Source organism: Stenella coeruleoalba, assembly GCF_951394435.1.
Source record: "Stenella coeruleoalba genome assembly, chromosome: 7".
Taxonomy (NCBI): Eukaryota; Metazoa; Chordata; class Mammalia; order Artiodactyla; family Delphinidae; genus Stenella; species Stenella coeruleoalba.
In genome coordinates this window covers 102974942-103241428 of record NC_137153.1, presented here as the reverse complement: position 1 = coordinate 103241428, position 266487 = coordinate 102974942, and the positions used below count along the sequence as shown (strand labels likewise).

General features: G+C 48.7%; 3 protein-coding genes across 5 annotated transcripts; 2 read left to right on the top strand and 1 right to left on the bottom strand.

The window, feature by feature from the left end:
• Positions 1–40528: 40528 nt before the first annotated feature.
• KIF12 (kinesin family member 12) lies at positions 40529–48108 on the top strand (the record flags this gene model as incomplete). Of its 3 annotated transcripts, none has more annotated exons than XM_079925471.1 (19): positions 40529–40554; positions 40625–40690; positions 40789–40867; positions 41018–41145; positions 41239–41314; positions 41690–41824; positions 41999–42134; positions 42914–43005; positions 43187–43334; positions 44024–44142; positions 44225–44329; positions 44893–44995; positions 45078–45168; positions 45342–45428; positions 46254–46344; positions 46416–46520; positions 47153–47253; positions 47350–47468; positions 47798–48108. In XM_079925471.1, 19 exons carry the CDS (start codon positions 40529–40531, stop codon positions 47896–47898), a joined length of 1908 nt encoding a protein of 635 aa, XP_079781597.1. In that variant the 3' UTR covers positions 47899–48108. The 3 variants fall into 3 exon arrangements, with proteins under 3 accessions (XP_079781597.1, XP_079781598.1, XP_079781596.1); XM_079925472.1 differs by having other exon boundaries at positions 43184–43334; XM_079925470.1 differs by having other exon boundaries at positions 43142–43334.
• Positions 48109–59870: 11762 nt separating this feature from the next.
• AMBP (alpha-1-microglobulin/bikunin precursor) lies at positions 59871–72813 on the top strand (the record flags this gene model as incomplete). Its single annotated transcript, XM_079926619.1, has 9 exons — positions 59871–59987; positions 61190–61332; positions 62903–62979; positions 63941–64057; positions 64536–64637; positions 65407–65453; positions 70888–70969; positions 72076–72243; positions 72570–72813. 9 exons carry the CDS (start codon positions 59871–59873, stop codon positions 72809–72811), a joined length of 1095 nt encoding a protein of 364 aa, XP_079782745.1. The 3' UTR covers positions 72812–72813.
• Positions 72814–77332: 4519 nt separating this feature from the next.
• ZNF618 (zinc finger protein 618) lies at positions 77333–261737 on the bottom strand. The gene is made up of 16 exons (XM_079926009.1): positions 261670–261737; positions 166081–166124; positions 143242–143501; positions 130519–130596; positions 129847–129885; positions 124930–125019; positions 124008–124043; positions 123839–123916; positions 116697–116756; positions 116066–116155; positions 106247–106486; positions 102485–102568; positions 100374–100418; positions 99325–99402; positions 85758–85859; positions 77333–85073 (listed from the first exon to the last, which is right to left on the bottom strand). Exons 1-16 carry the CDS (start codon positions 261700–261702, stop codon positions 83557–83559), a joined length of 2874 nt encoding a protein of 957 aa, XP_079782135.1. The 5' UTR covers positions 261703–261737; the 3' UTR covers positions 77333–83556.
• Between the last annotated feature and the right edge of the window lie 4750 nt (positions 261738–266487).

The window sequence follows — 266487 nt, the reverse complement described above, 5'->3', positions numbered from 1 at the left end:
GGGTCTGCCACTATGGAGTGAAAACAAAGAAATTTGTACATAGTCCTGCTTTCTGGGCACACATATTTGTAATGTGGTCAGCAACTTGGGTCAAGGAAGGGGGCCTGGATAGGAGACATCAGACACTGCCATGTCACAGAGAATCCCCTGCAATCACATAAAGATAACACAAGAAGAATGTGATAGATGCTATCAGAGAGATACAGATGAATTGAATTGTCAAGCAGACTAACGGATGGAGAGAAACCAAGGAAGGCTCCCAGGAGGAGGTGGCCTTTGGGTCCCGCAGTGTATGTTGGATAAACATGCAGCCACTGGGGAAGACAGCTCAAGTGAAAGAGTCACAAAAGGGCCCAGATGGTGGGAGCAGATTTCAGGCTGGTTTTGGAGGAGGAGTGAGGGGAGCCCAGTGAAGAAACCATCCAGTTCTCCCCACTGCACCGTGTGGGTGACGATGTGCAACTTACTGGCCAGAAAGACATTTTCAGGCAAGGGGACGCATTTCCTCAAAGATCAGGCAGCAGGTCAGTGGCTGAATTCTAAGCTCTTTCCAAATCTCACTCCCAAATCTGAGTATGCAATGGTGAGCCCCAGGGAGCCTTGCTTTAATGAGAGAAGCCCAAAAGACCCATGGGAAACCCCCCAAAGCCCACAAAGATTGATGGTGTCCCCTTTGAGCCTCACTCTCCTCATCTGTAAAATAGGTGCATTGAACATGATCCTCAGCATGGGCCCTTTGAGCTCGGGAGTAGGAGACTGCTGTCAATATCCAATCCAATGCAGTAACTAATTATTGAGGGCTACCTGCGTTTTACTAGGTTGGAAGAGAAACGAGGCTCATGGCCTTCCAGGAGTTCGTGGTCAGCTGAAAAGAGCAGATATGGACACTGTTAAGAACTCTAGGGAAAGGACCTTGTTTCCTGCCTCCACTGCCTCTTCACACCCAGTCTTCCTGCCAAGTAGGTTCCTGGCACAGCACCAGTGACTGGGCACAAACAGTCTTCATGAAAGTTGGATCCAGAAGACACTGACTGAGCAATTACCCACCCTGTGAAAGGGATGAGGTGCTTACCAGAAAGGGGCAGAAGGCGATGAGCCTGGGAACTGGGTGGACACCGCCTGCAGGCCCATGGAGATGTTCTGGGGACGAGGCAGAAGGATAGGAATTCCTGGCCTGGTGAGGACTTTCCAAGGCACATAGTTTACTTTCTGGCCAAGCGGAGCAGCCATGGACCCATTGCTCTCTGGGGCGCATCTGCCTTGAGAGAAACTGTTGATCTCAATAGCCTCCGTGATGGACACTTAGTAGGGGCTCAATAAATGTTTGACTAAATCACTAGATGAAGTCTGCCTGCAAAAAGAGGGTTGTACACTGCCCTGGTATCAGTCTTCACCGATTCATCCACCAAGCTTTTCCGGAGGACCCACTGTGCGCCAGGCTGTGCTTCCTGTTCCCCAGTGTTTGCAGGAGGAGATGAGCAAGGAGACAGGCAGATAACGCAGGTCAGGAAGTCCTGCCTCAACTCATTCTTGTTTCACTGGTACCGCAGAACTGGGAGCAGAACTTGGATGCCACGTATTAGTCCCCAATTTTCCAATGCCTGACACGGCTGGGCACACCGGGATGGGCCTTCCTTTCACGTCGGGCTTGCATGTCCCATAGGACGTGTGCACATAGTGCACATCTAATAACAGAGTCATTCGTTCCCTGGTCGCTCAGCCAATCAGGAGACGCTGGCGTGCATCAGGCCCTGAGCTGGGCACTGGTAACAGGTAAATACAAGTTGTGGTCCCTGCTATGAGCAGTTGCCCTGCTGAGTTTCTGACACCGGCACGAAACACGGTGCCTGGTACATAGGAAGTACTCCATAAATGCTGAGTGAGTGACGGAAGGAAGGAAAGGAGGGAGGGAGGGAGGGAGGGACACGTGCGTGAGAGTAAAGTTTGCCGATTAGCCACCTGCTCTCTCTCCTACATCAGGATCCTCCCTCAACAACAATGATTCGTTTGGTCACGTGCCATGCGGCAGGCCCAATTTCAGGGGCTGCAGATACACCAGTCATACTCCATCCTGTTCCTTGCTGTGTTCCCGGCACCCAGGATAAAGCATTTCAGTAAACTGACCTGAACTCCAAGCTGGAGAAAGAGGCAGCCTGCAAGAGTGTCCCCTCCCTTTGTCCCCTCCAGGCAGTGCCAGTCTAGTCCTCCTCCCCAGGGGAGGAGACCGGAGCTGGTATTGGCTGTCACCGCTGCCCGCCTGTCTCCCAGGGCTTGGGTTCTGCATTCGGGGCCACGTCACTCTGGCCTGTTGGCTGCCAAGACCCCAGAAACAATCATTCCACCAAGAGGAATGAGGGCTGAAGCCAGGGAAGCTCCTGGGCCACTGTCCAAGAGACAGCACATCCTCTGGGCACGTGATCCCATTGTCTGGGCATCCCAGACCATCCCCCCGGGGCCTTCGCCCTGCTCCCCAGTCTGGCTTTATTTCCTCAGGACTGGGCCACGTGGCAGAGGGTTGGGAGATGTCCAAAGATAATTTTGCGGGGGTTGATATTGACCCAAATATGGGATCCCCAAAGAAATTCAGTCCTGGAAGAGCCCCTAGTGCCACCTAACTCAATTTCCTCATTTTACAGGTGGGGAAGCTGAGGCTCAGGGACAGGGTGCCTGATGCTCTCAAGGTCACACAGAATCAGTGGGGGTCTGGGGTGAGAAGCCAGGCCTCCTACACTGATGTCTAACTGTGGACAGTCAAACCTATCTCCTCATCCTTCCATCCATTCAGTCAACGTTGGAAGAATTAGACCCGCTTTCCAGGTGTGAGAGCTGTGGCAAGTTAAGGTCTCTGGACTCTCTCTGACTATCCGTCTGGAACCATTGGCTGTACCGAACAGGGAGTTTGTGATGAGTTCTGGGCCATCCTTGCAGCCAGGAGTGAAGACCAAGCAGCTGATGAGCGCTGAGACTCTTCAGGCTTTCACCCGTCACCCATTCTGCTGGAATGTGCTTCTTCGCGGGATCCCCCCTTGGATTCCCACAGCCGTGCCCTGCCCTGCCCCTATCCCGCCATCTCACATCAGGTGTATATTTATCTCACGCGCCTACTCAGCTGGACGTCCTCAAGGCCATGGCTACGCCTTATCTCCATACAATCCCCAGGGCTCACTCAGTGGTAGCCCACAATCAGCCCTCAGTAAAGGCTGGATGCACAAGGATGGAATGGAGGAAGGGGGAGGTGAGGGAGGGAGGGAGGGAGGGAATAATGGAGGGAGCAGAAGCAGGGCTGGAGACTGGTTGACCATCATGCTAGGACATTCCCATGACTGGGGCAGACACTGTTTGGTTCATCCTCGCTAAGAGAATTCCATCTTCATCTGCCCACTTCTAAGCTGCCTCATCCTTCAGTGGAGACTGCATCCCTCTCAGGCTGTAAGGGTTGACTCCCGCTTCTACTAAGCCCACCATGGTGTCTCCTTCTCTTGGCCAGTGAATGGCTTGGGTGAGATGTGAGAGGAGTTATAGGCAGAAAGAAACAAGGTCCTTCAGGACATTATTGAGATGCTGAATCAGGCACACACGCCTGGACTGCCCTTTCTCAAAACAATGGTGTCCCTCATGTCTAAAACACTTTTATAGGGTTTTCTCTCACTGCCAGCTGAAAGCATCCTAGCTGATGTAGCAGGGGAACAGGAACTTTGGTCTGTACCAGACAGGCCAGGGGATTACAATGACAACAACGACAATAGCACAGAACAACTTCATTGCCAGCATCTCAAGTTTCCACACAACAACCCCATGAAACAGCACAGATAGCTGCATCTCCAGGTTAGAGACAAGGAGCCAAACGCCAAAAGGGAAGGGTCCTGCCCAAGTTCACCCCGCAGCGAGGTGACAGAAATGGGGCTAGAACTGTGGTCCCAAGTGCTCATTACAATATACCAGGACCTGTGTGTGTGGTGAGGTCGGGGTGGGGGTGGGGTCTCTTCACAGCCCAAGGAGTAGTCAATCAGAGCCTGCTGGGGAGGGGCCCACTGAGTGAATTTGAACGAGTTGAAAATGCGTCCAGTCCACAGTTCCACAATGTCCTCAGCAAACTCCTAAGTGGCAGATGTGCTGTCCAACACACTGGAGAGACAGCTGTGTTAGGGAGTCGTCATCCCCTGCACCAGCTGAAACCTGCACTCCAAGAGTTTGGCGACCTCTTCACCCCATGTCCAGACCATGCGATGTGATACATTCCTGCTCGTGGGTAGTTCCAGGAAAAGATGACCGATGCAAATGCCTCTGGATGCTTCTCCTCATCATAAAGTGAAGACAGAGGAGACACACACACGCTAGTCTGCCTTCCACCCGAGAAACCAATTCTGCAAAGAGCTCTTCAGACGCGTGCCATCAAGCCAGAGCCCCTATACAATGGCTGTTGAGAAGAGCAGCTCCGAAGTCAACTAAAGCCTGACTCCATGGAGGAAATCACTCTGAAAGTAACAACCCCACCCCCTAAGGCATCCTTTCTCCAGGCCCAGCATTCTCGTTGCCTCATCTGGCACGATTCATCTGGCACCAGTGTCATATCTTCCAGCATCATCTCCTCCAACTACTGCCAAGTGACCACAGCAAAGCTCAAAAGTCCAGGTGGCATCTGACGAGCATGGAGTTGAGCACGACTATCACCTCCCCCGATACATATTCTATGCTTCTATTAATTTGACCCGAGTGCCTATTAGCTTTTTAGGTAACGCACCACAGCATTCACACTAAGCTGATGACCATTGAGAACCTCGAAGTTTTTCTTATGTGCCTCCTCTGGGGCAGTAAAGTTTTGTCCTCTTAAGTGGAGCCTTTTCTAAGCATGGTCCATCCTTTCAGCTTATCTGAATTGTTGTTTGTTAAATATGCTTCTCTCATCCTTGCTTAAGGACCCGTGACTATAGGACATTGACCACTGGTCATACTGATGACCATACTGATTAATAGTGTTACTTTGTCCCCATGAGTTGGAGGCATTTCACGTTTCAGTGTTGTTGATTGATAACAGTGAGACTAATGCATTGTACCCAGTCTTGGTGAGGTCCCCGAAGCCTCTGCCCTTGGGGCTGGTTTGCTAGCAAGAATATGCCTACACGAGCGGCTGGGGATAAGAAACCCCAGCTGACACTCCATTTCGGGGTTCCCTGGTTTGGGGGCGTTCCATGTACAAGTTAGTGGTCACTGATCTGAGAGAAAAAGTGCACCCTGGTCTGGCCCTTCAAAGGGAGGACAATTGGGGCTCACACCTGACCTCTCCAGAGCCCTTGCTGTGAGGCAGCCTTCGGCTGTGAAGAATATTCTCACCCTAGTGCAGTTGCTAGACTGCACCGTTTTCCTGCAAGGCACTGCAGATATGTAAGCATTGTTGTTTTGAGCCCTGTGAGACTTTGTCAGCCCTCGAACCCTGTCTAACTGCTGTCATTAGTGTAGGACCCTATGTAATAATACCCGCACACACGCATTTGCAAGGGTAAAAAAAAAAATGGTGATAATCAGAGATGGGTGATTACCACTCCTCTTTCCCGGGGCTGGGCAATTTATTCACTGAGGGGTATTTTCTCCTTATTTTCTGCAGTTTTTCTTTTTTTTTTAATTAATTAATTTTATTATTTTTTTTTGGCTACATTGGGTCTTTGTTGCTGCACGCAGGCTTTCTCTAGTTGAGACAAGCGGGGGCTACTCTTCGTTGCGGTGTGCGGGCTTCTCATTGCGGTGGCTTCTCTTGTTGCGGAGCACGGGCTCTAGGCGCGCGGGCTTCAGTAGTTGTGGCACACGGGCTCAGTGGTTGTGGCTCGTGGGCTCTAGAGCGCAGGCTCAGTAGTTGTGGTGCAAGGGCTTAGCTGCTCCACTGTATGTGGGATCTTCCCGGACCAGGGCTCGAACCCAGGTCCCCTGCATTGGCAGGCGGATTTTTAACCACTGTGCCACCAGGGAAGTCCCTGCAGTTTTTCAACCAGGTTCTTATCTGGAATCTCACCTATCTGGATATCTGGGAATGGTTGTGATTTTTTATGAACCCCATGCCTGCCCAGCACCTGAGGTCGGCTGCAGCATGTGGCCAAGTTGACACCCCTGGGCTCACGTCGTTACAGCTCCACTCTGTACTAGCACTATGGGACCTCGGCAGCCCTCTTTTCCTCCCTGAGCCTGTTTCCTCTTCTGTGAACTTAGGGTTATTAATGTGTGCCTCTGTGGTGACTCTTCCTTTCTCCCACTTCATCAGTCCCTGTGATCAAATACAGCTGGCCTTGGCTGGATGTTCCCCCCAAGGGAATGGGTCTCTGCTTGTTGTGTTGAGTTGCAAAAGCATGCTTCTTCTCACTGGCTGCCCTTGTTGAACACGTCGGTAATGGCTAACATCATATCTCAGTTCAAATCCCTAGCTGTGTGGTCTTGGGCATGCCATTTAACCTCTTGGTAACCTCTTTTGTACATTTCTCCATCTTTTGAATTGTGATAGCAGTAGCATCCTCATCTTTTTAAAAAGTTTATTGAAGTATAGTTGATTTACAATGTTGTGTTAGTTTCAGGTGTACATTAAAGTGCTTCGGTCCCAAATAAAGTGTTGGCTCCTTGGCGAAAAAAAAAAGAATATATATATATATATATTAGTTTTCAGATTTTTTTCCATTATAGGTTGTTGCAAGATACTGAATATAGTTCCCTGTGCTATACAGTAGGACCTTGTTGTTTATCTATTTTTGATATAGTAGTATCTGTTAATCCCAAAGTGCTTATTTATCTATTTATTTTTATTGAGCATCCTCATCTCTTAAATTGGTATAATAATATTACCAACCATGTGCCTATAATGAGGACTCAATGAGTTAATATATATAAAGCACTTAGAACAGTGTCTGGCACGTGGTAAAAGTATAACAAATATAGGTTGTATTTATTACTATCATTATTTTTGTGATATTCTCAGATCGTTTAGGTGCCAATCCTTCAGAATAAAACAGTAGTTCTCGAAGTGGTGAAGACATGAAACCTTGGGGCCAAAACTGGCCCCGGGCTGTCCTTTTTCCTGGGTGAAAAATCTGAGAATCTTTTTTTTTTTTAAATCTGAGAATCTTGATTGCTTTGGACTCTCTGATGTCCCAGGGACTGCAGCTTCATCCCGGGAAGCCACCCAGAGGCGTGCATCCGTGTCGCTGTGCACAGAGGGTCAGGGCAAGCAGCACTTCATGATACAGCCGATCCAGTCTCTCAAGTGGGGAAAATGAAGCCCAGGGAGTCAGAAAGCGCCGCCCCGCCATGGACACGCCGCAAGTAAGGACCCAAATCTCTTCTCCCACTGGTGCGCTGGACCCGGCTCTTGCCTACTCAGACTGGCTCAGGAGAGCAGCTGGTTAAATTTTCAGGAAGTTTGTGAGCTGCTGTCTAGCTCTTATTAAGAAGTAAATTGCATAAACTTAAAAGTTTAAAAGCAAATTATATTAAAAACAAAGTAACTAACACTCAAAACTCATCTCTTTCTAGTTACCTTAGTGCATTTTACTCTTATCTGTGTTCTTGAAATTACTGACATCTGTTGTAAGCGGAGGGTGGACATACTACATAATGATGTGCTACGGAACATCTCTGCTTAACTGGACATTCAGTGACATACACTGGCAGCTTGAAATTGGCCAGGGTGGGAGTACTTACACCTCTGAAACTGGCCAATGTAATAAATCAGGGCTTTTTTCCCCCAGAGATCTTGTTATTTATTAGTTCACCCCTGAGGTCTCCTGCTTGGGCTGGTAGTCTGGACACTGCAGAAGTAGGAAGCATCCTCCTCTTCCCCTGGATCTGCAGTCTCCTCCCCCAGCACAATCCCAGGTCTTGCTCAATCCTGGGGCATCACTTGGTGCTGTGACCTTCTCTGCCTTCTTCTGCAGCATCACCTCTTCCTACTACACTGTGCTCCTTGCGGTTTCCTAAAAACAATACACATTTCTCCCCCGCTCCTCTGGTGCTTTACATATGGAGTTCCTCCTTTAGAGGGATGTTCTTTCTCTCCCTTTCTAGATTCTTATTCTGCAAAATTTGGAAGGTATCTCCTTTTCTGCGAAAATTTTCTTAAAGGCCCACCCCCACCCCAATGCAGGCTGGATATAGTGGGTTGCTGGCAGACAGTTAACAATCGGCTCTCCAGAAAGGGAGGGGAAAACCCGGATCCTCAGCATCTGCCAGATTCTGAGTGCAGGGTTGGGAAGCCGATATGAGTTCATTCCAGCACATCACTGGCTGGATCACCGGCCTGCCTTTTCTGTCCCGCAGCAGCCCTCCGACATCCCCCATAGTACAGTGCTGAGCCAAGCCCTATTACAGCCTCAGGCAAAAGGAGAAATCAGTCATTTTGATCCTGCCTTCATTTAAAAGTTTTATCTTTTGTTCATCATGATCTTTTTGCATTCATTTTGATTTTTTAAAATATTACAGGGGGGCTTCCCTGGTGGCGCAGTGGTTGAGAGTCCGCCTGCTGATGCAGGGGACGCGGGTTCGTGCCCCAGTCCGGGAAGATCCCATATGCCGCGGGGTGGCTGGGCCCGTGAGCCACGGCCGCTGAGCCTGCAGGTCCGGAGCCTGTGCTCCGCAAGGGGAGAGGCCACAACAGTGAGAGGCCCACATACCGCAAAAAAAAAAAAAAAAAATTACAGGGAATTCACTGGTGGTCCAGTGGTTAGGACTCGGCCCTTTCACTGCCGTGGCCTGGGTTCAATCCCTGGTCGGGGAACTAAGATCCCGTGAGCCTCACGGCAAGGCCAAAAACATAATAAAATAAAATATTACAGTAAAATATTATTTATCTTGATGACTGAGTTTTTTGGCATTGCATTAAATTTTGTTCCTCAGATAGGTGCTCTACTCACCTCACCCTGGTTCCATCCCTGACATGATAGCCCATACCACACCGTTATAATCACTGTTGATACAGTTGTCTCCCTTCCAGCTTATAAACCTAGGGGACAGGAATTTATTTCTGTGTTCCTTGGCACACAGTAGGTGCTCAATAATTATTTTTCAGCAAGGGAGTGGATGAACAGATGGATAAAACAACACCCCCTCGGTTCCTTTGTCCACAAAATAAGACAGGCTGATGAAAGACATCCTCTGTTCTTAACTGGGGGCAGGTTTGGAGCTTTTGAGTTTCAGCTCCTCCAGCTCAACAAAGATTAAGCCTGTCCTTGACCCGGGTGAGCCAGCCCCTGCGCTGGGTATTTTCACTAGGACCAATCAGCAGACACTTCCCACCTGAGGCAGCAATGGAAGGAAGTTGAATTTGGAAAGTGGAGACTGTACGAAAACCAAGGGTAGGACATCACAGAAAGACAGGCGTCCCTTGGATCCCAGGAAAGACTTTCTATCAGTTTGTATCACCTACCTCGAGAGGTAGCAGAGTTCCCATCTCTGGTTGGGTCCCAGGAGACTGCCATTTGGCAGGATCGACAGAAACGCTAGATGCTTCAGGATGGCTTCCAGCTCCGTGTGATGGGTTACCTGCCATCTGAGGGTACAAGGACTTGTTCCTGTGCCTGGTCCCTTCTTCACCGTGACGACCACCCAAAAAGAGGTCTTCTGGAGATACCCCATCATTGGCTTCTCAGGCATCTCACTGGACTCCAGTTGGGGTGGGAGTTAAAGGGCTTTAGTTCTACAAAATTGGCCATGGCTTCTGTTTCTTAAGCACTTGTTATGTGCTGGACCCACTGCACAGAGCTTTGCACACATTAGCTCACTGACTGCTCACAAAACACTCAGAGGTAGGAATTATTCTACTCATTTTACAGATGGGAAACAGAGAGGCTGGCAACTTGCCCAAGGTCACACAGCTAGTAACTGATAGAGCTGAAATTCTAACCTAGGAACCATCTGATTCTAGAGTCCATGAGCTGAATCACGTCTATGCAAAGAAAAGGAATTTCTAAGATAGACCCCTTTTGAGTACTGGTGCCCATGAAAGTAAAAAAGTGGAGGTAGAAATGGGCAGATGCAGTCATTTTTGTCCTTAACTCTGACCTGGCCTTGTCATCCGCTTTGGACATGCTTCCTGCTCTCCCAGCCCACCCAGCACAGAAGCCCCTTTCCTCCCACCATTCCATTCACCTCTCCACCAGTCTTCAAAGAGGAGCTGCATGCTCCCAAAGGGGGATTCTTCAGCTCCAAGACACTTGTAAAAATCCACATTTCAAGGGGGTGTGGGAGAGGGAGGTGTAAACAAGCAGTGAGCATCTCTTCCGTGCCAGGCTCTACGTACAGGCTATCAATCCTTACCACAGGACTCGGGGCAGGTGCTCATCCTATCTCCATTTAAAAGCCTGCGTTGGCCAATATCGTACTCACTAGCCACATGTGGCTATTTAAATTTAAATTCCTTAAAATTAAAGAATAAAATAAAAGTTAAGTTTCTTAGTCATGCTAGCCACATTTCAAGGGTTCATCAGGCAAGTGCTCCAATCAAAAGACATAGAGTGGCAGATTGGATAAAAAAACAAGAATCTACAATATGCTGCCTACAAGGGACTCACTTTAGGGCGAAAAACACACATAGATTGAAAGTGAGGGGATGGAAAGAGATATTTCATGCAAATGGAAATGACAAGAAAGTGGGGGTAGCAATACTCACATCAGACAAAATAGACTTTTAAACAAAGTCTGTAAAGAAAGACAAAGAAGGACACTATATAATGATGATGGGATCAATTTAAGAAGAGAATATTACACTCATTAACATGTACGTACCCTATATAAGAGCACCTAAATAGATAAAACAAATACTAACAGACATAAAGGGGAAAATTGACAGTAATGCAAGGGTTCAAAAGCCATATGCAGCTAGTGGCTACTGTATTGGACAGTGCAGACATAGAATATTTCCATCCTTGGAGTTAAGTTCTATTGGACAGCACTGTATGGAGGAAGAATAGGACTCTGAGAACGACTTGCTTGGAACCACACAGAGAGTTGTAAACAGAAGTGGGATGGGACCCACATTTCTTGCTTCCAAAGCCTCTACTCCCAGAGCCTGGACTCTATTTGCCACCGCCTGGCCCCAGAACAAGGAGGATTGTTTGCCTAGGATGGTAGGTCGACTTGGGAAACCGAATAAGAGATCAGAAGACTGTGGGTGAATACCAAAGTGAAGAAAAGCAGCCAGCTGTTCTTGAGGGTTATTTTTATCCTGCCCAGATATCCTGGGGAGCTGCTCCCCTCCCCTTAAAGCTATTTTTATCTCAAGAGCTGGAATCAGAATGCTGTCTCCCTTGGATGGATGGAAGGAGCCACTGACACATCATAATTCTAGCAATGGGACCTCCCGTTTGCTTAACAATTTCCAAGGTGGCTTTGTATCCATTCTCTGGTGCCATTCTCGAGAGTGCAAGCCCCAAATTACAGATGGGGAAACTGAGGCTTGGATGGGTGCAGTGAGCTGTTTCAACAGCTCACGTGTGGCAGAGCTGGGATTTAATGTCAGGCTGGGTCTGGGGTGGATTTCACACCCAAATGGAAAAAAAAGCCTGAAATTGTTCCTGAACTCCACCTCACCCCTTTCTGGATGAGTGGGTGAGTTGCTTGATAGCTTTGAACTTCTTTTCTCTGGTCCATGACACAGAGAATTCTAATCTTTTTCTTGCCTCCTCCACAGTCTTGCTGGGAGTCTGGCCAATGGAAAAGCTTTTGGTAAATTGGAAAACATCCAACGCCCAGAAAAGATTTATAATAATAATAATTATTATTGTTATTATTGTCATCATCATAAGCTGTGAAATCTACCACTGTATGCAGCTTCCATCCCTTCCCCCTCTTTGGGCCTCAGTTTCCCTGCTTGAAACCTGAGCAGTTTGGCCCAGAGGATCTCCAGGGGGCCTTCCTTCCAGCTCTGGCTTGCCATTTCTATGACTCATTCATTCAGTCAACAAGTGTTTATTGAGTTTGAGCAGCCTGACACGGTGGGGAAAGGAAGGACCAGAAGGCTCTCTGTCCAGGCAGTTGCAGCCACATATGCAAATTTCCTTGTGTTTTCAAAAGGCAAATTATGGGAAACATGTTATGCACCATAACGCACTCATCCCATCTCTCAGGGGAAAAAAAAAAAGTCCCTCCAGCCCCACCAAGAACTAAGCTAACAGAAGACAGAAACCCACCCTTGTTCCTCTGTGCAACTTGCCAGAAGCTGAAAAGGGGAAACTGTGTGCAGCATGCGTCTCTGGGGCTGCTGCAGACCCCGTAAACAACCTGTGTTTGTCTGAGCTCCCTCCATCCTGAGAGGTCAGCCACAGCCAGGGAAAAAAACAGCCTTGTTCTGTGCCCGGCCGTCCCCAGAGAGGGGAAAATTGTCCATAAATATTTTTATCTTCATGGTCACCAAGGGAGCTGAGAGGAAGGCTTTGATTCTCCAAACCCCTGGACCACTCCCTTCCTCTGGGGACCCCCTGGTCGAAGCTGACCTGGGCGTCCCATCTCCCACCCCCAAATTATAGGCTGCTGCCCACGTCGCCTGCCCCCAGGAGGTGGTGGGATTAGAGGCGGGACCACACTGTACACCGTGGCCAGCCTCAAGACTGCTGGAATCGCCTCTCCCAGCCAGCTGGCTTCCTGCTGGGAGCTGGGTGGTCAATGTAAAGAAAAGGAGGACCCAGAGGTGGTGCTGGGTTGGGGGGAGGGTCCCATCTGGATCTAGAGTTGCCTCGCTCATCAGAGCCCATGTAGAGGAGGTCCTGAGAGGCAGTTCTGATCCGAGAAGTGGTTTACAGCAAAACAGATCCTTGGAGTCCAAAGGACTTTCTAGATCCAGAGAAAGAATGGATAATGGTGCAATTTCAGACTCTGCGATGGCCACTGCCACAGACATTCTGGGTCAGGAATTCCAACCCAGAACTCCTAAAACCATCCCACACGGAAACCTCCTGTGTCCCGTCCTGCCTTGCTGTCACCTCCTTGCCTATCTGAAGAAGACTGCTACCTTCTAGAACTTTCTAGAAGGGAACGCTGCACCGGGGAGTACATCAGACATGAGAACCTCCAAGGGTCATCCAAGTGCGAGGTTCTGTGGTTCCTAGATCACTTGAGCCATAAAATTTCATGCCCAAAGCGTTAGACTTCTCATGCCTTTCGATGCCAGGGCTCTGAGGCTCTAAACTCCTGGAATCCTACTTGGCACTGCCTTTTGGCTTCTATGATTCCATGCTTCTGAGGCTAAGATTTCTGTGATTCTTCAACTCTGTGACCTACTTCGGCGTAGAAAAGGACCTCACACAAGGGGGCATTCAGTCCCAGCCCGGATTATGCGCAAAGGCAACCTGTGTGGCTGCCTGACCTCTCCTCTTTCTGTGATGGGCAGCATTCCTGGCCCCGAGGCTTCCAGAGCCTGGCCTGCCTTCTGACCTTCTCCTAGCCAACTCCCCACTTGGCCCCTACTTAATCCCACCCAGCCCCACCCAGCCCACCTCACCAGGTGTGGACAAGGAAGCTGCTGTGGTAGCCAATGCCCTGGTCTCCTCCATCAGCATCCATTCCCACAGGACAGAGAGAAAGAGAGGCAGTAGCTGTTTCCTCAGGCAGTGTGCTCCCCAGTGACTCAGAAACCAGAGAAGGTGGGCTTGTCCCTGGACCCAGTCATAGCTTGCTTCATCCATATCTGGGTGATTCAGAGACTCTGTCAGCCTCAACATACGCCCTTCCGTGGCCTACCCTTGCTGGAAACCCCATCTGGAGGAGATGCTCCTTTAGACAGAGGTCTCTGGATAGACTGTGTTAGCTGGAGGGGAGAGAGGGATCCTTCATTCTTCTTTCACAAAGGCTAAATCTCATTCCACAACACAGGGTACAAGAAATATGGCCTTCCTTTATTTTCTTTGAATAAACTAAATTCCAACTTTGAGTCCGTGCATCACCGTGCTGGCAGGAAACTCAGTGTTGGTCATTACTGGGCTCCTTTACATCCCCCTATCCTGGTTCTGGTCATGCAAAGGTCCTGGGGTCTTATGCAGAGTAATACATTTTGGGAGATCTCTCTGTCCTTCTGCTCCCATCTGTGGCCACTGAGGCGCACACTGTCTGTGCCAGATGTCCCTTTACGTCCAGTGACCTGGTGGCAGGTTCTGGACATAGGAAGCTAAGAAACCAATGTGTTGCATCCAGTCTTCCTAGGGACACCGTGGAGCAACCCCTCTGAGGCTTTATCTGTTTCCCACCAACCCGAGAACCCACCAATGCCAACTTTCTCCTCCTCCTCGCCTCTTCCCTACCCCTCTGGGACCCTTATCTCCTCTCTGAGCTCACACAAGACTTTACATCAAGCAGCCCCAGCGTTCGGCTCTCCCAAAACTCCAGCCGCCAGAGCATCTTGAGGGCTGACCGGCTGCTTGAACCGGGGATGAAGGAAGAAGCACACAGATCACAGCACCAATTAGTACCTCACAAGCTCATCGTCCCATGCACACTTATTCGCACTTGACCTTAGAAGATTTATTGGAGCAGCTGGCTGGCTCCTTGCTAACAAAGATAAGAGCAGAACCCCAGAGGAATGGGTCACGGCACGGGTATGGTTTGTGGGGTTGGCAAGGAGGTGAGGTCTTGGAAATTAAAGCTGGCTGGAGTGGCTGTGTTGAGAGGGAGGGGTTTGGAAAGGGGTGGGGTATTTGGGAGAGGCCTGATTGGCTCAATGCTTCCCTGGCCCTGCCTGCAGCCCTGGGAAGGGTCTTGAGAGCTGCTAGGGAGAGAGAACAGCCACACTTATGAGGAGGCCTCTGGCAGCTGTGCAAAAAGCACCGGGCTTGGAGTCCCAGAGCCCTTTCTGGCCTTGAACCTGCCACATTCACTATGAGACCTTGAACAAGTCTGTCCACCAATCCCCCGAAGCCCTCCACCCACCTCCTCCAGGCCTTGGTTCTCGATCTGAAAATACAAGCATGGCTTCCCCTCCTATAGAGCCAGGTCCTGATGACCACATATCTCCAACTGGGGGTCTAGCATCATCCTTGTCTTTGTTCTCCATGGAGCCCCTCCCACCATCTTGAACAGAGCTGGCCAAAGGCTGCTGTCTGCGTGGGCTCTGGTCCGGAATCACAGCTCAAGGACGGCTGGGGATGGGGTGGAACACAAGCCAATCAGAAGTGGTTGCATCTCTATATGTACCGTGGAATATTATTCAGTCATAAAAAAGAAGGAAATCCTGCCATTGGCGACAACATGGATAAACCTTGAGGGCATTATGGTAAGTGAAATAAGTTAGACAGAGAAAGACAAATACTGTATGATCTCACGTTTATGTGGGATCTTAAAAACCAAACTCACAGAAAGAAAAGAGAAAGAAAGAAGAAAAAAGAGAAAAAGAAACAGAAGAAAGGAGAAAAAACCAAAGAAAAGAAAAGAGAAAACCCAATGGAGAAGTGATGCAGGTGTCCCTAGTTCTCAGCCCCTCAGTGTCAGGCCCAGCCATGGGCAGGGACAGGAGAGAAAGAGGCAGAGAGACAGAGATGGAGGCAGGAAAAGACAAAGAGAGACAGAATGCAGAGAGGCAGACAGAAAGGAAACTGGAAACACAAAGAGAAGTGGGGAGAGAGAAGACAGAGCCATGTACAAGAAGAGAGAGGACAGAAAAAGAGCAGGACAGACGGCACCGGGAGAAATATATGTCTTAAATGGAGGAGAGAGACTTCCCTGGTGGCCCCGTGACTAAGACTCCAAGCTCCCAATGCAGGGGACACGGGTTCAATCACTGGTCAGGGAACCAAGATCCCGCGTGATGCACGGCACAGCCGGAAAAAAAAAAAGGAGGAAAGAAACATCACAGGAAGAGAGCAAGAGAGGGGTCAGAGATTCTGAGATACAGGCAGAGAAACTGAAGGAGAAATGGGCCAAGGAGAGACAAGAGAACACACACGTGCACACACATGGTCACACACAGCACACACACCATCACACACACCAAGGACAGGCCAGGAGAGGAGCTGGAAGACACAGGCTCAGCCTCTAGCCAGGAGGGCCCTTCCCACTCAGCCAGACCCCTGGTGACCCCCAGAAGCCCCTCAGAAGCCCCCAGATGCTGCAGCCTGGTGAGCTCAGACGACGTCACTACAGGCTGCTCCCTCTGCCTGCTATGCACCCAGCCCAAGTAACGCGCGTCAGTGGCCTCCTCGAGATGCTGGTACAAAAGCCCGCCGGTGCCCGTCATGCTGTCTGCACTGCAGAACCCACATCCTCACTCCTTCCCTTCCCCATCCCGCTCCCCCTGGTTGCCCTCCCTGCCTTCCAGGTTTTATCACTAAACCACACATCTGGTCTCTCTGTCTCAGGCTCTGTTTCTAGGGAACCTTGCCAAAGACACTCACCTCTCAGCTTCAATTCTTTCTGAAAATAGAGATAATTAGATTCACCCCTCAGAGTTGTTCTGATAATGAAATGAAAGGCAATACACAAATCACTTGATATGCGGCCTGCCTGGCACGGAGTCAGCCCTTAATAAATGCTCGTCATCACCACCATCATCATCACCAGCACAGAGGACTGTGGGTAAGTGGGGAGACTGAGGCCAGGCAGCTCCTTCCTCTCTTCAGTGCTCTGTTTCTAGCACAGTTGGCTCCCGTGAGCTTCATGTCCATATAGCCAACTCCCTGGAGGTCCCATGGATACTGCAAACTCAGTCTGTCCAAAACTACACTGTCACCTCCTCCTCATACCCCAGCTTGCTTCCCCTCCAGTGCTGTCCTCCCCTCCTCCTGCCCCCAAGAAGGACAGATACTTTGTCATTTACTGATCTTTCTAATGACAAGAACAGAGCCTGGAATAGAGGTGATACTTCATACATGTTTGCTGAATGAATGAATGAATGAGTGAGTGAGTGAGTGAGTGAGTGATTGAAGGGGAAACATCAACAAGGAAAGACATAACTTGCCTAAGAACACACCAAGCATGGGAAAATAAACCCAGACCTGGGGCTCCTGGTCTCACAGCCCCCTACAGGTTAAACCAGCAGCAGGAGCTGCTGGGGACCAGCCTGGGGCTCTCTCTGCCCCCATCCCAGGCCCTTTGAGTCTCTGAGAGCAGCACCTTGCTGCCAATGTCCAGTCTCCCGAATCATGGAAAGAGTAAGCAGTGCAAGCAGAGGCCCAGGGATGCTCACGGGCTCTCCCAGGAAGCTGGCGACGGGCTGTGGGGAGCTTCCGGCCACTCCTGAGTTGTGTGCGCAGGCGCTGTGCACACAGGTGGGCTCCCTGCAGGAGGGAGATGCCCCCTTCTGTCGTGGGGCAGACGGCTGCTGCACCTCGCCTCACTGGCTTCCAGGGCCGCAGGACCCTGGGCCACGGCCCACTGCCCAGATGGGAAGACAGAGGCACAGTGGGCTCACCCAAGGTCTGAAGTCAGAAATTACAGTCACCGCTGGAGCTATTTATTCAGCCCTTTCTCTCCTCCAGGCACTGGGCTGGGCGCTCTGGCCATGGGATCAATTCCTAGGTATAGATCTTATTATCCCCACTTGAAACACTGGGGCAATGTGGCCTAGAAAGGCCGAGCAATTCACTCAAGGTCACGCAGACTCAAGGTCGGGCCGGAACACTGTGGAGTCCTGGTTGGTCCCAGAGTCAGCTGTGACACAGCCCCTGATCCCTGCGGACTTGTCCCTTGCCCTGGGGGCCTGGGCACAGGTACCCAGCTGATGCTGGGTACACAGGCGCTCCCTTCCACGGCCCTCCCCCGCCCACCGGCCCTCAAAGCCCCTTTCATGGGCCTGCTCCACACCCCACTGGGGAGGCCAGACAAAACCGCTAGTGTTGGCATTATTTTTCTATTTCCAGATGGATCTGTTTTCTGGCTCCATCCAGGGCCTCCCATCACTGCGTGGGGGCTGGAGACCCAGCGCCAGGTTAATATTAGGAGGCAGCAGGAAGAAAAGGCAACCCGACGCAGCTGCTCACAGAGTGCTGGGCTCTTCCAGCAGGGCAGCCTCGGGGGAATATTCCTGGGGCATTTCAGGGGGCCTGGCAGCCGGGTGAGCCGCAAGGAAAAAGGAATACTCCTTTTTTTTTTTTTTTAAATTTTTCAAGGAAGCTCTTCAATGTTTCATTTGGGGCTGGGGGCCACCATGGAGTTCCCAGGTGATCTGTGGAGCTGAGCTGCACTCTCCACACGCTGAACTGAAGATGGTATTTCAAAATTTAACCAGGCAGTCATTCATTTAACCAACATTTACTGAGTACCTACTATTGTCTGGCGATACACAAAGGTATCTACTCTGGTGGAGCCCACAGCCTACTAGGGAGATGGCATTAGTCAGATCATTGCACATGCGAAGGGGCCCTTACCACTGGGATAAAGTGCTGTGGGAAAGAAGGTCCAGATACGGAGGATGCCAGACTCTGGCTTTCTTTTCAAACCACCCAATCTAAATGCCTGATATTTCAAAAGAAGAAAAAGAGGCCCAGAGAGGGATAGAGACTTCTGGGTACCCAGAAAGGGTACCAGCGTCCAGAGCTGTACTCCCCCCAACTTTGGCTGGGCCATGACAGAACGACATGAACAACGATAGAATCCTGGCAGCCTTGCCCTTGACCTTGGGGGAATATGTAAAGAAGATCAGGATATGGGGAACTTTACTGACCACCATCGATGAAAGCCAAGTGTATGAGAAAATTGTCTCCAAAGCTCCTTAAATCTGTCTGTTAATGGAAATGTGACTCAGTTACTGTTACCAAAAAATCCAATCCAGCCCAAGGCGGGGGACATGTTTCATCCTCTTATTGGCCTCCAACATCCAGGAACAAAATCCACAGATTTCTATGTTGTATGTTTGGTTGGGGCATAGGTGGGAATGGGGACAGGGGAGAGACGGGAGGTCCTCTGAGGCCCAGGAGAAGAACCAGGGGAGTTTGACCTGAAGCAGAGTCATCTCAGTGGGGGGACAGCCCCTTGAAGGGCTGTCCTGTACAACAGTCCATGTGGTCTGGGTGGCCTTGGAAAGGCTCCAGAGGGAGATTTCTCCCCACACGGAAAAGGAACTTGAGTTTCAAACTACGTACGGATAAAAATGGGGGGGGGGGTGGTAATCAGCCGGGCCTGGCGGAGGTGAGGGGCAGCGCAAGCAGAAATCAATGACTCTTTGGCAGGGGCTTGAGGGGAAGCTTCTGGCCCGGTTGGGAGACTGGATCAGAATCCAGGGCCCGGTGAGGTCTACAGATGTTGTCACACTCAGGATCCTGGCAGGAGGCAGCACGCACTGCTAAAGGGGTCAACTGAGGCAGCATTCAACGCTCCAGGCAAAAAGACTAGCTGATAACTAGTGATACTACTGCTAGTGACAGTGATAAAAAAAAAAAAAATTAGAATGGAACTCCTCCTTGGAAATACTCAAAACAAGGCATCCACAGAGGACTGGGCAGGGTTGTGGGAATCGGCGGGGCTGGTGAAGAGCCGGGGGCAGTGAGAAGCTCTTGCCATCCCAGCCTGAAGGGGCAAGGGGAGGGAATGGGTTAGGGGAGCCGGGCAGGAGGTGCAGCCTTAGGAATGCAGCCATCGCAAAGCTACAGTAGCTCAGGGCAGAGAGGTTGCAGATACCCCAGCCTCTCTCCCCTCCTGCCCTCTGATAGCGGTGTCCCCACAAAGCAAACCCATTCAGAAGTTAGGGGGCAAGGGAGCCAAGGTGAGGCTGTGCAGCATGTAGAGGTGAGCCTCCTGGGGCACAGGGCAGGGCAGGGCAGGGAGTGGAGGGAGGACCAGAGAGGGGGAGGAAATAACAAGATGAGACATGTTTTGATTGGTTGTTCATGTGTCCATCTTTTAAAAAAATGTCTTGGGTGGTAGGGCAATTTCCAGATGGCCACAGGCCTCAGCACTCCCAACTGCCTTACAGTTCAACCGGCCCAGTTTATATACGTTCCCACCTGGCTGCTGTAGGCAATTGAGTCTGTGAGCCCCAGGAAGAGGAACTCAGAGGTGCCTTCCAAACTCCCTCTGACTTCACGATTCTCGAGGAGGAAGGAGTTAGATGGAGAAGAGAGTCACTTGTTCAACGTGTACTGAGCCCCTCCGCTGTGTTGGGACCCAGCTGGGGTTCTGGGAAACCGGTGTTTGTCAAGACAGACTGGTTTTTAACCTCAGGGATCTTACAGTCTGATGGGGGTGACGTGAATTTGTTGAACAAGCATCTGGTAGGCATGGTTGGGTGTCGGGGACATAGCAACAAGTATTAATTCCCCCGCTCTTATGTTCCAGTTAGGGGAGACAGAAAATAGATCAGGAAACCCATGAACGTATAAGCTAATTTTATAAGTACTGTGAAAACAACCAAAGCAGGCTAAGTGGTTTGAATACGATGAGAACAATGAGATTGTTAAAGTTCCCCGTTGCTGTGTAAAAGACAATCGCAAGCTCGGTGGTTCACACAACAACCGTTTTTATGCTCACAGATTCTGTGGGTCAGGAATTTGGGCCGAGCACAGCGGGGAGGGCTTGCCTCAGCTCCTTGAGGTCTGGGGCCTCGGCTGGGAAGACTCAAATGGCCGTGGGGGGGGGGGGGTGTGTGAGCAGGTGGGGGCTGGACTCGTCTGGAAGCATCTCCACTCATGCGTGTGGTAGGCACAAGAGTGCCCGTTGTCCCCAACCAAAGATGTGGCATGTCCCAATGCCTGGAGCCAGTGAGCATGCTACCTTATGTGGTAAAAAGGCTCTGAAGATGTGATTAAATTCAGGATTTTGAAGGGGTGAGGGTATCCTTGGTAACTCAGACAGGGCCAACGGAATAGTAAGAGTCTTTATAAGGGAAAGAGGGAGGCAAGAAAGTCAGAGAAAGAAATGTGACAAGGGAAGCAGGGGCCATAGTCAGAGAGGTTAGAAGATGCTACTCTGTCAGCTTTGAAGGTGGAAGAGGGGCCATGAGTCAAGGAATGCAGGCGGCCTCTAGAAGCTGAAAAAAGGCAAGGATTTCCCCCAGAGCCTCCAGAAGGAACGCAGCCCAGCCAGCAGGTTGATTTTAGCCCAGTGAGATCCATTTGAGACCTGACCTCCAGAAGTGTTAAGAGAACAAATTTGCATTATCGTCAGCCACCGAGTTGGAGGTAATTTGAAAACACAGTAGCAATTAGAAGCTAATATAACATGTCTGGTGTCTTGGCTTTAGGTAACTGGAAAGTGGGCTCAGCCAGGACAGTTGACCAGATCACCCCCGTATGGCCTCCCCATGCGGCTTGGCTTCCCTCACAGCATGGCGGCCTCAGAGCGGTGGTGCTTCCCATGGTGGTTCAAGGCTCTCTTGTTCCAGCAAGAAGGCAGAAGCCCCATGGCCTGTCACAGCCTAGCCTCTGAAGTCCCATCGTGTCACTTCCACCATACACTATGGGTCAAAGCAGTCCCAAGCCCACCCAGAATCAAAGAGAAGGGACAGAGACCCCACCTCTTGCTAGGAAGAGGGTCAGAAAATTTGCAGCCATGTTTTTAAAATCACCACAAGCCTAGTTTAGATAGGGTGGTCAGGGGAGGCCCTTCTGAGGAGGTGACATTTGAAGAGAGCCTGGATGAGGTGAGGGAGCTAAACAGGGAGTTCCAAGGAGAGGAAACAGAAGCACCAAAGCCCAGAGGTGAGAATGGGGCAGGGAAATAACCGGGCAGTTCTGGTCCGTGTGACAAGCCATCAGTAGGGGCTCAAGGGGCTGTGGGAACACAGTTGAGGGCCCTGGAACCAGTCTGAGAAGGTTCCTGAAGGAAGGGATATGTGAGCAGAGGGCTGATGATTGGGGCTGAGACGACCCACGTTGGAGGACTTGGCAACCCCTCTTACATGCTCCCACCCCACCTTGCAGAGGACTGAGGACTGGTCCAGGCTCCTCTCACTCCGGCCCCCCAGGGACCCCCACAGGCACAAGCAGACCTTGGTAAAGGCGTCTGCTTCCTGGGCCTTGAGTCTTCTCTTTCCGTGCCCCCTGTTGCCCATCCCTTTCTTCCCAGACATCCTTCCACAGGATCCACTAGATGAAGTCTTACCTCATTAACCCAGGGCTGGACAAGTGCACTTTCTCATGAAGGTAAACACAGCCGGTGGGACACAGAGGGAGGCTGTGTGTCACAGGCAGGGAGCCTGCCTCCCAACCGATACCTCCCATGCCTGTCCCCCGCCCACCTTTCAGGGCCCAATCAAAGCTTTCTTCCCTTTGCAGCTGCAGCCAGGGAGGTGGGAGGAGGCCCAGGTCCAGCCAGTCAGAATGGAGCAGAAAACATTTCTCTGGTCTCCGGGGTCAGCACAGGAATTCCAGCCCCAGCACAGGACTTGGCATGTAGAAGATGCTCAATAAATATTCCTTGAATAAAGGAAAGAAAGAAAGAGAGAGGGAGAGGGAGAGAAAAGAAAGGGAGGGAGGGAGGGACGGAGGAAGGAAGGAAGGAAGGACGGAAGGGAGGAAAAGAGAAAAAGAGAGGAAGAGTTTTTTCTCTGACACACAAGATGGTTAAAAACACAGGCCATGTTTCTACGGTCTTGGGTTCAACTCTTAGTTCAGCCTTTTACTAATTTACTGCAAGTCATTTTACCTTTCTGGGCCTCAGTTTCCTCATCTATAAGACGGGGATAATCATGCCAAACTTACAGAATTACTGGGATGATTAAACAGGATGGTCTCCAAAAAGTGCTGATAGAGAAGATGATGATGGTGATGAAGAAGATGGTGGGTAACAGGCCTAAGCCCTCAGCACATGCCAGGTACGGCTCTGAGACCCTCTAAGAATCAGTATGTTTCATCCTCACAGCAACTCAAGGAAACATTTTACAGATGAGGAAACTGAGGCACAGAGAGGTTAGGTAACTTGCCAAAGGTCACAGAGCTGATAAGTCGTATATCACGAATCCAAACCCAGGCAATGTGCCGAGCCTGTACTTGAGCTGCGTTCCACAGAGGCTGGCATGTAGTAGGTGCTCATTAAGGGGCAAGTCCTCTGCCCATTGGGTAACTGTCTTTGCTCTCATTGGGTGGTGAGCACTTAAAGGTGGGACTGCCTCCTGGTCCCCAGCCCCGGGCTGGGCCCATAGCAGTGTTGCTTGGGCATCACTCTTTTCATGCCCTTTAAAGGGATAAGAGTGCTCTGAAGTCTGGCTGTCTGGAGTTGAATGTCACCACCATTTACTGGCTCCAAGCCTCAATCTCCCTAACTCTCAGCAGGGAGAATCTGAGCACCCATGTCGCATGGTCTTGTGACTGAGACCAGGATGGACAATGCTAATCAGAATAGCAGGTGAGAGGTCAGTGGATGCTAGCTATTGTTACAATTATTTTTGTTGTTCTTCCATACTCCTGCCAAGTTTCCCAACAGGACCCTGGCTTTGCAAGGACCAGGCCATCCTCCTGGGCAAAGAACAGTTAACCAGGCTCTTTCTGGCGACAGGTAACTTAATTCCCATCTCAGATGCTGAGGCGGAGACCAACGCAGAGGTGAAGCTGGAATGTGAGATCAGCCCGGGGCCGCGTGCTCCCCAGGGAAACGGCCAGAGCTTTCACCTCAACTCTTTCTTCTCCCGCCTTCCAGAGCAGTGGTCATAGATACGGTGAAACAAGATCAGCCTCAAGTGGGACGGGGGTTGGGAGGGAGTTGGGAGCAGGTGGGTTGAGAGGGTGTAACACAAGCCCTCTCAATGTCCCTCACAGACAACACTGAATCTGCCCTTTGACTCCCCCAGAGGCCCAGAGAGGTTAAGGTCCTGGGCCAGTATCACACAGCTTATCTGGCAGCCAGTTGGACTTTCTGAACCTGGAGGTCCCTAAATTCTAAAACGCTGTGATACCCCCAGCCCAGCCCACGGTCACTTCTTAAGGGACAGAGAGTTGGAGGGTGATGATGGGGGAGTCCTTTACATGTGCCTTAGGGAGCCAGGCCAGAGCCTCCAGTGTGGGGAGGGCGGGGAGCCACCAGGCGGCAGGATCGGGTACCAGGCCCCGCTCCTTTGCTCCCCAGTGAGGGTCAGTTGCTCTGAGCCAGGGAGGAGAAGCAGGACTCCAGGGATGGAAGGCACTGGAAAGCCACTTCTCTAGCGCCGGCCGAGGGCACCCCCGGGCTCAATCTCCTTTTCTCTCTGCCTGGCTCCTGGCTCCAGCCCTCTCTGGCTGTGGTTTCTGTATTTCTCTATCCCTGTCTCTGCTGGCCTTGCTTTGCCTCTCTCTGTCTCTCACTCACATAGCTCCCTGTGTCTCTATATCCTGTTTCCTTCCCTTTCTTCTCTTGTCAGTCTCTCCCCATGTATCTCTCCCTGTTTCTGCCTCTCCTGCATGTCTCTCTCCTGTGCAAGGCCTCTCTCTCTCCCTGCCTGTTTCTCTCTCATTTCTCCTCTCCCTCCTCTTCCTCTCCCTCTTCCCCTTCCTCCTTCTCCATTTCCCCTCTGCCCTGTCATCCAACTCATCTGGGACAGAGAACGGATCTGGGTAGGAGAGTGACACAGCAGGGCTGGCAGGTAGGCTGGAGGAGGGGAGGGCAGGGCAAGCACACAAGAGGCTACTGCAAAGGTCCGGGCAGGCAGGGCCCAAGTCTAAGCCCCGTGAAAGCCATGGGTGGAGGAGAGGACGGTTCTGAGAACCGCTGTAAGGGAGGGGGCCTCGATGATGCTGTGGGGCCTGGGAGAAGGGCCAGTAGCCGGGAAAACTTCCAGGAGGGGAGACGAGGAAGGGAGGGCGGGGAGTGGAGTGGAGGGACAAGAAGGGGCAGATGTTGAGACCTGAGGCCAGCTTGGAGAGAGCTTTGAATGCTGACCAAGAGCCTGGGCTTCAGCCCGTGGGGCGGTGGCTTTTTATGTGAATCTGATGAAACTCCAGAACTCTCCCCTGACAAATGTGTATGCCCGATGCCTGGCACCCAGGTCAAGGCTTCTGGGACACTTTGAAGTTCTTCCATGAGCCACAGAGACCCCAGAATATGAAGCTGGTTCCAGGCACTGGGGAGCCATTGAGGGTTTTTGAGCTGAGGAGATGGCAGACATGGAGCTGCACTGTAGGAAGGTGACTCTGCAGCAGTGTGGCCTTAGCTGTGCAGCAGAGAGGCCTCTGGCAGCCTGGCCCACTAGGCCTAGGGCCTCCCAGAGTGTCCCCTGCTTCCTGGAGACCCTGCAGGCTGCTTGGACCTAACACAGGGGAGTGGGTCCAAGCCCTGAGCCAGGGTAGCTGCAGCCCAGGACGCTAAGCCTCAGAGGGAGGGGCTGAGGCCCTCTCCACACTGCTGCCAAGGACCCTTGGTCCTAAGTGCCTGGGCCTGGCCCAGGGAGACGGGGCCCTCACAGCTACCCACAGTAGCCCTGCTCTGCCAGGCTCAGCCTAGTCCGGTCCCTTCCTATCCGCCTGCTCACCTGCCTCCTGTCTTGGATGCCCTGGGTTGAGTCTCTACCTCCTCAGACAACGTCCATTGAGGCAGGAAGCGGGCCCAGTGTGGGTGTCGTCCTCACCCTGCCAGCTGGGCCAACCTGGAGTTTTCAGCAGCGACCTCAGTTTGCTGTTCCAACACCCACTGCACAGATAGGGAGCCTGAGTCCGAGAGAGCGCTGAGATTTCATTCTCCTGCAGGCTGGCGACCCAGGCAGGCCCCCAGGCTTTCAGCCCCAGGGCTCTCCTGCCTGTGCCGAAAGGACAGTCCTCCAGTCCTCCAGTGCCTGCACATCACCTTAGTGCCCCATCACCTAAAAAGCCCAGGTCCTGTCCCAGTTATGCCCTCCACTGAGGCTGCCTGAGCCACTTGGAGCGGAACTCATTGCCATTGCCATAGCTACCATTTATGAAGTGCCTACGATGTGCCAGACACTTGACATCATGACCCACCGTGTAGGCGACAAGTTACCACGTTGTGTAGATGAGGAAGCCGAGGCTCAGAGGAGGTGAGTAAGTTGCCTGTGCTTATCCTGCTAGTAACTGACAGAGCCGAGATCAGGACCCAGGTGTGCCCAGCTGCAAAGCCCAGGCCTTTCTTCCATGCCATATCCCTTTCTCTTCCTGTCATACAAAAGGGGCATCAATTTGGCTTCCCTAGAAACTTGGGAGACCCAGGAATCTGTCCCTAAAACCAGAGGTCCAGGCACCCTCCTGGCTCCCAGAAGACCAGCCAGGAGTCAACTTTAGCAGCCAGGGAGGCCCTCAGCTGCTCCCTTTCCTTTAGCAGGAGAACCGCAGGGGAGCAGGAGATGCCCGTGAACCTGGTCTCCAGGGTTCTAGCTCTACCATTGACAGAGCTATGTGTCATGGCCTCATTGACTCCCCTCTCGGGCTGAGCCTCTGTCTCCCCCTCTCAATCTGGAGGAGCTGGGATCACGGCTCCCAGAGGGCCATGCCAGCCCAGTGCCTGCCATTCCTTGGCTAGAAGGAGGTACCTCGGTGCCCTCTGGGCAGAAGCTTTGCCAAGCTAAGGGTTTGGCATGTCATGTTTGGCTGCTCTGTTCAAAGGTGACTGTCTTATTCCAGCAAGGAGCCACCCCAAGGGTGGCCCACTCCAAACCCCAGTGACTCACTTACAGAGAGAGGGGCAGGCGGGCGGGAGCGCTCTCTGTGGCTCTTGGCGTCTGGTGGAGCCCACGGTCCCACGAGCCCACGCCGGGCGGGAACTTGTGTCAACCACTGGCTCCTGTAAATCGCAGGGCTAGGACAAGGTGGGATTGTCGGCGGCCCTCAGAGAGAAAACTCAGCCTGTGTGCTCCGGGGAGCTGACCCGGGGGGACCCTGGGCCCTGCTCGGTGGCATTAACGAGCCCTCCATCTGGTACCATCGTCAACCACTAGCTGATGCTGACACAGAATTTCGGCTGCGCGAGAGAGTGCGTGTGTGTTCCAAGGCCAGCAAAGGCTCAATTCTTCCGATTCGGAAAAATCCGTTCAAAGGAAGGAAAATTGAGGATGAGGAACTGAAGATAGCTTGATTCGTGTTTCCTCAGTCTGAGACTCAGCTGGTTCACAGCAGATTATCTCCCTGGATGTCTAACAGAGGAAACCCAGGCTCAAAGAAGGCTGGGCCCCAGGAGGGAGGGCCATGGCTGGGCCAGAATGGACATGTGACCTTTTATCTCCCAGCCCAGAGCTCTGACCATCCTGCCGTCCTGCCCCCCTCAGCCAGGGGCCGGCTCTACCCTTGGCCCCGGTGGAGTGTGGACCCTGGACTCCTCTGACCTTGATTTGGACTCAACAGCTTCCCCTCTTTGAAGCACAGCATCAACAGACGCTTCTACTAGGAGGCTTCCCAGGTGGGGCACCCAGAGCCCTGCCTTCAAAGAATTTATCATCTTCCTAAGGAGACAGAAGGGAATTCAGGAGTAAAACCAGAAAAATAATAATGACCAATGCTTACATGGTACTGACTCTGCACCAGACAGTTCTGTTCTAAGGGCTTTTCATGTGTTAACTCATTTGATTCTCACAACAACCTATAAAGTATTGTCAGTCCCATTTTACAGATAAAGAAGCTGAGGCACACTGAGGTTAAGTAACTTCCCCTTGGTCACACAGCTAGAAATCTGTGTAGCCTGTTTCTTGAGTCCACACCACCAAAGAAGATATCACGTGACAAGTTTTAGCTCCTCCTCAGTGCTAGGCACCATCTTCAGTATTGGGGACACAGTGGTGGAAAGAAGAGACAAGGATCCTGTCCTCAAGGAACTTGCCACTCTTCCTTCATTCACTCATCCATCCATCACCCATCCACCGCCCATCCATCATCCGTTCATCGTCCATCCATCATCCAAATGTCACCCATCCACCATCAATCTATCATCCACCCACCCGTCATCCATCCATCTGTATCTATTTTTACTCACTACGGTATCCCTCGTGCTCAGCACAGTGCCTGGCACATAATCCTCAACCAATATTTGTTGAAGGAATGAAGAGATGAAGACAGACTGGGGCCATGCCCAAGAGCTCTGGGCTCCAGTCCTTTACCCTCTCTCAGTCCAGCCCAGTGGGTAGTGAACACTGCCCAACTCACCTCACAGGATTCTTGCGAGGCTCTAATGGTGAGTAGACAAGTGCTTTGCAAACTGTAAAGGGCTGTGAAGACATAGCATCAGGCTGTTGAGCTGCTGTGCGGGCGCCGAGGCCTGCAGAGCTGGGTCTCCCTCAGGTCTGGCTGGTGAGCCCTGTCAGAGGCTTCCCCTTGGTCTGCCAAGAGGCCCAGAAAGGAAAGGAAATTGACATTTAACGAGCATCCACGATGTGCCAGGGCTTCACACACTTTAACCCTCTCTTCTCTTTTCTTGTACAGATCAAAGAAATGGAAGCCCAGAGAGGTCTGTCATTTGTGTAAGGTCACACGGCCAATGAGGAGCAGAGTCCAGGCTTGAACCTGAGGCTGTGAGCCCCAAAACTTGTGCTTGTGACGGTAGCCCACACCACCTCCCTTTAAAGGGATGTTGCTGCCTCCGTGCATTCCAAATATCCTTAAGTTCCCCACTGTTCAAGGTCACAGAGCAAGCTCCTGGCAGAGTCTTTTACAAAATGTTTCCATTCAGTTTTTGCATTGATTATTTCCTTTTTGCTTTATAGGAATTTTCCCCCCTTTTATTTGTAAAGAAAAGCCAATGTAAATGTTCTCCCACACATAGATTAACCCTTGTCTGACAGAGGTGGATTCTGGGTAGCCATTTCGGAGAGGGGATGGAAGGTCAGCCTCTTGCCAGGGCTTCCTGCAGGGCCTTTTCTCAGACCCTCGCGATAGTTCACACTCAGGTGTGGCTGTGCTGCCTGACATCACCCGTGGCAGAAGCCCCTGACTCCCAATTTACCAGCTTCCTATGACCCTCAGCACAGGGCAGCCTTCTAGGACCCAAGAAGAAACCATGCCCTGAAACCTAGAGGCCAGGGAACAGTCTTCCTGGAGACTCTACTCGTGTACCGCAGGCTGGGACAGAAAAAGAAACACAGCCACTGTCCTGGGCCACCCACTGAGGGCCCGGCACAGCACCGGGCAACGCACCAACATCCTCTCTTTGTGTCTTCTCAGCAGGAGGGGTTGGTCTCAATAACCCCATTTTACAATGGAAAGGGAAGCTGAGGCTCAGAGAGGCAAAGTCATCTGCCCAAGGCCGCACAGCTGGCCAGGGGCAAATTGGGCGTAAGACAGGACCCTTGTTTATAAGTTGCTTTAAGTCAGGGGCTAAAAATAAAACATTGTGCACTTGAAATGACAAGGTACCTCCTCTGGGCCAGGCACCAACCGCAGTCCTGGGGACCTGGTGCAACAAGGAACCGGTGGAAGAAAGTCCCAATTCTGCTGAAGACTTGCCGAGTGACCTTGAGTGGGTCACTCTCCTTCTCTGAGCCCAGCATTTGCCCTGTGTGAGCTGAGTGGATTGAGGGTCTGAGTCTTTTATACTCTTTCTCATATGCTGTTTGGGTACCAATTTGCAAGTAGAATTTAGGGGGCGGGGAACACGGCTGTGCTTTGTGGAGCAGTGCTGCAGTACGGCTGAAAGTTACTAAAAAGCTCTCTTCCTGCCACTCAGAGACCCCATTACCAACACCCCAAGGGGCAAAATTCCCAGAGGAGTTAAGGTAGCTGGGATTAAAACACCCCATTCCTGACCCACATCACCATGTGGGGGGCCAAACAGAAGAACTGCAAGCCCCGGGCCAGATACCAACGGGAAGCAGGGACGGCACCAGGCCTTCCACGCCAGTGGACGGTGGACGGTGGACGGTGGACGGTGGGTGGGATGCTCTCTGAGCTCCGCACACCAGCGGCTCCTGCCCCGCCCTTCTCCTGGACAGCCCCTCACCCCTCACCCCAAGACACATCGCCCCGCTGCCCCCAGCCCCTCAGCAGAGGCTCCTCCTGTCGTTGGCTCCAGTTCCAGCAGGCTGGCCATTTAAGGCTCCACCTCACCCCTTTAAATTCTATTTTTTCAAACCACATTCTTGAACTTGGCAGATAACGTGGCAGCCCGACAAGAGCCCTATTTACTCGGAGAGCCGTGAATGGGCCCTTTATAACAAGCTTCATTAATATTTCTACCTATTGGCCAGCTCTCCATTTCCTCCCCCTATACAAACAGATTCTCCACACAGAAAGACTTTTCAAATGCTCTTGTTGACTTTCCCCAAATAGGGAGGGCAGCCGGGCTGGCCAGGGTGTGTGAGTGTGTGTGAGTATGTGTGCAGGGGAGGGGGCGTCTGTGGGCGTGCGCCCGCCAGCCTGGTGCAGGAAGGAAAGAGGCCCACTATTCATGGGCAGGGGCGGGCAGCCCGGGTGAGTCCAGGTATGCTGCATCTCACAAAGACACACTGAGTCCAGCCTGCACCGTGAATTCCAGAGCCCTGGCCGGGGGAGCCGGACGCTCCCTCCTCAGTCCCTGCTGCCGGGCTGGGTGACTCTAGGCAAGTCCCTTACTCACTCTGGGCCTCGTTCTTATTTGTCAGTTGGGTCTACACCCTGTCACTCAAAGTGTGGTCCATGCACCAGAGCAGCAGCATCGCTTGAGAGATGCAGATTCTCTGGCCAGATGCGCTGGAGCAGAATCTGCATCTCGAGATCCCCGGGGGATATGCGTGCACAATGAGGTTTCAGAAGCATCAGATCTACGGCACGTGCCCCTCCGCCACCACCAGCGCTGTTCTATGGCTCACAGGCCATCACAGACCTTCAACATCATTGAGCCACCAAGGCTATTTTGTTCCCTACTTGGTGACCACAGGCCTGGCCCGTGGTTAGGGCTCAGGAAATAAATGAACGAACAGAAAAGTGCATTGTCAAAGTCCAAAGCCTTGTGCTAGTGACAGAAATTCTTCCTCTTCAGCATTTGAGAACGTGTGAAGAACAGCCTGCTCTGTCATTCGGAAGATCACACGGCATTGAAAGGGATCGCCTAATATTGCAACGGATGGGGTGAGCTCGCTGTCTTTTGGCGATATGCAAACAGAGGCTGGAGGGCCTGTGAGGGCGCGGAGCCCCACATGTAAAGGACGTGCCTCTGGGGCCGAGGAAGAACCGCTGCAGAGAATGTGGTGCGAGCTCTGCGCTTGCTTACGGGGGCATGGTGGCAACTTGGAGAGAGGCAGAGCCACATCTTCAACTGATGCTGCCCCCGGTGAGGACGTGGCAAATGGCTTCACTTCCTTTCCATTTGTTCATGTGATGAATGTTTTTCCAAACTGTCTGGCTGTCTGCTGGACCTTGGGGACATGACGGTTAATAAAACAGACTTTGTCCTTGCCCTCATGGGGGAGAGAGACCATCAACAAGTAGATTAAAAATTAAATTCAAATTATGAGGAGGAAGCAGAGGAGGGTGAGAGACAAGTTGTGGGGGGGAGTGGGGGGGTTGGAGGGAACTTATTAGCCAGGGGAGTCAGGGAAGACATCACTGAAAGGTGAGCTTTTAAATTTAAACCTGAAGACAGAGGAGCCAACCATGTGAGGAGCTGAAGGAAGGGTGCTCTCAGCAGAGGGAACAGCACATGCTAAGGTCCTGAGGCAGGAAGTATTTAGTGCTTTGCAAGGGGTCAGGGTGGCAATAGCATTCCACATGCAAGGGGGAGAGGGATCTGTGATGGGTGGCAATTTCCCAGACCTGCTGGGAGGAAGGATGGCACAGAGTAGGTGCTCAGAGCATAACGTTTTGGCTTTTAATCGATCTTCAGGCCTCTGTGGCTGCTTCAGGCCCCTATCAGGATGGCTGCCTGCTCTTTCCATCTCTCGGGAGCAGCCCAGGAAGTACCCAGCCTGGGCCACGGCCCAGGACGGGGCCAGCTGAGCTGGAGGGGGTTGAATGAGCTGCCTGTGTGTGTCTTGGCTACCTACATCTTACCTTTTGGGGGAGGGGTGGCCTGCCCAGCTTTGGCTAGCCTAGATGGCTTGGACAGCAATCCCTGACGCCCTGCCTTGGTCTCAGCAGCAAAGGCCAGACCCTCTCAGGAACACAGAAGCCTCTGGCCAGCCCACACCCCACTCCCTGGCCAGCCCTTAAGTACCAGGCTGGAAATAACCAGTTCTCTCCGCCCCTAGGGGCCATGGGCTCACCCACCACAGGGGCTGGAGTGGCTGGACAGAGTGAGGCAGGATGGCTGTCCCGAGAGAGGCCTCTTGGATTCTCCCAGCTGGGAGGCCCCTACTCTCAGGCTCTGGGGGGTGGGGAATTCAAATCCCGGATTTGCCACTGACCCCCCAGGAGTGCTTCAAAAGCTGCCTTAGCAATCTGAGCCTCAGCTTTCTTATCCATGAAACGGAGTTGATCACTCCCTCTGAGGGTCACTGTGAGAAATAACATAATAGATGTGTGAGTTTTGTAAACTGGAAAGTGCAACGCACATCGAAGGGTTCATGGCTGGGAGCAAGAGTTCACGTCCTATTCGAGGTCACGAAAAGGCAGTTCTGGCGTACAGTCCCAACTCTAACCTCTGGATAGATCACAGCACTTCTGAGAGTCTCAGTTTCCCCAGCTGTAACATCTGGACCCTTGTCCTGACCTCAGTGTTGTTACGAGAATCCAATTAGTTCAAACGATGTAGGCACTGAGCACCTACTATATACCTTGTTCACAGCATTCTAGATGTCTCGCAGAGGGGAAGGGCCCCTTTCCTTCTTCAACTTCAGGGAATCCTTTCCTGAGGCTTCAAGATAATCCAAGATATACTCAGGAAACCATCAAAGGATGGGGAGAAGAAGACGTCTAGGTCTCAAACTTGGCCCCCAGAGTCAAGTTGCTGGTCAAGAACCTGTCTCATTTTCTTACTGTCCCTGTGACTTTGGCCAAGTTACTTAGCTTCTGCAAGCCTCAGTTTCCCCACCCATAAAGTAGGGAGATTATGAATACCACAGTGGCTGTTGCTGTGATGAAATTACATCAGTTGAGAGCTGAGCTCAGTTCTCGGCCCATTGTGTTTGATTAATCATGTTTGCTGCTAATAGAAGTTGGTGGTTGTAGTAACAGTCATAAAATAGTAGTAGTATAAATACCAGTAGTAGCAGTAGAGGTGATGATATAAGGAATAATAGTAATAGTCACAGTACTGGTAGTAGCAATAGTATTAAGAAGTACCAGTAGCACTAATAGTAGCAGTAGCAGAAGTACTGGTACTGCAAGGACTGGTGGTGGTAGTAGTAGTAGAAGTGCTGGTTGTACTAATAAACAGTGGTAGCAATAGTGGTAGAAGTAGTAGTGGACGTACTAGTATGATGCTAGTAATAGGAGTGCCAAAAGAGAGAGGTAAGACTGAGAGAATTCAGCCCCTTTTAATTCTGGGGAGATGGGACAGGGTCTAGTTTATGGAAATTGGAAAGGAGAAGGGTCCAGAGAGATGAGGTTGACAGAAATGAAGGGGTGCAGGGCCCCAGAAACTGGTGCTCATCAAATCCTCTTAGGCTTGGTGGGGGAATATGATTCTGTTTCAGGAACAGCGTCTCGGGGTCGGGGGCCGGGCTGTGTCTCCACGTCCCGCTCCCCCAGGGAGGCAGGGACAGTGTTTGCTCCCAGAAATCCCAGAGCCCTGGAGGAAGCAGGGTCTTGGGTGCCTCTGGTCCACTGTCCTCTACACACACTGAGGCTCCGTGTGTGTGTGTGTGTGTGTGTGTGTGTGTGTGTGTGTGCGCGTGTGTGCACGCACGCGTGTCTCCCTTGGGTCGCAGAGTAGGGAATGATGACTTTGTGGCCTCGGGAGACGTGCTTCCTGCTGCTCCAGCGGGCCAGCTTTGAGGGTTTGGCGGCTGGGCTTATGTGGAAGCTGCAGCTTCGCGTTCCAGCTCCTCAGCTGCCAGAGGGGCGAGTCAGCAGTGGGGCCTGGCACCCACCCAGGCAGGAACTCAGAGGCCTCATGCTGATAAGGTGGGTGGGGCTTCCTGGGAAGAGCTTGAATAATTACAAGGAGGGGCACTAGGGCATCATCCCCAGGCTCTGCTCATCTGGAAGAGTGAGTGAAGATGAGTTTCTAGCCAGAACCATTACCAGGGCTTCCATGGAAATTTCTACCTTCTGGCAGTTTGAGTATGATCCCACAAAGCAACAGTTTGCTCTTCAACTTGTCCCACTGCTGGGCCTTTGTTCGTGCTGTTCCCTTTGCCTGAAATGCTCTTCCTCTCCCTTCTGCCTGTCCCAATTTCTACCCATTTTTAAAGCCTGTCTGAATGCTACCTCCTCCAGGAAGTCCTTCCAGATTCCCCAGCCCTTGCTCTCTGGTCAGGATTCACTTTCCTCACTGGTGTTCCCATGGCATTCGGTTCCAGCTGCTATGGGTAGTTCAGTTTAAGAGACATGCCCTGATTCACCAACCAGTCCCTGCCATCAGAGAACTTAGAGTTCTCCCAGGCAGACAGATGTTGCTGCCCCATCACTACCCCCACTAGATGGGTTCAGGTTCTGGGGCTGGTAGTTGTGGGAGGGTGTGGGTCCTTAGAGGAGGGCTCCCATGCCAATCCAGGAGGACTTCCTGGGAGAGGATGCAGCTTCTCTAGGCTCAACCAAACAACACCCACGACACAGTGGATCGTTAGCACCTAGTTTGTGGCCTGGCACACAGTGGGTGCACACAGTGGGTGCTCTGAATGTGCTTAATTCACATTCAAATTGAATGTGCAGCTTCGCCTCACACACTGGACAGCTTTCTGTCACCTGTGTAGAGGAAATCTAGAAAGGAAGAAAAATCTGGAAAACTGTTAATGGATCCCACGGTCCCTGCAGGCAGGGCCTGTGGACAGTTCTGCTCTTTTCCATGAGTTCAGTGGATTCTAAGCCAAACAAAAGGGAATCTCGGGCAGCAATGAGATGGCTTATCCGGAAGTCTGGTCCCAAGAGAAGTGTAGATGTTCTAGATAAAACAGACACAAGGTCTCAAAAGGCCCATCAGATCTGAGAAATCACTCTACCAGAACATAGCCCAACACACACACTGAGTGGGATGACTTGGTCATCAAGAACAACTGAAAGCCGAAGTTGTCAATCCTGGCTGTGCAATAAAACCATCTGGAGTGCTTTGGAAACACTGATGCCTGGTTCCCACCCCCAAACCAATTAATCAGAATCTCTGTGGGTGCGGCCTGGAGTCCCCAGGTGATTTTGATGCCAGGGGAGGAGCTCCACTGCCTTAAAGTATCACTCGACATTCCCCAGGGAAGAAGGCAGGGGGGGTATGAAAGCCCATAGGGGAGCATGTTGCAAGAGAGACGGTAAAGTTCAGACATATTGTGTAGGTAAAAGGTCAACTTCAGTCAGCCAAGCTCAGCTTTGCAGAACAGCTCACAGGAAGAGGCTGCAGAGAGTAGAGGACAGAGCACAAGTTCTGGCGACTGACAGATCCCCACTATACCACTTAGTGGGTGGAGATCCCTACTACACCACTTGGGCAAGTTACCCAACATCTCAGAGCCTCAGTTTTCTTATCTGTAAAATGGGCACAATTATAGTGCCAATCCAGAGGATTGCTTTGAAAACTACTTAAAGTAGAAAAAATAACCAGTGTTCAATAAATATTAACTCCCAGCCCTCTGACCCATGGAGGTTCCAGACACATGAGGCATCATTGTGCAGGAGATGGTCCTTAACGCCCCTTAACTTTCTTACATATTAACATTATTGCTTTTAGGAGAAGATATCCAGCTCACAGGTAAGTCGTTCCTGGGTGAGCAGTGGGCGGACTGAGGCAGGGGAAAGCTGTTTCTGTTTCTAGGGAGAAGAGCTGAGATCCTGGAAACAACAGGAGGTTCAACAACCCTGGGTCCTTTGATTTCTCAACCACCCTTCAGGCAGTATCATTTCCTCTTGCTGGACTTTCATGCCTTCATCAGACAGACAGACAGACAGTGAGTGTGCCTCTGTGCCAGGCCCTGTGCTGGGCATGGGGATGGGATCCCTACCCTCACCAAGCTCCTTGTCTAGCAGGAAGCCTGGCATGGCTGCCGGTACCTACCACACACAGCAGAGAAGCCATGTGAGGCTTTGGAGGAGAGGAGCCAGGCATTTAAGGGGAAAGAGTGATGGCCTGGGTGTGCCAACAGGTTACTCTCTCCATCTTGTCCTAAAATCATTACTCTTGATCACGAACGCAACTGTTGCTCTAGCCCGTGCTGGCCCCCTTCAGTTTTTCCATCTGCAAAATGGGCTAGGGGGCCAGAGAGACATTCATTCAGTGATCCCTTAAGGTTCCTGTTTTGGAGAATTTTGTGAAATGAGTCCTGTGGCCCACATTGATGTTTTAATGAAAGATTACAGCAAGCTCTGTTTGGAAAATTTCACAACAGGCCTTGGACCCATCTGGCTTTTCCTCCATGGGGGATACAAGTGGAGCAATGACAGATGGGTGTCGTGTGATAATGGGAGACCATCCTCCTCACTGATCTTCTTTATCATCTTTCTTCCACCTCAATCCAATGCAAGTCTGTCTGGCAGGGTGAGCCCCAGGCTGGGCTCAACCTCTTCCCACAGAGCCTCAGTCTCTGTACCTCACAAATGGGGACGAGCCCTCCTGTGTAATGTGTCAGGGGGAGCAGAGGGCACTGACACTCGGGCTTACCAGGGCCCCCTAGAGCCTGTCCTCCACCCTCTGCGAACTCCAAATTTGTAGCACACGGTTGGGTCCAAGAGGCTAGCTTGGGGAGAGTGTCATTCAGCTTCTGGGCACATCTGAGAGTAGCTTTGTGGCAGGAGTTGATGATCTCTATGATAAATGGGTCTCTAAATGAGTCCTTACATCATGAAGCTGAGAGTCTGTGGTTAGGAGAGGAAGGGAGGGAGGAGAGACGGAGGTCAGGGAGGGATGGAGGGATGCATCCAGCAGCCCTCGCGCCAGCCTCCCTTCCTCCTTCCCGGCTCCTTCCCTTCTTCCGACCAACATCTGTTACATTCCTACTGCATGCAGGGCCCTGGCTCGGAGGCCCTAGGGATGAAGCCCACAGAGTCCCTGCTTCCCGACAGAGAGGAAGAGCAACGCAGTGTGGTCAGCACTGTAACGGGGGGAAGCCAGGAGGTTGTGAGGACACGGATGTGGTTCCAACCTGACCTCATGGGGCGGGGGGTGTGAGGGAAGGCATTCTATGGATGGGAAGGCTTGCAGGACAAATCCACCAGGGAGAAGTGAGTGCTCCTGGCAGAGGGAACAGCAGGGGCAAAGGTTTAAAGGGATCAAAGGAAAGCCTAGGAAAGCTTTGGGCTGGAGCACAGGATGCAGGCGTTGGGGGCTGTGGGGAGTGGAGACGGACAGCCAGAGGGGGCAGCTGGAGATAGAGCCCAAATGGCCTTGAGTCTGAATGGCCTTCAGTCCCAGCCAGGGGACCTCAGACTTCATTCTGAGGCCCCAGGGATGAGGGTAGGGTTTTCTCAGGGCGGGGGATGGCTGGGGCTGAAGGGAGGACAGTGGACTGAAGGGGCTAGAACCAGGAGCAGGGTGTGTGTGGGAGGGTCCCCTGATTGCTCAATGTGGCTTTTATTCATTCCCTCGAGAAGCACTTCCTGAGGGCCTGCTCATCCCCGTGCACGGCACAAGGCCGGCCAGCCCCTCCACAGTGCACAAGCTCAGGAGAAAATGTATAGAAAGAGCGTTGACAAAGCCTCCTTTGTGATGAACCCTGGGGCCGTGTTGGCATGATGCTCTGCTGCCCTCTAGCGAGGCCTGGCGATGCACCCCTGCAGGGTCCAGCCAGCTTCTAAGATGTGCTGAGCTTCTGTACATGCCTTCTCTCTATCCCTCCCTCAACCACAGGAGTCCCACTGCTCCCTAGGAAAAGGGGCGGTCTGGAAGTGGAGGACAAGCTCAAAACAGGGTGATGAGGGGAGGTGGACACAGAGGGACTCAGTCCCAGCTGTGGGAACAGGCAGCATCAGGGTCAATGAGGGGCTTGGGGCCCAGGTACTGCATCTTGAATTTTCTCAAGTGAATAAACACAGACTACATACAATGGTAACAATGATGATGGTGGTGGAGACGGTGGTTGCAGTGACTAATGATTATGGGCACTGCTGGTTATTGGCAGTGCTGATTACGCGCACTGCTGGTAGGTATTGGTGATGGGGTGATGGTGGCAGTCATGATGACAAAGACAGAGGTAGAAATAGTGGTAGCGGTGATGGAGGTGGTGGTTAAAATGACTGTAAAGCTACACAGAATGTTCTTGTATATGTCCTTAGGCGGAAGTATGCACTCATCTCTATTGGGCACAGACCTAGGAGTGGAATTGCTGGGTCATAGGACAGGTATATGTTTAGCTTTAGTAGATGTTGCCAAACAGTTTTCCAAACAATGGTCGTATTTACACTTGTCATGTGTAAGTTCCTGGTGCTCCACAAACACTTAGCGTTGTCTGTTTTGTTCCCTAGAGTATCTCAAATGCCTGGAAGCCTGGCATAGAGAGGAGGCTTAATGAAAATCCGCTGCATGAATGCTCCATTTGAGGGTGGCAGATGTTCACGTTCACCATTAGAGACCAGAACCAGAACTCTGCTCCTGCTTGTAGACATCCAGTGACGGCCACATTTGCATCCAGGTTGGGAGCCTGGTGTAAACGTCCTGACCAAACAGCTCGTCACACCCCAGGTGCACACGTCCCTTGTCTCTGCACTTTTCTCAAAATCCCTTCAGTGTGGCTCCCCCCACTCCAGATTGAGGAGGAACAGCAATCTGATGAAACCCATGCACACTAAGATGTGAGTGACTCATAGACCTTAACCCTTGTTCACTTACTGGGTTTACGACATGAAAAAAAGGCAACCTGCCACAGCAGACAGCAAAGAACGTAGAGTTCCTGGTTTTGGATTTAAACTCTCTCAGTTGGGCCACTTACAGCTATTTTCTCCTTAGACAACTTCCCCTGCCTATCTCTATTTTCCTGTTATGTTTTATTCTGTTTTCATTTGAAAAACAGGAATGGTAATTCTTGTCCTATCCACCTCAAGGATTCAAAAAATATAATAGATTAAGGAACTTCAGAGTTGAAAAGACTCTTGGAGATCATCTAGGGATTTTTATTTTTGCTTTTAAATAATTCTTTACAATATATGAATCACTTTCAATTATAGTTTCACTGAAATCACAGAACTATATAAAATAAGGGCAGGATCATTAATCTCTTTTCGTAGGAAGGAAACAGGCTAAAAGGGGAAATGACTTGCCCAGGGCTCTGCGGTTTGTTAGTGGCAGAGCTGGAGGCAGTGGCTCTTTGCTCTACCTAATTCTCCCTGCAGATCTAGCTAGAAGGCCCTATAAAACCAAAAGGTCAAAAAAAAAACAAACAAAAAAAACAAAACAAAAAAAAACCCAAAAGGTCAACTGGGCTCTTGCTTGCATGCCTCCAGTGCATGGGGAACTCACTGCCACCCAAGATAAATCATTTGCTACTTGGGTGGCTCTGATAGTTGGCTGTCATTTGTGGTGGTATAGAGCGTGTTTCGTCAAGAGGGGGTGATTATTAGAGCTTTCATTCTAATGTTTCTTTGAAGGAAGAGGAATTTACAGAAATATTCAGAGAACATGCAGAGATAGCCAGAATGGCAATAATTATAACAATCGATACCTACTGATGGTGTCACTTCCCTGTTGGTAACCCTTCATGGGCTTCCTGATTCTCTGAGGAATGCGTCCAGATTCTTTGATGTGCCTTTCAGTGAGCTGAGTCCAGCCTCAAACCAGCTCTCAATGCCGCACACATCTCCCCACCCCATCCTGGCCTTCCTGCAGGATATGCTCCCTCTGCCTGGAACACACTCACCCACCACTCTCACCTCCCTGCTCCTACAGGCCTCTGAATCCCACCCCCTCCTCCAAACCCCTGCACATCAGATTGCACTTACCTGTCTCCGTAGCGCGACTATGAGCTTGGAAGGGGCAGGATCTGCATGTGATTCCTCCACCCGGTGCCCTGCATGAAGAATGGCACTGAATGGGTGATTGCCCCGGCCCAGCATGTTCACAGACGTCTCTGCTGCTCTCATCAGCCAGGCCAGGAGAGAGTTAAACAGCCTCCCTGGCCTTGGATCAGCTCCGGCATTGGAGAGGCAGGTGGCCCAAAGTTTAACCAGATGCTTCAGAGCCTGTTGTCAGCTCAGCTCAAGGAATTCAGTCCAGCCACATCTTCCTGGTACTGAGACCTGGGCCCCTCCCACCCCTCTAGACCCCTTTCCCCTCCCGGGGCTCTGAGCTAGAGGAAGCTGGAACTGCTGGGGAGGGGTAAGGTGGGGAGGAAGAGTACAAAACTGGAGGAGTAGGCAGAGAAAGTAGGAAGAGCCTGGTCCATGCTCTGCCCAGACGTGCTGTGTGGCCCTGGCTGAGTCCTTCCCATCCCGGCCTCAGTTTCCCCATCTGTGCACAGAGGAGGCTGGTCTGGGTGGTCCCTCCTGATGGGACTGGCCAAGGGCAAGTGATCCTCAGACTCGAGTCCCCTAGCTACAGACTCTCTCCACCGCAGAGGTGGCTGTGGGTAAATCTTTAACTAGCTAGCCCTGGGTAGGCCCAGCCTTTCCGGATGGATGGCTGCCTGGGAAGGGGGGGATGAGGGTGGAGGATGGAAGGTGTGTATAGCCAGTCCCAGTGTGGTGAAGGGGAGGGTACTGGGGAGGGAAAAGAACGAGACTCGGGCGGAGCTAACCCGTGTGCAAAGCAGAACATGGAGGAACGCGGGTCCCCCGACGGGTAAGTACAGATTTAGGGAGGTTCAAGGAGCCGCTGGCGCAGGGATGGTTAACTCGCGTTGCTGCCACAGGGACCCCGCGCGGAACCTGGAGCAGGGACCAGAGGGGCCAGAAACGCCCATCCAGGTGGTGCTCAGGTGGGTATAGGTTGGCTAGGAGGGGTCCAAGCGAGGAAGGCACTGACGGAGATTTCAGGATGGACCATCCACCCCCTCCCTGCCTCTTCGGACCACAGGGTGCGTCCCATGAGCGCGGCGGAGCTGCGTCGAGGGGAGCAGAGCGTGCTGCACTGCTCAGGGACCCGGACTCTGCAGGTGAGGACCTCCCACGCACTCCCCCAAAAACACCTACCGGGAAGATGCCAGGTCCCTCCAGGCCAATTTCCCCCAGGCCCCGCACTCCCCCAGGTGAGCCCCGCCCTCCCCAGAGTGCCCCGCCCCCTTCTCCACGGCCCCCTCTCCCAGGTGAGCCCCCCGGGCGGGGGCCCCGACGTGGCGTTCCGCTTCGGCGCAGTGCTGGACGGGGCGCGCACGCAAGAAGACGTGTTCCGGGCCTGCGGCGTGCGGCGCCTGGGCGACCTGGCGCTGCGCGGGTGAGTGAGGCCTGGTGACGCCCCGCCCCCACACGGCCCCGCCCCCCTCCCCCCGCCCCTCCCTGGGTACAGCCACACCCCTGCGGCCCGCAGCTTCTCCTGCACCGTCTTCGCCTTCGGCCAGACCGGCTCTGGGAAGACCTACACCCTGACCGGACCTCCTCCCCAGGTGGGCCGATCGCATTCGGAGCCCGCAGGGGTCAGGGGTCGGTGGGCGAGAAGCCCTGGGGAGCCGCAGGCAGCGCAGACTCCCAGAGGGAAGCGACGTGGACGATGAGGCCCAGCCCCATTTATTTGCAGACAAGGAAACTGAGGATCAGGGAGGTGAAGGCACTTGGCCAGTCTAGAGCACCTGGGTTCAAATTGTGTCCCCTTTATTTACTAGCTCTCAGTTTCTTCATCTGTAAAATGGAAGTGATAGTACTGACTGAGAATTAAATGTGATGTTGTATGGGAATTGGGCACAGTGCTCTACAAAGGGTAATTATAACTGCGGCGGCGGTGGTGGTAAGCCAGCCCCAGGCTCAGCTGTTTCTTCCCCCAGGGGGAGGGCGTGCCCGTACCCCCCAGCCTGGCCGGCATCACGCAGAGGACCTTCGCCTGGCTGTTGGACCGCGTGCAGCACCTCGGTGCCCCTGTCACTCTCCATGCCTCCTATCTGGAGATCTACAATGAGCAGGTGGGGGACTGAGAAGGCTAGAAAGACAGCCCACAAGGAAAAGGAGGCATTTCTTTCCAAGGAGGCTGGGTCAAGGGGCAGAATAGATGGGGGACTGTCGACCATGAGGTCTCAGGGTGGATGAAGCAAGAACTCAGAGAGGCCCCTCCCTCACCCTCCACCCTCCTCTCTCAGGTCCGAGACTTGCTGAGCCTAGGGGCTCCCCGGCCCCTCCCTGTTCGCTGGAACAAGACGCGGGGCTTCTACGTGGAGCATCTGCGGGTGGTGGAGTTTGGGAGTCTGGAGGCCCTGATGGAACTTCTGCAAATGGGTGCGTGCTATTTCAGGGGAGCTCTGGGGTACGAGAGATGCCCATTTTTCACTTGTTCAGTGAGTGCCCTCGGGGCCCCAGCCTGGAGCTGTGGGTTCAGAGATGACCCTTGGGGGAGAAAAGAGCCAGAAAACCAACAATTCAAATACAGCCCAAGAATGTCCCCCACCCCTACCCCCCAGGCCTCCTGATTTTGCCGTCCAGACTCTTCCCACCCTCCTCTCCAGCCCTAGGCTTCTGCCTCAGTCAGGCCTCATTTTTCCCCCCTGGAAGGGTCTCCTCCTTTCAGTCCATGCTTCTCCATGTAGCAAACCACATCCCGCTTCCCTTCCAGACCTTTCCAGTGCCATGAGAGTAAAGGCCATACCTCCTAGCCTAGCCTAAAGGCCCTTCAGTTCCACTCTCATTCATCCATTCATCAGATTTTTATTGAGCACCTACTGTGGCCGGCATCAGGGACACTGAGACCCTGGGCTCGGGCCGAGCATTGTGCCGTGCCTCCCAGCTGATCTCTTTGTCTGAGTTTCTCTCCGTCCACACAGCAGTGGGAGAGATGTTGATAAAATGTGAATCAGACTGACATTCTTCCACTCAGTTCTCTCCAGCCCCCTTTCACCGATCTGTGCTAGAGCCCGACCCAGCACCCATCATTCTACTCTCCTGCCTCTGTGCCTTTGCACTGGTTGGGCCCTCTACCAGGATGCCTTTTCTCCTTTTTCTTTGTTGGTGACCACTTGCTCTTCCTACCACGTCCAGCTCCATATGTTTTTCCCCTCTAGGTCTTAGCCGTAGAAGGAGCTCAGCTCACACCATGAACCAGGCCTCCAGCCGAAGCCATGCCCTGCTCACACTATACATCAGCCACCAAACTGTGAGTGCCCCAGCTTGGGGAAAGAGCTGGCCCAGGGCCACCCAGCCAGGGTCTGCCTCTGGCTGTATAAAACAACCTGGGCGTTCACAGGAGGTAATGGTGAAAACCCTTGGCCTTGTGGCTTTGATGGGGACAGCCCCTCCCACGTCCCCATCAAGCCCTGCTCCCCCAACCCCAGCAGATGCCGCCTGTAGATCCCGGGGAACCCCCTGCCGGGGGGAAGCTGTGCTTTGTAGACCTGGCTGGCAGTGAGAAGGTGGCAGCCACAGGATCCCGTGGGGAGCTGATGACTGAGGCCAACAGCATCAACCGCAGCCTGCTGGCCCTGGGTGAGATCTGGGGCCAGCTGGACTGACTTCCTGAATCCCTCCTCTGTGCCTTACCCATAGCTGTCCGCAGTGAGGGAAACCAGAGGAGTTGTAGGGCATGGAGGAGAGTTAAAGAGCTGTGATTCAGAAGCCACAGGCCTCCCTCCGGCCTCGGCTGGCTGTTGTCTCATGCTTTTTCCCTCTTAGAACTTTGTTTATAGATCTATAAATACTGAGGATACAGTTACATTCTAACTGAGGAGGTAGAAACACTCAAGTGCAGAGTGTGAGCCCTCAGACATTCAACCTGTCCCTTGTTGCATTTGGGAAGACTGAGGCCCAGTGAGGGAAAGGGCACTAACATGTCCTCCCTCCTCCCCATCCCCCAGGTCATTGGGCCTTGAGGTCCTTAACAGCTGGGGCCTTGGCCTTCCTCTGTGCACGCATGGGGAGACGCATAGGGAATGCCTCTTCATCTGATTTATTTGTCAGACATTTCCTGAGCCCCTGCCAGGTGCCAGGCCCTTCGGTGGGCCCTGGGGATCAGGGATGGAGCCCCGTCTGGTGGCAGAAGCCAATCTGAACGGGTAATGAGATCACGTGGAAAGAGATATCTTAGAGACCTACAAGCCTGGGTGGAGATCCTGGCTCTGCAGAGTACCCGCTGGGTGGCCTTGGACATGAAGGGTAACCTTGCCTTCCCCACCCAGGTCACTGCATCTCCCTGCTGCTGGACCCACAGCGGAAGCAGAACCACATCCCCTTCCGGGACAGCAAGCTCACCAAGCTGCTGGCGGACTCGCTGGGGGGGCGTGGGGTGACCCTCATGGTACCTAAGGGGGACTGGCGGGGAGGGCTGGGTCCTGAGGGAGGGCTCCCAGAGAGGAACACTCAGGGGCAGTCCTCCCCAGGTGGCCTGCGTGTCCCCCTCAGCCCAGTGCCTTCCCGAGACCCTCAGCACCCTGCGATATGCAAGCCGAGCTCAGCGGATCACCACTCGGCCCCAGGCCCCCAAGGTGAGTGGAGAGAGACCCAGGCAGAGGGCTGGGCAGGGCAGAGGGTGGGGTGAGATCAGGCAATAGCTGGGGACTGAGTTGGTGTCCCGTTGAAGTCTGGGACTGAGTCAGGGTTGGGATTAGGGTCGGAATCTTGATGATGGGGTTATGGTTGGGGGGGCGGGGGCGGGTCACAGTCAGGGTTATGGAGGGTCTAGGGTGGGAGTCTGATTAGGAACATGATTCAGGGTCTGGCCAACATCCGAGCTGGTATCATGATAGGTCTGAGTTAAGTTGGAGTCTGACGTGGGGTCTTATTTGGGGTCAGAATCTGGGCCAAGGTTTGAACAGAGCTGAGTCTGGGGCTGGACAGGGAGTGGGGCGTAGCTTCGAGCGGGCCCTCCAGGCGCTTCAGTGCTGTTTGGACAAGGTGCCGCCTCCAGGTGGATGCAGCCTCGGGCCGGGATTCAAGGTTGACGAGTGGGGCATGGGCTGGATTCTAAGCTCCACTCAGTCTGCAACCCCAGAGCCCTTGTGCAGTGTGAAATGTTTACAGCCACAACTCTGGGTCTGTTTCTCTGCAGTCCCCTGTGGCAAAGCCACCCCAGCATTTGGAGACTGAGCTATTGCAGCTCCAGGAGGAGAACCATCGCCTGCGGTCCCAACTGGGCCAAATGGACCCCAAAGGTATGAGCTCCCTGGGGGTGGAGTGAGATGAGGATAGGGTCTGGGGCTCCTGGGGCTCCAGCTACCTCCCTCTTCCCTGCAGCCTCTGGACTCACTGGGGCCCGGGTGTCCTGGGCTCAGCGGAACCTCTACGGGATGCTGCAGGAGTTCATGCTGGAGAACGAGAGGCTCAGGTAGGGCCGTGCCCCGCCCCTCACTGCTGGGCTTCCTCCTTTCCCTGGTCCCTGGCTCCCCTTCTGTCCCCACCTGCCTCCTGGGGCTCCTACTGTGCTGCAGTGAAGAGAGGCTGACTGATACCCCCGCCAGCCCTGCCTCCTGTCATGGGCCCGGGGCCTGCTCGTCCTAGGAAAGAGAAGAGGCAGCTGCAGAGCAGCCGGGACCTGGCCCAAGATGAGCAGCGCATCCTAGCTCAGCAGGTCCACGAGCTGGAGAGGTGAGCGCGGCCGGAGACAAGCCTTTGGATGGAGGGCAGGTGGGAAAGGGGTGGCTCAGTGAAACGGCTAGGTCTGATCTCTAGATCCAGACCCCCTGGGTTCTGATTCCAGCTCTGCCACCAGCTGTGTGGCCTTGGGTGAGTCATTTAGCCTCTCACTGCCTGGGTTTCCTCTTCTGTAAAATGGGAATGATATAGTACTTGCTTTCCAGGGTTTTTGGGGGGTTTTTTATAAATGTTTTTTTCGGGGCATGAACCCGTGTCCCCTGCATCGGCAGGTGGACTCTCAACCACTGCGCCACCAGGGAAGCCCTATAAATTTATTTATTTATTTATTTTGGGCTCCGTTGGGTCTTTGTTGCTGCGTGCGGTTTTTCCCTGGTTGTGTTGAGCGGGGGCTACTCTTTGTTGCGGTGCGCGGGCTTCTCACTGCAGTGGCTTCTCTTGTTGCGGAGCACGGGCTCTAAGCACATGGGCTTCAGTAGTTGTAGCACATGGGCTCAGTATTGTGGCTCGCGGGCTCTAGAGCACAGGCTTAGTCGTTGTGACTCACGGGTTTAGTTGCTCCCCGGCATGTGGGATCTTCCCGGACCAGGGATCGAACCCGTGTCCCTTGCATTGGCAGGTGGATTCTTAACCCCTGCGCCACCAGGGAGGTCCTCCAGGGTTGTCTTAAAGATCAGATTGAATAAGTTCATATGTAAAGCCTTGAGAACAGTGCGTGCATATAGTAAGCACTCCATGAGTGTTAAAAGCAGGACGGTGGTGCCAGCCTGCTGGTAGCATTGAGGACTACAGACAGACAGACCCCACTGTTCTTTCCAGGCGCCTCCTCTCTGCCTGCTACCTTCCCCAGCCGGGCCCTGGCCCAGCCCCACCGTGTCCCTGTGTGATGGTGCCACCTGCCCCCTGCCACGTGAGTCTCTGCCCAGCCCGGAGAGGGGAGGAGCAGGAATGTCACAGAGCCCCTGACTCAGCCTCTTGCAGGCCCTGCCGCCTCTCTGCCCCTGCCCCTGCTGCCACCTCTGCCCCCTGTGCCAAGCGCCACTGGCCTTCTGGGCCTGCCCACGGAGGGAGCTCCACCTGCCCCAGGTAGGAAAGGCCGAGGTGGGGGGAGGGAAGGCTGGCAATCTGGAGACCTGGATCTAGGGAGCCTGCAGTCTGGAAAGCTCCAGAACTCCGGGGACTCTGATGTGCCGGGCTGGGTCATAGTGGGGAGTGGCTGGCTTTGGGTTCTCTCTGCCCAGGGTTCAAAACAGCTACTTACTCTCCTGCCCCTTCTCCCCATCCTACCTTCTTTCGGGAACGTGCTCTGCTGTTTGCGTACTCGTTCATTCACTTAGCATGTTACTCATTTATGCATTTACTGAATGAATGAGTTAATGGATGCATTTACTTAGTGAATGGGTGTTCACTTCCTCATTCAATAACCCTCCTTAAGCTCCTTGCTTCGTGGCAGCCCCTGTTCTGGGCACTGAGGATTCACAGGCCTGACATGGTTCCCGCCCTCATGGAGTTCCTTGTCTCCAGAGAGGACAGCACAAGGGCCATGCACTGCCCACAGAAAAAGTGACCATGACCCCACCCCTTTATGCCCACCTGACATTCTTAGTGCCCCATGGGGCAGGTACGGCAGGGATGGTGGTGTCATGGTCGGCGCCAGGGAAGTGGGGCACAGAAGCAGGGCTGGGGTCACCCAGTGTGGGCTCTGGTCTCGCCTGCAGGTGTTTGGCTCTAAGGCCCCAGCTGACATGCCCCTGTCTGCCCGGCCCCCACCCTGGGTGCCCCCATGTAGCCCTGGCTCTGCCAAGTGCTCAAGAGAGAGGTGGGTCCAGCTCTGGGGCACTGGGGGGTGGGGGTGGGGGAGGAGGCCCGGGAACGCGAAGGCTCACTTCCCACCACCCAACCCACCCTGGCCCAGGAGTCACAGCGACTGGATTCAGACCCAGGTCCTGGCAGAAATGCTGACCAAGGAGGAAGTGGTACCCTCTGCACCTCCCCTGCCCATGGGGCCCCTGAACACATCGCCAGTGCTTAGAGGTGAAGAAAGGAGCAGGGGAAGGGCTGCTAGTGTTTTCTGTGATCTTGGGCCAGAACCCACCTTCTCCAAACCTTAGTCCTCCCATTTCTGAAATAGGGGGCATATTAAGAGGTGAGAGTTCTAAGATCTTTCTATTTCTGGAACTTAGGATTCTCTTCCTAGGGCCACCTGCACTCCCAGATGTATGCTGGAGCCCATGGGGTACATGGCAGGGGGAGGGGAGTGGGTACCACCTGAGGTTTCCCCAGAGGATGTTGGGACCCTGATGGGCCTGGGTGAGGCAGGGTCCAAGGGAGTGCTGGCCTCAAGTCCCACTGTTGTCCCTCAGGTGGGGCTGCAGTTCCAAACCTGGCCCGGAGACTGGAGGCCCTCAAAGACCAAATCGGCAGCTCCCTTGGACGTGGCCGGAGCCAGCCACCCCCCCAGTGAAGGCACCTGAATCCCCAGACCGGAGCCAGCCACCCCCCAGCGAAGGCACTGGAAGCCCCAGCTGGGTCCTCCCTTCCTGCTGAGGGCAAAGTGCGAACCCAGGAGACTACCATGTGACCTAGAGGTGTGCTCTGCACTCCTGGGCCTCAGTCTCCCCATCTGTTAAATGGGTTATAGCAGCTGCTGCTCCAGTTTGCAGCTGGGCTGGGCAGAAGGCAGTTCCTGAGGCATGGGGGTGGGGGCTGATGGGGCAGTCTGGGGAAGCGAAGGGAGGGTGCCAGCCTAGACCAGGAAAAATGAGACCGGATTCAGGAGAAACCAGGTAGCAGTGGTGAAATAAATGAATAAAGAGAGGCATCCCCTCTAAGCCTGGTTGGTCCTGTCCTCTGACTTGCCCTTGAGGGAATCCCAGAGAGATTGGGGGGTTGGGGGGTTCTGAGGAAGAGAAGGCAAGGACTCCTGGCAGAGGTGTGTGTCCCCTTGCCCTCTGATGAGGAACATTTCAGGTTCCCATTTCCTTTCATGTATTATACAAGTTTTCATTGAGCAACTACTCTATGCCGCTGGGCAGGCACGGGGCAATTGAATGGTGAGCATCTCCATGGAGGAGGCCTGGGGGAAACTGATTTGGCCTTGAGCTGGGGCAGGTGGTGGACCGAGGGGCTCACACTCTCTGTCCCAGCTGCATGTGTCCTGGTGCTGGAGGGATCATGAAGCCTGAATTCTGATGCCGCAGATCGGTTCTGAGACCCTGGCCAAGCCCTGCATCCTCCCTGGACCACTTTCTGGTTTTCAATCCATTAGACATGGCTTCCTGTCCTGTTGATCTCTAAATGAGGGTCAAGGAGGTTATGAATATCATGATTCCCAGCACAGTGCCTAATAGGATGCAGTGGGTCTGCAATCAGGGGTAACTCCAGATGTGACATGAGAAACTGGGGGTGCGCGTGGGAGGACCTCAATGCAGAAAGAGCCACGAGGCTAACCTAACTCTCACATTTTATAGTTAGGGAAACTGAGACCCACATGGCTCATTCCTTTGTTTGTTCATACATTCACTCATTCATTCAGCAGACACCACTGGCAACAACTGTAAGTCAAGGTGGCAAAGAAGACAGACAAGGGACAAGCTGGCTTTGCCTGGGGAGCTCACAGTCTGGTGGGGGACAGACAGACAGACACTTACAACCTCACACATGTGCTTTGATGGGGGAATCCCAGGGCAGTGGAGGCACAGAGGCTCACCCAATTAGAAATTGTCAGGGAAGGTTTGCCAAAGAGAGCCATGATTAAGTTTCAGAGGGTGAACAGCATTTGGCCCAGGGCAGGTGGAGGGGCTGCAGAGGCAAAGACTCAGAGTTCCAAAGGTTGCCTGGACCACGAAGTGCATGGCCTTGTCTGCCACATCGGGAGTTGGGGTTTGTCCCGAGGATGGCAGGGAACCACAGAAGAGTCTTAAGGAGTCACCAGCTTAGGTCTGCATTTAGGTCACACTGGCCACTGTGGCAGTTGGACTAACTGGTAAGGATGAGCTGGAAGTGGAAGACCAATGAAATGATCAGTGCAGGGAGAGGTGAGATGCCCCAACCAGCGGTACCTGAGCCAGCCTCAGGCTGGGTATCCCCTGAGACCTGGGCGCTGGGCACTGGGCTCAGGCAAGACCCCAGGCAGGGACCCCTCACTACGGGCTTGGGGAGCACTGGGGAAGGGGCAGGCGGAGGCCGGAGGACAAGCCAGGGAGCCGCTGGGGAGAATCAGGGCGCCTGGGGATGCGCCTGGGGAGGGGTTGCATCCATCATCTGGAACAGTGCTTGGACCTGCCCACAGGCCTGGCCTGAGAAAATCAACTCTGACTGCCCCCACCCCACTCCCCAGCACCAGACCAAGCAAGAAAAGACCCAACACTCTTTTACCCACCGCTGTGGAAACTAGCCCAGGGAATGTTCCCTAATTATGCCCTATTTTCCCGGGGGAAGTAAGTAAGGCCCTAAAGATAAAAGCAAGGTGTCTCCAGGCTACCCTTGAGCGTGCGGTGTGACCTGGGGCAGGCTCCTGGGACTCTCGGAGGCTTCCCCACTCCCAGGGCCCTGTCTCCTGAGCCCCTCTCTGCAGAGCTGGGCCTTGAAGCTGGGTGTGTCAGGGTCATCCCTGGCTGGAGCCCCCAGTGGCCACGGATTGAAAGGCAAGACCTGTGACTGTGAATAGAGGTGTTTGTAGAAGGCTGGAGTCCATGGAGGCAGAACCCAGGGTGGTGGGGTGACAGCCAGACACCACAGGCACCCGGCCAGGCAGGGTGGGCGGGTTCAGTCCGTAGACAGAACAACACAAGTTCAAGTCTCAACATCATCACTTACCACGAGTGATCCTGGGCAGGTGACTTAACTGCGCTGGCCCGAGTCACCTCATCTGCAGAACAGATACATGAACAGTAGCCCCGCATGGGACAGTCATGAGGATTAAATCCACTGACATTTGGAAAGATTTTAGCACGAGGCTTCGCCTGTTGCAGGTAATTTAGCCAAAAGCAGCTTTTAGTCGACGTGACGATTTGACAGAATTGACAATCTGGGTTCCGAAACAATTTGCTCAACAAATATTTAATTGAGAAACAACTTTGGGCCAGCACTGAACAAAGCATAGAAAGCCTTATCCTCAACACAGACAAGAAACAAGAAATTGGGCAAAACACATAGGAAGTCAGATAGTGATAAATGCCATGGAGCAAAACAGAGAAGAGAGGTCCATCTGTCAGGGCGGGTGCAGTTCTATACAGGGGGGTTAGGAAAGGTCTCATGCAGGGGACATTTTTGCAGAGACCTGAAGGATAGAAGGAGGGCAAGCCGGACTAATGCCGTAAAGCCACTTTTTTCTACTCTAGGTGCTTTTGATGTTACATCAGCTTGTGTGGCTCGGCAGGTTTGAGCCTGGGCTCCTCCGTTCCCCAGAGCCCTTTTCTCACTCTAATGTGGCCCTGCTTGCTGGGAGGTCTCTAGCCTCAGGCAGAGGAGGCCCCTGGCACTGAGCGTGAAAGCTTTCCTTGGCTGCCTTGGGAAGAATGGACAGGGAACACCCAGGGGGACCTTGGCTGTTGCCGGTTCATTCTTGTTTGGACGATTCCTTCTCCCACTGGAGCCACCCACGATTTTCCGGTTTCCTGGGTCCAGCTCAGCAAAATCCCTACTTACTTTCCCAGAGATAGACTCAGGACTCAAGGTGATTAGTCCCCACTACCCCCATCACATGAACCATGCGTCCATCTCCCAATCAGCATCCTTACTCAAGAACTGCAGCTTATCCAGAATCCCTAACCCTGGAGGAATTCCATCGGACCCCAGTAATGTATCAAGACTCTTCAAATCCTGTGGTTTTAACTGAGAACAGTAGATTCCACAGGAAAGCTTTCTACAGAATGCCGGAATTGGAGGAATTTCTCCGGCCCCATGAAATAGGGTAGTAGTTCTCCAGGACTGTCCAACTTTGAAGGGGAGCTCTGGTACATTAGAGCTGGGGGCAGCTCTTGGAAATCCTGAAGCATTGGAGGAATTTCCCAGAATTCCAAGTCTCTAGAAGAGTTCTCTGAAATTGTAAACGTTTGCGTAGAAGTTGGGAGGGATTCTCCGGAGTCTTTGGCTGGGGGTGAGGATGGTCACCAGTGCTTGGAAGGCCATCATTAGTTTCCAGAATGCCGACAAGTCTAGAGATCAACCTAGATGTCTGGAAGCCTGGCTGAGTTCTCCAGATCCTTGGGGACTCCAACTCTTAGCCAGTGCAGAATGGGGAGCATGGCTGAAAGCATTACGGTAGGACAAGAGAAGCTTCAGGAAAAGCACTCCTGTGGGTGCTTGTGTTTAAGAGGCTCTAAGGTCTCATCTCAATGACCAACCCCAAGATAAACCCCGAGAAGTGGAGAGAACATAAAAGTTTATTCCAACCAAAGATGCAACTGCCCAGAACATCTTACCCACATCCCTCTCTCTGCTTCAGCCTTCTCTCGCATCCTGCTTTCTCCCTCTCTCTGCTTCAGCCTTCTCTCGCATCCTGCTTTCTCTCACTCAAGGTCTTTCCTCCCTTTGTCTAATGACACATTTGCCCCAATTCATAGTTATTCAGTTTTGTGCACAACAGGTCGATTTCAGCCCCTTTGAGGGATATTTTGTGTCCTCTTATGTTTTCCATTGCCATCTCCTTGTTGAGCTACCAAAGACTTGTCTTCCTTTATTTTAAGCAAACAAACGTGGCAGAGCGGGGTTGGGCAGGTGGGGGTGGTCTTGCTATGAAACACGGAGCAGCAGCTACTGGAACTTGTAAACAAGTTGATGCTGTGGTTGGAGACCAGGACTGACGTCAGGAGATCTGGGTTCTAAGCCTGCTCTGCAACAGACCTACAGGTCCCCTGGCCATCACTGACATCTGTACTTGCTGGCCAACAAAGAAAGATCTTTAATAGTTGGCCATAGGTGTCTTCCTCACGAACCTTCCTTCAGCCCCTGGCTCTGATCACACTATCTCTCACTCATCACACATGAAGGTCAGGCCTGGTCTACTAGGCATGAGGACACTGGCCTGAGCTTGAGCCACTGCTCTGTTCTCCAAGAGCTTCCAGCCAAGTGGGGGAAAAGAACAATCAAAGTGACAGTTGCTCTGCAATGGAATAAATAATAACAATCAACAAATTTATCTGTCGCCAAGCATCCTTCCAGCACTGGCCATGTAGTAATGCATTCATTTCTCATAACAACTCTGTGAAGTAGGTACTACTGTTATCCTCATGTTACGGTGAGGAAACCGAGACAAGAAGAGGCTCAGAATTTTCCCAAGGTCACACAGCTAGTAAGTGGCAAAAGTTGGATTTGTTATAAGGTGGTCTGGCTCTTGAATAGATGATTTCAACCATCATGCCAAGTGCCACACAGTAGGACCACAGAGGAAGGGAAAATAGAGGAGCAGTTTTTATCCAACCAGGAACCACTGAGCAGAATAGAGCAGCCTCCTTGGAGAAGTCAGTCTCCATCAAATCCCAGCACAGCCCAGCAAAGCCAGACCATACAGAGGTCTTTAGTGAGGCAGAGGAATGGACTTCTCAAGCTATTTTCCCCCATGTAAGAAGCTTCACCACCTCCGAAGATAAAATAATTTTTCACAGACTGCCCAATGAAGGAGGATTCTGTGCAGCCTAGCCAGAAACGAGAGAATTAGAAATGGACCCCTGAAGTCCTGCTTTTATGTGGTGCTCAGGGCTCTGGGTGGTCTCCAGGCTATATAGAACCTTGTCGAACCCATCCTCTCAGCCCGTCTGCCCAACTTATGGCTGTGGGAACCTGGGCAAGGTAGTTAACCTCTCTGAATCTCAGTCCTCCTCTGTAAAGTGGGGATACGATTGGTTTGCACGACGAGAAGTTAATGTGCTCTTGGGGAATGATACGAGGATTGAAAGAGTGAAACTACGTAGACTGTTTAGGACAGAGCCTGGCGTGTGGTCAGTGCTAAATATATACTGGTTGTTATTACTATTTTTATTACTAATGAATGCTTTCAGCACAAACATTCTACCAGTCCTGTTTTCCAGGAGAGGAATTGCATCAATATCTGGACTCTGATTATACAGACTCGTGAACTTGACATCCAGCTCTGCTGACTCCTTCCTGCAAGGTGCACCTTCTAATACGGATTCTTCCAGGGAGAGAGTGGCCATTCAGGACTGGGTCACCCAGTGGAAAATCCAGGGAAGTGTTCCCACTGCCCTTCCAGGGAAGCTGACTGGGAGAGATTCATTTGTCTTCATCGAAGAAAGGCCAGTGGGACCTTCCAAGGAGTCTGGCTTGCCTCGTGATTTCAGAAAAGAGCTGTTTTAGTCCCTCCAAGGATATTGGGTGATATCAACTCGGTCAGCCAGGAGTCGGGCAGGCCTCCTGAGGTCTTGCTTTAATGCAGGACAGATAAGACCAGTCTGCAAAGAGTAGGAAAACGCCTGTGTCCTCTTCCTGAATGCAGACAGGCCTTTGGAAGTTTATTCCTTTGGGAGCCCTTTCTTCTGGGGTACAAAGGGAGCCAGGCTCTGGGCCACAAGCTCTGTTCCAGGGGCAGCTGGATCTCAAGAGCACTGAGCTCCAAAGTGTCTCACTTTCTGGGCTGCTTCTGCAGGCTAAGCCACCCGCTTCCACATTGACAACATCTAAGGGCACCCTCCACCCTGGGCTATCATTTCTTATTTGCTGAGCTCTCTGCAAGGAGCAAGAACGTGACATGTTGCTCATCATTTAATTCTTCCACACCCCTATGAGCTCTTATTAACTCCATTTAACAGGGGAAGACTCAGGTTGAGAAAGTTGAAGTCAATTAAGATCAAACAGGCAGGAAGGGGTTGCAGCCATGACTGGAACCCAGGACTGTCTGGGTGCAAAGTTCAGTTGCTCAACCATCACACTGCTGGACAAAGCCTTGGGGATCCTCCCAGCCACGATACACAGACTAATTCAAAGTCGGTGATGCAAGGGAACAGGTATCTTTGCCTTTTAAGTCGTGCCAATGAGTATCCCGGTCACTCGCTCATTTGCTCATTCATTGATCGTGATTCAAGGATTTGGCCATGGTGATTTCAATCTCCCAGTCTCCCTCAGCTGTCTTCTAGTTAGGTGGCCCTTTTTGGGGGTCTGACCTACATTCCCACTCACAGTTCTAAGTCAGTCAATTAGTATGTGGTTGTTGAGCACCTAAGTGCCCAGCACAGTGCTGGGAAAAAGGGAAGGGTCGGGTCTCATGGGAGAGACAGAGCACGCCCTTGGCCAGGGAAGGGAGAACCAGGCTCACTCCTGCTGTGAGGGGTCCAGTGAAGGGAGACACCCACCCCTCTGCTCCAGGTGTCTGAAAGAACACAGCCAAGGGCCCACTGTTTATCAGGGGACAAGGGGCTGGGAGGCCAGCAGAGTGACCTGGGTGTCAGGGAGACAGATCTGGGTTTGGATCACTACTCACTGGCTGGGTGACCATTGACACTAGGTCACCTGATCGCTCAGCCTCAGTTTGCCTATCTGCAAAGTAGGACTAGCATCGTAGTAAAATGATTGAACCTTAACGGGAGGATTCAGTAAGCCATGCTGTAGAGTGCTCAGCGTGGGGCCTGACACACAGTAAGAGCTTAATCAAGTGGTTATTCGGGTTATCACCGCCCTTGCTGTCTATAGCAGCGACTCCCAATTCTGGTTCATCAGGAGAACCGAATTCACTGGGCAGCGAACGATTTTTCAAAGGGCCCCATCTAAGCATCCAGCTCTGGGGATAGGCGAGGCAGAAGCTGAGTGTTTTACACTCGCCAGGGGGGTGTAAGCAGGCTTGGGGCAAGGAAGGCTGGGTTCCAGCCCCGGTTCTACCACTTCCGTGGGCCTTTGCTCTAGGCCTCTGCCTCCTGCCTGTACGGAGGAATGGGGACAAACCCCAGTGGTCTTTCTAGAACTTCTCTGCTGCCCTCTAGTGGACACGGGATGCCCACACCTTCTTGCGTGTAATTTCTGCTGTGTAGGGAGCTCTTACCTGGTGCCACGCGCTGGGCTAAGTGCCTGTGACGACATCGATACCTCCGGCATGTACACTGGGGAGCACTTTCACAAATGTCCCTCCTCCAGTGCTTACTTCAGCCCTGTCACGTGAGTTATTTTACCTTCATTTGGAGGCCCAGATGAGGAAGATGAGGCCAGGGAGGGATAGGACTGCCCCACAGTCACCCAGCAAGTCACGAGGACCGGAACTCAGGTCTCTGGGTGGCCTGGCTCTTTGGGACCGGGGTGGGGAGTGAGGAACAAAGCCTAGACAGAGCTGGGCAGTGAGAAACACCCCTTCCCCATCACTGTCATGGCGTCTGGTTGCTACCGCCTCCAGCTTCCCCATGAAGGGATGGGGCTGTGGCTCTGAGTCTGAGGGAACTGGGCAGGGTCAGGCACTGGGGCGAGGCCCGCAGCTGGATGCCTCCTTGTGAGGAGGCGAGGTCTCCCTGCCACCCTCTTCCACCATGAGCAGAGGAAGGCCCCAACCTTGACCACGTCCACCCATGTCTTTGATGTCCCTGCTTGTCCAGTTGCTGGGTCCCAGTGTCGCGGCCCCTTCCTTCTTCCTGGCGAGTCTCTAGAGAGTTGCTTTCCTGGGCCTCCCACTTGCACAGCTTCCTCTCTCACCTCAGCCGATTTTAAAATCTGAAAGCACTTCTGTTTTTTTTTTTTTTGCGGTACGTGGGCCTCTCACTGTTGTGGCCTCTCCCGTTGCGGAGCACAGGCTCTGGACGCACAGGCTCAGCGGCCATGGCTTATGGGCCCAGCTGCTCCGCGGCATGTGGGATCTTCCTGAACTGGGGCACGAACCCGTGTCCCCTGCATCGGCAGGCGGACTCTCAACCACTGTGCCACCGGGGAAGCCCTGAAAGCACTTCTGAAAACTCTCTAGGGCTCCCCACATACTCCAGATAACAAGCAAGCCCCTTGACCTGGCGTCAGAGTCCTCCCTGCTGGACCTCAGCCACCTCCCCGGCCTGGCTCTCCCTACGTGCCTCTGTCTCCCAAGCTGCAGACCTATGGTTTTGCTTGTTCTCTTGTTTTTGCATTCCAAATACACTTCTCTCTGCATCTTCCTCCACTAAGCCTTCGCAGCTGCTGTTCCCTCTGTCTGGAATACCCTCTCCTCCTCCAACCCCACCCTCGCCCCACGCATGCGCTTTTGTCTGGCTAATTTCTACTACTCAGGTCAAAGTCTCTCCCCTGGCCTCTGCTGCTTCCCCCATCACTGCAGGGACCATCCTGTCTTATTACCTTCTTCTCACTCCCCTGCCCCCCATCCTGGCAGGGAGAACTGGGGAGTCTGTCATGCTTTCCGTCCTACCCTCAGCACCGAGCATGGAGTGCATGTTTGGTGAATGAATGAGTGGATGAATAAATGATGGGGGAAAGCCTGGGCACTGCAGTCAGGCCTATTTGGCCCCCAACTCGGCCCCAAGCTGGGTGACCTTGAACAAGTCCCATTCCTTCTCTGAGCCCCAGAGTGTTCACCTGAAACAGGCCTCTATTCCTTCCTGCACACTGGGCACCTCTGAGGCTCAGCGGCCTCTTGCACAGGCAGGACCTCGCCCTCCCCTTGAAATGGTTCTGGGACCTGGCCAATTCCAGTGGACACTTGGACCCCTGGGTCCCCTAGGAGGACAGGGGCCCCAGAGCCCCGATCCTTCCACCCCGATGGCCAGAAGGGGAAGAGGGGTCAGTACCCCGGATCACTGCCGGCCTTCCATCCTTGGGCCCAGGGTTAATTTTTAAAAAGCAGCTCAAAGTCCAGGTGGGCTTTGGCAGAGTTTGCTCTCTCTGTTTGCTCTGGTTAATAATCTGAGGAGAGCAAACATCGCTGGAGGCGGGAGAAGAGATCAACATCCCGGGCCCATCCTCTGGGCCTCTTCCCACCTACCCCACCCCCCCCCACTGCATCCCCCCACCCTCAGGAGAGGCTGTGTGGCTGGATGAGCAATCCTATCCAAAGGAGGCCGGGATTCTTCCACACCCCCGTGGACCTCAGGCTTCCCCTGGGGCCAATGGGATTGACAACCCTAATAACGTAGACCCTCTATGAAGATCGGTCGAGCCATCACGGTACACTGTAGGCAACCTTAGTAGGGTGGCACTGCTCCTATTCATGATTCATTGTTATTTTTTCATTCTTATATCAGGTCTGGTCTCTCCAAAGACAGACCTCCTGAGACCATCACGCAGGTGAGGCAGTGGACTGTTTACAGAGCACTTTCACACACATCGCTCACTTGACCTCTTGGCAGACGCGTCAGGGATTGTTTTCTTCCATTTACAGGTGAGGAAAGTGGGCTTCAGAGAGCGAAGGCCATACCCAAAGTCATGCAGAGCGAGTCAAGCCTTCTGGCTGCCAGTTGTCTGCACCCCTCTTAATTCAGACTCTGCCTTCTTACTACCACCACGAACCAAAGCATAAAAGCCTGCGAAACTTGGTGAACAAGAGGGAAGATAAGTGTTTCAGAAATCTAAGCCAAGATACTTGCTATGATTAAATTTGTCATATGGCTTTGAGCTTCCTGGCAGCCAAAGTGAAAAGGGAATGTCATCACTAGCCAAGCTGCCAGTGACAGAGCAGAGGAAACACATTCACTTATTATGACTAGAGACACACTTGTTCCTGATACTGGAAAGATGAATGTATTGATGACTCTTACAGAGGGACATGACTCACCAGTTGTTGGGGCAACTCTGTGGGGGAACTGCCGGATCCTCACATGAGCAGGGGTCTTTCTTGTGGACCTGCCTGTCTGAAGGGGTCATTCCCAGCTGTAGCAAGGAGGCTACTGTGTGTGTGGAATGTTCTGTGCCAAGGGCAGGGAGGAAATGAAGACAGAAGTTCTGACCACTGGAGGAGGGCTCTTCCTAGAGAGGGCCTGCAGTATCACTGGCAAGAGTTTGATCTATGGAGACAAACAGACCTGGGTTTTTAAAAAATTCCCATTTAAATATTTTAATGCAATGGATACTGTCTAGTTTCCTAAGGCTGCCATTAGTAAACACCACAAACTGGGTGGTATAAAACAACAGAAATGTATTTTCCTCACAGTTCTGGAGGTTACAAGTCCAATACCAAGTTGTCAGGAGGGCTGCATTCTTCCTGGAGGTTCCAGGGGAAAATCCTTCCTAGCTTCTGCCAGCAGCCCTTGGCTTACTGCTGCCTCATTCCAAGCTCTGCCTCGGTCTACACGTGGCCGTCTTCCTTGTGTGTCTGTGTGTCTCTGTATCAAAATCTCACCCCCCGCCCCCACTTTCTCTTATGAAGACATCAGTCCTTGGGTTTAGGTCCACCCTCCTCCAGTATGACCTCATCTGAACTAATTATGCAAATAAGGCCACAGTCTGAGGTCCCGGGTGCACATGAATTTGGGGGAGACCTATCCAACCTGTTACATACACATTCCGCTCTTACCATTGCCGGCTACTGTCCTAGTGCTTTACAAGCGTAACTCCATCAATCCTCGTGACAATGTTCTGAACCAGGAACTATTATCCCCATTTGCAGATGAGGGCACGGAGGCACTGAGAGGGAAAGTCACTCACCCAAGGCCACACATGCCAGTGAGTGGCACAGAAAGCAGTCTGGCTCCCGAGTCCACGCTCTCAGCCACCACCAGATGCTGCCTCTCCCAGCAATGCTGCTTCCCAGCTGGGAGACCCTAGGCAAGTCACTTTACCTCTTGGAGACTCAAATGCCCTACCTATAAAGGGGAATAATAGCACCTACTTGACGAGGTTGTTGTGGGGATGATCAATTCCGTGGCCGGTGGAAAGTGCTGGTGGACAGCTGGCACACAGCAGGTGCTCAGGGAATGGAAGCTGTGAACATCATCATCATCATTTCTACTATTATTTGCTAGGGCTGTGGGAAGCCACGGCTCAGAGAAGGAACTCTGGGGACAGGACACCCGAGCTCTCGTCTGGGCTCTGCCACAGACCTCCCTATTGTCTCTGCTAAGTCACTTCCTCTCCCCGGGCCCCAGTTTTCTCATCTGAGAAATGGACCAGTCAGGCTTGTCCTCCTGGCTCCCAGGTGGAACGACCCAGCGGGAAGGGCCGGGGGCTGCCCGTCTCTTCATCCCACCTGGGACAGGTGAGGAGTTTCTGGGGAAGCCTTCATGGGGCCTGAACCTAGCGCCCGGCTGCACCAGGACCGGGTTGCATTTGGCCAGCAGCTCCTCTGAAGCAGCCACCCTGGCCCCTCGGGACCCTGACCCCGGCCTGGGCACTACAAGGGATCGATTGGCCCTGGCCTTGGGGCCCTGATTGGTCCCGGCTGAACAGAGCAAACAGCAAGGTCATCTACAGCCACAGGCCCGTTCCCCAGCCTCAGTCCATAGCTGCCTCGTGCAGGCAGGTGGTGGCTCTTCTGTCCCCAGACGGAGCCCGTGAGTGACACCCCAGGCGGAGGAGCCCGGAGCCATGCAGAGTCTACGGGCCCTGCTCTTGCAGCTGACCGCCTGCCTGGCGGTGAGTGCCAGCCCTGTGACGACGTCGCCCGACGACATCCAAGTGCAGGAGAACTTCGACCTGTCTAGGGTAAGGCTGGCCTCTCTGGCAGCGATGACAGGGCGTCCGAGCGGCTGGGCCTTGCTGCGGGGGAGGGGCAAGTCCTAGGCCCCGGGCTCTCAGTCTCCGCATCTGGAACTCCACGCGTGGGTCCCTCAGGGCCCTCGCTGCTGCCCAGACTCTCAGGGATCTGCTGAAGCTACAATTCTGCATGCACCGTTCTGTGGGCCTCCAGGCTGACATTCTGAGTCAAAGGTCCTCACGTCTGAACCTGCCCTCTCGGGTTCCCAGGGGAACCCATGCTCTGATTAGAACCCACCCAGAAAAGGCTCGGTGACGACTGCTGCCCTGCAGCCCCCAGCAGCACCGAGGTTTTTGTGACCCTCCACCCCGCAGCCCTTCAACCTTCAAGTCCTCACCTCACTCGTAGCATCTCTGTTAGCCCGTCCTGGGTCCTCCGCCCTACGTGTGGGATTATGGGGAGATGAGAAGCACGACAGAGGTCAGGCTGGTGGGATTAAGAGGCCCAGGCAGGGCGCTGTGTGTGGGGAGTCTGCCCTCCGGCCCCAGCTCTGCCCGAGGCGCTGGGTGACCTTGAACGGGGCCTGCCCCTCTACCACCATCCTGGGTTCCGTCAGACCCTTGTAGCCGTGCTGGCCTGAGGACTTTGCTTATGTTCAGGGATGAGGAAGGTTGTGGAGGAGAGGCGTGAGGAGAGGGCCTCTGGTGGTCAGGGATGGCGAAAGGTCTGCGGGGACCTGAGGGCCCTTTCAGGAGAAAGAGGCGGCAGGCTTGCCCTGGGTCAGACGCAGCTTAGGGAAAGGAGATACTTTCTGACACGGAGGTATGGGCTGTGTGCAACGTGGTGAGCAACCTGTCCCCAGAGGAGTAGAAGACAGGACTCCTGCTTTTGGGGAGCGGTGGTGGATGATGACCTTAAGGCTTGGAGATTTGGACCCCGTCCAGGTGAGCAGCCCAGATCCTACATCTCAGCAGAGTCAGGCCCTCTGCCAGCGAGGTGGGGCCCACCTGCACATCTCCGTCCTAAGCTGGCCGCGATGCCTGGAGTTCCTCCATCAGGGCTCCACCCTCCCTGGAAGCCCTGTAGCCTCCAATTACCTGTAAGACAAGGATGATCACTTAGGAGAAGTCACTGAGAGGAGGGAGGGGGACAGATATCCTCCAAATCTTCCTCGAGGTCCAGATCCTCAGAGCTTGTGGCTGCCTCCTAGATCTACGGGAAATGGTTCCACGTGGCCGTGGGTTCCACCTGCCCGTGGCTGAAGAGGTTCAAGGACAAGATGACCATGAGCTCGCTGGTGCTGGGAGAGGGAGCAACGGACAGGGAGATCAGCGTGACTAATACTCACTGGCGGTGAGTGGGGACCCACCTCCACCCCACCCCCTGCCCTGGCTTCAGTCACCACCCCATCCTAGAAAGTGACAGGTCTCCACTTCCAGCCAGGACTCGGCCCTGAGCTCCAGACCTCTCTGCTGCCCTCCACCAGGGCAGCCCTTTCTAGTTGTCCCATCTCCACCTCAAGGGCAACGCCCCCAACACTGTGCCTTCTTTCCAACCTGCTCTTTCTCCTTGGGTGCCCTTAGTTCAGTAAGGGCACTTCTCCCCGCCCCCCCCCCCATCTTGGAAAGCTGGGTGGGAGGTGGCTGTCCTAGACTCCTCTTTCCACTGCCACGGCCATTCGATCCATCATCAAGCCCTGTCCCTGCCCTTCCTAAATCCCTCCAGTCTGTTCACTTGTCTCCTCTTCACCGCCACCACCCTGGACCAAGCCACCACCCTTTCTTTCCTGGTTGTCTACAGTAGCCTCTCTACACTTCTCCCCACCTCTAATCGCCAACTTTCCATCCAATCCTTTCGTCACCCAGCAACCAGAAAGACCTTTCAAAAACTCAAATCTGCTTAAACCTTTCCAGAGCTCCCTACTGCCCTTGGGAATAAAATTCAACTCTTCAACGTGGCCTTTCAGCACCCCCTGCCCCTGACCCCCAAGCACTCACTGTTCCCTGCCCCACTCTCTGCCATGTACTCTGTGACCCACCCAAGCGGACCTTCTTTCAGTCCCTGGAACCCTCCATCCTCTGGACCTTTGCGTTGGATGTTTCTTCTATCCGAAAACCTCTCCCCACCTCCCTGCGCTAATTCCTATGGATCCTTCAGGACGCAGGTTCTTTGTCACTTCCTCCAGGAAGTCCTCCCTGACTCCCCCCAACCCAGGTTGAGGTTACATGCCTTCTTCTGTGTTCTCGGAGCACCTCGGGCTCCACCCCGCCCCTTGTGGCAATTCTCACACTGACTGTATCTGCCCCTGGCCTGCCCACCCACCTCACTCAATTATAAGCTCCATGAGGGGACAGGGTCTGTCCTGCCCTCCTCTGTATCCCCAGCATGTAGCACAGTGCCTGGCACATAGATGCTGCTCATTAAATATTAACAAGATAAATAATAATCATAGTAACCATAATACCTAATAAGTGCATAGTGTTTACTCTAAGCTTTTTGCATATAATATCTCAGTTGATCCTCACAACCACCATGTGAGGTAGAAGCTATCATTATCCCCATTTCTCAGATGAGGAAAATGAGAGAGACACAAAGTAATCCATGAATTAATGTGTTAATTCATCGTTCTGACTTCACGGTGCCTAAGTCTGATGTGCAGATTTGCTTAAGGAAGTTGATTTTTAGTGCTGGGCTTACCAAGAGGTTAGCATGGATTAGTTCCTTTTTTTCTCTGTCCCTCTGTTCCCTCATGTGAAATTTGTGTCTCCCAGGGCTGGTGTGAGAATTAAACCAGATATTTGGAAATGTTACTTTCCAAATTAAAAAAAAAAAAAGGCATTTAGAAGGACCCTGCAGGAGAGTGGGGTGTCAGGACCATGGTCTCTGCCAGAGGTTACCTTCCTTTTGGTTTGTTCATTTCCAGGAAAGGTGTCTGTGAGGCGATCTCTGGGGCTTATGAGAAAACAGGCACTGACGGAAAGTTCTTCTATCACAAACCCAGTAAGTTGAGTCAAAGGAGACATCTACAGTTCCCTCCTTTGCTAAAAGATACCTGCTGTCTTAAGCTCTCTTTCCTTCTGCCTCAGCCCTCTCTGCCCCTACAACTTTTCCTCCCACTTTTCTGCAGTCATCTAGCCTCCCTCCAAATTTCCCCCTCCTTCTCCTTCTCTCTCTCCTTCTTTCTTTTTCTCTCTCTATCCCTCCCCCCGCCCCTGCCCTGCCGTGCACGTGCTCATCCAGAATTTGAGTGATGGTGCTGAATGCTAAGGATAACATCAAGATTTCATCAGTCCTCGTGTTAGGCATCTGCAGTCAGCTGATAAAAATTTGCTAGGCATCTACCATATACAGTGTGTGTGGTGCCAAGTGATAGAGGGACTTGGACATGAATTTAATCATTAATCCAGCAGATGTTTACTGAATTTGCTCTATGCATCAAATAATCATGTCAGGGGTTGAATGTTTGGGGTTGGATAAATAAATGAGTGAGAGAATTAAAAAATGGTAAGTGAATATAAGTATGATGGTAGATTAGTGGGGTAGTCAATCAATCATTTAATAGATAAATTGATGGATTAATGGATGGAGGAAAGAAGGAAGGAAAGAGGGAGGGAAGGGAGAAAGGAAAGAAGGAAAGAAAGAAAGAAAGAGAATGAAAGAAAGAAAGAAAAAGAAAGAAAGAAAGAAAAAGAAAAAGAAGGAAAAAGAAAATGAATGAATTTATGGATTGATATATGATGAGGATGGATGGATGGAACGATGGTGGTTGAATTAATGATGACTATATGGAGGAGATAGATGGATGGAGAGGGAGAGAGTGAAGACGGATAATAAATATATGGAAGGGATGGGTGAACAGAAGGATGGATGAATAGATGATGTGTGGGTGAATAGGTGAAGGATCTCAGGCTAGAAACCTTCTGACCACTGATCTTTTTGTCTTCCTGAATCTTCCATGCAGAATGGAACATCACCATGGAGTCCTATGTGGTCCACACCAACTATGATGAGTATGCCATTTTTCTGACCAAGAAATTCAGCCACCGCCATGGACCCACCATTACTGCCAAGCTCTATGGTAAAGGCCTGGAACATGATACACTCGTTGGAGCTGGGCGTGGGAGGAGACCCGGGATTTAGGGAAATGGAGTGGGGAAGAGCAGGGAGTTTTGCTTTTTCCTTCTGACAAAACTCCAGTTAAGGGAAAGGTGAAAACATTTACTCTCCCTAGAGGAGGTAGAGCTCAGTCTCCCATTTGAGGTAGAATCCTCTTCTTTTGATCTTGAAAATTCCAGAGAATTCCAGAGCCTTCGGGTTCTTAAAAGAACCAGTGGAAAGAGAGCTGTGTGGGGAGTTGGGAGACCCAGATGGGGAGCCTGGGAGGGACACCGCATCCTCTTCTGGGGCTGAGGTTTCCATAAGGGTATCGAAGAGATGGAATTGGGCCAACAGTTTTCAAACTTCCCCAAAATGAAACTCCCTGGGCAAAATAACCTCAGGCCCTGATGGCCCAGGTACCTGTGGTTCTAGGAGTCTCCCCTGCTTCCTACTTGCAGGACGGGAGCCACAGCTTCGGGAAACCCTGCTGGAGCAGTTCAGGGAAGTTGCCCTGGGTGTGGGCATCCCTGAGGACTCCATCTTCAGGATGCCCGACAGAGGTAAGTGACACCTCCAACCCACCTCCCATTTCTGATACCCGTCTTATCCTTCACGACCCCCAGAGCACATCTTCCCAGTCCCTGGGTCTTTCCCATAACCCTCTGAGATAAGCTGAGCTACGATCCCCCTCCCCTCTTTATACAACAGGCAGCTCAGGCCTCTGGATTTGCTCCAAGTCGCACAGAGCGTACCTGGCGAAGTTGAGAGTAGACCCAATTCAGCGTTCCCTCTGCTGCCACCCGTCTAAGTTTGGTTATAGCCAGAATCCATGGCTACCTCCTGGGAGGCAATAGAGTGTTGGGGTTAGGAGCCTGGGCTCTGGAGTTAGAGCACCAAGTTCAGATTGAGCTGGGTGGCTTCTGGCTGGTCACCCTTCCAGAGCCTCATTTCCTCATCTGGAAAATGGGGATAATAATGCCTCCTTTAGAAGTTGCTGTGAGGAGTCAATGAAATAAAGCAATTAAATACCATAGCGCCGCACTTGGTGTCTAGCAAGTGCTCAATAGATATCAACCGTGAAATGCTGGTTGTGGGTGGAGACGATGCAGGTTGTGACAGTGGTGCAGCCACCAGTCTATCACTTTTCCGACAAGTGACCTGCAGCAAGCCATGGGGGTGGAGCCATCCACGAAGTGGGCTAATGCACAAGACAGGTCCCAGCGCACGTCCCGCCTGACACGTAGTCGTTAGCTCTATGGAACAAACAAAGCCTGTCTGGGTCTGGGATGTCTGGGTCTCATTCCCTCTCTCTCCTGTCCTCTGCCCTAGGTGAGTGTGTCCCTGGGGAGCAGGAACCAGCGCCCACTCCACTCTCGGTGAGTACCTCTGCCCCCCACCCCATCCCCACCCTGCCCACTTAGGCCCTGCTGTGCTGGTAGGTGGGGTCGTTGAGAGAAGGCAGTGATGGGCATGTTCTGCGATTGGGCTAACTGCTGCCCCATCTGGATGTCACTTTCCTCATCTGTGAAACGGGGTAATTACCTTTACCTTCCAGGTGTTAGAATCCAGTGACATGTTAGAAAAGGTCTTAGCATAATGCCTAAAAGCAGTGACATACTCAATAATGAGATAATGATACTCGATACGCAATAAATGAAAATAAAGTCAATTGATCCCCCAAAAACGCAAATCCGAGAGCAAAGCAGCTCTCCTGTGCTGACTTTTGATTTGCGGGGCTTCCTTCTTCTGTTTCATTTTCCTGCCTTTTGCCATATTAAGTCTTCATTCTTTCTTTCTCTGATTATTTGGAAATTATATATCCTAATTTAGTCTACTGCTGTGTGTGTATATATCTATATATGTGTATATAAGTACATATATACATGTAATATTTATTTTAGAAACATATTCTTGAAAATGTGAAAAATACAAGAAAGCAAAAAAAAAAAAGACAATAATGTCCTTATTCCTACACAGAATTAACACTGCTAACATATTATTTGTTTGCTTACATATTTTTTAGAAAAAAATTACCATTGTTATTATAAAACTAACATACGATCAATATAAAGAATCAAAACAGTGCAGTATAAAGGTATAAAAAATAAGTTTTAAAAAATTCCACCACCCAACACCTACCAGCAGTCACATTACTCTGGTAATTTGACCTGCATACACCTGGAGAGGGGCAGATAGAAGGAAGGTTGGATAGATAGAGGAACAGACTTAAATATGCTATTATTAAATGGAATTACATTACAGATGCTATTTCTAAATTTTAAAAGGCATTCCTTGTAGTTTTACTCGAATTTAAAAGGGCCCTGGGGAATTCCCTGGTGGTCTAGTGGTTAGGACTCCACACTTCCACTGCAGGGGACCCGGGTTCGATCCCTGGTCAGGGAACTAAGATCCCGCAAGCCGTGCGGAATGACAGGGGAAAAAAAGCCCTGAAGTTTGAAGGTTTTAAAAAAAACTTCAAATAAATATTTATTATCCACAAGAGATTTACTCCTTAAAGAATGCTCTAGATAAAGTCAAGGTTATGAACTAATATTTAAGAGGCTGGCATCGCTATGGATACTTTTAGAGAAGATCTGCTGTCTGCAGGATTTGGAAGACAGACATCCTCACTCCCAAACTTGGTTCCATCTTCTCTTCCCTTTTGCTTTTACATTGTCCAGACTGATACCATCCCCATTCTGCTCTGTCACCACGATTCCCAGACATCTAGTAATAGTTCTATATTTTAGTGGCGTCTACATTCACCCTTAGTGAATATAACACATTCTCCATTCCTGAGTTATTCTTTCTATTAATCTCTTAGTGCCATGTTTTTTTACCAAGTGCTGTTTTCAAGGAAGGTTCATGGGTGTTTTAATCCCAGAATTCTTCCCTGTTTGAGAATGTCTGCCCATTTCCTTCCTCCTTGAAGGGTATTTCGCTTGAGTGTCAAATTCTAAGGTCATGTTTTCTCTCCCTCAGAAGCAGCTTTGTGTGCACTGCTCCATTGTTCTTCCACACTTATGACCGCGGCAGGGAAGCCTGAGGCCAGCCTGCTATTTCTTCTCCTTGGAAGCAATTTGTTTCTTCTGCTCAGATGCCTGGACAGACTTTCTCCTTGATAAGAAGTCAGCATCTTAACAAGGACATGTCTTGGGGTTGAGAGTCTATATCAAAACTTCCTGGAATACACCGTGCTCTTTCCATCCACAGATGACATTTCTACTGTATTTCAGGAAACTCTCTCTCATGATATGGAATTCATATTCTATTCGCTTTGTTGAGTTTTGCCATCTGGCGAACACTTGTTCTCTCATCCTGGAGCATCTTTATCCTCCATCATGCACTAGCTTTTCTCAAATTGCTTTTATTTGCATCCACTGGGACTGTCTCGTCTATGACAATCTTCTATTTAGCAGCATCTATTCTTTCTGCTCCTCACTATTCCTAATTTATTCACGAGCCCTGAACCGATGTTGTTTTGCTTCTCGATTTGTTTATTTAGGCCTGGGTTCTCTCTTCGTCTTATTCTGTCAGCGTTTACCATTTCATCTTTGAATCTTGTCTTAATACGTGCATGTTCTTATTATGTAATTCCAAAACTTGAGGCCAAAGAGGGATTTCCTTCTGCTTCTTGAGTTATGTTTTCTTCTAGGTTGGGTTCCCTACATCAACATACATGGACGGAAGAGACAAAGGGAAGATTGGGCAGAGGCAGAAGGAGAGCTGCAGGGCAGTCACAACAATGGCTCAACCAACCCTATAGGGAGCTCTGGAACCAGGACCATCCTTGGGAGTTGTCCCATGATGGAGCCAAGGGACGGAGCCTTAATACCCTATGTTGATCAGTCTGGGAAGGGAGCATGACCTTGAATGAGAGAGCTCCCTTAGTTGAGGTGGTCTCCAACAGGGGCTGACAGTGGGTAGCTGGGAATATAAATCCATTGCTGATGGGAGGACTTGGCAGTTCATGGCCATGTCCACCACTGGACTCCTGGGCTCTTTCTCTAGTTCAGGCTACTTATTCATTCATTTCTGAAGTGGGTCTGCATAGTTTCTGTATCACTTCTTTTATCTGACTCCTGCTTAGTCCGTTTTAGATAGACTTTCTGTTTATTCTGATATGGTGGCGTGGAGGTTTCCTTATTCCTTGGCTCTCTTCCTGCAAATATAAGCTTAGTCCCCTCCCACCCAAACTTAGAGTAAGGGCTGGGTTTTTTGTGTTCCATCCACTTTTCTGAAGTCCAGAGCTGGTTGGAATACACTCGCTTTGCATTCTCTTTGGAAGGACTGATAAATACCCTATGGGGATTCATTCCACCTAGTCGGGGCTGGCAGCAAGGTACATCTGCCCCCAGTGACACCCCCTGGAGCATTGACTGTGTAGCCCCAGAACCTTCCCTTAGAAAGAGTCAGGCTCTGGTCTATTTTCCTCTTTTTTCCCCCAGAAGTCATTTTCACTACTCCTCTATCAGAAGAGGAAGAAGATAGGGTTCCCCACAGTTTTCTTCTCTTAGGACTTGGGAGTATTAGGGAGAGCTATCAGAAATTTGATGACTTGCCAGGACTGGGAGTTGGAGGGCAGGTCAGGAGCTGAACCTTGCTGACCTTCCTGTTCAGCTCCAGATTAGTGGATCGAGAGCTTTAGTTTTTCCTTCAAATTGTGCCCCTTTCCTCATTTCAGTGGTGTTGATCAATACTTGGGGGCTGGGATTTCTGAATTCATTCTTTGCTGATGGCTCGGTATTGGAGAGGGTAATTTCTATCTGCCATCTTAATCCAGATCTCAGCTGAATCTGTGCTTCTTCATCCATGTCAAGAATGAAACAATAGGGCTTCCCTGGTGGCGTAGTGGTTGAGAGTCCGCCTGCCGATGCAGGGGACACGGGTTCGTGCCCCGGTCCGGGAAGATCCCACGTGTCGCGGAGCGACTGGGCCCGTGAGCCATGGCCGCTGAGCCTGCGCGTCCAGAGCCTGTGCTCCGCAACGGGAGAGGCCACAGCAGTGAGAGGCCCGCGTACCGCAAAAAGAAAAAAAAAAAAAAAAAAAAAAGAATGAAACAATAACTGATGACTTCCCTTGCAAAAGAGAGAAAGGCAGCTTACTTTTTATTTCTTCCTTCCAGGCTTCCCACATCCTCATTTTTGTGGATATAATCTGAGATTGATGTTTATATTTTCCACCTTTTGTTTGGAGAATTACTTTTAACATTTACATTAAGTTGAATGACGATTTTAACAACAATTTAACCTCAACTCTCTATTTTACTGGCTTTCTAGTTTACCATCATTTCTTTTCTACCACATCATGCATCTTCTTGTATTTAGGTTCCCTTCTCAAGTGTTGGGACTATTTCTGTAAGTAATTTTTTTCTGGAAAGGTACATGGTGGAGAACTACAGGATCTTTGCATGTCTGAGAATATCTTTCTGTGTTTATATCACATGATCAACAGCCTGGTTGAGTGGAGAATCCCTGGGTTACAACCTTTACCCTCTTACAACCTTCAGATATTGCTCTGCCGCTTCTGTTATTAAATGCTCTCGTTTACTCTGAGGGCCACTACTAGGCTCTTTATCCTTTGTCTCTAGGAAATGTCGAGATAGGACTCTTCATTAATTTTCTCTCTTTCCCTTTGAGCCCTTATAATTGAACAACTCAAGTCTCTCTTCAACTTGGAAAACTTTTCTTCTATTATTTCTATATTGTTTGCCTCTCCTTCTAGAATTCCTATTCTGTGAGTTTATTTCTCATAATCTTTAAACTGCAGTTTATTATCCCTACCGTGTGGTTAAATTTAACAAAATCCTTTTCACCTCCAGTAACTTTCTACTTCTCCCATATTATTCATCTGCATAACTGTGGGCTCCTGTTAACGTTGATGCAATGCCATCTCGAATTTCATTGATGGTTTTAGTTTTCTTCTGTTTCTTACCTATACCCTGTGTTTAGTGGAGATATTTCTCCAGCTCAGTGTGATTCTTCTGAGCAGTTGCATTATTTAATTCGTTCCATGATTTTTCTCTTTTCCTTCATCCTCACCAAGCAAGACCTATGTGCAACCAGCTTGAGGTGGGTTCTGGTAGACAGTGGGAGTCCCTGATCACAGCTTCAGTTGCACCTTCAAAGGAGAAGGGAAAAGTTGAAGGTTACTACAGTTTTACCTTTTCAGATTCCAGGTCTCACCTGTGGGCAGGAAGACTGCCTGATGGCCGGCAGTGTCCCTGCTCATCCTTCTGTAACTGTCCCGGGACTGTGCCTCAGTGGACTCTACTCCCAGAGATCCTTTTGACAGCTTTGGCAGCCTGCCCTGCTCTGCAGTCCCCACCCCCACCCCCATATCTAGGAGTATTAGGGTCAATCTCGGGGTCCCTTCTTACTCTCCACATGACTTTTCCGCTGTAAGCAGTTAACGATGGTCTGGTCAGCCCTTCCTGCAAGTCACTCCCGCTCCCACTCCCTTGTGTAGAAATGCCTTTTAGTTTCTAGTATGGGAGCGCTGCTCTTCCCTGGTTCCCAACTCTGGGTTAGGTTTCTTTTCCATTATTATATTCCTCTGGGCATTTCAGCTGGAAGCTGGATATGTAGGTATTGTTCTGATTTGTCATTTCAGACCAGAAATCTATCTTGTGATGCCTATTCTGGAATTCAGGTTGAAGCTTTTGGGAAAACAGGCCATTAACCAATCTAGTAGTGTTTCTGTCTACACCTTGATCCCCAAAGCAAGTGGTTTGTTTATATATTCCAGGGGTATATAGGGGAGCAGCAGTGGCTAGATCCCTGCAACGGCTTCTTCTCTTTCTTCCCCCAGAGAGCCCGGCGGGCTGTTCTGCCCCAGGAAGAGGAAGGATCAGGGGCTGGACAACTAGTAACTGATTTCGGCAAGAAAGAAGGTGATGATCACCCCCCTTTTTTTAATCCCCTTCTGCCACACTCCAGAGAGGAAGGGTCCACAGTTGGCTCACCCCAGCTGCCCTCATCACCATGAAGTCTTTCTTATTTTTCTGCTAAATCAAGGACTGAGCCTAGAAAGGGCAAATCCAGTACTCTGCCCTGGGCCAGCGGTTATGGGGGAAGAGAGAGGAGTGTAAGGCATGGTCCCTGAGCTTAGCAAGTCTCAGCTCCACGACGAGAAGCAAGTTCTTGGCTTGTCTGTACCACTAGGTGGCCTCCTAGACGTGGCTTTCTCATCTGTACAATGGGATAACAGCCTGCTGAGCTGCCCTTCAGGGCTGCTGGGGGAGCACATGGGCAAGAACGTGAGAATGCTTTTTGTGATTGATAAAATGATCACTCTCCAAATCTCTCAGCAAACACTGAACCCCGACCCTGCTCCACCGCAGACTCTGCGCTGGGCATTGGGGTCATGGGGACGAACCACCATCTTTTTGGACCTTCTTGTCTAGTAGAGGAGGCAGTCAAGGAAGAAAGTGAGGGACCCAAAAGGGAGGGTCAGCTAAAAGGCTGAGGGAGTTCAGAAAATGGAGGATGAGGTGATCAAGGAGGACTTCCTGGATGAAGGGGAATTCATGCTGTGTCCAGATATGGTTTTAGGAAGGAAGGCATTCTGGCATTCTAGGGGCAGGAATGACGAGAGCAAAGGCACGGCGGTGGGACATAAGGCAGAGGTCAGGCTGGCTGGCATGGGTGCTGGTGAATGTACCACCAACTACTATCCTTACCGAGTCTTTGGGCAGACAAGACCAACACAGGGGATGTTGGGTCTCTGGGTCGTTGGTAACTCCCCATGTTATGGAATGGAATGAGCATGGGTTTTTGGAATCCAGCAAATACGGCTTTGAATTTCAGCTCTATGTAACTCTGGGCAAGTCACTTTACCTCTCAGGGAGTCAATTTCCTTACCTTTAAAATGAATTGAGAATCGTTCCTCTTAATGCAGAGATGAAAACTAAATGAGATGATACCTGTTAAAGTATCCGGCCCGGTGACAGGTACACAGTGAGCATTCAGTGAGCACTGCTGTTCTGCCCCTCCCCAGATTCCTGCCAGCTGGGCTACTCACAAGGTCCTTGCCTGGGGATGATTCAGAGGTATTTCTATAACGGCTCATCCATGGCCTGCGAGACCTTCCACTATGGCGGCTGCATGGGGAACGGCAACAACTTTGTCTCAGAGAAGGAGTGTCTGCAGACCTGCCGGACCGTGGGTGAGTGTGGCCCCACCTCTCCACCTCCCCCTGCGCCCCCCAACCCTGTCCTTCAGACAGACCACCTGCCCATTGAACAGGTAGCTAAGAGAGGATGCTCCAGTGGTGGAATTCCAGGGCAGGTTTCCTGAAGTCATAGGAATTGCACACTTGGGTGTGGGTGACCCTCGGCACGTATGCCTTCTTGTGGTCCCATTTCTCAATCTATAAAAAGGGGTCCAGGTGTTGTGGATGAGCAGGGTCCCTGGCTCAGGCCCTTTGATGGGTGTCTTAGGTCAGCAGTCCTAAAGACTTCCAATGCTCTGCACCTCCCTCCCCCTCCACAGAGGCCTGCAATCTCCCCATAGTCCCCGGCCCCTGCCGAGGCTCCACCCAGCTCTGGGCATTTGATGCTGTCAAGGGGAAGTGCGTCCTCTTCATCTACGGGGGCTGCAAGGGCAACAGCAACCAGTTCTACTCAGAGAAGGAGTGCAAGGAGTACTGTGGCATTCCTGGTGAAGGTAGGAGGCCCGACAATGCCAGGCTGGGCCTGGGGGATATCGGGGTCCAGGTGGGGGAGCCCTGGTAGGAGGTGAGGGTCTGGAAAGCTGAGTTCTGTACTCTGTACCAGGTGACCAGCCCATCCACTCTCTGGGCCTCAGTTTCCCACCTGTAAAATGGGGCCAAGCCTGAGGCCTTACCCCAGCTGGGATGGGGCATCTGGGCCCAGGCAGAGGGAAGGCAGGACATGAGTGGGGCAGAACTGGGCTCCAATCCCGGCATTGCCACATTTGGGCTGGCCACACTGAGTGTCAATTTGAGCCTCAGTTTTCTCTTTTGTAAAATGGGACAAAGTACCTACTTCACAGAGCCTCGCACGGTCCACATCCACCTAGCGGCAGCCGTTACTAATAATGGTGGTGATGCTATAATGATAACAGGAATAGCATTCCAGGGAACAGCAGCCGTTAAAGATTTCTGTGCCTTATCTCCCCACTGGGAAAATGGTACCTAAGGTAAATCAGGAGGCAAAAAATCAGATCATTCCGTGGAACGCACTCTGGAGATAATCGAGTCACTCCGCAAGCAGAAGTTTCTGGCCTCAGGCTCCGGCTTAAGCTCAGCCCAAGCTGCCGTCCCTCCTCTATGAGGCATCCCCATCCCCTGACCGTCCCCACCCACAGACCCCTGGATGACCCCACACCTACTCCCCGAGCCTCTCTGTGTCCACAGGGGAGGAGGAGTTGCTGCGCTTCTCCAGCTGAACGGCCCACAGGCCAGAGGTCCACAGGCCACAGGGAGCGCGAGGGCCAGTGTCCGCCCCAGGGTCCCGTGGCAGGTTCCAATAAAAAGCAAATTGTAGACTCCTGAAATCCCATGTCCTGACGATTCATCACGAAGTATAATGAGATGGGGGGAGGGGAGGGGGAGACAAGCTGGGGAGCGGGCATGAGTAACCCAGCTTTCCCCACATGTGAAAAATGTATGTGTTGGCAATGTAATAGAGCTATCTTCAGGACATGAAATTGGCTATGCAAATTATGAAACATAAATCACAGCTCTGTATACAATGGGACTGTTTTGTCTTAATAAAGCTAGAAGAGAAAAGAGGGGAAAACTCTGGGTACTTGTTTCTGGGAGGGAGTTGACAGGGCTCATCAGAGACCCAGGGTCAGAAGAAATCACCGTGCCCTAGTGTGTGCCCAACTGGGTCTGGGTAAATGCCCCACGAGCGCCTGAAAGGATTCCCCTGTCCTTGGCCGCACAGAACCCCACGCCAGCGTTTACTTTGCTCACAGCTGCATCCCCAGCAGTAGCTGCCAGGGGCTGGAAGGCCTCGGGCTGTTTCTCCACAAGGGTCCTGGAGATCCCATCTCCTGGGATCCTTGCTCTGGCCCTTTGCCCCGGAAGAATGGTCACCGCCCTTTGCGCTGTGCCCAGAACAACCAGCTGGCCCTGGACCGGAGCTGAAAGCCCTGGGTCTGGCCCGGCTTCTGCTCCCTGGAGGAAGAGAGCAGGTAGGCTGTCCAGGGTGGCTCAGGCACCAACTTGGCCCAAGCGCACAACTCCGGGAGCCTCCAGCTCACACACGCCGGATTTACAAACATCGGACTTGTAAACACCTCTTTCGGGCTCCATCCACCCAGAGGCCTGACAGCTGCCGCTGCAAGAGTCCAAACCCCAGCCTCCTGGGCTCTGAGGTGGAATGCTGTGTTGAGGGGACAAAACCCAGAGGCAAGGATCTGGGTGGAGAGAGCTTTGCAGCCCCCTTGGTCAGACCACATAGAGATTCCCCGCCTTACGCACCCCGGAAGTCCCAACCTTGGGGCTTCCAGGTTTCCATAGAGAGGACAGTCCTGAGGGACAGCGTTTGTGGGCCTGGCTGGGAGTCACTGGGCAGAAGTGGGTGGGGTCGGGGGTGGGGACACAGGGAGAAGTGACAGGCTCTCCAGCCTGGAACTAACAAATGTCATCACGTCCTGCGTCCATACCTTGCCCCCTCCATGCATGATTCACACATGGGGCTGCCACCTATGGCAGTTGGAAGGTGCCATGCTGAAGAAAGAGATTTTTGAAGGGACCTGAAGGACAAATGCCTAAACCGGACAGTGCAAGCCACAGGTGGGCTGGCCAGTCTCAGCTCAGCTGGTGGATGGGAGTTTGGCTCCTAGGGTATTTTACAGTTCTGAGTTCACCATTAAAAAATGCACCTCCCGGACTTCCCTGGTGGTGCAGTGGTTGAGAATCCGCCTGCCAATGCAGGGGACGCGGGTTCGATCCCTGGTCCAGGAAGATCCCACATGCCGCGGAGCAGCTAAGCCCGTGCGCCACAGCTACTAAAGCCCGCGTGCCCTAGGGCCCGCGCGCCGCAACTACTGAAGCCCGGGTGCCTACAGCCCGTGCTCTGCAACAAGAGAAGCCACCACAATGAGAAGCCCGCACACCGCAACAAAGAGTAGCCTCTGCTCGCCGCAACTAGAGAAAGCCCGGGCACAGCAACAAAGACCCAAGGCAGCCAAAAAAAAAAAAAAAAAAAAAAGACCTCCCATATAAAACTCTAGGTTTCTCAATTCTCTTGAAAAATAAGTTCTGGACGCCTTGGGCCTGCATCCTGCACCCGAGACACCCCTCTAGCTGGGGCCTCCCCTGTGGGTCACCAGCCCTGCCTGCCACCCTCCCTGGTCCTGAAGGCTTTTATCTCCATGACAGTTACTAAAACTTTCCCTACAAAATCCCTTGGATCTTGTCTTACCCCTCAGGGGTGGGATGGGGTTGAGGCACATCTGTGACCTCCAGTCAGGAGTCCACTCATCCCAGAAGGGACCAGAATCCTTCTCAGCGAAGCGGCTACCCTGATGACTCATCTGATTCTTAAACAGTCTCACCTCAAATTCTCTCTTAAAGATACTGGTCATGCTCATCTCTGTCACAAAATACATGTGGCTGCTTAATAAACAGACATGCTTTTTTTTAAAATTTTTATTTTAAAATCCAGAGGCTGGCCCTTCAGTCGTATGGAGGCTCTGGCCACGCCCTGACCTCATTGGATCCCGACGTTCCCAGCTAGCGGGGGAGTCTTCCCGCTCCAGCAGGACTCTAGACTTTTGTTTTAGAGCCAATAGAAACTCCTTGATTAAACTTCAACCGCTGGCTCAGGAATGTCCACACGGTACACCGAACAGCAGGAAACTCCCACCGAAGGGGGGTTCTGAGGGCAGGGCTGATGCCCCCGGGAGGCTGGCTCAGACTCGGCCAATTCGTGCCGTCATCCTTGCGATTGGATGGAATTTGTTCGGCTGATGGAGCAGCACGTCCTCTTCGAGGAGAGCACCCGTTTCCGGTTGAGGACAGGGATAAAGCCGGACGTGGTTCCACCTTTGAACGGCTGTTCTGGCAGGAGCAGGCCTGCTTTAGGAGAAGCTGCCAGCTTCTCCACCCTCCCGGCCCACTCTGGCCACAGCTGTCTTCTGGTGGCGTCTTCTCTCCACGACTTGCCTTCAGTTCGACTCTCCAAGCCAAGTGTTGATGTGCGTGTCTGGAGTGTGAGGCTCGGGTCGAGGCCAGCAGAGGGGCAAGTCCACCCGGCTGGGCCCCCGCAGCCCACCGTGGAGGGCACTGGCTAGAGTCACGGATGCCACTGGCAAAGCCACAGATGCTCTCCCCCGGACAGACAGTACACAACACTTCAAACTTCACACACATGACCACTGGGCAAGACGAACTTGGACGTGTGCTTTACTTAGGAGACGGGTGTGCTGACTCCAGGCAGGTGGGGCAGGAAGGCCACACCGTCTTGAAGGGAGTGGGAGAGCTGTCTGGGGTGCTGGCTCGGAGGATGGCAGCAGGTCGGTGGCCAGCAAATGGGGAGGAAGCATCAGAGAAGGGGACACTGCGGGAAAGCCACGCAGAGCTTCAGAAGGACAGAGGAAGAAGGGCACCCGAGCTACCTGGTCTGGCTGCCCGGCGGGCCCACCAGTCGCTTGGTTCACACCCACTGCGGGCATCTGAGCTTTGCCTGAACCTCTCCTGGGATGGAGAGAGCCTTTCCTCCCAAGGCAGGCTTTCCACTCTGACCTGTGTTGGGGACAGTGTGTCCAGACACTGGGCTGAAATGTGTCTCCACAGCTCCCACTAATTCTTAACTTTCTGAGTCACAGATGCCATCAGGAATTTGGCACAATCTACGGGCACTCTTCCCCAGAAAACGGACGGTTTACACAACACACATCACATAAATGATGGTGGCCAAGGCGAACTTGGATGTGTCCCTTGGGCACGGGGCCTGTAGGACTCAGACCAAATCCATCCTTCCTCCGCTGGGACAGTGTTTCACAACAAGGCCCACGGAGACCACGTCTTCTTGTGGCCGTGTCCCTCCCTTATGTATCAGACACCACCAACCTGGGTCTGGTGCCTGAGGTCAGCAGGGAGCTCCGAGGAGCTGACTAACCCCAACCTCACGTAGTATCCCCTCGGGATGGACTCCAGCTCTGTCACCCCCAGGTGACATCTCTGCCTCTGTCCATCTCTACTCCCCAGTGCCCTGCTCCTACCTGGAATGACATGGGCCAATGCCAACCCAAGAAATCACACCACGCACTGCCATCTTCCTAAAGGTTGTTTTATTGTAAAACCATAAATACAACACTGACATGAAATCATTTAAGCAACTGATCCTCTCTAACCATTAAAAGGATGTCTTTTTACCTTGGCATCAACCAACCAGGAAATAATGTTGCAAGAATTCGAGGGGTAGGGGGGTGCTGATTTCTGGGTGGGGGCTTTTGGCGATTTAAAGAACCAAGTGGAACCTTCCTCTTCTCCCTGGGAATGTCCCACTTTTGGACAAGAACAGACAGGTAAAAACAGCAACATTTAAACAGCTCAGTTTTAAATTTTATTACTTTGTAAAAATCTTTTTTTTTTTTTTTTCCTGTTCCTTTCCTCCATTTGACATCAGTAAAAGTTTTAAACACCAGAAAACTGATTTGGCCGTAAATGGAGAAACGGTACCAAAACGAAATGAAACCAAAAATCCAAAGGACAAACAGAAAAGCCTAAATAAACCCTCAAGTTTGGTCTCGGGGGTTCACATATCACAAGAACTGTCAACTCAACCCCCATGCAATGTGACTCCTTGGAGAACTGTTGGGTCCACACCAACGACACAGGAGACCGCAAACAACGTCTTTTGTTAATTAACACAGCAAGGGTGACACTAGGTAACTTTTTTTTTAAATACAGTACATGGTACACAGGGTCCCAAGATAACCCTGCATAAACCCCTTGTGGAAACTTGAGCCAAAGCACTGGCTGTTTATAAAAATATTGTGTTGCTACAAAAGTATAAATTAATGCTACCGGTATTAAGAAATATTAAACACATAAAACTTATAAGGATTAAGAAAAATATTCATTAATACCTGTAGAAAACTCTGGCCTAAAAAAGATATTTTTTTTGTGTTTGTTTTTTTGTAAATTTTTTTTTTTTGTATTTTTTTAAGATGACTTGAGTTTCTTGCACTCGAAGACAGAGACACAGTCAGCTGTGCCTATGGTATTGCCTAGAACGTCTTAACTACTGAGAAAGGATGAGGGTGCACACGCATGGGTACCGAGTGGGGCCTGGGAGGGAGGGGCACCAAGGCTTTCTCAAGATTTACCTGATGTGAAACAATCACCGACGCAAAGTTACGGGGAAAAGAAAAAGGAAGGATCATCAGAAAACAACTGAAAATAATTTATGCTTTTTAAAAAATATCTCTGCTTCAGGTGGTTGTACAAAATGATTTCCTGATGCTCGGCATCTGAACGGCCCTGGACGCACTGCCCGGCGGGTCTGGGAGCCCCCAGCCCCGCAGGTCCCTCTGTCTCCAGCCCCCGTGCCAGTCCACGAGCTCGCTCACCGCTTTGGGACCCGGCCACCCTGGCTGGGTGGGAGGGAAGGGTCCCAGGCAGGGACCGGCTGGCACCTGGGTTGTGGGAGGAGCCCCCCTTTCCAGCTGGCCTCAGACCCCATGGTCTCTTGCCAAGCTGGACTTCAGGAAGCGCCACAGGGATCCCAGGCCCCTGAGGTTGCGGACCAGGCTGGGCTGTGCCCCTTTAAAAGGAACTTTGGTTCGAAGAGTCAAGGTGCCCAGTGGGACGCATGGGTGGGGAGGGCCCCTATGCTGACACCCAGCTGCAAACTCAGCAAATCCTTCTCTGTACAGCAGTTGAACCTTTAAAGCAACGCCCGTGGTGGTGGAGGGGCATGAATACTAACAGACAGCAACCCGATGCCCTTCACCCTCATCAAAGCAGGAGCAGGGCCTCTCCGCACAGAAACTACAGGGCCCCTCCAGGGAACGGCGGGGCTCCGCGGACCACGATCCTTAAACGCAAAGGACAGAGGAAGAAATACAACGACAACAAAATCCTCCAGAAAACCCTGAAAAGGGGAAACCCGGTGGGAAACAGAAAAGGGAAAACACTGTATCATTGGTTCACCATAACTGGCCTAGCAAACGTTAGCCACAGTGAAGAGGGGGCAGGCCCCTTCCCAGTTCTCCCACTGGCCCGGCCGGATACAGGGGGGCCGAGACAGGAGCCCTCCACCCACTGTCTCCAGGGGACAGCCTGAGCCTTACTTGGCCTCTGGGTTTCATCTAAACCAGCAGCCTTTCTAGAAGCCCTCCCTCAGGTACGTCCCAGGGACAGAGGCGCTGTCGCTGTGCCCAAGGCAAGGGGCAGAGCTATGAACTTGCCCGGCTCAGGGGGCAGGAGGAGACCGCCGGCCGTGCTTTGGGTGCCTCCTCTTCCTGTCTCTGCAAACACATCCGTCGTCATGGCAACATCCAGGTACTGTCCCCTTCTGGGCCACGGCTCACAGGACCTCCCTTCTCCATCCGCATCCCAGGTTCATTCCAAACCTTTCTTGTGAACCTGTGGCCCCCAAGAATGCACGCTGCATCCCTGACAGCTCTTCAGGTGCCCACTTTCCAAGGAGTCTAGTCCAAGTCCAGGCGCAAGCCTAGAGGACCCCTAAAGGCAGGGGGTCTGCTTCACAGTGGAAAACACGCCTTGCAGAGTTTTTCTCTGGTGTTTCTCGAAAGTGCAGGAGAGAAAGGAGCAAACTGAAGGAGAAGACGCTTGCCAGCCTACAGAGCTGGTGTCAAAAAAAGTCCTTCCCAGACATCTGGAGACGCAGAACTTCTCAACTGTGTCATCGGACTGTCCTCTCCTCACCAGGAAACCTCAACATCCTTTTCCCAGACAAGAGCCAAACCCCGAACGCCAAGCATGAGGCTGTCAGGCAGGTTGGTGGCGAAGCGCCCTCGCCCGTGGACACAGTAGGTGGCTTCCTATGCCGTGAACCCCGAGATGGAAGTGTGGCCAGAAAGGAGCTTTGCCCAGTGGCCCCTCTGTTTCGTTTCCTGGTTTCTAACTACCATCTGGAGGGAGGCCCGGCTGGTGGACCTGGGCACGGGGAAAAAGAATCATGTCGGCACAAGAGCATCCACTCACAGCGACTGGGACGGCACCGCTGCTCTTGGTGGAGCTGAGACCCCCCAGTTACTTCAAATCTGAGGGACCACCCACGAGGCTATGGTCCTTGGCTTGGGCTTCGGTGGTGAAGCCAACTGGCCTCAGATGAGGGGGAACACCCTGCAGAGTGGGGGTGTGTTTTCTCCATCTCCCCTCTGGGGTCTGTGTATGTCAACGCAAAGGCCATTTCTATCCTGGGAATCACATGGTTCAGGCAAGTTGTGTCCAAGTCAGCAGGCAACCGCCTTGAGCTGTAAAGTCCCATAGTGGTCACAGAACTGGGAGGCAGAAGACAAAAACTTTCCGAAGGTCGATGCCAGGCTAGGGGCCGGGAGATGAACTGGAAGCGCCGACCTCAATCCTTTGGCTAAGCTAGAATTTGGATAGGGTGGATATTGCTGGAGATGTGGGGCCAGTGGCTGGGCCTGTGAGATCTTTGGGTTTTATCAAGCTGTTCACTGCAGCGGGCTCTGCACGAGTAAGCACACGGAGGGGGCACCTTGGTACAGCCTTTCCTGTTGGCAACGAGTTTCCGAAGAACCAGAGGCTGCAAGAGAGAAATGACTACCTGCCACCTTGTTCCCATATCTGGATGAGGCAGCCCCAGGAGACAGCTTTCCGAGACCTAGTGGCACTCACAACACATCTGCAGAGCACGCCAAGCCCTAAGGATTGAACTGAGGTGGAAAGGAGGACAGGACAGGAGGTGACACATATGACTAGATAACTGCAATTTAGTTAAGACTTAAATTTTTCTGAAGAGAAGAACGCTGATACCAGGGCGTGGTCCTGATGGCTCTGCAAGAAAGTGAAATGCCTATTTGCTAACCGAGTGGCCCCGTAATGAGGCAACACCAGCACAGCTCCGCTCTAAGAGGGAGGATGGGCTCCAAGGCTTGGCTCCCACTGACCACACAGAACGGGTAGCTCCCATCCTCCGCGTGTGGTTCAGAGTGCCAGGTCGAGGACCCTTCCCCAGCAGCAAAGCAAAGTTGGAGGCCTTTTGCTGCAGGCATCTGTCACCCATCAGCAACCCTGCAGCCACCTTCTGGAACGCCCCCAAAAGTCTCATCGAAAAGTCTGCGGATGCTCCCATATACTCTAGGAAGCGACACGAGGTGACTGTCCAGTGCAGACGGAGGCTCTTCTGACGGTGTGACCCCAACTGGAAGTGCCGTGGAGTTAATACCCAGAACTTCTCCGGGAGAGGAAATGGCGTGGTGGTTCCTGAGACCATGGCTTGCTGGAGTGAATGGGGAAACGGCCCACTTTGATGCCTTTCAGTGTGTCCAAGACTCGGGAGGGTTAGTTCTCACGAGGCAAAGTGAGCAGGCTTGACACTTGGGACAGTGTTCTGGTCCATGATCCTAAGCCTTGAGCTTTCAAATCAACTTTACTTCCCCAACTTTACTGCCACGGACCGGGGGGAGAGGGCCGTTGTACAGTGCTTTTTGTAGTCGAGGTATCTCACAGTTGAACAATGTTTTGTTACTAGGAAGGGATGGAGTGGACGTGGTCAACCCCCAAGATGGTAGAATGTGCCCCCCACGATGGCAGGCATCCTCAGCCTTGGTGTAACTATCTCTATCCCACAGCCGTGGGCACGGGGGGATATGGGACCACCAGCACTTCATTCACTGAGAGGTGGGGTGGGAGGCTGAGCACTGATCCTGACGGAACCACCTCTTCAGAGGGGAAAGGGTCACCCTGTTGGCATTTAGGCCGTGTGTGGAACCTAAACTGCTCACAGAGAAACAAAGCCTGAAAACCTCTTTCACAGCATCAAGTTGAATGTGGCCTAATGCCATTTCACCCTCAAAACATCCATCATTTGGCCCACAAGGCACCGTGCTCAACTACTGTCCTAGAAGGAGGGCTGAGGCTCGCGTGGGGACCCCCCAGGGCTGTGGGCAGCGGACCCGCCGGAATCCCCGGGGTCCTGGGGAGAGGAGGCCGTGGGTCTGAGGTGCGATGGACGTGAACATGGATCAACTCAGGAGTCCCTGCTGAGCTGGAAGGGTCAGTGACGTGGCGAGTAGTGTAGTGCACTCTGGGTATAGAAATCAGACATTCGCAGGACCAGACACAGCGAGCCAGGAGGGCGGTCTTCCGCTTACATTCAGGAGAACTCCTAAGCCACGTGCTTCCCTATGGCTTCCACTGAGCCCCACGTCTGTGAAACCTGTGACTCCAACCTCACTCCTGGTCTCCAAACAGCACAACCAAGTTCATGGTCCTGGCTGTTCGAATACGGGAAAGCTGGACTGTACAGGGAAGTCTAATGAAAACCTTAGGATACTGAATATACCACTGAGATGAGCTAGTTTACAGTGTGACTTGAGGAACAAAAAGGGCAATCAAAAAACAAACAAAAAAACCCCCTCCAAAATATAAGTTACAGACATTCAGTGCCTCCTAGCAGAGCCTAAATCAAATTTGAAAAAAAAAAAGTAAAAAATGTTAGGAAAAAAATTATTAAGGAGTGGAGACAGTATCTATACTTCTTTGAAAAATGTCTTTTTTTTTCTATCTTATATTAAAAAGCAAAAGGTCAGCTTTATATTCTTAAAGTCTCCTTTCCTGATTTGGGGAGATAGATAGGTGTGTTTCTAAGGCGGCTGCCCCATGACACCCAAGGGTATCACAAAGGCAGCAGCTCAATGCCCTGAAGGTGAACGAGAACAAAGTCCAGTGCAGAAGCTGTCCATCTGATGCAGTTTGGAGAATCCATGGCAGGGCAGCCGGGGAGGGGTGGGGTGCAATAGGGTCAGGAAGGCTTGGGGAGGGGGACGGAGGGCAAGGGGGACCACAGAGTGAAGGACAGAGAGCGTCAAGTCACTTCAGATCTCAGCTGCCTGAACGTTTTACATCAGTTTTCTACCAACCTGCGCACCTGAACATGGAGTCTTTTAAAGCCCCCTTACTGAGAAAAGGAGGTGAAACATCTTCCCTCTTTCCCAAACACTCAGCTTTCCTGACACGCCCAGTTTAATGCACACGCGCCCACGAGCAGGCGTGCGTACATGCACCAGGGGAGTATATGTGTGCATGCGTGTGCGACACTTCTGCGGCCACACGGATGAGCACAGAGCCGCCCACGCCCAAAGTGCGCACGCGTGATTGCGTACACACATGCACACACACACTGAAAAAAGCACTTAAGTTTCCAGGGGGCATTTATAATGAGGTCCACAGTGTTTAGAACTTAAATTCCTTTTTCTTTGTTTGCGACAGTGTTGTGTGGTTTTTTTTTTTTTCCTAACGTCCTCTTCTTTTTTCTTTGTTCTTTCTTTTCATCCGGAAGTCTTAAAGCATGTTGGATTTCAGAAACATGAGTTTGTTCATATCTTCTGGACTGAGCAGCCGCCTCCTTCTGATGAGAAGTGCTTGTTCGCACATATTTACACACCCGCTCCTGGCCCCCACGGCCGGCACCGCGAGGAGCCAGAAGGCGAGCTTGGCGAGTTTTGTGTGCTTTTGGGTCACGCACGACCAGTACTGGAAGAGATCCGGGGTGGCCTGGAAGAGGGGTTCCTGCAGGTAATCGTACACTTCCTTCTTCCCGAGCCGGTCGTCCTCCTGGGCGGCGGGGTTCTCGCCGGGGGCGGAGCGGGGCTTCTTGGCGGCGGGCTCGAAGTCGGCCTCCTCGGTCCAGGACTCCTTGACCTCGTTGATGAGCTCGCACACCTTGCCGATGATCTCCTCGTGCTGGTAGGGCGGGACGGGCCGCAGCTTCTGCTGTGGGTCCAGGATCATGGCCACCTTGTGCGCCGGGTGCACCTTGAAGTTCTCCTTGAGCGCCTCCAGGAAGAGGTGGCAGAGCTTGCTGACGGTGCCCGCGTCGTTGGCCTTGGCCGTGAACAGCTTCTCCAGCCTGACGTAGGTGGGCAGCACCAGCTGCAGGGTGGGCTGGCTCTCGTTGCTCAGCTCGATGACCGCCTGCTTCACCGGCGTCAGGATGGCGGCCAGGTTGCTGAGCAGGTGCTTGTTGAGGCTCTGGATGAGGTTCATCTTCTTGGCCCGGCTGTAGAACTCGCAGATCTGCTCGTAGCGCTCGTGCACCAGCAGCAGCGAGTCCGTGACCGAGTTCCAGCAGGGCGGCGGCGAGGTCTCCTCCAGCGAGCCGAAGGTCTCCTTGGCGAGCCCGGTAGAGCCCGCCAGGTCCTCGCACACGTTGAGCAGCTCGATGACCTCGTGCATGCTGCGGGCCTGCAGCGTCCGCTTGCTCAGCACGCTCTGCACCACCGAGTTCAAGGCACAGGCTGAGCAGCGAAGGCACATGCCGGCCTTGGAGAAGGCGGATGCGCTCACCCGGCAGTCTGTCACGTACACTGTCCTGATCTCCGACATCACGAACTCCGACAGCACGTTCTGCACCCAGTGGTGCACCAGGTCGCCGCTGTCGCGAATGTCCGCGCCCTTCACGCCCAGCACGTAGCTCTTGATGTGGTTGCCCTCTGCCTGGTAGGCCGTGAGGATGTAGCAGGAGTCAGGGCCGACGCTCTGCGAGTGACAGGTGACGCCGATGCCCAGGCAGGCGTTGCTGCCCAAGGCGCACGTCACCTTCACCTTCACCTGGTTGTACATGCGCGGCAGGTGCTTCAGCGCCAGCGTGTTGAAGTTGCCCAGGATCTCGGTGACTGAGAAGGCCCCGTAGCGGGCGCCGCTGTCCACCAGCGTCTGGGCCAGCTTCAGGAACTCCTTCCCGCTCACAACGCTCAGCGCGCCCAAGTCGGCACACATGACCCGCAGCAGCCGCTCTGCGATGTTCTGCCGCTCCTTCTCGGGGATCATGCTGTTAGGTGTTAAACCACTGGTCGTGGCTGGCAGGGGACACAAAGAGAGGTGTGATTAACCCTGCCAGTCAAGGCTCCTTGGTCTGGCAGTGGCCTAATACTCAAGCATCTAGTATTAGGAATTATGAACAGATTTCATCTTCCACACAAACTGATGGTCTTGGCAGTCTTTAATATGTGACAGTCTCACAGGAATAAAGTTCTGTGATTGATTAGTAATCCCTGCCGTGAGCATGGGAATAGACTGTAGTGATATGTGTGCAAATACTTGTTGCATGTCATTCACCTTGACCTCTGAAGCCAACCAGTCTAACCTCTTCCTCAATATAGGAATGGCCTCTAACACAGGAGTCGCTAGTGAATAAGGTACATGAGGCCACAGTGTCAGGAAAAAGCAGACAAGAGAAATCGTGGAGAGTGGATTTGGATTCTAATTCTGATTGTCACTAATCTGTGTTCTCTGACCACAAACAGATCACCTCTCCCCAGGCTGCCTCTGTCCATCCCACGAGGTCAGAATTCCCACCAATGAGGTCTCAGGCATGAAAGTGCTTTGGAAACCATGATGCGTGGTCTTGCACCACCATGGGAGACACACAGGGGTGGGGATGTGGGAGCAGAGGGGAACAAGCTGGGGTTGAGGGGGGAGGCCTCTGGAGGTGGGTGTAGTAGACTTCCACCAGTCCCCGGGTCCTCCCAGGAAAGACCTACTGTTGTTGGCACTGTTCCTCTGGGCCTGGGGCTTCCACTTCTCCTCCACGACAGCAGGGGGCGATCGGGACTGGTTGGAGGCGATGTTGTTCTCGTTGTCTGCTGCGGGCACAAAGGGGACAGTGTGTTTCCCTGTAGTGCAAGAGGCCTGCCGGCTCACCAGGCGAGAAGAACTAGAGCATGCGGGTGGAAGCAAGACTGGCCTCTGGGACTCAGGCCTGGGTTCAAATCCGGGCTCCTAAGACAACTATCTGAGGCCCGCAAAGCCTCATTTTCATCACTCGGAAGAATGAAGATAATCACAAATTGCCAGAAGGACTAACAAGAGATAATACAGGAAAAGAGCTGGGTACAGTGCTCAGCACGGAGTAAGCACTCAGGGAATGGGAACCGCTGTGTCCCGAGTCTGGCTGGGAGGCACCCCCCAACACCCCCGAGCACAAAGTTCTAGCTCTGAGACCCGGGAGGGGGTGCCCATTACACTCCAAGAGGCCAAAAGCATCTCACACTCTTGCTTCTTTAAAGTGTGCCTTTTCGTCTTTTTAGTATATTTTAAACTTAAATGAACACAACAAAACCAAAGCCCTATATGACATAAAATATACAATTCTCAACCCCCTCGCTACATGTAGGAAGTGAAAACCAAAGTCTAGATACAGGAAAGGATTTGCCCAGGAAAACACAGAAAACCAGCAGCAGAGCTGGGACGGACATCCCAGGTCCCCCGGTCCCTAGCTGCCTCCTCCCTGCACTTCCCTCATTTTTGTTAACGTGTGCAGCCGTTTTCAGTTTTAAGTAATGGGCAGGTACCATCCTCTATGCACGGTTACTCCTTGACATTTCCGTAAGATCATATCTGAGCGGAAATGGTCTGAGTTACATGCCTGCCATCACAAATGGCCACACAGTCTTTTATCACACAATATTCCACAAATTGCTTAACTACACTCCAAGTCCTAAGTTTCTGGGCTGTGCCGTTTACAATATTACTATTCTGCTACGAACCTACTTGCCTAATATTCTCATATTGTTTCTCTGTGCTCTTTGGCTGTTGTTGTGGGTGTATTTCCTTGAGACATCATCTTACAGGTAGAATTCACAACCTGAGGATATGAATGGGTCAGTGGCCTCTGTTCAGGGTTGCCAGACATCCTTCTTCCATTCTTCTCAGTTAAAGGCATCAGGCCTTAGAGGTCAAGGCCACACTATTCATACCTAGAGAAGAGGCTTCCCCAACTTCTACATATTCAGTCAGCCCTGCAAGACTAGTCAAGAGACTCTGGGATGTGCACTCAAGGAATAGTCTGCAGCCACTAGAAAGGTGGTCATGTAGACTGGAGCAACATGGGAAAATGCATAAGATAATGAAAAGCAAGCTCTCATCATCATGTCATATGTATTATTTATAGATACATATTTTAGACTCACAAGTCAAATAACGAACAAATCTATGCATCAGAAAAAGATGGGGAGGGGACTTTCACTTCTGCCCTCCACATGCAAACAACTGCTAATCATGATGATATATGACTGCTTTCATACAGGCAACCCAGGGTCTGATCCCAGAAAAAGAAACAAATGCGGTGAGCTCTCTGACTGTGCAACTTACTGCCCGGAAGCGGTTTTCAAGCTGCTGCGTAGGACCAGGGAACTGAACAGAGCCCAGCGGTCCCCTTGAAGAGACAGAGATTAAAGTTCAGGCAGGCCCAAGACAGCTAGAATTTACAGGGAAAAGTACCAAAGAGGAGGGAGTTACAAAAAGAGAGAGCTCTGGAGATTTCAATGGGGTTCCCTGGAGCCTTTGCTGTAGCTACTCTGCCTACGCATAGGGTCAAATTCCACAGGACTAGGGAAAGAAACACGAAAATGCAGTAGGCTGATCGCTCCCAGGGCTCCCACGTGGGGGAAATCATCTGCATCCCCTCCACCAGAATGGAAAGACCTCAATGCATGAGAAATACTATGGGGCTAAATTAGCCATAGACTAAGCCACTAGATCTGCCCTAATACATTGAAAGAGCAAGCCTCCAAAGTATTAAGGTGATCCCAGGTAACAAACTGTAAGCCAAGCTTAATACTCCTAAAAAATACAACATCTAGCATCTAACACCATAAAATTCACAATGTCATTCATCTAATAAGTACCAGACATTCAAAATAGTAGGAAAATATGACCTATAACATAAGGAGACAAACCAATCAATAGAAACAGACCTAGAAAGGACAGAGATGATGGAATTAGCCAATAAGGAGCTTACAACAGCTGCTGAAAAAAAATCAGTGAAGCTGGAGACAGAGCAAAAAAACTACCCAATGAAAACCAGAGAGAGTAAAAGACTGAAAATAAATAAATGGAGCATGGACAATGTTAAGTAGTCTAACATAAATATAATTGGAGTCCCAGAAAAAGGGGGTGAGGCAGAAAAGATATTTGAAGAAATGGCCAGAATCTTTCCAAATTGGAGGAAAACCATAAACCCAGGTTCTAAAAGCTCAACTGACCCCCAGCAGAAATACATAAAGAAAACACCATCAAGGCACAGTATCATAATCCAATTGTTGAAAACCAATGACAAGAGAAACTCTTAAAAGCAGCCAGAGAGGGGGAAAAGTTAAGTACAGGGGAACAAAAATGAGAATAACAACAGACCCAGCAGGTAACAGAACAAACTATTAAAAGAGAATGTCAACCTAAAATTCTAAATGTCCATCAATAGATGAATGCATAAAGAAGATATTTATATTATATTTATAATCTAAATTTATATAATATCAATTATATTTATACAATGGGATATTACTCAGCCATAAAAAAGAATGAAATAGTGCCATTTGCAGCTACATGGATGGACCTAGAGATGATCATACTAAGTGAAGCGAGCCAGACAAATACCATATAATATCGCTTATATGTGGAATGTAAAATAATGATACAAATGAACTTATATATCAATACAAAACAGAAACAGACCCACAGACACAGAAAACAAACTCATGGTTACCAAAGAGGAAAGGCGGGGAGGGATCAATTAGGAGTTTGGGATTAACATATACACACTACTATATATAAAACAGACAAACAACAAGGACCCACTGTATAGCACAGGGAACTATACTCGATATTTTGTAATAACCTATAAGGGAAAAGAATCTGAAAAAAAGATATGTATGTATGTATAACTGAATCACTTTGCTGTGCACCTGAAACTAATGCAACATTATACATCAACTATACTTCAATTTAAAAAAAACACAAAAAAAATTAAAAATAAAATAAGGGAATTCTAAATCCAGTGATACTATCTTTCACAGATGGAGGTAAAATAAGGACCAAAAAAAAAAAAAAATCATACCTGCAACTATAAGTAATGTTAAAGGAAGTTCTTTAGGTATTAAAAAAAAAATGACATCACCCCCCCCCAAAGAGAAAATAACATCAAATAAGAATCTGGATCTAGAGAAAGAAATAAAGAGTTCTGGAAATTGTACATGAATGGATATAAAAAGTGTTTTCCCTCATTTTTAATCTCTTTAACAAGATAACTGACTGCTCACTGGAAAAAAATAACAATGAATTGTGGTAATTATATGTAGAAATAAACCATATGTTAACAACAGAAGAAAGACTAGGGAGGGGAAATAGAAGATTGTGTTGAAAGTTTTTCACACAATATGAAAAGGATAATAGCCTTTAAATGTAGACTTGATAAGTTAGAAATGCATAGTTCAAAACCCAAATAGACTATAAAAAAAACAACAGTTATAGCAAATAAATCCATTGTAGAGATAAAAATGGAACCATAAAAAATTCTCAGTCCAAAATAAGGCAAAAAATTAGAGAAAAAGGAATAAGCAACAAGTGAAACAATTAGTAAACAAATACGAAAATGGTAGATTTAAACCCAGTAATACTGAAATCACATTAAATTTAAATGGTCTCCACGTTTCAAATAAAAGTAGACTTTGTCATACTTAATAAAAAAGCAAGACCCCATGATATGCTATCTATAAGAAACCTATTTAAATATGAAGACATGGATAAGTTAAAAGTAAAAGGTTAAATAAAGGTAAAACATACAAACAGTGATGAAGAGAAAGGTGGAGATGCTGTGACAGTATTACAGAAAGAACAGACCTCAGAACAAGAAATATGATCAGGGGTAACAAGAGACCCTACATAATGATCAAGTGGTCAAATCACCAAGAATATATACTAATCCTAAGTGTGTGTGCAAGTGATAAAGAGCATTAAAACACATGAAGCAAAAGCTCAGAAAACTGAAAAAAGAAATAGATAAACCTAACAACTGGAAATTTCAACTGTCTTCTCTCAGTAATTGCTGCTCTCATGAGAAAAGAGAAAAAAAGACTGAATATAAATGAACAGAGTGGACAACACCAAGCAGCCCCATATACATATAACCAGCTTACCAGAAAAAGCAGGTGGGACAGAAAAATACCGAAATCATATAAAGTATAGCCTCTGACCACAACTGAATTAAATTAGAAATCAACAACAAAAAGACATTTGGAGAAATTTCAACTATTTGAATATTAAACATCACAGTTGTAAATAACCCATAGGTCAGAGAAACATAAGGGAGATCAGAAAATGTTCTGAACTAAACATTAAAACATAACGTTTCAAAATTTGTGGGGTACATCTAAATAACTGTTATTTATAACATTAAATAATTATATGAGAAAAGAATAAACATTTAAAATCAGTGTTATAAAGCTTCTACACTAAGAGATCTGAAGAGTAAGTTTAAAGAGTAAGTTGAGTCTAACATAAGCAGAAGAAAGGAAATAATACAGATAAAAGCAGAAATTAATGAAACAGAAGATGGATAAACACAATAGAGAAAAATCAATGAAACTAAAAGCTAATTTTTTGTAGAGATCAGTAAAATTGATAAACCTCTAACAAGAAACATTAAAAAAAGAAAAAGAGGACACAAATTATTAGTAGCAGGAGTAAAAGAAGGGGACATCACTACAGATGCTACACATATCAAAGGGATTAAAATGATTATGAATAACTTTAGGCCAATAAATTCAACCATTTAAGTGAGGCAAAAAAAACCCAAAAAAACCCCTAAAAAACATAAAGTACCAAAGTTCACTCCAGAAGAAACAGGTAACCTCAAATCTCTTAAGTTCTATAACTATTAAGAAATTCAGTTCATAGTTTACATAATTTCCCACAAAGAAAATTCCCATATGGGTTCACTGGAAAGTTTGACCACATATTTAAGGAAGGAATAATACAAATTCTAAACAAATTCTCCCAGAATTAGAATAGGAAAGAACATTTCCCAAATCATTTTATAAGGCTGTCATTATCCTGATCCAAAACTAGAGAAAAAAATTACAAGAAAAGAAACTACAGACCAACATCCTTCATAAACATATACACAAAAATCCTTAACAAACTATTAGCAAGCCAAATATAGTAATATATAAAAATAACAACACATCATGGCAGTTCCCTGGCAGTTTCAGTGGTTAGGACTCAGCACTTTCACAGCTGTGGCCCGGGTTCAACCCCTGGTCAGGGAACTAAGATCTCGCAAGTCATGTGGCCAAAAATAAAAAATATAAAAATAAAAAATAACATATCATGAATAAATGAAGCTTATCCCAGAAATAGAATAGTTACAGAAAACCAATCAGTGTAATTCCCTATACTAAGAGGAAAACAAAAATACGAAAAATCATCTCCATAGATATAAATGCACTTTAAAATGTGATAAAATTCGATACCCACCTATGATACAAAATCTCAGCAAACTAGGAAGAGAAGGAAACTTTATCAACCTCATAAAGGACATCAAAAACAAAAAACAAAAAAAAAACAAGTTTACTGATCTGATAGAAATAAAAAGGATTATAAGGAAATACTATGAACAGTAGTATTCCAACAAATTAGATGACCTGGATGAAATAGACAAATTCCTAGAGAGACATAAACTACTAAAACTGATTCAAGAAGTAGAAAATCTGGATAGATCTATTAAAAAGACTGAACTAGCAGTCAAAACACCGACCATAAAAAAGAAAAGGAAAGCCCAGGCTCAGATAGCTTCATCAGTGAATTCTATAAAAAGTTAAAAGAACACTTCACAAATTCTTCTGTGAATTTGAGAGGAGGGAACACTTCTCAATTCATTCTATGAGGCAGGTATTATTCTGATACCAAAACATGACTGAGAAGTCACAAGAAAAAACAAACTATAGTCCACTATGCCTTATGAATATAGATACAAACATCCTTAATAAAACAGAGCAGACCAAATCCAGCAACATATACAACAGGTTATACACCATGATCAGGTGGTATTTATTCCAGGAATACAAGATTAGTTCAACACACAAAAATCAATACCATATTAAAAGAATAAAGGACAAAAACCACACGATAATTTCAATAGATGCAGAAAAATTATTTGACAAAAATCCAACACCCTCTCATGATAAAAACACTCAACAAACTAGGAATTGAAGGGAACTTTTTCAACTTGACAAAGGGCATCTACGAAAAACCCACTGCCAACATCATAGTTAATGGTTAAACATGAAAAACTTTCCTCTTAAGATCAGGAACAAGATAAGAATGTCCACTCTCTTTTATTCAACATGTATTAGAGGTTCTAGCCAGGTCAATGAAAGAAAAAAAGAAAGAAAGAATAAAAAAGAAAAGAAAAATAAAGGGCATCCACATGAATGGAAGAAGTAAAATGATCTACTTACAGATTACAGATGACATGACTGTGTGTATAGAAAATCCTATGGAATACACACACACACACACACAACTATTAAAACTTATAAATAAGTTCAGCAAGGTTTCAGGATATGACATCAATATACTAAAAAAAATCAATTATATTTCTCTACGTTAGCAATGAACACTCCAAAAATTAAATTAAGGAAATAATTCCATTTATAAAAGCTTCTAAAAGAATAAAATACTTAGGAATAAATTTACAAAAGAAGTATAAGACTTGTACACTTAAAACTAAAAACATTATTGAAAGAACTCAAAGAAGACTTAAATAAATGAAGAGGCATCCCATGTTCAAAGACTGGAAGACAATATTGTTAAAACGGCAATATTCCCCAAATTGATCTAGATTCAACACAATCCCTATCAAAAGTCCTGCTGTCATTTTTGCAGATATTGACAAGTTGAGCCTAAAGTTTATGTGACACAGAATAGCCAAAACACTCTTGAAGAAGAACAAAGTTGGGGGGCTTAGACTTCCCGATTTCAAAGCTGTTATAAAGTCACAGTAATCCAGACAGTGTGCTTCTGGCACAAACACAGACGTACAGATCAATGAAATAGAATTCAGAATCCAGAAATAAACCCTCACATTTACAGTCAATTGATTTTTGACAAGGGTGCCAGGATCATTCAATGGGGGAACAAAGAGTCTTTTTAAAAATGGTGCTGAGATAACTGGATATCCACATGCAAAAGAATGAAGCTGGGCCCCTACCTCATACCACATACAAAAATTAACACAGAATGGAATACAGGCCTAAATGTAACAGTGAAAACTATAAAACTCTTATAAGCAAACAGAGGAGTTAAGTCTCTGTGACCCTGGGTTAGGCAATGATTTCTTACATATGACATCAAAAGCATAAACAATGAAAGAAAAAGTAGGTAGTCGTCATCAAAAATCTTTGTGCTTCAAAGGACAGCATCAAGAAAGTGAAAAGACAACCTACAGAATGGGAGAAGATATTTGTAAATCATATATCTATAGAGCCCTCGTATATAAAGATAAAAAGATCTCTTACAACTCAATAATAAAAAAACAAAAAAACCCAATTAAACAATGGGGAAAGGATGTGAATAGACATTTCTCCAAAGAAGATATATTTAAATGGCCAATAAGCACATGAAAAAGTGTTCAACATCATTTGTCATCAGGAATACACAGATTAAAATCACAATGACATATCCCTTAATGCACTAGAATGGCTATAATCAAAAAGTCAGATAATAACGAGCGTTATCAAGGATGTGGAGAAACTGGACCCCTCACACACTGTTGGTGGAAATGTAAAAATGGTTGTAGCCACTTGAGGAAACAGTATGGCAGTTCCCTAAAAGGTTAAATATAGAGTGACCAAATGACCCAGCATTTCTACTCCTAGGTATCTACCTAGTAGTTAAAAACATTGTAAAGCAATTATACTCCAATAAAGATGTTAAAAAAAAAAATGTTCACACAGGGACTTGCACTTGGGCATTCACAGCAGCTTTATTCGTAACAGCCCCAAACTGGAGACAGCCTAAATGTCCATCTGTAGGGGGATAGATAAACAAATTGTGGTATATCCAAACAATGAAATATTACTCAGAAATAAAAAGAAATACTGATATCACAGAACAACAGGGATGAGCCTCAAAAGTATGCTAAAGTGAAAGAAGTGAGACACAAACGACTAAATATCATCTAATTCCATTTATACAAAATTCCAGTAAAGGCAAAACTATAACAAAAGAAAGCAGACAGTGGTTGCCAGGGTGGGGTCCTGGGAAAGGGACTTGCTGCAAAGGGAACTTTTTGGGTTGATGGTAACACCATACATTGTGCTTGTGATAGTGGTTAAATGACTATATGTTTGTCAAAACCCATCAAACTGTACTCTTAAAACTGGTGAATTTTATTTATGTAAATTATATCTCAATAAATCTGATTTTAAAATAGACTGAAAAGAAACCATTAAAAGAGTAACAGTTGGGCTTCCCTGGTGATGCAGTGGTTAAGAATCTGCCTGTCAATGCAGGGGACACGGGTTCGAGCCCTGGCCCGGGGGGATCCCACATGCTGCAGAGTGGCTAAGCCTGCACACCGCAACGGCTGAGCCTGCGCTCTGGAGCCTGTGAGCCACAACTGCTGACCCTCGCGCCTAGAGCCCGTGCTCCTCAACAAAAGAGGCCACTGCGGTGAGGGGCCCGTGCACCGTGGCGAGGAGTGGCCCCCGCTCGCCTCAACTAGAGAAATGCCCACGCGCAGCAACGAAGACCCAGTGCAGCCAAAGAAAAACCATTCACTTTATAGCAGTACATCATATATATGCAATAAATAGTGGTAAAAAAAAAAAAAAGTAACAGTGGCTAACTTTGAGTAGTGAGATTATGGCTGAGTCTTCATTTTGTAATTTCTCTGCATTTTCCCAATTTCCTTTAATGAACAGACCTCATGTGTAAAAAAGAGAAACACAAATTTTAAAACGGAAACCAGCAGCCATTCTTACTGACTTTCTCTGCTAGAGTACAGAGATTTGGAAGCCCGGGATTTGAACCAGGCTTTGGCTGAGTATTATAACCTTGAGTTAGGCACTTCAATTCTCTAGGGCTCAGTTTCCCCTCCTCCTTCCAAAATCCCGGGGCTGGGCAAGCTGCAGGGCGATTCCCTCATTCTCTGCCTTTCTGCAAGGCTTTGAAATTGGGATTACTCAACCTCTAATTAGATAATGATGTCTAGCATGGTTTATTAAAAAAATTTTTTTCTCCTTATCTCACAGATAATGCTGCTAAATGGGTGAGGTACTCAGTAAATGATCTACAGCTTGAGCTGGAAACAAGGTTTACTCAGTGTGGCTAACGCTGCGTACCAGTACCACAGATACACGTGCTCACACACGTACAGATACACAGACATCGGCAAAGGGCGGGATGCAAAGCTGGAATAAAGGCTGTCTCCCAAGGAGGGACCAGTTGCAGAAAGAAGAAAGCAGTTGTTTCTAGCAGGGGATGGAAAAAGAGAAAACTGCATTATTCAGTCTTATTTTAGAATGTGCTATAGCCCTTAATACTTTACATACATCATCTCCAGAACCCTCACCCAGCCTGTGGAGAATGGTGACGAGCCTACTTTACAGATGAGATCGATGCCCAGAGAGGGGAAGTAGCTCAAAGGGATCAGAAATTAAACGTGGCCATTCCCAAATCCTACCACTCTGAGTTGCCAACTTGTTTGCCCCCTGGGAAAGTCCCCAGGCCTCACTTAGCTGCAGTCCCCCGACTACTTGAAAAGAGGCTAGAAGAGATGACCTCTGAGGGGGCTTCCCCCACCCCTAATCCTCCACCCCATCTACGCTGCTGAAGAGGGTGTGTTCAGAGCACCGGCTCTGGAGCTCATGGGAGGGTCAGAATCCTGGTCTGATACTGTGGCTGCAGTGCCGTGGGCAAGTTACTTAGCCACTTTATTTTATTTTGAAATTTACACATTTTATTAAAAGAACAAAAAATAAACAACACAGAAACAGCACACTAAAATGAACTGCATAATGCACACTTCTAAACACAAACAAGCCAAACAGCACTATAACTTGGGAAAAAATCAAAGCATCTGCCCTACTGATAGCAGTTGAGGAAATGAGCTATTGCATTCTGGAGGCAAAACATTATGGAAACAGTGTATATTTCTTAAATATTATGATCATTGTTTAAATCATTAATTGTTGCACAGGACTAATCATTTTCTTATTGATAAGTAATTTTTAAGTGACATTTTTCTGCCCAAAATATGTGCTTCCATTTTCTATACTTAGCCCTTTTCACCTCAGTTTCCTTATCTATAAAGGCGAGCTAATGTGGACACAACTCAGAGGGATGTTCTGAGGATCAAATGAGCTAATACGTAAGAACTCAAACGATGTGAGGTACTTTTTACGAGCCATGCAACTTTGGGCCAGCGATTATGTTCTCTGAGCCTCAGTTTCTTCATCTGTATAATGGGGATGATAATGCCAGCCAGCTTGTTGAGGAGCCCGGCCTGACACACGGTAATCGCTCACTAAGTGTTAGTTATCTTTAGTATTACGGCCGCCAAAACCTGCTCCTAAGCTGTCACCAGGGGCCAGGCGGGTTCTCCTACAGCGCAGACGGGAAGTTTATTAGCGGGAATTACCCTGTGCCATTCAGCAGCCTCTTAATGAGATTGCTGTTATTCGAGGCTGATCCCCCTTATCAGCGGCGCTGTGAACTGCGCAGATCATGACGCTTAATTTCTCTCTATGGAGTCAATCCTTTAATCCCGACTCAGCCTGGCTGGGATTCAGCCTGGCTTTGCACTGGATTGCCGGCAAGGCATTCTCTGCCAGCACTCAACCAGAACAAAGCAGCCCACAGCTCTTCTCGGAAAACAAGTTGGGATGCTTGGGGGAGGTGGGGCGCCCGCAGGCGCACCCTTGATTTGCATGTTAATGGCCTCCGCCCAACTGCCTGAGGGACAGAGAGGCACTGGCACCCAGACTCTTCCCTAATTAGGGCTCAGCTTTCAGAGCCGGCAGAGGGGCAGAGGGTTTCAGAGGAGGAGGGAGCAGAGACGGGGCCGTGGGGGTCTCGGGCCCAAGCGCTGTGCTCAGGCAGTGGTCCCCGGCATCCTTCTAACTTTGGCTACTGGTACCCCACGGGGTCAAGTCTAAGTGCTCTGAGTGCGTTCAAGGCCTTCCCTGGTGCAGGATGGCTGACAGCAAAGGCAAGCAGGAGCTGTGAGACACGTGAAGACAGAACCCTGGTGTAAGGAGGGCAGCTGGAGATTGCAGGTCTGTGTGCCCTTGTTTTAGAATGGAGACTCAGAGTGGGGGGGCACGACAAAGCTTCCTGCCTGAGGTCACATGGTATAGAGACACATCGGTTAGAGAGGACTGGAACTCACGTGTCATGGCAGCCAATCCAGCTCTGCACTGATTTTATTTTATTATTATTATTTTAAAATTTTTGGGCCGTGCCGCGCAGCATGTGGGATCTTAGTTCCCTGACCAGGGACTGAACCCGCACCCCTTGCATCGGGAAGCACATATTCTTAGCCACTGGACCACCACGGAAGTCCCTGCACTGATTTTAATGAGTACATTAGAAATAAATTATCTCCCTCCCACCCAAAATCATGCGAGTTGGTGCCTAGTGTACAGCAGATACCCAATAGATATACGCTGCATAAATGAAGAGGGGTCACACTAACAGAACAGCACCTGCCTGGAGAGCGTCTCGCCCTGTAATACTCTGTGCTAGTCAGGCCAGACCTGGAAGGTGATATGAAAGGTTCAGAAGCCTAAGAGAGAGACAAGCAATAACTAACAACAACCACCACCGTGACAGCAGAAGTGACAGCAGCTAAGCAAACACTCAGTCTCTTTCCTGGTCAGCTCCTCTCTGGCCTTTACTGAGCCACCGTCTGTGTCAGGCGCTTTTCTCACATCACCTCCAATGCCTCCAGAGGATCACCCTACGGGAAGGGTGGCAGGGTCAGCGAGCTGTCTCCCCCATGTTCCCGTTTCCCTTGTCGGGCTGTCCCTGGGCAGGGCTCTGGAATTTGAGCATATATGTGTCCCTTGTGGCCTGAAGTGGTAAAGAAGGAAGTGTGCCTCTCTCCCCGCCCATCAGTCAGAGAGAGAGGACGCTGTGATCCAGGGGAGGATGGAAACACAGGAAGGAAGGAGTCTGGGTCCCTGAATCTCCACGTGGAAGGCCGCGTGCATTAGGCTGTGATGTGGCTGAGAAGGAAGTGGTTATGTCAAACCACTGAGAATTTGGGATTTACCTGTTACAGCAAACAGTGTCTGCCTGCCTAAAACAGAGATCAGATCAGAAATCAGATCAGCTCGGTGCTCTGTGACCACCTAGAGGGGTGGGAGAGGGAGGGTGGGAGGGAGGGAGACGCAAGAGGGAAGAGATACGGGGATATATGTATAGGTACAGCTGATTCACTTTGTTATACAGCAGCAACTAACACACCATTGTAAAGCAATTATACTCCAATAAAGACGTTAAAAAAAAGAAAAAAAGAAATCAGTGCTACTATGACCAAAACCTAAAATTGGAGGCTGGTGGTCTCGCGAGGGAGCTGACATTGTAAGCCGGACAGATGGCAAAACAGCTGATAAAAAGGGTGTCCAGACAGCAGACTCCTAGCTGTGGCGCTGCAGCAGCAGTTCTCAAAGTGTGGTCCCGGACAAGCCGGGTGTGTGTGGCCTGAGGACCTGTCAGAAATGCGAGTGCTGGGCCCCGCCCTAGACCCACGCGTCTGAAGTTCAGAGTGCGGCCTAGAAATCTGTGCCGTCACCAGCCCTCCCGGTGACTGATGCACGCTCACGTTTGAGGACTGCTGCTTCGGGGGTATGACCGCGAAAGCAATGGGGCTCGCCGCAGGCTGCCCCGGGCTGAGCCCTCTCCACTGCCCTCCCCTTCCTCCGCTCACCTGGGTCTCAAACCACACTCAACCCTACACACGCCCACGACTCTGTCCTGCCCAGCTCCTGTTTGGCCTCTAGGCTCCGGGCAGAGGTCACAATTTCTGGAAGCCTTCTCCAGCTCCGACCCCCTCTCTGGCTACGCTGCCAGCAAGCCAGCTGCCCCCGCAGGGCACAGACTGCCCTGACTTACAACGGAGTAACCAGGGCTCCCACGTCCTGGGACTGTTTTTTGGGAGAGCGGCCGCAGGCTGGCCCTGGCCGTCCCTGCCTTTCGCAGGATCTGAGGGTGGGAGGGATAAGGGGGGCTTCAGTACCCCGCCCCCGTCCACCGTGGGGCCCTTACCCGCGTGGGACTGCATGTGCTCCAGCAGGTTGTTGTAGAACTGGAACTGGATTCCACAGGCGCCGCACGTGTAGGGCTCTGCAGGGAGAAACGGAGCAGCCGTTTCAGGGGCAGCACGAACCCGGATGCCTTTCTGCTGGGCCGCAGGCAGCTTTGGAACTGGGCACCCAGACACACATGGGGGCTGTGCCCTCAGGGCTCTGGGCCTGTCTGCCCCCCTGTCACTAGCTAGTGAGGGAGAGGCTGCGGGGGAAGGAGCAATGGAGAGAGGAAGACTGGCAGATCAAGACCGCCGAGTGCAGTCAAGCGGCATTTATCGAGTGTTCACTGTGTGCGACACTGTTCTGGGCGCCGGGGATAACACTACGGGACAAGAGCTCTCGGGGCGGAGACCACGTCTTATTTGTTCCACAGCCCACCTCTCAGCCGGTGGAAGCACACAGACAGCACTGTTTGCTGAGTGAACAAATGAATGAACGTATGAATGAACCAAAAACAACATAATGGACGTGGAGGGCAGTAAAGAGGAGGAGAGAAGGGGTGAGAGAAAGGGTGAGAAGTGGAGAAACACAGAAGAGCTAGAGAAGCAGGGATAAGACAGGAAAGGGAAGAGAAGCGGGCCGGAGGGCGGCAAGAATGAGAGCACATAGGAACGCGAGCACGCGTGCCCAGCAGAGGGACGTGGAAGGAAAAAGAAAGAGAGAAGAGAGCCAAAACGAGTAGGGAAAAGACAGCAGGAGGATGGCGGAGATGCGCTCGGAAGAGGCGTCCTGAGCCTGCCCCCATGAGCAGGAAAGGGTGGCTTTGTTCCTGCAGGGCTGGGGGTGGCAGAGTCAGGACGCCCATGGTCACAGCTCTACCCGACACCTGTCCAAACTCCTCCACCCGCCTGGGCTGGGTCTCCCTGTGCCTCCACCTCCTTCAACTGGGTTTACCTGGGAGGGCGGCCCAGGTCTGATGCTCTGGGGAGGGCCCGAACGTGTGGCCGGCTGAGTTCATTCCCTACCCTGCCTCGCCCTCTCCAGCCCCCCGACGGGACCATCACTTACTCTGTAGGAGAGGGAAAGGATTGGAAATCAGGGGACTTGCAGTTTCTGCAAAAGAGAAACAGTTTAGCTAAGTCTCTTCTGGTTCTGGTGCTCGGAGATGACAGTCATTACTTCTGTCCTTAGGAAGTAGTGAGCCAGATGGGCTCTCGGAGGAGGAGGGGGCAGCTGGGGTGGGGCTGGGGCACGGGCAGGGCGAGATCAGCCGGGGCCATCCCTCCAGGACACCCCCAACTTTCAAAAAGTCAGCCCACAGAGCGCCAAGGAGAAAATATCCACGTGTGGCCGCCTGGTTCAGGACAGGGAGCTGGGAGCTGCTTCTAGGTCCTGGCACCGGGGTGGTACTGTCTGGCACCAAACACCAGAGAGGCCAAGGGAGGGCTGCGCTTTGAGGGCTTTTCTGTCTGCTGGCAGCTCCCCGCGCCTCCTGGCATGGTCAGCCGAGCCTCACAGGCAGGAGGCGGCAGAACGGGGCCAGACGGACTACACCGGGAATCCTGGCTCCACCACTCACAAGCTGGGCACCTGGGGCAACAATCAACGTCACCTGAGCCTCAGTTTCCTCATCCAAAAAGTGGGGATAACAATAACACTGACCCTCACTGGGCTGTGGTAAGGATGAAAACAGGTTAAGACACATACAGCTCTGAACACGTGCCAGGCACACAGTAAGCGCTCAATAAATGGTGGCTGCCGGCGGGAGCAGCGCTTCACACCGTCATTCCCAACTCTGAACATCGGCTCTGGTGGAAGGAGAGGCAGGGGGTGCAGCCTGGCTGGCTGGGAACAAAGGCTCCCGGGAGACCGCGGTTTCAGTCCTGGCTCTGCTGCTTATTCCTGTGTGGCCTTGAGCCAGTCACTCCAGTTCTTTAAGGCTCATCTTTTGGAGGGGCTGAGTGGGTTATAGCTTCCAAAAGGATGAAGCAGTTTGGAAAAGTCGACATGCTCTCTACGGTTTAAAGGATCGTGGCAACATTCTCGGGGCTCCCACGGCACACCTCACTCCCTTCCTCGGAGCACTTATTCATCAAATCACTTGGTTTACTTAAAAACACCACCACCTCCCAAACAGCCTACCATGTGAGTGTGTGAACTCTGCAGGGCACCCTCTGAATCTTCCCCACCACAGGGACGTGTGTGCCATGCCCATTCCACAGCAGAGGTGAGATCGAGAGGCGAGCTCAAGTCACCGGCTTGTGGATGGTGGAGCTGGGGTCGAGCCTCGGCTGGAGCTCAGATCACTGAGGAAGCTTGCACGTGCAAGTCTGCGCTCCTGGATGTTTCATAAAGCCCCTGACTGGTGGTCACGCCACGTGCATCATCTGTCTGCACCCAGGCAGGGCCCAGCACGGTGCTGAGCACAGGCCAACACCTAATCTGGTGAAGTAAACTTTAATTGAGCAAGAAAGTGAGTGATGGCTTACCTCAGTATAAAGGAAGTACCAAAACCTTTTTTACACCCTGCCCTGGCTGGCACTGTGCAGACCAGATTGCTGTGCCTTTCTCGGGCAGAGGCTGCTTGTGCTCACGCATGGCTCCGCCAGGCTGGCCCCAGGTCTGGCTGGGGACAGTGGCTTTCGGCTGCTCTAAGGTGCTCTAGGGTTCCACTAGAGTCCTGCAGGAGGCAACCACCAGGGGGCGCCAAAACACCACTGGGAACTTCAGGCAAGCCTACTTGGGCTGGTAGGGGCTGGAAGGGAACCTTTGGACGTTCCCAGGTCCAAAAGGGGACCAGAACTTGGGGCCTCCGGCTCTTAGGCCACAGCTCTCTCTACTGTACCCGCTTTGCTTCTTCTGGAAAAAAAAATGGCTGTGATGTTCATCCTATAAGCATAGCAATGGCTCAAAGGGGGCCATCCAAGTCAGTATATCACACAGGTCATGGGGCAGGGGAGTTCCTCTCTCCATGGGGAAGAGACAAAGAGGATCCACAGTCCCGGAGATGCTCCTGAGGCCCGGAGGGATGTCCCTCCCGCTTCTGCCTGCCGGGCTCTGGCCGCCCTCTAACGCTCTGCTCTCAGCCTCCTCCCGACACCCCGCCCCATCACGCACCGCAGAGGTCCCGCAGCGGACTGAGGCGGCAGCACAGGGTGACTGTCACGGGGCACACTCACCGCTGGAGTTTTGGGAACTGCTATTCGTCTCTTCAAAGTGGTTTTGTGCTTTGCCTTCTACCCTCCGACTGAAAGCGCTTTCTGCTGGGTGGGGAGAGGAGAGAGCAAGGAAACACCACGGTGATGGGTCAGCAACAGGTCCAAAGGGCGGGGCATGCCAGAGGGGGCTTGGGAGGCCAGGGACGCGGGAACTGCCCCGGCCCCTGGGCTGCTTGAGTGCCTGAGGCTTTATGCTGGGGAACCAGCAGAGGGATGGGCTCCAGAACCCCAAACCCCAAACCTGCAGTTCCTCAGGCTCACCTGAATTGCCTGATACCTCGTCAGGGTCCCAGGAGGCCCCCGACAGTGCCCAGGGTGGGTGGCGGTCCAGGCACGGGGGGGATGTGTGTGGGATGTGGGCGCACTCCTGAGCTCCAACTGATCGAGTAGATGGTACACAGGCCAGGGTCTCCCATCTCTGACCCCTGGGGAGCCACATGTGACACTAAGTAATCTGGATCTGCCACTCGCGACTTGCTCTGCCCGATTCTGCTGACACAGGCCCCACCAAGGAGCGGGGAGGGTGACAGACTGCTTCCTGGGGGTGGCTCCGGCAGAGAGGAGGGCCAGAGGGTGGAAGGGGTCCCTGGGTGGCAGAGATGTCATGATAGGCTGAGCCGGGTAGCCCCACACCCTGGGAGGCCAAAGACCAGGTGAGGTCTGGTCGGGGTTCACCGGGGGCAAGGGACTGGCTCCCTGAGTGATTCTGGGGTGTCTCCACTGACGTGCCTTCCTGAGTGGCTCGCCTTCTCCCAGAACTCTCTGTAAACGCCGGAGTCAGAGAAAGGGTCCAACCAGGTGGGAGACACCCACGTTCTGTCTCGAACGTCTGAGCCAGAAGGCGACGGCTTTTCCAAGCTGCTCAGTGGGGATGCTGGATGTGCCAGGATACAAAGGCTTCTGGGAACAAGTCAATCTGGGATGAGCAGCTGACCCAGCAGCATTTCTTAAGGAGAAACAGCTTGCATGAGGATATCAAAGGCTCTGAGAAGTTCGACCGGAGAGAGACCCATCTAGCTTCACTGAACCCGACCTTCCCAAATAGAATCGGCCACTGAAGCCCAATTAAAAATATGAGATTCCTTAACATCCTTCGAAAATGGTGATTCTGGGAAATGCCATTGTCACCCAGGCCACCCTACGCCAGGAGGGCAAGCGCTCATACTATGGGAGCCGAGGTTCCAGACGGTCACTGGGGTGATGGGAAAGGAAGCCCCAGGTGGCTCCTATAGCCCCTGCTCAATTCCCCCGCCCCCGACTCTGACAGTGCCTCCTGAGGCAGCCTCCGCTTTGCAGAGGCTGTTGACAACATCACACACAAGACCCTCTCTTCTAACTGTGTCTGTAAAATGCCTGGACTGAGAGCTACACACCTGCCCACTTCAAGATACCATCTGTAAATCGGCAAAGAAAGCCCCTCAACTCTCCACCTAGGAAAAACGGGGGGACTCTTATTTACGAAGCACCTGCTATGGGCCAGGCACTGGTCCAGATGCTTTACATCCACATAATCCTCCAATCGCCCTATGAGGTCCACGCTGTCATGCCCATCTTATAGGTGAAAACACAGAGAGAGTGAGGTTGTCAAGTTCCTGGGCCTGACTAAGCTCCTAACCCTTTAAGATGGCAGAATAAGGAGATTTCATTCTTGGGACAGATGCTTCCTTTTTAAAAGGGGCTGGGGCAGGGAAGCGGTTCCTTCTGCCATCTTAAATCTCATGCATGCAGGGGACGGTTACCCATCTATGGAGGATTTTCGTGCAGCCTGACCAACACATTGGTACAATTCAGCACAACTAAGGTTGCAAACTCTTATAATTAGCCTCCTATGGCTCAGCTGGTAAAGCAGATTGTGATCAGCTACCCCTGCTATAGGGACCTCTGGCTGAAAACCAGCGAGCGGCTCCACAGGGGACATCCCCGCGCAGGCGCGCGCGCGCGCGCGCGCACACACACACACACACACACACAAACACACACGCACGGGAGCGGCTGCCTGTTCTAGCATGACGGGGGCAGTGATGACTTCCAGCTCCAACAGCAGGCTCCGGCTCACAACCTGGTGTCCCCTGACCTGCGCAGCTAGTAGTCCAGGTGTGACACCCATCACAAGTCTTCCAGGTCACAAAAAGGCAGCCAAAGGCAAGCCCCATTGCTTGTGATGCTTACTTGGTGACTCTGGGCTCTGAGAGCTGCCACAGACCACACAGGCCCTACAGGCAGTTCTCTGCAGAAACTGCAGATGCAAAAACTCCCGGCCACAAGGTCGAGAGTAAAATCAAGATCTGAAAGCCGTGATCCCATTATTTAGTTGAGCCAGTATCTACCACCAATAAGTCCGTGACGACCAGCCTGTTTAACTGATTTATACCTACTGTTGCCAAAAAACAATGGCTACTAGCTCTTCTCTACACAGTAGCTGAACACCATTACCTTCAAAGTTGATTAACGACTTACTCTCCTTTCGGGAGATCTAAGCACTTAAGCATAGCTTCAAATATTTTTAAGAACCACGTCCTTGCTCCTGGTTAGCTTTCTGAACCAGAGGAAAGGCGAGCACCACTCATCACGTGGCTGTGATCGGTCCAGCCCCCTGGTTCATCTGAGTGAGTTCTCAGTTTGATCACTTGTATATTTTTAATGGATAACGTTGGGCCTCTTGAGGGTATCTGAAAGGCCCGTAGTCCCAGAATGACCAAGTCTTCACTCTACCCCACATCCCACATATCTAGGGAGAAGGCCCAAGGCTCTTTCCATCCAGGTGTGAATCAGGACTCCTGATCAGCTGGTGCTCAGCACACAGTGTGTCTTATCATTCCCCGATAACTGGTAAGAAATGGCTGGTGTGCACGGTTCACTGCCTGTTCGCCCTTCCAGAGTCTGAGCCCTTTCTGCGTAGACTCAGACAACACTGGAGTGGGCATCCGTTGGCTTCCCGCTGGGCTATGGCTCACGGAGGGGTTTCCTGAACAGTGAGGGAGAGGGAGGCCAAGAGAACAGAGCTCCCAGCCAAACACTCTTCTTCACGGAGAGCAGCTCTTCGTAGAAATGAGTTTTTAGACTGGGTTTTCTGAAAAATGGGGGATGCGAACTCATGCCAAGAGGGTCCAGGCAGGTGACGTAAATGGATGAACTGGGCTGGATGTGAGACAGACAACAGTGTGATCACAATGAGACATGGCACCTGCCACGTGGCCACTGTATTGGGGAGGCAGGAGGGAGTGGTGGGGACTGTGGAAAACCGGAGAGCACACGCTCTACTGAAGGAGGCAGCTGTGGCTCGGCCCCAAGGCAACTGCTACCCTGAGGAAAGTGGGCCCAGGACTGCCAGATCTGACTTTTCAATGTAAGCCAGAAATCAAAAGTTTCATATATAAATCTCCTAATGCTCAAAGGTTGGCAATTAATTTGAAAGAATTTAAAACCCCTTAGGCCATGACTTGGGGAGAAAAACATTCTCCTACTTAAAAAACTTAGTTTGCAAACCATCTTGTACAACCCTCTGATTTAGGGTAAGAAAACCTAGACTCAGAGAGGCTAGGTGGCTTGCCGTGGTCACAGAGCCAGCCTGAGGCAGAGCCGGGAACCCCAGATTCGTCCCAGAGAGCTAGGGACCACCACCCTCGCTCTTGCAAGGGAACAATGACCCCGGGCACAGCTGTGGCAGGTGGGGAGAAGGGCGGGGAGTGGAGGAAGTGTGAGGGTAACATAGGCCATTGGTACCTGCAGTTGCCTTGCTTGCCGGAGATCCCGAATTTGGAGTGCGGAACGTCGGGGTTTGGGTGGCTGGAGGGGTGCGGTGTAAGAGGGTAGCGCATCGGACCACGGAGGCCGGAGCCTTTTTCCCCGACTGGTTCGTCTGGGTCTTCGCTGCCACGAAGCGTGGAGACGGGGAGACCTCTGGATGCGAACACTCAGACCCCGTGTCTGGATCGTCCGGTGGCTCCCACCCGGGGGCAGTACCTGAGAGGGTCACGCTCTCAGTTGCCGAGGGAGCTTGGAACCGACCAAGTACCCCTACGCTCGAGGACCAAAACTTCTTGGTCCACAGAGAGCAAGGGCTCTGGCTCCCACCTGGAGCCTGAGAAAAGTCTGGGAGTCTAGAACCTTCCCCAGCTTCTCCTCGAGGGAAGCCTGATCGCCAGCTCACACTCAGCATTACTTGGAGGCCACTGACCAGCCCACTGGCTGGGTCACCCATAACCCTTGACCAACCCAGGCTCTGCGTGTCTAAGAACTCGGCCTGTGACCCACGCTTGGGGCACTTGAATTAGTCGACCCAGGCTCAAATGCATTTTCTAAAATGCTGACTCCTGAGCCTCTTTTCCTTCCAAGGCAGGCTGGCTCAGCAGTAACGATAGACGACAGAGAGGCAGAGACGTGCAGGGTTGATTGACGGGAGAGGGGAAGAGCAGAGGGCCCAATGTCGCCCCACGGTCTTACGGGAAGGGGCTCGTGGAACTCCTGGGCACTGCCTGGGATTGACAATCTCAGGGGACAGTGCTCGACCCAACACCTGACGCTTTATTGGAAATCAGTGCAGCAGCTCCCTGGTGGGGTTAGGGGCAGCCTGTGTCACCATTTCCCACACCTCCTGCCTCCCCTGCCCGCCTTCTCTGCAGAAACTGGAGTTACTGAGAACAGGGGTGGGGGGCCCTGACCCTCAGCGGGTCTCCAGCTCGGCTGGTATCAGGTGGCAGCCTCCTGCACGCTGCCCGGAGACATAGTTACCGGGGTGGCAAGCCCCTGAATGTGGCCACAGTGCCACCTTCCAACCGAAAGGGGAGGCAGTGGTTTCACTCAACTGCAACTCTTCCCGGAGGGCAAGAGTGGACCAGACGGCAAGAGAAGGGACCCCTCCGGGGCTGACCGGGGGCTCACGGAAGCCACCGGCACTGGGAACATCTCAAGGGCACCACCTTGCCGCAGAGCCTGGCCAGAGCCTGGGAAGGATGCTGCCCTGCTGCCTGCCTCAGGGGCAGAGGAGAGACCTTCTTACACCCCTGCTCCCAGGGCAGTGTCCATCCTGGGCACCAGACGCTGCGCCCACGGCTCTCATAGCCAAAATAGACGGGCGCTCCCTGACCTTCCACCTCTGCCCACTCCTGGCCGGAGGAAGCCCAGGCCCAGAGACGCAGGAATCAGGGCCTTGTTCAAGGTCATACAGGACCCAAGGCCCTGAGGTGAGCTCAGAGGACTCAGGCTGGCCCCCCTTGTCCCTCTGGGGAGGTCACTGCCTTTCCACCTCAGTAGCAGCCAGATGCCAGGAGCTGGGGATGGGGCGTCCTTTGGTCGTGGCCCCGTAAGCAAGCCCTCACCTGCCCCCCCCAAGCCCCAGGAGGAATCCCCCAGGCTCAGTCTGTGGAGAACACAGGTGTCCCCCGCCACTCCTCTTCCCCGCCACCCCACTCTCCAGATTCTCACTTTCTCAATCAGGAACTGGAGACGGGTGGGTGGGGAAGGATACTTACATATGATCCCCCTTTCTCCCCCCCTCCCTTTCAGAGTGAAAGACCTTGAAGGTCCCGAGTTCAACCGGAAGGGTGGCTCATCTCCCAATTCTCAATTGTTTTTTTCTTAGCCACGGGATAAACCTACACATCAAACTCTGAGGGAGGCGTCCAGCGTCCCATCTCTGATTTCTCCCCTGTCTCCCTGAAGCGCAGTTTGGGGACCACAGCTTGTGGTTCGCTGTTTAACGGAAGCAGCCCTGAGTGTGCGGTGAGCCTGACCCACCTCTGAATCTCGTCTGTCACCTCCGGCTTCTGCGGTCTTGGACTCTTTATTCCCCTCTTGGCCTCACTTTTCCCACCTCACCTCCACTGATGAGAGCAGGACACCCATCTCTGCACTACCAGCCTCACGGGGATTTTGTGAGAATCCACACAGGTCACGGAAGCACCTTGACCGGTAAACTACTCTTCAGATGCAAACAGTTATTAATGGTATTTTTTAGGAATAAGGAAACCAAGGCCCAGAATGGTTAATAAGTTTACAGCCACACAGAAAGTTAGTGCCAGGATGGGACGGGGGCTCAAGCCTGCCAGCTTCTCATGGAGGTCTTTGCACAGGCCATGTGGTCCCCTTAGGCACTAACACACCCCCGGGCACCTGGGCACAAGGGACAGAGAATTTCTGAGCAATAAACAGAGCGTGTTGCTTCCCCTCTTAGGCCTCGTCTCCACCCGCAGAATGGTTTCTAGGAGACCCTCTGGACCAGATCTTTTCATGGTCTGCGAGCCTGCTGTCAAAATCCTGGCGTTCCGTGTGGGAGAGCCCCTCCTTCCCCGTGGCAGGGAGCTCAGGACACCCAAAAGCACATGATACAGTAAACCCTTGCCTGGGGCCTGCCCAGTTCTTGCCCTCTCAGTCAACCCCTCTCTCTTCCAAGTTTCATGGCCTTTGCTCATGGTATCCCCTCTGCCTGGAATGTTCTTCCCTCCAGTTTCTGCCTGGATTACTACTGCTGGTCCTACATACCTCCACCTAAACATCACTTCCTCCGGAAGCCCTCCCTGATACCCCACCTGGTCATTTATCTTCCAGTCGCCTCCCTTGTTCCCTTCCAAGATCTGACTGCCACCAATGATGACCCAGGGTGTGATCTTTGATCAATGCCTCTTTCCCCATTACCCTGTATGTTCCGTGGGGGTAGGGACTCTGCCACTTTGGTCCAACCACGCACTCAGTGCCTGACACATTCCCTAACACACAGGAAGTGCTCAACAGATACTGTGGAACCAGGAATCAAAGCACGAACGGCTCAGAAGCACTTAAACAGAGCACATTAAAGATGGGATGCCCAAGAGAGGGCGAAAGAAGCTTCTCACATGTTATCCTCCCACTGGTACCAAGGGTATAAGGCAGCTAGGGACAAAGAGGCTCAGAGAGGTACGGGCACCATGCCAGGGTCACAGAGGAGATCAGTGCCGAGCCAAGATAAACTTCCCAGGCTCCTAACTCATTTCACTCAACCTTTTGCTCCATCTGTTGACTTTCTCACATGGAATGTTATCAGGCTGATATTCCTACCTGGGCTCTCACTGAGAAAGGAAGAAAGCAATTCAGACTGGCAGACTGGCCTAGTAAGAAAGGTATGAGATATTTACACATAAGAGATATTACAAGTAAGACAGCACGTGGTCTCTTCTTCCTGTAAGGCTGAAAATTTAACTGGAACAGAAATTCAGATACTATAAGGATTCAAGAAAGGTAACCATGCAGCGGAGAGGCAGGGAAGACCAGAGGATTTCCCTGAAACCTTTAACGCAGTAGAGGGGGGTGGAAACGCATTGGAGGCAAAAGGGAATAGGGTGCTCAAAGGCTAGAGGAGGGAATGCAAGGGAGAGGTGATGCAAGAGGAATCTCATTTGGGAACCACTGCTCACAGATTTTCGTCTTAGAAAGAGAACTGGAGACCTTACACTTCTGGCCACGATGGTATGTATACCTGGTACAGGACTAGCCCTCCTCCAGATTCAACTGTAAAGCTGGACAAAATGCATGGAACAAGAACTTTCAGACTCTGAATGTAGATGGTGCAAGACTGTGATTCATGAAAGAAGACCTGCTCTGAGCCCCAGGATCACCCCAGCTCTCTGCTAGGATAGACCCTCTGGACCACAGCACAGAGGTAGAGCTGGAAGGATGCGCTGTAATCTCACTGATCTGAGAGACAGTGATCAGAGTTCAGGGCTTCTGAGGCAGCTGGAATTGACAGGGAAGAATAACAAAGAGGAGGCAATTGTGCAAAAAAACAACTCCAGAAACGGGCAGAGGGGCCCCTTGAAGTCTCTGGCTGAACACCAAACTGTATTTGTACAGAGGGAGCCTCTGCAAAGACTGGCAACCAACAGCTGCTTGGGGGGGGCGGGGGATGCGGGGAGCTGACTGAAGATTCAGAGGTGGCAAAAGGCAAGGAGATGTCCGAGTTCCACCTGCCAGAGGAGAGATCTTGCTGAATACCTCCAGCATTCAGTTGAGACCCAGAAAAGCCATGCCTCAGAAGGATTACTCTAACCCTAGAATAAGGACTGCTCTGGAACTGCCCTAACACAGCTTTAAAACAAGGCTTTGAAGTATCGAGTTGATCTGTAAGTAGATGAACTGCCTGCCAGATGCCAGGACAAAATTCAACACTTTTTAGAAGAAGACAACAAAATCCACACACTCAGCAACACAGCATATGCATCCACAATGTTCAGCACAGAATACAAACTTATTTGTTAGGGGAAGTGGGAAAATGTGAGGAATAATCAAGAGAAAAAAAATCAACAGGAACATAAAGAAATGACAGGGATGATGGCGTTAGCAGCCAAGGACCTTAACACGGCTATTATAAATATGCTCAAACACTTAAAGGATAATATGAATATAATGAAAGAAACAATGTAAAAAGGAACCAAGTGGAAATTACAGAGACGAAAAATACGATAGCTGAAATGTAAAATTCACTTGATGGACATTTCTAATGAAACAAGTAAGACCGTAGAAGAAAAGATCAGTAAACTTGTACACAGGACACTAGAAATTATCCAAATTGAAACACAGAGGGAAAACAAGGCTGGAAAACCGAACAGAGCTTCAACTGATGATCTGTAAACATCATAAATCAATCTAATATATATGCAATTAAAGTCTCAACAGGAGAAGGAAGAGATTGGGGAAGAAAAATATTTGCAGAAATACTGGCTGAAAAATTTCCAAATCTGAGGAAAAATATAAACCCACTGATCTAAGAAGCTCAGTGAACCCCAAACAGGATAAACACGAGGAAAACTATACATCGTAATCAAACTGCTGAAAATTAGTAATATAGAGAAATATTTAAAAGCATTCAGAGAAAAGAGACCCATTAAATACAGAACGACAATCAGAATGATCTCTGAATTCTCATCAGAAACAACATAAGCCAGAAGATAAAGGAATGACATTTTTAAAATGCTGAAAGAAAAATATCTCAACCTAGAATTTCATATCCAAAGAAAATATCCTTCAAAAGAAAAGGTGAAATAAAAACACTTTCAATTAAGAGAATCTTTCATCAACAGACCTACAGTATAAGAAATGTTGGGCTCCCCTGGTGACGCAGTGGTTGAGAGTCCGCCTGCCGAGGCAGGGGACGCGGGTTCGTGCCCCGGTCCGGGAGGATCCCACGTGCCGCGGAGCGGCTGGGCCCGTGAGCCATGGCCGCTGAGCCTGCGCGTCCGGAGCCTGTGCTCCGCAACGGGAGAGGCCACAACAGTGAGAGGCCCGCGTACCGCAAAAAAAAAAAAAAAAAAAAAAAAATCCATGTAATTTACCACATTATCAGAATAAAAGATAAGAATCATAGGATCATCTCAACAGATGCAGAAAAAACACCTAACACCAATTTCTGATAAAAACTTTCAGTAAATTAGAAATAGAAGGTAACTTCCTCAACTGACAAAGGGGCATCTATGAAAACCTATTTTAGCTAACATAATACTTAATGATGGAAATGATCATACTTAACGATGAAAAACTGAACCCTGTGACTGGAAACTAGGCAGAGATATCCACACATTTCATTTATTCAGCATTGAACTGGAGGGTCCTAATCAGCATAATGGGGAAGAAAGAGAATAATAAAAGGAATACAGATTAGAAAAAAAGAAGTAAGGCTGTCTTTATTAGCAGATGACATCAGTATGTACAAGAAAAATTCAGATAAATTTAGAAAAAAGCTAAGAGAACTAATAAGTGAATTTAACAAAGTTGCAGGATACAAATTCAATATATACAAAAATCATAGCAACAAAAACTGGAAAATAAAAAAATCACAGTAGCATCAAAAAACCCCATAAAATACTTAGATATAATTTAATGAAATATGTAAAAGACCTCTGCTCTGAAAATACAAACTATTGCTGAGAGAAATTTAAATAGACCTAAACCAATGGAGAGATACACTATGTTCATGAAGTGGAAGATCGACTATTATTATGATGTCTATTCTCCCCAGATTGGTCGATAGATTCAGTGTAATCCTAAACAAAATCCCAGCTGGATTTTTTTGTAGCAATTGGCAATAAGACTAACATTTATATTGCAAGGCAAAGTTCCTTGTTTTAAGAAAAATATTCTTAAAAATACACAAGGTTGAAAAACTGAGAGTACCTGATTTAAGACTTACAGTAAATAAGACCATGTTGGCACCAACACAGGCAAATAGATCAGTGGAACAGAAATAAACTCACACGTACTTACGCATTCAACTGATTTTCAACAAAGGTCTCAATGCAATGTCATGGAAAAAGGACAATCTTTTCAACAAATGGTGTTGGAACAACCAGTCATATGGAATAAAGTTAATCTCAAATCAAACCTCTCATCATTCACAAAAATTAACTTAAAATGGATCAGAGACTTAAATGTAAAAGCTGAAAGTATAAAGATTCTAAAAGATAATAAAGAAGAGTATCTTCACCACCTTGAGGTAGGCAAGGATATCCTGAGTAGAACTGAGAAAACACTAACCATAAAAAACCTGATAAATTAGACTTCATTAAAATGAAAAACTGCTCATCAAAAGATACTATATGAAAATCAACAGTCACACCAAAGACTGAGAGAAAATGTCCACAAAATATATATTTGATAAAGACCCTGGATCTAGAGTGTATAAAGAACTCCTCCAATTTAACAATAAAAAGACAAACAACCCAACCAAAAAAAATGGGAAGACTTAAACAGTTTCCAAAGTAAAATATACGAATGGCTAATAAGCAAATGAAAAGGTGCTCAACATCATGAGTCATCAGGAAAATACAAATTAACACCACAATGAAATACCACTACACACTCACCAGAGTGGCTTCCTACCACCAAATTGTTGGCAAGAATTTGGAGCAAGTGCAACTCCCATCTGTGGCTGGTGGGAGTGAAAGGCGCTAGTGAAAGGCGCATTTCCCAGTCATCTTGGGAAATGGTTTGTCGGTTCTTAAAAAGGTAAACATACTCTCCCCTATGACCTATCAATTCTACTCCCTGGAATTTATCCAAGAGAAATGAACACAGAAAGCCTAGTACAAGCATTTTCAATAGCAGCTTTATTCATAATAGCCTAAAACTGGAAACAATTCAAATGAACAAGCCAATGGCTCAACAAACTGTGGTACTTGCGCACAACAGAACATTGCTCAGCAGTAAAAAAAAAAAGAATGAACTGATATATACAACATGTATGAATCTTAAAAACATTTTGCTAAGTGAAAGCAGTCAGACCCCAAAGAGTACATATTATATGACTCCATTTCGTTACACCTCCTTCCAGTCAGCCTACGTCTCTCTGGATGCTCTCAGGAGACCCAGGGTCTCTCAAGGCCTGGCCCTGAGTACCACTTGATGAAGCCATCAAGTCCAGCCCCCAATTCCACACAGAACCCATGGACATACAAATATCTAGATCCAAAGGCCACTGGAGGGGCTATTTCTTGGTCAGCTTTGGAGAATCAATCCTCTGTTGGATCTAACCTAAATCTCTCTCTGTAATTTTAAACACAGATGATCACGGAGTCCCTAGACTTCAGTAATAAAGAAGAGATGCACTCAACAAACAGATGCAGAAAGACAAAGAGAGTTCACGATAGAGAGAACAAGAAAATGAGGAACAGAGAAAGAGCAGACAGCCTTTCAGGAGAGAAGTACCTGGATGTTAGGGAAGTAATCAGGGTACAAACGAAGCACCCCTTCCTGCTGTACCATCTGACATGTGATGCAGGAGAACTTCATGGTTAAGAGTATGGGCCTGGAGGGGGCCTGTCAGGGTTCAAGCCAAGCTCCTCCTCTTATCAACTCCATGACCTTATTCAGCTTGTTCCAGCAAGAGCCATTTGGGGAAAGAGCAGAAACAGCACTGAAGGTTTTCTCCAAAGGCTGAAACCCAAGCTGCAGGATGGCTTTGTAACTAACACCTAACCGTAAGTGCATTCTGCGTAGCAACGCCTCTGGGCACCAGGCAGCGGGGCAGTTGCTGCTTCCCCGGAGAGCACAGGTAAGCAGGTACCCACACACAATTGCCCCGTCCCTGCCCATGGAGAGCGGGATCCCCAGAGGGGTCTGAGCCATGGAGCTCAAGCCACAGCCCTGATGCTCCAGCACCAGCACCGTGAGTGGGTCAAATGGATGGGTTAGTGCCCACCCAGTGTAAGCTGTGGCCTCTCCCCCCCCCACAGGACCTGGCCACGTCGTGGGCAATAAATAACCCGTACATGCTTAGCGTGGGTGGCAGGAGAGGCTCCTGTAATCGCGCCACTGCAGATGCCTGCCTGAGGGTCTCCTTATACTGCAGATGGCTGGAATCCAGACCCCTGGGCTGAAGAGACCTCGAGAGCTCCCACAGGTGGGAAAACTGAGCCCAGAGAACGGAAGTGACAGGTCCAAGGTTACCCAGCAGTCAGGGGCCGAGCAGTATGAGAACCTTAGCCCAGTATTCCACCTAAGGATGGGTGCTCCCCATCTGAGGGAGACCCCTCAGTCCTGCCGCTCTGCGCAGCAGGCAGGACTTCCTGGGGAAGCCACCTCCTCCACCGCCTGAGCTCTGGACACCCCTCCCTGCCCACCTGAAAGTCCTCAGGGGCCCAGGGGCCTGTGCTCCAGGAGGGTTGGGCCCTCTAGGCACCTTGCACCCTGATGACCTTGCATAATCCCTTCCCCTCCCTGAACCTAAACCTTCCCATCCACGGACTGTGGAGTGGGATCCCCATAGCTCTTTTGTGAAAAACAAAAGCAAATACCAAATACCTCTTAAACACCCCGCCCTACTGCCCTGCAATGTGGTTAAGCCCCGCCCTGTCTGAACTTTGGCTGAGGACTGAGGGCCCTCTTAGCTCATATACTTGGGGATCTAAGGATACAGACCCCTCTGACATCCAAAAGGGAAGCTGGGAAATCAGCCGCATGGGGAGAATGGAAGGCCAGGATGTCCCTGTGGGAAGGATCCTTAGAACCCTTTCCCTCCCAGGCCAGGGGAGGAGGGAGAGATTGGGGCCTGCCCAAGGCCACACACATGCCTGTGACTCCACTGGGACTAATACCCGGGGCTTCTGAGGCCAGCCTGGCACTCCTTCTGACTTCTTACCCTTTCTACCTCCAAGGGCAAAGCTGCCTTGTCTAACTGACCATCCTCTAGCCTGGGTTAGGCCCTGCACTGGTTCAGACTAAAGCTGCATTACATGGTGCTGCCTTTGGGGGTGGCGACTCAGGAACCACACCATTTGGAGGTGCTTGGAAGAGGTGAGGACAAGGCTGCTGAACGACTTGGGTGAAGGATGCCCACCCTTCCTAACCCCAAATCCACATGGGCCCAGGCCTCTGAGACCACCAGGGGAGGACTCAGACTTTCCTGGCTTAAGGGTGGGGCTTTCCCTGCTCCTGCAGTCAGGTGGCCCCAGGTCAGACTTGGACACCTAGAGGCTGACCCAGAACAAGTTCACCTTTGCTTTCACCCTCCCCTGGCAAAACTCCAGAGCCTCAGCCTATGGCTGGCCCACCCTTCCCCCAACCAGAGAAGGTACTCACTGATGGGGGCGTGTAAGGCCACGTGCTCCTGGTAGGGCGTGTAGTACTTGTACTGCTTTCCGCAGAATTCACAGGTATAATTGCCGGTTTCTGTCCAAGGAGAGGAGAGTGTGGGAATGGGTGCCTGTTCCCATCCAGAAGTAGCAGCTTGTTCCCTCCCCACAAACCCCTCCTCATTCTGGGACCACCAACTAGAATCAGGAGCCCCCTTGAGTCAGACCGCCAGGGTTCAAATCCCAGCTCCTCTATTTCAAGCTGTGTGACTTTAGGCAAATGTAATAACCTCTCCGTGCCTCAGTTTTCCTATCTGTAAAATGGGGCAATGATAGGACCACCTTATAGGATTGCTGTGAGGATTAAATTTGTATGTCACATGCTTAGAACAGTACCTGGCACACGCTGTCCTCCTCCATCGCTCCACCCCCAGGCCCCGGTGCTCAGGAAATGGGTGGTGTCCTGAGTTGACCTCCAGTGCCAACCTCTTTATCAGCCCCTTTTCAAGCCTTGCCCTCTGCAATGGCCACATGTGGGTCACCTTGTCTCCAGGGTCTTCCCTGCCCCCAAACGCCCCCCACCCCCTGGCAGAAGGGGCCACGTCTTCCTCTTGGGTCCCACCGGACTTCATCTTTACCTCTCTTTTGGCACTGCCTAACTTCTTTCTTCTTAAAAATTTCTGATGTAATATTGTTCACTGGGGGAAAATTATAAAATACTGATAAATACAAATACAAAATTTTAAATATAAGAGAAACTTCAATCATCTATAATCCCCCAAAAAGAGTAGCAGCTACCCCACAGGGTGGAGCATTCACCTGGCCACTTGCCCCAGACCCCACCCTGCACTCCCATCTCATCTCTCACTGACGTCAGCCGTCTGGCTTCTACGGGCCTTGAATTAGCCGGCCCTGATCTATATGCTCTTTGTAACCTGGCGCATTCATTCAATCAACAGTATTTTGTAGACATCTTGCTCAAATCAATAAACATCGATCTCTACTGCATTTATTGGCTGCCTGGTTACCACTGGACTTTGGAATTTGCTGAGCCAGTCTCCTAAACCAGAGGACACTGAGATTGTTTCAAAATTTTTCCCTTATAAAAAAATGCTGTGATCCATACCCTCGTAGAAATTTTTGCACATCTGCTCATTATTTTTGCACACCACTGCGAAATAAAGATTATTGTTCATAATCTTTGCACATATTTCCTCAGGATAAATTAAGGGCCTGCATTTTTAAGGCTTCTGATCACCACAGCACCAACTACTTACTGAAAGACTGGGCCAATTTTCGCTCCCATCAGAAAGATCTCAAAATGACTGTTTCCATATACTGTAGCCAGCATTTAGTACTATTATCTTCTTACTGTGCCTGATAGGGAGAAATACATTGCACTGCTGGTTTTATTTTCCATTTCTTTGAGTTCTAAGGAAGCTATTTTTGAGGATTAATGAACTACAGTTTTTCTTTTGTGACTTTCCTATTTGTGTTTACAGTCAATGTTTCTACAGGCATGTCTACCTTTTTAAAATCGCTAAGAACTCTGTAGATGAAGGGCATCAACATTTCGTTCGACATGTTACAAGTATCTTTTCTCAATTGGTTTCTTAGTCTGTTTATGTTCTTTTCTCGCAATATAGAAGCTTTAAAAATTTTGGTAGCTAAATAATTTTTGTTAACTGATTCATGACCACGGTAAAGATATATTATTGCTCTTTGTGGGCTCTGAAGTTGTTAGATCAACTGTATTAACTGTATTATTCAAACTCTATATAACCTTTATTTCTCTCCTTGCTCTGTCAAAGACTAAATGTCGTGATCAATCCTTCCAATTCATTGTGTTTCTGAATTTATTTTGTATATTTAGATATAATGTTGTTTGATGCAGACGGGCTCATGAGATCAAAACCTCCACTTTGACCCATATCCTTTGTTAACATTACACTATTTTCTAACACAGCAGTTCTCAAAGCATGGTCCCTGGGCTAGTGGCAATCAGCATCGCCTGGGAACCTGTTAGAAATGCAAATTCTCGGGACTTATTCGAAACATTCTGCAAGAAAAATCCTAAGGATGGGATCCAGTAAACTGTGTTTTAACAGGTCCTGAAGAAAATCCTGAAGTGTTAGAAAGTTAAGAACCACCACTCTTTTTTTTTTTTTTTTTGCGGTACGCGGGCCTCTCACTGTTGTGGCCTCTCCCGTTGCGGAGCACAGGCTCCAGACGCACAGGCTCAGCGGCCATGGCTCACAGGCCCAGCCGCTCCGCCGCACATGGGATCTTCCTGGACCAGGGCATGAACCCGTGTCTCCTGCATTGGCAGGCGGACTCTCAACCACTGCGCCACCAGGAAAGCCCCACTCTAACTTTTAATTACACTGTTTTATTAGTTTGTCTGGTATTAATATTATTAGTTCTTGATAATTACTTTGTTAGGTCCTTCTACTTGTTCACATGTGCCTAAAGCTGTTTCCCTAAATTTTCTTTTACTTGCATTCATCAAACAGGTACTGTGCTAAATGCTGGCACAAGATGTTGAGCAGTGGTCCCTGCCTTCAAGGAACTTACAGTCTGGAAAAGGAGAAAGAAAAATCAAATCATCACACAAATCTAAAACTGCAACCACAATGGGTAGTCTCAAGGAGACACGGGGCTATGAAAATCTTAATAGGGAATTCAATTTAGTTAAGGGAGTAGGAAAGAGCTCCATGGGAAAGAGAAGACTAAAAGACAAGGAATTAACTAAGTATGTCTCATAAACCATTCTTAATTGGATTCTTTTAAGTTAACCTGAGAATCTTTGTCTTCTAATAAAGGAAATTATGCCATTTGCTTTTATTGCTATTACTGACTTGGTTTTACTTGTCTTATGATTCTTTTCTTTTCATCCTATACCCTTTCTGGTTTATTCCCTTAGTTTTCAGTTGTTTGATGTATGAACTCTTTTCTTTGCCTTTCCATTATTCTCCAATATTCCAGCATTTTCCAATATTTTCCATTGTTCTAGACAGTATATAAGATACATTTCTCTAATTTTTATAGTCAAGCACGAAATGATATTTTCATATCTATTACCATTGAGAAAGGTAGTTTAACTCAGTGCCTCTCAAACTTTAGCCTAAATAAGAATCATCTAGAAAGACTGTTACAACACAGACACCTGAGCCCCACCTTGGAGATTCCGATTCCACAGGTCTGGTGTGGGGCCTGAGAATTTACATTTTTAATAAGCTTTTAGGAGATGCTTATGCTGCTGGTCTGGGGACCACACTATAAGCAGGACTGATTTAACCTACTTTATTGTATCCTTCACCTATTCCTTCCTTCCTGGTTTTTAACATTCATTTTTAATATTTTAGAATGATCTCTTTTTTTGCATTCAATTTTATAATCAGATTTGCAACATTTTAAACTTAAACTTACTTCTAGTTTACCTGGCTTCAGTATTCGCAAGTCCTCTTTTACTATGAATTAATGCCTCATAATTGAGCCCTTGAATGTGTTCAACCACTCAGTTCATTGGAGTACATCTTCAAGTAATTTTTTGAAGTTGGGTATATAGGAGAAATAGCACGTTTTTGAGCCCTTGCTTTTTTTTTTTACACATAAATCAGTTTGTCTAGATATTAAAATTCTTAGATTACACCTTTTTCCCTTCAGAACTTATTCCATGATCTTTCAGCATTTAGTATTGCAGGGAAGTCCGATGCAAGTCCACCTTGAAATCATTTGTAAGTAACTTGCTTCTTTATTTCCAGGTACCTGTATAGTTTTCCCCCTTATATTTATAGTTTAAAAAGCCACTAATATCTATCTAGTTATGGGTCCTTTTTTATTGATTCTATCTGACATATAGGTCTTCCTTTAGCTGAGCAATTTTTTCTTCTATTGTATCTTTGGAGTATTGCTTCTGTCCCACCAATTATCTGGAACAGTTTCCCCGTTCTCCATATTTATCATGTTTTCTGCTTATTAAGCTCATCTGTTCAAGTTTGTCCTTCACATTATTAATTCCATTTCTGCAGATCAACTCCTCTTTACTATCTACAATGTAGGTTTTAAATCTGCTCTTATATTTTCTGCTTCTCTCCAATTCTTCTCATCTCACTCCTCTCTCTTTGCTTTTTCATCTTATATTGTTGCTTTTTCACCATACAGCTTCCTTTTTTACAGAGGTCATGCTATGGACTGAATTGTTTCCCCCCAAAATTCAGATGATGATGTCCTGTCTCCCAATGCAATGCTGTTTGGAGATGGGGCCTTTGGGAAGTAATTAGGTTAGATGAAGTCATGAGGATGGCAGTGGGGTCCCTCATGATGGGATTAGTGCCCTTATAACAAGAGGCACCAGAGAGTTTGCTCTCTTTTTCTTCTCACCATGTGAGAGTACAGCCAGAAAGAGGGTCATTGGACCAGAACTCAATCATACTGGCACCCTGATTTTGACTTCAGCCTCCAGAACTGTGAGAAAATAAATTTCTGTTATTTAAGTCACCCAGTCTATGGTACTTTGTTATGGCAGCCTGAGTGAACTAAGACAGGTCATATTTTCTCATACTTGACTGTGGTTGCCAAACAGCATTTCCTTCTAGACTCTGTGGTAGATCATTTTCAGAGGTATATTCTTCCTCTAAGTCTCTTAAATTCCTTTCTTGTCATGTGGAATTTTCATAGTTCCCAAGTTTTATTTTCTTATTTTTTTTTTACCTTTCAAGTCACTCTTCCTTATCCAGGTATAAAACTCAAGTAACCTATAAATAAATCCAGATTTACACTGTTTCAATAGACTTGAACGAATGGTCCTCAATCATCCCCCCATTATCATGGTAGACCATTACCATGGGAGTAATTCTCAGATCTGCACCCGAAGAGCACGCTGACACACAGGGCCTCTTAGACCAACTCCCTCCTTCTAGCAGGATTCCTCTGCTCTGTCCTGGCTCTGGCTTCCTCCTCCTTGAGTACTTAATTCTCCAATTTGCTCAGCTGACATGGATGTGAAAGGCATACTTCCCAGCATGCCCTGCTGCCACTGTTTCTCCTCTTCCCCTGACCTATAGAGCTCTACTTGTGGGGACTAGTCCCTCCACAGTGCACTGTACCCCTACTGGCTCCCCTTATTCTGTGCCTCATCACTATCAGGGTTCTGTGGCACTGGCCAGCTTACAAAAAGTGGCAGAAGCCCAAGAAGCAGGATTCTGATCTCACAAGGCAGCTGCTGAGTGGTAAAGGAACAGCCTCATACTCTTATAGACATCTCAGTTCCATGGCGTCAAGCTGGGAGCCAAACTCAGTCAGTTTTCTCAATGCAATTCCCTACTCCATATAATTTGTGATAATTCCTCCTGGGTCCTAGCACCGGCTGGCTGTCAGACGTAGTTACTGATATAGAGAACAAGTTTCATCTTGCTCTGCACCTTTCTGGATAATTAATAGGTACCACTTGTTTAATGCTTTCCATGTAAATGTCAAGGACTATACTAATTCCTTTACGAATATAATCTCATCTAATCTCCATGACAATCCTGAGAGGTGATTTTACTGTCATTACTGTGATTAAAGAGATTACCAAACTTGCAGGACGTCACACAGGCATTAAGTACAGAGCTGGGGTTCATCTTTGGGATGGCTCTAAAGCTCTCGCTCTTGACTATCTCTCAGCAACATCGCTCATTCGTTAAGCCCTAAATACGAGCCGGGTGCTGGGCTAGACACTTGACACAGGCATCCTCCAACAGCCCTGAAGAACAGATAGATGTTCTTATTCCCAATTTATACAAGAATCAAAGGACACCCAGTGGGGGTAAGTAGCTAGTAAATTGGTGATGTCAGCATTCAAACCTGGGCTTGTCTGATTCTATAGCCTATGTTGTCTGTATTCTATTTTGATAATTATGATACTACAGATGGAAGGGGTGGTGCTATGCTGGGACTGCTGGCAGACAGCACTGAAGCAGGAGGGGGGCAGTTTCACAGATCCCAATGTCCCTGTCCTGCACTGGTCTATGAACGTCCATCATGGAACATGTCTGATTCACATCTGGGTTCTCCCACAGTCTAACTTCTGGCAGTCTTACTGTTAAGGATTTCATCATTTTCTTCACTTCAAGATTGTTATTTTTTTGTTTTAAAGATTTTTTTTTGTTTTGATGTGGACCATTTTTAAAGTCTTTATTGAATTTGTTACAGTATTGCTTTGGTTTTATGTTTTGGTTTTTTGGGTCTGAGGCATGTGAGATCTTAGTTTCCTGACCAGGGATCGAACCCACACCCCCTGCATTGGAAGGTGAAGTCTTAACCACTGCACCGCCAGGCAAGTCTCCACTTCAAGATTATTTTAATGTTACTGTTTATTGAATGTTTACCATTACATATGACAAGTGCTGTCATACAGACATTATTTTTACATCGTATTTACAGACATTATCACATCTCCAGTTTCCTGAGTGCTTTAAGAGGTAAAGAAAAGGAGAGAATCATCTCCTACGAGGAAGGAGGAAGAACACTCAGGGGTCCATCCAATGCCTTCCAAGGGCCGGGACCAAGTCCCGCCCTCTGAGGCTTGTCTCTGGCTTCACTGTTCCAGCTCCCTTGACTCTCCCTCCCTAAACTTCCTCATCCATTCAATCTATGTTTGTGTGTGTATTTTCACAAGCTGCCTTAATCCTTACTGCAACAGGTAGAGCCAATAAAGGTCTCTTCTTGCTGGGTAGTAAGAGAGGCACGGAAGAATAGAGAGGAAGAGGCAAGCATGCAACTTCCTGAAGGGCTGGACCAGTCTCACTTGCGAGAACCAACCTCCACCCCGACCCAAATCCACTCCCCCTGCGGCAGCCAAAATGTCTTCCTAAAACACAAACCTGATCGAGTCCCTCCTCCACTGAGTAAACTCCGGCTCATTCCCCTCAGGATGAAATCTAACTGCCTTCTTCTGGTTTTCAAGGCTCTCTAAGACCTGAACTCAGAATCGATTTGCCTTTCAGTTCCTGGAGCAAGTGCAGCTCTGCTGCCTTCATGTGGGATACAGGGGCTCATCCCTACCCTCATCCCCATGCAGAAGCCTCATGGATTCCCAAGGCTGGTCAGTTGCCTCCCAGCCCCACTGCTCCCTGGGCTTCTATGTTGTAACTACCTGCTTACTGACCTGCTGCCCCCTCCCTGTGTGAACTACCCGAGGCAGGGCCACATCTGTCTTGCTCACTGCTGTGTTCCCACAATACTCAAAACCGGTGCGTTGCGAATAGGCAGGTCAAGTGCGTGGCTCCTGCTCTCAGGGGTTTACTGGGATGAGGACGGAGCGTCTGCATGTAGCTCCCCCAGAGAGCTTCATTTGCTGATAAACCCCTTCTGACAACAGTAACGACAGTATTTTCCGAGCACCTACTATGTACCAGGCACTGTGCTAATTAAGAGGTGATTTATATCCATGATCTCATTTAATCCCCCAACAAACCTGCGGGGAAGTTTCACCCTTACTCCACAGGTGAGGAGCCAAGGCTCAGGATGGCTAACACTGGGCGCCAAGCCTGTGCTACCTTCACTGCCCTGACCTGGACCCTGTGCTGTCCTGCTGCTTCTCAAAAGCAAGTCCTAAGAGTGACTGACCCATTTGACAGGTGGGCAAAGTGAGGTACAAGGAGGCCAGTGCCTCGCTGGCCAGAGCTGCAGGATTAGCAACGCTGCCCCCTTCCAGTGGTGGGACTCGCCCTGCCGCCCTCAGCCACCCCCACCTGTCTCCCCACCCAGCCCCGGCCCCAGAGAGAGGCCTGCATACTTGGCCCGATTTTCTGGAATGGTTCCGGGGGCTCCTCCTTCACCTCGTCAGTGGCCACGACACCTTGGTCGAAGGGGTCTGTGGGAGAACACACGGCCCTTAGTGCCCTGGTAACCAGGTCTCAGAGCCCAGGTTGGGACAGGGAGGTGGGCAGCCACCGAGGACTTACCTGCCCGATTCTCAGGGGCCCCTTCCACACTAAACACTGCGCCCGGGCGGGAGGCGGCAGCCGCAGAAGGAAAGAAGCAAACAGGAACCCTGTTAGTCCCTGCCCATAGCTGCCTCTGCCCAGTGCTCCCAGCCTCTGCCCCAGCGAGCTTGCCTTTGGGGCCCAGGACAGCTGCCTCAGCCACTGCGGCTGCCCAGGAAACCAAGGGCCACAGGAGGGCACATCCCTCTATTCCTCGAGGGCCCATCCCCGGGCAGGAAGACGCTTTCGGGCTGGCCTGTTTCTGGATCACCGCCAGACGCTCGAGGGACCAGGGCAGGAGAAAAAAAGGAAGAGATGGGCGCGTGGGTAAAGAAAAAGGAGGTGAGAGGAAGGATGGACCAGAGGCGACAGGTGGTGAGACCCGGCTGTCACAGCCTGACACGGGCTTGGGGTGTGGGGCCAGAGAGGGAACCCTCCAGAGGCTTTTCCAGTCCAAGACCCTATTTCTAGGATTCTTAAGATTCCAAAACTAAATTACCTAAATTTATCGTTCTAATTTCTAACTGTATAATCTAAGATGCTAAAATATCATCGATTTAAAAAATTGGTTTAATTTCACCAGAGCGTGGGAATACTCAACATGAAATCATAAAATAAATCAGTATAAAATTGTTGATATCCGACTGATTTTGACCCTCAAAAACGGCAATTTCACTTGGGTTACCCTCATCAGAAAGACATATGGAATATGATGGGGACCTTCTCTAGCCCAGAACCCTCGGAGGTTCATCACTCCACTCGTGGCCTGCCTGCTGCCCGACCTTCCCTGGGTAGGAAGTGGGAGGGGAAGCTGTGGGTGGGCCCTGGGCCCCATAAGCAGTCCTGGAGGGGGGGTCTCTTTGCGGGACTCCGCTCCTGAGGAGTGAGGGGCCTGACTCACCATCCACTGCGTGCAGGTCTCGGTGCTCCTGGAAACAGCTGTAGTATTTGTACTTCTTCCCGCAGATGTCACACGTGTACCTGAAGTTGTCTGCGGAAGGTGGAAAGACACGTGGTTACCAGGGCTTTAGTCACTTGGGGCTGGGGAAGGTGGTATGGACCAGACTGGGCCCAACTGGTGACTCCATGGAGAATAGTTCCTGGGGTGTTAGGAGTCTTGTACACAAGGAGACCAGGGAGCCTTGAAGTGATTTTCAAAGGCACTTCCAATCCTACCCCATGCGAGCTGAGCCCCTAAGGGCCCGGATCATGACTTCCTTCGTTATGTGAGAATAACAATCACTGCGGCTACAGCTTCCTGGGTGTTGGCTGTCCTGTTGGGGGCCAGGCCAGGAGCTTCCCCAGCACTCCCTCCATCCGGCCTTGCAATCGAGGGAGGAGGTAATAACCCATTTAACACTTGAGTCTACTGAGGGGCAGAAGGGACCTGCTGCCAGCCCTACAGCAAGGGGGGCCTGGGTGAGGCCCATCACGGATGGTTCTGAATGACCCTGGTTACTGGCATTCCTGTCCTGTGCAATGTCTCGGCTGGACCCGCTGACTCGCTTCTAACAGAGACAATGCAGTAAGGTGAGGAGCAAAAGAGGGCCAGGAGGCTGGTACCCCAGCCCAGGAGCGGAGAGTGACTCATCTGGACAGAGAAGGACCACGTGCCCTGACTCAGCCACGGCTTAGAGTTAAGTGATGTCACAGGAAGACTACGACTTTGGCCTTGCTCACACCGTCTCGCTCTTGCTAGCTGCCCTGCTGCAGGCTGCCTCACATAGAGACCCACTTGGCAGCCTCTGGTGAACAGCCAGTGGGGAACTGAGGCCCTCAGCCCAACAGCTTGGGAAGGATGGCTCCTGCTGACAAACATGGGAGTACGTACAGAGGCGGTCCCTTCCCCGGCTGAGCTGTGAGATAAGACCACAGCCCCGGCCTTGACTGCAGCCTCGTGAGAGACCCAGAGCCAGAGGACCAGGTGAAGCCACGGGGAAGTGTGTGACACAGCAATAAACAATGACAGGGCCTGTGTTTGGATGCCCCCCTAGGCCTCTCCAGAGTCTGAGGCTGCTCGTACAGGACAGTGCCTTTGCCACGTCGGCAGCCCCTCCAACGTTTGGACTAGCAAAGACCTTGTGTGTTTGCTCCTTGGGCCGATCTAGGGATGGCTCGTCCACCCCAGCTTCCCGAGGATGCCCAGCACAGGGAGGTTGGGCGGCTTGCTCAAGGCTGTAGAGTGGGGCAGGGAATAGCCAGGATCCAGCTTCTCACTTAACTCTAAGCCACAGCTGAGTCAGGGCACATGGTCCTTCTCTGTCCGGATGAATCACTCTCCACTCCTGGGCTGGGGTACCAGCCTCCTGGCCCGTCTTTTGCTCCTTAGCCAAATACAGGATCTGATGTGACTGCCCCATCCCAAGGTTGCAGTGCCAGGCGATTCTGTGGGAGGGTTTCTGGCCCCCGCTTAGCTGAACTCAGGGACACAGATGGCATTAGCCAGCTCCCCGCCTCTGACTCCACCTTTTCCATGGCACCTGCAGTCCCTGGACATGCCTGGAAGATGCAGGGCCACAGAGACGACCTGGTCTCCAGGCGAGGTACACACAGACATTCTGAGGGTGTGGGGACCAGGAAGGGTTCAGGCGTCCACCATCCCACCAGGCCCTCCCATCTCCATGCCCCTGCCCCGACCCACCATGGAGTGGCAGGGTAGAGGTGGTGGGACGTGGGGAGGAGACTCTTGGTCCCGGCCTGCCTCACCCAGACTGCCAGCAAGTGACAACCCCACCTCGGGATTCAGCATCCCCATTTCCCCCCTAGTTTGGGGAGGGGGTGTGGTGGTAGATGAGCTGATTCCCAGGGCCTCTCCCAGGCTGGCAGTTCCAGGATTCCAAGCCTGGCACAGGCTTCGATCCTTCCCCATGGCCAGCAATCTAACACAGGCAACAACCTACCCCATCATGTCCCATCTGGACCGTAATCCTTCTCAGAGCTGAATGCCCGGGGAACAGAGGTGGAGAAGTCAAGCCCAACTGGGGTCTGCTCGTTCCAGATGGGGTCCTGCCCCGTGAGTCCTCTCCCATACTGGTCAGCGCTGGTCGCCCTGCAGTTGCCCACCCCACGTGTCTCATCTCTGCTCACGCTGTCTCTCCTACCAGCTGGGCCATGTACATCCGCCACCTCCAATAAAAGGTGAACCCCCAGCTTTCTGCCACTGAGAAGTGCCCCACCCTGCTCTGTCGAATCCCACGCCACATCCTGATCTATGTCTCCTCGATGTGGACAGGACCACATGCCCGGGCCCTCCTAAGGCAGGAGCGAATTAGGACAAGAGAGTTATCCCCAAAGGAAGAAAGGCAAAATGATTTTTTGGTCAGTGAAACCACAACTTCAGAACCCCAAGAGAGTTCAGGGACTCCAGGAATCTCTGGGGAGGCAGGCTCTGGAGGCAGGCTGCCCAAGTTCAAACTCAACTCCACCACTTACAGGTGCCATTAACGTCGGGCACATGCACTAAACTCTCTGCTCCTCGATTTTCTCAACTGTAAAACAGGACTGATATGTTCCTTCATCTCCCAGAATTGCGATAAAGAATAAATGAGCACAACACCCAACATACGATAAATACTTGGTAAATGTTACCTAATATTATTGTTAGACAAAGGCAAGAGAGCTCGATGCGGAGTTGATCTTCTATGTTCGTAGTTGAGAGATGGGTAACTGGGTATATGCCTCTATGTATGAATGTACTATTTTTCTAACAAATAAATGAAAGATTCCTGAACTAGAAGGTGTGAGACTTGGTTTCTATGCCCACCTCCACCCCTAAGAAGCTGCATGACTTCCCTCTGGAACTCTCTCTGGAACTCAGTATCCTCATCTGACATTCTCCACAGGACTCCACGGCCAGGTCTTGTCGCAAGGCTGGGGTGTGAGAAGGCCAGGCTGTCTGAGCAGGCGCTGCTGGCCCAGGGCAGGGCGGGGGGGCAGGACGGAACACAGAGTCCAGCAAAGCACACTGGCCACGGGGAGTGAAGTCCGCAGAGAGGAAGGACTAAAAATACCCCCAGTCACGAAGTCCTCCACAACTAGTGAAACTCCGGGAACAGCGGAAGCCAGATGGAGCATAACGGATCATTGAGGGGCTGCTGGAGAGGCCAGGGGCTCAGAATAGCCAAAGAAGGAAAGATAAATAGGGAAGTTCCTTAACTGTGCGGCTGACCACAGGCAGGCGATGGGAGCCGGAAGAGAAGGGAGCTATTGAGGGAGAAGGAGCCCGGGGCCAGGCAGGGGCAGCGTGGGGCTTGGGGAGGCGGCATAGGACCCTGAATTCCTCCTGCCGAGGACCCTGGGGCAGGTGCCTGGCCAACCTGAGGCTCAGATTGTCCAGAAAACGGAGGGGTAGCCTCAGCCCTGCAGGCCTTTCACGTGGTGTAAGAATCCAAAGAGAGAGTGGATGCGAAAGTGCCTTAGAAGAAATGCTGTTAGGACCCAATTGCAGCTAAGGCCCTGCCTCCTCAAACTACTCGGTTTTGGATTTTTAAGGGGGGTGGCGGGGGGTGGCTCGTGTTTATTTATTATTTTAAGAAACTTTTCATGGTGGTACACCAAACATGCAGAACAGGGGTGGCCAAACTATGGCCTGCCCACCGTCTGTTTTGATAAGGAATCCATTTCCACACCGTCTCTGGCTGTGTTCGTGCTCCACGGCACAGCTGCACAGCCGCGATGGAGATAACCTAGGCTGCAGAGTCTAAAATATTTTCTATCTGGTCCCCTATCAAAAAATATGCCGACCACTGATGGAGAAAAATGTACAAATCCTAAACGTTCAGCTCGTTACATTTTTGAAAACCGAAAACACCTGTAACCAGTGCCCAACTCAAATCACAGAACCCAGAAACCCCCTCCCAAGGGTAACCACGACGCTGACTTCTTGCAGCGTGAATTAGTTTCCCCTGTTCTTGTACTTTCTATACGCAGATCTTAGGGGAAACACTCTTTGTGCCGGGCTCCTTTTCCTAACGTTCTGTTTGCGGGTAACCCACGGTGCTGTGTGTAGCTGTCCGCCTTTCCCTCTCACTGCTGTACTGTAGTCCTTTGTGGGACACACCACGGCTCACTTCTCTATTCAACTAGCGCTAGGCACTTGGGTGGCTTCCAGTTTGAAGCCGTTACGAGTAGTGCTAAGAACACCCTGATTCCCATCTTTGGGTGGATGTGCGCACACACGCACCTGGGAGGGGAACTGCTGGGTTCCGGGGCTCAGTCAGGTTTGTTGTGCTGGCTGTCTGCCAGCCCTGTGGGTTTAGATCTGGAGACAAGGCAAGCAGGGGCCACACGTAGCCAAGCAGAACAGTATCCCCACATGCCGAGGCCCTGTACATGCCAAGCGGCGGGATGCCGCACCCCAGGGTTCGTGCCCATGCATTTCCCCAGCATCAGCTACGGAGCCCCCGACCCATGAGTGGGAGTCAAAAGAACATAGGAAATGGTGTATACCCTGGACCCCTCTTGGGGATACACGTGCCTATTTTGCCGGTGAAGGGCCCTGAAAAGTCTACAGCAAAGAAACATGTTCAACTTAGCAGAACTCAAGGCTTCCCCAGGTTATCTGGCCAGAGAAGCCTTTACGGACAGAAAGCCTGTTAACTTCCCCCAGCATGCCTAGCCACGGAGCACACTTTGGGAAACGCTGCTCTGAGGTGCTGTGTCCAAAGCCAAAGCCTGCATCACAGCAACAGGCCTCCCAGAAGCCGCCTGGGGTGGGGGTGATGGGTTGAGAGCATCACCCCCGGCCCTGGCTCTCCCTTCTCCTCCCACCCCTGGCCCTCTCAGCCCGCACAGTCCAAGAGGAGGGAAAAATACTCACTGCCTTGGGAGGCTCCCTCCCCTGAGGTGGCTTCTGTGTCTGTGAGAGAGAGAGAAGAAGGAGGTGAGCAGAGTGGACCAATGGAAGGGCCAGCACCAAAAGAGAGAGAAGCCGGGCAGGCGGAGGCCAGGAGAAGCCGCTACCGCGTGCCCAGGGATGCTCTCTTCCCACTCAGGATGCGGGCACAAAGCCTTCCCCGTGTTCTCTGCTGTCTGTCAGGCCCTGAGCCGGTGCCCTTCCTCCCTGCCTGCCAGGGTCAGGCTCAGGGAGGGGCAGGCACCATCCCTCCTGTTCCCGTAGCTTCAGCACCCTCATCTTCAGAATGGAGACAGCACCCCGCCCCACTCCCTGGGCTGTCATGAGCAGCACATGAGATGACACACGAGCACCTTCCCTGCAAGGACCGCTGACAGTGAACAGCACTGAAGCACCTTGGGAGGAAGCGGGCCTGTGCGGGGCAGACAGGGGGCACTGGTGGCATATCCTGCTGTACCCCACCCCACCCCCATCCCTGGGTGCTCTCCCAAGTTAAGGAGGCCTCTCCTCTCCTCTTCAGGTCCCACTCCTACTGCAGAAAGAGCTCTGAGGGCCTCTGGGGTCACCCTGGAGGGACCCAGGCGGAGGATGGGAAGGTGCGGCCCCTCAGCTCTGCCCCAGGGACATGCCACTCACCTCGGTGTGCCCGTACGTGGGTCTGGAAACAGTTGTAATATTTGTACTTCTTGCCACAGATTCCACACTCGTAGGAACCTAGAAAACAGGAAAGGAAGGGACTGGTCAGCCAGCATCCAACGTGCGCAACCACGAGGCCCCGGGACCCCTGGTGATGCCTCCAGGTAATGCTAACTCTGTGCCAATGGGCTATCGTGTCTCCCACGAGCAAAGAGGCAGCAAGGACCAGCAAAGACAGCACTGAGCTGGAGGTCAGGAGGCTGGGGTCTATTTCAGGCTTTTGTCTCTATTTTCTGAGTGACCTTGGGAGAGTCACTTCCCGCCTCTGGGCCTCAGCTTCCAAATCTAAGACAGAGAGGGTAACTTCTTAGGTAACTCACAGTTATTCCTTGAAAGGAAAAAGGAGATGAATGTAAAACAACTTCAGGATAAGGAATAAATTGCATCCATGTAAGGAAATCATCACTTAGATGCAACAGAATAATTTCTAGCTACTGCTCTCCCCGCCAGGATGGACAGAGGTTAAGAGCACAGGCTTTAAACCATGTATCTGGGTTCTGCCACTTACCAGCAGCATGACCTTGGTAATTTCCTTAAACACACTAAGCCTCAGTCTGCTCATCTGCAAAATGGGGCTAAAAGTACCTACCTCACAGAGTTCGCCCTACGCCCCATCAGGAAGTGCCCAGCTCTACTACAGATGTGTCTGACAAGGAGAGGGCCTCTCTTGTCTGTTGAGGTGCCGTCTTGATCCCTCAGACGTGCAGAGATCAACATGGTATGAATGTCTGACTCCAGCCCTCTGCCAGGCCCTTCTCCCAGAGGCAGGTAGACTGAAATGGCTGAGTTCCCAGCAGGCATTTCAGATAAGTCAAAGGCAGGGCCCACCCATGCAGATCCTAGGGCAAAGGCCCATGGCAGGAAGGCAAGCAGAGCCCATCAGATCCAGCCTGGCAGGGGTCCCAGGAGGTAGAGGCCCTGCCCATCCCTCACACAGGCCTGCCACCACCTGGGCCCAGGCCCCATCCCTAACAGAACGACCTGGGAGCTTGCACACACACAGAGTCCCTGACCCCACCCCAGGCTAACAGTACCAGAATGGCTCGGGCCAGGGGCCTAGGAAGCTGCCTTTTCCCACAGCATCCACAGAAGATTCTGGTGCCCAGCAACCAGGCGTGGGAACCACTGGTTTGAAGTCAGGCAGCCCTAGGATGGAGTCTCAGCTAAACCATTTGCTGGCCGGGCCTCAGTCTCCTTATTGGAAAACTGTGGCTAACTTAAGAGCATCTATGTGAAGACTGGATGAAGCATGAGTAGTATTCCTACCACGAGCGCGGACAGTCGGTGAGTGGGACCATCATCAACTCCCACTGCCTGCGGTCTCCGACCTCGGGCCAGAGGCCCGGCTACTGGGTGTGAACTCCAAGTATCAGGTTAAGTCAGAAGAGCACTGGGCTCGGAGCCTGACCGTGAGCTCAGCTCTGCCAGCCCCTAGCTGTTTGATCGCAGGAACATTCCTTTTCCGGTCCGAGCCTCAGCTTCCTCACCTGTAAAACAGGACTATGATACCTGCATCTCATGACCAAGATCAGGATGACTGAGCTACAACCTGCGAGTCAGCGGCCCCCAGGGGGCAGCGCCACTTTGCTACTGTGGGTCACTCAAGGGAACGCTGTCCTGCAAACCAGCATGGAATTTAGCAGCCTGTTATTCAGTGGTTTTATATGTGTTACCCTTGTCTTACTGGGAAAAATATAAACCCACGGAGGGCAAAGATCAGAGTGTATATTTCCCTGTCTTCAGTCCCGTGACTAGCACACAGCAGGGGCTCAGTAAATTCACGGAGTCCTGCTGTTCTACTCATCTGTCACTGAGTAATAAAGACCTGGACTCCCTCTCTCTGTCTCCAACCCATGCCTCAACGGTTTCTGCTAATTCTCCTTCAACCGATCGGGAATTTATTGAGCGTCTTCACATGCCCGGCACCGAGGCCCCAACCATAAGCAAGACGCGATCGCTGCCCTCCATCTGATGGGAAGCAGACAGCCCACCAGGCGAGAGGATGTGCAGACTGGCTGTGCTACGATGGCCAAGTGCAGGACCTGGTGGGCACAGTGCGGGGCCCTGACACGGCTATAGCAAGGGGCCGCAGGCAGGGGCCTTGAGCAGGGGAAGGGAAAGACGGGGGGACGTGTAGGGGCAGGCAGCCCAGGGAAGGGGGAGTCTCTCCCCAAAGGACCGAGGCCACAGTCTGTGATGGGGAAGACTTGTTTAGACTTGATGCACTTCTGATGAGGTCTCTAAGCCCCAGCTCTACCCCTCTCTGCCACTAGGCCTGGGCCTCAGTTTCTCCAACTGCCCTCAGTACCCAAGGTCTTTCCCCAAACCATACAGTAAGTGTAGGCTGATGGACAGAGCCTGCAGGCTGCGATGTCCCCGACTCACCCACCCAGTTGACACTGTTCATAAGCAGGTGTCCCACTGGCTTCTCCCTCAATCCACAGACAGCCAAGGGTCCATGCAGCCTTGCTCACAGGCCTCAACCCATTCAGAGAATCACAGGGGCACAGTTCGCCAGCTTCGGGCCCTCTCCTGGCCCCAGGGCAGAGCAGACCCCTTGCTTGGCACAGAGTCTCAGGACAGAGCAGTGTGTGTTGGCAGGAGGGACACCTGAGTTCAAGGTCCTGCCTCTCCCCCACTCACCCTAAGACCCCAGGCTGCAGGTGCTCCATCTGCAGAAGGGGCTGGATGGGCAGGGAGGCTGGTGCGTGGGGAGAGTGCAACAGAGTGGCAGCCCCACAGCGCAGCTGTGTCAGCAAGCCTGGGTTCAAATCCCGGCTCACCACATACCAGCCTGGGGCCCTGGACAAGTCATGGAAACACCCACACCTCAGGCTTCCTCTCTGTAAAATGGACACAGTAAAATGCTACCCACCTTATTGGCGGGGGGTGGGGAGGAAGGGGGGGGCGAGCAATAATATGAGCAGTAATACTGTGGCCACTAAACACAGTTCCTAGTACAAGGCAAGCACTCGGTAAAGGAGAGCTGCTGTTACTGTCAGCTTTCCCCAAAGTGCGCTGGGACCCAGCTTCCTGAATGCATCCCAGGGAGAGGAGCCTGTGACCAAGCAAGGGGGAGGCGCGGCCCATCGGGGGAGGCACCATGCACGGGAGCTGCGCCCGCTGGGAGAGGTCCTGCAGTAACGGAACCCAGCGGACTGTTAACCCCAGGTCTCCCAACAAATTTGGGAGATGGAACTCCTTGCTCCCCTTGGCTTGTTTCAGAGCTGCAGCCCATAGCAAGTGCTGCTGAAAAGGTCCCGACGTTCCCGGCTTCCAGATTCCTATGTGCTCTACCATCCCTCCAGCAGCACGTCTTCCCGGGCCCCGGGCAGGCTCAGATTTGCTGACCGGTGGCAGTGATGGGTGGAACAGGTGGCTCCCTGTGTCCCTGCAGAGGCTAGCAGGCCCTGTATACTCAGGGGTCTGCAGCTGACGGCTGCACTCAGCCACGCCCCCGCCCTCATGCTGGCCCCCGATCGGTCCTCCTGCCCCTCAGCCATCACGTATCAGATGCATATCTGAACGCTTGGGCCCTGAATACGGTTCGCACAGATTCACCGTGAGGGCTGCCTTCCGGCGCTCTTCCATCTGAACTAGTAAGAAATCAGAAAGAGCCCTTAAAGATGGGGCCCAGTGAGGAGGGCTCTGAGTCTAGGGCTGGCCAGTCTCCTGACCTCTCAGTGCCTCAGTCTCCCCATCCACACACGAGAGGGTTGGACAAGACCACGCCGTCTACTTTTTCACTGAAGAGCTTGTGCTGGCGAAGGGGCAGCCACACGTCCCCCGGGGAGGCTGGGCTATGGCAAACAGCAGCCGCAGGCCCAGATCCCCCTGCAGCTTTATGTTTCCTCTGTCCTGATTCATAACATGGATGTAACATAAAGTTACCCATCCCGTGGTTATAACCTAACATTTCTCCCCGTAATCCTTCCAGCAAAATGACCCTCCAGGGAGGATGTACCCCACGTGTGCTGTGGCCTTGTGTCCCCCTGGCCCACGGCCACCGTGTACCCCAGGTTGGTGCAGTGGGTGCTGGAGGGACCTCACCGACGGAGACTCTCCGCTCAGAAGGTCCCCCTCCCCGCTGCCTGACTCCCTGCCCCGCCCGCTTCTTCACTCCACCACGTTCCCGGCTACCCTCCTGTCCTTTGTCTCCATCTCTCCCAGCCTCCTAAGTGCAGGCGCTGCAACTCATTTCACTTGCGCCTCTCCAACGTCTCTGCACAGGCTGGCCTCTGACCCCACCGCACCCCACTGCACGGTGCGGAAGCTGCAACTTGCCCACTTCACGCAGCCAGCTAGTGGGAGCGGGCTCTGGACTCGGGGGCTTCTCACGCATCGGCTCAGTTCATCTTCACAAATCCAGCACAGGAAGGTGATTATTATCCCCATTTTTCAGATGAGGGGGAACACATCGGGCCAGAGGTCACCTGATCTGTCCTGCTGCTCCAGTGCCCGTGTGTGTGACCACCACACAGTCAGCCCCCGGGAGGATGCCAAGAAGAGAGGGCGCCTGCTAACGGCTACCAGTTACCGAGTACACCCAGGTCTCATTTCCATCCTCCATCTTCCCAGAAGCCCTCATGTGGTTGAGACAACTCAATGGCCACTTCAACCATGAACTTGAAAGTTCTAGGGGCCAGGTGGTCCAGGGCTGGGGCCACTCAGATAGTGGCTAGTGAGGAACTGGGCTCAAAGCTGGCCTTCAGCGATCCAGAGCCATCCTACTGCCACCGTGCCGGGTTACCTCCGGATGCCAAGGAACCCCCTTCAATCATGGGGCTCCCCCCTAACACTGCAGGGCAGCAGAGCCCCCTACCAGGTCTGGTACCACCACAGGACCCCCAGAGCACCCTATCAAGAGCCTTGGGAGAGACTGCCTGGGATGGATGGCAGGACACGTCAGCACACAGACACAAGCCTTTTCCTCTCCCCCATCCCGTTGTCACTAGTGACACAACAAGAATCCACAGGCACTGATGAAGAGCATCTGTCTAGCATTTTCTGTAACCACCTGGCAGAGAGCCTGGCTTAAGCTCCCTTCCCAAGAGCACTGGACAGACCAAGTGAGGCCAGGTGAGAGCAGGTGGGTGGAGGTCCCGAAGCCACTGGAGGGAGAAGTGGCAAGACGGAGGTAGAAGAGGAATGTGGGCGGCATGCCTGAACTCTATCACTGGCACCCAGAGAGCTCCAGATCAGCTCCACCACCTTTCAGGATACACAAAATGCAACAAGGCAGAAATCCAGAGCAGGGGAAGGAGAGAAGAAAAACACAAGGTGGGGGGACGGACACATGGCTCCTCACAACAGGCAGTCCCATATTTAGCTCAAAGAGTCTTGGGAGCCGCTGTTCACAGATCACATGCTCAGGAGCACCCTGCCCCCTTGGTCCTAAGAAGCAGCAGAGCTGGCCCAAGCACAGCCTGCTGGGGGACAGGGGGCCTGGAGAGGTTAAGTCGTGGACAAGTAGGTTTCCTGAGGCTCTCTGGGGCTGGGACTCAGACCAAATGTCCTCGGGACCACGGTCTTCCAAGTAGACTACAAATCCCCTGGGGATGTATGAGCACAGGGAATTTTAAGAGAATCCATTCCCAATGCATTTCTTCCTAAAACCAATGGGCCAGAGAACGTGGAGGGCAGGGAGGCCCCACTCAGCTGGTTCTCCTCACCGTCACCCTTCTCCACACGACAAACACAATGGTCCTTTCACCCACCCCAATCCCACCGTGGTGCTGTCCAAGGGGGATGAACATCTCAAGGCTCCAGGCAAAGAGATGCTGTGTTGGACTTAGAAAGTGGGTGGATCTAATGACTGGGAATAATTTCTTTTGTAAATTGGGTGATTTCTAATTCTTTGTTTTCAACAAAATTGAAGAAGAATCTAATGGAGTTGTCAGCGAAGAGACCACTGAAAATAATATCTGACGATAGACCCCTGTGTGATTTCTGGCGTACAAACTGGAAGGTGTTCAAAGAATTGAGTGACACTGATAAAACAAGACTGCCTCCACCCCTGGCTCCTTATTTATGTGATCAAGCCTTCTAAGCACTTACACTTAAGAAAATGGAGGGCTTCCCTGGTGGCACAGTGGTTTAAGAATCCGCCTACCAATGCAGGGGACACGGGTTCGAGCCCTGGTCCGGGAAGATCCCACACGCCGCGGAGCAACTAAGCCCGTGTGCCACAACTACTGAGCCTGCACTCTAGAGCCCGCGAGCCACCACTACTGAGCCTGCGTGCCACAACTACTGAAGCCCATGCGCCTAGAGCCCGTGCTCTGCAACAAGAGAAGCCACTGCAGTGGGAAGCCCGCGCACTACAACGAAGAGTAGTCCCTGCCCGCGTGCAGCAATGAAGACCCAACGCAGCCAAAAATAAATAAATTAAATAAATATATTGGAAAAAAGAAAAGAAAATGGAAAAAAAGGAATTAAATGAATGCTGAATCTTGTCTCACTCAACAATAAGAAATATTAATTCACAGAAACTTGAGCCAATTGAAGAAGAAATAAAGGCTCATCTATTTCATTAAGAGGTGCATTTTCAGTAATTTTTTACTTTTACGTTTGCTATTTATCTAAATTTGTTTTTGACAAAGTATATGCTAAGAGCAACTCCATCAGGAAAAACAAACGTTTTAAAATGTACAGCTTTCTGATCCCAACGTATTTTTTAGAAATTTCTATTTCAACTTACGTACATCTTGTTGTGGGAGATGAGTGTGAAACGGTGATCAATAAAAGACTCTCAAGCATAAAAAATACATTACATTAGGATAAAATCCTGTGAGGGAAGTGGGCTGGAAATGTGAGTTCAAGGAGAAAAAGGAAAGATGCATAACTTCTGACTGTTCAAGATGAGCCTGTTCATACGGTTTTTAAAAGGATGATGGTGGATATCAAAAGCGGTGGGGTTTGGATTCCCTTGGATACACTTAAAAGAGTGGTTGAGAGTTTTATTTCCAAAATGCCACATTTTAAAAAAAACAATACAACACGTCAGAAATTATATCCTTTGTAATTACTCCAACTTTGGATGAAAACGTTAGACGTCAACTCAAAAATGTGAAAGAGAATATAGTTTCTCAAAATTCTTTTAGGAGATATTGAAGAAAAGAAGTTTGAAGCCATTGGCCTTTCAGCTTCCTATCATTCCAGAGGTAACCCCGGATGTGTCAACGTCCAAGGCCTTGGCTAATACCACTGGTATCTGTTTTGCATTTTCTGTCCCCCTCAAAACCACTTTTATACCTATGACTTCAGTCTGACCTCAACAATCCTACTGGAAAGACAGACAGATTTTATTACACCCACTGATCAGTGAAGACAGTATGGCTCAGAGAGGTTAAGGGAGCCTTAACATCCTGAGCCCCACAGCGGGGCAGACCCCAGGTCTTTTGGTTACAGTCCAGGGGCCCTTTCCCACGGAGACCCTCCACAGGAACCCCATCCCACCCTGGACCACCAGATGGAGAGTCAGCAGCTGGGATAAGACGCACCTGAGAGGGAGGCCAGAACCCTCCTTTCTGAGTGGCTGCGGCAAACAGCTGAGCGTAGGCTCTGGCAGGCTCAGGCCCAAAGCCCTGCCAACGCCGACTGAAACAGGAAACTATCAGCTGGCACTACAAAGCGGGACCTGGCACCTTCGCTGCCCGGGTTTATAAGAGACCGAAACCCATGTGTCTGTGTCTGAACGGCTGTCTGCTCTTCTGTTGCTCCTTCCAGAGCTGTGGCCAAGGCCCCGCCTCCTCTTTCCCTGCCCCTCCTCCCTGGGCAGCCCTGTGTGTGTGAAAACACCACCACCCCTGGTGCCCAAAGCTCGCTGCCTAGAAACATCCTTGCAGGATCCAGGCTCCCAGCTGACTGACTCTCCCTCCTGTACCTGGTCGTGACCCTCCTCTGCTCACCCATCTCCAGGACAGGAACTCACTCCCTCACAGGCCTGTATTCAGTTACCAAACACTTCCCATAATCACAGAGTCCTCCCTTTCATGAGCTGAAATCACCTCCTGGTGACTTTCCTGTATTGGTTGGGGCTACTTGGAATGTGTCTGCCCGGTCCCGTCCCACCAAAATGCTCTAAGTCGTGAATACTTAGACCCCATCATCTCTTCTGCACCATTCTTCCAGGAAATGCTCCATGGGCTGGATGCTTTTTGGTGTAAACCCAGCTCGCCTTGTCTTCATCATCTAGGACAAGGCTGACGAGCAGGTGTCTACTTCAGATTTTTCAATTCTAGCTGACTGGCAGTGACTTCCTAGTATACTGTGTTGAGAAGGATTCTGAGGTACACTGTTGGGACAGTGTGCAGTGATCAGTTAGGGATGCCTTTCACTTCTGGTTTTATCCAACAAAGTTGTCACAGTCGGTATCGTCTCTGCTCTTCTTGCTAAAAAAGGAGAGAGATAACCCTTTTCTCAGTCTCTCTAGACTGAGAGAGACCCTTTTCAGCACAAAGAATTTCTGGGCAGCAGAAAAGTAGCAGCAACTACGGCAAGCTTGGCAGCCAGCCTCCTGGGCACTGATGCCCCTCCCGGCTCTACAAGTCTGAGAAGCGGCCAAATGCCATCCATGTGTCCAGACCCAAAGTTCCTCCATGGGAGGTGCCTCAGATAATGTTTGTGTCACTAGGAACACTGTTTGTCTGATGGCTGTTAAAGGGCCAGTGAGGACTTCAGGGTGGGAACAGGCGGATGGAGCTCAGAGAAAAGGCAAGCAGGAGGTTCCCTCATGGCACAGCACTGGGTGACCGAACAGGAACACTATTGTATTGAGCAACAGAGCCCGGCCACAGCCCTGCGCACCCCTGCCAAGTGCCCTGGGAACATGTTCACTGCACGGCGCCCAGCCACCAGGGCACAGAAGCACACTGTGGCATAAGCTCATTTAAAGGGATGGCTCTAACCAGCATTCTGTCCCGGCCAGATCCCTGGGAATGCTTTCCTTCCTTGTTTTACTTCCAGGAGCAGGTGGGAGGTGGGTGCTGTGAGGTGGAGTGGCAAATCTCTTGCATTTCCTAGGCCTTTGTTTGTCCCTCTATAAAATAAGGGGGTCTGAGTGCCGCATCTATAGCATGCGGAGCTCCTCTGCCCACTTCCATATCCATGACAGACATCAATAATCAATCATGACACCCTTTAGAATCTTCAACACAGAACTCCTAATAGCCAGCAGCAATTGCTCGGATGTGGCCCATAAGACAATATCTACTTGCCTTTTTGAGATGAGATGAGTTCAGAATGTTCAATTCTAACACTGATTTTTTTTTAAAAAGTTGCCTTTCTTTCCTGCTACTAAAAGGCCAAGCCAGATTCCTCTGAGCCTGACCCTTGGCAGAAGAGACTACACCCTCAAGGAGGTCTGCCTTGATGGATGTGAGACGCCATCATGACCAGCAGGGGGTGCCCTGGCCCTGCTTTGGTACCGGCTCCAAAATGGTGGCTCCGCTTCTAACTGTGGTTCTTACACCTTTTCCACAGAAGTCTTCCAAAAGCAGGTTACTCAGAAACTGCATAACATCCTCAACGTCCCTGGATTCTAGGGGGGCAGTACTAGAAGAAGCTCAGGGGAGAAAACCGAGAACCAACTAGAAGCCATGTCTTCTGACACCTCAGCCAATGCCAACTTTCTTTTCTATCCTGCTTCTTCTCTACATCACACTGGCTTATTCTTCAGACCTGGGAAAAAAGCAGAAACTATTACTACTCTTTCCTCTCGAAGAGGTACTTTATACTATCAATACTAGTATTACTGCTAATAACAGCGAATTATTTACTAAGTATAATGTTGAGTACTTTATACACATTATCCTATTGAATCCTCACCTAACCCCATGAATTTGCAATTGTGAGAACTGAGGCACAGAGAGGTCAAGCAGTTTGCCCAAGGTGCAACAGCCATTAAGTCAGGGAGCCTGGATCCACTCCCAGCCTGAGGAGCCGAGCTCATTCTCCTTGCACAACACTGTCCCCTTCGGTTCCCACACCTATGAGGTGGCCAGGACAGGGAGCATGTCTCCTTTAACAGAAGAGGACATTAAGGCACAGCAAGGCCAAGGAACCTATTGCTGAGTAGCAGCTGAGCTGGAAACCAGAGTCTGTGGCTGGCATGAGGCCCTGGGGCCTCTCACTGTGCAGGGAGTTGGCCCAGGGAGGACTCCCAGCATTTCCATGCATGGCCACTCCAGGCTTTCCCCACTGAATCCTGACTGCTGGCCCCGCCTCAAGGTTCAGATTCAACTACCCTTCACTGGGCATCTCCCAGTGAAGGGCATAAATAACTCCTGGGTCCAGTGAGTCTTAAAGTGAGCAGGGCAGGGCCTCTCCTCAGTTAACTAACACATCTATGAGTGGCTAACACAGTCCTAGGCCTTGGGGAGTGAACACTGGTGGAGGGAGGTCAGACGCAGGCCCCAGAAAAGACTCTTCTTTCATTCGACACTGGGCTAAGTCACTCATGTTCTTCAGCAAATATTTCTGGTTCATCCCCCCTTCTGTCACATGGGAAATGGCATTTCCCCACCTCCCTGGGGTTGGGCGGGGCCACCTGACTAACCTGGCCAATGACTGTGAAGGGAATTAACACATCTCACTTGTGGATCGCAGCTGGCACATGAGTCCCTCCAGAGCTCTTTCCCTCTGTCACTTGGCTGGCAGCATTCCAGACAATGGCTGCTTTAAGCCTGGGTCCAGAACAGAGCAGCGCCCCCAACTGGCCCACAGTGGACATGTAGTGGGACTAAGAAATAAATGAACCTTTGTGGTTCTGAGCTACCAAGATCTCATTACTTTTTAGGGTCTTTTGTTACTGTGGCATAACCTAGCCCCATTCTGACAGCTGTAGCAGCAATGACAACACTGCTTCCTAGAAACTAGTACCTTGCTAGGAATTGTGTGGTGGGAGTAGGGAGCACAGTCACAGATCAGACAGGTCCTAGAGCTCTAATCTCCAGGAGCTGCCCATCTTGTAGCAGAGCCAGGTGCCGACAGGGCCCCTCTAATCTCAAGTGGATAATGGGAAGTGCCCCCTGAGGGGCAGGGCAGAAACAGACCACTTCTGACCAGAAGAGATCAAGGGAGGCTTCTGGGAGGAGGGGGCACCGGAGCTAGTCTTGTAAACTGGGTTGGATTTCGGCAAAGGCATTCCAGGGAGAGAGAACGGCAGGAGCAAAGGGTAGGAAATGCTGCAGAAGAGCAGACTGTGCTGGAATGAAAGGACCGGGAAGAAAGAAATAAGAAAGGGGGCTATGGGGCTCAGGTTATGGAGGACCTTGATGCTATGGCCTTGACCTTAGATACAGTGGGGAGTGACATGGTCAGTGTTTCATTTTTGTCCAGGTCCCTGGCAGCCAAAGTAGATGGCAGGTGAGGGCAGAAAGACACAGAGGCACAGCTGTTAGCAGGACGCCACAGTGACCCAGGTGGAGTGATGGTGGCCACAACCAGCCCAGGAACAGCTGGGAAAGGGAACCTGAGGCTGATCCCCAGCGGCTGGGAAGAAAAGGCAAGAGGTCTCGAGTCTAAACTTGGGGAAGCAGACACAGGGCAGCCTCCCCTGCCTGCCACACATGGGATGGGAGCCTGGAAGTCAGGAGGAGGTGGGCAGAGCTGCCCCAGGAGGGACAGGCAGAGGGGAGCGAGACGGTCTCCTGAGCACAGGAATGCGGAGGAGGGCACAGATGGAAACAGAGACCTGGGAGCAGACTAGGCAAGGTCTCCGTGCCAGGCTGAGGCTCGTGGACTGTATTTTACAGACCGGGGCTGCAAACTGGTGGTCCATGGAATGACTCTCACCCACAGGTATGTTTTGCTTGGCAGATTTAAAAAGTCAAATTAGTCACCAACGTTTAAAGCCAAAAGAATTTACATTCAAATTCTCATTTCCGGCATGTGTTCTGTCCAGAGATCTGGCCACCCTGAGCCCGTCTCCCCACCTAGTTACCATACGTGAGGCGTGGGCTCTCCAGCTGGACCCAGGCCCTACCACCTACCACCTGCCTGTCTGGCTCATCTCCACAATGCTAAATAAACGTATCTTTCGGGCTTTGTGGGCCTTTGCGTTTGCAAACTGGCAGGAGTGCAGGCAGCCCCTAAGGGGTATCCCCTGGCTCACGCTGTAATGTAGCAGGGAGAGACGGTTTCTAAGAAGCTCGTTTCTACTGAGCTCCTCTGAGCCTGGCCCAGACCAGAAGAGGCGGGAGAAGGTGCCAGACTGCCACCCATCTGATCCTGACTGGACAACTGGTCTGAGCAGGACCCACACTGAAAGCTGCCCCCAGAGGCCCCTGGGGAAGCCCAGGAGGAAGAAATGCAGACGGGCATTTAGGACACCGAGTGATACAGGCTGTGCTGGACCCATCTGGGGTGTGGGAGCCCCATGGTGTGAGAGATTCGCCGGGCCTGCAGAAAGTTCCAGGCATCTGACTTGAGCAAAGTCTTAAAAGGACAGGTAGGGTTTTGCCACGTCAGGTGGGAAGACAAGAGCTCAGAGCAGAGCTGAGCAGGCAAAGGCGAGTGTCAGGAGCTGAGGCCCTTCCCTGAGGGCAGCCACAGAAGGCTCTCGCAGCCGGGGAGGGACAGGGATCCCAGGCCTCCCTTCCTAGCACTCCGGCTCCACGCTCCCACCCCGACCCCAGCCCGACCCTGAGGACGGGCGCTCACCCAGGGTCTGCTGGTTGCGGACACCGCCAATCACCACGCAGATCTCGGCAGGCACGTCGCCGGTCCCATCCTTGCTCACCCCCTTCTTCTCCTCCTTGGCCTCGCCCTGCCAGATCACCTCCTGGATGTAATCGTCGGGCAGCTCCGTCTTGACCTTCACCTCCGTCATCGTTCCCTGCTCGGCGCTCAGCGAGGCCTCGGCCGGCACAGGCTCTGGCCCCTCCACCTTGGTGCTCTTCTGGTTGCGCTTCAAGCGCTCCCTGGGAAAGAAGACAGTCTGCTCAGTGTGGACCCCAGACCTACCTGGGCGCGCCCCAGCCAAGGGGGGGGGTTGCAAAATTTTTAGCTATAGACCCACCTCTCACGGGACCCTCACCGTAAAGCACAGGTTCCCACCGCTGCCCCTGAGGGTCCTCCAGGGAACCCTGGGGCTCCAAGGAACACAGTTTGAAAATCACTGGACTAGGATGGCTCACACTGCACCCATTTTGCAGATGGAAAAGCTGGGGTCTAAATGTGACCAGTAACTCTTGTAACTGGAGTTACAGGAGACCTGCAAGCAAAGCTCTGGCTGGTTGAAATGAGTTCTTCTCAAGCTTCAGCGTGACCGTAAATCAGCTGAGAATCTTGGTAAAGTGCAGATTTGGTGCAGCAGGTCTGCGGCTTGGCCTGAGATTCTGCATTTCTAACAAGCACCCAGTGGAGACAGGCGCTGCTAGTCCTTAATGGCGGTTTGAGCAGCAGGGGTTTCAGTGGCTTGATGTATGCAGAGCACGTGGTCCCCTTCCCTTTGCTCCTTGGCGGAAGGGCTGCAGAGCTCACCCTGCTTTACACTAGGGAACATGCAGGTCAAAAGGCTCACTGAGGGGGAGGCCACGGAGCCAACACTTGGCCCCCCCACAATGCGGCCTCTAGGTGGCTCTTCAAATAGGAGAAACATCCTCAAGTTAATAGGCTCAATATCGAGGGTGGGCCCTGAGGCCTAGAGCAGGGCTGTGACCTGCCCAGGGCCACACACAAGATTGGTGGCAGGCCGAGGCACGAAGCCAGGTCCCGGCCATCCACTCCTGAACTGTTCTCCTTTCAGTGAGACTCTCTGTGTTATGAGAGCCCCCTCATCCTTCTGGCAGTGGTGGGGAAGCTGAGGCATGCACAAGCTGGGGAATCAGGTCACGTTCCAGGCCTGGGGATGCTGCCCTGGCCATGCCCAGCCCTCTCCAGTGCTCCAGAGAAGCAGCTGGACCGTGAACTTCAAGGCCCAGGCTCAGGCAAGGCCGACTAGCATACCAACTGGAGCTTAGCGGAGGTGCCCGGGCTGGGAGGCAAGACCCGGGATCTCATCCTGGATCAGCAGTGGGCTTGCTCTGTGACTCTGGACAAGACCCTTCCCCTCTCTGGGCTTCCAGCTCCATCTACCACAAGAACATGGGTTTTATCATGTCCACTGTCCCGCCCAGCTCTCAACTTTCTCCCAGGTTGGGGAACTGAGCAGAGAGAGAGAAGGAAGGCTCCAGCTGATGACGAGGGGGCAGAGAAAGGCCACTGGGGTGGTCCTATGACTGCACTGTGTCTCCCCACCCCCGCTTCACGTGGTGAAGTCCTAACACCCAACACGACTGTATCTGGAGATAGGGCCTTCAGGACGTAATTAAGATTAAATACAATCAGAACAGTAGGGCCCTTATCTGATAGGACAGTGGCCTTAGAAGAAGGAGAGAGATCTCTTTCCCCGCTATTTCTCTACCATGTGAGGACACAGAGAGGAGGCTGTCTGCAAACCAGGAAGAGGGAGCAGAGGCTGCCTGATGGCCTGGCGGGAAGGAGATGTGAGGAACTGAGATGGAAAGAGCACTGGGTTGTGAATTTGGATCATCCCAGAGCCGAATCTCAGAACTGCCACTCTCTCAAGTTGTGGGTTCCTGCAAAAGTGACTTCAGCCCCGAGCCTCAGTCTTCACACCCATTCGATGGGGATAAACACGGCACCTACCCCACCGCACTGTGATGCAGACACAAGGCAATGTGTGCAAGGGACCTAGAACGCTGGCCCCAGTGGAGATGTTCTGGGGTACCTATCGTCTATATGGGGGGCAGGGGAAAGAAGTCTTCAGAGAATGAGAGAACGCAGGGGAAGAGTCTTACACGCGTAGATTTTAGTGCAGGGGCTGTGGAAGCAAATCAGTGGGGCTTAAAGGCAGCACTGTCATGCTAGTTTGGAACCCTGAGTGGGCCCTGACCCTCTCTGAGCCTGTTTCTGCACCCGTGAGGCAGGGAGCCCCACACTAACTCAAAGGGCCTCGTGAGGACCAACTGCAAAAATGTACAACCAGGACACTGTCTAGAGTGACTCCTAGAGTGGAGATGCTAGTGCTGAGGGAAACTGGTGATAGAAGTTGCTGAAATCCCTCCCTATTCCCTAGCTGAGACCACGTGGGTGCTACAACTGGCCAGTCCTGCCCACCCTGAGGCTCGCTGAGCACAGAGAAAGAACTCAGGGACCCTGTCCAACCCTCCATGCCAGCCTGGCAAGAACACAGCCCACGGGTACTAAGGGCTGCTGGACAGGCAGGCAGCTGAGGACTCTCCCTGGCTTGGGCCTGGCTGGTCCCGACCCCGACTGCACATGGGGCTAAGCCCCAAGTTCAGGGCAGATGGGCTTCCCAGGGCCCGCAGAGAGGCCCACCAGAGCGGAGGTGTCCCACCTGTCAGTGTGCCCCACAGCTGACGTCACAGGATGGGAAGGACATAGAACAGCTCCCTGCCCAGAACGCCCTCCCCCCAGGGCCTGTGAGCGCTTGACCATCCTGTCTTAACAGACCTAGTGTCCCTTCCTGCCCTCAAGGACCTCATTAGCATCTCCCATCCTGGTGGGAGGGGGGAGCTGTTGGAGTCTGACAGGTTGGGTGTCCACAAACCCCGCAACCTCTGGCCAGAGATTCCCCTCTCTGAGTCTGTTTCCTTGTCTGCTAAAGGGGGACTGTGCTCCTTACCAGCGCGGGGCGGGAGGGGAGCCAGAGAGCTGTACAGAGTGGATCTCCTTGGATGGCAGCTGCCACTATGATGACACTGGTCCATGATGACATACCTGCCTCTGGGAAGCCTTGCCTGCTTGCTCGAGATGGCGTTAGACCCCGTCTCTGAATGCCCCGTCTGCCTTGCACAGGTGACTCTCACACCCTCTTGCCCACAAGCACGATGGCACACAACCACCCACTCTCTTACAGGTGACACCCCTGAACCCTTGCTGCACTGAGAACACGGGGACTTCTCCTCCCCCGGCTTCACACTTTAGATTACAAGCCCAAGTGTTGCTTTCCTCGGATGCTTTACGTTTAATTAGGCCTCCTAATAACAATGGAATTGCAGAAGCACTTATATCACTGTGAATTAGTGCTGCAGCTCCTTCTAACTTCTTTAAGAAAATATTTTTTCATGTATCATTTTTTAAAATAGAGCTCATTATTTTAATTATATCCATTTAAATGTACAGTGGAACCCATGGATATTCTCAGCACGAATCATTAGGTATATTAGTGAAAAAGCACTTGGAATCTATCTACATGCTGACACTCCATAATCTATTCTATTTGTGTCACTGTAAAATAGATTTATATATAGATAACTACAAAATAGTTGCTTAAGATATGCTATGAATTTTATATTTAACCCGAGTCATGCTTCAACGTAAAATCCAATGTCAGGCACTAAAAGGATCTCTCTCAGTAAGCACAGGATGTCTGTGGTCACTGGTTACTGCTCATCCCAGAATGCCAGGAGAGAAGTCAGACCAAGTGGGTCCCTGCCCAAGGAACTCCCTAACAGCCCTGGCCTTTCACTAAGGCAATGGTTCTCAAAGTGTTTTCCTTAAAGGCCTAGGGGTTCCAGAGCAAAGGCCCAGAAGCACCCATGAGGCCTGGATAACAGGGTGGTGGTGACTAGACCTCCAAGAACCCCTACTTTCTCCATCTTTGATATCTACAGCTTTGCTTTCAATGGGTGGTAAATGGCGGCTCCCCTGAAAGACGGGCCTACGACCTAATCCCCAGAACCTGTGAATGCAAACTCATTTGAAAAAAGGCGCTTTGTAGGTGTAATTCACTTAAGGATCTTGAGAGGAGATCATTCTAGATTATCTGGGTGGGCCCTGTATGCAATGACAAGTGTCCTCATAAGAGACATGTGGGAGATTTACAGACAGAAGAGGGAACAATACAGAGAAGAGGAGGCAGCATGACCACAGATTGCAGCCACGCGGCTCTACAAGCCAAGGAATGCTGCAGCCACCCAAAACTGAAGAGGCAAAGCGCAGATCTCCCCGGAGCCTCCAGACGGCGTGTGACCCTGGCCCAAGACCTTGATTTCAGACTTCAGGCCTCCAGAACTGGGAGATCAAATTTCGTTTGTTTTAAGCTATCTAGTTTGTGGTAATTTGTTACACCAGCCACAGGAAACTAATACACTAGGCGTGACTAAATTGGAAGAAATACCTCGGAAGCAGTTAACTTTTGCAAACCACTGACCGCCACCACCCCCAAAGTTTTCTTTTGCTTCGTTCTTACTCATCCCCCGGACTGAATCTGATATGGCCAGTCCAATGCGCCCGCAGAGCCTGCCTGGGGGAAGTTTCAGAAACAAATCTCTTCCTCTGGGTCTTACCAGATGGTTCGGTGCTTATACTCACCCCGTCACATCTGGCACTCACAAGCACCCTGTGGCCAGATGGGGAACCAGAACAGAGGACAGGGCCCGTGTCTGTTCCGTCCCCATCCACATCCAGCCCTAGCCTGGGCCCTGCGGCACAGTATGAACTCAGTCAACACCGAGAATGAACGGCATGCCCAAGGGCGCAAGACTTCCAGCCATGAGCTTGTCTGAACAACTCTTGTGACTCCTATCCTGGGGCCGTTCCCACTGAGCCCTGCAGCCCAAGACAACGCAACCAAACAACTTCTCAGTGGATTGGGGGCTCAAAGACAAATTCCACTTCTGGCCATGTTGACGGAAGAGTCCCAGTGATGCCCGGTGCCTGGGAGTCAGACAACGTCCTCTCTGAGTACAGTTTCTACATCATCCCACCGAAAATGCTAATGCTTCAAGTTCTACCAAGTCGCAGTAGTAATGAGACGTCCTCAGCACACTGGACTTCGGTCCCACCCCTGCTTGATTCTGTTTTCCCATCTGACGACAAGTGAGCTAGAGTCTAAGATGTCGAAGGCTCTGGTGGAGGCCAGACCTCCACCCCGAAAGTGTGCATGTCTCCTTGCACAGGATGGGGAGCAGGGCATCTGTCTGTGCTCCAAGACAGCCTGAGGGCCACTCCACCTCCCCCAAAGGCCACTGCTTCTTTACTCTAGTACTTTAGCCACCTGAAACAATGTTAAGGTGGGGGGGAATCTCTAATCACAGTGTGTAAGCAATGACTTGGTTAAGTCCCTCTAGAATAAAACCTCATTAAAAGACTCCAAGCAGGGCTTCCCTGGTGGCGCAATGGTTGAGAGTCCGCCTGCCGATGCAGGGGACACGGGTTCGTGCCCCGGTCCGGGAAGATCCCACATGCCGCGGAGCGGCTGGGCCCGTGAGCCAGGGCTGCTGAGCCTGCGCGTCCGGAGCCTGTGCTCCGCGACGGTAGAGGCCACAACAGTGAGAGACCCGCATATCGCAAAAAAAAAAAAAAAGACTCCTAGCATTACGAATGAGGGTTAACTGCCCTCAAGGTGAGCTTAAATACACTCTTCATGAATGCATGGATACATGGGGTGTTAAATGAATGAACACACATCCAGCCATGATTTCAGGGGCTGTGTTTACCCTGCTGCAGAGGCTGACCACTGACCTAGGCCTCCAGCTCTATCCAGCTGCCCACCTACCGATGATCTGAGTACAAATGATTATCATTCGTAGATGTTGGCAGGCTCCTCCTTGGCAATGCTTTCTAGGTCCAATGAGGTTTTTGCCTCCCCCATTCCACCAGAGCCGTTCTTTCCAAGGCCTCCTGGGACCTCCATTCTCCTAGATCCAACAATCTCTTCTGGGTCCTCATTGAGTTCGTCCTCTATCAGCAGCCTCTAACGAGCTCCCCTCTCCTCCTCCAACCCTTTCCTCACTAAGCTCTGGGCCTGCCCGGTGGGCCTCCCACCTTCCAGCCACTCTTCACCAACCCAACCCTTATATGTCAACCTGCCCCAAGGATCAGTTCTAGAGCCTCTTCTTCTTTTTTTTTTTGCGGTACGTGGGCCTCTCACTGTCGTGGCCTCTCCTGTTGCGGAGCACAGGCTCCGGACGCGCAGGCTCAGCGGCCATGCCTCACGGGCCCAGTCGCTCCGTGGCGCGTGGGATCTTCCCGGACCGGGGCACGAACCCGTGTCCCCTGCATCGGCAGGCAGACTCTCAACCACTGCGCCACCAGGGAAGCCCGAGCCTCTTCTATTCTTATCCATACTCACTTCCTACATGATCTCCCCTAGATTCATGCTTTTAAATATTAACTATGTGATGATAAATTCCCAAATCATACCTCCAACCTGGACCTCCCCCCCACCCCCGAGCTCCAGACCCGCGTGACAACTACCCACTGGACACTTCCGCCTGGACGTCTAACACGCACCCATAGTTACAGGTCCAAACTGAACTGCGGCTACGCCCCTTCCCCCAAGTCAGGAAAACAATTCTTCTGACTCCAATCCCAGTGCTCTTCCCGCTAAATCCCACAGCTTAAGCCACGGTCATGAGATAGCGGCAGTCTTCTCCACTTCGGTTAGTATAATTCCGCCCCTCCAGCTCCTCAGACCCAGACTCTGGGAATCATCCTTGTCTCTTCCCTCTCACTCTCTCCGAAGCAACATATCAGCAAATCCTATCAACCCCAGCTTCAAAATATGCCCAGAACCTGACCACTCCTTACCACCCCACGGCCACCACTCTCGTCCAAGCCGCCTTCCCCTCTCTCCTGTCTTGCTGTAGCATTCTCACGGCCCGTCTCCCTGGTCCTATCCTGGCCCAACGCCCCAAAACTGACGTTCGACACAGCAGCCAGAGCCTTCCTATTCAGCTAGCTCGTGTCACTCCTCAGCCCAGCACTCATTCAGGGCTCCATGTCTCACTCAGCGCAGCAGCAGAGTCCTCGCCCCGGCCCCGCAGGGCCGTCTGTGACACGCCCCACACGCCCGCGGACCGCATCTGCTCACACCGCCCCTCTCGTGCTTTCCTCGCTGGCCCCACCAGCCTGCTCGCTGTCCCCTGAGCACGAAGGCAAGCTCCCGCCTCAGGCCTGAAATGCTCTGCCCTCCTCCCCAGATGTCCCCAGAGCGAGTTCTCCACTCCCCCAGGTCTCTACTCAAACATCCCAGTGCCGGCAGAGAGATCCGTGGCCGCCTGATCCCAAACGTCAGCCGTCTCCGCTGCACCCCAGCTTCAACGCTCCACACCCCTTCCCGGCTTCACGCCTTCTGCTCAGCATCCACCCTCCATTCATGTAACATGCTTGTTACTCCTCGTCCGCTTCGCTGTCTCCCCAAGTAGAATGACAGCTACAAGAGGACGGGGACTTTGTCTCCTCGGTTCACTGTCACATGCCAGCACCTACGGCGGCGCCTGGCATGGGGGAGGTGATCAATAAGCACCTGTTCGCTGAAGGAGTCAAGAATGAGCTCTGCAAAGGTCAATGCCATTGTGGCCCTCGAGGCGTCTCCCTCTACCCACCCCCCAAAAGAACTGTCGATGGTTGAACTGCTTCAGCTGGTCCCCAGGACTGAAGGCAGCAATGTCCCACCCATCTGACCCTCGGTACAACGTGGGCTGAGGACGTTTCACAGGAGCCAACGTTCTGAATAAGTGAAGTTTATTCCTGAAGTGTCACGGTCTTCTCTCCATCCTTCCCAATGGAAATTTTCTTAAATGTAACACACTCTTCCTACTTTCTAAATTGCCAAAATGCAGCAGCCTTGGTAATGCTCTAACACCAACTCTTCTTTTCCTCCAGCTTTACTGAGATACTAGTGACATATAACATGTAAGTTCAAGGCGGACAAGGTGATGATCTGATATTACATGATGACCTCAACTCCTGAAGATGCAGGGTCACCATTATATCTTCCATTAGCAGATTCGGGCCCTCAGGCAGGCATGGGGTGTTGACACCCTGTCTCAGGGTGACAACCGCCTGGGAGCCTGCAGCCTCCACCAGTGGCTCTGGGAATGCCCCCTCTGCTTCTAACAGGTCCCAGATCCGAATCTGCCTGCCAGTTCCATGTGGTTTTGGGAGACCTTCAGAGGTAAAGGCTCTACCCCACTGCTTTGCGTATCCCTGTGCCTAGCCCCTGGCTGATGTCAGCTAACGTCTGCTGAACGATACAAACCGAAAACGGCAGGTGCAAAAATGCCAGCATACAGGGCGGAAGAGATGCCGGTGGCCATGATGCCAATAACAGGGTGAGTGAGGACAGGGCAGCTGTGACATACCAAGTGGCTAGGACGGGCCAGTCACAGTGCGGCTTCAGGCCCTATGCATGCACTGTCTCCCTGCTCTCCACAATGCCTTACACAGCAGGTAGTTTTGCTCTACAGATAAGAACACTGAGGACTGGAGAAACAGTGACTCATGGTCACACAGCTTTCTAGAGACAGAAGCAGGATTCAACCAGGTCTGCCTGACTCCAACCCCTGGGCTTTTTTAATCATTTGGATGATTTCTGTTTTTTCTCAAGAGAAGAGAAAATAATGAAAACACTTGTTGAATGAATGAACAAATAAATGACTAAATGACAGGAAGCTCCAAGAGATGGGGAACATGTGTATTCCCTTGTCTCCTACAGTATCCTTAGTATCTTGACCGAACAGGCACATGCTAGATGCTAAAAACAGGAACACGGAAATGCAAGAAAACAAAGCGATGGAGGGCTCCATCTCTGCTACAGAGAAAGGTGTTTGGGCTCCGTGTTCAGTGCTGACATTCAGCTCTCCTTGATGTGCCCCAGAAAGGCTGCTGTGCTCACACCTGTCCTTTGGACGTAAAGAGTCCTGTTTTTAGCCACAAGGACAGAAATCATCACGGGGACAAAGGTCGCAGCTTTACCACTAGCCTGGAAGGGCCAAAAGAGAGAAACTACAGCAAAACACCAGTTTCCACAAACCCCAGTAACAAGGCAGCTGTATTTACGATTCCACCCATGATTCAAATCTTTACGTCATCACCCATGCCTTAATAACCCTCAGAATGATCTGCTTCTGGAAGGGAGCACTGATATATTTTAATAAACAGTCAAGTAGAAAAGATGAGATTAATAGATTAAAACTAATAACCTATTAAACAACTCTTAACAGTCTAGAAATTCAAAATAACCTGCAATGTATAAATATATCATTAGTTTGAGTTAATTCTTAGGCACTTAATTTTCTTCAATGTATGGTGTCAGTCAGCCACGACGCTGGGTAATACCGCAGCTCAGAAAGACAGCATGAAGACTTAAATATTAAGAGTTAATTCCCTGGTTAATTTAAACCTAAAATAGAGAAAAGCAGGAGTCTTGAGCAATGCTGTCAAGTCACAAACTCTGACATGTAGCAGGCAGGGCCCTCTGGGGAAAGCTGGGAGCTTCTCAAGGCTGCCATGGCACATGGAAGGTTGGCCCAGGTCAGCAGAATTACTGTTAACAGCCTCTTAAACAGATGCACTGCCTTCGTTTTCCAATGGATCTGGCCTTGGTACAATACGTATCCGCCAGCAATGCGCACGGCTCTCTGAAGACCCACCTTGCCGCGGCTCTCCCTACACAGCTTTGGGACCCTGCAGACTCAGGAATTCTCACCCACTTAGTATGCCCTTGACAGGCAGGTGGGGAAGGGGAGGCCACAGAGGAGCCCACGCCCACAGTCCTGCATCTTCCGGGACACCCGTGGTGGCCCACGCAGACCCCAGAGAGCAGGTAACTCAACCATGAAGAGTGAGGCCACACCTAGGTTCTCTTGCTGGCCATATAAACAGAGGATAAATACACCCTTTCTGCCGTCAGTGTTATTTCCTGCTGAGGCTGTGACTTGGACTCGATCGCTGATGCCCAACTCCTCTGGCCACCCTCCTTGGAATGAAACATAAAGAAGCTTCCCAATGGGACTGCTCCCCTTCCACCCTGCCCACATTGACAACTGATACCAGGAGCCGCTCAGCTGCTTAGAAAGCTCTGTCGTCCCTCCAATGTGCTCGTCCCATCCTGGCACTACCTCTGGCCTCCACCCCTCCGCTCTTCACCCACCAGCCCTTGAGATGGGCTGATGACAGATTTGAGGTCTGGAATGCACAGCCAGCTCTGTCCACATGCCCTCATGTGAGCACCTGGGCCTGGACCCTCACTGCCCAGAGGCGTGCTGTCCCCGGACACATAAACGAGACTCCTCACTACACAGTCCAGCCCTTCAAGGGGTTTGAGGATGATAAACTAGGTGCGTGGACCGTTGCCAAGCTTCCTAACCTGCCCACGCCTCTCCTTCCTGACGTGTAAGCACTAACCTCAAAGGGTTGTTTAGAAGATTAAAGCACAGGGCTTCCCTGGTGGCGCAGTGGTTAAGAATCCGCCTGCCAATGCAGGGGACATGGGTTCAAGCCCTGGTCCAGGAAGATCCCACATGCCGCGGAGCAGCTGAGCCCGTGCGCCACAACTACTGAGCCTGTGCCCTAGAGTCCGCGAGCCACAACTACTGAAGCCTGCACACCTAGAGCCCGTGCTCCGCAACAAGAGAAGCCACCGCTATGAGAGGCCTGTGCACCACAACGAAGAGTAGCCCCTGCTCGCCGCAACTAGAGAAAGCCCGGGCACAGCAACGAAGACCCAATGCAGCCAAAAAAAAAAAAAAAAAGATGAAAGCACAGAGATGTTCATAAGGCGCCCAGCACAGCACCACACACATAGTGGGACTCATTAGCTTTTTTTTTTTTTTTTACATCTTTATTGGAGTATAATTGCTTTACAATGGTGTGTTAGTTTCTGCTTTATAACAAAGTGAATCAGTTATACATATACATATGTTCCCATATCTCTTCCCTCTTGTGTCTCCCTCCCTCCCACCCCTCTAGGTGGCCACAAAGCACCGAGTTGATCTCCCTGTGCTACGTGGCTGCTTCCCACTAGCTATCTACCTTACGTTTGGTAGTGTATATATGTCCATGCCTCTCTCTCACTTTGTCCCAGCTTACCCTCCCCCCTCCCCATATCCTCAAGTCCATTCTCTAGTAGGTCTGTGTCTTTATTCCTGTCTTACCCCTAGGTTCTTCATGACATTTTTTTTCCCCCTCAGATTCCATGTATATGTGTTAGCTTACGGTATTTGCCTTTCTCTTTCTGAGTTATTTCACTCTGTATGACAGACTCTAGGTCCATCCACCTCACTACAAATAACTCAATTTTGTTTCTTTTTAGGGACTCATTAACTGTTAGTTCTCTTCTCCTGTCCTTACCAAGCACTCGCCAGGCAAAATGTGACAAGTTTGGTCCAACTATGAAAAAGATGAGCTCTTAGGCCATGGGTGGAGAACTCATAAATGAAGGCAGGAGAGGAATGTTTAGCCCCTGTGAAAACCAAAGGCGTGGAGGGCACGGCCCACTACACGCAGCAGCGATGAAGAGGAGGGAGAGGTGGGGACACACGTCGGCAGGTTCACTACGGAAGGTGGGCATGACCAAGATGGTAGGTGTGACGTACCCACACTCTTAACCATCGCGGTTTGCATCGAACCTGGAGGAAGTGGAAGCCAAGGGTGAGGATTTTTCTCTCCTGTTGGCAGAGCCAGACAGACAGTGAGGCTGTGGATGCCTCCCGAGATACTTTCTCAGATCGAGGGCCCTTGTCATTAAGGGGCTCAAGAAGCAACCAGGTCAGATCATCCTGGTTCCATTCTCAAGAATGTGCTTCTTCAGGACAAGACAAGACTTCCAGATGCTCTGACCTGGTAACTGCAGCTTCACAAGGAGAACTTGCTTAATTTGCTCAAGGAGCACAGGTGGGAAACTCGAGCTGGGTGGGTGGACTGAGGCCAGGTTCCCTAGAGATCCCAATCACTTCCCTTTGCTGGATCACCCCAAGCTCAAGAACGCAGTACCATTTGGAAAAAGGACTTACTGATTTTGACGCATATGACTTGTAGTTTGCATTTCTGTGGCTGTCTCCAGAGGACAAATCCAAGGATGTCTGAATTTTCCAGAATCGGCCCTATTTGTGCAGAGGCTAGGCTTAACAGTAACTGATTAAGCAGAAAGTGAACTCTGCCCATCCAGAAAAGCAGGGGGTCCCCTTGGAGCAAGGATATGAACCCTCAGAATCAGCCTGCAATTTATGATTTTCGTAAGCCAAACTTTGGCCCAAGCTTGGTAGGGTGAGAACACACATTTCTGGAAATCAAATGAGCTCCAATTACAGGAACATAAACCTAGAGTCAAGATGAAGATGCAGCCTGACTAAAATACACCCAGAGCTGGTTCTCAAATAATTCATTCTGCTAAGACCATACTGGTCATTGACTAGCATCAGGCCTTCTGATACTATTGAATTTTGTGCAAATAAGGTTAATTTGTTTAGGGCTACTTTAATTTTCCTGCTGAAAACCAAAACGCTAAACAAGAAGAAGATATTATTTTAAAAATAATTATGCAGCCGTACACATGTGGTTATGAGATTAAACTATCCACCAGTGGAAAATCTTGGCTTAAAGGACAAGACTCAGCAAGGCCCAAAGCCATTTGATTATTTGGGTGACGGTGAACGAGTCTACTTCTCAGTTCTCTCTGAGGAGGAGGGATGCCAATCACTGCCTCAGATGGCCCCTGGGAGGAGCAATGTGAAAACTGCAGGACACAGGATGTGGATCACGGTAGCCCCTCCACAAACACGATCTCCACTCTCACCCACCCTCATCCTCACCTCCAGCCTCTCTCCCATGTCCAGGCTCTATGAGAAATCAACTGCCCTGAGATGGCCCACACTCTGTCTGGGGAGAGTGTTTCTCTCTAAATAAAGCCACTTCTTACCTATCACTTTGTCTCTTACTGGACTCTTTCTGCGATGAGACATCAAGAACCTGAGCTTCACTAAGTCCTGAGACCAACTAGACCAACTCCCAATCTTCGTCAACACCGGTGGGGACATCTTCTGTGCCGTTTCTCTGTCACAACTTTTTGGGCACTAATACCTGTTTGGGAGACTACCTTGGAAGGCACAGCATCTAAAATCGTAAGCGCAAATCTTGACCAAATTGCGCGGTGGATTTTGACTTAAGAGTGGAATTTTGGACAGCTTGGCAGTTAGAGACTTCACCTCAGGCTTGTCTGAAAGGGGTCAGGCTGCATCCATCGCAACCAATACCCCTCTGGGCCATATAGGCTGGGACTGGAAAGATGTGGACAACAGGAATTAAATGGGAAAAGACTTAGTAGGTTATGTAATTGGGTTTGGCCACAATATGAATTAGGACATTTAAAATGGAGTGAAGTACCCTATGTTCAAATTTTCATGGCCTTGTATCTAGGCAATGGAACCCAAAAGGAATTTAAGGTGTGTGGAGCTCGGAGGGATAACTCTAGGAAGGACACAGCGGACATTTTAACTGACCCACCCTACTGGATTCCTCCCCGCCCCCCCCCCCCCCCCGCCCTGCCCCGAGGTACCGGCCCTTTTGGCTACGCGTTTCATAGCCCAGTCTGCCCCAGACAACAGGCGCAAAATCCAGAAAGCAGCTGCTGGTCCTCAGACTCCAGTAAATGATTTGTTCCAATTGGTTTATTTGGTTTTCAGTAATAGGGATATGGCCAAAGGTCTGAACGCACCCAGAGAAATATGCAAAAGGCCCAAATGACTGCAGTGGCTTTGTCCGCTCACAGACCACCAAAGGGGAAGCCGGCTTTTCTTGGCCAATCTGGCCCTGGCAGACCACAAGGCCCTTGGATACCCATACAAGGCCAATGTCCCCTGTGTAGACAAAAGGGTCACTGGAGGGAAGATTTTGATCGATGTGCCCTTTACAGCCAGGGCACTGGAAGAGGGAATGCTCCAGATGCCGGACAGCAACGGGGCCCCTCGGCCATTGATGGTTTTGCAATCAGAAGACTAAAGGGGCCCAAGGCAGAAAGTGGCTGTGCCTAGAGATACCATCTACAGAACTAATGTCGAGCCTCGGGTGGTCACTGATGTGGCAGGCCACTTGGTAGAATTTCTTATAAACACTGAAGTAGCCTTCTCAGTCTTAACCCAAAGAACTGGAAACCTTTGCAATCATAAGGAATACGTAATGCGGTTGTCGGGGAAGAGACAGGGGCACACTTTCCTGGAACCCCTTTTGTGCGAGATCAATGGCCAGCTGTTTTTACATTCCTTCCTGTTTGTGCCTGACTGTCCCATCCCTTCAATGGGAAGAGATCTGTAACGAAGTTAGGGACAAGGGAATTACCCTCATCACCAAATGGTTCTAATAAAAAGCAAAGAGGAACAGATAAAATCTGAAGCTAAAATAGAAGCCTTAGTAGACCCTGGAATGTGGAATACTGAGGTTCCAGGCTTGGCCAAAGATATCCAGCTGGTGATTATTAAGTAAAAAGGGTTACATAGTGTCTAAATATAAGGTACAAATTTCTTAAACCTAGGGAAGATCCTCAAAAATGTTTGTAAGTAGATTACCAAAATAGGAGGCCACTGGTCTGACTAAACTCACCATAGCTGATATCCAGAGCCTGACAGGAATTCTGTAAAAGGTCTTCTCCCCTAAGCTAAATGAGGAAAAGTAAAACTTTCCAATACATGTGAATGGGTATGTCAGTCCTCCAATACCACTGAGGTAACCACCCAATTCTTTGAAAAAGAAAACAAAACTGTCCTTGTTTTACAAATGCAGTCTTTACAGGACCAGAGGAGTGACTCCAAAAATAATCCAAAACCCACCAATCCTTCTACCACTCCCCAAACCTTCCCTATTTATCTTAAGAGGCTTGTCAGTATTAAACAAAGGGGAAACAAAGTCATCCTAGGAGGAACTTGCCTGTACCTTTGAGATGCAAATATCCTATCTGGTCTTCTCAGGAACACTTATCTCTGCCATCTTTTTTTTTTTTTTTTTTTTTTTTTGCGGTAGGTATGCGGGCCTCTCACTGTTGTGGCCTCTCCCTTTGCTGAGCACAGGCTCCGGGCGCGCAGGCCCAGCAGCCATGGCTCATGGGCCCAGCCGCTCCGCGGCATGTGGGATCTTCCCGGACCGGGGCACGAACCCGTGTCCCTTGCATCGGCAGGCTGACTCTCAACCACTGCGCCACCAGGGAAGCCCACTGCCATCTTTTTAAATGCAAATTTTTAAAAAAGGGAAAGGTAATTTAGAACTTGACTTGTCGCAAGGATAAATAGAAATCTTAAGTGTCTTCTCTGCAAACACTAGTAAAAAGGATTTAGCCATCTAGATAGGTGACCTTGATTTGTTCCATCTGCTAGAAGCCTAATTTGAATCCAACCCCTTGTAACTGATGGCTTTTCTGTTGTACCTGACTCAGGGCTGAATTTTTGGAATGGGAACTCTGAGGCCTCTGTGTTTGTGTGTTCATACGTATCTATATGTGTGTTGTAGGTGTTGCCAAACATTAATTCGTAAAAGAGCTCTACTTAATTGGCGTTTTAAAAATTAAGCGCTCAGGGTTTCCCTGGTGGCGCAGTGGTTGAGAGTCCGCCTGCCGATGCAGGGGACACGGGTTCGTACCCCGGTCCAGGAAGATCCCACATGCCGCGAAGCAGCTGGGCCCGTGAGCCACGGCCGCTGAGCCTGCGCGTCCGAAACCTGTGCTCCGCAACAGGAGAGGCCACAACAGTGAGAGGCCCGCGAACCACAAAAATAAAATAAAATAAAAATTAAGCGCTTATATAAATACTCAGAAATAGAAAATAATCTGGCCAGAATGAATTTCAGGTTCATGGCATCTGGAAAATATTCAGGACTAAACTGATATTTGGTATTGAGGGTGGCCTAAGCTTGTTGGTTTGATTAATAGAGACATGTTAAGAGTCATCAGTGTTAAGCATAATACTTCTGTTTGTTTACCTTAGTAAACAAAGGTGTGAAGAATGAAAAAAAACTGAAAAGAGTTATGCGTGATCGTTAGTTGGGTAATTGGATTTTGTTAGGAATGGCCTAAAACTAGGCTGAATTTGGTTTCTCCCTCCAAAGTTTTCTTGAAATGCTGCTTATAATAACAGATAGTATGAGTTTCTTTGCCTGTAAGTGATCTGTATTTGTTTTTGAGATCTCCTTCCCTCCTGTTTTACTTCTGATTCCCATAAGAATATGGCAGTAAAATCTCTGAGGGGGTAATGAAACAGGAGGGAAGGGGGCAGGGCACAACCTGTGAAAAAATGACATAGCCTGAGGACATGACATAAACTGATTAGAACCAAATGGGTCCAAGATGGAGGACAAATCGGACAAGTTGACTTCCACTAGACCTTGAGCCTCAGTATATGCTCACTGTAACACATCAGCAAGTTGAATGACATACCCACAGGCGCCATGACAGGTCCAAGGCCGACCATAAGGATCAAAAAGTGGGCAGTGGCCCAATTCCTGGAAATCCCGCCCCTTCCTAAAAGAGCTGGAATACTCCTCCCACTCATTAGCCTATGAAATGACCCACCCCTATAAAAACTGACAACCCCATACCCTGGTGCCTTTCTCACCTTCTGAGATGGCCCACACTCTGTGGAGTGTTTCTCTCTAAATAAATCCACTTCTTACCTATCACTGTCTCTCACTGAATTCTTTCAGTGATGAGACATCAAGAACCTGAGCTTCATTAGTCCTGAAACCAGGCGTGTGATCTCAGTTGGAAGACAGTGGGTTTTGGCTGGGTTTGAGTCCCAGCCGCATGGGCTCAAGTCCCAATCTGAGGTGCACTATTTCAAAAGGGCCAGGTATATTACATTGCTGGAGAAGGAACCTCCTGGGCATCTTAAACCCAGCCACTTATTTTTTGGCTCCTAGAGGTGAATGCTAAGTGGCAATAGAACTTTGCTGACACTATGTGAAACCGAGCAGGACCCTGGGGGACCCTCCTCAGTAGAAGTCCTTTCTGTGTCCCCCATTTCTTGTTTGTAGGAAAGAAGCTTCAGCCTCCTAGACCTTCCCTGAGTACCAAAGGGCAGATTCAAACAGCTGCTTGTCAGGTAAGGGAGGGAATGCAGAAACAAAGGAAGAGCAGTCAAGAAACAATAGTGCAATAATAAGGCAGGTTCTGGTTTTTCCTCAAGGAATATACATAACAATATCTTTGAGTTCTGCAGGAACTATGGCCCCCATCCAGGTGGAGGTTGGTAACTTCAGGCTGAGTATGATGCCTGGAGCGACACCCTGTTACCTCACCACCAACCAATCAGAAGAAAATCTGCACACAGTGGAAGATAAAAGACTCTGACCTCCTCCGCAAATGATTAACTGCGATTAACTTCCCCTTTTTCCCTTTAAAAACTTTCATGGTCAAGCAGAATCTTGGGAGTTGGTTCTTGGATATGAGTCCATCTTCTCCCCAGGTTGCTGGCCTCCTGAATAAAGCAATCTTTCCTCTCCAACAAAGAAAAAAAAAAAAGAAATCAATTGCCACCCACTGTTCCCTCCTCCTAGGAATGGAATTCAGCATCGTGGTGATGGTGGTGATAAAAGCAAGCATTTATTGAGCACCTACTATAGGCCAGGCATTGTGCTAAGGGTAGACATATCATTATTACTGCACTTAATCCTCACCAACACCACTACGAGGGAGGTATGAGTATAATCCCCATTTTACAGATGAGGAAACTGAGGTCAGGTAACTAGCCTAAGGTCACACAACCAGGAAGTGGATGGTGCCAGGATCTGAACCCCGGTCGTCTGGGTTCAGAGAGAGGGTGAGTTAGATGCCCAGCAGACCAGGCATGGAGAGTGGGAGCCACAGAGGCCATGCTGCTCCACTCTGGGGCTCTCCCAGGACCAAGCAGGAGGCTGTGCATTTTGGATGCAGGACTTACACAATGCTTTGCTGAAATGGATTCCTCAGGCCTGAAAAAAAGGGCCTTTTGGAAACTCCCTTCCAAGCCTATCTTCTAAGGTCCTGCCTGTCCTGAACCCTTGGCAATATGTCTTATAACATCTTGCCCCCTTGCAGTTTATTCTCCTCCTGGCAACCAGAATGATCCTTTTAAAACCAAAGCATATCATGTCACTCCTCTGCTCAAAATCCCCGGTGGCTCCCCATCTCACACAGGGTAAAAGCCAAAGTCCTGACAAAAGTCTCCAAGGCCATATATGCAGCCACATCGGCCTCCTTGCGGTTGCTCCAGGAAAGCTCCTGCCCCAGGGCCTTTGCACCTATTGTTCCCTCGGCCTGGAATGCACTTCCCCCAAATGATTGCTTGGCTCAGTCTCTCATTTCCTTCAAATCCTTGTTCAAATGTCACTTTCTTGCTGATGCAATACTCCTCCTGACTCTCCCAACCCCCCTCCCTGCTTTCCCCCTACAGCACTTTTTACCAAATGCCATACAATGTGTTTTCAGTATTTATTATGTCTCCTCCATTCCCACTAGAACATCAGCTCCACAAGACCAGGGATTTCTGTTTTGCTCACCACTGTATTTCCAGAACCTCGGTCAGACCCTAGCACTTAGCAGGCACTCAGTAAGTGTTTGTGGAATGAATGAATGAGACTTGGTCTTATCACCTTCTCCCCCACTCCAATGTCCCTGTCCAGAAGATCCTGATCACTTGTTAGGGCAACTGGTACACCTGGTGAACAAGTGAGTCCCTCGGCTTCTTCTCTCCCTGGCTGTCTTATCTCCAGATGAAAGGGTTGGACCAGATTATCTACAGAGTCCTTCCAGCTCTGAAAACCTTCAACTGACCAAAAAAAAGGGCATACTTCTTCATTACAGCAAGCCTGTAGCTGCATTTACTTGATTATGAAAACTGCGTTTCCTTTAGAATTTTCCACAGTTAAGGCCCCGCAGCCTCCACGCTTCTTAAAATAAGTGACGTTTGGCTGCAGCTGTGCTACGTGATCTGTAACCTGCACACTAGGTTAGCATTAACCTCAAGTGCTGGGATCACTGGTCTTGTAAAATCGATCCAGGCTGGGTTACAGGGAAGTAAACCAAACCACAGTTAGTTGTTTCCTAAGATCAGAAACACCACCTCTCCTTGTCCCCCTCAATTTGACACTCATTCCTTAGCAGCCCAGGCTGTTGGTTTTGGGGTTTAGCCAGAGGCCCTCTGGAGAAGGAACAAAATTAGGTGTTCCGGGCCAAAAGGAAGGCGCTGGGACGAAAGCAGACCCTGGTGTGATAACACAGCATGCGCGGCACAGCTGGGAGCAGGGAGCGGAGGTCAGAGGGTCACAGGTCCCTCAAGGTCAGTCCCGACCAGGGCCATCCAGCCTAACTGACTTCAGGGAGCCTCGGGTCTTTGTCTGCCCATCTGAAACAGGAACTGCATGAGTCTAACGTTCCATCAAGTATCTACAACTCTAAACCCCACCTGGCCAGTCTAACCCAAGGCTGGGGTCAAATTCACCAGTGGCGTCAGCTAAGGACTATGTTAATGTTCTCCGGACAAATGTCCAGAGACGTTTGGAATGCAGCACTTCTCACACTGAATGCTGGGTCGCTCCACAATAATGCTGCTTTGGTCCTTCAGAGATGCTCTGTTAGGTTTAAGGACAGAATCGGTATAAACTCACTTGTGAGCTCCTTTGGAGGTCCTGCCTTTTGGACGAGCCCCCAGCCTATGGCCCAGCCCTGGTCCCCTAACAGGCTCCTCTAACCTCTGTAAACGGATCACTTCCTACGGGGAAGCAGGAGGGCACAGCGGTGAGGCACCTGCATCAGAGGAGTCAGACCTGGGCAGCCATCCTGGCTGTGGAGCTCACTTCCAACTGGGCAGCCTGATGCCTGTATACCTCTCTGGGCCTCAGCTTCCTGAGCAGTAAAGTGGGAATCATAAGCGCATCCTTCACAGAGCTGTGATAAAGATTACATCAATTAATAAATGTAAATCACTTAGCTCAGAGCCTGACTAAATGGTCGTCGTTATTATTATTATTAGAAATGTTTTCTTTACATCTCAAGTCACACACTGAGGTCTGGGCTGGCCCTTCCTGGTGTATATCCTGGCACTGTGGTAGTAACATGGGGCCCCATCACTGAGTACATGCAAACCTAGGTTAAACAGGGAGAGCAAAGAGATGGCACCCATGCCACCTCCCGCCTCCCCTGACCGGGGCAAGCATCTCTAATCTATCACAGCACTCTTCTCCCTCTCACTACAGCCTTGGGCTGATAAGATTCAAAACAGAGCTTCAGGCACCTATGAGCACTGTGGGGAAACCCGCCTGCTGTCCTCTGATCACGAGGCAGAGATGCTGGTATGGGAGAGATTCATGCCTTGGAGAGTGAGGGCAAGGACCACATCCACATACAAGTTATGAGGAGTGAAGGGAAATCTGTCTCCATTCACTGCTGCAGACCCAGCACTTTGAACAGTGCCTGCCACACAGCAGATGCTCAAATATCTGCCGGATGAAAAAATTAGCATCTAATCCACCTGAGTCTGGGCCTAACCTAGCAGGTGCTCAATGAACACGAGAAGGCAGTGGGGGAGGCTGGCTAGACCCTCACTTGAGCACAGCATCACCGTGTAGAGAAAGCACTGGCTTAGGCAGGGTCAAGGCCTGGCACTGCCACTCACTCAGCACATGACCCTGAGCAGGGCCTTTCTTCACCATGTGTACAATGAAGGGGGTTGGGAGCGGGGAGGGGAACCTGACAAAGCCCAAGGCCCCTTCCAGTCCTGACATTCAGATCCAGAGAACTCTTCCAGGCACTGCCAGTCTAGGGACTCCCACTGCCCCGCAGGCCATAGCCTCATACACTGTTCTTACACAAGATTCCACTACCAGGGGCCCAGGAGAGAAACACAAAGGATCTGGGCAACTGCTGGCCACGTGAGTCACTGTCCAGTTTCCCAGGCCCAAGCCCAGCTGTGCAGCCCTCCATTCCAGCCCACACTCCTGACTCCTACATCATGCATCTTCTCCCATCTCACTCACTGTACCTATCCCATAAGCACTCACTGAGCACCGGCTGGAGGCCAGCCCACAGCAGTGAACAGGACAGACGTGGCCTCCGCCTCTGGAGCTGGCAGTCAAGAGGCAGAGAAAAGTACACAAATACGTGGAACAGTTGAAGAGCATAAACTGGCCACGAGGGACACAGGCAGGGCCAGAGGGGGTCAGAAAAGGCTTCTCAGAGGGGAGGATGGAATTGAGACCTGAAGGATCAAAGGGCACGAATCATGGGAAGATCACGGAAAAGAACATCCCAGGCAAAGGAACAGCAGCTGCAAAGGCTCTCAGGCCAGGGGCTGGCAAACTACGACCACTTGTGTATTTACGTATTATCTATGGCTGCTTTCGAATTACACTGGCAGAGCTGAGAAGCTGCCACAGAGACCTATGGCCTGTGAAGTGTAAAATACTTTCCGTCTGACCCTTTCTAGGTAAAAATGGGCGACCCCTGGTTTACAGTGTTAGATAAATAAGAGAAGGTCAGGGTAGCTAAAACAGACTGAGCAAGGGGGAGACATACGAGGAGACTGGGGAGGTGGGTGGAAGCCAGGCCATGATGGCTTGGGTGGGACACACTGACCTCCAGCCTGGTATCTCCTGCAAACGGGGACCATAGTGATCTCCCTGAAACACAGGGCTGAACACCTTACTCTTCTGCGCTCTTGGTTTCCCAAAGCACATTGCACAGAACACTGGTCGCTCTCTCTCTCTCTCTCTCTCTCTCTCTCTCTCTCTCTCTCTCTCTCTCTCTCTCAGATGCTGTCAAGCAAACACACCAGCACATGAAATGCTTGGAAAAGTTCCACAGCAAAGAAATCTGTTGACTTTGTTTAACTCACCATCCTTCAAATTTATTTGGCCATAGAACCCCTATTAACATTTGAAGAACTAGTGTTCCATGTGCTAAAGGGCAAATGCCTCTGCTTGGCACACCCAGCTCCAGTAGGTAACCCCAGAGCCTGTTCTAGATTTTGAGGGTGTGGCCTGGGGAGCCGTCTCTCTAGTCTGTCCCTTGCCTTCTTGCCTCCAATACCCTAAATAAAGGTCATCTGGCCACTGCAGCTCTGCTCTACCAAACGAACTGCAGCAGGAACACTAACATTTACACCAGGTTAAGTGCCTGCCTGCGCCCCCGGTGGTGGATGTCTACTACATGGGCCTGTCCAGCATCGCCTTCCCCCATCTTTGGTAACGACAGCCCAGCTCTCCTTTGGGGACCACCTCTCCCCCATCTCCTGCCAGCTCCAAGGGAGAGGTCTGGCTAAGCAGAATATTCCATCCTCCTGCTTTGGAGGGATGGGTTCAGGATACGAGCGCAGGACCCAAGCAGTATCGATGAATTCCAGACTAGGATGGGCGTCCCTGGAGTTCACAATGCAGCAGCCGAGATACGGGATTCAAGCCCAGGTTCTTCTGCCCAGCCTTGCACTTCACCCTAAGTCTCCCCCAACTTGAGCGGCCAAGGCCAGTTCAGCACTGAGTCATCCTTAGATTCCAGTTACAGGTGCCCAGAGAGGGCACCAGGGGGGCTGGAAAGTGCTACCCACAACCTCATATCCTCCAGGCAAGTATGGATACTTCTCAACAAACGGAGCTGGCCTGGACCATTCATCCTTTCAGGTGGAAGGTGATGACCACAGAGAGGTAGCTGTTAGTCATGAAACCAGGGCGAAGAAGACGGCAGGGGGCGGGGGGTGGCGCGGGGGTGCAGTAGGCAGCAGGGGAGGCGGAGCATACCTGCTTGCCGTGCTTTTCCTTCCAGCTGCACTGGCTCCGTCAGCCTGCAAAAGAAACCCAGAACACCTAAATCAGCCAAGAGGAAAACACAGATTCTACCCACTGTACCCTACCAAGCTCCCGCTCAAACACCAGCCTTCAGAGGGGGTGAGCCAGCCACAACGCCCTACTCCATTCTTCCAGGCTAGAAGTCTGCCCCCAGTGGTAAGAGGGAGTTAGGACAGCCAACCCCCCCACCCCAATTTGCTTGGCCCTTTAAATCCAACTGAGCACCCACTGCCAACACAAACCCAGCAACCACAGAGCCCTGGGGACTCAGTGAAAAGTAAGTAACCAACTAAATCTGAGATTGAATTGCACCATTTTCATTTTCAGCTGGGATTTCCAGTGAAACAGTAGCTGAAGATTTATTCCTACCAACTGGAGGGGGAAAATCCTATTATGTTAAAATAGTCTGTCCCCCAACCCTGCAAGCAGGATGAGGCAAGAGAGCACTGCTTCATAATCTCTTTTATTTGGGGCTGGGTGATGGGAAGATAAGGCTGACCAAATGGAATTTTCAGAAATCATAACATTTTGGTTCAGATGGAGAGACTGAGGTCCTGGGAGAGGAGGGAGCTGCCTGATGTCTCATGAGGACTGCGTGACAAATACCCGGGGATCCTGACTCCTAGGCCAGTGCTGGGGGGACCTCGATGAGGAGGCCAAGGACATGGAAAAAACGCCTGGGTTCTCCACCACCCCTGGTTGCAGATGCATTCCCCAGCTTTGTCAAAACGTTAATAATAATGGTAATCACAGTTAGAATAATGCAGGTTCAAGACTCTAGCGTACATGTGTTTCCAAATTCAGAACCTTTCCAATTTTAGAAAGGCAATGTGGCGCATGTGTTCTCTATTTTGAAATAACCCTGGCAGGGTCTGGGGAGGCCCTGGTACTCAAGCACGTTGATATTTCTATAGTAAAACTTATGCAGTCAGCCCTAAGTGGGCTAAACGAAACCGGGCACTAGCCTCTTCGCCCTTCAGGTCAAGTTCTGCCGCCTAACCAGTTACAAAACATCTTTTTGTTTTCAAGTTTTTCGAATTTCAGGATTGCAGATGAAGGATTGAGGACCTACAACAAAAACAGCGGCAGCTACCTTTGGATGAGTGCTTTCGAGAAGCTGCAAGCTGGCAAACCCAGATGGCGGACTTCAATTTAAACAGTCAGTATATCAAAATAAAGGCATTTCACCCCCAAGAAAGCCAGATTTCAGCTTCTGAAAGCAACACGTAGTCCCACATGACTGGTCAGCTAAAGCTGACATACCTGGTTCACCACAGTCCCCACCACCCACTCTTGCCTACTTCCCACCCCACGGCCTGGCCCCTGCGGGTACCCCAGACTCGCTCCCTGAGCTAACTTCCCACCCGGCGCTAGCGTGTGGGCATTCAACACCTCTCACCGAATCCTCTTGATGGGTTCCCCAACACACACACACAACAGCCCCATTTAAGTATTTCAGGCATTTATCCAACATCCCACGGCTATAAGCCCAGGTCTGGGTCAACTCCAATGCCCACCTTCCTCAGCTCTGGAATATTCTATCTCCCTCCAACACTCAGGAGGGACAATCGGGAAACGGGGTGAACACACACAGCCTCCACTGCCCACACGAGGGAAATGGAAAGGTGAAGGACAAACAGGGAGGTAGAAACGTGAGGCCTGGGAGGGAGCAGTTAACGGGATGCCAGTGAATTATTTCCACGGAGGAAACAAGAAAGCGGAAAATGGTTTGCAAATCATTTCACTGGGAGCAAAAGAACACGATCAATTACAGCCTCTTTCCAACATCTTGCATTCGTCAAACTTGTATGGAAAGCGAATGGGAAGAAGTTGTTCTAATGCTCATATCAGAAGAGGCAGAAGTGGTAGAGGTGGAAATTCTATCCCAGAGAGCTTAAAAAAACTGTAAAATCCCCAATGATCTCTAGCCTTTCAAATTGCAAACTGAACTCCAGGCATGTATTTCTAGAATTTTATACATTCTTTTAATGTTGTTTTAATGCTTTTTTTTTTTTTTGTCCTTTTCCTTCACAATTTCACAGAGTTGACCAGTTCAAGCGTACTGAACATGGGACTGGGTAGGGGAGAAGAGTCTCTCTTTTAGGCACATCTGACCGTCTCCACCCATTTTCCCTTTCACTGTGTTTATGATATTTGAGCTTCTTATCACTGGTAGCTACATGCATTTTTGTTTTCCATCCATTTTTATAAAACAAAGACAAAATGCTGAAAATTTTCAAAGAGCTGTCCAAACAAATCCTTTTGTAGAAGCCTAGATGGTACAACTGGGGAAATGAGATGGCTGGAGGGAAGAGTTCATCCCTGCAGGGTGGGAAATGTCCGTTTATTGGCAGAGATGAGAAGTAGATATGGGAAGGGGGGTAGAGATGGACAATGGGCACAAGTGAGAGATGCCCAAGAGAGCATGTGTCAATATCACAGCACCTGTCAATCTCAGCCTTCAGGCCTGGCTGAGTCCAGACCCACCGTAACAACAGGGGACAGCCTCTCAGGCCCCCCCAGCCACAGTGCTCAGGACACCCATTCTCATTGTAGAGATCCCTAAGGTGCCAGGCCGGCTTTGTCTGTGTCCTCGCAAATATCTCAGAGCAAGCCCTACTGTTTGAATTAAGCTGACTTTGCCATTTTCCTAGGCCCAAATGGTCTACTACCAGCAATTTCATGCAATTCATCCCAAACCACAAACTCACCTTTACCCAGTGTAATCTGATCTGATTCTCAATTTAAACCAAAGTTCAAGAGCACAGGGCTTAGAGTCAGACAAGTCTGAGTTCAAGTCCTGGGTCTGCCATTTTCAAGCTATATAATCCTTGGCAGTTCATCTGCACTCTCTAGGCCTCAGTTTCTTCATCTGCAAAATGGCAATATGCCAGTTGGGCCCAAGAAACCGAGGCACAGAAAAACAGAGTGACTTGTACAAGATTACACAGCAGACGAGCAAGAGGCAGAGCCACGCCTGGACTGAGCCAGGAGTCTTCCCAGCCTGTCTCCGGGCCTGATCTGAATCCTGGGCTGCAAGTCAGAAGGTCTACCAGACCCCACAGCCCTGAGGCCTTCTCCAAAGGGCTGGTCAGAATGATACTGAATGCAGCTATGTAGGTAAACTACTAAGCAGGCCAGGGATGTGTAGTAACCACTGAAGTAACAGAAACTCTATTGCTGTTGCCACTGGACCATGTGCTCCTGAAGAGGCAGCTTCTGCCTGGCTCTGTCTGGGTCTCACTTTGAACCTTGGGCAAGCTCTTTCCTTTCCCTGGACCTGAGGTTCTCATAGGTAAAAACAGGCACGGGAGGCACGAGAGTTCAATCCAATCATCTCCCCCTCCTTTTCATCTCTGATACTCTATGTGGAGCTGACCCACCCTTAACCAAACCCCTCAAGGGTAAATGAAATATGGTGGGGGAAGTGGACTCATGAGAGGTCCTCTTCCTCACTTTCACACAGCTGGGGGTAAAGGTATCCAAGCCCCCCCCTCACCCCGCCCCCACTCCCCGTAAGGGCACCTGCTTCCTCTCCCAGCCCCATCCATTCCTAACACACCAGCTTCTTCTCAGGACCTGGGCAAGGCTATTTTTAGTTTCATTCGACCCTCCTCTTCCCTCCCAAATGAACGTTAAGTTGTTCTTTTCCATTCTCTTATTAAGGATTTTCTTGGAAAGAAAATATTATTCCAAACCCAGAAATTTTATTTCTAAATTTGTGCAAATGTAAGTTGTAAGACATTAGCTGCATTTCACATTTTGTGCAAATGGCAGAAACAGGCAATTCGTGTGCTACGGGATGGGGGCTGGCCAACGATTTCGATAAAATAAACCCTTTTTTAATTTAAATGCTAATGCACTGAATTAAAATTTAATAACTGAGGAAATTGAAAAGCCGAGCAGGAATATTGGAAATAAATCCAAGCAGAAACAGCTGAAATTAAAAATTCTAGAGAGTGGGAGGATAGCAGCTAAGCTGTCTTATATGATTACATTTTTTTTCAGAATGAAGCAAAAAAAAAAAAAAAATCCTATCTCTCGCTGGCTCTAGGGCAGTAAATCCGCAGTGCTGTGATTTATTGCTCAATTTTCCTGAGGGAAAAAGGCTTTCTTTCATGCTGAAATATTTCATAAATTTCAAGCCAGCATAAATTCTTAATTTAAAAGTTATGGAGGTCACATTTAGTGCACTGGTACTGTTCCAAAATCTTAAAGGAATAGCAGCGACCGGAAAAAAAAAAAAAGCAAAAAGGAGGGGTAGAATTTGCTCCTTTTTTTTTTTTTCCTTTTTTCATTTTGGTTTTAATTTGTGAGTTGAAATTTCATTATTAAAGATTCTTCCTGGATGGATGGAACCCAAGCAAGCACATGGGGAACTGGTGTGTGCTTGGAAATCTGCTGCAAAAGATGAAGAGATAAAGACTTAATTCAATTATAAAAAGGCATTTTTTTTTTTTTTAAAGCCACTTGAGGAATTTCTGGTAAAAATTTCCTTCCTTCATTGCCCGGGAAGGGGTGAGCGTGGGGGAGGGTGGCCCATGTAATTGCTTCTCTTAGATCGCCAATCTTTTGTGCACACTGATATATTCATTTGTTATACAGCTGTTCAGCGGCGGAAAGAATGCTGGGACGCCCATAATTCTAAGCAAATCAATCAAAAATTAATGATTTGTCATGCTTGCACAATGGAGGAAAACAGCTCCTTGGGTCCTGGCTGCCTGATCTCGAAGAATGAAATGCCTTTCTGCGATAAGAGAGCGGAGCCAGAGGCTCAGGGAGGCCGAGGGGCCACTGCAAATGTGAGGGCTCATGGACCCGGAGCTCTGAGAGGGTGGAGTGGGCATCTCCAAGATGGTGCATCAGCTAGTCAAGCCAAGGATGGACTTGAGGTAGCACATTTCCGTGGTGGTATAATTAGGATCTTGCCTTTTCCCTCCCCCACTGCAACACAAACATTGCTTCCTCTCTGGAGACTTCCAACGATTCCCCCTCCCCCCAGCAGATCTGATTAGTCCCTGTTCATTGTTCTCCCAACACTGCTAACTCACCACCACCAGTGCCTTTCACCAGCTCTATGGGATGGGGACCACAGTTCCTGGAAGGCCTGTGCCTCCCAGACTGTGCTCCTCCTGGATAAAGACCGCATCCTACACGTGGCGATGTCTCCAGCACCCAGCTCAGGGTCTGGCACAAATATTCAGCAAATAAGGTTGAATCCGTTAATTATTATTTCTCAGGAAATACTGATACCGAGAGGTTGCTGAGATGAACGATAAACTGCACTGGCAATTATACTTGGATAAAATGTAACAACTGATCTTAAATAATCAATCACTCCTTTCTTCATTCAACAGACATTTCTTGAAAGCCTACTATATGTTCAACACTATGCTTGGCTTTGGGTGGACAGCCTCAAATCCACTACTGGACAATTCCAAATCCCCAGTGTTCACTGCTTCTCGGCTTCCTTCCACCCTTGGAAGGGAAGAGTGAACGTGAACCGGGAGAGGAGGGACGTTCTCTGCATGCTCAAACGTCTTTGAAATCTCATTTTCTTTCTTACTAATTCACGTGAATGTTATATCCACAAGTACCAAATGCATATTACTCCAAAATATGTCTGTGTACTGCATATATATGTATGTATGTTAGTTTGAACACAAAAATTCTGTTTTAAATTTCCAACTGGTATAACTGACCCTGCAGGAAGATGCTCAGCGTCAGTGGTGAGTGAAACCAAGTGCACTTGACCTGGAGGCCTGCAGGAGGCACCGAACCTTCGAGAAGCACCTACCAGAGCCCCAGGACCTGCCCAGAAGATGATTCTATGTCCCCTACTATTTACTGGGAGGAGGACAAGTGGGTCTGAAACAACTCAAACCTCATTTATGTATCTCTTTCCTTTCCAACAGCCAGTGGATCCCCCAAATTTAACTTGAACTTTCTGTTCCATTGAGATACATGACTCAAGTCAGAAGAAAGTCATTCGCTCATCTGACAAGTATTTACTGAGCTCCTTCTATGCACCGGACACTATTCTAGGCAGTTGGGATATATCCCTGCCTTCACTGTGATTATATGCAGAGGGGGCAGATGGTAGTATTAGGAGTAATAAACTAGTAAGATACATAGTATGCTAGAAAGTAATCCGTTCTATGGGGGGAAAAATAGAGAAGGGCAGGGAAGAATCAGAATGCTGGGCCAAGGGAGGAGCCGTGGGCTGCAATTTTAAATAAGGTGATCAGAGTAGGTGTCACTGGGTAAACAATGGAAGTTGAGGGGGTTGGCCATGTGGCGACTAGGGAAAAAGGAATGGCCAGTGGGAAGACCCAAGGGCAAGAGCTTACCTGGTGTGCTCAATGCACAAAGAGGATGCCAGTGTGTCTGCGGCAGAGTGAGGCAAGGATGAGAAGAGGTGGGGGAGGGGGGGAAGAGCCTCACCGCCACTGAAGGGCTTTGGCTTTTACTCTGGGGAGCCACTGGAAGGTTCGGGCAGAGTCAAATGTAATTTGACTTCCATTTTGAAAAGATCATTCTGGATGCTGTGTTGAGAACAGACCGTAGGCAAGGATGGGAAAAAAGATCCATCTTTTTCCAGCCCAGGAAAAAGATGAAGGTGGCTGGGACCAGGGTCGTGGTAGTGAGGGAACTGAGGAAAAACACTGCGTTCTGAGTCTACTGGAAGGTAGAACCAATAGGACTTGCTGACGAACTGGAGGTGGGGTATGAAAAAAAGAATCAGGGAAGATTCCAAAAATCTTGGACCAAGAGAAATGGATGGCGTCTCTCTGGTGCATGAGAATATTAATCATCAGCACAGCACTTTATAGATTGTTACACTGCACTGAATCCTCCAATAACCCCGTGAAGAAGACACTGCAGTTTATCCCCTTTGACCAAGAATTCACCAAGCACCCAAGGGGCCAAGTGACGTACCCAAGGTCACACAGCTGGCCAATGGCATGGCCAGGGCTCACACATGTCTTCTCACCCCAAGTCCATGGCCATTTCCTCTACATACTTGGCCCTTCATCTCTAGAACAAACGAATCAAACCTGCCCCCAAACGATGTAGATAAACTGTTTTCCTATCCAACCACTGGGCCCCAACTCAAGCACAGGTAGTCCCCACTTTTACACACCAGGTGTTCATGGAACACATCCACGAAGGGTGACTGTACCAACACTGAACAAAAGCTTTGCAAGTTAAAAGAGGATTCCATTCCCAGGGAACTAAATCTGTTATAAATTCCCTAATTAGACCTTGCTTCTTAGATCGCGTTCAGTGATATGGTTCTAGCTTGTGGTACTTGGTTCTACTTTTGGATTTATTTTCCCAACTGAACATGGTTACTCAAAGCCACTGACGGAGTGGTTCCGAGCTTGAGGGGTGGAGTGGAGGCTACCAGAGAAGACTCTGGGTTAAAAGAACTGGAACCCAGGTAGCTGACACCATTTTTCGGTAGGTATTTATAGAGTTCAGACTAGATGTGTGATTCTGAGCAAGGCCTTGGGGGACTGATACTAGGATGAATCAGACATGGTTCCTTATTCATTCACCCAAATACTACCCATTAAGTGCCTACTATGTACTGGGCACCAGGGAAGTTACTGGGGACACAGCAGCAACGAGAACAGTGGGGGAGACAGGCCGCGATTATTTATTTCATGCTACCCATTTGTAATTGCCAACCGAGAGACATGCTCTGAAGACAAAGTCCTGGGCTCCATGAGCATCTTTAACAACAGGATCCACTGAGACTATAGGATCAGGAAGGGCTTTCTTGAGGGAGGATGCTGGAACAGGGCACACAGAGCTCCCAGCCAACAGTGGGAATGCGAAATCTAATGGAGCTAACACAAGCTGGGTGCCGGTGAGCAAGCAGAAGGATGCCATCTTGCCAAGCTGGGAAGCCTGGGTCCCTGAACCCCGCAGGGCTGGAGACTTCTCTGAGGGTCTCCACCTCTGGAGGAAGGACATGGCCAGGCTCACACAGGGAGCTCCTGACCAGACCCCAAGCCAGAGCCCAGAGGCTGAGGGAGGCCCCTCATTGACTGGCCATGTTTCCAACCACAAGGGAAACCCGTGGGAAATGACCAATGTCTTTATTCCTCTAGGTTACGGGAGCCCTCCCCAAGCCCTTGCTATCTGAGGACAAGTATCAAGAAATAAACCAGGCTTCCTGGGAATGGAACGAGCACATGCCTTGTCTGTTTCATACGAGTTTCCAGGTATAGGCAGGTTCTTCTCCTCTCTGGTGGGCAGCCACGTGGACTGGAGCAGGACCCTATTACTGACATCATCACCATCACCATCATCATCACCATCATCATCATCGTCGTCTTTGTTGGCGTCATCAACAGCTGGTCATTACTGAGCACCTGTAAACCAGGCTGAGGAGTTTCGGCTTTACTCCAAGGCTCACAGGCTGCCCAGAAGGCATGTGCACCTCTGGAAGCAACTGCTGGCTGCGGTATAGAGGCAGGGAGCCCAACACGGAGGCCACTGTCATCTTCCAGGGAAGAGATGATGCTTTTGGGAACCGCAGTGGAGGAGAGAAAGCCCCAGGACCTAGAGCTATTGGGAGTGACAAAGATCTCCTGCGATAGCATTTGGAAGGCACCCAGGGTGGAGCTGGCATGCAGTAGTTGCTCAGTAAGTGAAAGGTTTAAAAATAAATGCACCACTGCAGCTGCTGAGGAATGCTGTCAGCCTGGGATTGTGTGCAGAGGGCCAGGAGTGAAAGGTGAACCCACTTCCACCCCTGAGGCCTGACTCATGGGCCTTAGAAGAAGTGGTGGGATCCTGGCTCAGAGCGGAGGGGCAGGTGCCTCCCCTGGGCTGCCATGTGGGACTCACCACCCGGACTGCAAGACTCGTTCTCATCCCAGGGCGCTGGATGGGACCACAACGGGAGCCCATAGTCCCTCCCCAGGACCAGCAGTCAAAAAGCCCTCAGCCTCCAAGACTGAGGAAGAGAGATGTGAAGGACCTCAGCAGCAAGGGTGGTAGTCACTGGGAATCAGGCGGGAGCACAAACTCCGCCACTTGCTAGCTGGACCCTGGGCGAGTAAATTGACCTCTCAGTGCTTCACTTCCTTCCTCTGTAAGATGGGAATGATGGGAGTGGCCACCTCACAAGCTGCTGTGAGGATGAAGTGAGCTCATCAGTCTCACACTTAGGGCGGGGCCTTTACATCCACATAGCGCCAGCTTGTATTATTAGTCGGGCATCAGGGGCCCCGAAGGGGGACAACACCAGCGATCCCAAGAGGCCAGTATCTACTGAGCACCTCCTGTATGCCAGCCCGGGGCGCAGGCATCGTGGGCACCGTCTCATTTAATCTCCTCAACCACCCTAAGCAGTAGGGACCGTTCCCAGCCCCACTGTCCAGGCGAGGACCCAGAGCTTGCAGGGTGTTGGAACAGCCGGGAAGAGGCTCAGCCGGGCTTCCAACGCAGACACTCCGATTCCAAGTTCACGTTCTCAAACCCAGTGCCATGCTGCTCCAAGGCCCAGAGGGGTGACCTTGGCGAGTGACTTTCCCCATCTTTAGAAGAGGACACGCTCCTCTGGGTGCATAAATGCTGCTCTGTTTGTTTTCTTTTGAAAAAAGAAATGCATCTCAGTTCTTAACCATCACACAGTTAATCTCTCAATTTACAAAAGAGCGAGTCACGTGACTGGATTCCACAAAAATTCTCTCTCCAGGTTTATGATTTTACAGAAAACTCCAGGGAAAACCGCCTGGAGCGAGTTAAAACCAGATCAGCCATAAACCATGTCCTGGGTACAGCCTCACCAAGCCAAGACTCAGATTACTCATTAAATACATGATAAATATTCATTTCAGATCAGCAGGAAGTTGGGGGTGGGGGTGGGGCGTAAAAAAGAAAAACTTTTTTGCTTCATGGGAAAAAAAACCATATTATGAATACAGAGGGTTGCAACCTTCAAATTAGTGAACTCCAGGATTGGGGAATTGGGGGACAGAGTTTTTTCAAAGTCAACCCCTTAGGTATTTTTAAACAAGGCAGCAAGTAAGGGCAACTCCAAACCTCTTCAAGGGGACCAGGTAAAGGGCTTAGTGAGGCGGGCGTGCCCAGACAGTCCTCAGGGAGGAGCAGCAGTCCCCCATGCCAGGAGACCCCCTCTGACTGCTGGCAGAGGCAATGTCTGGCCCTCCATTTGCCCACCCGTCCAATGAGGCTGCTGGGCTGGCAGTGTCTCAGAAACCTTCCAACTCTGACATCTGGGGTCCAGCAGACCTGACTCCAAATTCTGCCTGGGACACTTACTAGCTCTGTGACCCACCTCAAGTCACATCACCTCTCGCAGTCTCAGTTTTCTCCTATGTAAAACAGACAGAAAAAGCCCCACGAAACACAGCTGTTGGTTAGAATAAAAACATATAAAGTCTGTTAACATTCTCAGCTAGTGCTAAAAGTACTGTATGAGCACAGATCTGGATGATGTCATTATGATTCCACTGGTGGTGGTGAGTAAAATTAATACAGTAAAAAAAAAACAAGAACATGTTCTGATGACTCCAACAGGATTTAGTAGTTCCCAGTAGAGAATCTGGATCCGGATGGCCTAGGTTCAAATCCTGACTCCACCACTTACAAGCCATGTGACGCTGGGTAAATCACTTAACCCTCTGAGACTCAGTTTCCTCATCTGTCAAATAGGAGAAATAATAGTATTCACCTTACAAGGTTACTTAGGACTAAATCAGTTAATATATTAAAGCTCTCAAAACAATGCCTGGCATATAGTGCTCTACAAGTATTAACTATAAAAATAATTATCATTTATTAAAATGATTTATCATTTATTAAACTTTAGCTATATAATTATCATTTACTAAAATTCAGGCAAGTCCCTTTCTTCCTCTGAGCCTCAGTTTCCTGAGTTATAAACGGAGAGTTCTGATCAGATGAGCTCTGAAGACCCTCCTAGTTCTGAAACTTGCTGGCCCTGTTGTTTGTTTCTCCCCACGCTGTCCCACTGCCTACACTGCATTCCCCTCTGACAGGCTGGACCCCAGGTCCTGCTCCAAGAAGCCTTCCCTGACCACAGGGACAACCTCCTACAGCACCAAGGGCGTGCCTGGGCAAACCTGGGAACATCATCGCTCTCTGCAGTCTTGCTCCCAACTAAACTGCAAGTTCCCTGAGGGTGGCTAGTTTTTTAGAGCTCCTCTGTGGCTCCACAGCGCCCAGGGCTGTGTTGCACACAGATGGAGTGTAATAAAGGTCAGTCAGTTGATTTAAAGAAGAAAGGAATCGTACTGCCAATACTTAGAGAACCATTATGTGAATGGGGTCCAGGGAATCATCTAGTCCAAGAATGGCAAACAGGCTTTCTTTTCAGCGCCAATTCTCATCTATTAGACATGGCTGCCTGGGGCAATGTGTTGAGAAAGATTCTGGGGCCGTATCAGAGCTCAGCTAGTAAGAGTGCTGTGACTGATTATTGATGTCTGCAGTGAGCGAGGTAAAGCTGGGGACAGTAGCATGCTTGCCCTCACTAATCTAGTCCAACACTCTTCTTTTACAGATAGAGAAACAGAGGTCTCCTGATCCCCAAAGCACCCATTTTCCAGTCACCACATTCTCATTTGCAAAAACATTTCCTACATGAAGAAGGAGCCATGGTCTTTTAAAATTTGGAGTAAAAAGAGACCCCAAAGAAGAGAGAAGACCAGATGGACTTCCCTGGTGGCACGTGGTTAAGAATCTGCCTGTCAGTGTAGGGGACACGGGTTCGAGCCCTGGTCCAGGAAGATCCCACATGTCACGGAGCAACTAAGCCCGTGAGCCACAACTACTGAGCCTGTGCTTGAGAGCCCACGTGCCACAACTACTGAGCCCACGAGCCACAACTACTGAAGCCTGTGCACCTAGAGCTCATGCTCCACAACAAGAGAAGCCACCGCAATGAGAAGCCCGCACACTGCAATGAAGAGTAGCCCCCGCTCACCACAACTAGAGAAAGCCTGGGCGCAGCAATGAAGACACAGCGCAGCCATAAATAAATAAATAAATAAATTTATATATATATAAAAAAGAAGACCAGAGACAGAAGAAATACACACAAAAAAACTATGTGCAAAACACAAGGCTTACTTTGGCTGTGAAAAGAAATAATTACAGAAGGGCAAAGTAGATGCTCTAAGAAAGATTTTTTCTTTTTAAAGAAAGGAAAGTCTGGAACACATGCTCAAAGTAGAAATCTTACAAATTCCTATTGCAAAATAACTCCTGGTCAGCCAACCACGATCTCTATAAATATATCGCAAGATCAACAGCCCAGGCAAATAGGGGGAGGGGGAGAATGACTGCACGAATTTTTTTAAAAATCAAAATAGTTCTTCTCACAGTTGGAAAGGAAGGAGGCACCCATCATCCTACAAAATGAGAGGCCCACGAAGAAAAGAAAGATTGTAATTCTACACATCCCAATGGCCACCCGCGGAGAAATCTAGACAGCCAGACTATTTTGAAATTATTCTACAATTCTGTTTTCTTTGCAGGGGAAAAAAAAAATCTGGTACCTGAATTCATTAGGGCAGCCATTATCTTACCATGGCTTCCATGGGATTATTCAGGGTGGGAACAGCCAAAGGCTCTATGGGGCCTGATCTGGGTGGTACATCCTTCAGGGTCTGAGCCAGAAAAAGACAAGCCACTCTAGGTCTTTCAAGTAGAGGCAATTTAACACAGGGATTTGAGTGGAGAAGACACACAGGGGGCAGAAAGGCAACCGTGGATGAGCCCATGAGGAGCTTTGCTACCACCTCCAGGCCTGGAGAGAGAATGGTGTTACCAGAGTCGGGGCAGTTCGCAGGAGCTGCCCAATGGGAGTGGTTCAGAGAGGGAGGGGCTGGAGCTACACAGAGAACACCATAGGAGGTAGAGAACGAGTGGGTAGAAATACCCAGGGCTTTTCCCTTCTTCCCACCTTCCTATGTCCCTGCTGTGCATCCTTCTGGCTAAACTGTCCGAAGGCCAGAGGGCAAACACACCTGGGAAATGTAGTTCCTTGCAATTCAGAGCACACAGGGGAAAGAAAGGGATGGAGTTGAGGTCAAACCAATAGCTGACCAATTCAGATCGGAACACTCCTGGAGGACTGAAACCACTTGATGGTAGCGTCCTGCACAGCTCACCACAGGGTCCACCTGGGTCCCATTGCCGTGTTTAGACTGTAACTTCCTCACAGGCAAGGACTGCCTTCCCTTGACCTGCATCGTCTTCTGCAATATCCAGTAGCCACAGCTCAGGGCTGAAAGGACCCTGAATATCTGATAAATGGAAGCCTGGCCCTCCAGTCCCAGTGCCCCAACATGTGGGATGCTTGAATGGCCTTCCACCATATTTTTGCTTCTGGCCTTTGCTGAGAATCTACTATTGACAGAAAACTCATAATGTGGAAAGCTAGTTGTCCCCAATGTTACTCAGAAGACCCAAGCACCCGGTGCACACTCTAGAATCATCTCCTGACCAGATCTAGAACACTCAAGGGGACGTTCAAGGGGATCAAGAGTGGAGGCTCTGAGGTGCCAAGTCTGATGCCAGCTGGGCGGGCTGCAAGGGAAACACTCCGAGCGTCCCAGGACTGTGTCCACCTCCAAGGCCACTCCAGATCCACAGTGACACTTCATGCTGGTGGTTCTTGAACTGTATCATAAAAGACAGGAGCGTTCCTGTCTCACAGGGCACGGACTCAACCCCGTGTCCCTCTGTGTCCTGGCTGTGGCTGAAGGCTTAGTTTCACACTACATTCTGCAAAGAAAGGAAGGGCCCTTCCCTTTCACTGAAGGCTCCATTTCCTCTCTCCCCAAGACACAGGGCCGATCTCTCTCCCCTGTTTTCTTAAAGCACTTATTGCCCAAGCCATTCAAATAGTATCGATCAACTAGCCGGTACACTCAGTCATCCTTTTATGACCTGCCTTCCCAGCTGGACCATATATCTTCCCCGGGCAGGGGCCGTGCCTTTGGATTCCCCAGAGCTTACCACATAGCCCATCAGGCAGAAAGCACCTACACAGTATTCTTAAAGGAGAAAATGACCCAGGCTCCCCAAATGCCGAGTGTGGGATGGGGCAGGAATACCACTTTCTATCGATGCCTCATTTTTATTTACTGATTGATGGGATGTTTACATCCATTACTTCATTTAATTATTTACAAGGTAGGAGCCACGATTTCCACTTCGGACAGGAGGGAGTGGAGGTTAAGGGACTTTGCCCAAAGTTCCTAGTTACTGGCAGGGCCGAGATTCAAACCCAAGTCTTCTTCTAGGACAAATACCAAACTCCTTCCGTCTTCTGGCTCCAGTCTTCCTTTGCAAGATCCCCTGTCTTGCTTCTCTTTCACGAAATGAACTGATTTAATGAAATCATTAAGTGACAGAAGTTAATATATGTAAGGCACTTAGAACAGTGCCTGGCACAGACTAAGTGCTATGTAAGTAACAGCTACCACTCTCTTCACCGTTACCATCATTATTATTTCTCCATCTCCATTAAACTCATTTAAAAAGGTCAACCCACCACAACATCTACAGTCAGCAAACTTGACAGCCAAAGCAGTAGAAAACAGAAAACGCCTACATTTAATTAAAACTGGAAAACTACAGAAGCTCAAATGACTTAACAGTTAAGAGGAGGCATTCAAAGACATTGTATGATTCTCAGAAGTCTACCCAAAGCAGTCTACCTGGTACCCTGTACCAGGCAACCAGCAACACTTTATTCAAAAGTAAGCTCGAATCTTCTTTCCTGACTGACTTCACTGGGCAACACTTTCAGTGCACAAAATACAGTACTTTCTCATCCATGCACAGCCTTTAGAGCCAGAAGGCCTGTTTTACAGAGGGAAAATAAAGGCCCAGAGTGGAAGTAAAATGTGTGAGGTCACATGTACTTTAATGCAATCTGCAAGTCTCTAAAGTTAAAGTGGTAGCTTTATCGGGCCTAGTCCTTTGCTAAGCCCGACGTGGGACTCTGCAATCATGGGCACTGAATGTATGTTTTAGGCCAGGCATGTAAAAATCAGTATTTCAGCCACCAGTTCATGGCTCGGCCCAAAGTCTTTGGGCAAATAAAACAGGTCATCAGCTACCGACCCCAGCTAAGATAGAGGATGAGAAGGCGGCATTCTGCCATGTCAACTCTCCCAAATGGGATTCTTCTAAAGAATCTCCCTCAGCTGTCGCATCCACTGCTGCCTTTCTCTAAGCTTAACTTGGCGCACTGTCACAACCAACTTACCGGCTCTCATGTCCTTTGACCATGTTGGGGAACAAATTCTATCCATATTGTACAAAAGAAAGAAAACGATTCATGTACAAAGATGTCCACTGCATTATTTATAATAAAAACTAGGGAACGACCTATATGTACAACAATGTAAATAAATATTTCCTTACAAAGCCATTAGAATGGAGGCTTACGAATGGTGGAGAGCTACGTGAAAAACACTTACGTACTAAAGTGAAATGACAAGAACAGAATCAAAACTACATATATAACTACAGAAACACTGCTTGCACATATATAATATATTGAAAAGGGCTTCCCTGGTGGCGCGGTGGTTGAGAGTCCGCCTGCCGATGCAGGGGACACGGGTTCGTGTCCCGGTCCGGGAGGATCCCACATGCTGCGGAGCGGCTGGGCCTGTGAGCCATGGCCGCTGAGCCTGCGCGTCCGGAGCCTGTGCTCCGCAGCGGGAGAGGCCACAACAGTGAGAGGCCCGCGTACCGCAAAAAACAAAAACAAACAGAAAATATATATATACCGAAAAGCGCCAGCCCTGGATGGCTCAAAAATATATGATTTTTTTCCCCTCCTTTCTGATTAGCTTTCTATCATTACTGCTTTTGAGGAAAAACTCACTATACTTTAAAAGACCCATGCTGCACATCTATAAAGGCAGGTAGTCTAGACAAGGAGATTTCCTGGGATGCTACCCTTCTCCAGATTGAAGACCTGTGACTCTACAAAGACCTGCATCTACACTCTGTCCTCTGAGGATGTAGCCACTTAAGCAAACATGGTGGTTGAGCCCAGGTACACACCAATCCACTGGGAAGCACTCAGCGCATTCAAGTCCCACCTCGGAGCAAAACAAGATGACCTGGAGAGTACCTTTAAGCACTAAGCTTTTCTCTAAGAGGCTCTTGGGAGAGGTAATGTTTAAGCCTATTGCCTTTTTAATACAGTAGACCCTGAGAGTGATGTTTTTATATTGTACGTAATTGCAGCCACAAAAACTATACGACTGCTAGTGTGTATTGAGATACTACGCTGTGCCAGTGACTCTAAAAGGCTCATTAAATATGTGAGAAGTCATCCAACATCCTCATTAACTAGGGATTATTCATCCACTTTAGAACTGGGGAAACTGAGGTCCTGAGAGGCAAAGTGACTTGCTGTTGTAGGGAACTGGATCCAAGTGAGAATGTTCAGAGATGAGTAGTCCAGCCGCACGGCACAGTCTGGAATATGAATAGAAGGTGGGCTTCTTTAATAAACCATCTCATTTTGTCCTCACCACTTACGTGTACAGTGAAGAATATTGCTGCCACTTTCCTGGGCCTTTCCAGAGTTCCTAACGCTACTGTGATTTTATAAAGAAAGTGAGGCTCAGAGAGGTAAAGTTACTTGCCCCAAATCACACAGCTAGTAGGCAAATCTGTACCCAAGCTTGTCTGGCCCCAAAGCCCATACACTCAACCATCGTGCCATACCTAACTCCCCCACCAAAAATATGAAATAAGAGTCCTATAAGGAGTCAGACTGCACCACAACATACGGAAATAATGTTTAGAGCCGCATAGCTATCCCAGAAGTGGTGAGCTCCCTGGGGGAGGTGTGTCATTAGAGGGAGGACAGCCATCTGGTGAAAAAATAATCAGTATTACAAGCAAAAGGATGGATCAGCTCTGGGGAGAAGGGAGAAGAGGGAGAGGGGAATGAAAGGGGTGGTGCTCCTTGCCAGGATATTCCAGTCCTGGATTCCTCTGGAAGATCTCAGCCCTTCCTAACACTCCTTCAGACCAGCTCTAATCATCCAGCTTTTTCGGCCTCCATACTCAAGGGCCACCAAATATTTCATTTCCTTTTCTGCCCTTTTCCTGGCTTCACAAGTGTAGTAAAAAGTTAATGAATCTATAAATTGCTTACTGGCTTAAAAACATGAAACAAATAGTTAATGGAAATTTTAATGAAAACACCCCATCCGCATAACTGATGGCAAACCCAGGGCCGAAATACCTGGGATTTCATGGCCCAAACCAGGTGTCATGAAAGCTTGAAAACATTTACTGAGAGAAAGCGGGGTTCCAAGCTCATCACTGTCTGAAAGACGACCAAGTCTCCACTCCAGGCTTTGAAGGGGCACCATGCATTACATCTACCCTAAGGGAAACGCCGTCAGCACATTCCTTCATCAAACTGGGAGACCCTGTTTCTGAGAAAAGGAAAATGGCACAGAACCAGGAATCTGTTCTGAGGCAAGAGGCCAAGGCTTGGGACTCGACTCCAGAAATGAGAAAAGTCGTGATAACTGAAGAGCCATCGTGTGCTGCTGGGGTTCTCCAGAGGAGTCTATCAACGTAAAATTGCCCCATTTCCCCTCCTCTGGAAACGCAAGTTAATGGGAGAGAGATATGCGTATTTCGGAAAAGTGTCCCAGGCCACGCTGGTACATCCTCCCTATTCAAAAGTACCACCTTGATGTTTATTCTATGTCAAGCACAGAACCTTTACAGACTTTATTTCTCATACGCCCCCTACAACGCGGAAAGGTAAATATGAGTATCATCTTAATCTGGCAAGGAGACGGAGGCTCAGAGAAGTTAAAAGTCACACAACACAGCGAGTATATCCCCATCACAGAGTGTAGACACCTGGGTAGGCAGCACTCAAGAAAAATCATCCAGGCTTTCCTCAAAAGCCTCTAACGGGGCTCCAGCCTCCATTCAAGGTCCTCCAATCCAACAACCTCCACCTGTAGCCCGCAGAGTTTTTATAAGATAGAAATAGGACCCTGTCGCTCCCGTTTAAACCCTTCACAGGCTCCCCTTCTCCTGCCAAGGCAAACACTACACTCCGTCCCAGCTCCCGCCACCGCAATCCTCACGCCGAATGCTCCAGCTACACCGGGGTTCCTGCAGCTGCCCCCCCACCCCCGATGTTCACTGCCCGGCTAATTCTCCTCCCCATCCTTCAAGTCTCATCTTAGACATCACCTCCACCCGGAAACTTCTCAACATCCCCACCCTGCCCTACTCCACCTCCCATCTCCCTGCAGCCACCCAAGGCAGGGCTGGATCCCCTCTGATGTACACTCTTCCCAATGGCCCCACTGCTCCATTACCTACCTGCCTGCCTCCTTCCCCAGGCCATGGGCGGCCCCCAGGCACAGACCAACGCTTGTTCACCTCTGAGCACAGGGCCTGGCCCGGAGAAAAGACCCGGAAAATGCTGAGAACGGGCAGGGCGGCAGGTGATGCCTCTCTACAGCATCCTTGTCACGCAGTAGGTTCAAATCCTGAACCAGGTCCAGCTCCGCCCAGCCTTCCCCTGCTTCCCCAAGGGAGAATCACACGGACTAGCGGCCCACAGTTACTGGGGACATTGGAACGTTGGCAAGAGCAGGAAGAAATGTCATTTCCCCCAAATCTTCAACCTCCTCGCCTGTTCATTCTTTTCTCAGCGGCTCTAAGAGTATAAAAATGGTCGAGATAGAGTCAGAGAAATGAGAGCCAGAGGGAGCAGAGGGGGACAGGAAAGCACAGGAGGACAGGAACAGGATGCCACAAGCACTGTGCAAAGGAGAGTGGAAACAGGCCGGAGTTTGCCCTAAGGGTGATCTGGGTCAAAGGCAGAGCTACTGGACATCCAGCCCGCCAGCAACCAGGGCTCTCAAAGAAACACGCAGGGACGAGAAATACCTGGAAATTATAACAGCTGCTTTCAGTTTCCAGAGATTTTGAAGCCTTTCTCTTTGTTTTTCCCCTAAACCAGTTACAATTAGCGTTGAGGGATATAATTACGTTGTTAGTCTAATTGCCTGTTTGAAGCAGGATCTACGGGGGTTTAATGGAAGATTTGAGGGGGAGGGCAGATAAAATAAAAAGTCAGGATAATCACAGAAGAGATGTGTAATGTGACTTTCTTCCCAGGTAGAGACAAGGCCTGAACCGTGCCAGAGGCCAGGGAATTGTCTTCTGCGCCAGCTCCCTCGCCCGGCTGGGCGGGGAAGGGCGCTACCAGGCGGCGCGACTTCACTGGAAATTGATTTTGGAGACACTGACCTAATTAATCAGGAAACGATCCTAGAAAGGCCCTCGGATTTGGAGCCTTTGCACTATTATTGGCAGTGACACACTTACACGTCAGCGGGCAGTATTCTCCCCAGTGGAAGCCAGCATGGTGGTGGCTGACAGAGCTGGGCTGTGTGAGGCCAGAGACCTGCCTTCGCTACAGTAGGGTGGTCCTGTGCAGGGGGAACACACAGTTCTGTGGCCCTGGGGACAGAAGTCAGAGGGAGGCAGCTCTGAGCTCAGGATGAAGAGGAACGTTCTCCTCCAGGGAAAGAGGGCAATTGAGAGGTAGTGAGCACCCTGACAACAGAGGCATTCAAGTTAGATGACCTTGTGATGGGGATGCAGAGAAATCAGCTAGGAGGAAGAACCAAATGGCTTTGAGGGACTGTACAAACCACTCCTGTCTCCAGACCACAGAGGGGAAAGGGGTCTGCAGGGACAGTGAGGGAGAGAAAGGTTCTCTTCACATCAGAGGACCCTTCCTGCCTTCCATGGGACTTCACTGTGAAGACCCAGCCCTCATATCTGGGTGGCAATGGAACTGCTCCTCTAATGATTTTTTTCCAAATACAGGCAGCAATTTGCAGTAACCAAAAGCTACCTCCATGTGGAAAAGTGAAGGTCCGATGCAGAAGTCAAAAGCGAGGCACCTCATGTGCAGTCATGGCCACTGCAGTGGCCTAGCTCTGTTCCAGGGCCTCTTCCTCCATCATTCCATCTAATACAAGCACAACACCTGGACTGGGAACCAGAGAGCCTGCATTCAAGCCTGATCTTGCCACTCTGAGGTTAAGAACATAGGCAGAGATCAATTGCCCCACGGTCCTCCAGTTTCCCATCTTGGGGAGAAGGGGGAAGATGGATCATCTCATAGCAACCGCCCCTAGTTCCAGAATGTAGAAAAACAGCACACTTCCCTATCCAAGCCAGTAAGTGCAGAGATAACTCCACTACACACAGCTGACTCTGTATACACACTTTATCCATAAGAGGGCACTGCCTTCTGAAGTCGTTAACACCTGTAATTGCCACAAGGCCAGGGGCTCCCATCTGCTCACCTCAGCACAGCTGGCTCCTAGCACAGTGCCTGGCACAGAGCACAAAATTAGGTGGATAGACCACTGGCACTTAAGTGGCAACCACAGTTGATGAAATGGCATGTGTCCTTTTAATCCAGTAAGTTGTTGTCTGAAAACATCTCAGCTTCAGGGTGAGAGGAGAGGGCTTTCAGATTCCTTCTAGAACCTTCCAATTCCCAAGGCTACACGCCTTCTCAGATCCCTCTTCTGATCTGACAACGGCAAAGCCGTGAGGTCCAGGGGGCCTCAGCAATCCTCTTTAAAGCCCTGAAACATTCCACAGAAAAGTGTGAGGATTTGGGTCTGCAGGCAAAGGCTGCCACTCGAGTGCCACGGGGTTGGGAAAAAGGCAGTGTCTGCTTTCCTTCCCGACTCCACTTCCTGACTAGCTTGTGCCTACAAGACAAGAATGGTCATATTCCAACTCTCAGGGCTGCCTGGGACAAGTGAGTTCTGCTGGGGTTTCTGCACTTTCCCCACTCAGGGTTGACGACGGCGCTGGAGTGTGCTTGAGGCCCTCTGTACAAAGGGAGCCGTAAGTTCCACTGCACCATTTATGAGGTTGCACTGCACATATGACCCAGAGCAGAAAGACCCATTGAAATCCAATAAAGATGAGGGGCAGGGGAGGCTGCTCTTCCTGGACAGGCCACAGCATCTCCTTCCACGCAAGCTGCCCGGCTCTGCCACTGGCTGAGAGGAAGACAAATGGCCGCTTGTCTTTGCTCTTTGTCAAGGGCAACAAGATGGCGGCCAACAGGGCATCCTGGACTCACCCTTTTCCCCCACATTGTTCCAGGGCTCCCATTTAAAGGCCTTCAAAAGTTGGAGGCAGCTGTGGGTTTTTATAGCAGGGGGGCAAGGGGCAGGAGGAGGAGTAAAAGTTTCACTTATAATAAAACAAAAACAGAGCCACGGCACTTGTTTTTCTAGTGCAGACAATCATTGGCTGTTTTCACTTTGTAAAAGGCTGGGAGACCTTGTACCTGCTCAAAAGTCTCCACATCAGGGCTGGTTCCAGCCACAGAGAGCAGCCAGGGAGACGTGGCAGGCCTGGTCCCAAACCAGGGATGTGACCCTGAGCTTTGTAACACAGGCCATAACTCTCCATTCAGTTCAGTTCTGTTCAACAGTCAATAATCAGAGGCGGCATGTGGCCATGGGAACTGGAAGGTTCTAGAAGGAGTCTATGTGTCAAGTCCTGTGCTGGACTTGATGGACACCTCAAGGAACCTGCTACTGAGGAAGGCCAAGATGGCGTCCCCCGGAAATCACGTCAGTGCTGTGACGGTACGGTAATCCCTGGCGCCACAGTGTTCACTGTGTGCGTGCCCGCTGACTGAGTACTTTACACACATCACCTCTTTTAATCCTGACAGTAATGCTGCAGGGTAGGTATTCTGCATCTGAACTGTCCAGATGAGGAAACAGAGAACTACTAAGATTAAGTATCTTGCTCAGGTGGAGAAGCCCAGGTTCAAATCCAGCTCTGATTCCCAAATTCCATGGATGATCCCAACCCACCAGTAGATAAGGATTCACTAAAAGGCCCCAGGACAGAGAGCCCCATGGGCACGAGCTTGCTTCCTTCCTTCACTCTAAAAACCGTCTCTGAGCCCCTCTTCTGAATCAGACACTCTACCTACATGGTTTGAGTGAAGGGCAAGGTGGGAAAACTGCAGGTCCACTTGGAAGAGCAAAGGAGAGATTAATCCCCCAAACGGTACAAGGATTAGAGCACCATGGACAGGAGGGAGCAGGTCTTCCCAGAGCCATGCAAAACAGAATGAACGGGTTGCAGGGAAGAATCGGGTGCGACCCATCACCGGAAACGGGAAGGACCACCTGGCTGGGGATCCTGTCTCAGGGACAGGCCTCTGAGATTGTCCCCCTGGATAACCAAATGACCGCCGGTGTCTCCCTTTCAGCTCTGTGATACAGACGAGTCTAAGAGCGTGAGACGCCCCCCGGCTTGCACTCTGCCACTTACACAGCACGTGAGCACACACTCTCCCACCCACCTGGTCCCCATCACACCCCCGCAAGGGGTACTTTCATACCCCGCTGCAGAGAGGAGGAAACGAAAGCATATAGATCCTCACTCCTTGGCCCACAGTCGCTAGAGAAATGTACGGGGCTATGATGATGATTAACATCCCAGCTTGCCCTCCACCTCGCGGAAGTAATTACACACTGGGTCAGGTCTGGAGTAGACATAATCCCTCTAGGTACTGTGTCTGCAATCACGTGAATGATGGTGGGGGGCATCTTGAAGGAGCGAAGGGCTGTCTGTCTCTGAACTCACATGAAGTCCCAGCACTCCTTGTTTCCTTGGAAAACAGTTTCTAGACTTGTCACCTATAAATTGCCTGCATCCTTTTTTCTGGGGAAGGTTTCCCCTACTTCACTAATTGCTTTCACTGCCTTTTTCTCTATACATTTAATTAACCTGCTATGTGACCATGGGTTAGGCAAGCTTCCACCCCTCTTCAAACTCAGTTTCCCCTTCTGTAAGATGAGAGTGGGCTCTAATCTCTCAGAGCCCTGACAGCTCGACAGGATTCTGGGATCAGGCTCGGGCTAAGCACGTGACCTTGATGTTCCTGGCTGCTTCGACGGCCGGGAGCTCACGGGAGCACCAAGGCCATTCTGCGCTGAACGGCTCCCAGTCCTGACTCAGTGGCACCAGCTCTCACGGCCTGGCATTATCCTCGACGAAAAGGCAGGACGGCCTAACTTGGCTAAGTCCCTCTGTCCCTGATGGACCCCCAAAGCTCAAATTTGCGCCTGGCATTTCAGTGGAGCTGCCAGTCCCCGGGTGTAGGAGAAACTCCAGATCAGGGGCTGGATCAAAAGCATAAGTGTGAGGCTGAAATTGTAATAATAATAACTGACATTTATATCACGCTTTTCATCCCCAAATCCCAAATTAATTAACTTTTTACGAGACATTTTTAAACTAGTGCCATTTAATAAAATTCTATTAGGAGAAGTCTTTTTTTTTTTTCCCCAGCCCTATATTTTTATTAACAGCCACCAGAAATATAATTTACAGGCAACCAAAAGCTAGTCAAGAGAGGGACAGGGAGTGGTGGATTCTGTCGGTGAGAAAGCAAGAGATTCTGCACTGACCACAGGGGCTGACCCCTGGCCTCATTGTTAGGGGGCCTGGGCCCTCTGGGGGGTCCACGGGTCCTGGTTACTCTACAACACTGAATCTCAGCCTTGCATCATTCATCTCGTATTTACTGATCATCGATTTTCTGCAGCCACCACGGGAGCTGCTGTGCATAAAAGGAGCAAGCAAAGCGCTCAAGGTCCTTGCATTCTTGGGGCACGCAACCTAATGGGGTAGAGGAATGTTCAACGATTATCTCACTGATTACTAGATAATTATGGTTGTGCTACGTGCTGAGAAGAAAGAGACCCCTCTCTCCCCTAATGACAGCATCAAATAGGGACACATAATTTAGCCTGGAGTTAGGGGCTGGGAGGATCAAGAAAGACCTCCCTGAAAATTGACATTACTCAAGGCTCAAGTAGGGAAGAAGCATGATCATACGTGTCCTTTTAAATAACTGGTTCACAGCTGGCCTGTATTCTCTTTTGTGTCTGTGGAATATCACCTTCTTAGGTGCACCTGTCACAGACACAATGTCCAACACGATGGCCGCCAGCCACGTGTGACTGAGCATTTGATACGTGACGAATCCAAAGTGATACGGGCTGTATGTGGAAAATACCAATTTCAAAGACTCTGTACAAAATTCAAAAATGTATAATAGCGCTTTTTTTTTAGTAAACTTTTTATTGACGTCCAATACACTGTCCCACTATTGCGCTGGTAACAGGTTTGACTGGCAATCAAACTCATAAGACACAGTAGCATTTGATCCAGCACTTAGTTTGCTTAGCTTTTGAGAAGGACTCAGGACAGGAAAGAGCACGCACGGACCTTCAGTCTCAGTGGGAGCCAGCAATTCTCCATGTGCATCGATGCTTCGGTCCCTCCTCTCTTGCCTAGAGACTTGTGTATAGTTGCTGGTGATGAGGCCATGGGGTGTGGGGTTCATCTTCAAAAATGTGTAATAGCTTAATAAGAATTTTTATATTGGCTACATGTTGAAACAATAACATTTTGGAAATACTGGGCTAAATAAATGATATTACTAACATTAATTTCAACTGTTTCTTTTCCCTTTATTGTGGCTACTAGAAAATTTAAAGTTACACATGTGGCTTACATTATATTTCTATTGGACACCTCTGTGTTGTGTCTTGAAGAACAAAGAATTTTAAATAAAATATTTATTCATCTACTTCAGGGGGAAGGTGAGCGTGCATGGCTATTGTGGCTGGTTCAGGCCCAAGAGTGCATTTATCTGGCCCTCATTCCATCGTCCACCAGAACAGAAGAGGAGGGTGGAAAGGGCAGAAATTCCACATGGGATCAGAACTGTTCAGGGCAGGAGCAGGGGGCAAGAGGAGGCCAGAAATTCTAAGAGGCAAACCAGCCCCATCACATTCCCCATCCAGCTTTAGCAAGGGGAAAAAAAAGGGGTTAAAAGGAGAAAACCTAAAAACCTAAAACTTGTTGACTCCCACTCCCTGAGTCAAAGTAAAGTAAGGTCAGGGGAAGATCAAGTTTCTCCAGAGTCACCTGGACTTTGTTTCAAAACTCAAGGCCAAGCTCTCTTTCCTGACACTGGCAATGCACGGGACACGGGTCATGGGGGCCCGAGTCCCTCACCATCCTTGTTTCTCTCCACCCCCTAAACAGGTTTCACAAACTAGTGGCCTGGAATGAGTTTTGGGGGCTTTACGTTATTTTAAAATTTTCTTCAATGAGTTGCCATAAGTTGAAAGTTAGGAAATTTTACAGAAAACTCTAGATTTAGAGCTTCTCCGTAAGGAAAAAAAAAAAAAAGTCGGAAGCTCTGGCCACACTGGGCCTATGTTCTGACAAGGCCACAGTCAGCTGTAGCTGAGTGGCCATGGCTCCCCCTTAGATGGAACACAGGGGCTCCCAGCCGTTCTGCATGTGGGTCTGTGCCCTGCCCAGACACACTTGACACTCTCACTCCACTTGCTTGGGAACCTCTGTTCATGCAGTGACCACTGCCCAGAACGCCCCCCTCTCTCATCCATGGCTAGCCCCTCCTTAGCCAATACTGTCCTCCCAGCCTCCAGCTCTCCTGACCCCTCCAGCTCTCCTGAGTCGGGTGCAGAGTTTGCGCTTACCACACTCTACTGCAATAATTCAGTCCCATCCTGCTTCCCTCTCCTGTCTCATCAATGCCAGGCAGAAAAAAATGTTTACTTTGTGAACCATGGCAAGAAAGCAAAGAAAACATGCTGGAAATCATACCCTACCCTTGTCTCCTCCCCAGCTGAACTTCTGCTGTGATGTTTCCAGATGCGCCTGGAACAGTCCTCAGCTTGGTGAAACCAACCTAGAACACTCCTGTAAATAAACTACACTTTCACCAATTACCTTACAGGCCAAAAAAGCCATTAGAAGTTGAAAATTATATGTAGTTTGGAGTGAATCTGAACCCATGTAACCACCCTAAATAGTTCTTTCTGTTGAGCAAACAAGAATTTCTTGATCGCCCTTTTTGAAGTTGCCAAAGCCCTGTCTTCTTGCTATTAAAATGGAGTTTCACAATGGTCCTAAACCAGTTCTTCTTGTTTTCCTGAATGAACTGTCTGTCATTCAATCACAAATAAAATCTTTTATAAAACAGCAAATGCAAGGGCACCTGCCCAGTGAAGTGAGAAGCAATGATTTCTCCACACAGGAAAAATGGAGCACTGATTCATCACCTGCTCCGTAAGCATTTCCTGAACACCTACTGTATGCAAGACCTGGGGACATGCTGGTCAGTTTATAGCCCAGAAGAGTGGCAACAGATAAAGAGGAAACAGAGGGCCTGTCAGAAACAGACCATGCACAAGGACATCCAACTTTTCATTCAGTACATTAAAACAGGCTCTGGTAGGCAAGTCCGCAGTCCTTTCTCTTCAGCAAATTAAAGGTTCTTTGAACCCCTGGATTCTGCCTTTAATTAGGTCACATTAACCAGAAAGACCAAATAATGATGGAAAAAAAGGAAAGAAGAGCAAGAGAGAAAGGAGAGAGAGAGGGGAAAGAAGTGACTTAAGATTCCAAAGAAAGAAATGATCTCCCATCAAGCCACTCCTCTGTGTCAAACTAGAAAAAAAAAAAAAAAAAAAAAAAGATAACTATTACCTGTAAACTTATCAAGCTCCATCATTTTGAGCAGAGAGATTGTGGCTCAGAGAAGGTCCTAACCTGTCCATTCTTCAAAGTCCAGCTCAAAAGCCCACTCCTTCCTCCATCTCTGATGCCTCCAGGGAATTACAGAAAGAGCAGCTCCCACTACTGACTACTTATTCTGTGCAGACACTCCCAAATGTTTTTCTAGCTATGTCCTATTTCATTTCCCAAAACCCTATGTGACAAGAGCTATTCTCACTGCCTTTTCCAGATGAGAAATGGGTGGTTTGTAGAGGGTCGACCAGCTCTCCAGCTGCACTTGCATCCCAAGCCATCTGATGGCAGGGCCTCACTGTCTCTCTACCCTGGAGATCCAATATTGACCCAGTATTCACTCCTCTCTCCAGAGTGAAGAACAAAACAGAAATAAAGCCTGGAGTTTTCAGAGCACAACAGTCAAGTGCTGAGGAGGAGGAATGAAACAAGACACTCAGACACACCCTGATGAAATTTCCCGACTCCAAGAACAAAGAAGAATCCTTAAATGCCTCCACAGAGGAAAAAAAACCTATAGAGAAACAAGACTCAGTCTAGCATCAGACTTCCCATCCGCAAGATCAAGGGCTGAAGACAAGAGTGCAAAGGCTACAAAGTTCTGAGAAATAGGACTTTGAACCTAGAACTCAACTGCAAACCAACCCATCATTCAAGTGTAAGGAAAAAGAATGACCTCTTCAGATATACAAAGGTGCCATCCCAGCACCTCTTCTTAAAAACATTAAGGAAAATAAAGCCAAGAAAGAAGACATCAAATAGAATTTTAAAAAGAAGAGAAAGAAACTCAACAAAATAGAGTGAAGTCTATAAAGAGTGACTGAAAATGTAGCTGTGAAGCTTAAGGCAGCTCTTACATAATTCCCAAAAACACAACGCAGAATTTTTTTAAGCTGGAAATAAAATTCCGTATCATATTAACCAAGAACAGATTATAGAGAGAAGGTAAGGAAAGCATAAGTACATTTAAAGGTCAAATATTTGTGTGTGGGCGGGGAATCTTTGAGGGTAATGAGAGATACTAATTTATTCTTGTCCAAGTTTAAATATGTTTGTTAAAAATTTGAGCATAGGTAAGAAATGAGAAATAAGATTATGACTCTAAATTAGTAAGAATGAGGGTGGGGGTAGGGTCCAAGCAGGAGGGTTAGAAAGGAAAAAAACAGAAATAAGGAAAAATGGAGACTAAAGAAAACTTTGGCAATCCAACAATAAGCAGGGAAAAACATCATGGGAAACCAAAAACAAATTAAGGTGGCAGAAGGAAGTTGAAACTTCAACAAGCAAACATGATAAATATGGATGGTATATAAATTCCCCCATTAAAAAACATGGTATCACAGATGGGGGGATGCAGGGTAGGCCAGAAGCTAAAACAAAAAGACCCAGAAAGGCTAAAATAGAAAGGACTATAATGACATGAGACACTATCAATGAGGAAAAGCTAGGTGAAGGGTACGTGGGAACTATCTGCGTTCTAGCTGCAACTCTTCATGAAGTCTTAAATTATTTTAAAACAAAACGTTTTGTTTTTTTTAAATAAGGAATTAACAGAATGACACCAGGCACACGGCAGTAAAAAGGAGAAATGGTAACAGACTCCAAGGCAAAAAAAAGAAAAAAGAATTACAACGGACAAAAAGATATTTTAAATCAATACAAAATTCAACCACTAAAAAGATATTACTATATCCATTAAATATACAGATCAAAAATTGTTGAAAATACAAGGAGAAATGTAAAAAAAATCAGTTATAATACGAGACTGCAGCATACTCCCCAGAAAGGGACAGATCATGAGGGTTTAAAGGGGGCGGGGGGAGGCAATAAAGGATTTGAAAAACACAATTAGTTTGATATATTTTTGTATGTATTTATAAAACAATGCACATCTTTTCAAAAATCCATGGAACAATTACAAACTGATCATGTGATGGGCCACAAAGAAAACCTCAATAAATTTTTTTTAAGTTAGAAATTACACAGGCTATATTCTCTGACCACGAAGCAATAAAGCTAAAAATGAAACAAAAAGAGCCACAAAAAATTTAACCACTTGGAAATGTAACCCAAAGGCTATCTAGAGGAGTATATTTTAAAAAGAAATTAAAACAAACTGCAGACTGTTTAAAAATGAACAATGAGAGTACTATATAGCAAAACCCATGGGATACTTCCAAACAGTCACTCAAAAAGGAAGCGAAGAAGAAAAAAATGGAAATTGACCGAAAGTCAAAAATGAATAAAAATAATCAAAAGTTAAAGAAACAGAAAACAAAAGACTTGACAATAAAAGCAAGGGCAAGTCCTTTGAAATTATGAATAAAAAAAATAGCTAACCCTGCCTGCCCCTCAATGTGTCTGGCCAAGAAAATAAAAAAATAAATTTAAAATATTAAGAAATGAGAATGTGGCTGTAACTACAAAATCAGAAGGATGGATAGAAAGAGGGAAAGAAGAAGGAAGGATGACTTTTTATTTATATATATTTTAAAATGCATACAAAACAGATCTGTTTCTAAATAATAAAAATTACCCAAAATTAACTCAAGAGGAAATAGAAAATTTGAATAGACCAAGAATTAGAGGAAGAAATTTGAATTATAAAATTATTGGGAATATTCAAATAATTTTACTGGCAAATTCTACTAAATCCTCAATAAACAGATTATACCTATATTTTCTAAATTGTTGGGGGGAGGGCAGCATCCCAATTCTTCCTACAAAGTCAACATACTTCTATTAAAACTGGGTAAAGACCATTTAAAAGAGAAAATTATAGATAAATCTTAAATAAATACAGACCCCAAATTCCTACATAAACATCAGCAAGTAAGACATGGCACTAAATTACAAAAGTAATACAACTCTAGGGGTTTCCCTGGTGGCACAGTGGTTGAGAGTCCGCCTGCCGATGCAGGGGACACGGGTTCGTGCCCCGGTCCGGGAAGATCCCACATGCTGTGGAGTGGCTGGGCCCGTGAGCCATGGCCGTTGAGCCTGTGCGTCCGGAGCCTGTGCTCCGCAGCGGGAGAAGCCACAGCAGTGAGAAGCCCGCATACCACAAAAAAAAAAAAAAAGTAATACAACTCTAAAAATAAGCATCGACCTAGGTCTTCTGGATTTTGAGGGTTTTTTTTTAAATGAGCAACATAATTCACTAGGAATTTTTTTTAAACCTCCACATGAAGGGTATCTCTCTAAAACCTCCCTTAAACACTTAATATAATGCCAAAGCTACTCCAATTAAAGTCAGGAATAACCAAGAATGCCCAATATCCCTATCATATTATTCAAAATTTTCTGGAGATCCTAGCTAACGTAAAAAGGCTGGAAAAAAGAAAACAGAAGTGTAAGTATAGGAAAGAAACAGACAAACCTGCCGTTATTTACAGATACGACTGTCTATATGAAAAAAAAAAAATCCAAGAGAATTAATTGAAAAACTATTAGAATAAAAGAGAATTCAGCCAAGTAGCCAGATACAGGATACATATTCACAAGTCAGTGGCTTTCCAACACATCATCAATAATCAATTAGAAAATATAATAGGAGGAAGAATCCCATTCCTATGAGTAACATAAGTTACAAAACACCAAGAAGCAAACCTATACAGTTCGAAGGTATAGCAATTAAAACAGCTGGGGGAAAAAATGGCACAGAATTAGGTAAACTGATCAATTTAAAAGAATAACAAGTCCACAGGCAGACTTACGTAGATGTGAGAATTTAGACAATTGTGAACGTGTCATTTCAAACCAGTAAGAAAAGGACAGACTCTTCACTAACAATAATAACGCCTCCTGATATTATGCACTGAGAAGGAAGGCCACACCTTCACTTCCAGGTATTCCTGCAAAAACTGCTTGACCTGAATCTAATAACAAGGAAACATCAGACATACCCAAATGGAGGGATAGTCTACAAAATAACCAGCCCATACTCAAAAAAAAAGTCGAGGTCATAAAAGACAGAAGGAAGACTGAAATAGTGATCCAGATGTAAAAAGAGTAAAGAGACAGAACAATGGAATTCAGCTTGTGAACCAGGGTTTTCTTTTCCTATAGAGGACATTATTGAAACAGATGATGAAATAGGAATCAGGTTTCTAGATTTGCTAATAGTATTCCACCAGTGTTAATTTCCTGATTTTGATCGCTGAACTGTGGTTATATAAGCAAATGTCCTTGTTTTTAGGAAATACACTCCGAAGTATTTAAGGGTCAAGGGGTATCATGCCTGCAGTTTTGTCTCAAATGATTTAGGAAAAGGATTTACTAGAGAGTTGGGGGAGGAGAAGGGAGGGGAGCGGGGGAGAGAGTGAGGGAGAGGGAAAGCAAACATGGAAATGTTAACCTTTGGGGAACTGCGGTGAAAGTGATACAGGAATTCTTTGTACTAGTCTTACAACTTTTCTGTAAGCCTGAAATTATGACAAAATACATTTTTAAAAAGAAAAATGTAAGTTGCAAGAATGCCTTGGGATAGTTGTGGTTTCATCTGTATACAGCATTATTATAAATAAGTCTGGGAATTATAAACACCAAATTCTAGACTGCTGGTACCTCTGGAGAGGGAGGGGACTGACACTGGAAAACGGGATCCCAACTCTGTCAAGTTTTGTTAAATAAAATCAGATGTGGCAAAAAAAATAAAATTTAGAAATAGATAAGAGTGGGACACCTGGAAAAATACACAAAATTAAATGTCAGATGGATTAAACAGCAAAACAGGAAAGAAACACACTAAAAAATACTAAATAAATACAGGAGAATTTTTTAAAAATTAATATTGGAATGAAGAGGTATTTCTAAGCATCTTCAGAAAACAAAGTACAACAAGGACGAAAATTAATAATTCTTACCAGTATGCCAGGTTCTAAGCATTTCATACACATATTATCTCAATTGATCCTTAGAACAACACAATGATACAGGTTCTATTATTCCCAGTACACAGATGCGGTTCAGAGAGAATGTTTGGTCACAGGTCCAAGACACCTCCCAAATTCTGCACCAATCCCCATTCATTGCGCTCATGGCAGAAAGTCCCCCATTTTTTGCAATTCCCATGCAGCAAACCGAAGAAAATCCAGGAGAAGCCAGATTCCAGAAGGTTCTAGAGGATTCCCATTCATTCTTTCAACAAATATTTACCAATCATTAAAAAAAAAAATTATCTTTTTCTATTGGCTCCGTAATAGGCATGTCACTTACTTGATTTAATCCTTAGACCACCATCATGAGGTAGGTTTTTCTATTCCTATTTTCGAGCTGAGATAACTGAGGCTCAGACTCTGGGAGAGGGATATTCAAGGTAACAGTTGGTCCAGCAGAGCTGGGATTTGAACCCAGGCCTGTCTGCCTCTGGAGCCTGGTCCCTGACCACCCAGCTGTACCGCCTTTTCTATAGAGTGCTCCATGTGCAAGATTCTGCATGAGAGACTTTCCCTGGAGTAGGAGAAAGAAACCCGGCCCGTGGTTTCAAGACAACCACCCCCTTCCCTGGGATTTTAGGAAGAACGGGCCCCATCCGCTTCTGCTCCAACAGCTGAGCCCCTGAGTATGAAGCGCCCAGAGCCGCAAGTAAGCCTGAATGCCATCCGTTCAGCGAACATTTGTGGAGCAGCTGTTATGTGCCAGCTGCTGGGACACGCTGGGGAGTAAGAGAGGCTTCACCCCATCCTCAAAGAGCTTGCAGTCCAGAGAACTGAATATCCAGCCATAATTAAGGATGAAACCAATCAAGACTGACTGGGGTAGGGGGAGAAGGGAGGAGGTAAGGGGGCTTCACAGAGGCCCCAACACCCCCTCTTCTTTCAGAAGCAACACAGAGGCCCAGAAAGAATTCTGTGTTCAGAGGTGATGCAGCCAGGAAGTGAGAGACTGAAATTCAAGGTTCCCAACCCCCATCCTAGGGCGGTGCTCCTTCTCTGTGGTCAGTCGACATGAAGACATGCTCTGGGCACAGCGCTGGGTGTTTCCAGAGCCAGGTAGACAGCAGGTGGTGCTTCTGTCCCTGCAAATAGCTCTCATCCCAACGCGGCCTTGTGGGAAGCCAGACAGAGGACGTTGGCTGTGCTGTGCCCTCTCCTGGACCTGCCCCCGGACTGGCAGCTCCCACCTGAGCTCCTAAAATGACTGGCCTTCGTGAACCTGCCACAGTTGGCCATGGTGTAGTGTGGGAGGAAAAGTCCGCCTGCTTCCACAGGGGGCGCTGGCCGCCAAGGTCAGAGTAGCCACAGCGAGCCTCCCCATCCCGGGGCCTGGGCCACAAAGCAGCTTCCCACCAGGCAGGGGACGCTGGCTGCAGCCCCACACCAGCCAGAGGGGCTCCAGCCACGCCACCCGGACACACGACCAGCCAGCCAATCGGCCTCGTGGCCATTCGTAAAACCATGTCCTGCGTCTGAGGCCACTCACACCCGTACTTGGGGAGGGCTGGGTTTGTGAGGCATCCTGAGCGTAGCTCAACCGTTCTGAGCCCCATTCTCCTCTTCATCCTGCCACGGCTCTTTCACGGAGGTGCCGTAGCAAATGAGCTTATAAAGGGCTCTACAAATAGGATATCCTGGCGGCCCCAGCCTCTCCACGCTCAGGCCAAGGCCAGGAGCATCCTCACAGCCAAGGTCTCCCTGACTCCTCTTGTCTGCCCGAGTCACACACTGCTCAGGAATTAACCTAATCCAGCTTGTATCATTATCTACACCCTGTGCCTAAAAAGCGATGCTTCACCGACGGGCCTGAATGCGTTTGATCTTCAAAGTACCCTTGGGAGGCTGTGTTCTCATTCCAACAATCCCACTTTGGGGAACACATCCACAAATCCGTCTCTGGGAACAAATCTTCCCCATTTAAGGACGGTTCTGTTTTGGTGAAAAGAGTTACCAGTCTCTGGGCACTTACTACAAACCGAGCACTGGGCTTAACCGTGTTCCGTGTATTCTGTCCATTTAATCCTTGCAACGGATGGACGAGGCTGGTGCAATTATTATCCCCCTTTTTAAGATGAGGAAGTCACCTGCCCAATGGCAAACACTGGTGCAGAGCCAAGGCTGGGCCTGTGGCCGTCCTTCTCGCTACTCTGCCAGCTCCGGGGCATTTCTCCTCCTCCTTTGAAAACGGCAGCAACGCTGAACACACGGCCCAGGAAACCCGAGCCACCAGCCTTCCTAGTGGCGTCATCTACAGACACCTTGCGCTGAAGAGGTCAGCCCAGGCTGCCTGTCTTCCCTCCACCGTTATCTTCAGAACAGCTCCTGTGATTCCAACAGTTCTTTAATCTCTTTTGCTCCAGTGGCCCTCCTTTCACCTCCCACCACCAGCCCAATTCCCCACTCCCACTTCACACCGAGACCTTGTCCTCGCCAGTGACACCCCACACCAGTAGTCTCAACCTCCAGCATCCTGGGCCCAGACTCCCAGACCGGGCCCCCAGTCCTCGACCCAGGGGGACCTCCCACCCACCGCCGTGTCTCCCCTTCCCTCCCTCCTCCCCCACTGCCATCCTTCCCCAGTCAAGACCAGACCCATCGTGATCGACCCCCTTGGCAAATCATCTTTCAACTCTCGAGCTCCCTCTAGCCTTTTACTCCCTGGCAAACCCCACGTCAACCCCGTGCCTACCCTGCGCTGGAGAAACACACACAACCAGGCAGGATTGTCTCACTGTATATTTACGACCACAAACCTCAAGTGGGCCCTTACTGCAGCCCAACCTTTTCCCTCCTCAATTCACTCTCCCAGATGAATATCTGAGACTTTCCCCCTTCTCCTCAAACCTCAAACAACCTGCTCGCTCTCCACTGACGGCTACTTTCCCTGAGAAAAGAAAAGCCATCAGAAGAAAACGACTCATCTTTCCACCCCCAAATCTAACAGGCTGCTCCACCTGTACTGAAGAGTCCCCCTTGCTGCCTGTAACACCGGCCCAAGCCTACCTCTCCCATCCAAGCCGAGCCCTCACTCGACGCTGGGTCCCATCCCCTCTTCCCAGCCCGAGGTCACTGCTCTGGCAATCCCCCTCTCTCCTGGGACGGTTCTTCCTTCTCCACCAGCTCCTTCCCACGGCACAGAACAGGCTGTCACAGCGGCACCGGGGCTCACGTCCCCCCCACCTAACTCTGCCCCCCTTTGGAGCAAAATTCCTCACACTGGTCTATGCTCTCCCACTCCACCTCCTCGCTCCCATTCTTTGGAGTCCACTCCACTCAATGAGCCAACCTGCCCCCCAGCACACCACTGGAATCACTCTCCCCAAGGTCACCAGTGACTGACCCTCCTGCTGCCAAACACAACAGACATTTCTCAGTCCTCATCTTGGCTAACACAGTTGACCTCTCCTTCCTTCCTAAAACTCTTTCCTTGGATTTGGAGACCCCCTCACCCTCATGGGTCGTCCCCTGGGCTGGTTCTGCCGTCCGTTCCCGAGACAGAGGCTCGGGAGGTGCTTTGGGACTCCTCTCTCCCTATACTCACTTCGTAGGTGACCTCAGCAGGCCCCACAGAGTTCAATGCCATCTACATGCTGACGACTCACCGATTTAATATTCAGTTCTGAGCACTGCTCACCTGAGCTCCGGACTCACCTCAGACCGCTTACTTATCTCAGAGGCATCTTAAACTTCACAGGTCTAAAGGGTCCCATTTCCCAGCCCCACCCCACCAGGACCTGCTCCTCCCTGAGTCTCACCCCATCTGGCAGTGGTGCTACCAAGCACACGGGGCTCCAGCTAACATCTAGGCTGGAGTCAGCCTTGATTCATTCCGCTTTCCCTCCCACTGCACATCCAACCCGGTGCTAAGTTCCGTTGTCTCTGACATCGAGAGTCATCCCACCTCTGATCCTTCCTCAGCATCTCTCCATCACCTCTCCCCCACCCTCCCAACCAGCATCTCCTCTTACCTAGGCTACCTCTCAGTTTCCCATCCAGTCTTCTCATTTTCATTCTTTCCCCTCCCAGCAGCCTGGGGGATCCTTTAAAAATGTGAATCAGATCCCGTGAACACCCAAGCCCAAAACCTTATAAAATCTTCCACCCCATTCTCGGTGGCCTGCTAGACTCTCCAGGATCCGGTTGACTCTGCCTATCTGGCTGCATCATCTCACTGCTTCCCTCACTTTCTCCAACTAGCCACAGTGGCCTTTTACTGTTTCTCCAACACACCACACTCATTCCTACCCCAGGGCCTTTGCACTCACTGTTCCCTCCACCTAGAGTGCTTTTCCCCATCAATCACAAGGTTTGTTTCCTCATTCCATTCAAGCCTCTGCTTATCAGTGGCCTTTCCTGACTCCCAAACTCAAAGAGCCCTAGACCTCATTCCCTGTATATTACCACTATGTCCCAACCACGTTTCATTATCTTCACATCACTGAACGTTATCTGAATTCCACTACTTATTTAGATGTTAAGTCTCTGTGAGGGCAGGAGCCTTGCCTTATTTACTCTTGTATTCCCAATGTCCACAACAATCCCTGGCCCATAGTAGGTGATCTATGAATAGATATAAATGTGCTGAATAAATGAATTCACAAACAAATGAATCAATCACTACACTAAACAGCCTCCCATCAACCCGGAAAGTGGAGAACAGCGCTGTCCGACGGAAATATAATGTGAAACTCACATGTGATTTTAAATCTTCTAGTAGCCACATTTTACAAAGAAACTGCAAAATTAATTCTAATGATATATTTTTTATTTAACGCAATACATCCAAAATGTTATTTCAACATGACATCAATATTGAAAGAACTATTCATGAGCTGTTTTACTCTCTTTCATACTAAGCTTCTGAAAACAGGTGTGTATCTTATACTTAGAGCACATCTCAACTTGGACTATAGCCACGTTCTGGGGGCTCAACAGCCGCATGTGGCAAGTGGCTGCCGTGCCAGCCAGCACAGATCTAAAACATGAGCCTGACCAGGTCGCTCCTGAGCCCAAACTCCTTCCTGACACCTCACGGCTCTCGGGATAAAGTCCTAGCTCCTCTGCGAGGCACGAAAGGTGTCTTACGACCTGCCCCTCTGGGCTCTAAACACCCGCCTGTACCAGCCACACCTTCAGAGCTCTGAATGTGCCGTCTGCTCACTTGCCTCTGAGCTTTAGCACATGCTGTTCCTGCTGCCTCGAAGGCTGCTTTCCTATTCATCTGAAACCTCCTACTCAATCTTCAATGCCCCTTCACCTAGGAAGCCCTCGCTGCCACCCTAAGTTTGGGGGAGGGGCCCTCCTTTGTGCTCCCAAACTGCCCATCGCCTCGACTTGTGTGTGGTCCCCGAAGGCAGGGACCACCTTGCTCATCTGTGCTGAGCACACAGCAGGTGCTATGTGACTACTTGTTGAATTCATGACTGAACAGGACTCCCCTGCCAATCAGCGCGTAACTGATGCCACTTCCGTTCACTCCATCTCCCAACATCTCTCTGCCCTTACTCACAGCATAAAAACGGAGCCAGAGTCATGGTCCCAACTCCACAACCGTCCCTATTCCTTCTAAACCCAATAATTTTTGTTGAATTTTATCCTAAGAAAGCAAAATTCCATATTTCCCCCAGGACTGTGATTTGCTGGGGGATGATGAACATACATTTTAATGTCAAATATGTGCCTGTGCTTATCGGGACTTTACTTCCCTTTCCTACCCAAACAAGACTAAAATCCAGGCAGGAGAAATAACTGTATGCGAAAACTGCTCCTGTCGGGTCAGCATCCATCCTCAGCCTGGGAAATCAGCAGTTCAATACCAACACCAGAGACACTGGCAGGTACCACTGTTGCCCAAAGGCGAGAAAGATGAGAGGTCTGAGCCAGGAAGGCAAGGAATCAGAGCCTGCTCTGCTTGTGGGCATCTTCTTGTCGAGTTTTGATGGACAGAAATGTAGGCATGTTACTACACTCAATGATTCACTCCACAACATCAATGAGCACTTCCCCTTTGCAGGCATCACGCCAGGTGCTGGGATACAGGATGAAAATTACGCCTCCGAGTTTGTTCTGCTAAGATGGCAATAATGTCTTGTCCATTCAAGGACCAACCTGCTTCTTTTGAACAAGTTTAAAAAAAAAATAGGAGACCTCTGAACCTACGAAGCTCACCATCATAAGGTTCAACACATGTCCAAAATTTTTTAAATTTTAGAAGGAAATTCATAGAGTAGAATTGAGATAATGACTTAAACTAACTGTAGTTTTAAATGCATAAACCTTTATATGAGCAAGCAGAACATATGCAATGCTTTTCCCACCCCCAAATGAGTTAAGTGACATCATATCTAAGAAAATGAACAAAAGTTAACCCCAACATATATTTCCATCCCCCCCCCAAATTTCAGTTTTCCAAGAGGAAAGCAATTTCCCCAAGTTTTGGCTTCAGAACCTGCAGAGAATGTGTTAACACTGGGTCTCCTGTGCTCACAAGGAGGAATGAATGAAGGCCACTAGTTTATCACACCCTGGAAACACCCTATTCCTCTCACAAGGCGTGGAAGCCCCGTAAGCCAGGCCTGTTATCAGAGGAAATGCTTTTTAAAAAACATACCCATCATGGGAAGAAAAGTCCAAGATAAACATGCTCTGCGTTACTGGTTATTCATTCACCCACATGTGACTGCTATTCCCACTCTTCCTATTAGGAAGCTTTTTTATTATTTAACAGTAATACCAAAGGCAAAGCTGGCATCTGGAAACACTTCCATAAAACACACACTCATTACAAAATCATTCCCTCATCTCTGGCAACGTATCAACTAAAGGTGGTGTTATTCTCGCAAGAGCATGCTATGTTGGAAGGGGTTCTACCCCCTCCCCACTGCACAGGTGGAAAAACTGAGGCCCAGAGAGCACAGATCGGACCTGAACGCAGGACTCTCAGCCCTGCTTGGTTCACCCTCACTTGTCCCCCAAATGAGAGGCAGAAGTACTAGCCAAACCATGGACTGTGATCTGTCTGGCCAGGCCAGGCAGGGCCAAGAGGAAGAGGGGAGGCAGCAGCGTTATGACATGCCCAGGCCCTGGCTGTGTCCCCATCTCCCAGAAAGCTGAAGGGCACCAAGCCCTCCAGCACAATCATGAAATAAGAGAACATCAAAATACACGAGGCGAGGACTTCCAGTGTCGGCTTCCACATGTAAAGAGCATGGAAGTCATCACTCCCTTCCTTATAACAAGAAAAAAGCTGAACAAACTGAAAATACACAACTTTCTTTGATTGGAGAGTTGAGGTCACAGAGCAAACCATCACCCTGATGACTGGAGAGACAGGCAAATGCAGAGAAGTATAGCTTACTGGGAACAGTGGCACAGCTGGAGCCAGTACACTGGTAGGAACACTCAAACCATACCTGCCTAACTGCTGGAAGCTGAGGGTCCACTGGCTTGGGACTCCTGAGGGCCCAGTCTTAGGGGAGCCCCCACACTCTGTGGGAACCTCAACAGGTTCATGCTTTGGGGAGAGGGGTAACCATTTTGAAACACCACAGAGTACTCTATTCTCCAGAACAAAAGCCTGTCCTCGAGAGAACGTACTTCTCATAGTCTTATCTGACCTGGGGGGAGGGCAATTGGACCATGCCAGGCCCTTGAGCCTCCCTGTCTCACATAAGGGGAGAGAAAGAAAAGGCTCAGAAATGCTTCTGTAGGTCACAGCCCAGGGACTCAGGCCCACTTAAAAAATGAGAGAGATTTAATCCTAAAATGTAATCCTCTCCCTAACATTTTACCACCACATCAAAAAGACTAGAGTATAGCAATAGTGGATTACAACTGAGACCTGGAAGACACAAATTCTATTTAAGGAGTTCTTAGGTAAACCCAAAGACAATAGGAAAAGGGGAGGGGGGGGGGACAGACAAGGAGGAAATTGAAACCTGACATCTACACGTACAGCAAACATTAAATGTGGCCCAGTAACATCACATAGTCAGAGAAACAAAGCTTCACACTAAAATCCTCACAACCTCAGTTCCTGTTACTAAATACATTATGTCTGGCTTTTAACAAAAAATTACAAGGCATGCTAAAAGGCAAGAAAAAACAGTCTGGAGAGACGAAGTAAGCAAGCATCAGAACCAGATTCAGATATGACACAGATTTTGGAATATAATTTAAAATAACTACGATTAATATGTTAAGGGCTCAAACAGAAAAATCAGACGATATGTAAAAATAAATGGGTAACATAAAAAGAGAGTTGAAACTCTAAGGAAAAAATGCTAGAAATCAAATACACAGCAACAAAAATGATGAATGCCTTTGATACGCTCCTCAGCGGACACAGCTGAGAAAAGAATCACTGAGGTGGAAGGTAGGTTATAGAATAGAAACTACCCAAACCAAAATACAAAGAGATAAAAGAATGAGATAATACTTCAACTTGTTCACAACAAGAGAAAAAGCAGGACAAACTGAAAAATCAATAACTTGTCTTAGACCATCAGAGAATTGAGATCACAGGACCCTGATAAGTGGAGAGACAGGTGAATAGAGAGACTCATAGCCTACCAGGAACTGAAGCTGCCCCCTAAAGCCAGGAGCTGGTAGGAACATTTGGGGTAACTGTGGAGACTGAGCAGAGATGAGCTTGCGAGAGAAAAACTGCTGGGGGCGTCACTCTTTCCTGAGTTTTATCTCCAGGAGTCTTACCAGCTTCTCAGGGTTTTAAGATGGAAAAAAAGTTCTCCTCTTGGTTCCAGCAGGGGGAGGGGAAAAGTAACAATTCTGAATTACACCCAGAACATTCTGTCCTATTCAACAAAGGCCTACCCTCAAGGGAAAATATTGATGGAGTCTAACCAAAGTGAGTTTTACAAGGAATTAACTGACATAAGGGAAGGGAAATACCCGACTCAAGTCCCTTCTGGACTTCCTGTCTGACCTAAAAGAGGAAAAGAAAAAATTAGAGAAGCACTTGTTAAGGTCACAGCCCAGGGATCCAGGCCCACTAAAAGACTTAAAACTAATCATAAGAGTCTAAAATGCTTCTTCTCCCCCCACACCTTACCACCACATCAGTAGGGCTCCTGAACAATTAACAGAAGATTATAGCTAAAAGACCTGCAAGGCTCAGACTCTATTTAAGGAGTCTCACAGGAAATCCAAAGACTACAGAGAAGACAAAAACAAGAACACCAGAGGAAATTTTAGCCTCTGACACCTACAGTTATAGCAAACCGTTAACACAGGCTAACTCCTAACCAGATAAACATAAAACCTCAAACTAAAATGCTGATTACTTCAGTTCTAGTTATATCATGTATGGCTTTCAACCAAAAATTACAGGGCATGATAAAAGACAAGTCTAAAGAGACACAGCAGGGGGACTTCCCTGGTGGTGATTAAGAATACGCCTGGCAATGCAGGTTCGACATGGGTTCAAGACCTGGTCCGGGAAGATCCCACATGCCGTGGAGCAACGAAGCCTGTGTGCCACAACTATTGAGCCTGTGCTCTGCAGCCTGCGAGCCACAACTACTAAGCCCACGTGCCACAACTACTGAAGCTCACGCGCCTAGAGCCCCTGCTCCACAACAAAAGAAGCCACTGCGATGAGAAGCCCACACACTGCCATGAAGAGTAGCCCCTGCTAGCTGCAACTAGAGAAAGTCAGAGCACAGCAACAAAGACCCAACACAGCCAAAAATAAATAAATTAATTAATTAAAAAATAAGAGAGAAAAAAAAAAGAGAGAGACACAGCAGGCATCATAGCCAGACTCAGATATGACACAGATTTTGGAATTATTAAGCCAGGAATTTAAAATAACTATGATTAATATGCTAAGGGCTCTAACGGAAAAGGTGGACAACATACAAGAACAGATAGTAATGTAAGCAGAGAGATGGAACCTCTACCAAAGAATCAAAAGGAAATGCCACAAACTGAAACTTCTCAAAATGATGAATCAAAGAGACTAAAGAAGGTAAAAAACAGAACTGAATGTCCAAGAACTACAGGACAATTACAAAAGGTGTAACATATACATAATGAGAATATCAAGAAAAGAAAGAAAAAAGGAACAGAAGAAATATTTGAAATAATAATGACTGAGAATTCTCCAAAATGAATGACGAGACACCAAACCACCACAGATCCAGAAAGCTCAGAGAGCACCAAGCAAATAACAAAAAATCTACACCTAGGCATATCATGTTCAAGCTACAGAAAAATCAAAGACCAAGAGGAAATCTTGAAAGAAGCCAGAAGAGATTAAAAAAAAAAAAAAGTTCACCTATAGAGTAACAAAGATAAGAATCACATTGAAGTTCTCTCTAAAAACCATGCAAGCAAGAAGACAGTGAAGTGAAATATTTCAAGTGTTGAAAGAAAAAAACTATCAACTTAGAAATCTGTATCCAGTAAGATTCCCCTTTAAAAGTAAAGGAGAGGGCTTCCCTGGTGGCGCAGTGGTTGGGAGTCCGCCTGCCAATGCAGGGGACACGGATTCGTGCCCCGGTCCGGGAAGATCCCACATGCTGCAGAGCGCCTGGGCCCGGGAGCTATGGCCGCTGGGCCTGCGAGTCCGGAGCCTGTGCTCCGCAGCGGGAGAGGCCACAGCAGTGACAGGCCTGCGTACCGCAAAAACAAAAACAAAACAAACAAAAAAAAAAGTGAAGGAGAAATACAGACAAAATTGAACGAAATCTGTCACCAGTAGATCCCTGCAAGAAATGTTTAAAAGTTCTTCAGAGAGAAGGAAAATAACAGGGCAGAAACTCAATATACATAAAGAAAGGAATGGTGGGCTTCCCTGGTGGCGCAGTGGTTGAGAGTCCGTCTGCCGATGCAGGGGACACGGGTTCGTGCCCCGGTCTGGGAAGATCCCACATGCCACGGAGCGGCTGGGTCCGTGAGCCATGGCCTCTGAGCCTGCGCATCTGGAGCCTGTGCTCCGCAATGGGAGAGGCCATGGCAGTGAGAGGCCCGCGTACCGCAAAAAAAAAAAAAAAAAAAAAAAAAAAAAAAAAAAAAAGAAAGAAAGGAATGGTTTGGGAGAAGGAATAAATGAAAGTAAAACAAAATTTTTATTTTTCTTATTTTTAAGCCATGTAGTAGATAACACTTTGTTCAAACTAATAAGAACAACAACATATTGATGATTATAGCTTATGGATTAGTGAAATGAATGACAGCAGTTTCATAACAGATGGAAGGGAACCACTGGGAATACTCTGTTATAAGGTACCTGTACTACCTGTAAAGCAGTATAATGTTATTTGAAAATGGACTTAGATTAATTGTAAATGTATATTGCAAAGTCTAGGGTAATCACTAAAAAAAAATTTTTTTAAGACTTGAGATGCTATGAGAGGGAAGAAAATGGAATCATATAAAATGCTCAATTAAAGCCAAGAAAGGCAGGAAAAAAGTAGAAGAGAACAAGGACAACAAGTAGAAAACAGTTCCAAATATGGTAGATATTAATACAACTATATTAAAAGTCACTTCAAATATGAATGGTCTAAATACACCAATTAAAAGACAGAGACTATCAGAGCAGATTAAAAAAAAAACCAAGATCCAACTATACGTTTTGAATCAAAAAAATAAAATCCACTTAAAATATAAAGACACAGATATATTTGGTTTAAAAGTAAACATATAGAGAAAGATATACCATGCTAATACAAATTAAAACAAATCTGGAGTAGCTACATTAATTTCAGATAAAGCAGAAATCAGAACAAGAAAAACTGTCAGGGATAAAGAGGAGCATTACATGGTGATGAAGAGGTCAATTCTCCAAGAAGACGTTAACAATTTTTAATGTGTATGCACCTAACAACACATCATCAAAATACATGAGGCAACACTGAGAGAACTGCAAAGTGAAGCCAAACATCAGCAAGGATATAGTTAAACTGAACAGCATCATCAATCAACTATATATAACTGACATTTATAGAGTATGTCATCCAACAAGAGCAGAATACACATTCTTCTCAAGCTCACATAAAACATTCACCAAAACAGAGCACATTCTAGGCTATAAAACACACCTTAACAAGCCTAAAAGAACAGAAACCATACAAAATATGCTGTAGGACCACAATGGATTTAACTAGAAATAAATAACAGAAAATTGTGGTTAAATTTCAAAATATTTGCTGGAAAACTTAAATTGGGGGATTAAACAAAAGACTTCTAAATAACACATGGGTCAAAATGGAAATCTCAAGAGAAATTTTAAAATATTTTGAACTAAATGAAAATGAAAATACAATTATCAAAATTTGCGGAAAGCAGTGAATGCAGTGCTTGGAAGGAATTTTATAGAACTGAATACATATATTAGAAAAAAGGTAGATCTAAAATCAATAATCTATGCATCAACCTTAGGAAACTAGATAAAGTAGAGTAATATAAGCTTAAAACAATCATAAGAAAAGAAATAATAAAAATTAGGGCCGCAATCAATGCAATTGCAAACTGGAAATCAATAGAGAACATTAGTGAAACTAAAGACTGGTTGTTTGAAAAGATCAATGAAACCGATAAAACTCTAGCCAAGGTAACCAAGACAAAAAAACAGAAACTCAAATTACTAACATCAGAATTGGAAAAGAGGCCATCACCACTGACCCCATGGACATTAAAAGAATAAAGGAATATTATGAACTCTTTGCACATAAATTTGATAACTTAGATGAAATGGACCAATTCCTTGAAAGATACAATCTACTAAAACTCACATAAGGAGAAATAGATAATCTAAATATGTATATATGTGTGTTTTTATATATATATATATATATATATATATATATATATGTATATGAAACTGAATCAATAATTAATAGCCTTTCAAAAAAGAAAGTACCATGCCCAGATGGTTTCAGTGGTGAATTCTAGAAAACATTTAGGGATGAAATGATACCAATTCTCTACAATCTCTTCCAAGAAATAGAAGCATAGGGGACACTTTTAACTTGTTATATGAGGTCAGCATTACTCTAACACCAAGACCAGATAAAGACATTACAAGAAAGGAAAACAACAAACAATTATCTCTCTTGAACACTGATGCATAAATCACCAATAAAATATTAGCAAACTGAATCAAACAATGTATAAAAATAAGTATACACCACAACCAAATGAGATTTATTCCAGGTATGCAAGGCTGGCTCAAAATTGAAAAATCATATAATCCATCACATCAACAGGCTAAAGAAGAAAAATCACATTATCATATCAATAGATGTGCATCTGACAAGATCCAACACCTGTTCATGATAAAAACTCTCAGAAAACTAGGAATAGAGGAGAACTTCCTCAACTTGATGAAGAATATGTACCAAAAGACCTACAGCTAACATCATACTTAATGGTGAGAAACTAGATGCCTTCCCCCTAAGACTGGGAACAAGGCAAGGATGTCCCCTTCTCCACTCCTATTTAACATCATACTGGAAGTCCTGCTAATGCAACAAGACAAGAAAAGGAAATTAAAAGTATATAGATTGGGAAGGAAGACATAAAATTGTCTTTATTCACAGATAACATGACTATTATGTAGAAAATCCAAAGAAAAACTGTTATTAAAAAAAACTGGAGGGCTTCCCTGGTGGCGCAGTGGTTGAGAGTCCGCCTGCCGATGCAGGGGACACGGGTTCGTGCCCCGGTCTGGGAAGATCCCACATGCCGCGGAGCGGCCGGGCCCGTGAGCCATGGCCGCTGAGCCTGTGCGTCCGGAGCCTGTGCTCCGCAATGCGAGAGGCCACAGCAGTGAGAGGCCCGCGTACCACAAAAAAAAAAAAAAAAAAAAAAAAACTGGAATAAGTAATTATAAGAAGGTTGCAGGATCCCAGGTTAATATTTTAAAAAGTCAACTGCTTTCATATATACAATGTGTAAATGGAATTTGAAATTTAAAAAACAATACCACTTATATTGGCACCAGTAAAAGAGAGAATTACTTAGGTATAAATCTAACAAAATATGTAAAGGATATATGAAAACGGCAAAACTCGAAAGAAATTAACAGAAGTCTAAATAAATGAAGAGATATTCCATATTCATGGAAGGAAAAATCAATAGTTAAAATATTGATTCTTGCCAACCTGATCTATAGAATCAACACAATCTCAATCAAAATTCCAGAGTTATTTTGCAAATATTGACAAACTTATGTTAAAGTATATATGGAAAGACAGAAGACCCAGAGTAGCCAGCACAACGCTGAATTAGAACAAAGTCAGAAAACTCACAGTATCTGACTTTGAGACTTACTATAAAACTATGATAATCAAGTATGTGGTATCAGTGAAAGAGTAGACAAATAGATCAATGGAACAGAACAGAGAGCTCAGAAAAAGACCCAAAAATACATTCAACTAATCTTTGAAAAAGGCAATTCAATGGAGAAAGGATAGTCTTTCAACAAATGGTACTAGAATAACTAGACAGCCACGTGCAAAAAAAGCAAACAAACAAAAACCATCTCAGTCCTGTCCTTGTTCCCCAGTATACAGACACCAAACACCACCACTTTCTTTGGGCAGTATGTGTCAGCTCTCCTGGCAGATGCCCCCCCATCCAGCCCATTTCATGCCCAACCCCTCCCGAGTCAGGTCAAAACTCTCAGAACTCATGACAACTTTTACTATCAATGTCAGGTCTTTCCTCAATGTCAGGTCTTTCCACTTCAATTTTTTCCCTTGCTTTTGTCTACATAAATTGCTTCCTGGAGGAACTGTATCTATTTTTTGCTCCCTGGTTTCTCCCCAACACTATGCACAGGGTAGAAGCTAAGTAAATAGCTTACTTACAACTGGGTTGGCCAAAAGTGCCTTCGGTTTTTAAGTAAAAATAAAAGACACATTTTTTTCATTTTCACCAAGAACTTTATTGAACAACGTTTCACCCTTCTGTTCTAGCATCTTCTGCCATTTTTCAGGCAACTTCATAATTCCATCTTCCCAAAACTCTTTATCTTTTTTGAGCAAAGAACTGTTCCAGGTGCCGTTTACATTCTTCCAGGGAATTGAAATTTTTCCGTTAGGAGAATTTTGTAAAGACCGAAATAAATGGAAACCTGAAGGTGCAATGTCTACTGAATACGGCAGATGAATCAGAACTTGCCAGCCAAGCTGTAACAGTTTTTGCCTGGTCATCAAAGAAACCATGCGGTCGTGCGTTATCCTGATGGAAGATTATATGTTTTCTGTTGACTAATTCTGGATGCTTTTCATCCAGTGCTGCTTTCAGTTGGTCTAATTGGGAGCAGTACTTGTTGGAATTAATTGTTTGGTTTTCCGGAAGGAGCTCATAATAGAGGAGTCCCCTCCAATCCCACCATATACACAACATCACCTTCTTTGGATGAAGACTGGCCTTTGGTGTGGTTGGTGGTGGTTCACTTCGCTTGCCCCACGATCTCTTCTGTTCCACATTATTGTACAGTATCCACTTTTCATCGCCCGTCACAATATGTTTTAAAAACGGAACGTTTTCATTACGTTTAAGTAGAGAATCTCATACGGAAATATGGTCAAGAAGGTTATTTTCGCGTAACTTACGTGTAACCCAAACATCAAAGCGACGAACATAACCAAGCTGGTGCAAATGATTTTCAACACTTGATTTGGATATTTTGAGTATGTCGGCTATCTCCCATGTGGTATAACGTTGATTGTTCTCAGTTAATGTCTCGATTTGATCGCTATCAACTTCAGCTAGTCTACGTGACCATGGAGCAACGTCCAGCAAGAAATCTCCGGCATGAAAATTTGCAAACCACTTTGGATACGTTCAATCAGTCACAGCACCTTCTCCATACACTGCACAAATCCTCTTTTGCGTTTTGGTTGCATTTTTACCTTGCTTGAAATAATAAAGCATAACATGCCGAAAATGTTGTTTTTCTTCCGTCTTCAACATTAAAATGGCTACATAAAAATTCACCAATTGTGATGTCTTTTTTAAAATGCACGCTGATATGACAGCTGTCATATACAATCTAACAAAATTGTTTCGAATGAAGTTAAAGACAACTAAGTGCTACTAGAGCCATCTTACAGAAAAAACCAAACGAATCTTTTGGCCAATCCAATACTTCCTAAATGGGTGAGTTTTGACGTTCTACACATGTCATATGTCTCTTGATACATCAAAATACCAATGCATCAAATATCAACATCCAGAGTGATTATCTCCGGGTTCTGGGAAGGTTATAGGCGACTTTGACTTTTTTATTCCTTTTTTGCTCACCTGGACTTCCTAACATTTCAACAGTGAACATATATTCCTTTGGTTAATTCAAATAATAATAGAAGCAAAAAAAAAAAAAAAGCAAGAAAACACAACATAAGAAAGGTCAGGTTTATATAAAGGAAACACCAGGAGTGATGATTCACTTTAGGAGGCACTTTTTGCTTTGTAAAAAACTTTGTCATAAAAATCTTTTATGCAGGGAATAGTCCAAAAAAGGATTTGGTTAGCGGGAAACTTTTCAGGATGATGTGAAGTTCAGAAAGTCCTGTCTCCCCTGCGGGGAATGAAGAAGTTGTTCCTTCTTCCTTCCTTCCAGCCATGTGCTGTTTCCTTCTCTTCTCCTCAAAGGAGGTCACAGCACATCCCAATTCATCAGTTCTGAGCTCGGTGACCTCTGACCCCATCAGCCTCTGAGGTTTCTCCTTCAGATGCGGATGTCTTGTGACTCCGGAAAAACAGACTGGATCCTCAGCTGCTATAACCAGGAAGAAACCTTTGACCGACTGGACGGAGACAGAACATCCTCAGCCTGACAGGCAAAAGGCCAGAGCAATTCTCTGGCCTCAGAGCAGAATCTAGGTACATAACACTCACCTACTTTGAGAGATGAGGAAACAGACCAGAAAGGTGAAGTAACTTACCTATAGTCACCCAGCCATTGAAAAGAAGAAACAGGACTCAGGATTCCAACCTCAGTCTGACAGATAAATGAAGCTTTATGTTCAAGGAACTTTTAAAAATGGCAAAAGAGGGGCTTCCCTGGTGGCGCAGTGGTTGAGAGTCCGCCTGCCAATGCAGGGGACACGGGTTCAAGCCCTGGTCACAGAAGATCCCACATGCTGCGGAGCAACTAGGCCCATGCGCCACAACTACTGAGCCTGTGCTCTGGAGCCCACGAGCCACAGCTACTGAGCCCACGTGCCACAACTACTGAAGCCCGCACGCCTAGAACCCGTGCTCCACAACAAGAGAGGCTACCGCAGTGGGAAGCCTGCGCGCCGCAACAAAGAGTGGCCCCTGCTCGCCACAACTAGAGAAAAGCCCACACGCAGTAGCGAGGACCCAATGCAGCCAAAAATAGATAAATAAATAAATAAATTTATTTAAATCTAAAAATGGCAAAAGAACTAAGTGCCTGATCTGTGCTGGGTTCTGAGCCAGGACCACCAAGAGGAGAGCCACTGGCCCTGCCCCAGTGGAGCTCACAGGCAAGCAAGGGAAACCCATCACATAACTCCTAATAACCACAGAACTGCTCGTAACCATACAACTGACTTCCGCCTGTGAAATGGGCTACCCAGGGAGAGCTCATGCCCTCAACCACGTGAATGGAAACACAGCTAAGCAAAACTACAACTAGCCACACGGCAAACTGCAGAAACTCACCACAAAATCCTATTTGTACTACTACGAACTGTCATTGTGGCTCCTCTCATGTGCACTTCACATCCAGTGCTTCACTTAGTCCTCACTACCACCCTATGACGTGAGCTCATTTATCCCCATTTTACAGGTAAGTAAACTGAAACTCTGAAAATAAGTGAGAAATAAAGATCTCCTTCTCTCGTCTTAGAGTACCCTCTCCTAGCACGGCAGAGAACGGCCCCTGGCACGGGATGCACCCTGCAGAACGGCCCCCATGCCTTGCCACACACACACACACACACACATCACAGCTGAGGGGGTCTCCTAGACTCCAAGGAGCTCCACACTAACGGCTTCTCTTGAGGCAAAGTTCTCAGAGACCAGGTGACTTCTGCATCACCATGGCAACTGGCTGAGTGAGGCCTGTCAGGAACGCGGGGGTACAAAGGCCTGAGGGTACCAGAAGGCTTGTTACCCTTGACAGGTGGTCTTCCAACACCTGCTGGGGTCTCTCCATGTCCTTGCCCCAGTAGGCATCATATAAGTGCTTGATAGATACAGATTCGAGGAAGCTGACACTGCCCTCTCCCTCCCAGGTGACCTGCTCCAAGCAAGTCCAACTCTCCCTCCTGCTCCCCCCATGTCTCCTTCACCCACATAAACCTCTGCTGTGTTACCCCAACCCAGGAGAGCCCTGAGGTGTCGGCAGTTAGTAGTGTCCAGGTATCCCCTGCAGCTCCACCTGGGTATTGTGACATTTTTTAATTTGTCATGATTTCCAGACCCCTTAGCACTACGGAGAGGCAGCCACTTCCTTTTCCTGGGCCTCAGTTTCTCCGTCTGCAAACTGAGACAACCATCCTCGCCTGGCCTGCTTCCCAGAACCACCCTGCAGAATCAGTGAGAAGACAGACGCTGAGGCACTCTGCAAACCTGAACTGCTGAGTCAAGGCGGGAGTGGAGAAGGTTCCCCCTGTGAAGGAGCCAGCGCCATTCTCAGGGGTCACCGGCAACGGCAACGCAGAAGCCAGCCGGGCCTCCCCTGACTCTGAAAAGGCTACCACTTGCCAAGGATGCTCCCGGCATAGAAGTCTGCCAGAATGGTCGGCAAGAAAGCCCGGCAGCCAGTTTTCCTCTTCGGGGGCGCGTGCACAATCACACACACACAATCCAACCCATAAATAAAAGTCTGATTATCACAAGCTTTTCCAAAGCCAATGTGACTGAGTTTTAATCTTTTATGAAGAAAAACTCACAGAATACTCAAGCGAGGCCTGTGCGCCTCAGGAGACCAGAAGTGGCTCTCGGCAGCCCCCAGCTACAGACACACCAGTGAGGGTCCCGGGACCTCTGCCGTCAACCGCTGCAGCATCCCGCCCGCCACAGCTGGTGTTCAACCAAGAAATCAGCAGTGAGCGGGTGCGGCTCTGCCAGCCCCAGCTAGCTCTCCAGCCAGCCCGCTCCTCTTGGCTGCTGTCCCCGCCTTTGGCTCTTTCTACTCTACAAGATGTTTCTACAAGATCAGGGATGCCTTGGGATCCTTTTCAGACTGCGCGGCACTGGGAACAGGCTGAAAAGGATAAGACGGGACTGTCAAAGCCCCCAAGGCACACAGGAGAGGAAACAGAAAAGACCCCTCCCTTTCTAAATCATTAATTCAGGCTCGCCAGGAGGAGGCTACTCAAAGTATGAATTGTAGCCTCTGGCCTACGGAATCTTTCTTTCCAGGATTCATCTACTCATCCATTCATCCAAAAATTATTTGATGTGGCCCTACCATGTGCCAGATGCTGTGAGTACTAGGAATGCAGCGAAATGAGGGCTACAGACAGAAAGCTTTGCCCTCCTTCACAGAGTAAGGGTTGTTTCCAGGGCTGGGGCGGGGACAGCACAGGATGAGCCTGGAATACCTTGCAGAGTGTGAGGACATGCTCAAAGAATAATGGACACTTGTCCAAAGGACAGAGGAGCCTGCATGAAGGGGCTGCCACTGGCCAAATCTGAAACAATTGGAGCAACAGAATGAGAGTAACGGATTACAGCCCATAAAACAAACAGCCAGGAGTTAAACTGGTATAAATAAATAAGTGAATAAATGGGGGAGAAAGGAGAGCTCTTTCTACAGCAGAATTCCAATTAACAAAAGCAGAAGGAATGACAGAAATAGGAAATCACTATTTGGCAAACCCCACAGCAATAACGGTTGCAGGCAGGAATCACCAAAGGATGCTAAAATTCGCAGGCGAAAAGTATGATGAGAATCAAGATATTTGCATAGGCGCAAAGTACCTCCCATAAGATACTTATTAATACAATAGGTAAGAGAGTAACTTGGGAAACCAGGCAGACACCACCTAACTGGAACCACGTGTTCAAAGTTCACATCCCCAGTGATAAATCATATCAACATCCTGTACCTCCTGCTGTGATGCACTGAGGAGGGGGCACCACTGCTTCTGGACATACTGCCGCCAGAAACACATAACCTGAATCAGCGATCTAGCAAACATCTGGCAAACCTACGAGGAGCATTCTACAAAATAACTAGTCAGGACTCTTTAAAGGGGTCAAGGGCATAGAATTCAAAGCAAGGCCAACGACCTGTCCCAGACTGGTGAAAATTGAGGAGACGTGACAACTAAATGCAACGGGGGATCCTGGATTGGATGCTGGACCATTAGTGGGACCACTGGTGAAATCTGAATAAGGTCTGTGGGTTAGTTAGTTCATAGGACTGGATTACTATTACCTTCCTGTGCTAATATGAATTTCATAATATAACTGGAGCATTATGCTATGGTTATATAAGGTGCTAACATTTGAGGAAGCTGGCTAAAGGACACATGGAAACTCTCTGCATTATTTTGCATAATTTTATGTCTAAAATGCTTTCAAAATGAGAAGGGTTTTTTAAGCCCTGCCCTCATAAAGTTTACATTCTTGGGAAAGAGAAGGAGGGAGACAGGAAGTATGACTTCTTTCTAGAGGTAAAATATATACTGTTCGATGGTAATAATATCAATACTATGGAGAAAAATGGAGCATAAAAGGAGGATGGATGGCAGGAGGGTATAACTTTAAATATCACGGTCAGAGAAGGCTTGCTGAGAAGAATTATATCAAAATGAGAGAATGAGCCAAGAAAGTAACTGGAGAATGCATTCTGCGCAGAGGAACAGCAAGTGCAAAGGCCCTGTGGTTGCAGTGCCTAGTGTGAGAGGAAAAACACGGCCGAGTGAGCCAGGGCAATCTCTCAGCTCCATCCCTGCTTCCAGGGGAACTGGCCACTCCATTCCACCCTCTCCACACGTCCCAGTCCCTCCTGAACAAGCTGCCGGATCAGCAACCTACAGGCAGGGCAAGGTTAAGTCTTAAAGCCAGTACATAAACCTGGAATCTTACCGTTTAAACTTCCAATCAACTACTCCTCAGGAAGGCATCACACTGAAGACTGTTCTCCCATTTTTCCAGAAATCCAATGGCCAATTTGCCCTCCAGAGTTGGAAAAGAGCAACGCTTTTCTGGTTGAGCACCAGATGAAGATGTTGGCTTGCATTAAAGGACCATGTTGTATGACACACATCTTGCAACACAACAATCACAGTCAGCGGGGCAAGATACTCTCACTCTGAGAGGGACTAAGAGAACAGCAGTTCTCAACACCTAGTTATCTGACCCTGGGACACCAGCCACCTGCACAACTCGTATTCTCAAGTTAAGTGCATTTCTGCTGAGATGTCATGACACCTGCTCATCAAATCATGTCCCTGCATCAAAACCTTCCCATGGGACAGTTTTCAGGCTAGACTGGTACCCTTTACATCTACAACTAAACAACACTGGGCATTTCTTAATTGCAGGAGAACTGCAAACTGAATTCGGTGTTCATTTTTTCTTCTATAAATTTTCTACTGGGACCTGTTACCTCCTATCTGCAACGGAGCTCATCACTGGCACCATGAAGAAACAAACAGCAAACTAACACTGGCAGAAAGACACGGAGTCAACGAGTTCCGCCTACACTGTCAGCTTGCTTCGTTTTCTGGGCCTGCGCTCATGGCTGTGATTTTTTGATTGCAGCCATATAACGTGGTCATGTTTTCCGCTAGTAAAACTGTCCTTCGGTCATACAATGGAATCAAATGGATCAACATCTCACGGTGCTGCAACAACAAAAAAATCTTTCTGGTGTCCTGGTGCTTCCCCCCAACACCATAATACACACACACACACACACACACACACACACACGTGCGCACGCGCGCGCGCACACACGCACACACACACACACACCCTGAGAATGGTCCATCTTCATTGGTTCAAGGGGATAATAATATCTTTTCATAGGGTTGCCGTAAAGATAAATGTGATAAATACCGACCAGGTACCTTCATTCACTCACTCACCTAACATTTAGTAAGCATTTACTATGCCAGGTCCTTGCTGGCAACTGAGGACACAGTGATGAATAAGGCAGACATAGACTGTGCCCTCATGGGCCTTAGGCTGGTTATATATATTTCCTTAGCTAGCAAAATTCTTCAGCTGGTTTTCAGGGGCCTCCAGCAGATAGCTGGTATCTATCTGTCCATCTACCTCTCTCTTTCTCTTCCTCCCCCTCCAACCCCACACCCTTATCACTACCCGAACACTCTCTGTTCAAGTAGACCACCTGCTATTTTCAGTCTCCCTCAAAAGATATTTTTAAGCATTTTCAAATACCATTTGCATATAAAGCCTCTGCTAATTATCATCTTTCCACCTCTTCATTAGAGCCTGGGATGGTCTCTCCTTTCCCCTCTGCCCATCTCAATGTTAACCACACCACAAGGTCACACACCTCCTCCGGTAGGTGTCCATGACCCCCTACCAACCAGCCCCCCTCCCCTCCCCCCAACACACCTCACATCCCCGAAGCTCAAAGGGAGCCCACAGCCTAACTTCTCAGGAGTTCACATCACCCTTCATCTCATCTCTCTACAAAGGCAGGGCAAGGGCAAGGACCTTTTCCACCGTTTGAGAATCCTCTGCCCCAATTCAGGGCACACAGGACACAAGCTCTGGGTGACACCTGGCTGGCAGCCGCACAGCAGCTCCAATGAACTCTGCCACAGCCAGCAGGCTCTGGAGAGGCAGGGAGATTTTTCTCAACCCTGAATTCCAGCACCCTGCACAGAGCCTGATGCCTAGTAGATGCTCAATAAAAAATGCTTGGTTGTTCTTGACACTGTTTATCTTTGAAAGTTTTGCTGAACAAGGCAGAGGACTTCCTCTACTGTTAGTGGAGAGGAAATCAGCAATTATATGCTAATTATGCTCTTAAAATACTGGGGAGAATTGTTAGAAAGGCAGGGGTGTAAATTTCAAGGGGTCAGAGCAGTGCAGGTCATTCCCACAAGTAAGCCAGGCTGGGGTCCAGAGCTGGGAAGGTAAGGAAGCCACTCCCATCTGTTCCTGTTGACCTCTGGCCAGCAGGAGCTCCTGTCCACTGCTGCCTGGGCATCCAGGTTGTCAAAACAAGTGGGAAACCTGAATTTTTAAAGATGAGCAACTAAATCTACTAGTATGGGCAGACAGTGTTTAATCTCTGGTTTAACCTCTGTCCAAATACTCCTTCCCTCCTCCACCCAACTCCCATCTTGTTTACCGCAGTTTTGAACAGAAAAGGTGTTTTTATAATTAGCATAGTGTTTATGTTCCAAGGGAGCTTTCAAAAGGCTTAAAAATAGGCTGATTCCTTACACACCTTAACAGTTCTTCCCCTGAAGATCTTGTTTACACTAGCATTTTCCTTAGCAAACCTTCTTTGGGAAAGTCCAGCTGCAGTTCACGAATTCTTAAACAGGCAGCTCTGGATTACTGGGACTTCGTGGTACACATATAGGCAATTTCCAAGCCCCACCAATGGGTTCCTCTGCCTTGTGGTGTGAAGTGGGAAGGAGGGTTTCCCCGAAACACCAAATTCTATAGCTAATGCTCACAAAGGGAACCCTGAATAGAGTATATTCCAGATCTTGACGGCCTGGCTACTCGAGGGCTCTAGGAAATAAGAGAAGCTCCTGGAACCTGGCAGGACTCTGGGATCCTAGAATAAACATGGACTTCAGTTTAAGAAAACCCAACTTAAGGGAGTTAGTCACCACCTTGCTAAAGGCTGGTTTATCCAATTTTCAGAAAGGATGTTCTCATGACAAAAAGAACCACCTCAAAAACCCACTCTCGGGCTTCCCTGGTGGCGCAGTGGTTGACAGTCCGCCTGCCGATGCAGGGGACGCGGGTTCGTGCCCCGGTCTGGGAAGATCCCACGTGCCGCGGAGCGGCTGGGCCCGTGAGCCATGGCCGCTGAGCCTGCGCGTCCGGAGCCTGTGCTCCACAATGGGAGAGGCCACAACAGTGAGAGGCCCGCGCACCACAAAAAAAAAAAAAAAAAAAAAAAAGCCACTCTCTCTAGGGTAGTATTTAAGTCTTCATGTCTATTCAGGTCATTAAACAAAAGGTGTGCTTGGAGAGGGAAAGAGTGGCCTGGTTGAGGGAGGCTGGGTAAACAAAATTAATCTCCTTTCTTTACTGCAGGACTTTTCAGAGACTTTAAAGGTCCAATGGTTGCTTTGTATCTCTAAGATTGCATATGCTCCATTCGCAAGTGTATCTGGCCCTGAACTCATCCTCCCCCTTATTCCTCCTCTCCCTATGGGCCACCCATGCAGCATACTGCCTGAGTCGCCTTTCAGAGATGTTAGGGGAACAAACCTAAACTTCTAGGATTCGGAGAGGAAGGGACTTGCCAAAGATCCACAAGGTTAATTTAGGACAGAGGCTTCCCTCGAACCCAAGACCACAGCCACCCTCAAGACCAGCACTGCCTAGCCTACTGGTTTGGCTGAACAAGATCTGATCTGACAGAAGACAAGACAGTAACCCCAGAGCCCATGCACCAGGGAGCAATTCTTGCTGAATTCCCAGCCTGCTCATAGCACAAACTGCCGAAAAAGTATCAACCAACAGGTAGGACCAGAGCTGCAGGATCTTGTTTCTAAGAGGTCTATCTGAGCCGTCAGCCAACCATGACTTACATACCTCTAGGGACGGGGATGTCACTCCCTCTCCTCGGTTCCTCACATCTGGATACTAACTAGAGAAAAAGAACATTTCGGTGTTTTCTTTCCCGTGAATGCAATGTTGCACGTTGTAGGGTTTGGCCAGGGGATGCAGCTGTATTTTAAATTCGTCTGCAGAGGAAAGCAGTCAGCCACGGGGACTTTGAGGCACGGCAGCCCTGAATTCAAATCTCAACTCCACCAGGTACTCGTGGGTAGGTCGCTCGGAGTCCTGTGAGCCTCCATTTCCTCACTTGTAAGAGCCTGCGGAGGGGGTGCTGAATGAGAACCTGCGAGCAGCCCCTGACTGGCACAAGGGTTAGGGGTTAGGTGAAGTCCACTCTCTCACTCTCTCTCCAGAGCCTGCACCTCCCCTTTGGGTCACTGTCCCCACAGCCTCCCCTAGAAACTGCCCAGATGAGCCTGATGAGAAGGAAGGGCAGAGACGGGGCAGCGCATCTGTAGCAACAGCTGCCTCTGACCAAAGGGACTGGAAAATCCTCATAACTCTGGTGCCGACAGGGTGTTCGAGAGCCAGTCCATCACTCAACTGTGCAGATAGGGAAACCAAAGCTCAGGGGGGTGGGACCGGCCTCAGCACACACAGTAGGTTGGCGGGGGTACCAGACAGGGCGTCCGCACCCACAGCAGGGAGGAAGCTACAGCATCCCCAAACCCTCATCACGTTCCACTGATTTTTTAATCGACTTTAATAATTTACTGACACCAGTGGAGCTTATGAAGTAGTTTAATTGAATTAATTAGGCAGTCACGACTTACTCCTGAGTTCCCCCTTTGGCTCCGGGGAGGCTGTACCAGCCGCCTGTTTAACCCCTCGCATCCTAGAGGGGCTGTCACTCACTCTCGTTTAAAATGTATCACCACAGTCTCCGCCGGTTTCTTTCCTAAACTAGTTCTTACCCTGGTCCCACCTGTATCCCAACACTAAGCTCACATCTGCACCCAGCATCTGCCTGCCCTGAGTGGCTGAAACACTTCGATGGAGGAGATCCCCTCACGTGGATGAATGCTGCGTTCTCCTGCAGGTTCCCCAGGCAGCAGGGGCAGCAAAGCATGGGGATCCGTGACCCAGCGTGGAAACCACCGACTGGCCGGGCCCAGGCAATGGTCACCCATCACCCACTCTTCCCAACTCGTAGGCCTCAACTTCCCTCACCACCCAGGGGAGGCTGGTTGATGCTACTTGGAGTGTGGTCCACATCCAAGCACCATCAGCACCACCTGGAAGCTTGTTAGGACGCAAGACTCTCGGGCACCACCCTCACCCACTGAATCAGAACCTCCGGGGGTGAGGCCCAGGGAGCTGCATTTGAACAAGCCCCCCTGGTGATGCTCACACACACTAAAGATGGAGAAGCGGTCTGGGCAATCACTAAGACTCCTTCTAGATGACAAAGTCTGGGAAACAATCCAAAACACGAAAACCAATTCACTTATAAGATATTCTTCACAGCATTATTTACAATAGGGGAAGACCGGAAATAGCAAAATATCCCCCAAACAGGGCACTGCTGGGTAAACTAGGATACAGCCACTTCATGGAACACCCTACAGCCAAAACCGCAGGGTTTACAATAAAACTGGGAAAGGCTAATCTTATAAGCTGAGCTTTTTCCTTCTAAGCAGGAGAGAAATTGTATCTATTGCACCCATTGGTTAAAAAAGAAAACAAAAAAACAGAAGGTCAAAACGTCAAAGGTGTAAGCATCCGGTAGGGACCTAGAGGTGATTTTCTTTCTTCCTCAAACTTTTCTGTGTTTTCCAATTTTTTCAACTAAGAACATTTGCTACTTTTTATAATGAAGTAAAACAAACTTTGTTTTAAACAAAACCGAAAGATTCTGGGAGAAGATGCTGCTTAGAAAGCAGGAAGTTCTGCACTAATTTGGAATTCACTCAGCATCGGGCTTCCTATCTCTCCCACTGGACCGTGAGCTCCCTGGTGGCTGGGACAGGAGGGAGGGAGGGAGCGAGGGAGGGACGGACGGACGGACGGATGGATGGAGAAAAGTGATTTCAGATGAACAGCCCTATGAAACTGACTTTTCCCTTGACGCATAATCGGATGAGTTATTTAAGTAAAAACGTAATGGCGAGAGAGGAAACAGCCCTGAAGATCCGGACTCGAGAGAAAGGAAAATTCATCCAGTGTCCACGAAGATGTCCTGCCCAGCACCTCACGCACTCATGCTTTCTCCTGGACACACCTGGCTGGCAGAGACACGCTCATTAGGCGAGTAATAAGTCACTGTTTCCAGGAACTTCCAAGCTCGACGGCAAGTCCTCCCAGCTGGCTCACGGTAAGTGGACGCGGCAGGAATCAATAATTACAAAGTGCAGAGCAGGAGCCAGGTGAGCAAATACCAGGCGTGGATTAGAAGCTGGCCGGGCAGCATGCTCCCCCACTTAGAGGCCAGGACGGGGACTCACCTCGCACCAACTCTCTCTCTGTGGTCTGGGAAGCCATCGCACCAACTGCCCTGGCAGCAGCGACAGCGTACACCTGGCGCGGAGGTGAGAAACCATGGGTGTGTCCAGGAGAGCCGTCTAATGTGGCAGGGACAAGGGGCAGCATGGAGGGTCATAAGGATAGGCTGGGCCATAAGTACCAGGGGCGGGGAAAGGGGTGCATCCCTCTTCCAAGCACCACCGACTAGGAGAGGCTGGATGAGGAGGGGCAGAAAAGGAACCTTCCCACTGTGCTGAACTGCTGCTCATTTCTGAGCAAGCCCAGGCTTTGGGGCCAGGAAGCCCCAGGGAGGGAAGCACGTCACCGTCCTCATTCTCCTCTCCCCCAACCAGAGCGGGCAAGCACACAGCACCATGAGGCACTGTGGGGTGGCCAAATGTTCTGAAACCTCAGGAGAAAAACCTCAATCAGCAGCCGACTAGGGGACCAGGAGTGGAGTGGTCATCCTGAACCACCCGACCCTTCCCTTCCTCCGCAGATTTTCTCCTGTGGTTTAACAGTGCCCCTCCTGCAACCATGGGGACAGGGACATACAGAGTCTCTGGCCCTTGAACTCCAAGCAAGAGCCAACAAGCTCTCTACATCCCAGAAGAACCTGGGCTGCAAGCAATCCCTGCCCAGGACGAGCCTTAGTCTCCCTCTAGCATCACACGATAGCGATACGTGCAAGGACCATCACGTCCAAATGAGGCATCTCAGGCTCAATGAGGGAGAGTGTCCTTGCTCGGCTCACACAGCAGTGGAGGGGCAAAAGCTGCACCTCAAACCCCAGACTCCTACCCCACCTCAGCAACGGCGTGGGCACTACAGGATCCACTGGCTTAGGGGATAAATGGTGATCAACCCAGGGGCTTGCTGGGTACCGTGAAGTCTTATGGAATTGGACCAGAAAGAACCCAAACACAGTAATGAGCTCCCTGTCCCTACAGGGGTTCAAGCAGAGGCTGGGGAGATGATCTCTTCGTAGGAATGATGCTTTAGAGACTGAAGGACAAGACCTGGGTTTTTTGGGGGGGAAGGAGGAGAATGACTTTGACATTCCATCCTTATTGTGATATGTTATGGTTCTTCCACAGTGAGGTAGACCGGTGTCTACCGGTACAAGTGATGAGTCTGTGCCATGGTCCTCCAACTGGGTTCCTCTCCTCCAGCCTGCTTCAGGGGCCAACTAGGAGGTGGTCAGGCCAGGACCTGTCTCGTCAGGGCCGACTTCCCCACCAGGCAAAGGAGTCACAGTGCTTGGGCCCACAAAAGTGCTTTAATTTCTTTAAAATCAAAATAAAGAAACGGAATTTTTAGGTCAGAGAAAATATTTACCAGATAATATTAATACACTCATCTTTATAGCAATGCAGTCATAAAATGTAATTTTTAATATTTTTATGAAGGAAGGAGCCCACAAAGGCAAGAGTATCTGGGGCCCACGAAAGTCATAACATGGCCCTCCCTCCCCAATTAAAAAAAATTGCTTTTACCTATTTAATAGATCGAGCTCCTCTGCAAGACTTCCTTTGTGAAAGGGTTCTTTGGCTAAAGAGATTTTTGAAAGCTTGAAGTAAGTCAATGTAATATTTTACTCAACCAAGTGTTAGGGTCTTAACTTATGAACCAATGAAATGTGGTGTCATGTTAATCACTCAGCTTTCCCAAGCCAAAGGCTCCAGCACGTCTGTGCCTCCCAGGTCTTGGGACCAATCCTGACGTGCCACTGGCTTTAGGCGTCAGCGTTTCTTACTAAGAATGTAGACTCACTGTGCGCTATCCGCTCTTTTCATGTCATTTCCAATGGATGTCTTGAGACTCAGAAAGTACTAGATGGAAAACAATAATGCTGATCTCTTCTAAAATGGATTCCTCACTTCAGACTCACTCCCAAGCCCCAACAGTGATACCTCCTTACTCTGAAAGGAGCAGTTCAGATCTGAACAAGGGCAATCCCTCAAATTGGATAAACGAGGTGAATAGTTCCATCAGGAGAAAGGAGAATCCAAGAAAAACCTAAGGCAGGGGAAACTCAGCCAATTCAAAGACAGTCACCTACCAGAGGACCTCAACCCGCAGTGTGTGACGGCACTGCCCGGGTGGGGAGTTTGTTAAAATCTCTGATTGTTCACCGCCCCTGCCCCCCGAGATTCAGAAACAGCAAGGGGAAGCTGAATTCGCCAGCTGCTTTGGCAAAGGAGGTCTCAGACCATCCTTGGAAAAGTGCTCATTTACTAATGATGAAAGAGAGAGTTTGGGGGAGTCCCCAGCCTGTTGGGCCCTTGTTTCCTGGTGCCAATTACGGGGTAAGGCTCTCTCGACATGCAACCTCCCCCCCCCACACACACACAATTCCTCTGCTCTCCCAGCTTTACCTTCCCCAGGAGCACCTCACCCCCACCCTGGGGCTGAAGAACAGGGGCTCCAGCACTGAAAAGTCGAGGCCTGACACCTCCCCGCATCTGTTCAATGCCTGGGCAAGAGTTGACTCCGCCAAGAGAGAGTGATAGCCAGGAAGCCTCACTTGTCCCAGGTGGTGAGAGAGAACAACTGACGGTTAGAACCTGGGAGGGGGGAACGCTATTGTCAAACCAAGGCCAGACAAGAGATGTTGCTCAGCAGGTGGCAAGGAGACCAAGGGAGCACCATGGATGACGGAGCTTCAAGGGCCAGAGGGATGCGGTTCACACTTTTGTTTCTGCCTATTTGGCATTCTTTCTTCCAATAAAGAACCATCTTGTCCTTTCAGGAACCCACAATCCCAGTCCCCAACTCCAAGAGGACCAAATGACCCACGTCCATCCAATCAGAACAGCACACCCTCCTGCACTGTGATTGGCTCACGGATAAGCCTGTGACCCAAGCTGGGCCAATAGGAGCCTTTCTTGGGACTTTGGTTGAAACCCTTGGGAAACAGGTTCTCTCTTTCCACCGGGACTACTCCACTGGGGTGAGAAATAAGCCTGGAGACACTACAGCCATTTCTGCCACCACTTGGGGAAGGCCTGCATAAAGAATAAGTCAACAAAAGGAAACAAGAGCTGAATGGAAAGCAACACATTTCTGATAACCCCACCTAAGTTACCCGAGTCCAGCCCTGGACTTCACCTCACCTAAGCTACCTGAGTCCAGCCCTGACGTACCTCCGTAGGTACGTCAACAAATGTCGCTTTTCGCATAAGCAAGTTTTAGATGAATTTCTATCACTTGCAGCCTAAAGGGTCTTGACTAAAATGGATAGTCTGTTGTATGAGCCGGCAGATTAGGTTTAAAGGTAGAAAGAATCCTCACTTTCCTGGAAATTAGCTGTGTGACCTTGGACAAGTCATGACACCTCTCGCAGTTTCCATTTCATCCCAAGCTCCCAAGGTTGTGGTGGAGATTTAAATTATATCACAATGACTACATGAAGCAATTGGGACATTATTTAGCATTTGCAGGTGCTCAACAGATGTCAGGAAAGAAAGTAGCAGCCTAAAAGAAGATCCCCCAAGGCATCCCCATTTGTTAAGGAAATTATATTAGTCCTACAATGCCCAGCTGAAGGACAGCACGGCAGAGCAAAATGGCCACCAGGGACTCAAGTCGAAAGAGAAACAGCTAAGAGAAGCCCTTTATTTATTTTTTTAATTTATTTATGTTTTTGAGATGAAAAACAAGTTGTTTTAATGTTTTGGCGGCTCTCAATATCGACGGTCCTGATATAGTTATGAGGTCATTGTGAAGTTCAAATGAGTTAATACACACAAAGCACATACAACAGTATGTGATATATAATAAATGCTCAATAAATTTTGGTTATTACTATCACCATTAGTTCCAGATAGAAGTACTGCTTATTACATGGAAAAGAGAGGCAGAAAAAAATCCACTGAGATATGCAACTACCTATTTTTTCTTTCATTTTTCTATCCTTTCTACATTTATATACTCCTTGGACGCCACTTTAATTATTGCAGTGAAAGTATTATTTATTTATTTTTTAAAACATCTTTATTGGAGTATAATTGCTTTACAATGGTGTGTTAGTTTCTGCTGTATAACCAAGTGAATCAGCTATATGTACACACATATCCCCATATCCCCTCCCTCTTGCGTCTCCCTCCCACCTCCCGTATCCCACCCCTCTAGGTGGTCACAAAGCACCGAGCTGATCTCCCTGTGCGATGCAGCTGCTTCCCACTAGCTATCTATTTTACATTTGGTAGTGTATGTATGTCAATGCTACTCTCTCACTGCGTCCCAGCTTACCCTTCCCCCTCCCCGTGTCCTCAAGTCCATTCTCTACGTCTGCGTCTTTATTCTTGTCCTGCCCCTAGGTTCTTCAGATTTTTTTTTTTTTTTTTTAGATTCCACATATATGTGTTATCATACGGTATTTGTTTTTCTCTTTCTGACTTACTTCACTCTGTATGACAGACTCTAGGTCCATCTACCTCGCTACAAATAACTCAATTTTGTTTCTTTTTATGGCTGAGTAATATTCCATTGTATATATGCACCACATGGAGAAGCCCTTTCTTAAGAACTGTAAACCCTGGCATGTTCCCAGCACTTTACAGAGCTCAAAGCAGTTTCATATCATCATCTGTCCCCACAACCTCTGCTATTAGAATGAGACTCTCAAAGTATAAAGTGGCACAGCCTTTACAAGGGCTAATTTGGTAATATTGTTAAAATGCACAGTCTCTGAGCCCCCGATGCCTCTTCCAGGAGTACCCTCATAAATACAAAATAACATTGACATGAGAAGCGCTGGTGGCTTCTAGTCATGAGGAGTAAGAGGGACCAGATTTACTACCCACCTTAAACAACTAAGAAACCGGACAAAACACTTGAAACAATTATTTCTAGACACTGGGCAACAGGCTTACAGAGCAGCAACCGGTAAGAGAGGAAAAGCAAACATGCTGGTCCTACAATTGTCCCAGCTAACTGCCTGGAGAATTTCTAAGCTGCAGTGCAGGGAGGAAGAGCGCAAGCAGAGTTCAAGAGTTCCCCCCCGCCCCCGCCCGCCACCAAGTTGAGCAGACAGTTTAAAATGGGGGAGGGCCAAGGAAGCTAGAGAGGGTAGAGAGTCAGAGCAGATAGAGCTGCCCAATGAGCTCCAATTCTCCAGCTGTTTTAGTGCTGATCAGCACGTGCATATAAGGAAACTGTCTAAGCCTGGAACAAGAACCAGAGAGAACCTAGCAGAACAATTCTCAGAGCTCACACAGGGCTGAGAATAGTTCATATTCCCACCAGCCAAAGTGGGCAAATCTCCTAGTACACAAAGGCATCAGGGAGGGTACTCAGAAAGGTATGGCCTCAATAGTGGGGAAAAATTAGCACTAGACCAGGAATCAGAACACCTTTTCTATGAAGGTCCAGAAAGTCAATATTTCAGGCTTTGTGGGTCATCGCAGAATGAAAGCAACCACAGACAATACATAAACCAATGAGCAGAGTTGTGTTCCAATGAAATTTTATTTACAAAAACAGGCCAGATTTGCCCCATGGACTATACAGTCTGCCAAACTCTGCTCTAGAGACAGCTCTGGTCCCACACAACAATTTAACTGCTGTGGTAGGCAGAATAGTGGCCTCCCAAAGATGTCCACATCCTAACCCCCAGAACCTGTGAATTTCTGAGGATACATGCAAAGGAAATTGAGCTTGCTAATCAGATGAACATGAGATGGAGAGATTATCCTGGATGGATTCTAGATGGATAATCCTGGATGGATTATCTGTGTGGGCCCAATGAAGAGTCCTTCTAAACAGAAAAGGGAAGCAGAAGAGATGGCAGCATAAGAAGGACTCTGTCCAACATTTCCGGCTTTGAAGATGGAGAAATGGAGCCACAGGCCAAGAAATGCAGGTAGCCTCTAGAAGATGGAAAAGGAAAGTTTCACTCTTAGAGCTTCCAGAAGGAACACAGCCCTGCCAACACCTTGATTTTAGCCCAGTGAAAGCCATCTTGGACTTCTGATCCCTAGAACTATAAGATAATAAGTCTCTGTGGCTTTCAGCCACTAAAATTGTGATAATTTGTTACAGCAGCAATAGTAAACTAATACAGAAACAATAACAGAATAAAGTACAAAATATTTAAAGGAATGCTAACACATCCAGCACTTAACAATGTAAAAGTCATAATATCTGTCAATCAAAAATTACTAGGCATGAAAGAAGCAGAAAAATCAATTCATAGGAAGAGACCCAGAAATAACAGAGATACAGACTTTAAGGACATTAAGGTGGCTATCATAAACGTACTCCATAAATTCAAGAAGGTAGGGAAAAACATGAGCCTGTTAGAGAGACAAGGGCAATATTTTAAAAGAAGCAAATCAAACTTCTAGAGACGAAGAATACAGCGCCTGGCATGAAGAACAGATTAGATACTAAAGAAGAAAAAGCCTGACAAACTTGAAGACACAACCATAGAAACTAATACTAATAAAACACAGAGAGAAAAAAGATAGGCAGAAATAAACAGGGCATCCACATGCTGTGGGACTTCGAAAGGCCTAATACATATGCAATTGAAGTCCCTAAAAAAGTGAGAGGCAGGAGTGAGGAGAGAAAAAATATCTTTAGAAATAATGGCCCGAAGTTTCCAATTTGATACAGACTACTATAAACCTACAGAACTCAGAAATTCAGAAGAAGAAACACAAAGGAAACTACGCTCAGGTATATCACAATCGAAGTGCCTAAAACCAAAGATAAAGAGAACTTCTAAAAAGTAGTCAGAAAATTTTAAAGATATAACATACAGAGGAATGAAGATAAGAATTACAGCCAACCTCTCATCAGAAACGATTAAAACAGAAGGCAGTAGAACAACATCTTTAAGGTACTGGAAAAAGAAAAGAAAAGAAAAGTCTGTCAACTGGAATTCAATACCTAGCAAAAGTAGCTTTCAAAAATAAAGATGTACAAAAGCTAAAGGAATTCATCACCAGCAGACTAACGCCAAAAGAAGCGCTGGTTCTGTCATTATACAGCCAGAAAACTGGCTATACCCAAAATGCCCATCAGAAGGGGACTAGTTACATAAACTACGGCAGAACCTTAAAATGAAATACGGAGCACTGATAAACACTGAAGCAGATCTGCTGGGGCCAACACGGAATGGCCTTACGACATCGTATTAAGCGAGAAAAGTTAAACTGTAAAACATTATGTAAGGTTCACATTTGTGCCTGTAAATATGGAAGACCTAACATAAGCTATTCCACTGTCACCGTGCTTAACTCCTAGAAATGGGGCTTAGGAGGTTGGGGAGCAATGTGAAGGGGCCCTTTACATTTTTAGTCTTTCTTCTACTTATTTCTGTGTCATCTAAATTGTTTTCAAAGAACACATATTCATACGATTTCCGTTAAAAATTTTAAAAACAAAAGTCCTTAGCTGGGATATAGAGCAAGCCCAATAGGCAGTCAACTTCTTAACTGGCCAACTGCTGTTCTGATTTACTCAATTCAGGGCATGGAAACATCCACTCCTTTTGCTTCCTTCAAATGCTCTCCATTTCATTCTATACTAAATTCCACTCCTGGGTACACATCATAACAAAGGTCTTACGGAGATCCACGTGGGAGCATGCATAAGGAGGCTGGCTGCAGCTTTATCTGGGGTCGGGGGGAGTTAAGGCAACCTGGTTGTCCATCAGTGAGAGGTGGATGGGTAAAATGTGGCAGCTGCACCCACCGGCTAGAAGTAACGTGACTGTTTTCAAACACTCAGAGCTGAGGGACAAAAGTGAGAGACAGAATGAGATCCAGATACTAAGGCATTGATGTCAACTTTTGAAACATGCGCACGAAACAACAGCACTCGTTTTGTAAGAATCTATATAAACCCCCCAAAAAAGCATGTTAAATACACAAAGTGAATGGCTTAGAGATAGGGGAGAAGCAGAAGGGGGAAATAAGGATAAAAAGAAATAACAAAGCAAGAAAGGGCTGTAATGAGCCGAAAATGATCATGCACCCTAAACTGAGTATATAATTAACTTCACCTGCTGCTCATGAGCTTAAAAAGGAGGGCAGGGCTTCCCTGGTGGCGCAGTGGTTGAGAGTCCGCCTGCCGATGCAGGGGACGCGGGTTCGTGCCCCGGTCCGGGAAGATCCCACGTGCCGCGGAGCGGCTGCGCCCGTGAGCCATGGCCGCTGAGCCTGCGCGTCCGGAGCCTGTGCTCCGCAACGGGAGAGGCCACAACAGTGAGAGGCCCGCGTACCGCAAAAAAAAAAAAGGAGGGCATAAAAACAGGTAACATTTGAGTGCTCGTTGTGTGCCCGTGCTTTATATGTATTAACTCATTTAATTTTCACAATTAACTTTCATGGGGTTTTCTGATCTCCAGTTTATAAAGAGGAAACTGAGACCCAGAGAGGTGCAGCAACTTGCCCAAGGTCACACAGGGAGGAAGTAACTGGCAAGACTTGAATCCAGGCTGGCTGGCCAGCCCTGGAATCTGTGCTCTTCACCCCCACCTAGGCAGCTGACTCTACCTACCCTGCTTACAATGAGGAAATGGAAGCTCTGCCTTTCCTTCTCAGTACCACAGGAAGTTAGAATTAGAGCCTATATTACACCTCTTATATTATAAGACCTCTTATCCGAATGCAAAAAACAGACCCCAAAAGGCATGCTAGGAGGCACCTGGAGGCCAAGAAAACCCAAGCCAATGTCCCTCCCTCTGTGGCACACTTAGTCCCGCTGCTTCCAGACTAGATAGAAACAAAACAAAAATGGTTGGAAAAACAGTAACTTGGAACAAAAGACATGAAGGGTTAGGCACCAAGGGAGCGACAAGAGAGAGGACAAAACCTGCTTCCAGGCTTGTGACCCAGCCCCAAAGACAACAAGAAAGCCTGGGGTTCAGCCACTACAAGGCGGCGTTTATGAGCAAGAAGACCCTGTGAGGACCCTGCACCGTGGCTGGGCCTGCCTCTCAGCTGGGATGGGGACTCCAGCCAGGGAACAAGGGGCTTTGCTGGGCCTGGTTTCCTCACGTCCCGGAAAAGCCCATGAGGCCCTGGCACGGGTGCTGATGTATCAGCTAATATCTCATTCAAGTTGTCAGCGTTCTGTTAGAGCCAATTCAGTGGGTAATTAAGGAAAAAGTTGGGACCAGATGGGAAAGCAGATGCTAGCTCAGCCGCAAGTACAGTTCCCTGCAACTGTCGGGAAAAGCGCTGGGCTGGCTAAGCCCAGGAGAGTAGGGCTGAAGCGACAGCAGCCCAGAGGGGAGTGGGAGAAAGGAGGTGCCCATTTTAAAGATAAAGAAACTGAGGTCCAGAGAGGCAAGAAGACTTGGGGGCTGCTGGAAGGATGAAAGAGAATGAGAATAAAAGGAAAAGCAGAAGCTTGGAATAAAGGGGGTGATCTCCCCTGTGGCAGAACTGGACACAAGGCAGGACCCCCCCCCAAGCAGAACAAAGGACCTCTAGAAACAGCGAGAAAGGACGGTGCTGTTCCAGCCTCAGCTCCGTCACTTCCTTGCTGCCTCACCTCAGGTAAGTCACTTTTCCCTTCTGTGCCTCAGTTTACTCATCTGTAAGATGGAGGAAAGGACCCCTGTGCAGCCCACTCAACGGAACGATGAAGTTAATTACAGTGCCTAAGTGTTGGGGATAGGAGCCAGAATGCCTGGGTTTGGCTCCTGGCCTCCCTGCTCACCAAATGTGTGACTAATTTCACTTGGCCTCAATTTCTCCACCTGTAAAATGGGAGGAACAGTACATACCTCACAGGTATGTTGTGAGGATCCAATGAGTTAATAAGACTTAGTACAGTGCAAGACACAGTGTAAGTGCTCAAATGACAGCCCCTACTACAGCAAGTACGGAGCCAATAAAAAAGGACCACTGTTACGTTCATGGAGCCAGCTAGAAAAACACTGACGTTTCAGTGTTAAGTGAAAAAAGCAGGATATAAAATTGTATGCACTATGATGACAGTTATATTACACAACAGAAAAAAAGTACATCTAGAAAAAAGACAAACTTAATGAAGAGAACCGCTAATCATGATTACAAAGTGATAAAACAATCATGGATTTATTTGCCTTTAATTCTCTATATTTCAAGTTTTTAATATATGAATAACTGCTTTTATAACAAAAAGGGGAGTTAAATACAGTGAGTTTTAAATGTTGGGGAAATGGCTGGGCTTTTTCATTGGGTTCCTAAGTTATAACAGTAGCTGGGGCTTTTTCATTGGGTTCCTAAGTTGTAACACTAGCAGGACGGAATAAAAACAAAAACCAAAGGCAGTGGTTACCTAACCTGACACTGAACCCCAAACCTGCAAAAAGATGAAAGAGCAGAGTCCTGTAAGGCAGGGGACACCGGGACCACCAACACCCCACAGACCGACCACAGGAATATAAAAACAGGAGGTGCTATTTATATAAATTTTACATCTAGACCAGGTGAACTAGTCTAACATGAAGACAATCAGAACAGCGGTTGCCTCTGGGAGAGGAGGTGGCAACTGACAAAGGACACAAGGAGAGCTTCCAAGAGGCAGAAAGGTTCCATAGTGCAGTAGGGATATGAGTTACACAGGTATATCCATTTATCAAAACCTTCAGCTACAACTGTCCATTTTACTTATGCAAGTTCTTCTTGAAACAGCTCTAATAATTTAATAACCACCACCATCATCGACCGGGGAGAGCAGGTGGAGGTATAGGTGATGAAAGACTAGCAACATACTGATGACTGTTGAAGCTGGACAATGGAACATGAAGGGTCATTATACAACCTTGTTTACTCTGCATACTTTTGAAACTTTCCATAATCATTTTTTTAAATAGGAGGAAAACAGTATGCTAGTTTTCTCAAAAAGTTAAACATGGAATTACTATATGATCCAGCAATACCACTTCTGGGTATATACCCAAAAGAACTGAAAGCAGAATCTCGAAGAGATAATAGTATACTCATGTTCACTGAAGCATTATTCATGATAGCCAAAATGTGGAAGCGACCCAAGTGTCCACTGACAGATAAACAGATAAAATGTGGTATATACACACAATGGGAGATTATTCAGCCTTAAAAAGGAAGGAAATTCTGACACATGCTACTATGTGAATGAACTTGGAGAACATTATGCTAAGTAAAATAAGCCAGTCACAAAACGACAAATACTGTATGATTCCTTTCATATGAGATACTTAGTCAAATTCATAGACAGACATAGAATGGGGGTCGCCAGGGGCCAGGGGAAGTGGGTCATGGGGAGTTGTTTAATGAATAGAGTTTCAGTTTTGCAAGATGAGAAAGTTCTGGAGATGGACAGCACAGCAGCATGAATGTACTTAACACTACTAAACTGTACACATAAAAATGGTGAAGATGGGCTTCCCTGGTGGCGCAGTGGTTGAGAGTCCGCCTGCCAATGCAGGGGACACGGGTTCGTGCCCCGGTCTGGGAAGATCCCACATGCCGTGGAGCGGCTGGACCCGTGAGCCATGGCCACTGAGCCTGCGCGTCCGGAGCCTGTGCTCCACAACGGGAGAGGCCACAACAGTGAGAGGCCCGCGTACCGCAAAAAAAAAAAAAAATGGTGAAGATGATCAATTTTGTGTGTATTTTACCACAATTAAAAACTAAAAGGAGGTCCTAAAAGTTAGAAGAGGATTTCACACACAAGTCGCCCACTGAAGACTTGGTGCTAGATGTTAGGGACAACAGGAACGAACCAAGAGGCATCACAGTGGATCATCTCACAGCCACGCTCCTTGAGATTCCGACACAGAACTGTTAAGGTGAAAACCAAAGGCAGCTGGGGGTGAGATGGAGGGGCTGTGACAGGACCCAGAGAGACCGCCCCCCCTCCCCTTTATGGAATTTCCACGTAGAAATCCCAGTGGCAGCTAAGCTTCTTCCAGGCAGAGCTTTTCAGTTCAACCCCGAGCCCATCAGGAAAGAATCTGAGCATGGCCTGCTGGGTATATCACAGTGTTGCTTTACTGAACCAAACTAACGATGGAACCCAGACTGAGAAAACCTACAGCCGCATCAAGTTCAGGCTGCTGCATCACTCATCCGTCATATCAACTTCTAACATCTGGCCCTCCCCTTTCAAGATCTGAGCAAGCGGCTACTGATATCATTTTAATACCAGACCAAAACATACCTTTCCTTATTTAGAATGAGTAAAGGACGCAAATAGGGGGAGGGCAAATGAAACAAAATTGTGTAACCAAAAAAAAGGAGATAAGCCTTCCACTCAAGATGCAGAGAAGGGACATACAAAACATAGTTTTCACTCTAGGAAACTGAAATAAATGTTAGACACACTCTCCTTTGCCCTCTCAATAAAACTAAATGAGAGCAGAGTGAAATGAAAAGGAAGCTCAAGAAATTAAGGAGAACAAGGAACCAAATAAGGCCACTGCAGAATTAACAGCAGCATCAGAAGCAGTAAACAGCAGAACTGTCAGAATAAAAAACTGAGGATGTAACGCAAAGGATAAGCTTGAGAAGTACTCATAAAACTCAGAGGAAATAAATAAAAAGAGATTAAAATAATCAAAAGAAGAGATAATTATGGAAAACAAATAATAGGGATATATGGATATAAATGATTAAATGCCATTCCAAAAAGAGATGAGACCAGTGGAACACACGGAACAAAAATTTCTCTATTATTAAGAGCTAAATCTACAGACCGAAAGTACATACCATGTACCTAGCAAACGAATTACAAGACACCAAACATAAGATATTGCCTGGAATAACCCTGGGATTTCATGGGGGAAAAAGAGTATGACAGGCGTTCAGGAAGGATGGCGATGGGGTGCAGGAATCAACCACAAAAGTAAAATACCATGTGGGCTCTGAACTACCTTCTTCCATATTAACAACCTAAGACTCCAGAACATCTATAGAGTATTGAGAGATAAAATATTTAACCCAAAATGCTCTATTCATCCAAGATGACATTTACATAAGAAGGAATCAAAAATATCTTCTTGGGCTTCCCTGGTGGCGCAGTGGTTGAGAGTCCACCAGCCGATGCAGGGGACGCGGGTTCGTGCCCCGGTCCAGGAAGATCCCACGTGCCGTGGAGCGGTTAGGCCCGTGAGCCATGACCACTGAGCCTGTGCGTCCAGAGCCTGTGCTCTGCAACGGGCGAGGCCGCAGCAGTGAGAGGCCCGCGTACCGCAAAAAAAAAAAAAAAAAAATTCTTCTTAGTTATACAAGTACTTAGAAAAAAAGAAAACTATAATTAGATGAAAGAAGTAAAAAAACAAAACAAAAAAAACAAACAAAACACATTAGGTATTATAATAAATATAAACAGGGGTAAGTTCCAAAGACACAGATACTCAAAACTCCAGGTTTTTAAATATAAAAAACTACATGCCATCTGAAAGAAATATAGCAATTTTTTAAAGGGCATAGAAAGGTTAAAAGTGAAATAAATATATAAAATTTTATCAGGTAAGTTCCAACAACATGAAGTAGGAAGTGCTTTATAAAAATCACTGGAACTAAAGGTGAAAGCAGAAAACATTATAAAAATTAGAAAAACTATAACTGAAAGTAGAAAGCATAAAATAGGTCAAGGAGGGCCTATTTTTACAGATGAAGGGTACAACCCGTAATGAAATGTAGTAAGCAGGTAAATTTCTGTTAAATAACCTAGCAACAAAATATATACAGTAAAATGTAAAGAGCAAAAGGAATACAGTATGGGAAGACATAGTAAAGAAACATAGTATGGTAAGACATTAACAGACTCTCAAATTCTTGAAATAATAAATGAAAAAGCAATATGACTGGAGCCCTATAGGGAATCTGAAAAATGTAATTAATAATGATAATGATATATAAAATTGAGAAATATATGTATATAGCAAATAATAAACTCTAAAAGAGGAAATTACTACTTCTGCAAGCAAATGAAACATTTACACAAATTAATATTTAAAGAGGAATCCAAAAATGCCTATAAATTACTAAAAGCAGAACTATCACTGGCAACATTCTCTTAAAATAAACTAAAAATGAATAAAAATAAACACTAATGTTAAAAAGGGAATCACACAAAAATTTAAATTATATTTTGAAATAATCTGTAGGCTAAAGAGAGCATCAAAACTAAAATTACAGAATATTTAGAGGAGAAAACAGTAACAATACTTCACAGTAAGGTTTATGAGATGTGACCAAAAATGTACTCAGAGGAAAATTCATTGATTAAGCACCTTTATTACTAAACAGAAAAGCATAAAGAGCTAAGGATTCCATTTTTTAAAAATCTAAAGAAAGCAGAAGGGTAGATTTATTTAACATATATATAATAATTTGGAAATTTTAGGTAGTTAGAATTGATAAATAACTTTAAAATTTTAAGAGGTGGGGTACAAAAGTAATAAATTGGCCTGGATATTAGCATTCAACCAAAAAATAAACAGAAAAAAATACAACTACAAGAAAATCAGATTAGGAAATACAACCAGAGGCATTTAAAATATAATATATATGTATATATTTTTTCTGTTGTTCTATGCAAATACAATTCAAATTCTTGATGTAAAGAATTTCTAAGAGGGCTTCCCTGGTGGTACAGTGGTTGAGAGTCCACCTGCCGATGCAGGGGACACAGGTTCGTGCCCCGGTCCGGGAAGATCCCACATGCCGTGGAGTGGCTGGGCCCATGAGCCATGGCCACTGAGCCTGCGCATCTGGAGCCTGTGCTCCACAACGGGAGAGGCCACAACAGTGAGAGGCCCACGTACCGCAAAAAAAAAAAAAAAAAAAAAAAAATCTAAGAAAATATAAATGACCAAAACTATTTCAACAAGAGCAAAAGCCAAAAAATTATTAAATTACAAAAGCCAAATTACTATTAAAAATTATTAAAGAAAAAATTATTGTAACAGTGGAAAATAATTATCTCCAAAGCCTAAAAAGATAGAGAGTTTTAAAGACAAGTCCTTTTAAACTTTCAAAAGATAGATAATTCCCATGCAATATAAATCATTCCTGGCAGGGACTACAAATAAACATGTGGCACGCATGCTTAAACTCTCATTTCCTAGACTCTTCCAAAACACTAAATTGTTTACACATGACAGGGCCTCAGAATCCTTCTCAACACAGCAATCTCGGCAGTCACCACCAATAGGGATGCAATCTGAAATGCATCTATCCTCCTGTTCCAGATCATTGAAAATGATGGAAAGCTTTCTAATTTACAACCCACTGTACTAGCAAAACCCCCATAAAAAAATGCCAAAAACAGCACACTAAAAATAAAACTGCAGGACAATCTCACCAGTGAGTATAGTCACAAACCTCTGTTAAATGGACTCAGGATGTATTAAAATAATGAAACACCATGAACGAAATGGGTTCCTTCTAGGATGGTTTAATATTAGGAAATCTATTAATATAATTCATCACATCAGCAGATCAAAGTAAGAAAAACATATGGCCAAATGGGTACATAATGAAAGGGCATTTGTTAAAAATCCATCATCCTTTTCCCCCTCTTATTACTAGATAGCTTTATTGTGGGGGAGGGGACGATTCACACTCCTTGCAAAAGAAAAATTCAAACACAGAAAAGTAAAAATCATTCCTAAATCATACCACTCACCTGCATCTTGATAAAATTTAAAAAAGAAAAGAAAGAAAGAAACGAAGGAACAAACGGGGAGAAAGAAAGGGAAAAATACTCAGCAACTCAGAATGATACTTACTCAATGATAAAGAATACATATCGAAAACCAAAATAAACTTCATACTTGATTACAAAACACTAGAATGGCTCCCACTAAAATAAGAAACAATACAAGAGTATTTGTTATTCCCACTATTATTCAAATGGCTCTAGAAGGTCTAGTCAACCCATACTATGGGGTAAAAGGGACAATATTGAGGAAGAAGAAGGGAAATGAGAGTATTGTTTGCATATATTATCACCTACCTAGAAACCCAAACAAACTACTGGAACTACGAAGACAATATAGTATGCTATCCACTACAACAATAACAAAAAACCAACACATAAAAACGGGTAGCTTTTCTATGTACTTGCACTAATTAGGCAAAATATACAATGAGGGAAATTATCCCACTTACAATTGCAGTCAAAAATATCAAATACCTAGGAATATACTTAGAAAGAAATGTCCAGAACTTATGTGGAAAACTACAGAATTTTACTGAGGGTCATATAAGGGAACATGAATAAGAGACAGACCACATTACTGGGCAGAAAAACAGTATTGTGAGTATGTCCTTCCTACTCAATTCAATGCATACATTTATTGAATGTGGTTAAAGTCACAAGGCAATTTTTACATTGAAAAAAGTGATTCGAAAGTTCATCTGGTAGAATATATGAGCGAGACGAATGAGAATTTTGAAAACAGAATAATCGGGAGAGATGTTTATCAAATATTAAAATACCTTAAGAGCAACATTAACAGAAATAGGGTGGTACTAGAACTAGTTAATACATGGCAGGATCCACTGGGTCTGTTTCTGCACTGTAATCTATTCCATTTATCTGCCTGTCCATGCCTATGCCAGTTCCACCCACATTCAGTTATTGTAGATTTAAGATATTTTAATGTATACATTTGGAAAATACGACCTCCCACTTCCTGGTTACAGTGCTACACAGCCAACTCCTCAATCCTTTCATAATCTTAGAACCACCCAGCCATGGATGAGGTGGGGCCTGGAAGCCATGCAGCCCTGGGGTAGCAAAAGTGAGACATCACAAATCAATCTTGGCATCTCTTTCCCACTATGGGCTAGCCACAGAACCCATAACCAACCACAGATAGAACGCATAATAAAACTCCTGGACATCTCAAAAGTCCAATCTCTTCATTTTACGGATGAACGTGTTTTTTATCCTCATGGCAATTCTGCAAGGCAGAGCAGAAAAAACTCGCTATCTCATACTCTAGACAACAATGTTTCCAAGAGGGAAAATAACACCCCAAACTCAGCTAAGGCCTGATAAGGGAGAGAGCCCTCAACACTTGGTCTTTCGCATCCAGTCCTACGGTCCTTCCACTCTCTGTGTCCTATACCCCAAAAGGACTCAGACAGACGAAAAGTGGGCCTACATGAAGTTTCCATCTTCTGTGCAAGAAAAAAATTCAGATGGAATTAGCCAAGCTAGGCCTCACGTAGGACTTACTATGTGTCAAGCACTGTTCTAGTGCTTTTAATATTTCCTCATCTAATTCTCACTATACCCATTTTGTAGATGATGAAACTGACATAAAGAGAGGTTAAGTAATTTTCCCAGAGTCATGTGGTCTAGAAGGGGCAGATCTGGGTTTTGCATGCAGGTAAGTCTGACTATAAAGTGTACATCCTTAGTCCTTCTGCTGTACTGCTTCTCAGAGCAGTCATCTAATGACTGTTTCTCCTGGGGCCAGAGCAGCACCACGAGCCCCAGCACTTGGTCCCACAAGGCATATTCCTACCAGACCTCATGCTGGCCTTCTGTAAACTTACACTGTAATGAATATCTTCGTACATAAAATATTTTGATATTTGAAAATCTTCTCCTTTGTATATATTCCCAAAGAGGGATTACTGGGTCGAGGATAGATATTAGTGTAACACATTTCCATAACACACACACACACACACACACACACACACACACATATTGATTCTAAGCTTTGGGAACCTCTGTTGATTTGGAAAAGAACTATAGTAAATTCTTCAAAAAGTGTTTTGTTGACTCACTTATTATTATGAAAGAGGTTCAAGTTCAATAAAGAAAACTTAGAATATATACACAAAAGAGAAAAAAAAAGACCTATAATCCTATACCTCTCTGAGATAATCTCCATTAATGATTTTGCTCCTTGTGGTTCATTGGAACCCCTGAGCCTTCTAATCACTTGTGGGAAACTGGTCCAAGCTTATCTGCAAGCTCAGCTCACCAACTCAGGAACTCCACAGCTGCCTGCTTCATGCATTCACATCTTCAATGGGAAGTGACAAAGATCAATATTCACCACGAGGATGGGGGAGCCAGGCAGGCAGGACACACCTGATCTATTCCTCACCTGCTAGACAGAAGGGGGAAAGGAGCTCTGGGTTCTACCTCCTCAGGACAGCTGGGAGGTCCTGACAGGAGAATCCGACGCCAAGCTTTCAGGGGCCTCCAGGCTAGCAGTTTTCAAACAGCAGGTCATGACCCACTGTTGGGTCTTGAAATCAATTTAATGAGTCACAGCCAGCATTTTTTAAAAATAAAATAGAAGAGAATAGGAAGTATCACAATGCATGCAAGTGGTTACGTGTAAATACTGTTCCCTGCTTTTGCTTTATTTATAAAATGTATTTCTTCCTGTGGGTCAGTCACGAAAGTTTGAGAGCCACTGCCGAGCACCGCTCCTCCCTTGCAAATGCCACTTCCTCCAGGAAGTTGCCCTGGATTTTCTTTACCAGGATTCAACTTTCCCTCCACCAAACACCCTTGGCAATCAGTCTTAGAGCACCAAACACTTTCCATGGCACATTACAGATGGCTGTGAACAGAATCCACATTGATTAAGCACCTTGACAACTATCAACGGTTGTCACCCATAGTTGAAACAAATATTTAATGGATGGGTGATAGATGGATAAATTCAGAAGGTGTTTAGGATCTCAAAAGACAAAGGATCATCATCCAAAAATGGTTTATCAACATAAATGCAGAAAAATGAATTATTAGAGAATTCCAACTAATAAAATGAAATTTAAAATAATTTACTGAAAAATAAATACTGAAATAAATAAATAATGCAAGGATAGACACAAAATTACCAGAGGTCATCTTGGAAAAGTGTGGAATTATGGAATCTTTTCTTTTTTGCATATATATTCTAGGTTTCCTCATTGAACAGGAATTCCTTTCATAATAACAAAGTTGATGAAACATTCTTTAAAGAACTCACTATAGTTCTTTTCCAAATCAACACAGGTTCCCAAAGCTTAGTAACAAATGCCCAAAACTAGTATCTCCCCTTGACCCAGTAATCTCTCTGGGAATATATCCAAAGGGGATGGCTTTAAAATATCAGAATAGGGACTTCCCTGGTGGCACAGTGATTAAGAATCCGCCTGCCAATTCAGGGGACACGGGTTCGATCCCTGGTCCAGGAAGATCCCACATGCCACAGAGCAACTAAGTCCATAAGCCACAACTACTGAGCCCGCGCGCTAGAGCCCGTGAGCCCCGACTACTGAGCCCGCACGCCTAGAGCCCAGGCTCCGCAACAAGAGAAGCCACCGCAATGAGAAGCCCACGCACCGTAACGAAGAAATAGCCCCCACTCGCTGCAACTAGAGAAAGCTCTCGTGCAGCAATGAAGACCCAACGCATCCAAAAACAAATTAATTAAATTTTTAAAAAACAGAATATTTAATATAAGAAGATGTTCATTACAGTGTAATTTTATAAAAGAGAAAAATCAGGACCAACCTAAATGTTCACCAACAGAGTATGGGTTAAATAAACTATGTTTGTTCTCTTCTGTGAATATTGTGCAATCTTGAAAAATGATGTTTATGAAGACAAAGAAAAAATGGGGGAAGGAAAAGATAGGAGACAAAACTCTTAACACATTATGATTCAAACAATAAAAATATGCTTATCCAATAACAGGAAGGATATGCACCAAAAGAGTGAATATAAGGGGGCTAGAATATATTTAGCACAATTTTATTTCTCTATTTTCTGATTTCTCTGTAATATCATTAGGTTACCTTAATTATTTAAAAATTAACTTATTAAAACAAATGTTACCATATATCTAACTGCAGCCAGGGAATAATCTGTTTAATAATATCCATTTCGGATAAGCCATGAATTGCTTCCCTTCCAATTCAAGAAGTGCACACTAGCACCATTCTGTGCCAGGCATGGTGGGGATCAAGGTACGTATGGTCTCTAAGGAAAGATATCCGTGCATCCATGACACACAGCATGTTGTTAAAGGAACTCCACAGGCTCTGAGCTTGTTCAGACCCAGGCTCCAACCTCCACTCTGCCACTTCCCAGATGTGAATGAGAGCACAAACTGCGTACCTATGGCAAGGTACCTAACCTCACTGAACCTCAGTTTCCATTATCTATAATGGCACTGATGCCAGTGTGGGTACCAAGGAGAGTGTGTCTGGTGAAGGAGCCCACCAGAAAGCTGCCCCAACGTGGTAAGCACTGCAGGTGGTCATTTATATGCTAGTTTGTAAGTCTGTTCTTAAGATATGATTAAAGTTTATTTTAAAGTGATCAGATGAAAACAGTGTGATACCTGTACACCCAAAGTACATTAATAGAGTCCAGAAATAGACCTAAGTATATGGAAATTTAACATACTATTAAAATGGCATTTCAGATCAGGGAGGAAAAGCTGCATCATTCAATTATCGATGTTGCAGCAAGGAGCTCACCATTTGGAAAGAAAACAGAGCCTGACCCCTTTGCCCCTCCTTTAAAGCAAATACATTCCAGATGGATAAACAATTTAAATGTAAGAAGACAAAACCTATATAAAATAATAGAAGAAATAAGGGTGACTATTTCTATAAATTCTTTTTGTGTTGTTTCCAGGTATTTGATCTTACGAACAGTTCTACTGTGAGCACTGGTGCACATTTCCAATGGTACACAGGCACAAGTAGTTCTTGTGTGTATGTTCCAACAAGACAAATTGCTAATTTGTTAACTTAAATAAATGTTAAATTTTTCTTAAAACCATCTTAAACATTTTAAAGTGTGCAGTTCAGCAGTGCTAAGTACATTCCCAGTGTTGTGAAACAGATCTCTAGAACGTTTTCAACTTGCAAAACTGAAACTCTATACCCACTCAACATCCCCTCCCCGCTTCCCCCTTCCCCCTGCCCCTGTCAACCACCATTCTACTTTCTGTTTCTATGCGCTCCACTGCTTGAGATACCTCACATGAGTGGAATCATACAGTATTTGTTTTTTTGAGGCTGGCTTATTTCCTTTAGCATAATGTCCTCAAGGTTTATCCATATTGTAGCATATGACAGGATTTCCTTCTTTTTTAAGGCTGAATAATATTCCATTGTATGTCTATACCACATTTTATTTATCCATTCATGAAAGGACAAATGAGTTACTTCCTTGTATTGGCAATACAAGGTGATGGCCACAATGTGTAAAATGAGCACTGCCAATCTCCTGGTAGAAAGGTAACTGATACCACCTGTAGAATGTGACTATGCTGTGATTCAGCATATGTGAGCGATGCCGAGGAGATCACCACACAAATGAATGTAAAATCACATGGAAAAAGATTAGAAATAACCAAAATCCTACAGGCGCTAAGTTTGAGGACACATACACAGCGGAAATACAACGCAGTCAGTAAAATAATAAACAAATTTACTGATGAAAAAAAGATTATCAATGAGTTTAAAAAGAAAAAAGCAGCCTACTGAACAGCATGAAGAATATAGTCCCATTTCTATAAATATTTACAAATATATTTAAATATGCAGAGAGATGACTTGAATAATGTCCATCAAAATATGAACAGCGGTAGGATCTGGGGTGATTTTTTAAAGAATAATCACGTTTTTCTAAACTGCTTGTTTTTATAATGATTTTTTTTTTATAATCAGGAAACAAAAGAACCTATTTTCACTTAGAAAAAAAATAGAAGCGTAGAACCAACTCTCGGACAGCCATTTCATACTCAGAAACAGAATGGAGATAACCAGGGACAGTGTGATCAGGAAGTCCTGAGTTTCCATTCTGGCTCTGACACTAATTAGCTGAATGACCCTGGGCAAGTTACTTCCCTGTGCCTTGGTTTCCTCACGAGTAAATAAAGATGATAATAATTCTATGTTACGGAGTTATTTTGGGGATAAAAAGACTAACACTGAGTAGGGTCTCAATAAACATTAGTTTCACTCTCCCCTTGAGTTTGTTATTGAAAGCACCTAGCTGTCCCTGGCTCCTATCAGATGCTCAAAATGTGCTGGGTGACTGAATGGGATGCATGGATAAGCAGATAGTCATGAGGAAGGACAGATGTCCAAAGGAAGGAAAGATGAAATGGGTGGATGAGTGGGTCAGTAGAGAGAAGGATGAATATGTGAAGAGCTAGCTAGACAGATGGGTTGGTGAGTAGACAAATGGAATGTCAGCCTGTGTTTTCCAAAGAGCCACATCAATATATATTCTATCCTACATACTCAACGTGACGTTGACACAACTCCATGGAGAGGTGGAGTTTATGTCTCTCCCCTTGAACTGGGGCACACTTTTATAATTGCCTCAACCAACAGACTGACGTGGAAGTTGTGCTGCATGATGTCTCAGGTTAAATCATTCCAGGAGATGCTGCATCTGTTTGGCGCTATGTCTTCATAGGACATGAGCCTTCAGAGCCTCAAGGTGCCATGTAGAAGTCCAGCCAAGTATCTCTATGCTGGAGAGACCACATGGAGATAAATGGAAAGACAGGTGGATTAGATAAACAGATAGATTAGATAGATGTAGATTAGATACATAGATGGACAGATTGGATAGATATAGGTATATCAAGTAGATAGATGGATGGATAGAAAAATATATAGATACATAAATAGATACACAGATAGATAAATAAATGGGTGGGGAGGTGGATGGATGATGGATGGATGGGTGCTCCAGGAGCCCCATCTGTTTGAGTCTTCCAAGCCCTGGCTCCAAACAAGAGAGTGGGGAAGCCTTTAAGATGACCCCTGCCCCAGCCACCATCTGGCCACAACTACAGAGAGACCCTGAACCAGACTGACCAGCTGAGTCACTCCCAAATTCCCAACCCACAGAAACCACGAGAGACAAGAAATGATTATTGTTGTTTTAAGCCACTAAGTTCTGGGGTGATGTGTATACAGTAATAGATCTCTAATACAGATGGTGAGATGAGTATATGGGGTAGGAGGAGGGACTGGTGCAGAATAAATAACTTCTCTATGTGGAGCCCTGGAAATTAGCAACATCTTGTCTAGATACCAGGCCTTGTCTTGTATACCCTTCTCTGTGTTCCAACAGCCTCCTGCTTACCTACCTATTACAAGCCTTTCTCACCTCAATTGTTAATACTCCCAAAAGCCAGCACTCCAAGTTCTGACTCTCTAATTAATAGGGAAGGGAAGGTCAGGGAACGGGAGGGGAGGGGAGGACGGGGCGGGGGGAGGGAAGGACCACCTAGTCTAAGCCCTTATATTGTATAGTAGGGGAAACTGAGACCCAATGAGGGAAAAGAGATTCCCCAAACCACAGCAGAGTTAGAAGCAGGGCTCAGACTAGAGCCCATGGTTCCTGCCCTAAAGCCCAGGGCTATTTCTCCTCCAAAAGCCTGTGGGCTCCAGCTATCCCCAAGTTTGAGTCCTGCCTCCACCACTCACTGCCTGTGACAGTAGTCCCATCAGGGCAGCAAGCGATGTTGCAGGCCCTGGCTGGGATGTGCCAGAGCTCTTGGCTCCAAGCATACCTTACATCTGTCTGGGCATAAATTTGCATTCTGAATCCAGGAGGCCCCGATTCCAAGTATGTCAAATGTAATTAATTAGAGCAAACCTTCTGCAACTGTTTTCAAATGCGGTGTTAAAGGCTCTGTGTGCATGAAACATATAGACCGGGTCCACCGAGGCGCGCTGGGAGCTGAGGAACGGGAGACAGCAAGTGCTGTACCCAGGTCCTCAGAGTGGGGAGGGCAAGTTCCCATGACACAACAGTTCAGGACAACCCCCTCACGGTGAGGTTTAGAGCAGGGCATGGGCAGCGCATCTAAGGAGCTGGATTCAGGGCGCAGCCAATCACCAACTCCACATCTTGGTTACTTCACTTTCCTCAAAGGGCTGTTGAGAGCCTGGAATTTGGCATCCATCTGAATTTGAATTCAACTGCCCCCTACAAGCTGTGTGCCCTTGGGCAATTCCATTCACCTCTGAACCTCAATTCTCTCAAAAAAGGGGAGGGAAGGGGGAGGGGAGGGGAGGGGAGAAGAGAAGAGAAGAGAAGAGAAGAGAAGAGAAGGGAAGAGAAGAGGGAAGAGAAGAGGGAAGAAAAGAAAAGAAAAGAGGCTTCCCTGGTGGCACAGTGGTTGAGGGTCCGCCTGCCGATGCAGGGGGCGCGGGTTCGTGCCCCGGTCGGGGAAGATCCCACATGCCGCATAGCGGCTGGGCCCGTGAGCCATGGCCGCTGAGCCTGCGCGTCCGGAGCCTGTGCTCCGCAACGGGAGAGACCCGCGTACAGCAAAAAAAAAAAAAAAAAAAAAAAAGAAAAGAAAAGAAAAGAAAAATCCCTACTTTCCAGGGTGATTGTATTAAATGAGATAACAGATGTTAAATGCTTAGCCCAGTGCCTGGCATATAACAAGCCAACAAATGTGCAATGATTATAGCTCAAGACAGACAAATTCTACTTTGCAAAAATCAAATGAGATAAATAAGAATGCTAAACTTCAGTCTTTTGACAGAAAGAGTTCCTGATCAAAGAAAAAAAAATTGTAAGGCTGAATTTCCAACACATAGCTCAAGCTCCTTTCAAACCACTAAGAGCAGGAGGACGAGGCTGGGAAGTTAGACCTGGGTTCAAGTTTAGCTTTGCCGCTCCCTGCAAGGTTAGTCACCCTCCTCCAGGTCTCTCCGCCAGGGGAGCTAGGTAACCTCCCCACCCTGCCAACTCTGTCCACTCTGGTTATATGCCCTCTGGGTTTTCTAGAAGCCTTGCTTTCTAAATCATTACAGGGAGCAGACCTGTCTTCGTAAAAGAATGGCTTCCAGCCCCCCAGGACCCAAAATCCATAGCCCCTATGGATTTAAAATTTTATGGGTTTAAAAACCCATAAAAACCCGGGTTTTTATCCCCATACCAGCCCTGAACTGTACTGATTCAAAAAGACCCTAGTTAAAGACTCAAAAGACTGACATTTTTTGGCAATCAGAGAAATTGTCAGGGGTAATCTTTTAGATTTGTTTTTGCTCATCTTGTTAGGTTTACTTTCTTCCAAAGTGTTTAATTAATGTTTAGGGGAATGGATAAGCAAAGTGGGAAGCAGTTTAATTTTTTTCCCCATGAATTACTAGTATCTCTCTCTCTCTCTGTCCCTCTCTCAAGTTCCCCATTACCCCTCCATTTTAACCACCTAGTTATGATGATACCTACACCACTACATCATCTTTCCTTCTCAATCCCAAACTCTTGAGTCTTGTAGTCTGTCCAGTGACCTGATGAAGCTGCCCTGTGACCTGACCCTGAGCAAGCTACTCCCCCCCTCTCTGGGGGATGCAGGTTGCCTTAGATCAGCACAGTCCAACAGGAATGTAATATAAACCACATAGGTAATTTCAAATTTTCTAGTAGCCACATTGTAAACAATGAAAATAAAAGCAAGCAAAATTAATTTTAATAACATATCTTATTTAACACAATATATAAAATGCTATCATTTCAACCTGTAAACCGTATTTTAAAAATAATGACTGAGGGCTTCCCTGGTGGCGCAGTGGTTGAGAGTCCGCCTGCCGATGCAGGGGACACGGGTTCATGCCCCGGTCCGGGAGGATCCCACGTGCCGCGGAGCGTCTGGGCCCGTGAGCCACGGCCGCTGAGCCTGCGCGTCCGGAGCCTGTGCTCCGCAACGGGAGAGACCACAACAGTGAGAGGCCCGCGTCCCGCAAACTGAGATCTTCTACAGTCATTTTTTTCCTACTAAGTCTTTAAGATCCAGACCTAGAGAAGACATAATTATAATTCAATAAAAAATAAATAAAAAAAATAAAACCCAGTGTGAATCTTACACTTAACAGCGCAACTCAATTTAGGCTAACCACATTACAAGTGCCCAACAGCCACATGCGGCTAGTGGTCACCAATACATACTGGATGGTACAGACTTAAGTAATCTCCATGAGCCCTTTTAGCTCTAGACTCCTCTGATGCAAAAAGACTAGCCTCCCGACAAATTCCACCTCAAGCTAGTAGCACTCCAGGGAAGTTTTCCTTCCCTGAGGCCTCATTTCAGGCCAGTTTTAGTTTTATTTCAGATCAGTTTCACTTTCTGCTTTTCCAGCATACATTGTAAGAAACACCCACATAATGTACTTACATTTTTATAGTTATTTTTCCCCAGTTGATGAAATTAAAAAAAAATATCTCCAGCATCCAAAAATGTCTTCATCTATTCTCTCCGGGTATTCCAAGGGCTCTGGCTATGTTCACTTGTCTCGCAAAATTCTGAGCCCAAAATAAAACAGAACACAAACTCCCTGCAAAATTTCACCTGATAAAAATTCCCATTCTCAATTCTCTGTAACAATGTTGGGGCTGGTGAGAATTTGTCCAGGAGGAGGCTCAAAGCTGAGAGGTAGAATGGCTAGCCCCTCAGGCATGCTGTCTTGGACAATAACACATCCAGAAAGGGAGCCAAAACAGCTTCTGACTTTTAATGTTACCAGCAAACTGCAAGCCAGGGGCTTGCTGAGGGATACTCAGACTTCCTCCACTTGGTAGGAGTCATTTCCACCCATGGGGGAGATATGAGATTTCGTTTCTCCCTGGATCCCCCCCAGGACCAGGGCTGGCCCCTGGGAATCAGAGATTCCATCCCTGAAACAGAACTCGCTTCACTAGAAAGCAAGTGTTCCTGTGTTTTCTATAGCAGACTGGGGAGCGGAGTATCACCTGACTCCATTTTTTCTCTTTAGCTTATATGTGAAGCCTCCTTATGCTTTGTCAGCCAAAATATTTATATCATTTTTCTGTTGACTCAATACCATCCTCACCTCAGCCTCCCTCCTTTCCTTTTTAAGAAAAGAAAGGAGTTGTCACCAACACGTTTCTCCAGCTCTGCCCTGTTTATGAAGCATTTTTGAGTCCGTTAACACATGGGATGCTTGCAAGAAGCCTGTGAGGGGTACACAAATAGGCTGTTCTCCCACTTCGCAGATTAACAAACAGAGGGTACACTGGGGTGGGCAGACCCCAGTGCCTTCTAGGGCGCAGCAGGTCACATACAGGATCGAAATCAGAGGAGGTTGGAAACTGACTCAAAACAGGAGAACACATACACTGCAAACGCTGAAAAGTTCTGAACTTTTTAAACCTTAGGCCAGCAAATCAAATCAAATAAAAAAGATAAGGGGCCAATTCACCTTGTGGGCACCCATCTGTGACTCTGGGTTTATACAATCTACCCAACAGGGCACTAATAATTAGTGATTAATGCTAGTTATAAAAATTAACACATATAAAATAAAAACAAAACAAAATAACCCACACGTAGGGCTTCAGAGTTTAAAAAGCATTTTTAAATATGCTGTCTCATTTCACTCCTTTGAAGATTATGTCCATCTCAGGTCCCAGATGTAGAAATTAAGATGCCCAGGGACTGAGGAACCCGATTATGGTCTTAGAATGTAACCTGTCATAAACCCACGTGGTCATCCAGGAACCCCAGGGCCTGCCCTGCCCCTCTGCCACGTCACCTACAGCACAGGAGTGAGAGAGCGGGCAACACCACCCAACCCAGTGGCCCAGCCACTGCATCTCCCCTTTGATCACTCAGGGATCAGACACAGAAGCAGGTTATCCAGCCCTGCTTTGATGACAACCCCAAGGGTATCTAATTATAACAGGGAAGGGAGGAGTCAAGATCCTCTCACTATTTCTCAAGAACAAATTAATTCCTTTTGACATAGTGTATGTGCAAAGAGTAGGAAAAGCACTGGTTGAGGAATTAAGAAATCTGAGGCTTGAAGTAGCTCCGCCTATTCACAGAGGTTCTGGGCAAGTAACTCCACCTCTCTTCCCAGGTATGTGTATTTGTGTGTGTGTGTGTGTGTGTGTGTGTGTGTGTGTGTGTGTGTGTGTGTGTGTGTGTGTGTGTGTGTATGACTAGATCAGAAATGACAAATTGGCTTCATGTGGTAGCATCATAGTAAGAAGGGCTCTGAGGCCACTGGCCAGATTCAATGGAAAAGACTGCCATGATTGATTAGCAATGTCTGCCACAGGCTTAAAAATGGGGAGTGGCGGCATGCATATTACTTATTTACCATCCCTGGATTAGATGTACAAATAACATGCTGCAAGTGAAAAGCACTTTGCCCTTTACAAAGCTTATTTTCTCCCATCCCTCGCAACTTTTCACAAGAACTCTGTGCCACACTTATTATCTTCATCATCATCATTATCATCATCACCACCTTACAGATACGGAAAACAAAGTGTTAATACTTTGACAAAGATCACAATATGACTAAGGAGGGGAGCAGAGAGGGGAGCGGAGCCTTGTCCCTTCAACTTCAATCGCTTTGTTCTACCCTTGGAAATGTCCAGCTGGTGTTCTGCCACTGGTAGGACAGCTCATCCATGTGACCATACAGAAGGGACCACCTGTTCACAAGGCTTCACCTCCCTCCCACTGGTTACTTCTGCCTTATAGAGAAGGGGCCCCAGCAAGACACAAAAGGAAAGGGGTGCTAATTCAGAGTTCCGGATGCTTCTTCCCAAGGCGAAGTTCCGGCCTCACTGTACAGGTGGAGAAGCCAAACCCAGAGATAAGTGAGGTTAAAAAAAAAAGGGCAGAGGGACTTCCCTGGTGGCGCAGTGGTTAAGAATCCGCCTGCCAACGCAGGGGACATGGGTTCAAGCCCTGGTCCGGGAAGATCCCACATGCCACAGAGCAACTAAGCCCGTGCGCCACAACTACTGAGCCTGCACTCTAGAGCCCACGAGCCACAACTACTGAGCCTGCGTGCCTAGAGCCCGTGCACTGCAACAGATAAGTCACCGCAGTGAGAAGCCCACACACGGCAACGAAGAATAGCTCCGGCTCGCCACAACTAGAGAAAGCCCACGCGTAGCAATGAAGACCCAACGCAGCCAATAAATAGATAAATAGACAGATAGATAAATAAATAAATAAAAATTCTAAAAAGAAAAAGGGCAGAATTGGAAGTCCCTAATGTCACAGTCCACCCCACCAGGAACAGGACACTCTATATCCTCAATTCCAAGGTGCCTTAGACTGTTAGATACACCATCGATTTTATAATAGCTTTTTGAGACAAAAAAAAAAAAGAGGGAGAAATAGTGCTCTAACAGAACACATCTACTGTAAAACACATGCCAATTTCAGAAATATGAAAATGTGGGAACTTGACCATTGAGGAAATACGGGATCCTGTGCTCACCTGCTGAGCTGGGCCATAAAGTGTTAACGATGACAGCATTTTCAAAAACTTACAGAAAAAAAAATTAAGCAAATAAACAGAACATTCTCAGTTTTTTCCCATAAATTTTCCCTGAATCTTTGGCATGTGCAAACGGGAATCCGACCAAAGGTGGGGTCTGGTTGAACATCAAATCACACATTTAGCTACTTCACATCTAAGGGGCCCGTGTGACCAGCTGTTCTGCAAACAGCCCCCTGAAGTCCAACTCCAGGGCCCATGGCCAAGACCAGCTCCTAGAGCAAGGACGGGGTATTGTCAAGTCCCTCCACCTCAAGGCACACCCCCCTTTTCCACCTCCTTAGACATGCTGGGTCCCATTTGCCATACCTGCAAATCTGGATGATAACCCCAGATGCCCCCCAACCATTTTAAGGAAATGGTTTACACAACAGGAGCGAAGGGGGATGAGGAACTTTTAAAAAATTCTCCACAGCATGTAAAGTCAAAGGAGCCATCCAAGGAGCCCTCTCTGATTTATTATTCCAAGGGAGCCGTGGGCTTCAGAGCCGGCTCTAAGAAAATCCATTTTCTTAGGTAAAGAAAACAAAACACTGGTGTTGACCAAATGTCCAAACCCAAAACTGGTCACCTACTCTTCACTAGACCCAAATCTAGATGATCTGAGTTTTTTCCAAAAAATCACATTAAGTCATCAAACAGTTATTGAGCTGCTGCTCTGTTGCAGACCCTAAAAGGAGTAACCCATGACCTCTGCCCTCAAGGAACTCACAAGCCGGCTGGCGAGACAGAAATGCGAACAACCGACTCTCATCTGTGGGCCCAGAGTATCTGCAAAGTACTGCAGTTTGGGGAAGCTCAGGAAGTCTCCACAGAAGGGGACATGCAGGTAGGTCTCAAGGAGGGTAGGGGGGTCTGGTTTCTCATGGAGCAGAGACAAAGGAGGGAAAGGGCACAAGAGACAGAAGGCCCAGTATGAGCAGAAGCTCAATGGTAGACAGTTCACGACAAATTAAGATTTGTCCCTTTAAACACTGTGCCACCGGCTTTGAAACAAATCCAGAAATACCTGGAGGAGCCAGAGCATCCCTGAAATGAAAGCATTGAGACCACTTTTGACAAGAAAGATGTGTACGGTCCAAGGGATGTCTCTTCCTAGTCTGTTCTAAAATAAAGCAACAACCAAAAAAGTGTACATTTTCTGTTGTTACCTAGCTCTGCCTATTAAAGATAAGTCATCAAGTTTCCAGAACTACCAAAACTCTTGTCACTGGGACTCAATCTCCCCAAATGGCGACCACTGGGTCAGGCATTACTGACATGTACTGACCACCCTTCTAAGAACAACCTTCTAAGGACTGGCTGGATGCAACACATGAATTGCTTCATTTAATCATAGAACAACCTTTCAAGGTCAAGATTATTACCCCCCTTTTTCCAGATGCAGAAGCTGTGGCTCCGAACCCGGAGGTGACTTTCCCAAAGTAACATAACGCCAACCACACAATGAGGCTGGATTTTAAACTCTGGTCTGGCTGACCTCAAAACCACCTTTCCATTTCACCAACTGGGGGAGGTGTCAGAAATTTTCTATGCTTCTAACTTAAGGCCTATCCTAGGGGGATTTCATGGTGGTTTTTGCCCCTGGATCTCCCCCCACGCCGAGGACCCCAACCCTGGTCCTACCCACCTGCTGTCTTCTTCCAACTTAATCCTTCTTTCAGGCAATACTTTATTAAAACCCACCTCTTACAACAGCCTCCTGTACTTCTTGACTTCAACGGCACACATGCTGAGACACAACATTCTGGAGTTGCTAGTCATCATCTGTCACTTTTAACTAAAGCGTTCTGGCCTAACCTTGGCAGAAGACTGCTTTGAGACAAATAAAAGGGAGGCGTGGACCACTTTAGCCAGAAGAGGCTAAATGGATGGAACGTATCACCTCTACAGGCTGAAATGCCTCAGAGCATCGAGGGTTCAGGAACGAAGTCCCACCAGCAAACACCAAGAGCTTTCAAAGATGTGTCATAACCTTTTGAGGCCACCCAGTGACAACAACGAGATGGAACATTGGTCTGGCCCTGTGCTATCCAATATAGAAGCCACTAGCCACATGTGGCTACTGAGCTCATGAAATATGACTAGTCAGAAAAGACTTAATATCCCCCCAAAGAATGTAAAATAGCACATTAATAATTTTTATGCTAATGAATACTGAAATGATAGCATTGCAGATATACTTTGGGTTAAATAAACTATATTATTAAAATTAATTTCACCTGCTTCTTTTTAGTTTTTTTAAAGTGTTACCAGAAAATTTTATTTATTTTTGTTGTTTTTTGTTTTGTTTTGGCCATGCCGCACGGCATGCAGGATCTTAGTTCCCAGACCAGGGATTGAACCCGTGCCCCCTGCAGTGGAAGCACAGAGTCCCTCCAGGGAATTCCCCAGAAAATTTTAAATGACATATGTGACTCACATTTGTGGCTCAAATTATATTTCGATTGGACAGTGCTGGCCTGACACATTTAAAAGATGAGGAGACCAAGACAGCAATTCGAGAGTTTTTAGGAAGGGCACACACACAAAAATATAGACATTCGCTCAGAGTCTGATTGGACTTTAAATATAGCACAAACATGAACTCTTTAACTCCACAAAAATTCCTCTGGCAATCTGAAGTAAAAGTGAGGAATGAAAGTAACTGGGGCTGCTTCTCCCTCCCACCAAGACAGGGATCCCACGCTACTAAAGTCTCCATTCCAGCCACAGAATCTGGCAAAGATGCTGTTTCACTGTGGAAGGACAGAGCACCTGTCCTTCCCGTCTCATTCAAGGCCAACAAGCTGAGGTGTGTGCCTGGCTGCCATGTAGCTGAGACTTCTTCACAGCTGGCCCTTCAGGCGGGCTCAACCAGGGGACAAAACACGTGGCCCAGGGCACCTACCCCACAGGGTTCATGTGAAAGTCAACTGGGATAATAAATAAGAAGATAAAGGGTAAACAGCAACGTGCGATGTTCTTGGAGCACATCATTGTCGGTCATCTAGACCAGTATCTGTCAAACTCTTTTAACCGTGACTCACGGTAGGACTTACATTTGTCATGCACATACATTGGCATATGTAAATAAAACTGAAGTTTCATGAGACAACACTTACCTTCAATACATAGCTATGCCTCTGCTAGTTCGTGTTCCCCTGTATTCTATTCTATTCTTTCTTTTTTTAATGCTGATTGTGACCCACTAAATTGATTTTACAACCCGCCTGGGTATGGTGAATAAGAGGTACACTCCCCACTCTGTGATGGACACTGCTATTTGATCACTGCACCCCACTCTCCAGAATATGGGAGTCCAGATGTGACCTCAGAATCCTTCTCAACACAGTGATCCAGGCAGCTGTAGCCCATTGCTTGGAGTCAGAATCAGAGAAGAAAACTATTTATTAATATCTTTGTTTTGATCCAAAGCTCTCATATGACAAACGCAAAAACTGAGGCTCAGGAGGAAAAAGTGGTTTGTCCAAGGTCATACAGCAAGACTTTGGGAGAGCTAGGGCACCTGTGTACCCACAAAGCCACTTCACCTGCCATCACCAGGGAGGAGACGCATGAAAAAATTTCCAAATTTCACCATGACCATGAAAAGTCAGCCTATACATCCAGTGAAACACACAAGGAAATTCTCATCACCCCACCAAGGAGAAGACATGAGGATTCTGAGGTCAGAGGAAGCAGCAAGCCCAGAGCTGAGTCAAAGGTGGGGGCAGTGGGCGGGGAAATTGTGTCTGACAATGGGGGAGTTTTTAAACTCTGTTTCTCAAACGAAACAAACCACTGGCTATTTATTTTCTAGGACCAGAGAGAGGTCACACTTACACTGACCAGCCATCTTTGTTGCTTTCCTTCTGCAAAAGCAAGAGCCCTTGTTCAAGTTCACCTCTGTGCAGGGCTGAAAGTATAAGCAAACCCTTCTTCTTAGCTTGGTCCAAAGTCAAGCTATAAAGCAAGCCCTTGAAATTTCAAACCTTATTAGAAAAAAAAAAAAACCTCCTTAGGCAGAAAAGCAAAACATTAATAAGAGTCTCCTCTGTGAAACTGAGCATAAATGATCTTTCACCAAAATAACCCGGCCGATCATCAAATTACCACCCCTCAAGTCCAATCTGTCAGATTTTTTGCCCAATATTAAAAAAGAGTTCGGTGAACAGACATGGCCTAACAAAAAAATCGGCTGAAATATCCATTTCTGATCACACTTCCATCCATGATAGGAGGTGAGAGAGGTATGGCCCAGGTCAGGTCTCAATCCTGAGAGACGCCAATAGAAACAAAAGAAAACTGACCCCGCCCCCAACAGTGCCATCATGCACCTCTATTTCCTTAACAACAAACATGATCCGAATAACCAATTAAGAAAAAAAAAAGAAAGAAAGAAAAAACAGGCCTACAAAACAGAGATGATTTTCAATTTCCAGCCAGGAGTTCCCTTTAAACCGTAGACAACACAACAAAATTTCAATAGAATGGAATGAAGGAATCTGAGTTGTGTGTCAGGAGATCCAGGACACACAAAGGGACGTGCTGCAATATTTTTATTCCTTGCACCAGAAATAACCTGTTATCTACAACCCTGACTTTTTCTCAGATGCCCGGTAAGGGTGCCCAACCCACCCCTCCCCAGTCCAGGGCACAGCTCTCCTCCATCACTTGCTAAGCTGGCCCTACTGTCTCATGAGGCCTCCAGAGCCCTTGGAAATTATAAATTCTTTGACCGTCCTAGGCATCGGCCTAAATAATTCAACAGAGAAAAAATTTTTAATTACGCTCTGTTTAAAAAAAAAAAAAAAAAAAAAAGCTCATTCCAAATGTCAGAATGTGGCCAGTCAGCCCTGAAGGATTTTGTTACTAAAAAAGTAAAAATCTCCCAAATGCAATGGTGCTGATGGGTAATGTCGAACCTCTGTCACTGTCAAATACATTTCACATAATTTGTATCCCCTTAGAAAACTGAATTTCCAAAAAACTGGGATGGGAATCCATGGACTGGGGCCATCATTTCTTCTAAGACCAACTGGTGACTGGCGAAAGGGGAGAGGGTTTCCTGTCCCAGCCCTGTGTGACCCATCATCAGGTCCCATCAAGATCCCACTCCACAAATGCTAACAATATTTTCCCCTCCTTTTGGACAGAAAAATTAGAACTTTTTTTTTTTTTTTTGGTGCAAAATCCCCAGCAAGTTCAGATACTAATTTATCACAAATAACCCTTCAACTTTGGGTAGGTACCTTATTTTCCTCTGTTAAATTTCAATTCAGTCAGTGTTTGTCTTCCCAAAGAAAAAAAAGAAATTGCGGTGTGGGGGGGTTCACCTTATTTGATTCTTTTGAAGGCCAAAAAACTACATCAAATACTATTTGCACATATGCTTTCATGTTCCAAAGACAAGTACCTTTGCGTTTGGCTTTTGTTTATATTTTGATTTTTTTCCTTGAAAAAAAAATTAAATTTTGATGCTAGAATCAGCTGAATTGGTGTGTTACCCCAGTTTTTCAGCAAAGTAAGTATTCCACTAGAGAAGATGGATAAAAATAAGAATTTTAATCTCCTCTGTTCTTCCCTCTTTTATCTTTCCTTCTTAAGTCAGTAAAATTTGTGCTTTTTAAAAAAAAAAAAATCACAGACCCCCCCCCCAAATGATCAAGATTAATGGATTTCCCCCCCATTTGAAAGTAATCAAATTTGTGAAAAATACCAAATGTTAATAAACTACCAACCCCACATCACAATCAAAGAGGCTGAAACCAATCCGGCTATTTTTTTTTTTCAATAATAAAATTTTCAAATTGGAAGACTAAGCAAGCACACAGAAAGGAAAATTTTCTTCCTACCAAGGATTCCTCAACCCTTGTATTTATCAACTGATTCAGTTGCATGTCATAAAAAATGAGCTTCTGTGAATCCACTGTTAGTTTTTTCATAATAATGTTAATTATGCATATCTTATTTTAATGGCGGTCTCTCCTACAAATCTGTGGGCTACTCAGTTTGTATAATGTAATGAATTTACATTTTTTTTCCACTGACCATTGCTCAGAAAAGGTTTCTGACATTTTCTGGATAAAACAACAACAAAAAAAGAAAAGCCTAGACCTTTCAGGAAACAAAATCAGAAAACAGTCTTAATTATTCCATCAAAACAAAAAAAAATAACACAAAACCCAACAAATGCAGGGAAAAAAAGACAGGATTTCACTCTAACTTTTCCAGTTTCTGTTTTTCTTTAGAACCTTGAGATTCAATTGCAGTAAAACATAAATGAAAAATTTTCTAAAAAACCTACAATTTTTGGGTGTGTCCAAAGCCAACATTTTAGGGTCTATTTTCTCTTTTAAATCCTTCCTTCTTGGAAATAGAAAAACTTTAAATATTGCCAAATGGCAAAATTAGTCTTTTTTGCCCGCTGAGCTAAACAAGTTCCAAATTACAATGAAGTACAATTTCTAATTGCTTCAATAAAGCCAATTCTCCCAGTTTCCCCTAAACTCAACAATTTCCCTCCTTTCCTCAACCCAAATAGTTTTTTTCTCAAACTAAAATGAGTTGGGCAGCCAAATTGACTTTGGTTTTAGAAGGCTTTTTGCTTTCTCCCCTTCAAAAACTGAATTCATTCCAATTCCAGCTTAATTTTCATTTACATATTATCTGGATTTAGCTTCAGAAATAAAAATTGTCTCTATACTCCTGGAAACATCAAAGTGAAAATTGTCACCCCCAAAAAGAAAAAAAAAGAATCTCTTTCCCCTCCACTGTCTTATAGAGCAAACTTTTGAAAAAATAAGAAATAAAAAATATTTCTTTTCAATTTTAATTTCTTTTTTTATTTACAAAATAGTATCCTCTAGGTGGCGTCGTTTTAATGGGAAAAAACTACCGTTTGAAGAAAAATTAGAAAAAAAATTGAGAAAGGGAAATATGGCCTAAAAAAAAAAAGACTGTTGCAAAGACAGAGGACCAGGGGGGAAAGACCTCCCGGGGGGTCATCAGGGACCCCGAGCGCACAGAGGGTCAGGGGGAAATTGCAAATTTAGGGGGGAGGGGGGAGAGCTGGAAGGGGTTGTATTTTTGCAAAATGTGAATTGTCCAAACTGAAATGGCTGCTCTGTTCTCTCGCCGCTTTGTTTTCTGGGCTCCGGTCCGAGCCCGGGGCTGGAGGGGGCGCCGGGTGGGGGCCCGAAAAGACCCCCCCGTCACCCCCACCCTCCTCACACCCCGCGGCGCCCGGGGGGGCTCTCCAGACCCCGACCCTCCTGTTTGCGCCCACAAAAAAGCCCGCAAACGTGCCCAGGCACTTTGCATTTTGCAAATCTTGCAATGAAGTGGCGCAGCGCCCCGGGCCCCGGCCCCCCGGGGTCCCCAGCGCCGTGCATGCCCCCGGGCCCCCGTCGTACCTGCGGAGCCGCCGCGCCGCCCGGCTGGTTCATGGGTCCGTGCGGGAGGAGGCGGCCCCGTCGCGTCCTGCTCCTCCCGGGCCGGGCTGCTGGTGCGCGCACAATGCCGCCGCCGCCGCCGCCGCCGCCGCCGCTCCCTCCTCCGCCCGCCCCGCTCAGGCCGGGGGGGCGGGGGCGCTGGGGGCGCGCAGGGGGGGCGCCCGGCCCTCGCCCCCACCCCCGGCCCGCACCCGCCGCCGCCGCCGCCGCCGCAGCCGCCGAGCCGCCCCTCGCGGGCCCGCGGCCGCCCCCCGCCGCCCTGCCCGCCCCCGGGCCGGCCTCGCCGCGCGGCCCGCGAGCTCCGGGCCTCGGCCTCGGCCTCCGCGCCGCCGGCCTCCGCGTCGCACACAAAGCCGGCCGGCCCCCGGGCGCGCCGCTCCCGCCCGCCAGCCTGCCCCCGGGCCGCGGCGCACCCGCCCCCCAAACTTTCCCGCGCCGCGCCCCGCTCTCCCCGCGCCTCCCGCACCCGCCCCCCAGCGCCCTCCTGCCCTGCCCCCGCTCTCCAGCCCCTCGGAGAGGTCATTTTCACGTTGGAAGAAAAGTTTGGGGAGCCGCCCCTGGACGGAACACAAGGGGTTAATGGGAACTCCTCGGCGCCCCCCTCCACCCCCCAAAAAATCAGATTGATTTTTTAAATAAAGTTTGAAGAACTGGCCTTATGGAAGAATCGGAAGGCTCAATGGGGATATTCCTATTGCCCCTGCACCCCTCCAAAAAAATCTAATGTAATCGAAAAATAAAAGTTTGAAGAACTAGCCCTATGTCAGACAGGAGGGGTTAAGGGGACTCTTTCTAGCCCCCCCAATCAGATTGAATTTAAAAATAAATATTTGAGGAGCTGCTTTTATGTGAAATGCGGGATAAAGAGAATGTTTCTCTCTACTCCTGTCAATTTTTTTTAAAGAACGTATTTATTTTTAAAATAAAAGTTTGAAGAACTGGCCCCATGTAAGATCAGAAGGGCAAAAGGTTAAGGGGGGGTTAGACGCCCCACCCACATCCCCCAATCAAGTTGATTTCAAAAAGAAAAATTTGCAAAACTGTGAAATAAGCAAGAATATTTTTATCCAACACCCTAAAAAAATCAGATTATTTTTAAATTTGGGAACTGCCTTCTTGTAACTTGGGAAGGTTTAAGGGGGATTTTTCCCCCGTTTCCTCCTCACCCTCCAAAAAAATCAGATTTTTTTAAAAAATTAAAAGTGTGAAGGACCTGCCCCATATAGGGATGGGAGGGATTACTGGAGATCCTACGTCTCCCACAACTGATAGATTTTTAGAATAAAAATTTGAAGAACTGCGTATATATGAGATGAGAGAAATCTTTCTTTACCCCTCCCCAAGAGAAAAATAGAAGGATAGTTTTTTAAAATAAAAACATTGGAAATTAAGGGTAAACAGGTATCTCTTCTCTGCCCTGACCTTAAAAACTCAAATGTGTGTATGTGTGTGTGTGTGTGTGTGTGTGTGTGTGTGTGTGTGTGTGTTTTGTTTTGTTTTGTCTTGTTTGATGTTTAAGAAGTCGGGTCGATATGAGACAGGAAGAGTTACAGAAATTTTTTCCCTGCACCCTCTAGAAAAGTTATTTTTTAAATGTCCGGAAACTAAGGGATTGTATAGAAGACACTGTCTCTCCCTAAAGAGTGAACATGTGAGAAATTTATCCCTACACAGGAGGCAAAGAATTAAGAGACACACACTTCTCCAGACCAAACACACACGAGAGTGAGAGGAATCTCTGAACAATTCCCCCACTACCCCCAAAGCTGGAAAGTCGTTGAAAATAAAAAGTGGCCATTTTTCTCCCTGCCAGCCTGGCAAGCGTGTCCCTGGCAAAGGTTTGGCAGCCTGTGCCAAGGCTAGTGTAGGGCAGGCGCCGAGGGGAGCAGGGCAGCCTGTGGAGCTTGGCAGTGTTGGGCTCCTGTGAGCCCGGGACACACGTGCAGGCCAGGCAGCCCCCAGCCTGTCTGCCCCTCAGCCACCAGATGGCTGAGGCCCTGTTACCCAGGGAAATGCTCCATGTGTGATGTCTCTCTGGCTCCATCCCTCTGTGAAGGTTTCTAAGCACCTGTCTCAAGACCAGACCCCCTGCTCTGCCTAGCGGAGCCACACCTGACTTAAGGCCCTGGAGCAGAAAAAAACTGGATCCAAAACAACACTGAGTCTCGGTCACCACGGCTGAGAGCCATGCGGTACCAAGGGAAAAAATCCTGCCCTGGGAGTCAGGAAAACGTGATGCAATAAATAGTCGTTGAACACTTAACTATGTGCCAGGCATGTTGTGTCTAGTAGGGCAGCTGCACCACGGAAAAGAGGATTGCAGCAGCCCTTCTCAAACTTGAGCGATCCTCAGAGTCGCACCGAGGGCCTGTTCCAACACTGATTGCTGAGCCCCACCCAGACTTCTGATTTAACCAGTCAGGGGTAGGGACCAAGAATTTGCATTTCTAACAAGTCCTCAGGTGATGCTGATGCTGGTGGTCTAAGGACCAAATTTGAAAAGCCATTGTCATACGGCGCCAACGGCAAAATGCACAGGCATAGGGGAAAGAGAAAGGACCCAACCAAGCCCCAGCGGGGTCGGTGAGGATTCCAAGCGGAATAACACCCTGCAGGAAGGCTGGGTGGAAGCATCCTTCCTCCCTGGGTCTTAATCAGATGGCAGAGTCTCCTTAGATCAGGGATTCTTAAATAGGTTTGGGGATCCGTGAATTAAGAAATTGTATGCTTTAAATAAATGTATCTCTGCATGTGCATTCTGGGGAAGAAAATCTCTGACTTTCACCGATTTCGCAAAAGGGTCAGTGACCCCAACCTGGAATGATTTTTCAGGCGCCTTCGGCCTGGAAAATACTCACGGGACCTTCTCAGCCTTCTCTTTCTGGAATGACCGCAAGCCTTTTCTGCTTCTCTAGTACCCACAGTCACAGGAACTGGGCCTTCTCTTGCATGAGGCACATCCCGACAGAGAGCCTAGAGTGCATTTAACACCACTGAGGGGAGGGAGGTGTGTCCTCCATCAAGGTCCTGGCCCTGGAGGGTCTGTCCCTTCTTCACTCTGTCCCTCCTGGGCCACGAAGGGTATGTGCTCAGGGGACGAAGACTGGGCTTGATATCTTCCTGACAAAATCCGGTTTCTAAATGAACGCACACATGTCCCAAACCATAGTGGAAACATCGCAGTCACACAGAGCTGTGATTTATCGCCGTTGAACGCACACATGTCCCAAACCATAGTGGAAACATCGCAGTCACACAGAGCTGTGATTTATCGCCGTTCTGGAAGTTAACTAAGAGTAGACTCGCCACAAGCAGGGATGGGGCTGGGGGGAGGACAGGGAGTATTTAGTGAGAGCCCGGGGGCAGGACAAGACCTGCTCAGTGACGGGACAGGCACCACGATATCACAGGGACAGGATGACCATAGGTCAGAGCTTCTGGGAACAGACACTTACATTAGTTGGATACGTAGTCAAGTAGGGACCTCCAAGGGCTTACCTATACTCTAAGGGTCCATGATTCAGCTTGACATACCTGTGTTTATCAAATTCTAGAAACTTCTGACCCCTTCCATCCCCAGCCCACTTCCCCCAGAACCAGCACTGCTTTAATTACTAAGAGCCCAGGCTGTGGAGTCAACAGCCTGGGTCCCACCCAGCCCTGGCTCTGGCCCTCGAATGCTACCTGATCTTGAGCAGACAGCTCAATCTCCCCTTATCTCTGTAGTGCTGACAGTAGGGGTGCTTTGAGGATGAAATGAGATAATACACATAAAGCTTTTAGAAAGTGCCTAGTATAAAGAAAACACTCCATACACGTCAGCTATTGGAATCAGAGAAACGAGTTTCCAGCCTCTGCCACTGACTGGCTGTGTGACCCTGGGCTCCTGACTTAATCGCTATGCCTTAGTTTCTGTCTCTGTAAAATGGGGGTAAGCCTACCAGTCTTATCAACACTCTTTTAGTTGTAACCAGTAGGAACAAAATCTTGCTTAACAAAAAAGTGTTATTTTATTAAATTAAATCATGGTACCCAAGGGCAGGAAATGAAATGAAACCTCCAGAGGTTTGGAGCCAGGAACTAGAAAATCATCAGGAACCAGGCTTGCTCTCTCCGTCACTCTGTGCAACAGGTCTCCGGACATCTCAGCTCTAATTCATTGTCTGTCTCTGTGCCCCACTTCCTTCCCACCTCTCTCCAGGTGGGTGCTCTCTGCCTCTCTGGGCACACAGTCAAAATGACCTCAGTGCCAACAGGTGCTGACTGGTATCTCTGTGTTCCAGTCCAACTTCTTGGGACAGAGAATGTGGTTGGCCAAGCTCATCGGCTCAGATGCCACCAGGAGCCAATCACTGATGAGCAAGGGGAATGCCATCACATAACACACAGAGACTTCGGACACCCATCCCTGAGGGAAGGGGGTGTGGTAGGCTGGGCAGGGTGGTAATCAGATATTGAGAATGGTGAGATTTTGAGATTTTGTCAAGTGAGAGTGCAAGGTAGATATCAAGCTTGTGTCACAGGCTGATGAGGGGAACGGAGAGACAGCAGTTGCCCCAGAAATAGCCTTTGGGTCTGAAACAGAACCTGGGTCTTAGCTAAAATCTTGTGGGCTGATCTTGGTGAAGAAGATGCCTTTAGAGTGAAACAGTAGGTTCTCAAGAGTGTGGAACAGAATGAAGGCAGGGACTTCACAAAATGATGTCTTCTTCCTCAAGCCAAGTTCCTTTTTTAAGCCTAAATAATGCTCTTTTGTGAAACCCCTGCCCAGGAGACTCA

Bases quoted from the DNA above. Each gene is read 5' to 3' on its own strand.
- ZNF618 (XM_079926009.1), bottom strand. From the start codon at position 261,702: ATGAACCAGCCGGGCGGCGCGGCGGCTCCGCAG. The intron at 143,502-166,080 runs GTATGCTCCGCC...CTTCTTTCCCAG, and splicing joins AGGAAAAGCACGGCAAGCAG to GGAGCGCTTGAAGCGCAACC. The intron at 130,597-143,241 runs GTGAGCGCCCGT...CCTGTTTTCTAG, and splicing joins CCGCAACCAGCAGACCCTGG to GTTCCTACGAGTGTGGAATC.